The sequence below is a fragment of the Dama dama genome, chromosome 29 (genome assembly GCF_033118175.1).
Source record: "Dama dama isolate Ldn47 chromosome 29, ASM3311817v1, whole genome shotgun sequence".
Taxonomy (NCBI): Eukaryota; Metazoa; Chordata; class Mammalia; order Artiodactyla; family Cervidae; genus Dama; species Dama dama.
In genome coordinates, this window is record NC_083709.1 from 68,307,580 (window position 1) to 68,595,937 (window position 288,358).

The following is a 288,358-nucleotide window of genomic DNA, read 5'->3' on the forward strand; positions in this document are numbered from 1 at the left end:
CGTAGGCCTGCAAAGTCCCCACCTCGCTACCCTTTGTGTCATTGGTTAGATTTCATCAAACGCTTGGAGTTGCCTTTGGTCAGCTACTGATACTGCAGTTCACAGAACACCTTTAGAGTATACAAATGTGTGTGCTCTAAAATACACAGATTATTTAAAAGCCCCGTTTCCTTCCATTTCAGACAACTTGCACGTCTTGGATTCCACTGCACTCAGAGTTAGGAGGCCTAGGTCAAGTCATAGGGATCCTTGAGCCCCAGATCTCTGGAAAGGAACGCCTGCCTTGCATCTTGGCCTTTGTAAGAATCACTGGGAATAACGATCTGACTCTTTTATCAACTGGAAGGCAGACGGATGTGAGGGACCGAAGGAAATGGAAAGGTCAGCCTGGGAGCGAGGTCCTCTGGAGGATCGTCAAATATGTGATGGCGTACCAGGCGGCTCGTTGCTAAAGAATCTGCCTGCCCATGTAGGAGGTGCAAGAGCCCCTGGTGCATCCCTGGGTCGGGAAGATCCCCTGGAGTAGGAAATGAAAACCCACTCCAGTATTCTTGCCTGGAAAAGTCCATGGACAGAGGAGCCTGGCGGGCTGCAGTCCATGGGGTTGCAAAAAAGAGTCAGACACCACTTACAACTAAACAACAACGACACGCTCTTGCCTTGGGGTTTGTCCAACGAGCAGCTCCACTGGGTGAAACAAGGTGGGGGGTGGGGGGGGGGCCTCTCCCTGTGAACTTCCCCTGAGAGCGCTTTGTAGATACTGACTGCTTGAGCTGGTCTGATGAACTGCTTCTTGTGATGTGGGAGGCCATGCTACCTAATTTCAGCCAGTGCTCTGCTGAGGTACCTACTGTGTGTCACTGTGTTCTCTTGGGGGAGCTTAGAGTGCAGAGACGGCTGTAAAAGCCATAACTCTGAAAATTCAGAAGCATGGGGGGGCCTTTCCCCTTAAGAGAGAACCAGGGATGGCTTCATAGAGGAGGAAGTGTTGAATTGGGCCTTGGAGGATGAATGAGTGAAATTTGGACTAGTGAGGGAAATCATAGCAGAAGGAGATAAGATTGTAAAGGTCAGGAGGTGGGGTCTGATATTGCAAACCTTGACAGTTAGATGCAGGCATCTGGCATCTAACTAGTGTGCAGAGAAAGATTTCAGGCTCCACGGATAATGACAAGGCCATTCTGTACCTTGGAATCATTAAAATCGGGCAACAGTTGGGGAAAGGCATTTATGCCAGAATTATGTTTGCCCTGTCGTGTGTGAATTCCTATTTGGATGTATTATTCGAAAAATAAATAAATTAGGCAGGCACCCAGTGTGTTCATAGCATAAATAATTCATTTCTGATTAGAATGGAGAGGTTATTCTCCTGTGGTAAAGCCTGAAGAAGAGGCAAAAATGGAAACTAAACACACAGCTGGGTCACAACAGACTCAAAAGAAGGGGGAATCCCCTCAAAAGAGGGCAGTGTCGACAGGAACACTCAGCTCGGGAGCTAAGCCAGTCTTTCTTTTATGCAGTCGGTCACAGCGCTGGCCTCTCCCCCACCAGCTCTTAGGTCCTTGTCAGAAACCTCCCAGATCCTTAATTGGCTATTCTTGGGAGTATGAATGTTGGAGGTCAAAAACCTGTATTATCTGATTCAGGATTCATCATAAAGTTATCCTTTCATTTCTCTATCCTCATCCACCCATTGTTGTATTCTTTCTTCAGTCTCTTAAAGTATTCTCTATACCTCCAGCTTCCACAGCATCTGTCAGATAACATCCTCTAACCGAGTTGTTTTTTTTTTTTTCAGGTTGCAAATATTAATCATTTAATGGTTTTCTTTTATTTATTTGGATGGTATTTTATGTTATTTTGTCTGATGGAGAAAGTGAAAGTCGCTCAGTCATGTCCAACTCTTTGCAACCCCATGGACTATACAGTCCATGGAAATTTCCAGGCCAGAATACTGGAGTAGGTAGCCTTTCCCTTCTCCAGGGGATCTTCCCAAACCAGGGATCAAACTCAGGTCTCCCGCATTGCAGGTGGATTCTTTACCAGCTGAGCCACAAGGGAAGCCCAAGAATACTGCCCATCTGATGGAGAAGTCATCTCTTTTACATATTTTTTTCACTTAAAAATTTTTTAATTGGAGGATAATTGCTTTACATTGTTGTATTGGTTCCTGCCGTATAACAATGCAAATCAGCAAATATGTATATTTATATACATATTTATAGCCTGCCTCTTGAGCCTCCTTCCCGCATCCTACTCCACCCCTCTAGGTCATCACAGAGCGTCAGGCTAGGCTCCTTGTGTCTAACCCAGTTTTGATTATTATCTCACTCCTCAGCTTAAAAACTTCTAAGGGCCCCATCTGGTTTCCGCAACAAATCCAAACTCCTTACCTTGGCTTGTGGGCTCTCGGAGTCCTGCCGCTTTACTATCTGCCCACCTCATCTCTAGCTTCATCCTCTGCTTCAGTGTTGCGCAGTCTCTCAGTGTTGCAAACCCTTGTTTCTTAAACCTTTCTCCCTCTTTCATCATTGACTCTCAGTAGTCAAACATGTTAACCATTTAAGGCCCTCTGCCTTCTCCCTGGAAAAGCATGTCTTATTAACCTGGGCAGACATGGTTGCCCGTGCCCTGCCCATTGCACACAGTTTGGGACGCTTCTAATGTCTGTTTATGTGACAATCATGTGTGAAGGTGGCTCGCTTTTCTACTAGGGCAGAGCTCTCTGACGTTTCTGACCCTCCGACTCAGTGCTTGGCAAAAAGGGTGTTTCCCCAAATGAAATGCTGGTGGAGAGGGTCTGAGTTCTTGGAAAAAGGGCCATGGGAGTGTTGCAGATGAATCTTCGCTTAAGCACCCTCTACTCCCCCTTCAACCTCCCCCTCCCATTAAAATGCTTTCCAGAAATGTGTCCAGTGCACTTATCGGCCCTTTTGTCCACAAAAACAGCTTTATGCAAGCTGTCGTCAGTGGAGCCTTGGCTACCTTGAGAGGCTCTGCCCGGATAAGGTCACCGGCTCTGTCCCTAGCAAGGGGTCAGTGACTTTTCTTTCCCTTTCTGGCCACTCCCCGACACATCCCCAGGCTCCAGCCACGGGCCAGCCACTTCTGGGTCCCTTCCCTGAAGTCTCACTTCCCTGCATTCTATGACGCGTCCTAGAACCATGTCCAATTTGTCCTCTCCTCTTCGAAGGCTCTGCCTGCTTCATGACAAAGTTGTATTCACCCTTCACTGCTCAGCTTATGCAGAGGCTTCTTGATGCTCTTCCTGACCTCACGGCCTGACACAGAGCTCCCTCACAGGGCTGTCCTCTGTGCCTCGTATGCATGTTACAGATCAAAAAGTTGGATCCTGGCAGATGCGCTGTGAAGCCAGAATTTCCAGGGGAGAGTCATGTTGGCCTCTCTAGCTCAAACACAAGCCTCAGGTGGTTCCTTGTAGACACGTTAGGGGAACAACAGCTCTAAACTGATATCCTGACCCATAACAGTAACCTAAAGTTTGAATTCTTCAATGGCAGGGCTCAGGAATGCAGCCCAGAGAGGAAACTGGGGTTTAGTCTTAACCAGAAATGAGCAGGGCTTGAAACAGACATATAGCAAGCACTGTGAATGCCAATAGAAGAATGAAAATGCCCTAGCTGCAATCAGGGAAGGCTACCTGGAAGAGTTGACCCACAAAACATAACTAGGACTTAAAACAGAGCCCAGTTCAGTTCAGTTCAGTCGCTCAGTCGTGTCCGACTCTTTGCGACCCCGTGAACGGCAGCACACCAGGCCTCCCTGTCCATCACCAACTCCCAGAGTCCACCCAAACCCACGTCCATCGAGTTGATGATGCCATCCAACCATCTCATCCTCTGTCGTCCCCTTCTCCTCCTGCCATCAGTCTTTCCCAGCATCAGGGTCTTTTCAAATGAGTCAGCTCTCAGCATCAGGTGACCAAAGTATTGGAACTTCAGCTTCAGCATGAGTCCTTCCAGTGAACACCCAGGACTGATCTCATTTAGGATGGACTGGTTGGATCTCCTTACAGTCCAAAGGACTCTCAAGACTCTTCTCCAACACCACAGTTCAAAAGTATCAGTTCTTCGGCGCTCAGCTTTCTTTATAGTCCAACTCTCACATCCATACATGACCACTGGAAAAACCATACCCTTGACTAGACAGACCTTTGTTGGCAAAGTAATGTCTCTTCTTTTTAATATGCTGTCTAGGTTGGTCATAACTTTCCTTCCGAGGAGCAAGCGTCTTTTAATTTCATGGCTGCAATCACCATCCGCAGTGATTTTGGAGCCCAGAAAAATAAAGTCAGCCACTGTTTCCACTGTTTCCCCATCTATTTGCCATGAAGTGATGGGACCGGATGCCATGATCTTAGTTTTCTGAATGTTGAGTTTTTAGCCAGCTTTCTCACTCTCCTCTTTCACTGTCATCAAGAGGTTCTTTAGTTCTTCTTCACTTTCTGCCATAAGGGTGGTATCCTCTGCATATCTGAGGTTATTGATATTTCTCCTGGCAATCTTGATTCCAGCTTGTGCTTCATCCAGCCCAGCGTTTCTCATGATGTACTCTGCATGTAAGTTAAATAAGCAGGGTGACAATATACAGCCTTGACATACTCCTTTTCCTATTTGGAACCAGTCTGTTGTTCCATGTTCAGTTCTAACTGTTGCTTCCTGACCTGTATACAGGTTTCTCAAGAGGCAGGTCAGGTGGTCTGGTATTCCCAGCTCTTTCAGAATTTTCCACAGTTTATTGTGATCCACACAGTCAAAGGCTTTGACACAGTCAATAAAGCAGAAATAGATGTTTTTCTGGAACTCTCTTGCTTTTTCAATGATCCAGCAGATGTTGGCAATTTGATCTGTGGTTCCTCTGCCTTTTCTAAAACCAGCTAGGATATCTGGAAGTTCACGGTTCACATATTGCTGAAGCCTGACTTGGAGAATTTTGAGCATTACTTTACTAGCGTGTGAGATGAGTGCAATTGAGCATTCTTTGGCACTGCCTTTCTTTGCAATTGGAATGAAAACTGACCTTTTCCAGTCCTGTGGCCACTGCTGAGTTTTCCAAATTTGCTGACATATTGAGTGCAGCACTTTCACAGCACCATCTTTTAGGATTTGAAATAGCTCAACTGGAATTCCATCACCTCCACTAGCTTTGTTCGTTGTGATGCTTCCTAAGGCCCACCTGACTTCACATTCCAGGATGTTCGGCTCTAGGTGAGTGTGAGTGATCACACCTTTGTGATTATCTGGGTCATGAAGATGTTTTTTGTACACTTTTTCTGTGTATTCTTGCCATCTCTTCTTAATATCTTCTGCTTCTGTTAGGTCCATACCATTTCTGTCCTTTATTGAGCCCATCTTTGCACGAAATGTTCCCTTGGTATCTCTTATTTTCTTGAAGAGATCTCTAGTCTTTCCCATTCTATTGTTTCCCTCTATTTCTTTGCATTGATCATTGAGGAAGTGTTTCTTCTCTCTTCTTGCTATTCTTTGGAACTCTGCATTCAAATGGGAATATCTTTCCTTTTCTCCTTTGCCTTTTGTTTCTCTTCTTTTCACAGCTATTTGTAAGGCCTCCTCAGACAGCCATTTTGCTTTTTTGCATTTCTTTTTCTTGGGGATGGTCTTGATCCCTGTCTCCTGGACAATGTCACGAACCTCCATCCATAGTTCATCAAGCACTCTATCAGATCTAGTCCCTTAAATCTATTTCTCACTTCCACTGTACAGTCATAAGGGATTTGATTTAGGTTATACCTGAATGGTCTAGTGGTTTTCCCCACTTTCTTCAATTTAAGTCTAAATTTGTCAATAAGGAGTCATGATCTGAGCCACAGTCCGTGCTGACTGTATAGAGCTTCTCCATCTTCGGCTGCCAAGAATATAATCAATCTGATTTCGGTGTTGACCATCTGGTGATGTCCATGTGTAGAGTCTTCTCTTATGTTGTTGGAACAGGGTGTTTGCTATGACCAGTGCGTTCTCTTGGCAGAACTCTGTTAGCCTTTGCCCTGCTTCATTCCGTACTCCAAGGCCAAATTTGCCTGTTACTCCAGGTGTTTCTTGACTTCCTACTTTTGCATTCCAGTCCCCTATAATGAAAGGGACATCTTTTTTGGGTTTTAGTTTTAGAAGGTCTTGTAGGTCTTCATAGAACTATTCAACTTCAGCTTCAGCGTTACTGGTCAGGGCATAGACTTGGATTACCATGATATTGAGTGGTTTGCCTTGGAAACGAACAGAGATCATTCTGTCATTTTTGAGATTGCATCCAAGTACTGCATTTTGGACTCTTTTGTTGACTGTCATGGCTACTTCATTTCTTCTAAGGGATTCCTGCCCACAATAGTAGATATAATGGTCATCTGAGTTAAATTCACCCATTCCAGTCCATTTTAGTTCGCTGATTCCTAGAATGCCAATGTTCACTCTTGCCATCTCCTTTTGACCACTTCCAATTTGCTTTGATTCATGGACCTAACATTCCAGGTTCCTATGCAATATTGCTCTTTGCAGCATCGAATCTTGCTTCTAAAACAAGGTGGGCTCCAGAAAAAGCACGGGACAAGAAGGAGTGTGTAGGGAAGGAGACAGCAGGCTTCTCATTCTCCTTGATCTCATCCCTGTCCCCCAGGTTTGCTTTTCTCCCAGTCACATCTCTGAGCAGAGCCTATGCCCCCTGGTAGCCTTCAGGGCTCAGAACATTGTTGACCTTGGGGCGGGATCCTGGGACACCTTACTTTGTATCTAAGTGACACATACTTGTGAAATACAAACACATTTCTATCTGGCAAGGGCCGAGTCAACAGAACAACATCAAACATTTGCACAACAGTCTTTGAATTTTCCAAGCAGTGACGCGATAGCTATCCCCTCTGGTTTTTGTGTAATTTGTGTGCGCAGGGAAGTCCTGTGACCTGCTTAAGTTTAGCAGGCATCCAGAGGTGGGGCTGCCCAGCCCCACCTCCCACCGTCTCTGAGAACAGAAGCACTGTTCAGTAGCTGGTGCCTGGCACTTGGGGAAGACTCTGGGTGGTGAGCTGCAGAGCAGCGAGGAGACTGGCCCTTCACCCAGGACGCGCTAATCATAAGGCACCCGAGTAGCATGTTGCCAACACAGGCTCCTGGTGCCCGTCAAGACCTACTGGCTCAAACTCTCCCAGAAGAAGGGCTTAGGAATTTGTAATTTACAAGAGGCCTGAATGAACCATATGATGAGGCTAAGGTGGGACAGTAGATGTGGCACGTTGCGAGATCAGCAGACCCAGGTCTGAGTCCTAGACCTACCACTTCCCGGTCGCGTATCTGGGGCAAAGCTTGCTCTGTCTCAGAGCCTCGACATCCCCACTTTAGAAGGGGGCTCCTTCCTGAGCCCACCTTCTCCTTCCCTGAAGGAGACTTCCTGAACGGCAGACCCGGCAAGACGGAGGCTCAGTCTCCTTCACGTGAGGTATGGAGCAGGCAGAGGAGGCTCAGGGACTGTGTCACCTGATGCTGCAAATGTCACCCTTCTCTCCTGATCCTGGGAAGAAGGGACAGTACTTCCGTCTGCGTGTGTGCAAAGTTGCTTTAGTCGTGTCTGACTCCTTGCAACACTGTGGATTGTAGCCCGCCAGGCTCCTTTGTCCATAGGGATTCTCCAAGCAAGACCACTGGAGTGGATTGCCATGCCCTCTTCCAGGGGATCTTCCCAACCCAGGGATTGAACCGTATCTCTTAAGTCTCCTGTGTCAGCAGGCTGGTTCTTTACCACTAGCCCCACCTGGGAAGCCCCGTACTTCCCTCTAGACCCTGCTAACCTCTGGGCTATGACTCTGCTCTGGGGTGTGAAGTACAGAGGGACATAGGGCCCTCGCCACTAAATCTGACTTCTGCTTTTCCTTGCAGCCACTTCACCTCCTAAACCTCCTGCTCTCACACACACAGACCGGTGTGTGCACAGCGTGTGGGGCACACACAGCAAGCCCCCCGTATGTGGGAACTTCTATCATCGTTATGTCATTTAACAAATACTTATTAAGCACCTACGATGTGTCAGGAGCTCTCCCAGACCTCTGCTTGTGTGGCATGCACATGCTGGTGGGTGGAGACAGACAAATAATGAACATGATATGTGTTTAATAAACAGTCAAGACACTGCATGGATTTGATGCTTAAACAGTAAAGACAATAAATAGGTTTAATATTGAAATAAACAGCTGTGATAATTATTTAAATGGTAAACACAACAGCTGCTTATTATTTAAGTAATATAGTATGTGAGCATTAATTTAAATGCATAAAGATGAGACAGCGGAAGAGGCAGAGGTAGGGGGATGAAGAGAGCAATTCTGGACTTCAATCTGGACAGAAAAATGATCTTGAGGCCTGATCCTTCATGATGTTCAGTAGTGCTGGGGCACTTCTGATTTGTAAAGTGGACTCCTCTGTCACCTCCTACAGGAAGCCTTCCTAGAAACCCAGCTCCTCTCCTTTGAAATTCTGTGGCTGTAATGAGCCCTGTCTTTGCAGAAAGCACACCTTGTTCTCATCCTAGCTGATGCTGTCTGTAGGTTGAAAAAAGCTAAGACGTGTGAGCGGTGTTTATCTAACACTGCGTGTAATCTTTGCAATAACCCCGTGAGCTCTCTTCTGACGCCACTTTACAGCGGGGAAAATGGAAGCTTTTTACACGTTGCTCAGGCCACTCAGCTGGAAAGCAGGAGCCTGGGCTTCAGTTTCTAACAGGCCCATGGACTTGCAGCTGCCTTCCCTTCCCGCTGAGACCGGCTGCGATGCTGAAGAGAACCACACGAGGGCGCCAAAACCACACTGGTGACGTCCTGCCGCCCAGTCGGCCCCCGGTCCCTTCACATTCGTCCCCCAAAGCCAGAGATGATCCTAGTCACCGCAAGCTGGGACGCTCCCACTCAGGATGGAGCGAGAGGGGAGGAACTGGCTCACAAACTCTCCTAGAAAACCCCCACCCCTACGCCAGCCTTGCCAGAGCGGCGGCCCCACACCCACGGCATGTGGAGACGGACCCGCTGCGTGGCGCTGGGCGGGCCCCTACCCTCTGAACCTCAGCCTCGGGCCCTCGATGCTGGGCCCGGTGCAGAGATGCAGGGGGCGGGCGGCAGGTCGCCCACCACGTCCTGTCGGCGGGAACGTGTTACCTGGCCTCACCTTCCTGCTCCTCGTCACCAGCTCTTCCCAGGCCCTGTTTTAGCCTCAGTGTTTGTTAAACCGAACCAGAATAGAAATTAGAAAACTCCCCCAAACATGAAATAGGCAGGTAGAAGTGACCATCGGAGACATTTGCTCCTCTCTTCAGGAAATATCCCTGGTTTCAGAGCACTGGTGTTTGCCAGTGTTGGGCCCAGGAACATGCCAGGGCTTTGCCCTCCCTTGAACGTGGGCCTCCCACAGCAAGCCGTGTGTGTGCGTGTGTGTAAGCCGTGTGTGTGTGCATGTGTGTGTAAGCCGTGCGTGTGTGTGTAAGCTGTGTGTGAGCCGTGTGTGTGTAAGCCATGTGTGTAAGCCGTGTGTGTGCGTGTGTGTGTAAGCCGTGTGTGTACGCCGTGCATGTGTGTGTGAGCTGTGTGTGTAAGCCGTGTGTATGCGTGTGTGTGTGCGCGCCGTGCGTGTGTGTGTGTAAGCCGTGTGTGTGTGTGTGTGTACGCCGTGCATGTACGTGTGTGTAAGCCGTGTGTAAGCCATGTGTGTAAGCCATGTGTGTGTGTGAGCCGTGCGTGTGTGTAAGCTGTGTGTGTGTAAGCCGTGTGTGTAAGCGATGTGTGTGTAAGCCGTGTGTGTCAGCCGTGCGCGTGTGTGTAAGCTGTGTGTGTAAGCCGTGTGTGTGTGTAAGCTGTGTGTGTGTAAGCCGTGCGTGCGTGTGCGTGTGTGTGTGTGTAAGCCGTGTGTGTGTGTGTGCTGTGTGTGTGTGGGTCGTGTGTGTGTGTGCGTGTGTGTAAGCCGTGTAAGCCGTGCGTGTGTGTGGAAGCTGTGTGTGTGGAAGCCGTGTGTGTGTGTGTGCCGTGTGTGTGTGGGCCGTGTGTGTGTGCGTGCGTGTGTGTAAGCCGTGCGTGTGTGTGGAAGCTGTGTGTGTGTGAGCCGTGCGTGTGTGTGGAAGCTGTGTGTGTGTGAGCCGTGTGTGTGCGTGCGTGCGTGTGTGTGTGAGCCGTGTGTGTGTGTAAGCCATGTGTGTGTGTGAGCCGTCTGTGTGCGTGCGTGTGTGTGTGTGTGGTGGGGAGGGGTGTGCTCTGACGGGCTCAGGAGTTGGCCCTGTGGATGGAATGTGGAATCAAGGCCTGAGACCTGGGGCGGTGGTGCGGGAAGCGGCCTGCTGGGGGCAGAGGGCCGCACCCTCGGGAGGGAGGGAGACGGGCGTCCCCGCGGGCCGGGCGGGCTGGGCTCCACAGCCGCGCAGGCTTCCAGGCGAGCTGGGGTGGGCGGTGTGCGGCGGGGAGGGCCTGCGCCTCCTCAGGTGCTGACGTGTGAGGGGGAAGGAGCTGGGGCCGCAGACCCCCGGGCCTCCCTGTCTCAGGCTGCTAAGGACATCATCGTGATCGTGACTCGGGAACAGACAACGGGAGACTGTACGCCTGTCTGTCCGACCTGCCTCTCCCCAGAAAGCAAAAAGTGAAAGTGTCAGTCGCCCAGCTATGTCTGACTCTGTGACCCCATGGACTGCAGCCCGCCAGGCTCCTCTGTCCATGAAATCCTCTAAGCGAGAATGCTGGAGTGGGCTGCTGTTCCCTTCTCCAGGGGCTCTTCCTGACCCGTGGATCAAACCCAGGTCTCCCGCATTGTGGGCAGATTCTTCACTGGCGAGCCACCCGGGAAGCCCTCAGCGGGCCAGCATCTCTCCGTCTTCAGGAAGACCAAGAATGGCTTCCTGCCACAAGCGATGAACGCCCCCCTCCCTGTCTCCAAGGGATGAAGCCCTCAGAGGCCCAGAGACCTCGCCGCCTCCTACTCTGCAGGCTCTGCTACCCCGTGACCCCCACCTGCTGCCTCTGCTGGGAATACCAGGCCTTCAGGCTCCTGACTCATCCTCCAAGGCCCAACTTTTCCTGCCTGCTGCAAACAGATTCAGTCCCCCCCTCATCTGCCCCCGACCCCTGGCCCGCCTCTACTGCATCACGTATAGTTGCCCGTTTCCCCTCCACACTGGAAACTTCCTGAGGGCAAGGGTTGGGTTCTGTTCTCTGTATCCACCAGGCCTGAGGACTCAACAAATGTTTGCTGAACAAATTAATTTGTTTTCACTTAACAAGCTCATTAGGGCTCTAGCTTCCTCCTAATTATGAAGCAGGAAGTTTCCTTTTTTTCCTTAACGATCCATCTTTGGGGAATGATGGCAGAACTTCAACTTCTGCAAGAAGAAGGCAATCAAACTAGACCCCAGGCACACGTTTGCATTTGAAAGAAAGAAAACATGCAGGCTCAGTGAGGTACAGTTTAAACGAAACACGTGTATATTAAGAGCTTCACGTTAAAAATGCATTATCATACAGCTCATCACACAGAGTTGGATCTTCACAGGACACCTTCAGCAGGAGGCGGTGGCCACAAGGCTCCCGGCAGTGACACAACAGCCGCGGAGAAGGGGAGAGGCCGGGGGCTGCCGCGCCCAGGAGTGCCTGAGGGGGTCTCTGCGGGGTTCTGGAAGGTGCTCCTGCATCTGGGCTCTGGGTTGTGCTGGTTCCACTGGACAACTTGCCCCATTTGTCTCTGCCGGCAATCGCTGGGGGCAGGTAAAAGAACACACGTGGCAGCTTGCTGGATGACCATCTGAGCCCGCCAGGACGCTTCACGGGCAGCGATGGGCCAACTCCAGACGCCAGCCTGCCCTATCTGCCCGTTTCTGCAGGCACTGTCCTTGGGGTCTGTGCGAACACAGGGTAAGCCTGGCTGTCTGTCCCTGCTGGGCCCTTGATCAAGTGACATCAACCGCTTCCCTGAGCGTGTACCGGAGAGCTGGTCGGAGCTCAGTGCTCTGAATCTTTAGAAAGGCAAGCTCCGGGGCCTGTGACCGCAGAAGCATACCACCTACCAGGGGCCCCACCTGTTGGTTCCCCGGCCCCCGCCGGGCGCTACATCAAGATGGCCCTCTGCCTGCCCGCCAGAGCCGCTCTGGGAGGGGAGGCACAGCTCAGCTGGGATTGGCCCGGCCTTCTGAAGAGGGGCCTTTTCACCTCCTTCTTTAGAAGGGCTGCTCTGTGAGCCTGTCTCCTGACGGCAGGTGGGCCCTCTCTCCCCACAAAGCCTCCTTTCTTTCTGGGCCGCCATCTTGTTCTGGAGGGGCTGCCCAAAAGGCCTTGACTCCTCGGTGCTCAAGGACATCACTGCTGAAGTGGTTGCGGCATTATGGTCAATAATGAAGCCAGCAATGGAGGGAAAAAAAAGGGGAAAAAAAAAAAAAAAACAACAGTCCTGTGGCTCTGAGCAACACAGCCTGTTAGGGGTTGGAGGCTGTGCTCTGAGACAAGATGCTGAGGCGGGATATTGTGTGGCAGGGAGCTTTTTTTTTCCCCCTCTAAGAAATCCAGCTCATTTTCCCCCTCATTAATTGGCAGCAGATGAAAAAAAAAAAAAGCCAAAACAAAACCCAAACCAACGCCAATAACCTGAATGTGAGTGTTTCTGAAAGGGAAAAGCTGTTTCAATTGTTAGATGTCCAAGAAAACATGAATACACGCCGCCAGAGGAAACGGTCACAATTAGAGGAAGAAGAGGGAGAGGTTCATAAAATTAAGGAAAAAAATTCCTTTTAGCGGCTCCCATCCTGTAAGCTGGCTCCTCTGCCGACCTCAGTCCCCAAGGGGAGCTGGAGGTTGGGCCTCCCAGGGAGACTTCAGGAAGATGGAGGCAGGGCCCAGGAATCCCTTAAAAGAGTAACGGCAAGAACAGAGGGTGAAGCATTCTTGTTTTCCCTCAGACCACGGGGCAGAGCCTTTTCTGAGGAGAAGTCTGTTCTGAAGTCTGTTCATTGAGGATGGTCCTGGGCTCCTGCACTGCCTGACCTGTGGTTCTTAGGAAGGGCGCTGGAGAAATCTGGATTTGCTGGTGAAGGAGGGGCAACTGTGAGGTTCATCCCAACGCCCTGTTCCGCGGGCTACCTCCCCCGTCTCCAATCTCTAACTGGGTCCTAGGGATCCACTCTCCTTTGGCACCTCTGTTTGGACAAGTGCCAACACTTCACTCATTTTCTCACTCACTAGGGAAAAAAGAAGAGGAAAACGAGGTACTGTAGCCTCAAAGGATGTTTTGGAAACAGCAAAGGAAAGGTCAGGATTGAGGTGTTGGAGACTAGGCCCAGGTCACAGGCCATGAGGCAACCATGAGGTGGGTGGGCCTGCGGGATTCATGGATGGGAGGGGCTGGGGCTGCCTGAACTGAGACAGGACTCGGGAGACTGACCTCATTGGTTGAACTGGGCAGGAAGCAGATGCTGAGGGAACAGCTTTGGCCATAGCCTGCTAAAATCCACCAGACACCTAAAGAGACACGGCTTCTAGTCCTGCTTTGCACTGGCTTAATGGGCGGCCAGGGCAAGTCCTCTCCTCTCATGAGGCCTCCATCTCCCACCTGGACAGTGAGTCGGGAGCATCTCGAAGGCCTGGCAGTGGTGGTGATGGTCAGACTGGACTCAGCCCCCTCCTACTGGGGACGATGGTGACCAGACTTCCATTCCTCTTGGCCCGCTGGCAGGCAGGATGACATGTGCTTGGTGAAGGTGCTGAAACTCGTGATGCATCTGGACCCCTCACACCTCCTTCAGTAGGTGAAAGCCACGCCTTTCATGCTATTCCACGAGATTCTTTTGTTTCTTCCACCGCATTTAACTGTGGTATGGTGGTGGGTGGGTCAGAGGAAAAGGAAAGGCAGCAACCTCGCTGAGTGTCTGCTCTGTATGAGAAGGATCTGCCCCCTGTGAAGGGCAGGGGCAAGACGGGGGTGTGTGTGTGCAGATGTTCCCATCTGTGTGGAGGCAGCGCAGATGACCAAGAGGACCCCATGTCCTCCGAGAGGTCAGGATTTGCCTTCCTCCAGGGGCAGGGTGACAGCCAGAGACAAAGAACTGGCTCAAGAGTCTCCTCTGCTTGTGGACCGGGTGAACTTGGACTAATCACCCTCCTTCTCTGAGCCTCCCTTTCCCCACACGTGAAGTGCCTCCTGGGGTGGCACTGACCCCAGTTAATGGGGAGAGCGCGTTATGGACTGCTGGGTGCCGTGCGCCTATGGGGTTAACACAGACTCGCCATCAACGGGGTGGTGGTATGCAGAAGAGGGAGCGTGGATCCTGGATCAACATTGGAGGCTACCACTGCTGGAGCCTGAATGCCCCTTCCTGTAGGTTGACTCTCAAGGGGGCAAAGAAAAGCCCTCTGCCCTGAGCTGGGGGCTCTGCCTCCTTCCCACGTGCCCAAAGGAGTTGCACCTTGCTCTGGGAACGAAACTCACAGGTAATCACTTGACCCCGTCAGAGACCCACTGCAGTATATTAAAAAAAAAAAAAAAAGGGGATAAGAATATATATTAAACGACTATTTTATTTACACACCCTATTCATAAATAATTGAATCCTTTTTTGACTGCACAACGACCCCTCTGAGATCTCCTAGTGATTACACTGAGTGACTGGAAGTGATTTTAGTGGGCTTACATCTGTGTGTGGTCGTGTTCTCCCACCAATGTGCTCACGTGCGCGCACGCGCGCACACACACACACACACACACACACACACACCAGAAGGGAGGTGGGACTCCGGGGCCTTCTGGGCTCTCAAAACACCAGCACTTGGCTCCCAGCGCCAGGGGGGGCCCCAGTGGGAAACACTGCGCCCGGGACACAGGTGTGAATTCCTGACGGCTGGAGAACAAAGCGCCGCGACCCGGGAGCTGCCGCCCCCGCCCCTCGGAGCTGCTCTCCTTTGTTCATCCTGGAAGGCATCTCTTTGGATTTGCAAATATTTTAATTCACAGAAACTCGAGGAGGGGGTGGGGGTGGGGGCTGGGGCGGCACGCTGGCTGTCCTTCAGTCTCTCTCCAGGCCTTCTCCAGCCCCCCGCGAGGGGCGACAGCATTCTAAGACATGCAGTGGTGTGCTAGTACCATACACACGACACGAACTGGACACGCCGGCGGCGGCGGCGGCGGCGGGGCGCCGGCTCCTCCCCGCCCGGGCCCGGCGGGGCGGCGCGGGGCTCACAGGGTCCGCACCGCCACGGGATACAGCAGGGACAGGTGCTCGGCGCCTTTGATGGGCAGCTTCCTGGTGGTGTAGTAGTGGATGACCTCCGGGACACTGTCGAACGGGGGGCTGTTCTGGCCCAGGACGTATTTCTCTTTGGTTTTGGCCAGTTTCATGTGCATGAAGCCCTGGTTGCTCCTGTGAACAAAGCGCAGAGGTCGGTTAGGATCCGCAGCACGAGGAGGGCAGAGGCCGCCACGCTGCCCGGGAGGAGGGAGGCGGTGCCTCAGGGAAGCAGCTCCCAGGGAGCCTCTGGCTTCTGCTCTGAACCAGCTTGTCACGAACTCACACTCGTTACCCGAGAGAGCTCTCCCTCTGGCCGCCCTCCTGTGGGGGTGCGGAAGACTCCTTGCTGCCTGGGACGGACGAGAAACACCCCTGAGCTGCCCCTCTCCCAGCCAGGAATGGGGCCCAGGCCCAGCTGAAATGGGGCCTCACCCGAGGGCCCCTCAATCCTAGCAGCAGACACGGCTGCAGGAGAGTCGTCAAAACTCAGGGGACTTGAGGGACTTCCTCAGAAAAACAAGCGACCCCCCAAACGTGGCTCCCCTCCCTATTACTGATGCAGAGGAGAACTGAAGCCTGGCCTGGCAGGCACCATGCTTACATCCCCAGCGCCCTGACAAGTGGGCAGGGCAGGGGTTACACCTCCAGTTTACCGATGAGGAAACAGAGTGTGGCAGGATGACGGGTGAACTGTTTCCAAAAAGCTGATGCTCTCCCTTCCGTAACATGGAACTGTCAGCAGGAAGGGGCTGCCCAGCCTGAGACTACATTTCCCAGCCTCGCTTGCACCCACTGTTGTCACGTGACTAGTTGTAGCCAATGGAACCTGGGGAGACCGTGTGCTCCCCAGCTTTGCCCCAACGCTGGCAGCCTTCTCTGCGTGTGCTTCCTCTCTCTGCTCAGTAAACCCTGCCTGCCTCCTCCAAGGCCCAGCCTGAATGTCTCCTCTGCCAGGAAGTCTTCCAGGTTCCCACGGGCAGAGCTCCTTCCTTCCTCCAACGGCACCAGGGGTGTAATGCCTCCATCGGCACTTGCCCTCCTGAACTGTGATTACTTATCCATCTTCTCGATTCCCCTGGGAACTCCAGAGCAGGGTGCAGGCTCTGCGCCCACCATGCGTGGCATCTGCTGAGACGGGCAGTGGGTGGTTCCTCGGAGATCAAAGCAGAGCCCTGAGCCCGTGACATGTGTGCTGGGTGGGGCGCCGCGTCTGCCTGGCCCACGTGGACCTTCCCACGTCCCACCGAGGACTCTGACCACATCCGTCACTGACCCCCAGCCAACCCCCCTTTGCTCAGGCTGCCCGTCCCCTGCTCACTCAGCTCCAAGCCTGGCCCGGCCGCCACACCTGTGGATGCCTGGTTTCCAAAACACCGTCCAGATTTACCGTGTCAGTGAGAAACCTGGGGCTCTGACCTGCGCCTTCTCCAGAGCCCATCTCTTGTGAGCAGCCCTAGGGGCCGGCTTCCAGACAACCCATCCCAGGCGAGGCCGAGAGCGCTGCGTGGACGCGGGCGTGCAGCCTACAGCCCTCCTGAGCTTTGCTTCCTGTTTCAGCTGCTCCCACATCTCTTCCATCCAGGACTGGGTTCTCCTCCCTTACCGGTGCCCGCTCTATTAATGCATCAATTTGGACTCCAGGACCATTTTCAAATGGGCAGAGCAAATGCTTAATGAAGTGCAGGCACTGAGTAATACATCTGCTCATAATAATGTATTTAGAGATGTCAGCCTCAGCTTAAAGGAAATCGTTCAGAGAGCAATTATGTTTCAAGAGAGAATAATTCCTGTAAAGAACTGAAATTTAAATCAAGATTTTTTAAGGCTGACAGTGTTCTAATTACAGAGCCTGTGGCAAGCTCTGCTCCTCAGTGAAGGGTCATTTCACTGGAGAATTGCCTCATCTGAGAAGCAGGAGGCGCACTTGCTTAAGCCAGTGCGTGCATTAAAATACGAGCAACTCCCTCTGAGCCCGACTCAGCTACCTGCTACCCACCTCTGTGGAGAGATGGCAAATCTGTGCTGGCCTAGAAGAGTCTGTAACTGCTTGAATGCAGGGCTGAAATTGTATGGCTAATAAAACCGGGGACAGTTAAGAAGCCTTGCAGCCTTGGAGGCCATGTGCTCAGTTTTACCTGGAGAAGGGGTGGGTGGGTATGGGGGCAACAGAGCTGGAGCAGAGGTGAGTGACCTGGGTGGGTGGGTGTGGCCTCGGACACGTCATGCCCTCTGCCTGGGTGATATTTTGGGCTCTACAGCTGGTGATGCAAAGCACGGGTCTCAACAACTAGCTGTGAGCTGGCCTGAACGCCAAATCTTTCATGGCACTGCAGGTATGAAGTCACTAGGGGAACCGATTTAGTATCTAAGGAGGTTAAAGAAAATAACTCATGTGGGTTAATAGGATATTTTCACACCAGTTGTTCTGAAAACATTCAGTGAGGGAAGTGGGCAGGGGTGCTGACAACAGGACAGAGCCAGAGAAGGAAGCTGAAGCTCCTCTGTGCCCAGATCGAAGGCTCTCGAGGTCACCACATACTCGGAACTCCACACCAATGTCTCCATCTCAACACACGTGGGCAGGCACTGGGACCTCCCTGCAGCCCTTCCTGACTCTCCAGGCCCACTGGATTTTCCTCTGATGCAGGTATTTCAGTACATACTAGTTTATAACCCTGAGCTGGGCTATGCTGAGGGGGCAGGCGGTCATCAAGTTCAGAGCTCAAGGCAGAGAACTCAGGCCTGTGACTGTCCCCGGCAGAGGGAGAAAGGCTCACGAGCTAGTCCTCAGGCTGCAGTCCCTGCAGGACGGCCCTTCCCCTTGGGCTCATGCACTGCACTCTGGTTCTCTGGACTCAGGCTCTCCTTGGGCCCTACTGGGCTCTGTCTCTACCCACACTGGACCCGGGAAGGCTAACTGCATGGCCTCTGAGGGCGCTTCTAGGCCCAAGGTCCTAGATTCCACGTCTATGAGCATAATCCGCTGCCCATGAGGTGAGGGCTTCCTGCAGGAAGGGATCAAGTCAGCCTCATGCCCCCTCCTCTGCTGCCTCCAGTCCCGCTCTCTCAGGGCATTGGCCTGGATGGCTCTCAGGGCTGATGTGTCCTGGGCACCTCCTGTGAGCCAGGCCACGTGCCCAGCACTGAAGCTCAGGATGGGAGGTAGCTGACTGGGGGTCACGCAGCCATCAGCTGCTGCTGCTTCCCCCGCTAGGGGCCTTTCCCAGAACCCATGCTCCTGACCTCAGCACCGTGAGCTCCAGGAGAGGGCCCAACCTAGCCCCCAACACTCCCCGTGAGGCCAGCCGGGGGCAGGGGGGCGGGTGAGAGGCATCAGACCCTGAGCAGGTGACTTCTTGACTGTCAGCTTCAGTTCCCATGGCACCCACCCTGCCGGTAACAGTGGCTCAGAGCAGCACAGGGGCTGGCAGTGAATGGCCGTCCCGGGGACCAGGGATGGTGTGTCCCGACTGGTGGAGTCCTCAGCCACGGAGGGACCGTCATACAGAGTTGGTGGGCCTCGAGAGGTGAGCGGGGCTTTCTTTCTGAGACAATCTGTCAAACCCCGACTTAATGCAAACGTTGGGCAGAGCCTTGTCAACACACACCCAGGAGGTGTGCTGCAGTGATATATCCTGATCGGTCACAAGGTCCCCACGAGTGAGATGCCACCTAACGACAGCTGAAGATTTAAAAACAGCTGCCAGGGATGATTTTAATAACTGCCAACTCAGAGGAGGAAATCCAGCACAAGATTAAAATTCTCAGGGAGAAGGGAGGGGTACATCGGATACCCAGCAAGCACAGGGGTGTGTGGGGCTTTAGGAGCAAGAAGTAGCCTGGGGACCATGCATCCAGGGCCGGGTTCCTGGCCTGGCCACCTCCCCATCATGGCTTCTGAGAAGGCATGGGTCCCTGGGGAGCTCAGACAGGCTGCCACCTCCTGCCAAGCTCCTGCACCAGCCCTGTCTCCTTTGGTAGGACATCCTGAGAGAGCTAAGTCACAGTTAGGGGTGTCTCCAGCGGGTGACCTGTCTAATGAGTCTTGTAAGGCTGGTGGAGGCTGGGGATGCTGGGGCTGTCAGGGCCTTCAGATCGCTCATTACCATCACAAAAAGCACCTCCTTGTATAACCGGGATTATCAAACGTGCCTGGCGCGTCAGGCCTAATAACAGGCCCCACCTCGTCTCATAATCACGGGCTTTAATAAAACATCACTCAGCCCGCAGCTGCCGGCCCGAGCAGGGTGCGAGGCCTCACCTCACGCTTTTAGACCTAATTGCTTGATGCATATTTCATGAAGAATCTTGGGTAATAGTTATGTTAAATCGCTTCTTTTCATGATGAAATGACTTAAAAAATACTTGATATAATATTTATGTGGGAGAAGTCGAGGAAATTGTCCTTTGGGATTCGTGTGTAGGACCTGGTTATAGGAGTCCATGCTCAGAGGTATTGACTCAGATTTACCTCTTTTGAAAGGTGGTTGGGGAGCTGCTCTCTTCACGGAGATGCCCCAGCACATTGTCCCTCAACTCAAGACCACCCAGGGGTGTCCTTGGGACCCTGCAGAATAAAGGCTCAGCCCCACCGTGCACTGAGCTGCTGCCACATGCTATCTCATTTAGGCCTGTGGCAAGGCTGACACGTTGCTTGGTGTAACTACCGTTGTTGACAGATGGGGAAACCGAGGCTGAAGCAGGCTGTGTGCCTCCATGGGCACCTCGGGGCCCACACGACAGGTACGTCCTGCGGCAACGCTGCCTCTGCAAGCAGATGGCTCTGATTCAGCACATCTGCTCTTTGACCTCCAGGGAGATGTCTACAGAGAAGACACTTTTCCTCCTCATCACACCTGTGAGCAAGCCTCTCCAGAAACATTCGTGTCTGCAGAGAAGCATGCTCCAAGGAGAGCCCTGGGGCTGCTGTGGAAGAAACCGCCCAGACCTCCAGTGATGGGGGCCTTCAGGGGAAAGGCACTGGGGTGACGTCTCCTGAGGACGTTCCGCGTGCAGGCTGGCCCTGCACCAGCTATGAACTTCCCGCTTGGGGCCTGGGAACCTGGCAGAACAAATGTGCGCCATGTGATCGCCACTGTCGGTGACTGGACCAACCTGTGGCTTCACAAAGAAGCTGGCAGGGCTGACATTATCTGCAAGAGCACCAAAGGGCAGAGGGAGAAGCAGCCTGCCTGGATCGCAGTGAGAGGACAGCAGGGCTTTCTGAGTCCTTACAGCTGTGTGGTGGGGTTCCCCAACTGTGCCATGCACGGGGTGGGGGGCACGAAGGCCCCTTCCAGCTGAGACGTTCTAGGGGCCGAGGGAGCTGGGGGAAGGGGTTTACGTGGTCACATGCCTTTTGAAATCGCCTTCAAGGGGGACAAGCCAAAGCCACATGCAGCAGGTTTTAGAGCACAAACATCTAGATGTGAACACCGCTGAGCCAAATGACTTGATTTAGAACCAAATAATCAGATTTTCAATAAGTGCATTGGCAGTGACTAGCCTCCCCAAGAAGCCCAGACATTTCTCAAGCTCTAAGTTGGAGGCTCAGGGTGAGCTCTTCAGTAAATCACGGTGAAAAGCCATCTCCGGGGGGAAGGAGGGCGGCCGATGCCTTCTGCAGCAAGGTTGGTTTGTGCCGCACAATGCAGCAGGTGGGTCAGAACGAACCCATCGGGGGCAATTTTCTCAGGAGTAGACTAACAAAGTGTCGGACAGGAGGACTGCAATGATCCAGACAGCTGAGGACGTGAGCGTCCCGTCGCTGGAGGTGTGTGACTGGGAGGGTAATGATGCTTGGAAGACTTTTGTAATTCCTCTGGTCGGCGTCCCTACACAGGCTTCAGCAAGAGCGCATGAGAACTACAAGGCGAGATGTGGATGCAGAACAAAGGGTGACATGTGAAATGTTTCAGAGCTTTAGGGAGAGGAAAGAGGGCTTCTCTGGGAACACGAAGACCCTTTTGTGTTTGAAGCGCATGGGGCTGATGGTGATGGCTGGACCGAAGTCAGATGCCTGGGTTCAAACTCTGGTCCCACTTATGTCAGTGGCTGGGCAGGTCCCCTCTCCCTGGGCCTCAGCATTCTTGTCTGGAAAAGATGGAGGGGGTTCCTCCAGCGCTGAAGTTCTCAAGCCAGTGAGAGGCGTCACAGGGGCGTGGGGGCGGCACCAGCATTGCCAGCAGGACTGGCACACTCACACAGGTACAGAGCATCTCCGGGCTTGGGGACGGCACAGCGGCAAAAGCAGGCTTCTTAACATCTGTGCCAATGGGATGGACAGAAAGCATTCAGGCCTGGGGGGTGGGGTGGGGGTGTCTCCTTCTACAGGACAAGCCCCTCTCTACCCATACTCTCCTTGGGGCACGGGTTTACCTCCTTCCTGGGGGCACTTGGCAACGTCTGGAGACGGGAGCCGCTGGCATTTCTAGGTGGAGGTCAAGGATGCTGCAGAAGACAGATCCACAGCACAGAATAACCTGGCCCAAACTCACAGGTCACCAGTGCCACAAATCCTTCATCTGTGAAGTGTGGCTAACATGAATAGATGTGAGGGAGAAGCGAGAATGTGCACGTGAAGGAAGCAAGGACACCTATAAAGGTTAGTTGTCCGGCTTCTCATTCAAGGGCCGAAGACACGGCACAGAATTTGCCAAAGGGATGCAGAGGTTCCAGGCTGTTTCCAAGGACCAGCCCCCACCGTGACTCCAGCCAGCAGGTGCAGGGGGAACCTGAAGGCAGGTCCAGAACAGGGGTCGGGCAGATGCTGCGCAAAGGCAGCTGCCGAGGCAAGCACCAGCTGCTGCGGAGAGGACCTGGAGGGGCACGGCGGTTTTCACAGGCAAAAGGGGGGCCAGAAACCTGAGGCTGAGCCAGGTGATGCTGAGAGGGAGATGAGGGGAGCACTCCGGGGTGAGGAAGGTCAGACAAGGGCAAAGGGACCACTGCCTGCAGATCCAGAGGGACCCAGATCTGGGCTGAGTCTCCCAGGTCTGAGAGTCTCCCAGACTGCCACTTCTGAGCGGCGCCTCTCTCGGAGCCTCAGTTTCCTCACTGGAGCTTCCACTGCCCACCCGTAAGGACGGCCCCGAGGTCCCAGCTGGGTGGGGCATGAGCACGTTTGGCAGGTGCTGAGGCCTGGGCTTCTTGGCTTCGTTCCCACCCGCACGCTGCAGGCGCCCTCATAGAAGGTGCTGCCCGGGCTGAGCACTGAGGTGCCTCCCCCGCCTGGTCTGCCGTTCGTGGCCATGCTGGCGGCAGGCCCACCTCCTCCAGGCAGCCTGCCTGGCTGAAGTGGGAGGGCCGGGTTCTGGCCCCAGCTCTGTCACCAGATGACAATGGGCATGGTGTGTGCATCCCCAAGATCAATTTTCCTAAACAATGAGTGGTATTTCTCAACACTCTCAAAAGCACACTGTTATACACCGGGGTCCACGTGAAAATACAATGGGGATGATGAGGAAAGAGCCTTCTCTGCTTAAAAAATCCTGGTCTAAGGCGGTCCTGCGGGTACTGCTTTGCAGTCAAGATTTCTGTGGGACACGAGATGCCAAGCAGAGGCTTTTGAGGCCATGTGTTTCCCTGACCTTATTTTACCGATGACGTGAGGCCCAGAAAGGGGTGGAGGTTTGCTCCCCTCCTCCAGCAAACCCGGTATGACCCCCACCTTGTGACATCAGCCACAGGGCACTACCCATAGCCTCCGTATGCTCTGAGAAGGCAGGGATGCCGCACCGGGTGGAGGGTGGAGGTGGGCGTGCAGGGAGGGGCAGGGAGACAGCAACCCACCTGCACCCCAGTTCTCATCTCCGTCCTTAAAGCACGGCGCTTGCCCTCGTTATCCTAGGACCCAACTCCTTTCCTGGTGGGGCTGTCCTCCATACCTGAACAATGGATTCATTAGCACAGCAAAGAAGGGGACTCGCCCACAAAGCATCTGACCCAACTCACAGTTTTACTTAAAAAAAACAAAAACAAGTAAAGAAGGAAAATCCAGAAAGGTCTTTAAAAACTGCAAACTAAAACAGATCTGTTCGCTCAGCAGCCCTGCCTCTAACCTGAAGATCCATTCTTCCTTCCTGGAATTTCAAAGGCACACACTTGACTCTAAGCCAAAGTGGCCCTGGCCAAAGGCCTTTTGCAAATCATGTGAAAGACAGTGACCAGTGGTTTTCAGTGGAAAAGCTCCCAGTAAGCCTTGGGGATCTGGGCCACAGTCTCCTCATCTGTGAAATGGGGAGATCTTTATGATGTTCCCTAAATTCACTGAAAGCAAAAGGGAAAAGAGCCCTGAGCAGGAAGTCGAGACCTGGTCCCACCCCTGGCTCTTGCCCTCTTGGGCCTTGGTTCTCCCATCTACACAACAAAGGCAGAGGACGAGGTGACCACTGAGGCCCCACAAACTTCTAAACCTTTGAAACTCAGCACATAGAAGATGCTCACACCATGCGATGAGGAAAGAATGACTTCAGATATTAAACAGAACGATTGACCTTCACTGCAGATGCCCCAGAGCTCCAGGGCTGGAAGAGAAGTGCAGGTTTCTCAAACACAGAGTTTCTTCAAATGTGCCCTGGAACGCCTACATCAAGGTCCCCGGGGATTTGCTAAGCCTGTGGCTTCCTGGGCTTCTCTGGAACTAGAATCAGCCGTTAACATGTTCTTCAAGAGATTCTGATGCACATTCAAGTTTGAGAACCACCATTCTAGCTCTTATCTGGTGATGCAAAGTCCACACTCACATCTCACATCCAGTGTTTGCTTTTTGCTCACCCACAGCACTGGGCAGCTCACTCCTTACAGGGACCACCTTTTCCAACCTTTGATGGCTCTCCCCATGAGAAAGTCCTTCTATGTTCTGAGCTGAATTGTGACTTAGCACGGTCCTGCAGGCCACAGCTGCTCCGCCTGCCCTGAGAAGGCCTGCCTGAAGAGCGGGGCCCAGAGCAGGTACAGACCCGAGGCTGCTCCTCTCTCCAGCTGTCCTCAGAGGGCAGAAGCTCCTAGCCCTTCCCATCCTGGCCCCCCTGCTGCTCACGATCTCTCATATGCCAGGGGCTGCAATTGGACATTGCTCCCGTGAGTCTATCCCACTTGGCCATTAGTCCAGCTGTCTGGACATGACTGCACCATGTTACACCCCAAGCCTCCACTGAACTCCTCTCTGGTGTCTGCTGACCTCCAGAGTCCACTGTCTTCCTCCTCCTCCTGATCCCAAAGGACAGGATCTCACTGGCTTGAGAGTGTCAGTGGGTCAGGCAACATGCACCTCTTGACCCAAACCCCAAAGGGCACCAGCCCAAGAACATGAAGAAGCAAATGCCCATGGGCTGTGGCCACACTTGGAAGGTTTGCAAATGTAATTTTGAAAGGTCACTGTCAGCCCTTCGTAATCTGGGCTCTGGAGGGTGAATCCTCTCACGTTGGGCATCCATTCTGGCAGCTTCTTGACTACCTCCGTCCACAGGGTAGAGCGTTCTCTCAAAATTAAATCGCTGGCTCTTTGCTCCCGAATGAAATTGATTTCTGCCTTGATACACAGCAAAGCTTTCATTTTATTATTTGGCTAGGGTTTGACCACATTAATTACAGTTTTTTTTCAGCATGGCTGCAAGTAATTGAGTTCCAAAAAGTTACTGACTATTGGAACTGATGGCTTTTTAAAAGCATAACTACCACAGAAGTGAAATGGTCAACTTTCATTTTGTCACAGAAGATTTCTGGGGGGTAAGACTGGAACAATTCAGGACAAGAAGAAGCATTTCTCTAGTTTGAAAATCTGAACTCAAAATGGGATTATGCTCACATTTGGAGACTGTTTTTGAAATGCGGGTGTGCCCGGCACATACGACCTCACGCATTTGCCGCCTCAGTGGTCTGATCATCACTTGTGTCAGAACTCATAAACTGCCCCAAGTTTTTAATTGTTGTTATTGGCACAAGTCTACCTGCCTTAGAGGATACGCTGTGGAAGCCTCTTCAAATCAGTTTCTGACACCAGGTACCAGGGACTGCAAAGCGCCTACCTGGCACCGTGTAAATGCATTTTCCCCTGGGAGGCTGTGTTCAGCCAGGGTGGGCTGTACACCTTAGTGTCAGCTGGAAACGATGCGCACACAACTGCTCTGAGCAAGCTGGGGGGTGGGAAAGGATTGTGGGTGAGAGAAAGGGCCAGAAATGCAGAAAGCTGTGGGGAGAGAGAGAGAGCTGACCAGGACTTCAGAGTTTATGAGGCACATCTTTGTCCACCCGGGCCAAATGTCTAGTCGCCTTGGCCAAGGGGGGCTGACATGGAGGGGACAGCTGGAAACTCAAGTTGGCACCACAGGGAGAGGGGACACTGCAGAGACCTCTCCCCTAATGCCAAACCCAACTGCCCTTCGGCCTTGCTATTACTTCCCAATACATTATTATCCTCCTAGCCCTGCTCACACACCACCTCCTCCAGGAAGCCGTCCAAGATGCCGCCAGTCAGACTCACTTTCTTCTTATTTATTCCCTGCCACACTTCCCTCCACCACAGCCCTCACCTACTCTTGTCCCTCTGTCTCCCTGTCCAGCTGGAGGCCTGGTGCCCGGCGGGAATGCAGCAGGGACACCTAGGCTGCTGACCTGTCACCCTGCCCTCAAAGTCTGCGCTGAGAATGGGACAGGCTGATCCCCAAGCCGCCTGGAGCCGTGAGCAGCGTGTGGATTTTCAAAAGGAAAATAGCAAGCAAAAAAAAAAAAAAAAGTTCTAATTAAAGCATTTCTAATAAGCCAGCTTTGCCAAAGCCAATTGTTTCTTATATTCCTCCTGGGTGAAGCAATTTTTTTTAAAAAGGCATTAAAAATGGCAGAAAGCACCCTCGGCTGGAAGGAGGTTGGCGGCTGCTCACTGTGGGGGGGTGGGGGGGGCCCAGCAAAGGACGGGTTTGAGGCACAAAGTGTGCGCGTGTGTGAGTGTGACACACACTCACACACAACAAAACATCGTTTTTATAGCTTTAGAATTTGAACTGTGGGAGCAAAGACGAGAGCTATAAAATCTGACATCCGATTTTATAAACCTGCCGCAAATACCAAGAACGTTTATGGAGAAAATGAGAGAAGAAAACATAGTGCTACGGGGCTTCAGAAGGGTAATAACCCTGGGTTGGGAGTCGAGACATCTGGGCTCCGCCAGCAACTCGCTGCGGGACCTTGGGAAGGTCTTCTTCCCTTCCTGTGCCTGCTTCTCTCATCCGAAAGCCAGGGTCTTGACCTGGATGATTCAAGACTCTTCTGGTTGCAAGGGCCTGAGGGTGTGGGGAACAGGAAACCTTGAGATTTTACTGAATGAAGCCGGGTGCTTCAAGCCCCACCAAATGCCTCAAGGAGGGGGCTGGTTATATCTCCTCTGGGGAACATCTAGTTATTTACCTAGCTACTAGCAAAATAAGACCCCCAATACTTCCCTGGGGAAGGCACAAGTCTCTGTAAATAACCCCACCTGCATTTATATAGCCACTCGGGGTTTACAAAGAGATCTCCCTTCCGCTGTGTCCCTGGACCTCGGGGGTGAGGCTCAGAGACGTGAACTAATTCACTGGGTGACCCCCACAGCTGGCAGAAGCAGTGGGATTCAGGCCCTGGTCCTCCGGCCCCTGACTGCGTCCTTCACGTTTCTGCCCCTTCCCTGATGGCAGCGATGAGGTCTGTATCTGTCACCATGGCCTGGACCTGCAGTGCCCTCCCAAGTTCCCAAACAAGCCTTTCCCAGATGGCTTTTGCAAAAACATTGTTAAATAAATCCTATTAACAAGATGTTAGAAATGTGACTGGAAAGAAATGTTTTTCACATTTGGAGAGACCAGTGCCTCAGAAAGGAAGCTGTCCCCGGGCACGGGAGGCTTCCTGGCCGTGGATGGGCAGTTGGAACCGCCCCCCAACCCCGCTCCCCGATTGCCACCCGGCAGGTGAGCCTCGCAGGCAGATTTATGTGGGCTGATACAAGACAATTAAAAACCAGCTGTAAATGTAATCGGGGTGGCTCAGACGCTGGCGAGGACTAGGGAGCTCTCGGGGGAGTACAGGGCGGTGCGGTGTGCCTGGCTGGGAGGGGCACGCGCCAGGTCAGGAGGGGAAACCCCAGCCCGTCAGCGGGCACCCGGGGCGCTGCCAGGCCGGCCGGTGCTCTGGACAATGGGCGGGCAGTGAATGCAGGCGCCTCTTGCCTCTGGGTTTGGGGCAGCGATTGGGGCAGGGATGAAAACGCGTCCTGAGTTAGGATGAGTCTCCTAGGTTTTTCAGAACTGACAGTTCCAGGTCCGTGTTGCAGCTGGCGGAGTCACCACTCACCCGGCCGTTCAGAAATCTGAACGAGGCCCCAGGCTCCCTGCTCTTTCTCACCCTCTTCAGTTCGACCAAGACACGACCTCTGTTTACTCCCACTGCCCGAGTCCTTCGCTGAACTGTTGCAGCCTCCTCGGCAGCCAGCCATCCACCCCGACCTGCCTTCCAGATTCAGCCACCGTCAGAAGGGGCTTCTGAAAACCTCTGTCTCTAGAGTTCACTGTTTTCATTTCGTCTCCTGCACAGAACGTTTGAGGAGCCTTTTGTTTTGCCTACAGCAGTAGCTCCTAATTGCACCATTTCCTTTAAACCTTTTAGAGAAGGCGAAAACATGCTGTCCACTAATTGAGCAGAAAGTTCATTTTCCCTCCATCAGCCCTGAAAGGATGTGAAACCCTCCGTGTAGCAAGAGCAAAGACACAGACACCCCCCTCCCCTGCTTGCCCTTTGTCTCAGGCTGACGCAAATGCTGCCAAAACACGGGGCCTGGCTGAGAAGCTAGGAGGCAGACAAGCTTCTTCCTCTCTCTGGCCTTAGTTCTGCCTGCCTGTTGAAGTGGTCATCATCTTCAGGAGCTGATGAGGAACCGGCAGATCAGAGAGGTTAAGTGACTTACTCAAGGTCACACGGTCATCAAGAGGGCAGCCTGGATTTAACATGAGCCCTGTGATTTGTCTCAGTCATAGCATGCAGGATTTTCTCCAGAGGCAGTCTGCATGGACTCTGCGATCCTATCACCATAAAGGGGAGTAGATGTGGGCACGGACACTCAGGTAGTTCTCAAGGTACTGAGCCACACCGAGCTATTTTCTCAATGACCCATGGCGGTAACCAAGTCTGTAACAAAGACAGTGAGCTACCACTAACTTACTGCCTGCTGGGCACAGGCCAAGCACTTCGCAGACATCATCTCTTCATGAATGCCTCTGTAAAACCCATTTTACAGATGAGGAAACCGAGGCTCAGAGATGTTAAGTCCCTTTGTCCAAGACCGTCCTGCTAGTAAGCGGCAGAACTGGGGTTCAAAAGCCCACACCAGACTGATCTAGAGCTCATGTCTTCTGCTGCCCCGAGCTGCCTCTATTCTGGGGAGATGGGGGAGGATGTTAGTGACTGGATCTGCTGAAAACTGGGCTGGAAAGTAGGCAGCTTCTCTCCTCCTGCTCTGCCGTTTCCTCAGCATGGGCAGCTCCTTACCCTGCCCATTCCCAACTGTCTCAACCCTCCTCATTCCCCGAGGCCCAGGTCAAAACGCTTCCTTACCGCACCCTCTCCTGCCATCACTGTCTGCCTGGGGTCAGCCAGCTACCTCTGGGCCAGTCTGCCTGACCCCCGCCTCTCTTTCTTTGGTACCCCCCCCTCCAGCCCTCACACCCACCTGGAAGCGCAGAGAGTCAGGGGGTCATGGGGGCAAACAGCCAGGAAACTAGGGTCCCGGTCATCAGAGCCGGGCAGTGCCCCGGGAGGTACATCCCCACCTTCCTTGAAGCCCTCAGGGGCAGCCTGGGGAGGAGGGCAAGTGGGGACAGAGCCCCACATTCTGGGGCAGGAGGTCATGCTGGGCAGGGAAGCCCACAATGGCTGGAAAGCCTCCACTGTGGTCTGGGAGACCACCCCGGGGGCTCGCCCATGGGAGCAGCCACTGTGGAGCTAAGAGGACGAAGCCTCAGACGTCCACTCAACAAGGGGGAGCTCAGACGGCAGAAGGAAGCGAAGTCCGTGCTCCCTCTGATGATCGAAGGGCGAACAGTCTTTCCATGTTCCCCCACCTCTCCCCACCCCACAAACTGTTATTATTTCTTGCTCCTGGCTGTCAGCAGCAACAAACTAAGATTAATCACTCGCCCGCCTGCCTAGACCCAGACATGCCTACTGTTTGAAAACTCTCTCCTTTACCATATAAATCAATGAGGGGAGAGAAGAAAGAAAAACAACCCTAACAGAAACGCGCCCCCAGCGCCCCTGGAACACAGCCCATCATCTCCTCTGGCCCTGCCACACACACCACCCTCCCAGGAAGCATATGCTGGGTGAAGACTGGCTGCCCAGCGGTCAGCACACCCTCCCAGCTCCAGGCGGGAACCTGAAGGGCCTCGTTTGGCAGTCAGACCAGGAGGCATTTTCTCGATAAATTGTCTCGCCCCCTCCTCCCCACCTGAAGAAGGAGGTGGGGCCTTCCCACTGTCCTTAGGACAGAGCAGATAGAGAAGCTGGTCCTGACCGTGGAGACCATGACCGGGAAGCAGATCTATGAATCAAACGCTGGACCCTCTTTCTACGGCACTGGGGGTGGGGACAGACACTGGCGCAAGTCACCCGGAGGCAGCCAGAGCCCAGACACACGCCCAGCGAGTGTAACCCGGGGCAGCCTTGCCCCACGCTGGCTCCGCGGCAATGTCTACAGGCTCTGGGGAAGCTGGGAGGAGCGGGGACGGGCACACACCGAGGACTTGCTGTGGCCGGACCTGCTGGGCTGCGTTAATTGTTATAAGAACTTCATGGGGGTGGCCTACACAGCTTTCCCAGTGATGGTCAGGGAGGTGAACTCATGTGGCCAGAACCGCACAGCAGCAGAGCGGGCAGCAAGGATTCGAACCCCTGTATCGCTGGCTGCAGAGCCCATGCTTTTCTACATCTTTACTTTTTTTTAAAAACAAATTTTGGCCACACCACGCAGCATGTGGGATCTTAGTTTCCCGACCAGGGATTGAACCTGAGCCCCCTGCACTGGAAGTGCAGAATCTTGACCACTGGACTGCTAGGGAAGTCCCTCCCTCTGTATCTTTAAAAGTGGTCTCCCCCGGGACTCCCGCCCGCTTCCTGGACTGTGCCAGCTTCAGTGGCATGTCTGTGACATGCGAGGGCACGGGCAGGCAGAGTGAGGCTCCACTCGACACCCGGTTCACGAATGGTTCTGGAGCACAGCTCTGGGGTCCTGACTGCAGCCCTGCTCAAAACCCCCAGGAATGCTCCCTGACGTACAGGATAGAGCCCCAACCCCTCGGCTGGATGACCAGCCGCCCGTCTCCTTGGCTCAGGCCAGTGCTACTTGTTATTCTTACACAAGCTCTGCATTTTCCTGTCTCTGTGCCACCTTCTCTGCCTGGCTGTCCTCTCTGCCCTGTCCACGGTTTAAGACCTGCCCAGCCTTCCAACACCCACTCTTCCGGTTCCTTCCCCCTTTCACGGACCTGAGCACTTTCTGCCTTGAAAAGTGAAAAAGTGAAAGTGTTAGTCGCTCAGTCGTGTCTGACTCTTTGCAACCCCATGGACTGCAGTCCGCCAGGCTCCTCTGCCCATGGGATTCTCCAGGCGAGAATACTGGAGTGGGTAGCCACTCCCTTCTCCAGGGGGTCTTCCCAACCCAGGGACTGAACCCAGGTCTCCTATAACGTAGGCAGATTCTTTACCTTCTGAGGCACCAGGGAAGCCCATTTTCTGCCTTAGGTAGCCTTAAACAGGTTCTGTGCGTATTTGAGTCACCGGTGTAAATACCGCTTCTTTCCCACTTGGGCTATGAGCTCCTGGAGACTGGAGCCCAGTAACTGACAAGAAATGAAGGGACAGAGCTTATGGGCCGAGGAAGACTCTTGAGAGATCTGGGCTGAGCTGCAATCTGATGGAAAGTTCAGAAATGTCTTTTGAGGTCGGAATCTGGGCCACATTTGCAAGGTTGTTGCGCAGTTTGCCTGTGGGGATTTGAAAGCTGAAGGCACCTTTCGAGGCCTCCCTGGGGCTGTGTACCCTACTGGGGACGGCAGCTCAGGGCCTAAAGAGAGCTGGGCTGGGCCCAGGTCAAAGCAGCAGGGGCATCTCTGCTGAGGCCAGGAGGGTCACTCTGTCTGTCCCCTTCCCAAGCATATGATGAGGCCCTGGTTCTCCCTGCCTCCCAGCTGTAAACCCTCCAGCCTTTGAAGTCCTGTTTCCCTCATCTTGTCCTGATTCCTTTGCAAAAACTCATGAAACTAGAACTTGCAAAGAGTCATTCATACTCCGAAGTGCCTAAAGAACTCTTTTAATGAGGGTTTTTTTTTAAATCCCTTTCTCCCACTGCTTGCCTTTCCAGACAGGAAACTGTGTAAGAGGGTGATGTTTTCTTGCCAGCTTCTAAAATCTCGACCTTTTGCTTTCCCGAGGCTAGAGTGAGTGTGGCAGGGGTCACTGGTGTGTGCTGGCGGCCGATGGCCCAGTGCCCTGCTGGGTCAGGCTGGAGATGGGAAGACGGAGTGTTCTGCAGGAGGGGTTGAGGACAGTGTTGAAAAGTGACGAGGCAGGACCTCTGTGAGACTGCTTCGTGGTGGGGGCGGCTGCCATGGAGGGACGTGGGAAACCGGGGCAGGCAGGCAGGCACCGCGTGGATTACAGCGGGTGCAGGGAAACGTTTCTGGGGAAGGGGCTGGTGGGTGGCTGCTCAGCCTGGTCCCCACAGTGGGACGCAGACACCATCTCTGTTGTCTGTGAGGTCACTTGCCGCTGGGTGGCTGGGTTGGTCGTGAGTCTCCTCTGGGTCTTGGCCTCCCTGGCCACAAAGCCAAGGGACTGGACCAGCTGGGCATCTGAGGTCACTAGAGGTTCAACACTGATGATGAGGGTAGTGATGCCTGCCCCGACCACCCCGTGGGGCTGTCCCGACACCAAGGTGCAGGCTTTCTAAACTGTGAAGCACTGTGAGTACTCAGGGTGAAGTGGGCTTTAGGCATACTGATGGAAGCCTGAGGATGGCCCCGTCACTAAGAACTGAGTCTCAGCTCCTCTGTGGGGCCTGAGCCCTGCCTAGGCTCTTCTGCATCTCCAGGGCTTTGCCTGGCGTGTCCCCTCCACCTGAGATGCCTACCAACTGTCCCATCCTAGGGAATACCTACCCTCTCCTTAAGGTTCAATGTACCTCTGCCCTGCGGCTTCCCCAGACCCTCTCACCCTTATGCCAGCTCCGGCCCCAAAGCCCTCTGCAAGTAACAAGGCCCAGACTGGGAGCTCTGCTGCCTGGGCGAGACTGTCTTCACCTCTGTTCCCCACTCTGCCAAGGGACGGATGGATGAACTCTGTCCTCTGGGCTGGAGGGGTGGAGAGCTCTGTCCCCTGGGGCCACGCTCCCCCAAACTCTCTCTCTTCCCCAGAACACCCTCGCAGCAGGGCCCAAGGCTCACATGATAACATAGCTAGAATTCCAATGTCACTATGCCCTGCAATCCTGATAATGCCACTCCCCACCCCACCCCTGCCAGGCAGCCTTCAGCATCAGAGAGACCCCAAACCTCCATGGTGGCTGGCAAAGCTGGCACCTGCCCCAAGCAGCTGGGACGTTCAGTAACAAGGCAGTTCCACTTGGGGTTGAAGTGATGAATGCCAGGTGTCTCTCCCTGGCTGGCAGCCTGGCTGGCTACTGGGGCTGCTCTGGAAAACAAGCCCAACTCCCCTTTGTAGGTTGCCCTGGCCAGCCATGGACCGCCCAACCCTCCTCCCCACTTCTGGCCTCCTTTGAGGGAAAGCTGATCAGGTAAGACCACCCCTCTGGCATTTGGGATCTAATGCCTCTAGACAGGCATGCAAAACTAAACCCTCTACTCGGCATCCGTGGGCAGAGACCAGCCACCCAGACTGCACTTCCTGATAATGAGAGCAGACAGGACGGTGCAGGAAGACAAACCCGGGCTTGATGGCACAGTGCTCTGACCCAGGTTCCAGCACAGGCCCCCCTGAGCTGTGCCCGCGGTCTCCCCCACCTTCTCCTCTTGCCCGGGAGGTGCAGGGGATCTGGCCGCAGCAAGCCAGGGGAAATCCGGAGAGCCAGGGACACCGATGGGCCTCTCTGTCTACGCGGAGAACAGCACTGCCTCTCGTGTACAGGTGAGGACACTGAGGCTCAGAGAGGTGATGTGGCTGCCGAGGCCACGAGGTCAGGGAGTAGGAAAACCCGGCCCCTGGGCTGTAAGCCTGTGACAGAGCAGGAGGGTCCAGGGAAGGGAGCAGTCCAGGGACGCAAAGGGAACTATGCCCTTAGAACCGCGACACACACTCTTCTGACCACCTGTGAGCCAGCATTTGCATCTGTCTGCAGGACGGATGGCGCCGGCTCAGGGTGCTGGGGAGCCGGACCCTGCTGGTGTGAGCAGTTCCCACCCCCGGTTCCAGACTCCTCGTGTGCTCCCAGTGAATAAACGGAGGCGCCGGTCCCGGCCACTCACAGCAGTGACTGGGCTGGGGTGGGGCGCCCCACCCCCCCGCCGTGCCTTCAATCAGCCCTCCAGGGAAGACGCTTCCGGCCTGGTCCCAGACGACGGGATTCCAGGAAGAATGAAGTACACTGAGGAGCTCAGAGACGGCCAGTGTGACGAGTGTGAGGAAGACCAGGGAGCGGGCGTCTGTCCGGGTCAGCAAGGGAGGGTGGGTGGCGACACGGGCCCGTCTCTGATGTCACTCACCTCTCACACCTCCTGCAGCCCAGAAAGGCACAGCTCACCCGAGGCAGGAAGGTGACGATCCGGAAGCATCACTCACAGACCTGGGTTGCTAGGTTACCTCGAGCAGTGGGGGCGGGAAGAGGCAGCATGGAGCAGTGGGGTGCACCCCTCCCCGGTTGCCCTCTCCCCGGGGCAGGGACAGCCCTTTGACTGTGGCTGCCACCAGCCCAGGTACAGGTTAGCGCACTGAATTCTCCTCGGCTGCAATAAAACTGGCCTGATTCTAAGCTGCCAGGCCTGATGGTGGAGAATGAAGTACCCATGTGCCGCTTGCCCTGAGTGCCCTCCCAGAGGCTCAGAAATCCCCTTGACGTCCTCCCGGGCAAGGCAGTTGTCCAGCTCCTGGTTGGCACACCCCCAGTGATGAGACACTCACTACCTTCTGAGGCGGCTCTGATTCCTGATAGGCTTGAAGGGTTGGAGAACCGCGCCTCTCACTGACCTGGAATTCACCTGCCCATAACGCCCCATCTACCACTTCTGCCCTGATGTCCTTGAGCGATCTGTGGCAGTCTGTGCTGGCTGAAGGACCTAGGTTTATATCTCAGTTCTGTCACTTAACTCTAAATCCCGCCTCTCTCCCAGCCTCACTTTTCCTATCTGTAAAACGGGTTTTAGTCAACCTGTTGAGTTCCATCCAGCAACAGCACTGAAGGATGAAACCCTCAATCAAAAAACCCTTTTCTTATTTCAGGGCCACCTATCCTGAAAGCAGCATCTGGTGGATCACAAAGACCCAACAGCTGACAAAGCAGCTGCAGGTGATCATGTCAGCAAGATTCTCCCTGGCTCTCCGTGGGGTTCCTCACAACCTTCGTGCGACGCATAAAAAGACTTTCCCAAACAGTAGCCAAGGACATAGGAAAGGGTGGTTCTCACAGGGGCAGCAGGAGCCGGGGGGCGTCAAACACCCGGCCTTGAGTACTGACCCAGCCCCCGCGGGGCAGCCCTGGCCCCCCTCTGAGCCTCAGTTTCCTCATCTGCACAATGGGGACAAGATGTTTCCCCTCAAAGGGCTGTTGTGAGGCTTGAAGGAGGGACGAGACACGCTCAGTGCTTCTACAGTCCCTGGCTCACGGCAGATGTGGAAGCTATTCTTGGATATTTAATATAAATCCTAGGAAAATGCCCCTCCTCTTCAAGGGAGGCAGAACTGGAGAATAAAAAAAAAAAAAAAAAAAAAAAACCAACAACAACTCCTTTGTGTCCCAGGAGAATGAAATCAAATTGGAAAAGCAAGGCTTGGAATCACTGATGCTGGCCAGTTTCCCCGGGGGGACAGGACGCCGGGCCGGGCCGCCCGTCGCGGGGGCGCCGCGGTTACTCACTTCAGGGACAGGGAGTACTCGTGCCTGCTGGTCTGGCTGTTCCGGACGAGGTAGCTGCACTCCTTGCAGAGGCGCAGCAGGTTCTCAGCGTCGCCCCTGCTGATGGCCCCGTGATACCATCTGCGGAGGAGAGGTGCGGTCAGAGCTCAGCGGGGACAGACCCCCCGGGACCCCTCTGCCCCCGGGAGGGCAGCTGCGGGCGTCCTGGCCTCCTTGTCACTAGGCGGCGTCCCCGTCCCTGCCGACGTCCCGTGCGCGCTCGCTCACTAGACATCGGCAGAGTGCCGGCCGCGTGCAGGCCTCGGGACAGGACGGTGAGCACACCCGGCCTCCCCGCCGTGCGTCAGTCTAGTGTGGCTGCCACGGAGGACACGGAGCAGGGTGGCCTGGCTTGGAGCTGGCGGGAGGGACTGCTGTCTCAAGCAGCAGTGAGGGAAGCCTTCTGCAGGGGGTGACATCTCAGTATGGACCCGAAGGAGCTGAGGGAAGATGGCACAGAGGAGGAAGCTGGAGAAGAGCCTATGTGGCAGAAGAAAGGCAGCCAGAGCAGGATGCCCGGCATGTGTTGGAAACAACAAGGAGGCCAGTGACGGCTAGAGTGAGGCGAGGGGGCGGTGTGGGCGCTGGGGCACAAGAGGCCCCGTGGCAGGGCCGGGTTGGGGGCCTGGTGCATGAGGTGATGCGAGGACTCTGGTTTCTCTGAGGGACACGGGAGCCGTCAGAGGGTGCCGACAGGAGGGGTGCGCGCTGGCTCTGCGACATCTGCGGGACCGAGGGCGGTGCTCGTCACTCAGGAGAGCAGGCGGTGGGGTGGGGTGGCCAAACCAGTGCTCCCGCCAAGTGCATCTGGCATCGGCCGGGCACGTGGGCATCCCAGCGGTTCTGCTTCCAGGCAGCACGTGGTGAGCGGCAGAATCGCATGGGAGGGGTGCTGTGGCAGACGCCTGGCTAAGGCCCCGAGTGCAGGACAAAAGGGGGACGTGGGTTTTCAAGATTGGAAGAGTTGAAGGTAAAATTTCAGCGGCAGAGTGAAGATCCGAGGACGCTGGTCAGTAGGTGTACTCAGAACAGGTCTCCGCTTACTTACATGATGGTCTCTGAGGGATTGGATCAGGGGGAAGGCCAGATGTGGTTAGGGAGGGAACCAGAGGTACCAGTGGTCAAGGACAGATCATGCTTTAGCCGTGGAGGCGCAGACCTGGCTCTGCCACTGGCTGGCCGGGAGTCTGGGGCAAGAGGCTAAATCTGGGTGCACCTCAGTTTCCTAAGTTAGGTCACTCTATTGCTGTTTTGGGGTTGGGAATATTGAACAGAATGATGCATTGAAGGGCTGATGGAAAGCCTGCAGTGGGGCGGTTTCAGCAACTGGCAGCTACCAGCATCAGCCAAAAGAGAAGTGAACTTGCAGACAGCCAAAGGTCACTTCCCCAACTACCAGTATTTCAGGCTGCCGCTGTGTAGACTGCATTTTAATTTCACACCTCCCCCAGGGGTACAGAGGAGCCTGCCTCCAGGACCTGGCCCAGGACTGCCCTGGGAACAGTACCCGTCAGAGTTCTGGGACAGACATCCTGCGTGGAAAAAAGCATCACACTGCCTTTCTCTGCACGTTCTGCCATTTATAAGGCAGTATTCTAAACAGTTAGCAGCAGTGAAGATGACATAATTATAACCTAAAAAAAAAAAAAACCCCAACTCAACCAGCTCTAGGAAAGCAAGGACTGCAGAGTGAGAGACGTGAGTATCCCCGTCCAGTGAGCTTGTGACAGAGTCACTGATGGCCCCAGAGATGACAGCTCACAGGTCAGACCTGAGGTTGGACATCTGGAGGGGGATTTGCCGAGGGAAAAGGCAAGGGGAAGTGTACACTGCAGACCCGCCTTCCTGTCTACACTTACACAGAAATTAACAGGATGTGACGCTGGGAATTGCACGGGTTGCCATAATTAAAACATTCCCAGAGATGTGAAGGGCCAGTGTGTGTTTAAGAAAAGATACGTGAGTGTAACTGGGAGACGTGGTTAGACAAGGATGGAGCTGACTTTAGAGATGAGAGTTAACAGTTTTGCCAAGGTTGTTTTCCAGGAAGTTTCACCTGTGTAACACAGCCCCAGTGAGCTGACAAAATGCTGTTTTATTAGCCAAGCAAGTTTCAGCTATTTGCAGCAGAGCCGTCCTCAGGGAAGGCCAAGAAGTGGTCTCCAGGGAGGCGCTGCCTGAGCCCGGCTCCCGGAGCACAGGCCACGTGGCGGTAAGGGAGGCAGTGGCAGACGGGCCTTGGGGGGCTCTGGATCCTCGTTAAGGGTGATCCCTGGTGGGTAAACAGAGTAAGTTGCTGGTTCCTTCCCCAGCTGCTCCAGCCATTCCACACGTAGAGAAAGGCAGGGAACTCGGGGTCGAGGATCAAAAGAGAAACAGGAGGAGTTGGGGAGAGAATACGCAAAGGGCACTCAACTGGGGGATGGGGAGAGGGCAGCCTGTCAGGATGAGGATGGTTACCAGGAGACAGGATGGGCCTGGCTGGTCCTCGGGGCTGGGGGGCAACCCCTGGGCCCAAGGAGGACCTGCCTGAACTGAAAAGAGAATCCAGGCAGGAGGCCATCTTGGGGACGCCTTGGACTTTGTAGAGCTGGCCACTCAGGCCTGAACCATGGGAATTAAGAAGACTCAACAATCGCCACCCAGTCCATCCAACACCCATGAGATCATCCAATTATTTACTCACCACTTACTGTATCCTTGTTCTCAAAGGGCTGATGCAGGCAGACAGAGAGTCAACCAACAGATTCAGGAAACAATTTCAGATAGTGACAACTGCTATGTAGGAATACTGGGTTTGTGATAAGGCAGTGACTGGGGTCCGGGAGGTGCCGACTGTGGAATGAATGGACAGGGGGGCAACCCAGAGGAGGTGACATTTGACCTGAGAATCTGCACTGAGAAGAAGCCAATCATGTGAAGAGCCAAAGAAAACACATTCACTGCAGAGGCAGCAGCAAGTGCAGAGGTCCAGAAGTAGGAATGAGCTTGGGGTGTTTGCAGAGCAAAAAGGCAGCCAGAATGGTCCAGTGCTGGACTGTGGGAAGTGGGACAGGATGAGGGTGAACGGGGATGGGTGTGGGGGGCTAGGGGGGTGTAGGGGCAGGGCCCAGTTCCCGGGGCGGAGTGAGCCGCAGGAAGAAGTCTGATTTCATTGTAAGCATAAGGAAATGCAATGAGAGTTTTAAATAGAGATGTTAAGAGATACTTGCTCTGGATGATTTTAAAAAAGGTTAGCCAGGCTACCCTGAAGAATGGCCAGAGGGGACGTGAAGCAGGAGACAGGCGAGGAGGCTCCTGCAGTGGTCCAGATGGGAGGACCCGAGATGACAGGAACGGATGGATTCGGGGTGTGTCTTGGATGGAAAACGGGCAGAGCTTCGTAACGCACCAGATGCTGGTGTGACGCCAACAAAGGCATCAAGACGAGGTCAGGACTGTGGCTTGAGCAACGTGGTAGATGTGATGCTGCTGGGGTGGGGTGGGGAAGGTGGACAAGCTGGGGAGGAGCGGGTGTCCAGGAGATCAGGAGTCCGGTTTTGAACGTGTTAAATTTAAGACGCCCATGCGTCAGCCAAGTGGAGATGCCAAGGAGGCAGCTGGCCATAGGAGTTAGGAGTTCTGGGAGAGGTGTGGGCTGGGGATGACTCACCACCAGCGTCCTGAGGAGACTACCCAGGGAGAGCACGGAGCCCTGGACAGTCTAACCTCCAGGTCAGCTTGAGGTGAGGAGCCGGCGGGGAGGGCAGAGGAAAGCCAGGAGCAGAGCACGTCTTAGCAGGAGTGAGCTATTTACGGTGCTGGCTGCCACAGGGGCCAGAAGAGGTCAGCTGGTCACCCGGGCAGAAAAGGGAAGCAGATTGGGGTGGGATGAGAGAACGGGAGGTGATGCAAGGCAGAGAGAATGCGCTGACGGCTCTTTGGAGACTTCGTTCACCGAGGGGACAGCTGCTTATTCACTGAGCACCTATTACGTGCCGGGCACCCATCTAGGCTCTGGGCACACAATGGTGACCCAGACAAGTTCCTGCCCTCATGGAGGTTATGTTCCCAACAGGGGCTGGAGCCAGATGGGGGTGTCTAGTCGAGATTTATTTATTTATTTGTTTCAAGAAGTTCATAAAGAAGGTGAGCACCCAAGAATTGATGTTTTAGAACTGTAGTGCTGGAGAAGACTCTTGAATGTCCCTTGGAGAGCAAGGAGATCAAACCAGTCCATCCTAAAGGAAATCAAGACTGAATATTCACGGAAGGACTGATGCTGAAACCGAAGCTCCAAAACTTTGGCCACTTGATGCAAAGAGCTGACTTGTTGGGAAAAAAACCCTGATGCTGGGAAAGATTGAGGGCAGGAGAAGGGGGTGACAGAGGATGAGATGGTTGGATGGCATCACTGATACAATGGACATGAGTTTGAGCAAGCTCCGGGAAATGGTGAAGAGAACAGGGAAGCCTGGTGTGCTGCAGGCCATGGGGTCGCAAAGAGTCGGACATGACTGAGCGACTAAACAATACTAAGAAGTTCATGACTAGGACACATTTATCTGGTGATGGTAATAATAATGCAGAACGGAGTGGGTGGTGGGCTGCCTCCAGGAGGCCGCGGAGGAGTCGCCCCTGAGTACCTGAGCAGCCTTTCCACTGTCCCAGGAGGGCCAGCGAGTAGTTTGGGTGCCTGGGCAGAAGCGTGACTACCCACCCCTGACAACCCTCTAAGACGGGGTGCATGCTCAGCATGCCCACCTTCCCTCTGCCCCGCACTAGGGTGGGGAGAAGTCGGGATTTGGAAGTGCCTACTAAATTCCGAGGTAGCATCAGCCCGGGTGGGATACAGTGAACCTCTTGGCCTGGGTCCTGGGTCCTCAGGCTCTACTGGAAGTGGGATCTTACCTAAGCCCACCACCCTACTTCTTGGGTGATGAGGCAGGCCTCTAGCAGGCTGGAATAATCCCAGGGAGATGAGACGATGGGGAGGAAAAGCCAGCCACAGCTCTGGATTTGGCTGACGGCCTTTTGGGTGGGAACGGGAAAGGAAAGGCAGACCTGCCCTCACGGGGCTCACGAAGTTCCGTCCGGGTGTGGGCAGAGCGGAGGCTGGGCCACTGACCCCAGGCAGACCTGGGTCAGGATGCCTGCGGAATAGCTCCCAGGCGTCTCTGGATTATATTTTGTTTGTTGATTAAAAAGCACACAGTCTGATCAGAAATAAGCAAAACCTGCCACCCAATCTGTGTGGCTGGGAGACATAAGAGATTAACACAACACCTGCTGGGCGCCTCCCCCTCCCCCCTCCACCCACGTGCTCGGTACAGCAGGCGCGGGGCTGCCACAAAGGAGGCTGCAGCACATGCTTAAAAAGGGCACATGAGCTCATGACATCATTCGGAAAACTCCGCATCCTGCTCAGCGAGGGAGCATTTCCTGTGAGGGATGCACTGCCGGCTGCGGGAGCCCAGAATCCCCTGGGTGGAGACTAATATAGTACGTGATGCACTCGACGCGGTCTCACAAGGAACCCGCTGAGTGTCCGCTAATCTCTTGGCCTTCCTGAGTGCCTACTCTGTGCTGGCCATGTGCTCAGGGTGAGGGAAAATTGCATACAGGAGGGAAGTGAGAGGAAGGTGTGGGGTCGAGTCACGGAATTTGAATCCTGCCTCGGCACTCTGAGCCAGGAGATCCTGGCCGAGGCCCCACATCTCTTGGGGTCCCGGTTTTCTCCCTTTGCAGTAAGATGACAACCCCACTTATCCCACTTTCACTTGTGAAGAGGGCGATGCACCTGATGGCAGGAGCATGGGATCCAGGATGCACTCTGTTAAGTTTCTGGAGAAACTTACTTTAGGGCAGGTATGTGGAATGACGAGAAACTGAGAAAGCAGTCTGGGGGGCAATTCACAGAGCGAATTTGGCAGTTTTGGGAGGTGGGATTTTATCCTGGAGGTGATGGGAAGCCATGGAAGGTTTCAGAGCAGAGCAGGGACCCGAGACCCCAGCAGAGAAAGGAGACGACCACCTCGGTCAAGGGGATGGAGACAACACTGACCAGAGTATCACGGAGAAGCAGGGGGCAAGGGGCAGCAGGGGTGGGACTCGGATGCTGATTAAAGCTGGGAACTCTCTGGGGGAAACCCAAATCAAGAGTGCCAAGGTCTTGTCCAACTAAGATCAAGCAGATGTGGGGCAAAAAGATCACTCTTGCTATAAAATAAAGCTAATAGGAAGCAGGATTTAGCATGTGTATGTATGTGTTGGTCGTGTCCGACTCTTTCCAACCCCACGGACTGTAGCCTGCCAGGCTCCTCTGTCCATGGGATTCTCCAGTCCAGAGTACTGGAGTGGGTAGCTATTCTCTTCTCCAGGGGATCTTCCCAATCCAGGGATCGAACCCGGGTCCTATATGGCAGGCAGATTCTTTACCATCTGAGCTTCCAGGGATGTAGGGCAAAAACATCACTCCTGTTATATAATAAAGTTAATATGCAATCAGGCAGGAGGGTTTAATATACATTTAGCTTTTTAAAAGCTCACTTGCTGCATGATGAAACTAGAAAGGAGGATACGAAAGTAAGGAGAACATCATGTGGATGATCTCACTGTCCTTCCTACTAGCCATCCAAAGGCAGGCAGGTGATACAGAGGAGAAAGAGGAAGCACAGGGCCAGGAATCAGGAGAGGTGCGCTTTAACCCTGACCAGACAGACTTGACAGTGGCCTCGGCCTTCTATGAGCATCGACAGCGGCTCTGTGAACTGGCCCCCGAGACTGAGCTTCGCTCCCTGCGGACTTACATTTGCTTCTCCAGTGGCACAGCGGGATCCACTCTCTCTCCCAGGATCCCACAGAACTCAGGGCTCCCATGTTTGATGGGCTTGAAGCCGCCTCCGGGAGCTCGAAGCTGGCGCCGCCGGTCCCGGGAAGGCGAGGGGGATGACTGCCGCTTCTCACTGCCATTAAACTGGGCTGTGGGGGAGAGAGAAAGAGCACGGTTACCCGGTTACCCAGAGCTCAGCCCAACAAGTTACGGGCGGCACACAGTGGGGCCAGGAAATCAGCACGGCTGGTTGATGATTTACAATTTGCAGGCAGAAGAGTTCCAGGCAATGAACAAACACGGCTCAAAGGCTGTGGGCTTCCTAGACCAGGATGTGAGGTGCCGTCCCAGTCAGATGGTGCAATCGAGGGGCTGGCTCAATCGACAGAGGCCACTGAGCTCAGGCTTATCCCCAAAGGAACCCTCCCACAGCCTCTGTCCAAGGGGACACAGTACCCCCAGAGGGGCTCTGCTCCCTAGACAGTTGTCAGGGGCAAAGTTTTTCTTTATTTTGTGCCAAAAACCTGCTTCCAAGTGGCTCCTCTCCTCCTCCATTCTCCCATCCTCCCCCCAACCCAGGGCTGCACTGGCCACATCTGCCCCCTTTCTCCTGGGACAACCAGAGAGTTCCAGTCGAGGGGTGTGTTGCATCACAGCCGTCTGCTCCTCTACACTCACCCCACTGCGTGGGCCCTCCGCACAGCCAGCCCCGTCCTGGACGAGCCCCCAGCTGAGGCTGGAGCAGTGCCCAGCACAGTGGGATGGGCCCTCCATGTGCCTTCCTTCCAGTCCTGGACCTGCAGGAGCATCCTTCACCCCATGGGCTGGGGAGGTACCTTTGGAGGGAAGGACCCTGGAGACACCCCACAAAGAGTGGAAAACACTGAGCTAAAACTGGAGTTCCCAGGACACCCCTGGTTGTCCAGTGGCTAAGAATTCACCTTCCAATGCAAGGGATGCAGGTTTGATCCCTGCTCAGGGAACTAAGTTTCCCACATTCCTAGGGGCAACTAAGCCTGCATTCTGCAACTACTGAGCCCACATGCTCAGGAGCCCCCGTGCCACAGTGAAAGAGCCTGCATACTGCAACTACATAAATAAGTATTTTAAGAACAAACAAACAAAATTGGAGTTGCCAGAAGTGTTGGTAGAGACCAGTAGTCCACTTTGCAAGTCATGACTCTGGACTTCGGTTGCCTCTTCTGAAAACGACGGATGACGACTGTACCCAACGTGTGGGGCAGCTGTGAGGAGTCTGCCAGGGGATGAAGAGCCATCTCAGCAGAGCGCCTGGTGTGTGGTTAGTCTGTGCTCGGTCAATGCTATCACAAAGGTTTGCTTTCATTACTCTTATCATGCCTACTCAATGTGGACACGTACTACGTACTTCACAGAAGCTTCCGAACTGCCCTGAGTCCCCCTCTGAAGTTGGCCATGACCAGCTGTGCGCCTTGGCTAAGCCACTCCACTTCTCCGAAGCCCTATTTCCTACTGTACCGACTGCCGTGGGAATCAGGTGAGGGACTACCTTTGATTGGCGAAGCATATACTAAGCGCCTAGTAAACCGGGCCAGGGCCTGCGGAACCGCGTACCCAAGGCCACGTCCAGCTACAGGCCCACAGACGCACAATGGTGGAAATCTCCCCAGCCCCAGCCAGCAAGCACAGACGTGGCGAGCCGGCCTCCGACCCCAGCCACACAGCGATCAACCTCATGTTCACGGAAGGTGGTGGGAAGCTCCTGCCCTGACAGTGGTGATGTGCGGTCTACGGACCACCGAGGATGGTGAATGAACTTGTGGCGCATCTCTGCCACGGAGCCAGATTACCCATCAGGGCGGCGAAGCATTTCCATCCCTCTGAGACAGGCTTCTCTATTAATCAGTACAGAAAACAGTGGGGAGGGAGGGCGGTTCCCACCAACGGAAGGCTCAGGACAGGCTGGACCCACATGCTTGGTCACTGGCATGACTGCCGTGGGGTCTGGCAGGCTGTCCCTTCCAGACTCATGTTCACGTGGGCCAGGCGTGGTCCGCGGTTGGGGAAACAGCACTGAGCAGAACAGAAAGCCCCACTTCTGGAGTTCAGGGTCTGAGAGACAAGTAAAGTCAATCAGACCCACAGCACAGCACACCAGCTGGAGCTAAGTGCTCTGGAGGAGAGGCCAGCAGGACAAGGCAGGCCTCTCAGAGGACAGCATCTGAATAAACGCCTGCAGGAAGGGGGCCAAGCAGCGTGGACGGCTGGGGGAAGGACACTCTGGAGAGAAGGAAGAACAGATTCCAGGCCCTTGACTTCAGGCATGGGCTGAGAGTGACAGAGAAACAACACAGCCCAGGGGAACCGGAGTGGATTGCACTGGGTGGGATTTGAGGCCCAGGGGAGTGGGAGGGAGCAGGGCTGTGTGGTTGGGGGTTTTGTGGACCCTGGGAAGGACTTCAGTTTTATTTTGAGAGAAATGAAGAGCCATTCTGACTTCTGATTCTGAAGTCAGAAAGCTGAAAGCTTCTGGGAAAGCGTTCGACCTGGTACTCTTTAACAGGACTGCTGGGCTGAAAAGGGACGGAGGGTGTGGGTCTATGGGAACTCTCCATAATTTCATCTCAATTTTGCTGTGAACCTAAGACGACTCTTAAAAAAACAAAAGTGTTAATTAAAAAGAGAGAGAGTGAGATGGACAAGGAGCAAGGCCGAGCAATGAGGAAGCTCCTGGAGCACATGCTGGCATTGGAGAGGTGGGTGGAAGTGACTGAGAATCGGACTTGTGTATGTCTTCAGAATGGAGGGCGAGAGAGACAGAGGGTCAATCACTACCGGCTTTTGGCCTGAGCGTTGGAGGATGAGGCTGGCCAGTCCAGGTGAAGAAGGCCAAGCCCCAACCTCCAGACGCTCACAGCCTATGATGCCAGGGCTGGGGGCAGAGTGGGGGCCCTCGTCTCTGGTTACAGTTCTGTCCTGTGTCCAACCACAGGGACAGGCAGCCAGGTGGCAATGACCTCAAGGCCCTTCTAGGGGACAGGTCCTGGGGTTGGATGTCTGAGAAACAAACATCCTCCTCCATCCGGCTGATAAGCTGAGTTTTCACAGTGGTGATAAAAGGGTGATGTATAGAGCTGGGGCCCCCACACGCATGTCATCATGGGCCTTCCCCCAGCTTCCCAGCAGCCCAGCTCCCCAGTCAGAACTCGCAGGGAACGACATCAGCCCTCGGAGCAGCCGGTAAAATGGGGTGCATGTCCTGGGAGGGGGTGTGAGGGAGAGGTGAAGCAGGTTCTGACCTGAGCCACCTAACTTGCAGAGCCCTGGATGGGTGACCTTGGGTAGGGGCAAGCGCTGGGATCAGGTAGACAGGTGAGGGCCTGGTCTCCTTTCTAAAGAGCTGGGACTTGATCCTATGCGTGGGTTGAATCAAGGAATGCCATCCTTCAGACTGGGCTTTAAAGACCTCTCTGACTGCTGACGGAGAGAGGGTTTAGGGGTGACTCTGGAGGCAGAGAGGTAGGGAAAGTGATGGAGGCTGAATCCCTCAATGATGACAGGGATGAGGGACGTGACTCCAACAGGACTTGACTACTCGCGGGGCAAGTCCGGGAAGACCCCTGTGCAGTACCGCACTGCGATGGAGACGGGGGCACAGCGGGAGGTGGGGTCGGGGAGAACGGGGCCAGTGTGCACTTCCGCATGAAGCCTCCCGTCGGCTACCTTTCTGGTTTTGGGGAATGGAGAGAATGGAGACAGGACAGCACAGCAGGCCTCTGGCCCCAAGCGGTGAACGGTGCCCCAGGGGGCAGCAGGGTGGGGGTGTGGGAAGGGGTAGGTGGGAGATGAGGTTCTGGGCTTAGTTCTGCCCCACGCAGATAAGAGCGAGAGACCAGATGAACTGTAATCGTCTCGGACAATCTGGGTGCTCCACAATCTGGGTGCTCCAAATCGGAATCTGGGAATTTCTGCCAGCATAAAATCCTACTACACACCCCCTGGCGCAGAAGGTAAGGGGAGAGGCATGGAGCATGCAACACGATCATGGAAGGAACGCAGGTTCTCAAGACCAACGACCTGGCAACCTGTCTAGCCTCAGGTCTCACCACGCCGCCTCCCAGGCTCTGTTCTTTGTGTGAATCATCAGGACTCTTGCCTTTCTCCTCGTCCACCTGCCTGACTCCACGTGTTCTTTAGGAGTCACCTCTTCCAGGAAGCCCTCCCTGGCTCCACCCCTTTCCCAGACTCACCCTGATCTCAGCCTCAGTTCAGTTCAGTTCAGTCGCTCAGTCGCGTCTGACTCTGCGATTCCATGAACCGCAGCACGCCAGGCCTCCCTGTCCATCACCAACTCCCGGAGCTTACTCAAACTTATTTATGTCCATCGAGTCGGTGATGCCATCCAGCCATCTCATCCTCTGCCGTCCCCTTCTCTTCCTGCCCTCAATCCCTCCAAGCATCAGGGTCTTTTCAAATGAGTCAGTTCTTCGCATCAGGTGGCCAAAGTATTGGAGTTTCAGCTTTAACATCAGTCCTTCCAATGAACACCCAGGACTGATCTCGTTTAGGATGGACTGCTTGGATCTCCTTGCAGTACAAGAGACTCTCAAGACTCTTCTCCAACACCACAGTTCAAAAGCATCAATTCTTTGGCGCTCAGCTTTCTTTGTAATCCAACTCTCACATCCATACATGACTACTGGAAAAACCATAGCTTTGACTAGATGGACCTTTGTTGGCAAAGTAACGTCTCTGCTTTTTAATATGCTGTCTAGGTTGGTCATAGCTTTTCTTCCAAGTAGCAAGTGTCTTTTAATTTCATGGCTGCAGTCACTATCTGCAGTGATTTTGGAGCCCAAGAAAATAAAGTCTGTCACTGTTTCCATTGTTTCCCCATCTATTTGCCATAAAGTGATGGGACTGAATGCCATGATCTTAGTTTTCTGATCTCAACCTATGGTACCCTAATGGCCAGTTTCTTTGTTTGGCTCACCATGAGCCCCTCAAGAGCAGGGGTTACACCATATTTGCCCCCATCCCCCCATCCTTAATGCATGACCACAACATAATAGGTGCTCAAAGAATGACTGAATGAAGAAACTTAATGAGCTGCTGTTTCATTTTTCTGGGGAAAAATATCGGTTTTCATACCAGATAAATTGGATAAAACCTAATAACGTCCCAGTCAACATTGCAATTCCCCACTGAATTAATTTATACATTCGCTTGCAAGCTTAATAATATAGCCATATATTTTAGAGGGAACAGGTGGTGATGAATGACAGGCTTAATTAGGCAAATCATTTCACCTAAAATAAAAATATACAAACTCCAAGTGCAGTGATTCAGCAGCGCAAGAGGAAAAAAAAAAAGTTAAGAACAAAAGCTCCAAACACAACTGCTTTCATTCCTTCTAATTAAGTTTCTCTTTAATCTGCAATTTTAAAAGGCAATTCTTTTAATTTAGTGATTTTCTGTAAAAGATAAAGGAAGACACAGCCCTCAAAAAGAATATCTGCATTTAGAGAAAAAATATACCACCCCTGTGAGTTGTTAGAATGACAGTATCTAATTAATTCCACCTATAGGCAATTACAAACGGAAGTCAGGGTTCTGCTGGAGGGAGGGGAGACTCAGGCGGGCAGGGCCAGGCCTCTGGAGCTCTTTGGCACGATGACGGGACCAGAGCCCCGGTGGCAGTGATCCAGTTAATGGCTCCACCAGCCTCTGTCTCCAAGGCAGGTGAGGTGGCCCTTCACGATGCCCTAAATGTCCTTCCAAAGCTCTCATCTGATGAGATCTCTAATACCCAGCTCAGGTCTCCTGGGAGGCCTTTCCTCCATCCAGGTTAGCCTTTGCTGTTGGTGGTCCCCTTCCTACTTGTGTTATAGATGTCATATCAATCAGTCTTGACGTTGGGTCAGTGTCAACAAGCACCCATGCTAGCTCTAACCCTCACGACAACCCTGCCACCCTGTGAGTGAAGAGACGGGGTTACCATCTGGGTCTCAGAGCTAAGCGACAGGGCCGGCCAGGCAGGCATTGCATCTCCCTCATTTAGTCTTTGAAATGATCCCCAACTGTATGATGTCTGGAAGCTTCCAAGGTCTGGCACAAAAGCCTGCCTTCCACAAAACCTCCCCATCCCGCCTTCTGAGAGTTCCCCTCCTCCAGTACAGCTCACAGCTCTCCACCCTTCTCTTGTAGCTCAGCGAGCCCCCAGCCACCCCTCCCTTGGCAGCCCATGGGGTTCTCTGGGGGACATTATCTAGGACTTAATTTCCTCTCCAATATCTTGTCGGCCTCTAAACTGCCTGCAGTGCTTGGCATAGAGCTGGTGCTTAGTAAATGTTTGCTTAGATGAAACAAATGTGTTCCTTCTAGATCTGCTCCTTCCTGTTTATCATTCAGGGCTAGCCAAAGAGATCAGGTTCCCAAATTCCCATAAGCCTCTAAAGCACAGCCTCTAAAGCCTCTCTGGGTCCAGAAACCCTTGCTAGCTCCTCGGTCCCCAGGACTGGAAAGGACAGAGAACTCACTCTGGTGCTTGAGGCCCTCAGTGCCTTGGTGATAACCCTTCTGGATTCCACACCCACCCCTCGGCTCCAGTCACAAAGAATAGCTGGTCCCCCATCCCACATCTTCTGCTTCCAGGCCTCTGCTCTGCTCTGTCTGCCCTGGAGAATCCCTTTCTTCACTATCTCTGGGTGCAAAAATCCTAGCCATTTTTCCAAGTTCAGCTTTAATGCTGACTCCTGGGGGCAATTTTTGTCAAGACCATCCAAGGTGGAAGGCTTCCCAGGTGGCGCTAGTGGTAAAGAACCTGCCTGCCAACGAAGGAGACAAAAGTGAAATGGGTTCGATCCCTGGGTGGGTAAGATAGCCTGGAGGAGGGCATGGCAACCCACTCCAGCATTCTTGCCTGGAGAATCCCATGGAGAGAGGAGCCTGGAGGGCTACAGTCCATGGGGTTGCAAAGACTCAGACACGACTGAAGCAACTTACATATCCGCAGGCCCCAGGAGAAAGGGATTCCTTTCTCCTTTCCGGAACCCAGCCTCCGCTGTCTAAGGCACTGTCTGACCCCACCCCGGTCCACGTCACACTGCAGGGCACACAGGTGTCTTCTCAGAACCAGATGGAGATGAGGCCTCACACCTTAGCCTCTTCTGAAGTTCTCTGTGCCTGACACACAGTCCCCGGGATGCAACGAGGCCGGAGAACAGAGGAACTGCAGCTCAGCTTCATGGTGGGGATGTGGACTCTGGAGTTAGGAAGATCCAGGTTTGAATCTTGCCTCTGCCACCACTGTGTGACTTTGGGTAAGTTTCTAAGCCTCTCTGAGCCTTAGCTGCCACTTCTATAAAACAGGGCTGACAATGCCTATACCATAAAGGATTATGGAGGTGATTAGTAACAGAGGACATACCAAAGCCCAGGACCACTGTACACAGTGGTCCCTTCTCCCCATGGTCACATCCATGCTCAGAGCAGCTCCTTTTCATGTACTCAGGAGGATTAAGTGCCTTGTATCAGAATCCACCTTCTTCTTCAGCCTGTGCTGAAATTCCTAAGGTGGAGGCTCCAAGAAGACAAGACATATTCTGTTTTTTTCAAAGCTGAATTCCCAGTGCCTAGGATGGTGCCTGATGTTGATGTTTAGACTCTATTGAGTGAATGAATCTCCACCCAGATTTATAGTCAGCAGGTCCAAAAAACACCTCATTCATCAATCAAGAAAGGAAACTTAGGAGCTGGACTCCCCCCTCAAATCATTTTAAAATAGTTTTGAAAAATGACTTGACCTTTACTGAGTGCTTTCTGTTCACAAGCAGGCATGTAAGGACCCGATGTGACATTCTCTGACCCTCACAACAAACTGAGGAGGTTGGTGGGACTTTATGTTTTTATGAATGGGGCCTGGACCGGGCAAGTAGACTGCCCAGCAGAGAGGAGCAGGCCATCAGGCCAGGCAGGGGCCCCAGCCCCCAGCCCCTGACCCCCTGCTTTGGGGTGAGAGCCTGGGCAGCCTCCCCTCACCTAGGGGTGCTCTAGGAGCGCCTTTCTCTGGGCCAGGCAGGGAGAGAAGACTTCACAGTCTGCCAAACATCCCTGAGTCCTCCGGGCTGATCATGAGTGTGGATGTTGGCCCCTGAGGATGGTTCACAGGGAATTGGAAGGAAGGGAAGGGGACCCAGGGCCTTGGGTCCCCAGGTGGGGCCTGTGGATTGGTGGCTGCATCTTTCTGGCTGGCCTCTGGCCTCCCCAGCCCTCCAGCATAGGACAGAGTCCCTTACGCGGGGGCAACAAGGATTAGAGAACTGAGAACAAAACCATTGTACAGAGCTCTCAGGTGCTGAGAGGCCTTTTAAGGCCCCATGTGGGTGAGGCGGGAGCAAATATGGGGCTGATGGGGGGCCTGCACAGTGTTCCAGGTCTGGTGTTTGTTCACCGATATCCTATTACACTGAAAACACGAGGGCAGAGAGACCAGAACGAAGGTGCCCACAGCGCCCTTTCCACACGGTCCAGGGTGCTGATTCCTGCACACTGCTGGCCTTGGCTCTGGCTGGTTTTTGGTAGAAGGGGCAGGTGTGGAGTGGGGAGGGCAGGGGAGTGGACAGGCATATAAGGGGCTGCAGCCCAGGCAGTCATGAGCCCCCAAGAGAGGGCAAGGAGGGAGACTGTGCATCGATCTGGGGAGGTGGGGGCCCCCATGACCCAGAGTCTATGGGCCTTCATGGCGATGCGCAAACACTCCCACTTGACGAAAACTCTGTTCCCAACAATGGTCCTTTGCTGCTTCACCTTTCTAAACACACGTTCTGCATCATCTCACTTGTTTCTCAGAGACAAGCATTAGAATTTCCATTTTACAGGCGGAGAAACTAAGGCCCGGAGAGGTGAAGCCCCCCTCTCCCCTGCAATTCAAGAGCAGGCCTCACTCTCTCCTCTCCCCAGGGAGTGAAGGCTGTACCCGCAGCCAGGCTGTCAGACAATGTCTGGCTGGCTCCTTTAGGATCACCAAACAGGCCTCTGTGTTCCCCTCACAGGCACACGCAGGCCCCAGGACACTATGCCGCCACATCTCAAGGGCAGTGCCTGAGAAGAGAAGCTCCTCATTATACGAGGGGGTAGGGGTGACTCCCCCAAAGCAGGGCATGGGGAAGTCCGTGAGGCAGGCGCCTGGAAGCCGCCTGGGCTCCAGGAATGCCATCTGGGTTCCAGGAATGCCGTCCATGCATGTACACCCAAGCCTGGACTGGGGAAGGAGGGCCTGGCTCCAGTGAGCATGCCTTTGTCCTCCTAGTCTGCACCCCAAAAGGGAAACATGGATGTGGCTGCCTGGTGCAAAGACCCCACCCTGAGGGCTGCTGCTTGGCTGCAGGAAAAGTAGGGATAAATCCTGATGAAAATGATAAAATGACCTAAATGCAGAGGCCTTTACAGCTGCTGAAGCAAGCCATCTCCACCAGCATAACTCATTTTAGAAATGAAAAATGACCAGCTGTGAAAGGGACTGACTTGTCCCATGTCAACAGCTAGACTTGAACTTGTACTTGAACCCACATCTTCTGAATCCCAGGGGCCTCTAACAAGTTCAGCACAAATCCTGTCTACGGTGCAACAGGTTCTCAAAAACAGTAGTGATGATAAAGATACCAAAAGCCAGCGTCCACTGAACACTCACTGTGCCCCTGACTCCTGGCACCGATTCCAATTACCACCTGGTTTTACAGATGAGGAAACAAGACGTTTGCCCCAGGTCACCCTGCTAGCAAGTGGCAGCCCAGGGGTTTAGCTCTAGACCCGGCAGCTCTGCTCGCTCTGGGCTGGGCTCCCTGTCAGATGGAGAATGCCCGCTCAGAGCTAATGCAGTGTGTCTCCTAACGCTTTCACCTGCAGACACCCACAGACACTTAGAATCAGCCCTAGGGCCTGGGAAAGGGACTTCCCCCACCCACAAGCCTCAGAGGATGTGCAGGAAGCAGGCTGGGCATTTGTAGAAATGAGTCTTCCCTCCCAGGAGCCCCCAAACCTCAACCCAGCTGCTCATGTGTTTCTGCTGCTGCCCATCCATAGATGGAATTACCGGAGAGGGATGGCAGGAGGGGCCAGGTGCCCGGCTCTCAGGGCCCTGCTTGCCACCTACAGGCACACCAGCCTCCCCACCCACAACATGGCAGGTGGATTCACGGGCCAGTCCTCAAACATCCAGGGACACGCTCTCGGCTTCGAGATCAGACCGACGGCAGCAACCAGAGCCGTCACCAGCCGCTCACGAACGCCCCTCTTCCTCATTTGAAGAGAGTCAGGCGTACAGCTTGAAAGAGTGATGTGAAAACATAACCATCTCTGTGTGAGCAGGCTGTGTGATACCCCTCAAGAGAACTTGGGGTTGGTTTTCCTGAGACCTAATTTACTCAATAATTTAATAAATGTGTGTTCGTTACGTGCCAGGCACTGATCTAAATTGGGAACCTAGGTGTCAACAAGGCCGGCCGAGTCTCTGACGTCACAGAATTTAAAAACCTCTATCTACACGAAGACCTCTGTCTTGCCAAGCAGAAGAACAAAGACATTCTACTAAACCTTTGGGTTTTCTTCCACACAGGAGACAAAGGCAGTTGAAGAAGAAACATTTCTATCAACATAATTAGCAGGCAAGCCAAAGCTATGAAACACCAGTGTTTTTCTTTTCTTTTAGGTTACTAAATGAATTCATTCATATGTCAAACAGAAAAACCAACTGGAAAAACCTGTCCCTCAGTAACATATCAGCCAAAGGAAGCGAGTGATCCCAGTTCTCTCGTTTAAACCCTCCCCCTCCTCTCTGCAGAGACCTGCTGTTCACACGTGTTAAACATTAATTACAACTGCTATCATTACATAGCAAAAAGCTCGGTGTACCAACACGATTGTTAATTTCCTCCCCGGCCCAAGGCGTTCTGGGAGGCGGAGCAGGGCCGGGAAACACTGCTGGAGCCCCTCTGGGGCCAGCCGGGAGGCGGCGGCACGCGCAGGGGGTGCCAGGCGATGGTGGCAGAGGCCCCGCGGACTCCTCTGCCGAGGCCGAGGCTGTTTACTCTCAGCTCTCGGGCATGAGTCCCGGCTTGGTGGGAGCAGCGGGCCTGGAGCGCGCCGACGCACTCAGCGGCAGGGCCGCCGCCTTCGGGGCTCTTGCGTTTCCGGTGACGACACATCACCAGCGCGGTGTGGGGTGGGCGCAGCGGCTTCTGCCCCAAGAAGAGCCAGCTCGCCCCCGCGCAGGTGACGGGAAGGGTCAGCCCTCCCGTGACACGCGCAGTGTCCAGGCGGCAGTGCGGACAGCGCCTGACTCCACTGGCTGTGTGGCTGTGGCCAGGCCGCTCACCGTCTCTGGGCCCGAGTGGGCCATCTGTGCGAGGGCCGTGAGACCACACCCTCCCTGGCAGGACCTCACAGGGTTAACCCGCGCCAGCCTCCTTAACCGGGGCTCACTGTCTGTCAACTTCTGCCCCTCCGCCAGCACCCCCTTACCTTCATGGGCTTATCTTAAATTAGCCAACTGAGCCGGCTCAGGGATGACTCACGGATGTTTAGGAAATAGACATACCTGGAACCTTACTTTCCCCTTCCCCTGCCCTTTGAGCCTCACTTGATGAGGCTGGGAAAATGTCAAAACTCAAGAGGGCGCCTGCCAAAGGGGTGTCCAACACAGCAATAGCACCCCGTCAGCTGACAGTGACAAGGGAGTATCTGGCTGTCCCAGAATAAACCAACGCACACCCATAGGGGGTGAGGAGGGAGCACAGTGGGGCCCCAGCCCAAACTGGGACGGGGGTGGGGAAGGGAGTCAAGTCAAGGGGGGCTTCCTGGAGGAGGCGGCACTGACACCCCCCCAGCCGAGCTGCGATACCCCCTCCCTGACCCCAGCACCTAACATACAGTACGCACCGAGTGTGCTGTAGGTTCTCAAAGCCGGGTCCCCAGATCAGCAGCCTCAGCAAGATATACCTGGGATCCTGTCTGAGATGGAGGTTCTCCAGCCTCATCCCTGGAACCTCCTGAATCAGGAGCTCTGGGGGTCGGACTCTGTCATCTGTTTGACACTTCTGGCAGGTGACTCTGCCACATGCTCTGAGCAAACCAACCAACGAACGAACATGTCACAGCTAGAATCGAGAGGGGTTTGGGGGAGACTGGCAGTGGGGACCCTCTCACACCTGGGGACCGGTGGCCTAGTCCTCGGGAGGGGCTGAATGAAGGATGGAAGAACTGGGTGGTTCATGGTGAGAACTGCTGCTGGAATCCAGATGGGAGTATCTCCTACAGAATGCTGTTTTCCACAGTGTCCACACCTCTCATTGCCTGGAGTAACTGGGATGAATTTCATACATGGGCCCTCTGTGGCCCCAAAGTAGCCTTTTATGCAGTACTGTTTTAATATATAAAATTAAATTTTATTGACTACAGCAAGCCTTCCCTGAGCACCAGTAACTATTCTCTCAGGCATGACCCTGTAGAGTTTATGAAGTCTTTTCAGCCAATCTTCTCCCTTGATCACCACAGAGATCCAGGGTGATATGGTTTGTGACAATCCCCGTTTTACAGACAGGAAAACTGAAGCTCAGGAGGCTGAGAGCCTGTCTGAGACCCCATAGCTGGTGAGTGGTGGAGCTGGGATGTGAACTCGGGATTGTCTGACTCCTGCTACGGTCCCAGTGGCTCCTGACACCAAGACACTGTGTTGAGCTTTCAAGGGCAGAGAATTTGGCCAAGGAGCTTAGTAAGGAAGACAGATAGGTACTCAAAATAAGTATATTCAGCATTGAGTCATGTCTGTCTGCTCTTTTCGCTAGAAGGCAGGCCCGTTGCTGGCTGAACCCAGGACATTGCTTTAAAAGTAACTTCAATGGGGACAAATCTGCAGACAGTGAGTCAAAAACAAAATCACTTTGTTTCTCTGAAAGATCTTTTTTTTTTTTAATTTGACTGTGCCAGATCTTAGTTGCAGCACGTGGATCTTTGATTTTCATTGCGGCATGCAGAATCTTTAGTTGTGGCATATGGGATCTAGTTCCCTGACCAGGATCAAACTCGGGCCCCCTGAATTGGGAGCAGGAAGTTTTACCCACTGGACCACCATGGCAGTCCCTCTCTGAGACATCTTAAGGGTGCCCTTCACCCACTCTCTTGCTGCCTGGCACCTTTAGCATGCACTCTGATCACTTGCTTCTTCTCAGAGGCAACTGCAATCATTAAAAACGTAGCTTTTACCTCGACCCACTGAATTAAAAAGAAACGCTGATCCATCCTCTGTGTATGGCCCAGCTGGCTCTGCCATGAGGTCTCCAGCAGTTCCCGTCCCCTCCCTGGGCCTCAGTTTCCTTGGCTGGACAAGAAGGAGTGGGATGCCGTGGTGTGGGGACTCCTCCCCGTGCAGAGCGGGGGCAGAGCATGACCAACCCGTGGGACGTCTCTGCTCATCCCCGTGCAGTCATGAACCTTCCAGAACTTGGGCCACCACAGGCTCCTCAGCTGGAACCATTCCAAGTGGAAACCTACACCCCAGGCACATGTCCTGCTCGCTGTGGACACAAGGAGAAATTGGAGACATTGCCAACAAGGTCTATATAGTCAAGGCTATATAGGTTTTTCCAGTAGTCATAAATGGATGTGAGAGATGGACCATCAAAGAAAGCTGAGCGCTGAAGAATTGATGCCTTTGAACTGTGGTGTTGGAGAAGACTCTTGAGAGTACCTTGAACTGCAAGAAGATCAAACCACTCAATCCTAAAGGAAATCAGTCCTGAATATCCATTGGAAGGACTGATGCTGAAGCTGAAACTCCAAAACTTTGGCGACCTGAAGCCAAGAGCTGACTCATTTGAAAACACCCTGATGCTGGGAAAGATTGAAGGTGGGAGGAGAAGGAGACGACAGAGGATGAGATGGTTGGATGGCATCACCAACTTGATGGACATGAGTTTGAGCAAACTCCAGGAGATGGTGATGGACAGGGAGGCCTGGTGTGCTGCATGCAGTCCATGGGGTTGGAAAGAGTGGGACACGACTGGGCGACTGAACAACAACCCAGGGGCCCTGGGAGGGTGAGGGCTCCAGCACATCACATGCAGTATCGCGGATGGTGTCAGAGACTCGAGACATCTACAGGGTAAGGGTTTGGGTTCTTAGTGGGACTTTATAGGTTCAAATTCTGACTCTGCAGCTGACTAGCTATAGGATCCTGGGCAACTGTTTCTTCTCTTTGGACTTCAATTTCTGTATCTGTAAAAGGACAAAACTAAGATCCCAGGGGGTGGTTGGGAGGATGAAATGAAATAATGCACGCAGAAGTGTTCTGCAAATACCAGCACTACCCAGTACAATGCCCTGGAAGCCTCACCAGGACCCTCTGCAGCAGACACATTTCCCCAAAGAGAGCACAGAGGCCCCAGGAGAGGTTCTATCCTATCCCTGTCCTTCCCCTGGCCCCCAGAGACGTGGAGACTCCACATCCATGCCCCTCCCGTCCCCCGAGCCCAAGTCTGCTTTTCTAGGTTAGCCACCCAGTCCTCGGCCCCCTCCCCGTGTGGCCCCCTTCTGGGTAGGTTCTGTCCATCTTACAAAGCCCAGGGGCCGGTCAGACCCTCTGCACCACCTGAGACAGCATGGAATCACTCAGGGTGCTTCTCCTGCCCCCCACTGGTCAGGGAGCTGCATCGGTGAGGGGGTGGACCTGCTGCCTATAAAGGCTCTGGGGGGTGAGTCAAAACAGCGAGGGGGACTGAGTCCAGCCAGCTCTGAAGGCACGTAAGTCTGCCAGGTGGGCAGGGGGCTGACAGCCTGATTGTAAAACTGATAAGGCATCGGTTTTAGGGGCTGGGACCAACTCAGGCCAGGCATGTGTGCTGAGACTCCGGTGCTGGGTGCGTGGGGGCGGGGATCCTGGCTGAGGCCATCAGCAGCTTCCCACAGGGAGGGTGGGCAGGAAACCTCCTTCACCTGCCACAGAACTCTGAGAGAAGGGAAGAATATCATTCCCAGGAAGTGAGGACCACCTCACACCCCGCAATAGCTGTTTTCACGACAACCGGGAAGTGATGATCGAGCCTTCCTGAGAGGCGGCACTGGCCGAGAAGGCTGCCTCCTGTGGGGAATGCCGAAGCGCCCCTTCCGAGAGCCTCCTTCCACGACTGCCGTGCAGGACAGCACCGGGAAAGCGGAAGGCAGTCTTGCTTCACAGACTGAACCACACAGAGAGTGCAAAGGGCTCCCCTTCCCCCAGCCTCCGGCCATGAAGCATGGAAGGACCCTTGGAAGTGGGGGGTTGCAGGCTAACCTCCCACCACAGGGCAAAGCCCTCCTGATTCCAATCCTGCCTCACGCAAGCTTCTGCTGGCCAAGCTCAGTGACAGGAAGCTCACGATACACTTTCAGATGTACCTGAAATTCTTACCACTAACCGGGGCCGTACATCCCTATAGCTCCTCCTTGGTAGGCCCACCTCTGCCCTTTGGGGGTCCCCACGCTGTACACCTTTGGAAATCTGAAAACACTGCCCAGCTGCCCTGCCCAGGTTCCTTCATGCGAGCTAAACAGGCAGAATCAGAATATAAGGGATGGAAAGAGATGACAGTTTTGCCCAGTGGATATTTAGCCCGGCTGCAGATCCTGTCCCCAGGCTCCCGGGGCCCATCACAGCACCTAAGGGCCCAGAGAACTGGGCGGGGCCCTTCAAACAGGTGTCCTGAAAAGGAGGACGCCGCCCAGCTCAGCACCGCGTTGCTCCCCGACACCACCAATGACGTGCTAAGGCACGCGCTGCGCTCTGCTCACTCAGGCAGGAGGTGGGAACGTTCTCCTTTGTTCCTGAGCAGACACCCTTCCTGGTTTACAAATGGGACTCTGGCAGCACTTCAGCAACCCAATCGAGCTGTTTCCATTCATTCTGGTTACTTGAGAGGTGCTGCATCCACCTCACTCCACCTGCACTTTGGGCTAGGAAACGGGAGGGTGCTCCTCACCTGACCATTTCTGTCCAGATGTGGGGAGGGGATCTGGTCAGACTCAAGACTGGTGCTCACGGCATCCCTCCAGCCAAGGGAAACAACTTGCTTCTATGCCCCAGAAATCAGAACGGAGCCAAAAGCTTCTTGGGGAAAGCACAATCAGTATCCAGGGCTTCCCCGGGGGGCTCGGCAGTAAAGAATCCATCTGCAATGCAGGAGACCCGGGTTCAATCCCTGGGTCGGGAAGATCCCCTGGAGCAGGGCATGGCAACCCACTCCAGTATTCTTGCCTGGAGAATCCTATGGACAGAGGAGGCTGGTGGGCTACGGTCCATAGGATCGCAAAGAGTCGGACATGACTGAGTGCCTTAGCACACACCCACAATGTGTATCCACTCCAGAGCAGGACACACAGTTGATGAGGTAAGTGACTTGATGAGACACAGGTGGGGACAGGATTCTGCGTCTGCCTCCTATCAGCAGCCTAAGAAGTTGACCTACAATGACACATGTGATAGCAACTCAGCAACAGAAAACCAAATCCAGAATGGAGACCCGTGGCTCAGAAACTTATGCGGGGACCAGTTCTATCTGAGACCTTGTGATCCTTTGTGAAATGTATAGTAGTTCTAAAACCAGCTTTGGGCAGAAATGGGCAAGTTCTGGCCTGAGAGCCTTCTGAAGAGAAGATGTCGTGTGGGATAAGTGCTTTTCATTTTAACAAGCCTGAGAACCCCCTGGGGGTCTTTTAAAACTTATTGACTCTGCAGGTCTGGGGGCTTCCCTGATGGCTCAGATGGTAAAGAATGTGCCTCCAATGCAGGAGACCCAGGTTTCATCCCTGGGTTGGGAATTCACCCCTGGAGAAGTGAATGGCTACCCACTGCAGTATTCTTTCCCGGAGAATCCCATGAACAGAGGAGCCTGGCAGGCTACAGCCCAAGAGGCTGCAGGGTCAGACATGACTGAGCGACCAGCACTTTCATTTTCTGCAGGTCTGGTCTGGGGCCCGAGACTCTGCATTTCTCACCAGTTCCCAGGTGATGTGATGCTGCTGGTCCAGGGACCACATTCTGAGCAGTAAAGCACCAGACTAGACCAGAACATCAAAGGTAACGTGACCTGCAAGGTGGTCAGCCCAGGCGAGGGTGAGACGCCACAGCTGCCTGCAGCGTCATCTCTTGCCACGGCCTCTTGGTGTCTAGGACAGTTGTCACATGAAACGTTCGGCCCTTTAATCAAACTGGCGTTTGCAAAGAGCCACCTCTGGAACAGCATCAGTCCCACACCCAGGATTAACCATGCCAGGGGACAGTCCTTGGCTTTCACTGTGCCGAGGGTGGAGCAGACTGTGAAATGCGCTAGAGAGACCTGAGGTGACCAAGGACCTTCCAGTTACCCAATTACTCTTAGCCCCGGCTTTGGGCCGGCACTCACCGCCTGCCAGACGCGCCCAGCACCTACAGCACTGACTCTATGTGGTGAAAGAACTGCCCCACCAGGGTCACGAGCAGGAAGCTCTGAGGCCTAGAGAGGCCGCAGGGAAGCCCGCGGGACGTGCGGATGTGCCAGGAGGGCTCAGAGTGATGGCAGAGGAAGCACAGGACTTCTCCAGATAGGACACAGCTGGGAAGGGCACTGAGCAGAAGGCAGAGACTGCAGAGCGCGGCATCCAGGGAACTGAGCCACACACGCTAGAGTAGTCAGAACCTCAACTGAGGGAATCGAGACAAGCGGAGGGTATAGGCCTCACATCTGAGCCCCAGAAAGGGAGGAAGGGTCTAGTTGTGCTTGAAAATGGGAGATTCTAAACAAAATCAATGTTAAAAATAAAAACTCTTCCTTTATGACCTTCATTGTGATAAGAGTCAGTCACTCCATGTTTCTCTGTTCATATGCCAAAACTCTTAGAAGCATAGAAATTTTTTTGCATCTGACTTTCCCCGCTTAACATTAAACACAAGCATTTCCCGAGGCTGCTATAAACTCTTCGTCAACGTCACTTTGTAGTGGCTGCTCAATATTCCATTTAATCAATACCCGATGCCGGATATCTAGATTGTTCCCCATCTCTCATGATCATTATGCCTTTTTCTGTGCTTTTGATCATAAGTTTGGATCCTAAGGACTGAGATTAGGATCAAAGGGTGTGAACACATCTTAAGACAGGAGACACATATGGCATAGTGCTTTTCAGAAGGCTGTGGGAGCAGAGAGGCACCTGAGTCGTTCAAGGGGCTCCCGGCCAGGGGCGAGGTCAGCCCCTGCCCAAGCTTGTGCTCTGTGAACGGGCTTGTGCTGAATGAAGCTGGGACAGGAAATGCAGTGGCCCTGGATGTAGGCAGGCCGTCGTCGCTGAATGACAGGATGGAGTCAGTGGGATCCACGAGGCCCAGTAGGAGTCACTCTGCAGACTGGTTTTCTCCTAGTTTCTAAAATTTCCTTCCCAACTCTTGGCTTGAGTGAACTAGAGCATTACCAACAGGACCAAGACAGAGTCAGACAATGAGATCCCCTGGGCTGTCTAGGCCTGGCCTCCCTTCCCTCCAGGATCTTCTTCATCTGTGAAGGGCCCAGCCGCCCTAGAAGCCCTGTGGCTTACCTGAGCAGACAGGGACCCTCTGCACAGGTGAGGGCCATGCAGTGAGCAGCCGCCTCTGAGTGGGGCCGCTGGTGCCTTACCTGCCAGAGCTGGGATAGTGACCCGGTTCCACTCCCACGGCTGGTCGTACTCGTCGGCGGGCCTGTCGTCGTCCTGGGGCAGCTTGCTCTCCCGGAGTCGGGGGCTGACCGTGCTCTCCGGGTCCGAGTCCACGCTCTGGCCTTCCGGCTCATAAGGGGTGTCGTACAACTGGACACCTTTGTGCTGCGACCGGACGCTTTCCTGCCTCTGGAACTCTGCAGTCGGAAAGGAAGGAAGCAGAGATGTAAAGCGTGCCCAGCACATGTCTCCTCACCTGGGACCTGCCGGGTGACACCCCAGCCAGGGAGACGCGGACTGCACAGAACAGACCCCTCGCTGCATTTAACTGCTGCCCTCCCCTCGAGGGCGGTGTTTCTGCTCTCATGGCTCAAGGCTTCCTCACAAAGATCTCAGGTTCTGGACCAAACAATAGAACCAGAACACTCCCTGTCACCATCCGCAGGGGCAGAGTCCAGACATGAGCGTGATGTCCTGGGTGTGTTCGAACACCAGCCCAGGACACGCAGAGCTCTCAGCAACCCCCAGCTTCCAGCTTGCAGATGCGGGGGAGGTGGTCTTCCCACTAGGGCAGCTCCCTGGTCTCTGGACTTGTCCGTCCCCATCTATAAGATGAGGAAAATGAAAGTGAAAGTCACTCTGTCACGTCTGACTCTTTGCAACACCATGGACTATACAGTCCCTGGGATTTTCCAGGCCAGAATCCTGGAGTGGGTAGCAGTTTCCTTCTCTAGGGGATCTTCCCAACCTAGGAATCGAACCAGGGTCTCCTGCATTGCAGCCTGATTCTTTACCAGCTGAACTACTGGGGATAAGATGAGGAGACTGGGTCAAACGCCCCTCAAGTTTCCACACAGCTCACGTATTCATTTTATAGACCTAAGAAGCCAGAACCACCTCCAGAGAACCCGGGCCACTGACTTTTCCCCTACAAAGTCCCACGAGTGACCCTTTCCCTGAATTTCTACCTCCCTCAGGGCCTGCCTGTCTCCTAACACGCTGAATACAGCCAAGCCATTGGAGAGCAGAGGTCCAGTTTCACTTCTGAATAAGGAAGGAAAGCTCTTAATCTTCTGGAGAGGATGCCAGGGCCCAGCTCCAGTGTGGGCTGAGCAGCGGCCGCCCATCGAGACGAGGCCCCACACAGGGCATGATCCTTTCAGCGACTGCTCATTCCTGGGAGGACGGCGGCGGCTGAAGGACAAACACCAGGATGCTACAATCAGGCTCTTCCTCATCAAAAAAGGGGGCATTTTTCTGGCTTTGATCATAGACACCCCCTGTGTGCAGGGGGACAGGCGGGGTTGCCTCCAGAAGGGGGACAGTGGGCACCTAAATCAGCAGAATACTCTTTTCAGGAAGGGGCTCCTGCAGGGCCCGGGAGGAGTGAGGCCGGAGGAGAGATGACATTTGAACTGTCAGCTGTGACAAGTGGAGGGACAGGACGAGGGACAGGATTCCCTGTGCTAGGACCAGGGCAAGCCAAGGCGGTCCAGCTGGAGAAAAGGTGCTCACTGCCCACTTTCTTGTTTTACTCGTAAGATATATGTATAGACAAATAAATAAAACACTTGCCATTTAACCATTCCTAAGCGTGCAAGTCAGTGACATGAAGTATGTTCACACAGGCATGCAGCTCTCACCACCATCCATCTCCAGAACCTTCTCATCATCCTAAACTGAAACTGTCCCCCACTACCCCCTCCATTTCCCCTCCGCCAGCCCCTGGCAACCACCATTCCCCTTTCTGTCTCTGTGAATCTGACGACCTAGGTACCTCATCCAGTGGAGCCATATAAGGTACTTGGCTGGGGATACTTGGTCTTCTTTGACAGTCTTATTTCACCTAGCACAGTGACACATTGTAGCATGTATCAGTAGTCCATTTCTTCTTAAGGCTGAATAATCGTCCATTATATGTCTGTCTGGGGCTTCCCAGGTGGCGCTAGTGGTAAAGAACCCGTCTGCCAATGCAGGAGACTATGAGAGATGGCGGTTCAATCCCTGTGTCAGGGAGATCCCCCAGAGCAGGGCATGGCAACTCACTCCAGTACTTCTGCCTGAAGAATCCCATGACAGAGGAGCCTGATGGGCTACAGTCTGTGGGGTCGCAGAGAGTCAGACATGACTAAAGTGACTTAGGCATGCAAATGTCTATTTACTGCCGACTTCTGCTGGAGCACCAGGTCCAAGGGGGTGGGAAGAGGGGAGGTGGGGCTTGACCCAGAAGTGGTGAGGGTCTTGAGAGTGAGCTGTCCAAATGGAGTTATGAGGCATTCTCCAAATCAGAATTCCAGCACCACAGAGATACAATAGGAACCCATGGGAGTCACACGTCTTGAAGAGCAGTTGACAAAACACATAGATGATGTCAGCCCTTCCAAGGAAAAGCATTCTTTAGACTAGGCTTCATGATCCAATACCAGCTCACAGGGCCAACAAAAACTCCACCCTATGCATAGCACCTGATACAACAGAAACTAACTGATGCTGGGCAGTGACCTTTAGCGTTTTAAATTAAACAGCACTATGATGATATCTTTCAGTGACGCATCCTTTGGCCTTTTCATACTCATAAAGAAAGCTGAGCACTGAAAAATTGATGCTTTTGAACTGCGGTGTTGGAGAAGACTCTTGAGAGTCCCTTGGAGAGCAAGGAGATCAAACCACTCAAGCCTAAAGGAAATCAATCCTGAATATCCACTGGAAGGACTGATGTTGAGGCTGAAGCTCCAATACTTTGGCCACCTGATGTGAAGAGCTGACTCATTGGAAAAGACGCTGATGATGGGAAAGATTGAAGGCAGGAGGAGAAGGGGGCGATAGAAGACGAGATGGTTGGATGGCATCACTGACTCAATGGACCTAAGTTTGAGCAAGCTCCGGGAGATGGTGAAGGACAGAGAAGCCTGGCATGCCGCAGTCCATGGGGTGGCAAAGAGTTGGACGTGACTGAGCAACTGAACAATATCAATAATGGTGGTATCTCCCAAACTTCACTGAGTTGCATCCCAACTTCATGATTTTGCCATTTTCTAGTACCACCTGGGTTATTATTTACCATTTTTATTGATGTTGCCTCATTTTTTAGAGTAAATAAATCCACTTGAAAAGGAAACTTTTAATCACCACCCCATAAACCATTACCTTTTACCAAAAAACAGATGATAAACATAAAAAGAACGAACAAGAACAAAACCAGCTAGGTAGGTACTTCTCCCAAAGCCCCAGGCTTGCTTTCTCTCTGCTGAAAAGGTGGACAGCAAGCACTGGAGAGCTGATGGGGGGGTGCAAGCAGCAAACCAGGATACCTTCTTTGGCAAGTAAGAGTAACTTTCTCTGTTTAGAAAGAAAAAATTGAAAAGTGAAAACCTCACTATGTGGCCACCTAAAATCGTGTCTCCTCTGACATGTCCCATACTTTGGCAACATGTGGCTTTATTGGGTCCTCTGAGTAAAGTGGGATGATTTATTAGTGTTGAGGATGATGCTTTCATTTTTATGGGGGAGTAAGGGAGGAAGAGGTTTCCCAGGTGGCGCTAAAGGTAAAGAACTCGCCTGCCAATACTGGAAACATATGAGACCCGGGTTTGTCCCTGGGCCGGGAAGATGTCCTGGAGAAGGGGATGGCAACCTACTCCAGTGCTCTTGCTGGGAGAATCCCATGGACAGAGGAGCCTGGAGGGCTACGGTCTATGGGGTCACAAAGAGTAGGACATGACTAAGTGACTTAGTACACAAGAGGAGAAGAGTTATAAGAGGCAGGACTTGGCCACTTTCAGACAAAAACCAACTGGAAAGTACTGGAGACAACTCTGTAAATTAGGAAATCTATCAAGCTATTTGAGCAGTGTTTTGTGGGGTTGTCATCATCCGCATCACTGCCATCCTGATTCTAAAGACTGAAGTTTCGCCTCCTGTCTTTGGAGAATTCCAAGGGCTTGGGACATTGGGAACGCAGCTGACAGGCACTGACCTAGGAAAACCACCTTTCACTTCATCCTCTTCCACAAGGAGGATCGACAACCAGGAATATGTGCTCTACAGTGTCCAAAGCACTTCGCATGAAAGTTCACCATTTAATCCTGGGCCCCAGAGCAACTCACGGATGCTCTGTGGGCCGCCAGTAACATGGATCATGAACATCCTTGCTCATTTTCTGTCTTAGAGTGCACCTGCAAACAGATACTCATGAACTTGAACATGGGTGGGATAAATGAACAACAACTGACAGGCAGAAACTCCTCTTTACCCCAAATTCCAATTAATTTATGAAAGTCTCTGGCCACAGGCTTAAGGTACCTGGAACAACATGAAAAATGAATATAGTCTAGTGTTACACAATATTCAGAAGAGATGGATATTCTACATAAACCCCAGCCTAAAAGGAAAACATGTGCAGGGAACAGATTAGCTATTAAATCAGAGGGACTCATGCATACACCTCTCAGACAGGATTTATTGTTCTGAAAGCATCTGTGCCTTACCAAAGCTGGTTTAGTAATGGCATGCAGTCAGGGCAGAGGATGTTAGAACGGTAATCATTAAAACGAGCTTCCCCCAGTATTACATGGTGAATTCAAATTTTCATTAAGGCTCCAACAATAGGGAGCAGTTAAGTAAATTATGGCACGCTAACTGGATGGAATATTAAGCAGCCATTAAAATGATAAATCTGAAGATTATGTAGCTACATGGAAAAGCGTGCATGAAATTATGCTAAGTTAAAAAGTGAAATACAAGACTGTTTATGTGTTGAGCAGACCCAATCTCATGGGCTTTCTAAACAAGTCCTGGGCAATGTGAACAAAGCCCCAAATGAATTCTACTCCTTGTTTAGGAATTGCTGGATACTGTCATCACACATTTTGCCCATAATATCTAAACTCTGATGACAGCTATGTTGTAAGAACCGATACACATGAATAAAGGGTGGAAAATCTGATACGGGAAGGTAAACAGTTACTGTGTATAGAGGGAGGAATTATTGCATAATAATTTTTGAAAGTTTTACATAATAAGGATGCTAGTAAAGAAAAAATGTAATTAAGAGAATCTCACATGAAAGTAAATGTGACTTTAAGCAGGTTGGGTTTATAGGAGCTGTGTGTTTCGGAAGCAGCTGCTTTTGCCTAAGAAAACACCCATTTAGGGAGCATCTCTGCTCCTATTTAGGAAACATCTCCTCTCCTCTTTTCAAGAGTCCCAGGAAGTCAAGTGCTGTTGCACCATGCCAGCCCATCACTGTCCCCTGCCTAATGACCAGGTCCATCCTCCTTATTACTCTGATCTGTGATGATCCAGCAACTGATCTAATAGGGCGCGGTAACCATATGTTTTAAGTCGCGAGTTATCTGGACATCACCATCTATAAACTCATGAAAAATGACCTTTAATATTGGGTGGCAGGCTGTGATTTTATGCCTCTTAGGCAGGGAGCAGAAACATTAAATTGACAGGGCAGGGATTTCTGTTGACCTCTGGAGTAGAAAGGTTTTCAAGTGGCGCTACATAAGGAGGAAGTGCAAAAAAAGAGCACTTTCTTTTAGAATCAGAGACTGTTGAGGAAGGCACTCTGAGCACACTCACCAAAGGCATAGAGTCCAGAGGGTAAGGCTGGTGTGCCTCTCAGGACTGTAGCCCTGAGAGGGAAGGAGGGCCGGGGGTTCATCTGAGTGAGGAGCCCAGGACAGAGATCGGTGCAAACCAGGGGCCTCCTAACTGGCTCTGAGAGCTTTGAGTTCCCCAAGTCCACAGGCAACAAGTTACACTTAGCTCCGGTGCTCACCAATTCCATGCCTCCCCCCCACAGTTTTTTGTTTGTGTGTTTTTATTTAATTTCCTTTGTCTGTTGGGAAGCTCAGAGTTAATTCTGATGCTTAACCGCAATGGCTCGATTAGCTTAGATATGGGGTAGATAGATTCGGGTTCACCTGCCCTTCCTTCTAGTATGTGTATCTTGATATCTACTATAGCAGCCTCATTATATGCATTTCTTTGTATTACGCACAGCCTCAAATCTGTATTTTGAAAGCAGGCAGACACACATCTAATGAAAAAGACTAGAAGGAAAAAAAAATTCATCTCTTGACCTTCCTTTCGGGAATAGAAACAAAAGGGCAGGACTTGACTTCCCCTTTCGGAAACAGTCTAAAAAAATCAGCGCACATCGCTGGTGTACCCAGCCTTCCCCAGGAGCACAGGTATCCTCCTGTCCTCACATCCAGGCAGGCATCTACTGAATGCCCAGCTCGTGAGCAGATCGAGATGAAGCAGACACAGTCCTGGTCTTTAGGACCTGGTCCTCAGGGACAGAGGGTCACAGCCCCCAGCACAGACAGAGGCGGCTTAGGGTGCTCAACAGGGGGCAGATGTGACCCTGCAACTTAGTTGGGGGAAATCTGGGACGGCCTTAACAAATTCAGACACGAGGGCATGCATCGTGGTGTGGCAGGGAAAATGGGTGTTTGATGAATGAAGGACAGAAGCAGGGGCACAGCGGCTGGAACCACGAGGTGAGCGTGGGGAAGGCGGGCGGTCCGGGGGCTCAGGCGGAGGGGAAGCTGAGGCAGGTGGAGGTGGTTCTGGGTGGCCTTGAATGCTGCAGGATGGCACCCCCAGGACTGTCTGAGGACAGGTGCCCTAGAACCTCTGGGCAGGGTGGAGATGGGCGGGGAGAGGCCAGCACAGACATGCAGAAGCTGAGCTGGAAATGACAGATGCTGGCCTGCAGGCCCCTCACCTCTAATTTTGCCAGCTGGTTTGTCTGAGAATTCACACCAGATCCCAAATCATAGGGTAGCAGAGCTCAACAGAAATATGTGGCCAAGGAGGCCTCCATTCCCAGGCCCCACCATCATCTCTCAGCCCAAGAAACCTCTACTCAGCCAGTGGTGGGCATGCCGGCGCTCAGGCCTCCATGGCCTAGGGCTGTATAATTAGGACTGCAGCTGCCACTGCCCGGGGCTGCCCCACACCAGCCAGCTGGGAGACAAGTCCAGGCTCCAGGTAATGGACAGCATCATGTGCTGGCTGAAACCACGATCCCCCCAGACTGCTGGGGCTCAAGGTCTGACCCCAGTGGGGGACCCAGAGCAAGCTGCCCAGTTTCCTCATCTCTGAGGGGGGCAATGGTATCCAGGATGTTACAAGGATTAAACGAATCCATGCACCATCAGTGTCTAGGACAGTGCCTGGCCCACAGAAGGCGCTCCGGGAATGTGGATTTCACTTCAGTTACCACCACCAGGGCATCTCTGGAATACCATGCCGAGAGCCCTCCTTCTCTGAGATCACCCTTCATCCCCTAGAGCCACAGAAGTCCTGCATACAAACCCTAACAGGCAACCCTGCGTTGGAAATGGAAGGGTTTCATCGCCCATCTATGAACCTGCCCTTTCTGGATCCACAGCTTCTGATTTCAGCTGCTGCTCTGGCAACCTCCTGTTTCCACGTGGGAGCTTTGCTCTCAGATCCACTCTTGCACAGAAGACAAAATACACAGCCCAGGAGTCTAGTGACTACATTTAAAATCTTTTTATTTTACATTGGAGGACAGCCAACTGACAATGCTCTGACAGTTTCAGGTGGCCAGCTAAGGGACCTGGCCATACACATGCATGTATTCTTTCACACCCAAACTCCTCACTGACTCAGGCTGCCACCTGACATTGGGCAGAGTTCCCTGCGCTGCATAGGAGGTCCTTGTTGGTTATCCATTTTAAATATAGCAGTGTGCAAACGTCCATTCCACACTCCCTAACTATCCCTCCCTCCCATCCTTCCCTTACCGGCAACCACAAGTTCATTCTCCAAGCCTGTGAGTCTGTTTCTGTTTCGTAAATAAGCTCTTTTTGTATCATTTCTTTTTAGATTCCCCATAGAAGGGACGTCATAACGCTATTTCTCCTTCTCCGATGACGACCATTCATAGATGGGGAACCTGAGGCCTGGGGAAGGCATGAAGCTCCAGGTCCTCTAATTCCTAGGCCAGGCTCTGCTTCCTGCCTTTCCCAGATGCTTTCTCACACCTCCTTTATCAGACTGTCTTGGTTGTAATCTTCTGGAGGAAGGGGCAGCTACTTCGGTCAGGTCTGAGGTGTTAAAAGTCACACCCAGCACCACAGCCTGAGTGAGGCGTTCCTCAGGAGGGGTGGGCGGCTGTTCCCAATTAGACACACAGCCCAAACCCAGCCAAAACCCGGGCACCACATCAAAGGGAAGGCAGGGGATGCTCTCCTCATTGAAACTGTTAAAACATCTGCTAGAGAAAGACCCTCCTCCTAACTGGGGGGCTTCAGGGCTGGGCCTGAGTTCAGGGGTCCCCTGGCGGCTGAAGTGACAGCATGGGGCAGCAGGGGTCCTCGGGGTGGACGCCCCCCGGCAGCAAGGGCCGGGCAGCTGGGGGCCGGGTCCTGGACACAAACCCGGCTCAGCCCAGGCGGAGGCCCGCCCCCTCCCCACTGGGTCTGGTTTCCGGAGCTGTCGAAAAGCCAGGCGACTGACTGATCGGTGTTCCCTGACCGCCTCCTTTGCAGGCGTGCACAGAAAATCCCAGAACAAGGGCGAGCTCTGTGGGGCAGAGGTGTGGGAAAAGGACAGTGGTCACGGCGGCGGGAGCAGGTGGGCCTGTCACTGCCCGCTCCTGGACGCTCAGCCCAGGCTCGAGGGGCGAGCCCTGGTCTGAGTCAGGGAGCAGGGTCTGCTCCCTTCCCCCGTCCTCTGTGCACGGATGGGGTCTCCCCCGAAGGGCCCCGTTCTGGGGTCCCCGCAGGGAGACAGGCTCACACCCCTGCTGACACTGACTGTGCTCTGCTCACAATTTAAAAGGCCACGCGGGCCTCTCTGCAGGGCTCTCGGGAGCTGCCCGCAATTACGGCAGTCCCCTCAGCCCTGCCCGTCACTCTGCGCTCTTCCGGTGACTGCCTTCGCGTGCAGAGACCTCTTTGAGCTGTATCGCCATCCCCTGTGGAGACTCACTGAGGTGAACTGGCCACTCCGGGGTCCGGCTGCTCCGGGCTCAATGCAGCACATGAAGGAGGGCCCATATGGAGCAGCAGCCTCCTCCGGAGACAGCTCTCTTGCCTCCATGTCGGCGGAAGATCCACATTCATAGGCAAGCAGGGGGCCTGTCTGCTTTTCTTCCTCAGACCCATCACCGAGTCCTCACTGGGTGCCAAGGTGGACCCCAGGCCAATGCTGAGCACTCACGCGGCATGAGACAAGGCCCCTCGACCCCAAGGTTCAGCAGGAGAAGCGGGACGCCAGCACCCATAAGCACTGGGTGAAAAACCATGAGGAGTTACAGAAGGCCCGCTCGTGCCAGGCACAGTCCTGGGTGCTGGCTGCGTGTCCTCCCTCATCGCCATGAGACAAGAGACATGGGCGGCTGGCAGCCTCGGAGCATCCACAGGGGCCAGCCCAGTTCCAAAGCGATGCACACGCTGGCAGTCCACGGAGGCAGAAAGCAAAGGCGGTCCCAGGGATTTCAAGAATCCTTAGGGAGGAGGTGGCACTTAAGAGGAGCTCAAGTCCTAGTGCAAGAGGCCCCTCAAGGGCCACAGAAGCCAAGAGACCTCCCTGGCATCACAGACAGCGAATGGGGAACCCAGGGTAGAATGCGTGCCTGCGTCCTCAGTCGTGTCTGACTCTTTGTGACCCCATGGACTACAGTCCACCAGGCTCCTCTGTCCACAGGATTCCCTAGGCAAGAATACTGGAGTGCGTTGCCATGCCCTCCTCCTCGGGAATCTTCCCAACCCAGGGATGGAACCCGCCTCTCCTATGGCTCCTGCGTTGCCGGTGGATTCTTTACCGCTGAACCACTGGGGAAGCCCCTCAGGGAAGAATGTGCTCAAGGAAAGGAGGAAGATTCGGACGGGCAAAGACAGGGCCCCAGGATAAAGGGCAAGGGGTGCAGGTTGAACACAGGCCAAGTCATGGATGGAACAGAGATGGAGAGATTGTGAGGCAGAATCAGAGTCTGTGAACTGTCTGAGCCCAGGGCTCCCGAGGAAAGGATGTGAGGCGTGGCTAGAAAAGGAAACTGGGGCTGGGCTATGGAGGGCCCCAAATGCCAGGAGGAGGGGTAGGAAATTGGAAAATGTGGCCAGCAGTCTTCATCAGGTTTGCGCTTTCAGGGGGAAAAAAAAAAGCCTTTATAGAAGCTGGCAGGAAACACCAGGGCGTGGTGATCAGCTGCTGATGACCTGAAGGTCTGACCCTCCGAACAATTAGGGCTCTACCCGTTCAAAAAGTGGAGGATGCCCAGGGCTCCAGAAGGAAAAACACACTCCAGTGAACAGTTCCCAAAAGGGGAAAAGCCAGCATTTCCACTAGGCTAACAGGCAGAGGTCGGGGTGGCACAAACCCCTTCAGGTCAACCTTGAGGGGGCAGGCGTCCGCTGACCCCTGTGCTGTGGACAGAGGCTGGGCCCCCCCCGGGGACTGCCAGGGGCCTCGGACGTTAGCCAGACGTGATCCAGCCGCGTGTCTTCTGAGTACTGATGGACTGTACTTACAGAGAGGGCTTGCCAGCCCCTCTGGTGTGATCTTCCAGTCTGCTGGGCATGGAGTGGTCTCAGCTTCCAGAGAGGCCTCGGGCCACACTCTAATGAGATAAAGCCACGGGGGACAGGCTTTCATGCCAGACCAGCTGGGCTACACCCCTCACCGAGCACCATCATTTACCCTTTCTCAGGGAACCTCCCAGAGTGAGTCTTGGAGGAGCCATGACCACACCCAAGCCCCCCCTACCTCACTGATGTGAAATCTGCAACCCAGATAGGCTGTGTGGTTCAGCCAAGGTCTGGGAGACCCAACTCTCGGTAATACACTTTAAGAGCGCTGAGTGTGTGTGACGTGCCAGGGTCTGGGCTAAGGGCAGCGCCTCCAGGTTCTCATTTAATCCTCACAACAATTCTGTCCAGCGGTGATGTTGGTGTTACCGCTTTAAACTTGGTCACACAGCAAGCCAGTGATGGAGGCAGCCTGGCTCCAAAGCTCATGCTTTTCACCATGCAGCTGTCTATGCCACCTTTCCAACACTAGTTGGTACTCCCTCCCCTCCACCAGGTACAAAATAACACAAACATGTTTGGGTCTGCAGGGGAAGAAAGCAAGCGCTGGAAGAAGCGAGTCCTAGCTCCAGCTAACTCGCTCCTGGCTTCACCGTGCTAAGTGATGCCAGGGAAGTTACTTCCTCCCTCTGGTTATCAGTTTGCTCTTTAGTCAGAGTAACTCAAGTCATCCTGGATTTTATCTGACTGGTCAACGTACAGGTCCCTATAGGAATTGTTAGGAAAGCAAAGGGTGATATCAGAGAGCTGGTCGTTGAGGAGGTATTTAAGCACATTCTAGATCTTTAGAGGGTTGGCCAATGCATGCGACTGGTCCCAGGCTGGCTGGATCTAAGCAAGTGGTTACAAACTGGATGCAGGGTGCCAGCCTCCCAGGGCAGAGCCAGGGCCCCCTACCAGGCATGACCCTTCACTCCATCTGTATCTAACAGCCCCCCTTGCCACGTGTCAGGTTTGCAGCCAAATTGGTCAAACCCCACCCGTACCCATCTGGTGGAGGCGGCAGTCCTGGGGCTGGTCATGGCTCATGCTGGGGGGTGTTGCTGGCGTTGTGCCCCATGCCCAGCACAGCTGTCTGGCCGGAAGCAACTTGCTGAGATCTGGCATGCTCTCTGCCCCAGCCTTCCTTGCTTTTGGAACTGCTTCAAGAGAGGAACTAATGTCCCTGGGGACTTGTAGACAACCTCAGCCTCCTGGATGGTGATGATGAGGCTGCCGGCCTGGGACCAGCCCGGCCCTCCGCTCACTGGCTGTGTGACCCTGGTCTGCTGCCTCATCCACTGAGGTCTAAGATTTCTTGCAGGCGAGGCAGAAGCCAGTAAAGGAGATGCTCTCGGAGACCTTTTTGGCTCCAGGGTCCTCAGTCTGATTCTATGAAGACTGCATGTTCACACAGGCTTCTTGCTACACTGCTGTGGGCTCCAGCACGTGAAGAAGGAGGGGACATACACAAGAGCACCCATTCTACTGTGGGCAGGCTCCCTGGCCTCAGCATCCTGACCACCTTCCAGCAAGCCCCTCCCAAATTCAAGCCCAATATGCAGTTAGAATCCTCTGCAGTGAGAAGCTCTACTCCAACACAGAGCTGTGTTCTCTTGCCTGTGATTAATTTTATGTGTCAACTTGAGTGGGCCACAGGGTACCCAGATACCTGGTCAAACATTATTCTGGGTATTTCGGGGAAGGTCTTTTTGAATGAGATTAACATTTTTTAAATCTCTAAGTAAAGCAGATTGCTCTCCCTAACATGGTGGGCCTTGTCCAATCAGTTAATGATCCAAACAGGGGAAAAAACAAAAAAACAAAAACCCTCTAATGATAATGAGAATTCTTCCTGCCTGACAGCGTTTGTACTGAGACATCAACTGTTTTCCTGCATTCAGACTCATACTGAAATACTGGTTCTGCCTGGGTCTCAGGCCTGTTGGCTTTTGAGACCCAGGAACTACACCATCAGCTCTCCTGCTTCTCAGGCCTTCCAACTTGGACTGGAACTAAACCATTGGTGCTATGGGGTCTTCAGCTTGCTCACTCACTTTGGGACTTGCCAGCCTCGATAATCATATGAACCAGTTCCTTGTAATAAATCTCTCTTGTCGGTCTGCTTCTCTGGAGAACCCTAACTTACACCTCTATGAAGAGTCCTTCCTCAAATGTCTATTTGTGGTCCTAGCACGGGCTGCTTGTCTGCTCCTTTTCTCAAACAGATCCTGCAAAGACTGTGTGTCAAAACAGAGAGCCAGGTCCTCATCACAACGCAGAGGGGCCTGCACTTTTCCTGACCCTGAAGGATGAGGGCTGCAGCCAAGCAGCAGCTTCCTAGAAGGAACATGAAGTGCCACGAGATTCCACCCTCAGGGGACCTCACAGCAGCAAAGCCATCACGAGACTGGGGATCTCGGCAGAGATCCCTACTTGGCCCAGGAGTGACCCGAACTTAACAAAAAAGACCAACAGCAAGATTCCCTCATTCCATATAGAACGTTCTGATCCACAAAGCCCTTTGTGCGATTTGGCTCTTATGACTTTCTGACTATAGACAGATTTTAATGCTCAGAGCCAGCATCCACATTTAACAGGGCAAACAGGAAACCCAGAATCAAAGTGATTTGCCAAAGTCAGAGTGAGAAATCTACATGATTCCTACTCATGTAAAGTCTTTCCGACTTTACAATTTCATCTTGTACTTCATGGCACAAAAAACGCCCCAATGAAGTGTTTTTGTTTTGTTTGAAAGGGGAGTGGGGCAGGGGAAGGTGTGTGTGAGGTGCTACACACCAGAATTAGGAACCCAAAAGCTACCACTGTTGAGAACTGCCTTCAAGCGGCTCTTTCCTGTCGAGAGCTATCACAGATGACGCCATCCATACGACCATCTCAAGAATTTTTGGAAGGAAACATCTGGATAATGAATGCTTTCATACCGGGAAATGCAAGAATAGCCCATCTTGGGGCCCTAAAAAGGTGTCCTGGAGAGACACCATACTGTGTGAAAGTTGCCACCAGCACCTGGAACGCAAGAACAGAGGCCGCGTTATGCGGAGCCGGACAGCCTTCTCACTGCTGACGGCCTTTCCCAACCAGCTGCCCTCTGGAGCCCCCAGGCCCCAAGTCCTACCTTCTGTTTGCGTTGGGACCCCACGTATCGAACCCTCACTGCGTGTCAGAGACCCCTTACTGTCACTAGCTCTTCCCTTCAAGGAGCTAGGAGGGTGCTCAATCACTCCCAAACGCCCGCAATGTTAGTGGGGAGGCTCCCTCAGCCCAGGGACCCTGAGACCCTACCACACTTCTAGTCATCTGCACACTCGGCCCTCACTCCCGTTCCAGCTTCTGAGGGCCGAGTTCAAGTCCAACCCATCCTGACACATCCTCTGTGGGTCCTAACACAGAACGAGGTTCTACAGACCCTCTGTAAATACTGGTGGAAAGAACAACGTGCAGTCTTTTGCAAATTCAGAATTTAGCACAGTGAAAAATATTTTTAAAACATCTGTTTACCTGAGGAAGAGAACTAGACTCATAGACTGTTGGAGGGAGTATAAACTGGAAATGACCTTTCCAGAGGTAAAATTAGTGAATCTAACAAAAATTAAATACCCTTAGGCCTCAAGTTCCACTTCTGAAAATCAATTCTACAGAAATACCCAAACCCACAAGCAGAAATAAATGCACATGGCTGTATGCTGCAGAATGTAAGAACAAAAAGCTTGACAGGAGTTAAAAGGGTATAAATAGGTGAACAACTGAATACGCCGTGTTACAGTCACACTATAGAACCAGTCAAAAGGTTCTAACCAGCCTGAAAGGTTCAGACTAACGACCTTGGACAAGATCTGTGATGCAAAACGATGTCTAGTAGGATAGCATTTGTGTAGGAAAAGAATTGCTGGTGCTATATAGAGATGTGTATTTTTGGAAGCTAGTGGGAAAAGGGCTAAAGGAATACAAAACAAATTATTAATGACAATTCTTGTCTCTGAAGAGACAGTTCATTTTTTATTTTCTATATGTCTATATGTTTTTCCTACCAGAGCACATGGTTTTTTAATGGAATAGTTAAAAAAAATCCTTTTAAAGGAAATTTCACGTCGCACTTGCTGTGGGTCTACTTTAAACCAGGCCTGGTGCCAGCAGCTTTACAGTAACTGCAGGACAGATGGGGAAACTGAGACTGCAGCAGGAAGAACAGGTAAGTGAGGTCGGGGCGGGACTGGGACTCGCCACCTGTGCCTTCATCAGTCCATGCACGCTGTCCTCCTCGCTCCCTGCTGTTTCTGGGAAGCACCACGTCTGTAGAATTCCTTCATCTCCTACTTAACATTCCTGTGGGACAGGCTTCCAATCAACGGCTTCTGCTTCTGTAACTGTTTTTAAACAATTACTATTTCGTGTCATGTTTACACATTTGAAGTTTAGGAAATAAGAGTGTGGAGGAGATCATGTTTTGGTTTCTAACATGAAGATGTACATTTTAATTATAACACGGCTCGCAGCTATGCCCCGGTCATCTGGGGAGGCACTCCATGTTTAAAGACACATTAAAGAACTGTAGTTACAGTCTCGGCAACCACAAACAATGACAGCTTTCCTAAAACACAGCTACAAGGGCAGGCCTGATCACTATTTGGGTCCCGTGGTTTCACTGCAAAGGGCCTCCACCCTCTTAGGTGCTTGTTATCCTTTCTTCCAAGTGATGAGTCAAGGTGATAATTCCCTTCAACCAACACTGCTCGGCAAGCAGTGGACCAAAATCAACTTGGGATGTGTGATAGCAAGCAGGCTGCCCTTTTTTGGGGAAAAGATACGCAGGGAAGCAGGTCTAGACCTTGATGCCCAGCTGCAAAAAGAGGGTGCCTTCTGAAAGATGGCTCCTTGCCAAAGGCATCAGAAGAGATTACAAGCAGCCTGACAAGTTCTTACCCAGAGAAGTGACACAGGATTCCGGCTCCTCCAACACAGGAAAGATGCTTCGGGAAGTGGAGTGAGATCCTGACACCAGAAACCCACACGGCAAGTGGGCGAGGGTGAAGGTCTGGACACAACAACCTGTTTCACTGGTTCATTTTTTCCCTTGCTCGCTTTCCCTTACAGAGCCCCTGTGTCACTGATTTCTGGAGAAATGCTGATCAGTCAAGCCTGGTCCTTGTCCAAAAGAAGCTCACAACCTAAAATACAGTCTTCTCTGGGTAGTTATGTGTCGCCTGCTTAGGTAGCACCAGGCTAAGAGGACCACACTTCAGTGGAGAGGCAATGGGGCGCCATCGAAGCCTTCTGAGGAGGCTGAGAGGTGAGCCGAGCCTCAGGTCTGCCCCGCCTCACCTAATCCTGTGCCAGGAGGCTGGGCTAGTCAGCCCAGGGGGGCCGTCTCCTCAAGCGTGAGATGCATTCTCACTGCTGCCTTGCCACTGCACGCAGGGGCGCATGAACTAATGACGACAGCCTATCATATCAACCATGGGTCCTACTCCAGGTGTTATCTGCGGGGTGCCCGTGGGCCAGAACCAAATGCTACAGGTGCCAGAGATGGAAACAGGGTCTGGGAGCACCATGTGTGTGTACTTACATGTACAAACATCCATGCACACACATACATGTGCACACACACGCACAGTCACGTGCTCACATGCCAGGCCCTCTAGCAGTCTGGCAGTCCCCCAGGCCACTCTGGTCAGGAGCTTTTCCCTGCAGGGGTGGGGTAGGGGTGGAGTGCAGAGGTCAAAAGTATTTCCTGTCAAGGGCACATGGGGTGAGTGATCGGTGAAGAGACTCTCAATAAAATGACAAGCAGCAGCCCATGTGACAAGAGATATTCTAGGCTTGCTGAAGACTCTTCTTCCTTTTTCCTGGAACAAAATAAGGCTTATCACTTGCCTTTGGATTAAGTCTTAGGACCCAGTGAATGAGAACTGGAGTTGGGGGGTGGAGCCAGAAAGAAAGCCTATTTGAGTGTGTAATAAATTCGAAGAAAAAAGAAATTACAGGAAGAAAAATGAACCAAGCTAAAAATAAGGTAGCTCCAACGTTATTGCTAGACAGAAAATATAACTCCTGTTAGGCAGGGAAGCCAAAGTGGTATGAAAGAGAAAATATAAAGTTACCACCTAAAAATAACTGGTGGACTAACAGACTCACCGTTGAGAAATACGGAATTTCTGAAATGAGCCAGAGATTGCAGTCTCACTTGGTAGGGAGGGGTTGCCACAGTCTGGAATTTAAAGTTCTCTTCCAACTATGAAGCTGGCAATAGAGGACAGAGATCAGCTCAAGAGCATTCCTATCTGTTGGCTCAAAGACTCGCAGAAAACTCAGATAAGCTGGTGGGCAAGAGGCGGAACTTGGGCTGAAGGTCAAAAGCCTGGCAGAGCGCATGGCCAGCCTGACCCTGGGCTCCTTGCGGCTTCCACATCCGTAAAGTGACTCAGCGCTGGGTGCTGGTTGACCTCGCTGGTTCATTTATTTACTAAATCACCACTTTCCATACTGTTCCTTCCTTTTCACATTTTATATTTACATGTGGTTGTATGATAGCAACCCCGTAGCACAGAGAGTAGAAAGCGTCTATGGGATCTGGATTGGACTCTTACATTCAGGCCACTTTCAGGCTGTGTGCCCTGGTGAGCCTTCCAACCTCTCTGGGCCTCCAGCTAGCTCCTCAAAAGCCAGATGACGTCACTCAACCCAATGAGTAATGAGGGAGGAGTGCTGGGCATGGAAACAGAACTGTCTTCTGCCTTCACTGGCTTCTAGGGCGCTTCAAACCTTACACTCCTGGGGTAAATGCACATGACCAGCCTCCCACTCCCCCAGTAACGCAGGTGCCTGGCGCATGCATGCTGTCGTGTCTGACTCTTTCTGATCCCACACACTGTAGCTCGCCAGCCTCCTCTGTCTATGGGATTTTCCCAGAAAAAATACTGGAGTGGGTTGCCATTCTCTTCTCCAGGGGATCTTCCTGACCCAGGGATCAAACCTTCATCTCCTACATTTCAGGCAGATTCTTTACCATCTGAGCCACCAAGGAAGCCCAATAATGCAGGTACTAAACTCTAGGAGACCGACCTGTGTATCCATTTTGGAACCAGGCTCAGCAGTCTTAGGTTCAAGACCTGGTTATGCCATTTATCAGCTCACAGCCTTTGGGGCTCGACTTGCCCCAGTAGAGCCTTGGCCTCCTCTGTTGTGGAGCAGGGAAAATATTAATATCAACTCCACAGGGCTGTTACAAAATAAAACCAGACAAAGGATATAAAGACAGCCTTATAAACCATAAAACTGTACGCAGACGTTCCAGACTAGAGCGGCACATACAGATGTGCGCACACACACACAGCCTTGTTTCTGGCTGACATCTGGCACAAATGACTCGCCGTTCCACCAGCTTACATCCCCAAGAAGACGTCCCATTTCATTTTTCTTTTGTCATTCCAGTCATGTGCCAGGCCTCTCACTGGTGCTGAGCAAACAGAATCAACTTCTACCTCACTATTCAATACTTTCCATTTTTTATGCCCCAAAGGAAGACCCTTACCACGTGTGGCAAGATTCTGAAATGACATGATCTGATTCCAGGGTTTAGAAACATGACCCATTTTTCTGGCCTGGTACCTATCACCGAACTGTTCAGAAACGCTCTGGGGGAAGGAGAGCCTTGATGTTGTGGAGAAAGGCCCCAGTAACTGGAACCAACGCTTTCTTCCTGAGTGTTTCATCAAGTACATCATCTGCTCACGTTTGGCGCTTTTCCACTAGCGAGGAACCTACGAAAACTGATGTGGGATGACAGCTGAGTTGCTGCTGCCAAACAAGCTTCCTCACCGGCTCGGAAGTGGGGATGGGGGCGGCGAGAGGGGAAGGCGTTGGGAGGGCAGCTGTCACATCACACGCTTGCACTTCAGATTTCTCTCACTTCCCCCCGACAGACGCACCCGCCACAGGACCGCTAGGGCGCCACACTCATCCATCCCGGTGAGACAAAGAGGCCGTGCCTCGCCGGGGACGTCCATCCTCCCGAGGCACTCCTCAACCCGCCTCCAGCGCAAGCTCTCCTCTGGGCCTGGTCCCGCAGCCATCTGCCCACCGCCGGCTCTGAAAAGGCCCTGCCCTTCAGCTTTCCTGCCAGCTCAGCGGGCGGACCACTGCGTCCTTCGGCCGTTCGAGAAAACGCCCCCCTGAAGGCAGTGGTCACGTGTGTCCCGAGCCCGAGGGAGGGACAGGGTCTTGGGGGCCCTGCTGAGGTGCCTTTGGTTACCTGTTCTGTCACCCAAGTTCATGAAAACCTCGTTCATCCTCACTCAGAGGAAGACTCCCTCCTCCTGGCCTGCCTTCCTCACTGACAAGGTTGGGGACATTAATAGTGGGAGTGACACCGTGGGGGGCAGGGAAGGGGGAACAGAGAGAACGGTGCTCGAAGTTTTCCCATCCGCTCTATAAGGAAGGTCGCTGCCATAGGACCCTCCACGGCACTCCCTTACATCTGCCAGAAGGAACGCTCAAGACCAATTACTCTAAGAGCCAAATCATCGTCCTAGGCAGACGTCTTTCAACATCCAACTGGCTCGCGTCCAACAAGTCTATACAACAGGTCAAATCATTCCGTTTCCTGGGGGTTTAATTTGCCACTAATTCCTCTTGCAGGGTTCACCAGAAAGCTCCCACTGTTTGAAACGAGATGTGCCGGGTACTTTATGGAGATTGTTCTACGTGGTGGGCAACCTGACATCACTGTTTTGAAAAATACTGGAGCTGGAATGACCGCAGCCAGCCACGGTCCACAGGTGGGAGCGGACGCAGGGCGGGCCACCTGTCCACAGGCTTGACTGGCTGTCTCAATTTTCAGGAGGATCTGAAGCCCACCTCTGCCCTCACACCCTAGAAGAGCTTCCCAGCTTCTCGTCTGCATGACAGCCTTTGAGCTCAGCTAGGGATCCCAGGGAAGGTCTGCTCCGGAGGGAGAAGGAGCATGTTGGAAGGACAGCCTTGCAGGCTGACTAACTCTGGATGGAGGGTGCCTAACCCAGGCCCCGTGGGCTGGCGGTGTGATTACATGCATGGGTGCCCAGAAGCCAGAAGCCTGCTTTAAGGACTTCAATAGTGCAGCAGTTCTTTAAAAAATATTTGGTAGGTCAGCTAACACTTAGGTGAGAGTCTGAAACATTCATGTCTACAAACAGCAGCTGGCTCCCCACCCTCTGAACGCTGGGCATGTCCAGAATCACAAAGTTAGCATGTGTCAGGCCAGGGGCCAAGGTCAGCGCCTGCTCCCCACCCCATGTCCCCCACCAGTAATCACCTCTCCTTTCGGCTCCCCGAGGCCTTGCAGACCAGGCTGAGCTCATCTTCAAGTGCTGCCCCGGACACCCCGGGGAGGCATTCTGTCCCTCTGCTGCCCACTCCAGCACTGATGACCCAGCCTATTCACGGGTCAGTTAATCAACGCAAGGCCTCAAGACATTTCCTTCAGTGCTGGTTTTAACTGCCACAGGACTCTGTGTCCCCAACTTCTTATTCTAGACTTAGTTTTCCAACTTGACCTCAGTTTTAGAGCAGAGGCTCAGTGGGATCAATCTGGGTGCCCCAAGGGGCCCACTGACCATCTGGTCCCAGTAGGCGCTCCACTGATACAGGGGAAAGATAAGCTGATGGGTGGGAAGTGGATAAAGGGTGAGTTACAGTTCAATAACTCCCAACAGTCACTGAGGAAAAGCCCAGACTCCTTTCAGGGGCTCAGAAAGCCTTCTGGGACCTGGCCATCAAGCACCCACCAGCTGCGCATCTTCCCACATGCTCTCCACAGGCCTTGAAGCTGCAGCCACACCAGCCACTCGGGGCTGCTCTCTTCACTCCCGGGTGGCACAGGCTGTCTCTGCCCCTCCCTCACACAGCACCCACCTCTGGGCTTCCTCAGGGCCCAGCTAAGCGCCCATGAAACCGCTGGTGGGTCCTCTCCCAGCTGGCTCATCTGTCAAGACGTGGGTCAAACTTTACCTCTTGGGAAGCCTTTCCTGCCTCTTTCCCTCGGAACCCGAGAGACTGTGTCATCTTGGCGAGGACCGCCCCCCAAGGAAGTGAAGTCCAAGACACGACGGTGCCTCCCAGGGTCTCATTATGTCAGGGCGGCAAAGTGACTGGGGCAAGGACGAAGTGCTCCTGAAGTCCTGCCAGCCCGCCCCCACCCCCGCCACAGCCATCTTTCTGTGGCTGACCCTATGACCCTACAGGCCCAGAGGGCAGTGTCTGATGCCACCCTCCTTTGGCCCCTCTAAGGCCCACCAGCCCTCAGGATGGTTTCCGCCTGGTATCCACGAAGCACAACAAAACCAGCGGGGTCAGGAGGCAGAGAAGCCATCTCGCCGCATTTCGCGGGGGCAGAGCTTTTTCCCCTTGTCAAGTGATGCCCCCTCACCTGCCTTCTTGTAAAGAGGAACGTGTAAAGGGGATTTAGTGTTCCTGTTGCTCTGAGATCTCACTGCTGCGGTCTCAAGGCACTAGTGAGCAGCAGCCGGCCGCTCGGAGGGACGGGCAGGCACTAGGGCCAAGGTCAGGCAGGACTGTTACCCCACCAGCCTGGACCTCCAGACCACAAACGGCTCCATAAACTGTAAACTTCCCTGAGCCGCAGACACTCCGGGGACCCGTGATATCTCCCCCAGAGTGAGGCCAGCTGTTTTCTGCATCGCCTGTTTTCATATTCAGGGGAGTGTGTGCTCTGACAGCCTCAGAATCATTATTTATGTGCGAGTGCTCATTTTTCAGGGACAGACAGGAGCTCTAAGAGCCCAACTGATGAGTACGTTTGCAGCCATCAAAACAACTTCAAAGGCAAGCCTCAGACGCGTGCAGAGGAAAGGCCTGTTGTCATCCCGTTTCAAGAAGCTCTTCCCGAGTGCAGGGTCCCATGCTAGACTCTGCGGGAAGACTCAGGCCTGGTCCAGGCTGCTGGAGGAAAGAGGGGCTCAGTCGGGACCCAGAGCAAGAACAGGAAAAAGGGAGTAGAAGCACTGTCTGAGTCCCGTGGGGGCAAGGAGCTGGGAGACGGCTCCTGGGGGAAGGAGGTCATGCTGAGAACTGATGCGGGAGGGCAGAGGTGTGCCTGGAGTCTGGGGTCCCTGGGAGGGGCTGGGTGCAGAGGGAGGCACGGCTTGAGGAAGACCTAGAAAGCCTGGGTCTGTGGGGCTCGGTCAAGGTGTTTGAACAGGGGAGTAACATCATCAGGCCATGTCCAGGGAAATCATCCGGGGACAGCAAGAAGGAGGGATCTGGGAAGGGTGAGCAGGCAGGCTGGGCTGGGGCCCCTCACTTGACCCTCGACAGGTCCCTCCTCCCCCTGAGGGCTCCCCTGACGTGTGCCCTGGGGACACATGCCCCTCCTCTTTACGGGATGATGTACGTGCAAAATGACAACCTTTTAAAATGTATATTTTAAGAGATTTTTAAAAAAAGTAGGCATGGTGAAATCTGCTCCATTTGGAAGCAGGCTTCTCTGGAAAGACAGCCCCCAGGATCTCTGGTGTGGCTTGAGCTCAGGTCTGCAGGGTGAGACAGGCCGTGCGGAGGTCGGGTGGTGACTGGTGACAGAGGTGCCCGGGAGGGCACCTGTGTGGGGGGTCGAGTGCCGGGGCCAGGGGGCTCCATGGGATTCCACTGTGCCTCACTGCTGCTACCGCCGCCACCGGTGGAGATGAGCACTTGGATCTCCTCGTGACCAGGTCCAAGCTCTGACCTTAGAGATGGGGAAACTGAGGCCCCCAGGGGCAGTGCTTTGCCATGCTTAAACCAGGAGGTCGTGGAGCTGGGGTGAGCTCCGGAGTCCTTCAGCTCACGATCCTCCACCAAACCACAAAACACCCTCTACCCTGGCCCTGTCTCATCCAGTCACTCACAGATTTCTAAGATTCTAGCCATAAGGTCACAGCTCTGTGAAACTAACAGGATGAGTCTGCAAGGCTGCCCCCTGCCACTGACAACTCCCAGAGGAGGGGTTTCTGCTCCTCTCTGCAGCCCCCAGTGCTCAGGACTTGCAAGGGGGGAGGGATGTCAATGAGATACCAGAATGGATGTCCATGTCCCTGCAGCAGAGGCAGAAAAGGAGGCAAGAAGTCAAGGAGCACTATGCTGCTGGCAGACCAGACCAGAGGGCCAGGAATTGAAAGAGACCTCAGGTTAAAGCGAAGCCTCTCAAACCAGGGGACCATCTGTCCCGGAGTCATGGAGCCAGCTATTAAAAGGCAAATTCCTGGGCCCCAGCGAGAGCATATATGGGTGCAAGGCCTCAAAATCTGCACTTGCAACGCCTACCTCCCCTGGCTTCCCCATGTTAACTATGACACAAACTGACATTGGAAGGCCCTGAACTCACATCTTCAGGGCGGCCTGCCCCTCATCTTGACCCAGGGTGGCGGGCAGGGTGTTGGACTGACACTCCTCATGTTTCACAGACCAGCAGAGGTGAGGGGCCTCTTGGCCACCAGAGAGCAGAGCTGGGGGCAGAGAGCGTGGGAGGGTGTTCCATGGAGCCTTCATGTCTCCTGCATGCTCTCACCCCGGTGGGCCTGCTCTGAGGCAAGCAGGATGCTGTCTGCAACATGGGGCTAACCTGTCATCTGGGGACTCTAGCATGGCTTGTCCTCCAGAGTCACTGCAGGCCGCCCGCATCACACCCCTCTAATGTGCAAGGTACTCTGGGCCAGAACAGCTTCTCTTGCCCCCTGAGTGCCCCTGAGCTCCAGGGGTGAAGAAGCTCCCGCAATGAATCATGGAAACTGCACTGTGTGTGCAGAAGCCAGGCTCATGGTCAGGTCCTGGGCTCCAGTCCTGGTTTCCTGTGTGTTTTCAGCAAAGTGCCTTAACCTCTCTGAGTCTTCATAGCCCCGCCTACAGAACAGGGATAAACACCACATGTCCCGTCCTGTCTACCTCCCCAGGGTGATGTGAGAATCAAAGGAGCATGGATATGTTCAGGTCGTGAACACAAGGGCTATTGTTATGTGGTTTTTTGCTATTCATTTTTAAAGCATTAGGAAAAAGGTGTATTCTTTTCTTCTAACGCTAGAGATCAAGTCAATGCGAGGTAAGTTGGCAGATTTTTTTTTTCCCCAGCAGCAGGCAAGAAAGCACTTGTGTGGCTTCCACCTCGCTGGCCACTTTCTCCAGGAAAAGAAGCCAGGGGTCCTTGCAGACAACTCTGAATAGGCCTTTCATAATTCTGAAATCCCAAGTGCGTGTGTGCTGTTTATGTCAGTACTTGTAAAGGGAAATGGAACCTCCCTTGTCAGGAGAGGAGATAATCGTCCAGTTTGTCTCCCTGGCAGAGGTACTGTCGTGTAATTAAAGATGATAATTATAGCTCCGCGTCTAGTGTCAAATCCGGGGCTCTTTCCAGACGCAACTGCGCCTCTCCTCGCGCTGTGTGAGCAAAACCACACCGGCTGTGGATGGGAGGGCCCAGGCAGCCCCGTCCTGGAATCGGGCGGCTCCTCTGCGGCCAGCGCTTTGGACGGTGTGACCTGGAAGCTTTGTCCAGGACAGCGGGGTCCTCTGTATTCCCGCCTCACTGCAGGATGAGACCAGGTGTCTGGGGACATGGTCCCCAGACCTAAGAGCAGGAAGGAGGGCCGGCTGGCTCCAGAGGGAACCCGGCTTGGTTCCCTTGGAGGGCACACACTCGCCGGCACAGAGCTCTCCCCTGGTGTCCACCCACAGAGTCCTCCGAACACTGACTTGAGCTCTCAGTCTCCTCCTCTGTCCATGGGAGTCTCCAGGCAAGAACACTGCTGTGGGTGGCCATGCCCTGCTCCAGGGATCGAACCTGGGTCTCCTGCATTGCAGGCAGATTATCTGGGCTTCCCAGGTGTGGTAAGGAACCTGCCCACCAATGCAGGGGACGCAGAGACTCAGGTCTGGTTGGTTTGGTCGCATGAAACCCTTGGGTTTCACAGCCTCCCCAGACATGGTGCCCAAAGCCTGGAGTCCACTGGACGTAGAGCTTCAGCTGAAGCCTGCCATTCGTTTCTAGCTGACTTGGACCTGAACTCTGGGTGGTGTTATTGGAGACCGAGGTGACTCCTTGGTCTCAGCCTCAGAGAGGGGGGTCTGCCCTTCTCCTGGGAATGTTCAGGACTGAGGCAGGGTAAGGGGCTGGGGCCCAGAGGGCAGCCTGGAACTCTCCATTAGCACTGGGAGCTTCGGGATTTACAGCAAATCTTTGTCCAGGTGAAAATCAGTTTCATGTCTAGGTGGCACATAGGCTGTGTGTATTAATAATAAACAAACCCTTCCTCCTAATTTCTGGGTGCAAATCATGAAAATCATAAAAACATTGCCTAGTTTCCTTTGAGGCTCAATTCAACAAGATTCCTTTGCACGAAAGCCTAGGCAAAGCTTTGGTAGAGGTGGGCTGCTGCGCTGGGGTGGAGGTGGGTTGAAGGTGGGGTAGAGGTGGGGGAGCCAAAAGCCAAGGCAACCGCCTTGGGCGGGTGTTTTTCACAGTTCAGAGGCCTCCCCGCTGTCTGTGGCCAGCGCTGCAGCTCCGCCTTCCAGGCCCCCTTGGCGCATGGGCTCAGCCACGACCCCACGGCCTCTGCTCCCACGACGCTTCCCAGCCCAGCCATCAGGTAGGGAATCTGTCCTAACCCATGCCACCCCCAGCCCAAGCAGGCCAGCCCATGCCCTCCTCTGCAGTCGCCAGGGGTGCACTTCTACGCCCACATCTGACATCCTCAGCCACTGACACAGTTCCATGGCACGGGCCACCTCCCACTGGAACGGCCTTCCAGGGGCCAGGCCCAGGTGCGTCCAAACTCCCAGCACTACAGGAGCGCCACAGGTGCTGGGCAAACCCTCTCCTCGGCTCCACCCTGAAGGGGGGAGCTGCCCTTTCTCTGTAGCAGCCACCCACCCTCCCCTCCAACCAACCCTCCCCGTCCCCCCAAGAGCAGCTGGGCCAGCACTGACCCTCTTCCTCGCAGACTGTCCGCAGAAGCAGCTCTGAGCTAGGGAGTGGGAATAAAGCCCTGGAGGAGGCCAGGGAAGGCGGGGGCAGGGCCGGGGGGTGCGGGTTGGTGTAGCCCACCGGCTGTTTCTCAGTTCTGCTGACTTGCGAAGTCGTGTCTGGAGCACTGCAGCCCCCACTTTCAGGTTTCTGCTTCTTGTCACTGAGGAGGGTGGGAACTGACCCCCTCAGATCCATCCAGTTTGACCTGACAAATGCCCATCCCTCTCCACCAGCCTCAGCCCAGGGTCCTCCCCCTGCCTCCCACCCCTGCCTGGCCTCTGGAACACGGTTCCCAGGATGCCAGAAATCTCCCTCATGGCCCCTGGTGGTACTCAAGGTTTTGCTTCTGGGCTTCCTAGCCAGTAAAATGGAAACAGCCCCAGGTACTGCCTCCCTGGGCCCTGGGGAGGGTGAGGAGGGCTCCTGATGGAAGGCTGACCGGTCAGTTCTGAATTAGAAAGAAGCTGGTGGGTGGGATGGGAGGGCTTCGGGGGAGGGCGGCCCTGAGCTGGCAGGCTGGGCTGGGGTCAGAAGTGGGGGCAGAGCCTGAGCAAAGCGCGGAGTTAGAGTTGGAGCCCAGTGAAGAAGGGATGGACGGGGGCAGACGCTCCCTGACCTGGCACAGTGCCAGGCCCGCTGGCCGGCAGGGTCGGGTGGGCAAGGCCAAAGACGTCCCTGCTTCAGCAGGCAGGATGCTGGTGCTGAAGAAAGGTGTGAGGGAGAGCAGGGTTCAGACACTCGGGCGCCCAGCTAGACGGGGAGGCGGAGGGGCAGCTGCTGACACCCTGAGCCGAGGCAGGGTGACGAGGGCAGTGCAGGCTTGAAAGGACTCCCGATCTGGAGGACGCTGCGGCTGGGGCCCGGGGACACGAGTGTCTCTGTGTGGAGACCCGAGGCCGGGGAGTGAGCCCACAGAGGCACAGGCAGTGGGCTGCGCCCAGGATCAGACAGAGGGACAGGAGCGGGCCCCAGTGACCAGGGCCGAGGGGCGAGCTGGCCAGGGCATGCGACCCAGCTCTGGACCTGGAAGCCTATAACCTTGGAGGGAGAGTTTACCGATTGTTTCACAACATTCCACCCAAACCAGCACATTCTGACCCGGGGACATTCTTCAACAGAAAGTTCTGGGCCAATATCTCAAGCACTGGACGCCAATAGTCTGACAACAAGAGTTCCAAGCCCTGTGGTCCCTGTGGTCTCTGCCCTCCAGGGGCCCCCAACCCAGCAGATAAATTACAAAGCAACGTGTTAAGCTCTGTATCAGCAAGACTTCACCAAGAGTGACTGTGGAGCCCACGGAGAGGCTCGGGCCCCAGGAGGTGACCCCTTCTCCAGTGCGTCACTTCTCAGGTGGCCAGGTACAATTAGAAGCGTGCCTTCTGGAAGGGAGGGAAAAGAGACGTTTTATTTATTTGTGCTCACACTGCCAGTTTCAGAAAAGGACCAAAAAGGAGGCAGAGTGCCATGAAAACACACAGACCAAGCTAGGTGAGAATGGAGAGGCAGGATTCCCCAGGAGGAGGAGAAGGGTGAGGAGGTGGAGGAGGAATAGATCTCAGGCACCTGCCAAGCTGTCCCACAGACAGAAAGGTTGCATCAAAAAAATGCAAACCCACTGTTACTCAGCATCCTTCCCTCGAGCGGCCAGGCACCAACCCCGCAGGGAGAGGGGGGTCTAGAACTGGGCACAGTTCCAGAGAGCCTCCATGACTCGGCTTTCCCATCTGCAAGATGGAAATAATGGCACTGCTTCCTCCCGGGTGCCTTAAGGAGATTCTCGGCATCATCTATAAAAGAGCCCTTTAAATACAGCACTCTGTCATCGTTACAAACTTGCAGAAAGCCAAGCTGAGCCCTAGTTAGAGGAGGGTACTAATTAATTAGTCAAATAATAGGGTGTGAGGGCAAATCACTAATCTCCCTCTTCAGGCTTCTGGAGGGGCAGAAACTCTGGTGGGCGGTCTCCTTGGGTAGGCCCTGCCAAGCAGCTCCTCTCCCCGGGGGCCCTCCTCCAAACACATGGAACACAAAGGCGCCACATCTGAACCCACTGAATCCCACCCCCGCCGCCTCGAGAACCTTCCTCCCCTTCTCGGATATGACAGGCCCCACTGGGTAACTGACCCGTTCATCCTCCCACTCCCCAGGATCCCAGCTCCTCCCTCCCTCTCACCCACCGCACCCGATGGGCAAGCTCTTCCATCCCATCCACCCGCTCCCACCCACAGCACCACACAGCCCCGGCCCTGGCTCCGGCCTCAGTCCCCTGGCCCGGATGACTGTTGCAGCCACAGAACCAAAGAACCAGTTGCCCTGCCTCTTGCTTCTCTTTGCTCTAATCCGTCCTAAGCACCCAGGCGGCGCAACTTCCTAAACCAGCTTCCTAACCTGCCCAGGATGGGTGGTGTTTCCCCGCAGCCTCCGTGCCCTGCCCACACCCGAGGTGCGCTGCTGGGTGGATAGGGGATGCAGGAGCTTTGCTGCCAGCTGCCCGGTGTCTACTTCTGGACAGCGTTCCCATCAGTCTCCGTGCCTTCAGATCTCTTAATGTCTCTCTGGAATTCGAAAGGGCAAGAGGCAGGGCTGGGGAGGTGAGCGCCTTAATTTCACATTCCCATTCCTTCATTTCCACCTTTGGGAGGATGCCCGTTTCTCTCACAGCTGCCAGGAGACAGAGAGGAATTAAGCGCTGCGTTCCTGGGGTCTGGAACCTCACACCTATGAGGCTGATGCCAGCACACAGGATGGGGCTTGCTGCTCTGGGAAAATTCACAACAACCCCTAGAGTTCGTGCTACCGCCCTGAGGCCAGGAAGAGAGAGGAACATGGCAGCCAGCCCCTGAGCCAGAGCTGTGCCCCTCTAACCCCAAAGACAGCACTGAGACCACCCTGCCTCCTGAAGGTGTTCAGGGCTCTGGGGACACGTCATCATCCTGCCCTCGACTCTGAGAAAGTCCTTGAGCTACAGTGCCCAGAGGCCGCAGAGTGTCTGAGAAACAGACCTCCCAGGACCAGAGTTCCCAGAAATGAGTTTATGGGAATCACGGTTACATAACACCCCCCTTTGATCCTGCACCCAGAGCGAAGGCTTCACAAGAACAGGGACTCGGCTTGTTCACTGCTCAACCCCGAGAGCACAGAATGGGGCCAACACACAGCGGATGCCTGCAAACGTCCGTCCAATGAACACATGCATCGCACATGGCTCCCTGACTAAGCCCCGGTGACTTCAGACAACTGCGTCTTGGCAAAATAGAAAAAGTTGTTTACAGCAAGGGGCTGTTTACTGTTTGCTTTCTTTTCATTCACTAATTCTCCACCTAGACTTGTATTCCTGGGCTCATTCATTCACCTGGTAAATAGGTACTGGGCCCAGAGGAGATGTGAGGATGGGTAACACCCAGTCCTCGCCTTCAAAGAGCTCTCAGGCAGGGAGGGAGCCGAGGGAGGAGGCACCACCGGAGACAGAACTGACCTCCAGGATAGAACAAGGCACCAAGCGTCTCCTGCCCGACTCCCACCCAAGGTCAAGTCAGCTCCTTCTCTGCCTTCCCACCGACTCAGTAACTGGTTAACCTGGGACTTCCAGATCTGTCGCCCTTCGAGGAGGAGGGGATGTCTCTGGGCTCCTGAGGCGCCCCAGCATGTCTGTCACCCAGCCCCTGGTCCCTGGAATTAATTAACAGCCTTACACATTCAAGGACTATTTACTGAGTCCCGACTTTGTACCACATACAACTTTAGCTACTGAGGTCACAGCGGGAACAAAGCGGACACTTCTGCCCTCGTGAAACCCACGTCTCAGTGGCAGACAGACTATAAATGGATGAAGTGTGTTAAACAGTGAGCAGAGTTCAGGAACGAAGTCAACCAGAGAAGGAGGGGCAAGAAATGTTGCAGACGGGTTGAAGTTTAAGGTAAGTGGCCAGGGAAGGCCTCCACGGGAAGACACTTTTGAGTCAAGATGTCAAATGTGGCTCTGCGTGCTGCCGCCTCCCTGTGCAGCCCACCCTGGTCTGCAGGAGCCCTTCCCACCCCTTCCTCTGTTCTCTTTTCAGGGTCATTCTGCTTGGCCTGTTTTATACCACAGACACCAGTGTTTGAGTCCTGGTCAAGCTCCCCACGCGACAAGGGGCCCCTGGAGGGCAGGGGCTGGGGTCTGGCACTCAGCCACTCAGGAATGCCATCGATGACTGTCAGCTGTCCATGGCCTGTCCCAGTCCTGTCACAACTTTCCTGAAAAGCTGAACGAGCTCCATGTCGAGGGTCAAAAGGGCAAGGGGCACGTGGGGTGAGAGAAGAGGAAGGCACTGCCAGTGCGGGCCGCCGGTCACCATGGGAACCTGGACTTCCTGCGGTCCTCCGTAGCAGCGCCTCTCCCCACCCGCCTCCCCGGTCCCGGAGCTCAGCAGGTAAGCACACTGGGCGTGCGTGTGAGCTGTGCTGTTTCTCAAGAACAGGGAAGTCATCGGGTGACTAATCCAAAATCTATTTACACTTGATTATCTCCTTCCTGTCTGGTAGGTAAGTCATTCTGGTAAATGATAGACCAGCCAGGGAACCCTGCACAGTCCATGACCAAGCCTTCTATCTGTCAGGCGGGAGAGGGCCTGGGCAGGTTTCCAAACATTTCAAAACCAGGGCAGGAGCCCCATGTCAGAAGTCAGGAGACCTGCTCTGTGGCTTGCGGCTGTGTGACTCTGGCCAGCTCGGGCCCCTCTCTGGGCCTCAAGTGGAAAGGGGATGCTCGGCAGAAAGATTGCTCTTTCAGGGCAGCTCCCTCTGACATCCCCCAGCCAGTGGAGACCTGTGACCTGCCCCTTCCCCAGGACAGGCTGGAGCCTGAGGCAACTAGGGAGAGGAGAGCAGGCAGGCCGGAAAGGAGGGTGCGCGGCTCGTACAGGGGGAGGGGGGTGAAGGGCGCGCAGACCGTTCGGGGAGCAGGGCTGAGGAGGAGGCCAGGTGAGGAGAGACAGCGCACAGATATCCCGGGAGCAGGGCCCACGGGTGCTGCAGAGCTGGGAAGGGCCTGGGCGCAGGGGCCCAGACCCAAAGGCCCTTTACTTGCCCGCTACTAAAAGGACAGGACACTAGCGCTGCCTCAGGCTATTTATTACACAGAGAAGAGATCAACAACAAGGACCCCCTGCGTAGCGCACGGACCTGTATTCACTGCCCTGTGATAAACCATAATGGAAAAGAATATTTAAAAGGAACGTAAGGCATGCACAACCGAATCACTCTGCTGCAGAGCAGAAGTGAACACATTGTAAATCAACCATACTTCAATTTAAAAGAAGGAAAAAGGACGGCCTCAAGTGAGAGTGCAGAGATGACAGTGAACATAGGAGAGCAGAAATCTCAGGCAGGAGGCGGCCCCTCTCTCTGATGGCCAGTCAAGACTCAGAGGGCGCCTTCTCTGAGAAGCGCTTGCTAGTGTTTGGGGATTTTATTCTGGGATTCAAGAATAGCAGCTCCAGGAAGGGCACCCGGAGGTGGCCGTCCAGAGGGTGCAGACTTGAAGCTCCTTCCCCACGACCTGGCAAGACCTGGGCTGCTGCTATGAGGAGGGCACCGGCGGCAGGGCAGGGGCGGGGGTGTCAGTTCTGCCCAGGACAGCCAGAGAAGCCTGATGCGACCACAAACGCAGAATCTGGTTTTTCAGATGAGGCAACGGAGGCCCAGAGAGGGGAAGCAAACGGCCTCAGGTCACACAGTGGACCAGAGCAGAGCGGGGGCTAGAATCCACATCCCTGCCTCCTTCCTCCAGAAACAGGCCACCAGTGGAATACAGACTTGAAAGTGGTACACAGGCGTCATTCTCTCCGACAGCACACCGTCACTAGAAGAGGCCACGCCAGAGGATAAGATGATATGAAAGAATGCCCCCGCCTGCATCTCCACCTTTAAAATCAGTGACCTCCCTGGCAGTCCAGGGGCCAGACTCCCACACTTCCATTGCAGGGGGCACGGGTTCCATCCCTGGTCCCGAATGCCATGGCCAAAAATAACAGTAATCAAATCAAACCAGTAACTGGCTTTACCTGGAGAGTGCCCATGAGCACATGGAGTTTTAAAGGGCATAAGACAAGTCGTGAGCACCAGGGCTCTGTGTGAAATGGTTTTCTTTTCATCTCCTCTTATTATGCTATAAAGTTGATTTTGTAATAAAAACATGCTAAGGACTTTTTAATGTATAATTGCTTACATATTAAAAATTACATGAAATGCTTTCAACTAATGCTTATATGCTTCATCCTGTGAGATGACAGTCTGAACAATTTTATATAGGATGGGGGGTAGGTGGGAGGAGTCACCCCTCAAAATGAGGCCCAAGTAACTGTAAAATCCCCAGTTATTTTTGCAGACCCTCTGGGAGTCCAGGACAGAGGTGAGTGCATTTTAGCTAAAGGCAGGGGCTCCAGAGGGTGCTGCTTTTCCTGGTTCTGCTGCTTACTTAAACCTTCTGAGACTCAGTGTTCTCATCTGTAAAATGGGGATGATGGTAGTACTTATACCTCATAGGTTCCTTGGGAGGACTGAATGAGCGCATCAGGGGAAGGGTTTGGAGCAGTGCCTGACACAGAGGAAAGCCCTGTAAAAAAAACAAACTCCCAGCTTCCTTGTCACCAGCATCACCATGGGCACCTCTGAGAATTCCTGGGGTTGAAGGCCTGGGGAGAAAGGATCCCTGGTGAGAAATACTCTGCACCTTTAGGCTAACAAGGGCCTGATGATCTGATCCGTCTTTACATGCTCTTGCCCCGTGCTTTTCCTATCAGGATCCTATCAGAAGCCTCATCTCCTGCCACTCCTCTCAGGCAGAGAGTTCCCACACCTCCAAGCCTTTGTTCAAGCTCTTCCCTCTGCCTGGCTGCCAGGCCCAGCTCTCACCCCCCCACTCTCACCTCCCACCCAACTGGGATGGCCCAACCGGAAGCTGCTGTCTCTGCTCTGAACTCCTGGAGGTTTACTGCTCACCTCCACGCACCAACCAGCCCCCGGGTCCATGCCTGTCTCCATGCTTCACAGATGTTCCCAGAGGCAGTATGTGCCTAAGCTACATGGTCCAGATGCCAACACAGCAGGGCTTGGCAAAGGCTCCGGGTACCAAGGGTACTGCAGTGGACCTGGGAACCAACTGCTCCAGCGGCCTGCTTGTTTGGCCACCCACCTCCAAATGGGTTGGAGTTAGAAATGCAACCTGCTCCAGCATTCTTGCCTGGGAAATCTCATAACAGAGAAGCTTGGCGGGCTGTGGCCCATAGCATCGCAGAATTGGACATGACTGAGCAACTGAATATGCATGCATGCACTCCAAATGGGCAGGGCCCCGACGGGGACTGGTCAGAGAATTCAGCAGCACAGAAAACCACGTGATGGACCAAACAGGCCCCAATATCAACAACCTCAAGCACATGTACGACGTTTGTTCCTCCACCTAAGACTCACATCAGTGTTACATGCCTTGTTTTACAACGCGGCCCCCAACACGCTAAGCACCCTGGCCCACACAATCACCCCAGTGGGCCTGACTCAGCCGAGACCCTTCCCTCTGCATCAGGAGGTGTCTGTGCATCTGGAGCCCTCGAGTCCCAGGATCAGGCCTCAGGGAAGAAGGAGTGAATGGGCTGCAAAACAGGGTTTTGGAGAGGGGTGGCCTGATTGTACCAGCTCAGTGGGAGGTTTGGCCTGGGGACACTAGAGGTAGACACAGGGGCAGGATGGACACCAAGAAGTGGCATGATCCGTCCTCTTCAGGGCACACATGAAAAGGTCAAGACCAGAACCTGACCTCAAGGGATGGGCCGAGGAAGAAGAAAAGGGGAACCAGGACCGAACAGGTGCTGTGAGTCAGGCTGGCACCGAGAAGGGAAGTTGCCAGCCCTAACCAGATCCTCGCCTATTCAGAGCTGGTCTCGGGTGCTCCGTCTGTGGGACGCGTCCTAGGTGTCTAATGACAGGGCAGGGCACAGTGAATCAGGACATCCTGGAGCTCAGGGCTGGCACAGACCTAAGAAAGAGGTAGCTTGAACCAACCACACAACTGAGACTTCACTACTTTCATGTCATCTCCCAGTGCTGGTTGTCTTGCCTCTGCTTGGATGCTTCTACGGATGGGCAACTCAGTACTTCACAAAGTAGCTTCATATTTAACCAGAATGTTTAAAAAAATCTTAAAAGGATCTGACCCTTTTGAGCTTCAATTTCCCTACCTATAAAAATGAAAGCTGGGACTGGGTCACTAGCTTTCCAACTGCGTTCCATAGAGCCCTAGGTGTTAACTCTTTAACACCTAGGTGTTATCTCCGGAGCTGCTGTTGGGTGAGAGAGGTGGTCAGGACAGAAAGTGAGGTCCAGGCATACATGGCTTCTGAGGCTCCATGGAGACCTGAGCCTCCATTTGGGAGCCACAACCCAAATGCTGTGGATGATACCAAGGGGGGCCAACGGGAGGGGGTAAGCTGCAGCAGACGAGAGGGACGTGGGTAAGAGGAACCCCCCCGGAAAACGGACCTGCTTCTCCATGCACGCCGAGCTGGCTGCAGCCAGTGGGCTGGGCTGAGTTCTCTGCTCACCAACTCACACCTCCCACAAGCTCTCTACCGCCTGCTGCACAGTGCCAAGACTGTGGAGGACAAAACCTTGCTAGTTAATCACAGGCCACACGGGCCATGATGAGGAGTCTGACAGCCAAGCTGGACGGACCCCGGAAAGAAGTCCTATGTAGCTGAAAACAGGGTGTTGGCGGACAGCACCCCCAACTGACTAGCTGGCTATGTTGCCGTGGAGCAATTACTTAATAATATCTCTGTGCCTTAGTTTATCAGCACCTACACTTCAAAGAGTAATGGTGAAGATCCAATGAGGATCCACACCAAGTGCTGTAAACAAGTATGACAGCGCTTGGCCGTGGCCTCCGCTGCTGCTGCTGCTGTTACTGACCTATCCTTCCGTAAACCAGGAAAAACAGAGTCACAGAACGTGCTGCCCGGGGTCAAAACAGCTAGTTCACAGCGAAAAGCAGCTACAAGCACGACTGACTGTCCACTCTAAGGCTACTGCTTCTCAGCGGGAACCTGAGGCCCACTTGGTGGCAAGTGGCCACCCCGGATCTGCTTGACCTCAGCCTGGTCTCCTTTCAGACCAGTGCAGAGAGGCCGTGCTCGTCCCAGGAGCGTTATTCTTACATACCAAAGAGGCCTGCCCCATTCATAGAAGCTACGTGCACTCACACACATAAATGTTACAGCATCAAAAAATAGAAAGGCCACCCTGAAAGGGTGAATGTAACTTGTTCTGTGCCACCCCTTGCTCGGCTGCCGTCCCCAGCATCTGCCTCTGTCACCTCCCCTCCCCTGCGAGCTTCACGGCAGCTGAGTGAGCTACTTCCTGGAACACTGACACGGTGTTGGCTAACCCTGCCCCCAGCCCCGCCATCAGGCACTGTGGTGATGGTGATGTCACACGCAAAGAATTCCAAGTCAAAGAGAGCTGCTGCAAGGTCATTACACCCAGAAAATGTCCAGTTCCCCCGCATTTCCTTAAAAACATAAAAATGTGGGTAAATTTGAGCACAGTCCCCAAGGTACGAAGCAAGCACAGAGCAGAAAATAGAAGGATGCTCCTTTGGAGAGAGAGTACCTGAGATCTTAACAGGTTTCTGGTAAACTCAAACTGCCCTGCGTTGGGCCTGGCCCCTGTGGGTGTGCCTCATTAAAAAGCCAAAGTCCCTCAGGACAATTCCACCTGGCAAACCAGCTCCTCACCGCTGCGGTCAGTGGCAGCACCCAGGAGGAGCCCGGCTCCACTCCAGAGACGCTGAGCAATTGTAGACTCTCCCCAAAGTCTGGCTCGCGGCAGGTGCTCCCACCCACCCCTGTCAGCTCCCCGCCCCATGTCCTGAAGATGCAAGTCTGGATCTGTAACACCTTCTCCCTTTTTGCTGGTGGGACCCCAGGGAAGTGACTTGTCCAGAGTCTCCATCGCCTGTGAAATGAGACAACACCTCCTTTGCAAGGACACAGTGAGGCTTAATGAGCGTGAATGTCAGCGTGCCCACAGAGGCTGCTCTGCCAAGAGGGGCCAGGGAGACGGGAGAGGGCACAAGAGGCGGCCCTCGAGAGTCTGAGCAGTTGCTTCCGGCTGCCTCAAGCCCTTCACAAAGCAGCCAGCTGTTCTGGGGCCTACACAGGTAGCCAGAGAATTGCTTTCCGTGAGCAGGAAGAACATGAGGCAGAGTCCTGGAAGCAGGGCCTGGACTCATACCCAGATTCTTCAGCAATTATCCTACAGGGTCTCCGCAGCCAGAGAGCAAACATTCAACACAGGCCCAAGCGTGTGCTAAGAGCTCAGTGACTGGTGCTTCCTTTCCCTTTCTCCTCCTCCTCTCCCTCCTTCTTCTTTTCTTCAATACGTTCTTTTATTTTTTATTTTACCTTTCGGCCACACCACATGCGGGATCTTAGTTCCCCAATCAGCGGAAGCACAGAGTCTTAACCACTGGACTGCCAGGGAAGGCCCTCCCTTCCTCCTTTAAATTCAGAAGGAATCAGGAGACCGTGCTCAAAAACAGGAACACCAAATAAACAGTAAGAGGGTCACAGGAGGAGGCACCTGAGTCCCAAATCCTGAGACATACAGGGCATCAACTCAACAGGACCCAGAATTCAGGGCCACCTGCCCACGGTCCGTGGTACATGGTGCCCCTGCTCACATCACTGTCCTGCTCAGGGCCAGAGCAGGCCAACCCACAAGTGTTCTTCCATGCCTGGACCATCCTCCTGAGCCAGCAGGACCCTCATGGGGGGTTTCTCCCCTGCTTGTGACCTCCCTACCACCCGCCCATGCCTGGGGTCTGTCAAGACGGCTGCTATCTGATATCTGCTCATTCTTTCTTTCTTTATTTATTTATTTATTTTGCTCATTCTTTAAAGATGCTCTGGAACTTCCCCGGTGGTCCAGGGGCTATGATTCTGCGCTCCCCACGGCAGGTGGCTCAGTTCGATCCCTGGTCTGGGAACTAGATCCCACATGCTGCAACTAAGGATCTCGCATGCCGCAACAAAGACTGAAGATCCCGAATGCCACAATTAAGACCCAGGGCAGCCAAATAGACACTTTTTTTTTTTTTAAAGATGTTCCAAGTATTATTCTGGTGAAAACAGACCCCCCAGGATACCACATACCCGGCCACATTCTCCTGGGCCCTACACTGCTGCTCTGACAGGTTTCATCATCAAGGGCCAATAGGAAAACAGTTATAGGAGAAAAGTTTCTGTGTTTCCTATAAACCTGTCACAAAGACCATGGTGCTTTAAGCTGCTTCCTGTCCTAAAACAGATTTTCTTGGTTGGGGGCAGGGATAACTTTGTCTTTAATGACCTAGTCTGCCCCCGTCTACTAAGTAATAAAAGCAAGGTAACCTGGCCTGTTTCTCTTATTGCCCTGGTTGCTAGGAAGCTCCAAGCTTTCCATCTCAAAAGCTGTATCCTTTTTTAACTAGAAATTCCTAAGAGAAACTCCCCCCGCCTCCCCACTTACTTCTTTTTCTCCTGATTAACTGTACTTAGTACCCTGCTATCTCTGGGCAGTCACTGTGCCCTGCCGGATTCTTCCTGAGGTTAGTGAAACCTGAACAGATAACCTGTGGCAAAGATTCAACACAGTGCCAACCGCCCAACCACCACCTCCAAAGCACACACCCTCCCCTGCAGAGGCGGGCGGGTGACCACGTGACCCACCCACCTCCCCGCGGAGTTGCAAGAGTCCGTGCTTACCAGTCATGATCCTCTGGGCCTCATAGGGCTCCATGTAGCCTGCGCTCTCTCCCTTTCCTGCTTTGCTTTTGAGATCATTCTTGGCATCAAAGGGATCCGAGTAGTCATCAGCGATGGTCACCTGCAGGGAAGATGGCAAGGGTGTGAGTCCACCTGTGGCTTCCTACTTCACTTCTGTTCACAGCCAGGCTTTGCTCCAACAAATATAAACCAAGTCTGTGCCAGATGGGCAAGGGAGGGGAGGTGGAGGCAGGAGTCTGAACTGGCGCCCACCAGCAGGGAGTTCTGACTCTTGCAGGGGGGCCAGGAAACCCAGGTTGTCGTGCTCCATCCTGAGGGAGGGCCCTGGGTCTGCACGGGCAGGACGGCTGCTCCAGGCAGTGACTCAGAACAGAAGCACAGAGGCAAGAACCTGGGGGGCGTCTTCGGGGGCTGCGACTTGCTTAGGGTAACGGAATGAATGGAAACGGAGCAAAGTTGGAAAGCAGCTCGCAGAAAGCCCAGAAATGCTGACATGCTCCTGGTGCTGGCTGAGGCATAGAAGAGCTTGTCTCGAGATAATTATGTCCAGTGTTCCACTTTCCCAAATCTGGAACACAACCATGCCTTGGGTAATCAGACAACAATTCGGTGAGATCAACGCTCTGCAAAGATGACTGAGGCCCCAGCCGGGCCTGGTGAAAACACAAGAGCAGCTCGGGGATGGCCAGGCAGACTGCTAAGGGCAGCAAGGGCCTTGGAAGCAACACATCAGAAGACTCTCCTGTGACAGATGGGGAAACTGAGGCCTAGAGCGGGCGGGGGCTGAACCGAGACCCTCTGCTGGCTCCTCTGCCTCCTTCCTAGACCCCTCACTTGTCTGTATCCCAGAAAACAACGAAAGTTCCACAACAAACAGAGCAGTCACCTGGGGCTAGGTGGTGGGGGTAATCAGGGGAGTCCCCTGAGACCATAAAAGAAATCTGAGTTTTGAATACTTTAAAGCTTTCTCTTTTCCCAGGAGAAGGGTAAAAATTCCCAATTGCAGGCTCAGAGCAAACACAGCAACTTTTCCTTTCATTGGAGGTGCCCCTCACCTTCAGGAGGGGAACCCTCACCAGAGGGGAAAGCACAGGTCCCTTTTCAATGCACCCTCACTCCACCAAAACTCACTGTGACTTGGGCTCCTTTGGTCCCACCTCTGGCAAAGGGCAAGTCCTCAGCCTCCCAGCCAGGGCCACCCAGCTGCCTCTCTTGGGAGGAGCGGGGCAGGTTGGCCTGTCTCTCAACCCTTGGGGTTTCATGAATTGTTATTTAAATTGTGAGTTTAATTAGAAACCACAGGAGCCTCCACTCTCACCCAGCTCCTGGAATGTGAGGCATTTGAGGGGCCTGTAAACCCAGGGGAAGGGAAAAATCCCCCTTTGTCTGCCGGGGAAGTGGCAGTTTGCGGCAGCAGCCCCGGCCGGGTGAGCAGAGTGACCTCCAGCTGCCCGGAATGTGATGCCCGCGGAAGGACCGCGGGCAGTTGCCCTGTCACCAGCGTGTGGCCAGGAGGGCGGGCGGGAGGCATCACACACAGGAGTCACCGCTCGCTGGACAAGGGCAGGCTCACCGGTGAAAGGCCCAGGGCTGGAGCACCGTCTGAGCGCGTGCGGGGCCGGCTGCCACTGCTCCGAAGCGGCTGGGGGTCAGGCTCGGGTCCCAGAGGGGGCACGTCCAGATGCTGACACTGCATTCGTGGCCTTTCTGGGGACTCCCGGAGCTCAGATGACACCGGGCAGGGACAGATGGGGGAGAGGAGGTAGGCTTCCTCTGCTGTCGTGTCTTCCGTATGATATTTCTACTCTACCATTTGCAGGACACATGAGGGAGAAAATTAGACACGTGAACCACTGTCCTACAGCACAGCTCAGATGCAGATCTGGGGCGCCTAGGGTTTTGGGTCTCAGAGTTCAAGGGGCCAGAAGTCCAATGGAGAAAATGATGAACCTGCCGTGGATGACAAGTCATCTCATTTCTCTCGTCCTCGCCTTCCTCGCGGTCTCTTTTCTTCGTGAACACCCTCCCGATTATTCTGCAATGAGGAAGGAAGCAAATATTTCCCCAAGAGAACAAAATCACTTTGTGGGGGCGAATTAGCTGCGGAGGGTGCTGGGCTGCATAATCTAGAAATCAACATTCTGGCTCCTCCCGGAAGTGCTCAGTAATTTGCAAACACGGAGGCAAGCAGGATACAAACCAAATCTTTGTTCGCCCTGGGACGGGAGCTCTGGGAGGCCTTCGGTTCAGCAGGCGCTATCTGTATTTTCTAATTAAAATGAGATCTGAGCTCAGGCTGTCACGGAGGCCCTCAGGCTGCCTGCCCTGCTAGCTTCCGTTTCAATAAGAATTTACAAATCCTGAAACCAGGGAAAGCTCCTGGTCTCTGCTGACATATGGTTCTAGTTATACCTGCTGACAGTTGAAAATCCTTCCGTTTACAAAAAAAAAAAGTTTAGAATTCTGTTAGTTTAAGAAGCAAATCGGAAGGTTCCTAAAATGTATAATATTTAATCAATTTCCTTTCAAACTTCAAAGTAAGGTTGGTAGAGGGGAGAGAATTTGAGGTTTAAGCAACGAGAAACTCGGCAAACACTCACTGAGCTGTCTGACCTTTCACAAAATCACGTCCTGGTTTTTTGGAGTAAAAATTTAACCAGGAGTTAGGAGAGTTGAGTGGGGAGCTTAGCCATGCAATGTACCACCGGCCTTAAGGGTGGCCACTATCCCAGCTGCCCAGGGACACTGCTTTGCTTTAAAACACCCCCGTTAGTAGACAAGTATCTTAAACGTAATTAAACAGTTTAGGCAAAAGTGAGCCAACCGGGACCCCTCTGGAGGTCAGGCCACTCAGGTATACAAGAAGCTTTCCTCGATTTTTATCTTGAATTGGCAAACACCCAGCAGGGCGCTGGACCCTTCAGGTGGCCTGCTTGCCTTACACAGGGCAGGTGCAGAGCTGAGAGAGGAACCCAGGCCACGGGGCCTGCCGCTCCCCCAGGGAGGAGAGCAGCAGAAAGACAGCTGTTGAGTGTGGCTGCCTAACACATCTTCTTTCACTGTTTTGGCCTCTGGGATGGGCGTACTGCCTGCCCCTCTCTGAGAAAAGAAGCCAGGTATGGCTAAAACCCAGGCAAGCCTTTTCTTGCTTTCAAACAAAATTGCAGATGCCCAGGTTAGCCAGTGGCCCTGAAGGACTTTCATAGGCTTATAAAGCAGTGACACTGGAGCGGGGTGCCAGGGGTGCTGCTGTCCTCAAGAGCCCTGTCCCAACCTCCCGTTTTTGTACATGGCCTACAGCAGTCCCTGTGGCTCAGACAGTAAAGAATCTGCCTGGAGTGTGGGAGACCCAGGTTCGATCCCTGGGTGGGGAAGATCCCCTGGAGAAGGAAATGGCAACCCATTTCCAGTATTCTTGTCTGGAAAACCCCATGAACGGAGGAGTCTGGCAGGCGACAGTCCGTGGGGTCGCGAAGAGTTGGACACGACTGAGCGACTTCACTTTCCTTTCCTTTCCACCGCAGTCCAGAGGATTCTAGAATCCCAGCACACTCAGTGCCTCTCTGACAAGGCTCTGGAGTGAGCTCCACAGGCCTCCTTTCTGCTTTGCACACACTGCTGGGTGGAACTGGTCCGGCCCTGACAGCAGTCTGAAGCCTGGGTTTTCCTGAGGATTTAGTTCCAGTATAGGAGGTAGTCTTTCAATTCACCCCCAAAGGGAAGCACTAGAGGAAGTGGGTGTCTCCGCTTGGCCACAGGCCCACAGGCTTTGACGGGACAGTGGCACCTGTTTGGGGAACCGGGTCCTCTCTCTCCACAGGCTCTGGGAGGAAAGATAAACGGGAGAGCCGCTGTGAAGGTTAACTTTGGGCAGAATTCACTAAACTCCAAAAGTGACCCAACAGTTCCACTTCTCTGTATTTATTCCCAAATGTGCACACGGAGACTTGGCAAAGATGCTCAGTAAAGCAAGTAATAAAGAGAAATTTCAAGAATCTTCTATGTCCATCAATAGGGGAATTGCTAAATAAACCGTGCCAGTTTCTACTAAGGAATATTATGTTTTAGATTAAAAAAAAAAAAAGCAGTCACTCTAACTCTATGTGCACCAACACTGTGCTCCATGACATAGCTTTGAATAGAAAGAAAGCAGGTTTTAGAACGATAAATACAAGATGATACCTATGTATGAAAATTAAACAGAAACTTGTATCTCTATTTAATGTAGCAAAAATGTCTGCGGAGACAGACTCTTCAAACTGACGCCTCCTCTGGGAGGAGGGAGGGACCGGGATGGGGTGATGAGAGAAAATAAAAGGAGACTTGTCTGTAATATTAATACATTTTTCAAACAAGAAAAACTTATTGCTCAATTATATGGAAAACTAAATTTTCCAAAGCACTCCTCTTCACAGGTTATTTTTGGTAGAGGAGATAAACTACTTAAACTAGTCTGAAGATAGGCATGGCCTGGAATCCTTGTTTTATAAAACCCAGATTCCTAGCCCTAATAACTTGTATATTTAATAAGTAACCCAGGTGATTCTTATGAGTAAAGTTTGGGAAATCTTAAGTGAGAGCCAGCCCCCTCGCCCACCAATCTAAAGCTAAGCCTCTCGATATGACTCTGGAATTCCACTTTCCCCAGATGTTTCTCAGCCTTGTTCATTAAAGTGAAGCAAGAAGTCATGGTAAAATGCAGCTCTCTCCTGCTTTCTTCCCTGGGGGTTAAGTGGAGTAAGAGATGATCCAACACACCTTGGTCCACCTCCAGGATCCAAGACGCGGGAGTGATGGCATCCTCTGTGCAATCCTGAGGGCCGGTCAGACTGAGCAACGTGCCTGAGCCTGGGGGAGGCCAGACCCTGCTCTGCCCCCTGAGGGGAGCCAGGGCGGAAGCTGGGCCTGGCTGTGAAGAGGGGCAATGCTCTCTGTTCAAAGCATAGATCCTTTCAGAAAAAGACTACTGCTCAAACTCTCTAGGAAGGCTACCTGGCTCCAGGGAGGGCTGGTGGGACTGTGGAGAAGAGCTGAAATGCACAGGTGTCCCTGCTAAAAGCACGCAAGCCTGCTGAAGAGAAGAGATATGAGACGGGCAGCTCCACCCTCCAGGAGTGGGAGGCCTGAGCTGTCCCCACTGCCCCGTGGGCACCTCCTCCAAGCCAGACAGGCACCTCCTATGGTCTGCTGCCTGGGAACTGGCAGCATCAGGCTGCCCCAGCTCAGCTACTTGTGGGATGAGGCAAGACCAGTTTCCACCACCCTCCGCTGCCCTCCTCTTCCTGGAAAGGGAGGGGGCGGCAACCCATGGGGCCCTGTGTCCTTTCCAGGCGCGGGGCTTTCGCCTGCTCTGCTCTAAAGCAAACTGCGTGTGAACACACCTGGGAACGTTCTACATGGTCCCAGTTGGACCATTTCCTTATCAATTTATTCTTAAAACTGTGCTAGCTTTCTTCATGGTTTGGGGGTCATGGGATCTCTTTGAGAATCTGATAACTGATAAAGTTGTTGCTCCCTCCACCACATTCATATATGCCTGCAAAGTGTCAGGCACTTCTCAAAAAGGTCAGGAGCCTCAGGTTAAATGACTAAACCTCCCCACCGCATTTGAACCACTTTAAAGAACAACTAAGGGGCTTCCCTGGTAGCTCAGTGGTAAAAAAAAAAAAAAAACCCGCCTGCCAATGCAGAAGACATGGGTTCGATCCCTGATCTGGGAAGATCCACATGCAACTAAGTCTGTGTGCCACAACTACTGAGTCTGTGCTCTGGAAGCCTGGGGACTGCAACTACTGAGCCCATGAGCGGCAACGACTGAAGTCCGAGCGCCCCAGAGCCCGTGCTCCGCCGTAAGAGAAGCCTCCGCAATGAGAAGTCCGCTCGCTGCAACAGAGTAGCCCCAACTCGTGGCAATTAGAGAAAAGCCCGTGCAGCACAGAAGACCCCAAAGTAAATCAATCAATAAATTGCATTTTATTTCTTAATAGAGCCAAAAATAAATAAATAAATAAAAGAGAGAGAGAACACCTAAGACAATAGGAGCTCTCTCTGCCTTAGGGAGGTGATGGGTGCTGACTCTAGCATAATTCAACACACCTGGCTGAAAATACAAGCCAGTGTGCGACTGGCCTGCCTTTTGACTGTGCAGGGGCAGAGGGGCCATAAAGGACAGCCTGGGGTGCTGTGTCTTGGCTTGCCAGCTGGAAACCCAGGAGCCACACGGGTCCACTCTGGGGGTCAGGAGGGCTCCTTGAAGGTGAAGTGAACAGCGTGCAGGGCGGCAGCAGCCAGCGGCTCCCTGCCTCTGCCCCCATCAGGGGACTGGCAGGCTGGAGTCCTGGTCTTCCTCTGGGGCCCACCGTGACACAGGCCCTGGCAGGCCTGACGTCCTCAAGAGGGAGACTCAGTTGCCACGCTGACCAAGAGATGGCATTAACAGAACAGGGATTTGGGGGTCTGGAGAGGGCTTCCAATGACGAGGGGCTGCCTGGAGAAGAGGAGGTGGACAGATGCTCCACACAGACCCAAACTCCACAGGAGTAAGCTCGATGAGTCAGGAAGGACATCTGACAGCCAGTGAAAGCAGCTGCCTGGGACCTGGAGCTTCTGCCATTCAGGTGCCCAAGCAGAGGCCCTAAGGTGGGTGTGTGGTTTGGGGAGAGGTCAGAAGACTGGACACCACCTGTCTGCACTCTGTTAGTGTGCTTCAGCTGCTCCCCAGCAGGACACCGGCTTCAAGGAACACCTAGCTGCGTGGCTGTCTGCAGAACCCCAACCGTGACCAAGGTGGGTGGAATTGCCAAAGCCCCAGCAGCAGGCCAGAACTGAGCAAAAACGGAGAAAAAAGAGCAGCTCCAAAGAAGGACCCCGCTAAGCAGAAAGGTCCTAGACGGAGCGTTCGGGCCTGAGCTGACTCTCCTTCATCCTTGCTGGGGAGCTTTGAGCAACCTTCTTTTTATCTCCCCAAGCTTCAGCAAATCTTCTGTGAAACAGCACAGAACTATTTGCTTTCTCAACTTTACGTGAGCATCGCGAAGAGCAAATAATGTCATGACTTGGGGACGTGTCAGTAGTTTATAAAGAATAGGCTATGGTGGCACCTCCGGGGAGCCCGGGATCAAGCTGGGGTCTCTGCCCACGAGAAGCTGAAAACCTAGGGAAGACCAAACAGAGACCCAAGAAGAAGCCCCAGAAAAGGCCCCAGTGATGATTACAGAGAGAAAATTGGCTGCAATTAGGCGTGACAACAGCTGTCACATTTCTCAACCACAAAAAGAAAAATGTTTGTGAACGACCCTTTTTTCCGCCCTCTATGCTTTGGGGAGGAGGCACCTCGTCCGGGGACTTGGTTAAGAGGTACAGAATCTCCAGGCCACCCTCCATGTGCTGAGACAGCAGCGTGTTCCGGGTCTGCGCCCACGTCCAGGGCTCCGAAGGGTCCAGAACAGGCTGCAACACACACAGGGCTGCGGGGGACACCTCGCCCCCACGCGGAGACACAGGCAAGCAGTCCCTGCTCGCCACCCCTGTCCCTGGCTTGGACCATCACAGACCACCTCTACGTACAGGCACACCAATAAATCATTTCTGACATGGTAAGAAAATTAATCTGGGGAAGATTAATTAGTTACATTCAGGCATTCAGCCGAAACTCCTGGAAATCAGATGGTGGGGAGGGTGCTTTTCCGCACCAACCTAGGACACGTTCCCTTTCTCTCCTCTAAGGTCCGACTCAGCCACGGAGAGTCACCCCGAAGTGCGAGGCCCCTCTTTCACTGACGGAGGTCAAGGGTTCTGCCCCTAAGGCTGCAGAGGCGGGAGCTCACAACCCTACGCTTCAGTCACTCAGGACAGTTGTCAGAATCCAAGCAGCCGCCGTCCGCTCCCTTGTGCAGACCTTGGGTGCCTTGTAAACGCTTCTTTACAGACCAGCCACTTAGCTGGCCCGTGTGTCAGGAGGCGGTGGTCTCCACTGGTCTTTCCTGTCCTGCCCCTCCCAAGGCCACAGCTGCTTACCTAGACACCTGCAGGCTCCAGCTTGTCAGGAAAAATGCATTCCAAATTACAGCCTTCGTCAGCGCCTCTCCAGCCCTGCGTGCCCGCCTCCCCCCTCCTCTCACACGCACACCTCACCCTCCTTCAGTTTCACCCCATGGAGCAGGCTGTGGGTCCTGGGTGGGAGGTTGTTGGAGTGGAGCCTGGCCCGGCCCTCCGTTTATCTACCCCAGAACCTTGCTGCTATGTGGTAGGCACCGGCTTCTCAGCATCTCTCAAGCAGTGGGAGGTTCTATTTTGAACTCAGAAATAGCTCAATCCTAGTATTTTTTCCATTGCTTTTAGCCAGAACCTACGGACAGAGAATTCAGTGCCTCCCTCCTGAGGACAGAAGCATCTGGGGGTCTGCAGAGTCACTACATGTGGGGTCAGAGCTCAGAGGGTCTTGGGAGACAGTCTAGTCCGGTGGATTTCAAACTTTCCTGTGTCTAAATTGTGCAAAGGAGATCTCACATGGAGCCCCAACACGCTCCACTTTCCACAGCCAGAGAAGCACGAATGCACTGCAGAGCAGGAGGTCTTGGGGAACGGGGAGTGAAGGTCAGTGCCAGCAACAGATGACCAAATGTTTCTTCACGCCCAGGTCCACGCAGCTTCCATGCTACCTGGGTGGCCATCTAATTTTTCTCTTAAAGTCTTTCTTAAAATTTTTGGGGCATGTTCACCACCATCATGCCCCAGGAAATGCACACTAGCTCCTCTCACAAGAACCTTCATCCATCCCCGCAGACAGTCCTTGCGGAGGCAGCCCCAGGCCAGGCCCGGTCCACCCGGGGTCACCCACTGTGCATCCCTTTGTCCTCCTCTGAGCTCTGGCCCAGCATGGCGCAGCCCGCCTGCAAACCCCAGCCACCCGCACCCACCTTCCCAGACAGTCCTCTCTCCCCAGCTTCCTGCTCAAGAGGGGACAAGTGCCCCTCCTGGGTTTGGGGCCACTGCCTAGAAAGCGCTCTCAGACCAGACCCGGGACAGGAAGGCTAAGAAGGGGATTTTCTTCTTCCCTAGCAGGGCTCTTCAGACTGGAAGTGTAGGAGGCAGCAACATCAGGAGCAGGGACAGGGGATGGTTCTGAAAGTCAGTCACCTCTCGGGGCCTCAGGCCCCTCGTCTATAAAACGACTGCGGGGTGAGGATAAAATGATCCGATCTGAGTGATGTACTTAGAACGGGGCTGGCACATGGTGAGTCCTGAGAAATGTCAGTTCTGATGATCATCATCTCAACCCATCATCCAGCCTGATGAAGCCCCTCCTCTTATTGAGGAAACTGAGGCCTGGGGAGGGTGGGGAAGGGTCTTGTGAGTCACCTGGATGTCCAGTAACAGAATGCTCATTACCAGGGTGACAGAGCCAGACTCCCGGCAAATCCCAACAGCACGAAAACCTAAGTCATTTGGTGACCTACATACATATTTATAGCTGCCTGCTTCCAAAATGGGTTTTAGATGGCTGAATTGGAGTCATTTTTTGGTCCCATCCGCCGTTCCCTTCCCAAGGAAGGATCAGGCATGCCCATGGGGCTTTCTCACGGTAACAGGAGGCTGTGTCCAATAAGAACAACTTCTCCAGTGGACTCAGAGGAAAAGTATGTAAAGCAAAAGCAGCATGCAAAGGAAAAGTATGTAAAGTAAAGAAGCCAAGGCCTTTCCCGAGGTCTCGGGCACTTCTGAAGACCAGGCCTCCATGCTCCACGCAGGGCCCAGGAGAGAGCAGGAGTGGAGAGCAAGGGGGCCTCTCCCAGCAGCCTGTGCTCTGGCCGGATCACGGTGGGACGGGGCCCAGGCTGGCACAGCGCATTTCAGTAATCAGCAGCAGTGGTGCAGGACCATACTAAGTGAAGGGTCATTCTCTCTGAATGCAGCCCATTAGGATGATTCATGCACTTTTCCAACCTGGGAGCCGCAAGGCAGGCCAGGCCCCAGGGCCTCTAAGATGTGAGCACTAAACAGCCGCCCCCCCCCTCACCCCACCGGCATGGCCATAATTACCACCACCGTATTTGCAAGTTTCCAATTATATTCAGCTTAATAGTGGGTGCTCAATAAATGGTGATTCACTTTTGAAAACAATGCCATGTTCTCAAATCCTTCAGCAACCAAGCCTCAATTAACTCTTTCTCAAGTGCAGTCCTCTAAGTTAAGCAGCTGTCCCTGAAGCCCAAAGCACGTTTTCTTACATGTACTTGGCACCCTCCTAAGGTACGGGAAAGTTACCAGGGACAGAACATTGCAGGGTCATACCTGTCTGTAATGGTGTCAGCGGCTTGTTTAATCAGTTACCCAGTGCTCGTGATGTGCTCTTTGCTGGGAGGCAGACTCGGGGGGGTCCCTCCATAAGGCGATCGGCCCCTGGGCATAGCAGGGCCCACACAAGGTGCGCTGCGCAGGGATGTACCGGGCGGTCCTGGATTCAGGGACCCGGGCTTCAGCACTTCCTGGATTCCCCCCAGGTGTGGCAGCCTGGGCACATCTCTTTCTCTTCTCTGAACCTGAGCTCTCACCCCTTCACTGTGAAAACATCTCCCTCCAGGGGTGGGAAGAAACTGAATCAATGGACTGAGGGTTAGCACCATATTAGCATGGGCGAGAGCACTGGAGAATCGGGGAAGGCTGTTGTTCCCACCTGAGACGCCACAGGCCAGGTATCTTAGTCTGGGTTCTCCCAGATGCAGAACCGGAAGCCAGGACTCAGATGCAAGTGGTGTATCTGGGAGCTGACACTTAGGAGGGATGGGGAAATGGGTCAGGGAGGTGACAGCAGCAGGAATGCTGGGTAATCAAGTCAGCTACCAAGGTGGACCACCCAAACTCTACCCAACTGGGAAACTTCTGAACATTGTCTACATAAACCCACTGCTCAGAATCGCTTTACCAAGGTGAGGAGGACAGGGGAACCAGACACCAACTAACTCTGGGGGGCCCTTTGGAAGCTGTTCTTGAGCCCTGACTTCTGGGCGGCCTCACGAGTGGGGGAAGGATGACCACCCCATTGCAGGCCCTGCACAAAGCCTCGGGGAGAGATGCAGGTACAAGCCAGCTGGAGGAGGCTGGACCGGTGAGCAGGAAGGACACGGTGGAGGCTGACAGCATCCGCTGCCGGGGGCCAAGAAGAGCCTCCCACCTGGTGAGTTTACCCCCAGCTGCAGCAACAGGAGGGCCCATCAGATGGCCCCAGACTCCTGTCCCACTTGGCCCCTAGCCTGCCCACACTGCTGTTCTCCTCAGAATTTCAGTTTCCTCATCCATGAAACGGGAAGAGGGATCTCCAGGTCCCATCTCCCTCCAAGGGTTCTGAGCAGATAACAATGGCTTTGAAAAGGTGGTGGAAACTGTACAGACTCATGGAAGCAGGCCGTCCCTAGAAGCCACCCTCCCTAGCACAAGCAGTATTCCCACACCGAGGCCCTGGGTCATTTTCTCCTGGGCGAGGGCCACTGTTCCAGAGAACAAGTAAGCCGCACCTGTACAGAACCAAGTGGGGACCCTGACGGGCCACTAGTCCCTTCAGAGGCCTGCAACGTCGCCTGGCAGCTTCAGGGAGAGCTGAAGCTCCCGTCCAGTGGGTGGGCTGGTGGAGCACGTGAACGCCTGGAAAGGCCTTGGGGGCCACAGACCCCAGCAGGGTAAGCCTGTGTGCAGAGGGGCCACAGCCCCCCTTGACTGGCTGACGGAGCCCCAGACCACTGTGGGACCCACACTTCACCCTCCCTGTAGCTGAGGATGCTGGCAGCCCGTGCCGGCTCCTGACCCCACAGGCAGGGAAGTGAGTGGCCTGCAGTAACACTGTTCTCAGTAGAGTCTAAAAATGCACCTCCTTCATGTAGACACCTACGGTTCAGACCACAACCAAAAGTGCAGAAGGAGGCAATTCTGAACCGGCAGCTGGAGTTCTGACTTGTTCTAGGATGGGGTGAGCTGCCTGAGGACCCCAACTATGCAGCCAACAGAAGAGGGTAACAGAATCTTTTCAAAATTTATTATTTATTTATTTATTTATTTTGGCTGTGCTGGGAGGTCCCAGTGGCAGCAGGCGGGGTCTTCGATCTTTGTTGCAGCATGCACGATCCAGTTTCCTGACCAAGGAACCAAGGCCCCCTGCACTGGGAGTGTGGAGTCTTAGCCATTGAAGCACCATGGAAGTCTGCAGAATCTTTACTGGTTAAAAAAAAAGCCTTATCCTTTTTTGGCACTTCAGCAATTGACAAAAATCTGATTTCAACACAGAAACTAGGAAAATTCAATTTTTCTAAAATATAACACCAAAAAAAAAAAAAAAAGAGAGAGAGTGAGAGAAAGAAAGAAGCATATTTAAGTACATTAAAAAAAAGGACTGCAGGACTTCCCTGGCTAGTGGTCCGGTGGTTAAGACTCCAAACTTCCAATGTAAGGAGTGAGGGTTCGATCCCTGGTCTGGGAACTAAGATCCTACATTCTGTGTGGATCAGCCCAAAAAAAAGCCGGGGGCGGGGTGGGGAGGGGAGACTGGAAGGAAATACAATAAAATAAGCACAGGTGGGCATGCACACTTGCTGCCTCCATCCCATCACCCATGGCTGTACAAGACTCCTCTCTGATCAGGCCCTCCAGAGCCCAGGAGGTGGACTGTGGACTTAGGATCACTGAACTTTCCAGGCTCATGGACACATTTTCCCCATTCTCTTTGCCCCTGGATCCCCTACCCAGAGGTGCCAGATCTGTAAACATGTGAGTGATTTCAGACCTGCAGCCTTTGCCCTGAGAACCCCAGGGTGAAGCCACAGTGCCCAAAGCTTTCAACACTGGGTGGTCCTATTGGCTCTGCCCATCTACATCCCAGTGCTCAGTCCCAGCCTGGCATAAGGGGGCCAAGTAAATGCCTGATGGTTCAATGAGCTAATGAATCCATGGAGGGTTTGTTGGGCCATTCTTCTCCAGGGGGAAGCATGGGTTCATGCCTATAAGGGGCCCCTTATGCTTAGGGTACTAGAAACAACCACATTTTCACTCAAGCTCCTGCACACTCTCTGGCTGGACCACCAACAGGTTGCATAAGCTTAGGCAAGCTACACAGCTTACACTTTGTCCCGAGTTTCCTCATTTATAAAGTGGGAATAATACAAAGATTTACCTTAGGAGATTGTTACAAGAATTGTGTCTTAAATATCTGTCAAATGCTTAGAATCATGCACATAGCACAAGGTAGACATCATTTAAGTGTTCAGTAAATAAAATAAGTAAATATATACCCACATGCCTAGCATATGCACCTGCACTTAGACGTGAATGTACAAGCATGTCCATAAAGGCACAACATGCCCAGCCTCCCACATGCTCCAGGAGGCCAAGGACCTCAGTTTTGGTTTTTTTTCCCCCAGATAAGCTGTAAGGTCAGATGTGTGGCCCCTTCCACAGCCAATGGTCAAAGAGAGAAGGGCTCTGGTCTGCCCTAAACCAAAAAAAAAATCCAATGAGCAAAGTCTAGTCAGGGCACTGACCAACAGCCGTGGCTGTGAACCTTGACCTTTCACATCGGCTCAGTTATCTGCCTGAGCCAGGGCCCTGTGACAGGTGACCCCAGCCCCCGGGTCCTCAGTGATGTACAATATCTCTCCCTGGAGATACAGCACTACCAGAACAAACTCTAGCAGGTGAGACGGCAGGAAAAGACCTGATAACCAGTCCACCTGTCCAGCCTTCTTCCTCCAGGTTTATGAGGGGCATTTCAGTTTTCTCAACACTTTTAAAAATCAAGCCCTCCTTTGGATTTCAATGGTCTGGTATACATCCACTACTTAGCGGGGTTCGCTTTTCCCACCGCTTACTCCAAGGGCACACCCCAGACCACGGAGAACTGGTCTCTATGAAATGCCGACACGGTGCAGGACAGTAACCTCATGAATCAAGCCGGAAGTGGCCTTAATCACTGGTGCACATTGTAAAATCTCCTTCCAAAGAAGGCCATAAATCATGCCACTGGAAATGCTCTATCCTTAAAGAGGGGCAAAGGTATCTTGAACAGAGTCCCAGACTTATCAATTTCAAAAGAGTAAACTTTGATCCACTGCTGCTGAGTTAATCAAGCGATCGCGGAGGCTGAGTGCCTCTCTGACAAGGCACCATCAGGAGATATCCCCAACATGATATCCCGTCATCAGCCTCCTCGCTTCATACACTTCTCTGCCAGGAAGTGAGACCCTGCTTGACTCCCTGGAGGTGAAGTCCGCTGGTGCCAGGACCTGAGAACCTTAAACCAGACCCTCCAAGAGCCTGAGCGTGCTGGAGGATGAGAGCTGGCAAGAGGCTCAGACGTGATGCTGAGGATGGAGGGAACAGCCACTGTCAGGCAAGACTAAGGTTTTAACACCGTCTTTCTTCATCCTCCCAATTATATTGTTTTCGGATGAGATAAACCAGAGCCCAGAGAGGTTTCCTGGTTTCTCCAAGGCCTCAGAGCACGAGGTGGTGCAGGTTTCGACTCTGGCCCACCTCCCTTCCAGTCTGTGGCTCTTCTGTGACGCCCAAGGCCTGCCGCCTGAGTTTCAAAAACCCTGGGTTCCTTCCCGACAGCAGGACGAAATCTCTGAGGGGAGGTTTGAGAGGAAGGAGAGGGAGCTCTGCCAGTCTGGCTCAGACGCACACCCACTTGGGCGAGGGCCACCCTGACACTCCCTCATCAGCTGGGCGCTGGAAGTCTCCCTTTCTCTTCCTCGGCCTGCCTGTGCCTGGGACACACCTGCACCCTGCCAGGGCCACACCTGGGGAAGCACCCGCTTCCGCCTGGAGCCGTGCGCTCTGCCGGGCCTCGAGCAATTACTTCCCTCCATTGCTTCCTGCCTCCTCCATCCTGCCCAGGATCCCACCTCCTCCTGCTCCCCACAACCTGCCACCAAAAATAGTGCAGGCATGTCCTTACACTAGAGGCAATGAGCGCCAGCGTTGTTCTGAAGGTGTCCACAGCAGCTGTGAGGCAGGAGAAAGGCCCGGGGACCCCATCCACATCCCCCACTTCTGCACACAGAAGCATCAGTCAGCACAGGAGGGGGCTGAGAGCCAGAAGGTGAACCTGAACACAGGCCCCTGCTTCATTAACAAGAATCAATACCTGGTTGTATTAACTTTCCCAACAAAGGTCCGTCGAGTCAAAGCTATGGTTCTTTCAGTAGTCGTGTATGAATGTTAGAACTATAAAGACTATAAAGAAAGTTGAGCACCGAAGAATTGATGCTTTTGAACTATGGTGTTGGAGGAAACTCTTTTAGAGTCCTTTGGACTGCAAGGAGATCCAACCAGTCCATCCTAAAGGAAATCAGTACTGAATATTCATTGGAAGGACTGATGCTGAAGCTGAACTCCAATACTTTGGCCACCCGATGGGAAGAGCTGACTCATTTGAAAAGACCCTGATGCTGGGAAAGATTGAAGGCGGGAGGAGAAGGGGACGACAGAGGATGAGATGGTTGGATGGCATCACTGACTCGATGGACATGAGTTTGAGCAAGTTCTGGGAGCTGGTGATAGACAGGGAAGCCTGGGATGCTGCAGTCCATGGGGTCACAAAGAGCTGGACATGACTGAGCGACTGAACAATCTGGGGAAAAGGATATGAACCCCAGAAGGATGTACTCCCTGGGGACATTTAAACCATCACCCCAGCTGACCAGCCAATATGAAAGGGCTCCACTTGAGTGGTGGACCTGAGTGGTCCACCTCCACCTGCCTTCTCCAGGGTTCTGTCAGGCCCTCCTCTGATCTGTGAGCAACAGGTCTAAACGGATGGCCTTGAGCGCCCTATCATTCTGGACCCCCTAACTGGAGCTGTCCTGGCCCGGCGGCACTGGCTTAAGGACCAGCTTGGGCAAGCTGCTGCCACTTTCCCGGAACCCCTGGCCAGCTGCGTCAGCTTGGTGAGTAAGGCAGGGAGGGCCCTCAAAGGTTGCCCAGAGCCCCTTCCACCCAAGAAACAATTTTCTCTAAAATATTGACACCCTCCCCAGAACTGCCTCCCGGATTTAAGAAGGGGAGAGGCTGCTTGGCTTTAAAAAGGAAATTGGATTTCCATTCATGAACTCCCCACACCAGGACACCTAACAGGTAAAACTGGTTCTGCCATTGATTAATGAGCTGGGGTAATAATGGGGCTCACCCTTTGCCATTAAGAACATTAACCTCATTCCTGGCCCAGGGATGTCATAAACCCAGGGCCCACGAAGCTCTCTCAAGACCACACTACACACCTGCCAGGTGAGGGGGCTGGGTGCGTGTCCCTAACCTCCAGGGCAAGCCAGGAAGGGACAGAGCCCTTTGGGAAGCCCATGGACACTCCACCAGGCCCGATGTGGGCAGGAAGGAGAAATAATGCCATAACTTACCATAGATATGCAAGAACCCAGGGATCTCAGCTGCCTGGGACCTTTATTAAAGTGATGCTGTGTTCGCATGGTCTAATGGCTTCTCAAAAGCCAAGCTGCCTACTGGTGGCATTGGCAGTGGTGTGGCCTTATGACTTCCACCACCAGGGAAGGACTGTCTCCCTCCATTCTGCACAAATACGAGGGATGCTGGAGAATCACGTCCAGCTCTGGGCCCTGCACTTTAATTAAGAGCTGCCACCAGGATGATAAAGAGCCTGGACTCCATGTCTCATGAGCATAATTAAAGAGACTGAGAAATGTGTATGTTCTAGATAAGATTCAGGGGTGTGTGTGTGCAGTGCAGGATGTATAGTTAATTCCTGGAACCAGATGTAGACACGTTCTGTGGGGCCAGAGACGACAGAATGAGGACCAACTGGTGGAGGTTATAGAAAAGATTTCAACTCAAGGTTAGGAAGCCTGTTTGATCAAACACAGGCTGTGCAAAACAGCACAGGATTATTTTAGGAGGCAGTGAGCTGCCTGCCACAGGGAGCTTTGGGCAGAACCCGGGTGAGCCAGCAGAAGAACCTGGACTAAGATCCTCTGCCACTGGAATCTCTATGCTCCTTCTGCGATTTTTATGGTACCCCAAAGCAGGGGACTGGGGGTGGTAGAGGCAGCGGTTGGTCCAACCTTTTAGAAGTATAATCCCTTTTCTCACTTCCTCAAGAAGACCCCAAGCTTGAGGGCCCAAAGGGTGCTGCTCTGCAATACAACTGGCTCGTTTCCTAAAAGTATGTGAGGGTGGGAGGATACACAAGCCTGCCCGCAGAGAGGCAGTGTCACCATCCAGGAAAGAGATGAGACAGATCTCCAGATTGGGACCAGGTCACTCAGTGGGGGAGGGTCTCAGCCTAAGCTAATCGGGACCTCTTCTCCCAACTGATGGGCTGGGACTGACCCAGGCCACTTCTGTTTTGGAATTCAGCAACGCCCGTGGTGATCTAGAAGGGGACAGGAGGAAAAACAGCTCAGTGTCTGCCCTCAAAGAGGGAAAGAGTCTAGCGAGAGATGTCAGCAAATTTCTTCTGTAAAGAGCCAAACAGTGGCTAATATTTTGATTAGCAGAGCATACAGTTTCTGTGGCAACAGCTCCACTCAATTACCACTGTAATGCAAAAGCAGCCACATGCACAACTAAATAAATGTGCACGGCTGGGTGCCAATAAAACTTTATTTCAAAAAATAGGCAGCAGTTGGATTTGGCCCAAGGGCTACAGTGTGCCCACCTCTGGGCTAGTCTTACCGTTCTCAACAGGCTGTGCATTAGAATCCCTTGGGGAGTTTTCACAAAGTACCAATGCCTAGGTTCTGCCCCAAATAACATCGAAATGGTGTAAGGTGGGGCCTGGGGTGTGTGTTCTCTAAAAGCTCCCCCAGATGATGGTACCATGCAGTCAAGACTGAGAATCACCGATCTCTAGCAGAAGTACATGAAATCCCACTATAATCTCACAATAATCCATAGGATTTCACAAACCCAGCCCAGGTGAAGTGACTGGCTCAGGCTCATAAGTGAGTCAAGAGGCAAGGAATCCCGGCCCACGAGCTTTCCCCAGAACATAGCAGGCATCATGGGCTCACACCCCCAACCCAGCGCTCGGGATGCAGGTGCTTTTTAGCACACGACCCACTGTTTCAGGAAGACAGGACCCTGTAGACAGAAATCCATACCAAACACGTTCACAACACACACTCTAATGCATGGGACCAGGCCCCCTCCCCAGACCAACCTCGATGACCCTGGACTAACAGGGGGACAGAAATCCCCAAACAACTTGTTTGTCTGTTTTTCAGAAGCAGCATTTAAAGCAAATTTTAAGCAATTTATTAGCATCTGGGAAGAACAAAAGGGGGCTATAAAAACTGTGTTTCCTCAGCCCTAACAAGCGGAGCCACAGGAAACTCTTTACCAATGACACCACTGAGGACCTGCCAAAACGTGCCGCCTGCCTGGAGCTCTACCCACGCAGGACTGGGGCACAAGGAACCCCCAGAGCCCTGGGGAATGTTGCAAGAGCTTGGCTGAGGCTGGGCAGCCACTGGCAGCGATGATCTCAGCATCGACAGAGCAAACGCGCTGGGTAGGTGGGGCAAACCCAGGCATCCCTGGCCTTGCAGCAGCTCTGTGGGTGGCCAGAGAGCCTCTGAGCCCCAGACCTTCCCCTTCCACTGAGTCACGGGGTCAGTCAGGGGGCTGGAGATAGCAAGGATGGGACAAGCATGCTCATAAGACAAAAAATACTGAGAGCAGAGACCGGGGGCTGTGTGCAGTTCTTCTCATGTTCCCAACAACTCCTACGGAGTAGATTCACACGTTGTCCCCATTTTGCAGATGGAAAAACTGCGGAACCGAGTAGCTGAGTAATGTGCCCACAGTCACCATGGCAGCAAGTTAGAGTCAGAATTCAAACCCAGCTCCTCTGTCCCAGACTCTGGCTCTCAATGTTCTGCTCCAAGGACTTAAAGAGACGTCACTAAGGCAACACCTTCCCTGCAGAGGTGATGGAACACAACCAGAGTGAGGAGGGGGCTGGCATGGGGCCACACATGGGGGGCTGGGGCAAAACCGGTTCCATGTACCACCCTCTCTCTCTGTAGAGAAGGGTTCCTGCCAGTTTCTCCGAGGATGGGCTCACTAGGATGCTGAGGGCCTGCAGAACTGGAGAAAAAGTCAGCTTGAGGGCTCCTGTCTGCCAGCCTGTGTGAAAGAAAGCCTGTGAGAGACCCCACATCACTCAGAATCTTCTGTCCCACCTGCGTGGAGAGGCCTGCTTGCCAGCCCCTCACTGTCCACCACGGTCCACACGCGACTGCAGGAGTCACCAGCCAGCTTCCCCGTCACGGCTCTCTGCCCGCCCAGCGCCCTCCAAGGACGTTCCGTTCTCCAGTTACTGCGCGTCCAGATGCTACCTAGGCTCCAAGGCACAGTCCTCGAGAGCGTGGGCTCTGGGGTGGCCGCTGAGCTCGCGTCCGAGCTGTGTCGCTTTGGGAAGCTTGCTCAACCTCTCTGGGCCGCCGTGTCTTCATCTAGGACGTGAGGATAATAATGGCGCCCACCTCAGGCTCAGCAGTAAGGGTTCTACTGTATTATCATCACCATGGTTCAACCTGCACGTACCTTCTTCCTCTGAGAAACTCCCCCTCCATGGTTAGACGTGAGCTCTCCCTCCTCTGAGCCCCCTAGTTCTGTCTGTACCCCCACGGCTGACTCTGGGGCAGGGCCCGTGTGCTGGGCTCTGGGACAAGCGGAGTGAGACACGACTCCAGTCCTGCAGGAGCTCCCAGACCAGCCTGGGGGACAGACAAGGCTCGCAAATAGCTGTGAGCGCTGAGAAGTGACACTTCACGTCCTGTGACACTCTAGCAAGAACTGTTTTCTTTTTTTTTTTAAAATCTGGCTCACTTCCCACTGACTAAAGGCAGTTTCACTAACTCCTGATGAGCTGTATAAGAGTTTTAAAAAAATCAGGTCAAATCACAATTGGAGAATTCCAAATGGCTCCCAGAATTTCCCCCTTCCCTTACTTCACAGTCTGGATTTAGCCATTCAGGTCCCTCCTTCTCCACCTCTGCACCCCCCATACCTGGGCACCCAGGCCCAAGCGCTCTACACGCGCTGGGGCTTGGATGCCAGAGAACAGGGTGGGTGCAGAGGCACCAGGCTTGAAGGGCTCTCCAGACTCAGGACTGGCGCTGCTCGGTTACAGAGCGACGGGCCCAGGAGCCCCGGCGACCAGCGCTATTTCCACCTGCACTGCCCTTTACAGCACACGGCGGAACGTCCTTGCTCTTCCCATGAAGTCATCTTGCCGTGATTATTAAGACCTCCTAAACTGGGGTTCTAGGGCCAGGTTTATGCCTACTTATCTTTCTGGTATCTGTGCTTAACACAGCACCCAGCACATACTAAGGTGCTCAGTAAGTAAAAAAAAAATATATATATATATATATATATATATATTTTTACAAGTGGGGAAACTGGTTCAGAGAGACTAAGAAACTTGCTCAAGGTCACGCAGCAAAGGAAAACAGCCGGCCTGCCCAAGGGCAAAGGGAAGCTGAGTGTAGCAGAGCAGGGCAGTGGGCAAGGGGCCGTCCGCCAGGGGCGGGTGAGTGAAAGGTGGAGTGGAAACAGGCGGACGGAGCTCCGGGAAGGGAGTGTCTGATCAAGACAGAACAAAGGCCCCAGAGCAGGATGAGAGGGGCCAGGGGAAGTGAGGGGACGGGAGTTTCTGCGACAGACTGTCAGCCGCGAAGAACAAGTTTCTGAACTCCTGAAGTTTATCAGGCAGGCTGGGCTGGCAGGAGGGTGTGACAGCCCCGGACGATATAGCACAGGAAACGGTTCTTTATAGTTGGCTTTATTCCTTTGAAAAATGTGGATGATTTGTTGTTAGAATGGTGAAAAGCTGTCTTAAGATAAAATGCTCTGTCAAATGTCAGGTCATTTAGACCTCCAATACAGTCCCCAAGCCAGGCAACAGGAGTCTTTAAAAATTTCAAAACTATTCCTGGTTTGTCACTGCATCTAAATAAGAAAATGAACAAGCTAGGCTCTTTCACCAAAAAAAAAAAAAAAAAAAAAGGGTGCACTTTAAATGATAAGCCCAAGAGAAAGCCAAGTGCAAGACTTTAATATAGCCCTGGAACTACTCTGTCATCAGCCTATTTGTGCTACTGCAGATATCAAGGCTTCGAGATCCAAAGAAAGGGGGTCATGGCCCCTGGGCCAAAGACTCCATCCTATTTTTGCGGCCCAGAGGTGTGTGAATGAATGGATTCCATGATTCTTGGCGCAAACCTCCTGATTTTACGATCCCCTGTCCCTCCCCCGTCTACAGAGCAGGGGTCACAAAGCCAGGAGGTTCCCTTGTAATGCTACTTCCTGTAGATGCCCAGTCTGGCTTTCTGAACAGCCTCTTTAATTTGACCACACAACCCACAGTTGTCCAGAAATGACTCTGATACAAGAAACATCTCAGGGAAGCTCAGGCACCTTGTGAGTCCAAGACGTCTCTGGCTCGGGGCCTGCCGTCAACCACTCACCCTGGCAGGGGCCATGCCCATCAGCTTGGTTCCAACAGGCCAAGGGCCCCAGCCCTCCCCTGCCCAGCCCCAGGGCAGCGCAGGGCTGCCTGCAGCGGGAGCGAGGGAGGAGGAGGAGGAACTCCACCAGTGGCTCCTGGCAGAGCATCTGGCCGCCCTGCCCTGCTCTCCACCATCCCTGGGCCACGTTCTTATTCTGAGCCAGAAAGGCTGACTGGGCTTCTGAGGTCGCGTTCTAACGCTGCACCACAGACGGGGTGTTGACAGCAGCCTGAGCCGCGCAGAGTGATTGTTCTCAGAGGACAAGACTTATCATCTGTCCTCAGAAATTCCACCCTCTCCTCTCCTCCGAGTTCTCTCCTGGGAGGCTCAGCTCCCTTAGAGAAATGCAAAGAGTGACTGAACTTCCAGGTTCCGAAAGGCAGAGAGAGCCAGGAGAGACTGTGGTTCCCACCTGGGCCGCAGGCTGGCAATGTGTCTGACCTGGGTGAGGCTCAGCTACTTCTCAGGGAAAACAGAAACCATGGTCACCCGAGGGCTGTCTCAGGTGGGAATGAGACCACGTGTGAAGCCACACGATGGTTGGCACGGCTGTTATCACCGAAGCCGACTGCAGAAGGGTGGCCTCAGACGTGCATGAGCACCTACGGAGCGGGAGGAGGGTGGAGATGAGGATGCAGAGTGGGGACCGGCCCACAGGCTTCAGCCACTCTGCTTACGGAGATGAGATACGGTCCCCAGAGGGAGCGGGCCGGCAGGCGGTACTGGTGGGGGTCGGGTGGCCTCCTGGAGGAGGCACATCGCCCGTGGGCTCAGGCCGGAATGACTGCACTTGAGCAGGTGGATCAGCGGGAAGGCATCTGGAGGGGGCGTGGAAGTGAGGGAAGGAAGAGTAAAGTCCCAGGCTACACTGCCGAGGAGGTTGTCCGGTGGGCGTATAACAAAGACACGTAGAAACGGAGTTTGGGGGGGTCGGTGTGGATTGAGGGCTCTGCTTTGGGGCTTTACTGTAAACAGAGACTATGGTAACATTCTGAAGCAGAGGGGTAACCAGCAAGGTGAGGGGTGATGGAGTGTGCCGGCTGGGAGGGGAAAGGAGCTGTCCCAGGGAAAGGAGACAGGCTGATGTAGAAGATTCCTGCTTAGGGGGCAGTTAACTTCCAGAGGACCTGGCACTTGGGAGGCTGGAACAGAAGAGAGCCTGTGACATTTATCCTCACTCAAAACCTCTCTTAGAACCTCCAGCCAGGGATGAAAGGCCGAAGTACAGTCATCACCAGGCTCACGGTTTTCTACACAATCAGAAATAAGCCCTTTGTGCCTGATACCCAGAAAGCCCTTCTCACTAATCAGGAACCTTCATTTGCCTTTGCCCATAAGTCTCTATTTGTACTGTCTTTCCCCATCACCCAGCCAGGAGCTCTGTAGAGGGGAGGGGCAGTCACAGCACCACACAATTACCTGTGAGGCAAGTCAGGTCATCACAAGCAAGGCCCAGAAGTATGACCCATGTTGGGGGGGTAGGGGCGGGGAGCAGAATAAAAAGACTGCATCCATGTTCTGCCAAGAGGCAAGATCTGAGCTGAACCTGTCTTTGCCAGACAGGATGCAGTGGTGAGGGAAGATGGGCATGCTAGCCTTGGAGTAGCCAGGGGCAAAGCTCAGAGGGGTAAAAATTCAGTGAGTTTAGGTAAGGATGCTCCTGGCATATCAGGAAAAGGATTGGGGGACCACCTTGTAGGAGGTCTTGAATGCCAGGCTAAAGCAACTCCACATTACACCAAAAGGCAATGGGAAGCCACTGGAGGTTCTGAGAAGCCAATGACCAGATAGGAATCGTGCTTTTATTGCAGCGACATGATGTCAGCTGACCCCATAACGGGGTGGTGGGGGGGCTGGTACGGGATGCACCGCAGAGGAGACAGAGTTACAGCGGGAGCCAGCTAACTGCCAAAACGTAGCTGGTTGAAGTCGGCTTGAAAACATACTTGTTAAAAATAGTGCTTTGGGCCTTAGTGGAAACAACCTCATTCTATACCCATTTCCTTTCTTGTTCTTGAATATTCTCCAGAGCGTCTGAATACGCATCTCACGAGGAAGTCATTAGCAGAAGCTCGGCCTGTTCTAATTATAAAGCAGGCAAGGAGTCTGCTGAGGCCAATGAGGGGCTCATGCCCACGTCTGGCCTCACAGAGACACTAGGCCATGGGGTTAGAGCAGGCCCGGGGGTAGCACCATTAGGGCTCAAATGCCACGTCCGTCCTGTGCCAGTGTGTTAACCAAGTCACTCAGGTTCCTGTGCCTCAGTTTCTACTCGCTGGGGATAAAAAAAAAAAGTATCTACTGGGAACTTCCCTGGTGGCCCACGGTTAAGAATCCACCTGCCAACACAGTGGACACAGGTTCGATCCCTAGTCAGGGAACTAGATCCCACATGACACCAAACAACTTGGCCAGCGCGCTGCAACTACTGAGCCCGCACACCCTAGGGCCCGTGCTCTGCAACAAGAGAAGACACCGCAATAAGAAGCTTGTGTAACGAAGAGTAGCCCTAGCTCGCGGCAACTAGAGAAAGCCCGCTTGCAGCAACTTGAAGAACCAGCACAGCCAAAGAAGAAAAGTACCCACTGACAAGGTTTGTCGCAATAATGAAGCAAAAAAAAAAAAAAAAAAAAAGCTTAACATAGCACCTGGCACACAGTAGGAACTTAACATGTTTTAGTGAAGCCAAAAGTCACCCACCATCTTCAGCTGTCTAACTGCAAACCTCATCTCCTAACTGTGCCAATGCCCTTAAGTTACTGAGGACTGTGCTGAGTGGTGAGTAATACCCTGGGCTGGGAGTGGGGAGGCCCAGCCCTGTTCGGGGTCGGAGGGGGGGACCTCCCTGACCTTGGGGGGTGGTGCTTCAAGCAGTTCACTTCCCCATCCCTAAAATGGGAACTGGAAATCCCCATCCCCACCTCCCGTGCTCTCTGCCTCCTGGAGCAGCTGAGACAATACCAGTGCGAGGACCCGGGGCAAACCAAGGCCCCGTGTGAGAGTCAGCACTCCCCTGCATGGCTCTTCCATCTTGCCCATCTGCTGGCTCGCCTCAGAAGCCACTGTGACAGGCTTTCTCAAGGCCAGCCCAAGCAAGCAGATGCCACAGCCAGAACAGCAGGGGCTCATTTCCAGCCTGGCCAAGCATGAGCTTTCCTGGGGTGACCAGGCCCAGCCTAGACATCCAATTCCTGCTAATTCTCACCAGGGGCCAGGCCCTGGGCTTTCCCCCATGTCCCTGCGTGACAGAAACGCAGCCAGGGGTCCCTCAGACCCAGGACTACAATACAGAATCGCCTGGCTAACTGCCTGGCCGGGCTCTCAGAGCCACTCAGAGGCCCCCATCGGCCAGATAACCCACAGCCCCACCTGTTCCAGCTGTGTGCTCCAGCCCCATGACCTTCCCACCAGACACCAGTTCTACTTGCTGACTTCTGTGACTTTGGTCGAACTGTACCCTCTGCCTACAGCTCTTCTCAGTCTTCCTGCAGCCACTTTTCAGGGCCAGACTGGAGCCTTGCTCGCACGTCCCCGGTATCAACGCCCCCGAGACGCTGACAGTTCTGCTGTGTGGTGGACGCTCCGTGCCCGTGGCCCTGCCCACTAGCCTCTCGACCTACTCCACAAGGCCCTGTCTCGCATACTTCACCATGCCCACACCAGGGGGCTCACCAGTGCACATGTGGGGACCCGGACCACTAAAACAGCCCCCTGTGAACAAGGTAACGGTTCTGCAGACTTAGATTCCAGGGATTCTTGTCTTTTTTTATTTTTTTAATTGGAGGATAATTGCTTTACAATATTGTGTTGGCCTCTGCCACACATCGACACGAATCAGCCGCAGGTATACATCTGTCCCCTCCCTCCTGAACACCGCCCCCCTCATCTGCCTCCCCACCCTACCCCTCTCGGTTGTCACAGAGTGCTGGGCTGAGCTCCCAGTGTGTGTCACGCAGCAAATTCCCACTTGCTGTCTATTTTACACACGGTGATGTATATATGTCTCCACGCTCTTCTGGCAAGTCGTCCCACCCTCTCTTTCCCCTACTGTGTCTACAGGTCTGTTCTCTGTGTCTGCGGGACTGATGTCTTATAACTGCATTTCCCAAGCTAAAAACAATGAGTTGCATCTTTCCTGGAAAAGTAGTCTCTGGGGGATGAGGGGGTGAGAGCACTTAGCTGTGGGCCAGCTGCCTTCAGAAGAGAGAACCCCAAGGTGACCCAGGCTGGGAATGCAGAGCTGGACGGGCGGAAAGAAATCAGAGGCAATGGGACTCCCTGCTCCCCTGCCACAGGAACCGTCAACTGAGTCAGCAAGTCCTGGGAAGAGCCGGTCGGCTGCCTTTAATCCTCCCAGAACACGCTAGCAGCAGGGAAAGCTCAGAGGGGCAGACCTTGCGTCAGGGCCGCAGCCCCTGGGCTGCAGCCAGCAAGCCAAGGTGGCGACATGGAGAGGCAGGCAAGTCCTGGCTCCGCCCGGCAGCCCACTCCAACCTGCTGCTACCCATGAATTACAGGGAGGAGGCTGTGGCCAGCTGGCTTCAAGGCCGGCCCTGCCTCTCTCAGGCACAAGGAAGCGCTTTGTGCAGCCCAACACCTCATTATCTGGCATCGCGGCCACACCGGAAAGGGCAAATAATGGGGTAAGCGTGACACATGTTGCACAGATGCCCCTCCCTGCACAAACCTGTCCTGGAGTCCCCACTGCCTACGGAGCAAGGGCTCAATTAACTCCTTAAGAAGGCATTTGTGGCCCTTCCATCTGGCCACAACAAACCCTTCCAGAAAAACCTCCTTCTAGTCTAATTCACTTATTCATTCCAAAAACATTTGTTGAGCACCTAGGTGCCAGGCACGATGCTGAAAGAGCTGAAGGATCCCTAAGTCCTTCCTTCTGCCCTGGGCCTGAGCAGATCACACACAGGTCCCCGGCTGAGAGCTGTGCCTATGGATGGTGCTCAAGGTTGGGCACCCGTTATGATCATCACGCCCACCTGTCCCTGAGGAGGGAGGAAGCTGCTCTTCCCACATGCCCACCTACCTGCCCTCCAGTGTCACCACCACACCAGAGGCGGGCAGAAAAGTTACTCTGACCATTGGAGGCCCACCAGGTGCCGTAATCTGGAGTGTGCGGCTGCTCTGGGGGGCACTGGGCTTTGGGGCTTTCCCTGTGCTGGAGTCACAGAAGGCTTGGAGACTCTGGGGGTGGGGGGGGTTGGAGTACACTGGGTCCTCAATCAGCCTCACTGAGGCCACTCATCTGACATGCATGTCTGGGCCCCTCCCAGTTGGGCCCTGCGTAAGGTGCTCCCACTGGGAAGGCTGAAGAAGGTAAAGGCTGAAGGTACACAACAGGGGCACGGAGGTAAAGTCCTGGGGAAGGCAAGTAGCTTCCAACTGCGGCCAGGAATCATGGAAGAGGGAACCTTTCACAGAGGTAAGGGTCAGCTTGAACATCAAGCTATGAGTAAAGACATGGAAGCTATGGAGACTGTTTAAGCCATGACATGTCTGGAGCCACTTTTGAAAGACAGAAGATGAAGGACTTGTCTGGGGCTTCCCAGGCAGCTCTAGTGGTAAAGAACCCTCCTGCCAGTGCAGAAGACATAAAGAGATGCAGGTTTGATCCCTGGGTCGGGAAGATCCCTTGGAGAAGGAAATGGCAATCCACTCCAGTATTTTTGGCCTGGAAAATCCCATGGACAGAAGAGCTTGGTGGGCTACAGTTCATAGGGCCGCAAAGAGTCAGATACAACTGAAGCGACTTAAAGCAAAGGCGTGGCCAGAAAAGTCAAGACTCAAGCACTGTGGAATGCCAGGGATGGAATTTTTCTTCTGACAGCATTTGAAAAACCCATAAAAGTAAGCAAGTGGACACTCTATCAGTTTCTTACATCTTTACAAAGAGCCAGACAATACAACAAGAGATGTCACACAGGACTACACAGTTGGAGGGGAAAGTAATACACTTTCAAAGACACTTTTTGACATGAGAACATGGGCTACTTCTGTGCAACTAAATATTGATGAAAGCTCTTATAGCGTCTTTAGGTCAGAGACAGCTTGCAAGAAATCCATGAGTATGGGGAGGAGCGGTGGGTGGGGAACTTCCATTCAAGCAGGAGGTCAAATCAAGTATGTACAAACCACAGAAGGAATAAGCCAACATGGGCTGTGATTCTGAAGAGATGTGCCTAACATGTGAGGCCAGAGGTACGCAAAGCTTTCTCTTTATTTGTTTGACTATGCTGGGTCTTGGTTGTAGCACACAGAATTTTTGATCTTCATTGCAGCCAGTGGAATCTTTTTTTTTCAGTTGTGGCATGGGAGATCTTTTCGTTGAGGCATATGGGATGGGATCTAGTTCCCTGACCAGGGATGGAACCCAGGCCCCCTGCATTATGTGTGTGGGGGGGGGGGGGTGCCACTGGACCACCAGGGAAGTCCCTGTAAAGTTTTGTTTTTATAAATAAAGTTTTATTGAAACACAGCCATGCCCATTCATTTGTATGTTATCTATGGGCACTTTCTAACAAGGAAAAAACTGAAAAGCTGCATGTTGTTCCTCAAGCCTCAAATACTCACCACCTGGCCCTTCACAGAAAGTTTGTGCTGCGTGGGAATGGACACATGCAAGCAAGAACAAGAGCCACGCACCTCCACCCTGGAGGAACAACCTTGTCCCCAAAGCCCCTCTGGGCTCCTCTCTGAGTAGAGCCCCCGGGGAAGGCCACACACTTCTGTGAACATCTCAGGGTGGTAAATCTTCCATCCTTTAGAGTGGATTTGATTTCTGGAAACCGCCCAAGGCTTTTCAAGCCAATTCAGGTGAAAAGGTGGGTGATCACGCCAAGGAATGAAACACGAGAGCTTGCCAAGGGCAGGACGCGTGCCTTAAACACTGGGTGAATTGAAATGGTAGTGAGAAACGTGGTTTCATTATAAAGTTGCATAACTTTATTTCTTGTGTCTCGTTAATTGGGGACAACAGTCATCTGATGTTCGGGCCTCAGCCCAATAGTAAAAGACCTCTTACAAGACCAACCGCATTCCACAAGCATCTGCAGTCTGGGATGGCTGTCCTGAGAAGTCTTTTACTTCTCCTGAAAAGACCGAGCCTGGGAACAGAGAACACCTGGCCGTTACAAATGGAGACACTGCTGCGCAGAGGGGAGATGGGACTGCCCAAGCCACCGAGCCATGGAGCCTCAAGGTTTAATTCATCCAGAATGGTCAGAGTGCTCCAAGTTCTGAGCCACGAGTTAAAAGTTTAAATCAAAAACGTGTACATGCTGAATCCCTGGTCTCCAACGAGACAGGAATGTCAATAAAAACATGGACATCTGACAGGCCTTGGTGAAGTCCCCTGACCTGAGTCTGTTTTCTTGTACAAAAAATGGACAATAATCTCCTTGTAGAGTTCCTGGAAGGATTACAGCTAAAACATTCAGCAGAGAACAACACACAATGGGCTCTCAACACAAAGTAGCTGGGAATCTCTGATGCAAGGGCAAGTGCAACGGCAGCAACATTCCACCATCTTTACCCACAGTGGGTGTGCACACACCCTCCCCTGCAGCACACTCCAAGACTGCACCGCTTGAGTGGGCACCTGTCCGTGCATAGCCGAGTTTGGCCTGCCTCCAGCTCGGAAGTTTACAGGGGGAAACTGCCATCTGCCTCTGGAGGAGCCATGCTCCCAGCTCGAGGGAACCGTCCCCTCTTTCGGGGACTAACTCCATCAGCAGGACCACAGCTGTAAACACAGCACAGACACACAGGAACGAAGAAACCACAGCAGATGAAGAGCAGGTTAGCTCTGGCTTTTGGACGAGGCCAGGATCGATGTCTTCTGAAGGGGCAAGGGAAAATCCCCACACCTCCCCTGATGAAATAAAGCCAGTAAATCCCTCCACGCTGGCCTCTCTCCTCACATGTAACAGCCAAACGTGCCCACGGGAGTGAGGCATGAGAGGATGTGCATTGCGGCTTCCGGCGCCTGGCCGCGCAGTTCCGATAACAGGGCTCTGCCCAGACGAGGGCTGTGACCACAGACACAGACAGACGTCCTGATCCCGCACCAAGGGCCAGCGCTGGCACCGTCCAGCAAGACTGGTGAGCTTATATAACAAAGGGCTTGTCATCACTTCCTGTGAGCCTCATCGCCCACATTCCAACACAATGAGACGCTCTCTCTGCCCTGGCTTTGAAGTTCAACAGCTCATTCACAAGGCCGGGCAGAGCTCTGCTGGGAGGCAGACAGCCTGCTCTGGCTCACCTTCCCATCCCCCTTGCCCTTGCCAAGTCATTAGTTTATTTGGGGAAAAAAATGTCCCTTTGTGATTAGTGTTCGCTTTTAAAAACTGAAAAATATCCAGCAGTGACAACTACTATTCACACTTGGGTCTGTCTACTTCTGGCCCTTTTTCTACTTTTGTAAGTGGGCATGGAGTAGAAGGAGAATACAAGTATTTGGTTTTTTAATATCCTATTTTGAAAAAGTCTTCTGTGGTGAGCCTTTCCCCTGTTGACCCTTTGCAGTTGAGTTACTCAACCCCGCTTTGGATGGCCGCATTCCTTTCCACCGTATGCACGTGCCATTTCCCACAGCTGGGTATGTAGGTGATTTCCACTCTTTTGTTTTTTCCAAATGCTGTAGGATACTGGTAGCTAAATCACTGCGACTCTCTTCACTCTCTCCTTAGGATAAACTCCTAGTGAGGCCACAGAGTAGCAACTTCTCAGCTTCTCTGCGTTATTCCCTCAGTTCCCCATCACTCCTTCTGACCGGGAACCAAGTCTATAACATTTTTGAGGCAACTATGATTTATAAGGTCCTTGTGTGTGTGTGTGCGCGCACAGGCGAAGTTGCTTCAGTCATGTCTGACTCTTTTGTGAGCCCGCCAGACTCTTCTATCCATGGGATCCTCCAGGCAAGAATACTGGAGTGAGTTGCCATTTCCTCCTCCAGGGGATCTCCCAACCCAGGGATCACACCTGCATCTCTTACGCCTCCGGTATTGGCAGGGGGCTTCTTTACCACTAGTGCCATCCAGGAAGCCCCATAAGGTCTTTTTACATTGGGCTTATTGATTGACCTCATGATAGGGATGAACACCCTCATTTAAAGATGGGAAAATGGGCTCGGGGAGGTGAAATGACTTGCCCAAGGTCACAGGCCCTCAACTTGAACCCGGACTAAGCCTGAGCAGTCCGGGCTCCTGCCCTGCTCCACACGGCTCCTCTCAGGCCCCCAGGCCAGTGTGACAGCAGGCATGACAGGCGTAGTTTAAAGCTGAGTGCGCAAAGATCTACAATACACACAGCTTGCTACAAATCCCAGGGTCCACCTGTCTATGCTTGTCAGTCTTGACCATCCAACCACAGACCAAAGAAGGGAAACATCCATAGTTCTTCAACCACAGGGTTCAAGCAGTCTTTTGTTCAGCAATGGGGAAGGTTCTTTTTTACCACTAAAGAACTAATGAGTCGAAAATGGCTACTAGTGGCTGCAGGGATAAATTGATAATGGCAATCTAACTCACTCCTTTCTGACTTTTAGTTGTAAATGCAAGATGACCTTAGATTTAACATTCAAACAAATCTTTGAAATTCATAACACAGATCTTCTAAAGAAGCATGGCTTCTTCTTAGGAGGGACGCCCTGATTTCCCTTCTCAAATTTTTTAAAGAAAAGTCTGGGGAGCACAGGATGGCATGAATTTATTTCATTTCAGTACCCTTTGCAGATGTAAAATCTCTTTCCTACCTATCAGCAATGTCCCAGACAAAACGACCCTCTGATTGAATGAAGGCATACAACTGATATTTACTTGCAGAATAAGAAACGTTTGAGCACAGACAGAACTACAGCTGCTGAACTTGAAAAAAATCCAGTGCTCCAAAGTTCTTGCTATGTTGTAGAAAAATAGATAAAACCAGAAGAAGCCATCAAAAGCCAAAGGGGTTATGATATTTTCTGGAATAACCATTCCCCAAGGGATCTGACTAGTATTTAAAAAAAAAGGCATTTCTAGGAGAGGAATTAAATAGTTGTAATGTTGTTGTTTAGTCACTACTCTTACTCTTGTTGTTTATGTCCTACTCTTTTGTGACACCACGGACTACAGTCCACCAGGCTCCTCTGTCTATAGGATTTCCCAGACAAGAATACTGGAGTGGGTTGTCATTTCCTTCTTCAGGGGATGTTCCCAGTCAAGGGATCAAACCCTTGTCTCCTGCATTGGCAGGTGGAGTCTTTACCACTGAGCCACCGGGGAAGCCCAGTACTCCCCAACGGAAACAAAAATCAAGAATGTGCCCTGAAAAAAAAAAAATCAAGAGTGTGCCCTCACCCCCATCCACTGATTTCTTACTTCCAAACTCCTTATCCAGGGCTCCCCTGTAAGCTGTCACTATGAGCAATTTCTGCTTTCTCTGGAGGTTTCATGATCATTTAAAGGACTCTCAATACAAAGGGTTTGCCTGGTTGGAGAAGAGTTGCTCAGCTTTTTAAAAACCAGGCCCACTTCTGCCTCAGTCTGTGGGTGATAAAGAACCAGAATCAAGGGTGCAGACAAAACCCAGAGTAGGGCAGGATGAGAGAGAGAAGGCAAGACCCCAGACACACGCCTGGGGTGGGGCTCTGCACTTGGACCACGCCAGGCCCAAGGCCTGCACGTCTGATCTGGGCCTTGACAACGCCGTCAGCTGTCCTGCGGGTGATTCGGAAGTGATGACACCGATTCCCACCATCTTGTCACTTCACAGTCATGCCACAGGTGGCTTTCAGATGGGCCCTGAGCCCTGCAGAAGCTCAGTGAGCAGGAGCAAAGTGACAGCTGAATTCCCCGAGCGTGTGCCCCAAGCACGTGGCAACAGCCCCCCGAGCTGGCCCGATGGCACATTATTCCTAGATCTTTATTTACAAAGCATCTCTTCGGGAATTGGGAAGCATGCTCTGGGCCAGAGGGGCCCTCAGATTCAGCAGTGAATGAGGGAGGAATTGGCCAGGGATCCTCAGGGGGCCCTTCAACTGAGACCAGCAACATCTTCATCTTCAACGAGGCTAATGTTTCTTCCCCCCAGGAACTCAAAGGCTCCTGAGCACTTACTGCTTCTCAGATCTCCTCCCATGGGGGACGTCCTCTGAAGGTCAGCATCCCAGCGGCAGCCAGAGCGCTGGCGCTCCCGTGTCCCGTTTGCATTCCTTTCTTCTGAAGGCTCCAACTGAACCGGCAGCAGCTTTACTGTGGCTCCTCTGACCTGCTATAGTGGTTGCCTGGACACCCTGGGATGCCTCCAGCTCCGCCCCCCACTCTCCCAGGCGCTGCCATCAGATGGGAGAGCTGAGTCTTGGCCTCAAGGTCAGGTGACTAGCTCTGCGGTGCCCCAGAACAAACACTGAGCTCTCCCCGACCTCCTTCACCACGCACAGCTTCCCTCAACAAGTAGCGGAGGTGCTGCCTGGTTCATACAAGACCTCTACCCACCCAACTCTCTGGAAAGGCACGCATGGAGATGCACCTCTGTCCCTGACCCAGGCCTCCGGAAGCGCGATCCATCTGACTCTGACAGAATGTGGACACACACTCTGCTGGCCTGGGTAACTTACAAACTCCTCAGCTACAGATGACAGTGATTCAGAGAATCTATTCCCTAGACTCAGCTGATTTCCTTCCATTGACCATTGTCATCTGAGAGCCCCTTGAAGCGTCAGTCACAGTATTTCATTGCTGAAGGATGCAGACTGGGGCCAGGCCCTTGCTGCCTCTGCCTAAAGCATTTGATGTCCTCTTAACAGGGCTCCCCACCCTTAGACCCCATCCGCACCTTCTCGGATCTGTCCTCTCTAATTCATCTTTGTAAGATGAGGATGTCACCTCCCGGGTTCAGATGGTAAAGAACCTGCCTGCAATGCAGGAGACCCGGGTTGGATCCCTGGGTCTGGGTTGGGAAGATCCCCCAGAGAAGGGAATGGCTACCCACTCCAGTATTCTTGCCTGGAGGATTCCATGGACAGTGGAGCCTGGTGGGCTACAGTCCATGGGGTCACAAAGAGTCGGACACGACTGAGTAGCTGACACTTTTCAAGAAGCAGACAGATAGGTCTCCCTAAAGCAGAGATCTGATCTTATGCTCCACCATCTTTCACTACCCACAGAGGACAGACCCAACTCTGCTGCCCGGCCCTCCAGGCTTTCTGACACCTGGCTTCATCCCTCTCTTGTATCTTTTCTGTCTTCTCACAGCCTCTCCTTTATTCACTATGGACCACTCACAAGGCCCCTCCCAGGAAGGCCTCACACCCACCAGTCTCTAAATATCCAGATCCTCTGTTTCCAAGAAGGCCCACCGCATGCACCCCCCCCTCCATGAAGCCTTTCTGATGCTCCTTTGGCAGCATTATCCTGAGAAGACACAGGGAGAGTCCCTGGCCCAAACCAGACGCTTTATCATCAGTAGAGAGTTTTTAAGTGGCTCTGGTGTCATGGTTTTGGGACCACCAAATAATACAAGAACTGACCTCTGTCACTGTTCTCTGTAACTGTGTAGCACAGAGGTTACGGGCAGACAGAAGCCAAACTAACTTCCTGGGCTGGACACCTCCATCTGCAGCTCTGCCCATTCCTAGCTATGCCACCTGTGAGAAGGTACTTAATAATAATAATAAAATAAAAAACCACACATCTGTTTGCCCCAGCTTCTCCATCTATAAAATGGGACTCTTAATAGAACTTACATTCTGGGGTGTGTCACGAAATTCAGTAAGTTAATATTCGTAAGCACTTAGAACAGAGGGGTAATCCAGGTAGATCCAGGTAGTTATTACCTCTACTGTCCCACCTCAGGGAATCATGGGTCAACCACAAAATGACTGTCAAGGACAGGGTCACTTTTTGAGGACAACCTCATCAGGCCAGAAAGGGAAGTCCCACTAGCTTGACTGTGGGTGTAGGAAGCCCAGAGTTTGAGGCTGGGCTCAGGTCCAGAACAGCCTGTGACCCAAAGAATTCATAAAGTTCTTTCCACACACCAAGCATTGTGCTTAGCCGCTCAAACAAATAACTTTATTACGACCTTATGTATTGCCCCTGAACCTCATCTCCAGAATGTTACCTCATCCGTAAAAAAGGGGATTCTAACAGGACCCCCTCAAAGACCGGCCCTGAGGATCCCACGCAGAAAGCGTTCCACAGATGCGAGGCACAGAGTGAGCAGTCAGGAAACACCGTCTATTATTATTACACCCACGGTGGGACAGATGGGGCATTCCAGGTCTGAAGAAACTAGTCACTGGTCCCAAAGTACTAAGCTTCTGAGACCAGGAGCCAGGACTGGAGCCCAGACTTCTGACCCCAAAGCCAGTGCCCATTTCACATCACCACAGTGGGCATCGCTAGGGTCCCGCCGTGTTTGACTCAACAGCTCTGGGCACTTGTGGTGGGTAGTGTCACTGGTTACCTCCACAGAAGGCGAAGAACCCAGACCGAGAATGCTGGGCCCCCAGCACCAGCCCACTCTCAGCTGGGCAGCGGCTGCTCTGCTTGCTGTTTGCTCAGCGCTGAGGTCCTGATGGCAAGATCCCCCAGCCCCTGCTCCTCGGGAACATGCTCCTGGCTGCTGCTCTAATGCTCTCTTGGCCTTGGGAACCGAGCCCCCCGCCCCCCGCCCCACCGCCCTGCTCCTAATCCACCTGGGAGTTGAATCCAACCATGCCCCACATTCAGTCACACTACGGCGTGATGAACTCCTCAGTGGCAGCCTCAGCCCACCCACTCAGAACCCGCTCTGCGGCCTGCCGCTTCCTGCCAGGAAGCTCCCGGACCGGGGTCCACCAACGCCCCCCACAATTGTGATGCTGAAGGGTGCTGGCCCTCAGCAGTTGGTGTCCTGGCTGGGAATCCAGCTCTGTGGGGAAACAGTACAGCATGCAGCTGCCGTCTGCCTTTGAAGATACGATCGCACATCTGAGGGTCGTCATGTGGAAGACGTAGGTTAGACTGGTTCTGCTTGACCTCAAAGAGCCCAACGAAAACAATAACAGAATCCGCAGAGAGAAAGAAGTCAGCCAGCAGAGTGCCCATAAACACCAGGTACTCAACAAACCTGTACTAAATTGGAGGGGATAGCAGAAAAAACTTGAAAGCCCAGCTGTGCAAAGGAGTGTCTGGTTATGTGACAAATCCTCTCATCACTGCACGTTTTCAGGCATGGGTGTAGGAGGGTTGGACTGGGTGATCTCCAGGCTCCCTGGGAACCCCAAACCAAGGTCTAGGATAGTAACTTGCAACTTTGGCTCCATGGCAGAATCATCGGGGGACCTTTCAGAACTACTGATGTCCAGGCTCTGTCCCCAGAAACTGTGGTGTCATTAGTCTGGGCTGGAGCCCAAGCGACCGAAACTTCTGAGAAATGCTCTCCCGGCGATTCTAACAGGCTCAGGGCTGGTGTAGGCAGGGCCTGCTGACGTCATGACACACAGCATAGGGGATCAGGCAGACACTCTCAGCCCCTGAGAACCACAGAGATGTCGTTCAGTGTTCAAAAATCTGCATTTTTTCCTCCCTGATTTATTCACCATGAACACTCCTGGGTTTAATCTGTTCTGTCAACACCGATACATTAATGTCACAAACCCCACGGCAGACACGGCAGAATGGATTATCCTGACACTGGCTTGAGCCAGGAAAAGAAGAACATGCCACAGAGATTGGGAAAGGCTCTCTCACTAACTGAAGACATGAGGACCTCTGGGTTGAGGGGACAGAAAAGGCTGGGAATGGGGAAAGAACTCTGTAAATTCATGTCACTTGCACTGGAGTTGGGTGGGTGTGAAAAAAAAATTTTAATGACTAAAATAATATAGTCCCCACACGCCACATCTTTAAGTTCTCCCCATCCTTCCAGACTGAGCTCGGCTACTCAAGGTCTATGCTAAAAAATGCCTGCTGCACGGATGACGGAATGGTGCACGCTTTCCCCACAAACGTCACCACTGTGTAAAAGCTGAGACGGACACACTCAGGTAAGGCTGCACTGGCAGCGCAGAGAGTAATTGGCTGCCCCGAAATACGTCTAGACAGCCAGCCCCCTGGTCCTGGAGGTGGAGGCTGACTCCGTCAGAGGTGAGGAGAAGCTTTCCTGGCCTCATCCCAGAAAAGCTCTGGCATCAGATCTGGCATCCAAAGTGAAGTGCTATTACCCAGTTACCTTCCTAAGGTGTCAGGAGTTGAATGTGTAATAAGTGCATGGGTATCTGCAGATGAAAGGTGTCATTTTATAAAGACAGGTGAAATCATCATTATCATAATAGTTGATGAGAACATAACACAGTCAGGGTGAGACGGAGTCAAAATATTGAAATCTAAAAAGGCACTTGAAGAAATACAGATAGCTGATGGAGCAAGCACAGAGGAGAGGATGTCCGGACACAGACTGGTCATTCAGAAAAATAAAATTAAAACCCTACCTTGTACTCTGAAATCAAACTCCAGAGTAAAATGTCAATGTTCAAAAAAGAAAGAACCCATCAAAGTGCTAGAAGAAAATACACTGGAGTACAGAAAACTTCTCTAAGTAGCACGCTGGTTACACTGGGTAAAACATTAAGAATGATCCAGGAGTAGAAAACAAACAGTTCAGCGTAAACAACCAAAGCAATCACTGGATACAGGGCTGAACGGCAAATTACAAGCTTGTAAAAAATGCCCTGCAATCTAAACGGCAGGCAAGGGACTGCCATCCTTAATCCACAAAGAGCTCGTATAAATCAATAAAATGATAAACCCCATGGCAGAAACGATGGACAGATAGAAATACACAGCTTTGGAAAACAGGCATATGCACTAGTAACCCAAGAAGCTGCAAATTAAACTAAACTGCATTACAGTAAAGCAGGCAAAACTTATAAGGCCTTTTTCTAGAATACAATTTGAAAGCCTGTATCAAAATTTTTACCTTCCTACTCAACAATTCTCCTCTGGGAACCAATCCCAGGGAAATAATCACAGACTTATTTATGCAAAGAATTAAGTTACAAAGATGCTCATTACAGCACTGTTAAACTAGTGAAAACTAGGAGAGCCTAAATAGGCAAATAGAATACTATACAGACATTAAATTACTGTTGTTGAATGTTTAAAACAATGTAGATATCTTTCCATGTCATTAAGTGAAAAGTATATAAATAGATACATAAAATATTGATTTCTGTGAAGGAAAATACACACACACATACATGCACTGAAAAAGGCTAAGTGGAAAAACAGTGAAACGTTAAAGCTGTTTCTTTGAATTGTAGAACTGAAGTTGGTTTCTATTTTGGTTTTGCTTATCTGCATTTTCTATACCAAACTTTGTCTTAGTTTTGTTGAAGGGGGAAGAAAAGAGTTAACACAGATTTAAAAGAGTTAACATTGGTGGTGGTTTAGTCACTAAGTCATGTCCGACTCTTGCGACCCCAGACTCCTCTATCCACGGGATTTCCCAGGCAAGAATACTGCCATTTCCTTCTCCAGGGGATCATCCCAACCTGGTGATTGAACCCACGTTCTCCTGCAATGAGGCGGATTCTTTACTGCTGAGCCACTGAAATTTATAAAAAAAAAAAATCCAAGCTTACCCAGAACACAGGCAACTGGCATCTGCTCCCCACAGGAAGGCAGGTAGGGGCTGCATCATTCTGAGAATGCCACGCAGGCCCCAAAGCACATGCATGGCTTTGGAATGCACCGGGGGGATTACAAGGCTGTCTGGCTTTCTGAGAGTGCACGTCAGAGCAAAAAGCAGAGAGGCTTCACTCTGAAGAACTTTTGGGACATTTTCATTTTTAGAATTTAGCCATGGCCTGGAGAAGCCAGGAAAGTTCCATTCCTCCTACTTCTGTTTGCCTCTCCCCCATAGCCCACGTCTGGTGAGCCCCAGACAAGAAAGAACTTTCCCAACAATCACAAATGCCCCGCATCGAAATGTTCTGCTGAGCAAAACAGGCAAGCTCCAGCCTCATATTCATCCTGCCCTAGTGCCAAGCTCAGGCAGACAACACAGCAGGTGGCCTCCCAGTTTAGAGAATTGGGGCAATTTTCGACCAGTGGCAGGTGGCCCTTCACACCCAAGCCCCTGCCTCCTTCCTTTATCACGAGCAATTCCACTAGGCAATCTGGAGGCTCTGGCCACACTTGCTTGAATCCCGCAGGGCTCCCTTCCCCATCTCAGTCACTGCAGACAGGACCCCTTCTGTCTGGGATGCCCCACGTGCACCGTCCGCTGCACCCAGCTCGCAGATGATTTCCTCTTCCTCGTGGTTCTTCCCAGCCCCTGACAGAGGCTACCATGCTTCAGAGCATGTATGGCTCTTAATCCCGGACTCACTTGCTGGATCAGCTCTACTGCCTGGACTGTGACTGCACTGCCGGGGTCCTATTCGTCTTGGCTAATGGCAATTCATCCTTCTGAATGCTCAAGTTAAAACCTGGAGTCATCGCGACTCTCCTCCCCCATCACGACTCATACTTCCTCTGTCAGGACACCCGTCAGGACGCGTCCTGAATCCGGGCTCCTCTCATCACCCATCACCAGCGCCCCAGTTCCTGCGGCTGAAGGGCATCTTAGTTGGCCCCCCAGCTGGTGCCCTCCCGTCTGTTCTCCACTCGGCAGCCAGAGTGATCCTTTTGAACTCCAAAAGCCAGATCATGTCATTGCTGTTTAGAGCCTCCACTGACTTCCCATCTCACTCAGAGTTAAAGCGAGAAACCCTTTCAGCACCTCCCAAAGCTCTCAGCCTCCCCATCCCAACTCATCCCAGACCTCTCGTCTCCCCACTTCCTCCCCACCTGCTCCGCTCAGTCACGCCGATCTCCCTGAAGCAGCCAGGCATGCTCCTGCCTTGGACTTGTGCCCTGACTGTTCACTCTGCCTGGAATGTACTTCTCTCTGTGGGCCGTGTGAATCACACCATCACACCCTTTAGCAAAGCCCTCTGGGCGGCCATCTGAAGCAGTTCTCCACCTCAAACTCAGGCCCACCCCAGTTTTACTCTTCTCTACACTCCACCCAACATACTATATTTGCTTGAATCCTCTCCTGAGAGGGCAAACTCAGGGGAGCATGAACGTTTATGTTTTGTCCACACTGTAGCCCCAGCATCCAAACAGAACAATACCCAGCACGTAGCCTACTCTCAACAATGCCTGTTGAATGAATGAAGAGAAAGGACTTGGTATGGGCTCTCATGGCCCATCTGAGGACTTGGAGTCCAGCCTGTAAGTGAAGGCCCAGCAGTGCACCAGAAGTACCCATCTCCCCGCCAACCCACCCACCTATCAAATCATTTTTCCACTCACTGGCCTCGGGAAACCCCTTTCTGACCATTACTCTAAAGTTTTGCTTGGAAAACTTGGCCTGAGTCATTCCCTAGGGCTCTGACTAATTCTCTCTCCATCCCTTGAACCCACCTCCAAGATCCTTCCTCTACAGCATAATGGGAAATCCAGAGAGAGTTCCACTTGGAGAAAATGGAAAGGAACTGAATGATTTAGAGGAAAATTCAATTCTTCCTAGCTCATCAGTTGAGAAAGCGCAAACTCTCAGGAAGCCAGTGCCTCCGAAAGTGAAACATTAATAGAAATATTACTGGAAAATACCAAACAGGAAGAGAAGGAAAATTCCATTGTGGAAGCAAGGTCCTCTGTCGCTGTTCCTTAATGGTCTCAGTAACTTGTTTCAGAATCAAAACACAGAAAGAACCGGAAATCAATCAGGCTGTCACCCTTCCTGTGGATTAGAGCTTTGGCCAAACCATCTCCACATCACCCCGGCACAAAGGGCATTAGACTCAGAACACAAGGTCAGCAGCCTGGCCGCTGTGTTGGCTAGCACCTGCTGTGCGGCAGGGCATGCTCCATTCCTTCTGGGACCCTCAATATTTCCATCTGTAAAATGGGGGTTACAGCACTTTCCTCAGAGTGACTCTGACAGTTAAGTTAATTATGGGTGTGAAAGTTTCTTTTAAGCTTCGGAATACTTACGCAAATGTAGGAATCTGTAGGTCCTACAATGCTAACAGAGGAGATTTTTATAAGAGTTTAAGTCTAGCCACAAATAAGGCAGAGAAAATCAAGGCATGAGATTGTGCAGCCTGAGGCGGTATGGTACAGTGGTTCAAAGACCCTAAATCCAGTTTCAGGTCTCACCTCTGCCTTTAATGGCAAGGTGACCTTAGATAAGGTACTTAACCTCTCTGCCTCAGCTCTCTCATATGTAAAAGGGGAATGACAATAGCATCTACTCGACTTTGGGGAGCAGTATGACTAATTCTGCTCCTGCGGAAAGCTCCTTCAACCTGAATGGGTCAACTGCCTCCTCCTCCGAGACGCCGTCCGTGCTTCTCTCAGTTGAAATGAACCTCCTCCTGACCCTGCTTCTCCTTGAGTTCCAAGGAGTCAAGGCTCTGCTCAGCACGGCTTCTGGGCCAGGATGGCTCCCAGCTCACCCACACCACTCTGTTTACAGACAAAGTCCGCCACACAGAACTGTGTGGTCCCTGTGTCCTCACCAGAAGATAAGCTCCTTATGGGCAGGCATGACCCCTCCCCTGGCTCTTCCCTTTTATCCACACAGCTTCTGACAGTGGCCTGCATGTGGCAATCTCCCAGTCACCACAAGCCAAGCAAGGTATAAGGCAGGCAGGGTGGCAGACAGCACCAGCAGCCTGCCTCCATCCCGCAGGAAGAGCCCCACCCCCGCCCCGAAAGTGGGCGGAGATGCCACCATCAGCAGGCCAGCAACCCAGCTTTCTGCTTCAAAGCCACAGATCCCAATTTATTTTCTAGGGCGCCGCCTGACCTCTCCCTTCGCCACAGGCCACTGCCACTTGGCTCTCCCATCACAAGAGGAGAAAGTCAACCCCAAGTGAAACTGCTCAAGGGAGCGTCTGACCACAGGCATGTTCAGCTTTGCTTAAATGACCAGAGGAACGCACCACCTTTTCAAGTTTGCCTTTTAACCCCTACTTTATGGGTCAGAAACGCTTTGGGGCTGGGGAGAGGACGAGGTCAAGGCTTGGGGGTCAAGTCTGGGGAAATCAGTTATGTTCCAAGGTGGTCAGATTAGAAGACAGTCATCTGATCTCCCTCAAGAACACTCAGGTTCCTTGTTGACAAGGGCCAGGGTACTGGGGTTTTGAGTTTTTTTTTCCCTTAAAGGAGCGCACATGCAGGCTCGCCAATCCTTCAATGAGAAGACATGACAGTTACAAGACACGTTTTGTGCAGCTGTCCCTTGGGAAGTGCCAACTCTGTGCATGGAATTTCTCTATGAAATAACTCGGGTGCTGCATTAACATCTCATTTAGGGAACTCAGAGTGAGATGAGGGAAGGGGAGAGAAAAGCTGGCTCGGGGGCCTCTTTGGGGACCACCAAAGCCCAGACTGAAAGAGATGGGAATTGGGACGGGGTGGTATAAGAAGAGGAACATTAACGGGAGGAGGAGATGTACAATGCACATTTCAGCAAATATCAGAACTTTACTATCTCTATCTAAATCACTGAAAGGAGTTAAACAAGTTGATAAAAAGCATACAGGCTTGTAACTCAGACTGAAGGTGTAATCCTGACCTGTCACTTGGTAGTTTTGTGACATTAAGCAAATCAATACCTCTAAGCCTCAGTTTCTTTATCTGTGAAATGGGGCGATAGTGCCCAGGGTAGAGGAATAGCACTAAACTCCCTGATTAATGGCCTCCCTGTATCCCCACCCTCTGCCACAGGACTTCACAGCTTCCCCTCTCTCTCTCTCTGAATACTGGCTGGCCTTATAACTTGCTTTGGTCAACAGAATGCAGCAGAAGGAACAGCAGGCCAGTTTCTAACTTCAAGAAACTGTATGGGCTTCTGTAATTTCTTGGAACCCTGCCACCATCATGTGAACAAGGCTAACTTGCTGGAAGATGAGAGACCATGTGGAACAGAGCCAAACTGAGGCAGCCAAGGCCATCCTAAACCAAACACGTAAGGCAGCCCGGCTAGGTAGGGCTGGCAGGGCTGCAGACCCGCTCCACACTGACCATAGATGCCTGGGTGAGCCAACAGAGGCCAGAAAAACCACTCAGTTGACTTGTGGGTTCATGGATAATAATAAAGACTTACCATTTAAATCAGTGGTTGGAAACTGCAGACCACAGGCCAGCTGCCTATTTTTGTAAATAAAGTTTTATTGGAACACAGCTATACTCTTTAATTTATATACTGTCTGTATGCTTTCAAGCTACAATGGCAGAGTTGAATAGTTGTGATGGGAGCTGTCTGGCCTACAAGCTAAAATTACTCACTAACTGATTGATTCTTTTGCTAACCTCTGGTTTACAACCATCGACTTTGGAGTAACTTGTGATGCAGCGATAGCTAACAGATACAGTACCTAAACCCCTTCTAGAGTGACTGTGAAGATTAAATCATCAATTAAGTGGTCCATCTGAAGCCTGGAGAATATATTTCTTTTCTGAGGAATCAATGGGAAAAACTGGATCTGATAGGCAGCATTTCTCTCACACTACTTTCAAGGGACAGGACTTCAAAGTGTTCCAAGCCAAACCACAGCTACCAAGCTTGGTCCTTACTTTTTCAATCAATTACTTTCTAAGAACTGGAGAATGTGGCTATTAACCAAATGGAAAATGACTCTCAGCTCATGCTTCACCCTGGCTTCAATCAAGCTACACATCACCAATTTGATGTGAAAAGGACATGAAGACTCCAATTCCCAACTCCTCCAAAAGATACACGAGACATTCTCTTCCTTTTGTGGCTCCAGCCTCTCTCTACAATTCCCCCACCACACCCACCTTTCAGAGCCTCCATCCATTCTCTTGGCACCAGCTTCTACCTGGAGAAGCTCAAATGCCACCACCTCGTGAAAGCCCTCCTTGAATTCAGAGACACGAGTTGTGAATTCCTCTCAGCCCTCTGCACACACTTCTGTTCTGGCATGCCTCGTGTTGTGACACTGCCTCATTACCCGACTGTCTCCCAGACTAGATCTTAAAAAGCTCATTTCAACTGCAGATTGAGAAGCTTCCCTCTCGGAAACGCTCTCCACCACTTATTCTCTCCGAGGTCTCCCCTGCCTCGCATGCTGCTCAGAAACTGTTTGCTGAGTTTTTTTTTTTTAAGTTGAACATGATATTATTTATTTCTTTGGAAGCATGTTATTTAACTCAACTCTGTGGATGCTGACAAAATACAAAGTATTGGTACACATCAGCCTGTATTTAAACTTGGGAAACTGATGTCATGGTGCATCTCGACTTTCTCAGCTGCAGTGGAAACATTTACTTAATTATGACAAAAGAAACAAGACTTCAGCAGAAAACGTAAGTGGATAAGACTTGTCTGGCTGCACATAAGGAGACCTACCAAGTTACTGGCCTCTTTGTCATCATTATTTTTTTTTAATAAAGACAACCTGGGGGAATATTTCCACCTACTAAAGTTTCATATTTTCTTCCCAGGAGCTCAGGCCCTCACTGTCTCTCACTGGGACTATATTGTAATTGCCTCCCAACTCCAAACCCATCGACCCCAGACTGCAGCAGCTTATAGCCTGGGATGCTCCTCAACCATGGCTCTGAGTCTATCCTTTTCCTGATTCAACAGTCTTCCAGGCTTTCCCTGTGGGGTCCAAACTCAGGCCCCCACCTTTCTCACACTGTCATCTCTCATTGCCCAAGTGAGGCCCACTGCAAGAAAGCTTTGGTTTCCAAAAACACTCTCCACATTAAGGTTTTATATACACACATGCACACACAGGCCAACACACAGACATACATGCATGCACACAGCACATATACCTAAGGGCTCCCACAGGCTCCAGTCAGCCTTTCCCGGCACTGAAATTACACTTCCATCCCTAGATCCAACTCACAGCTGCCTCCTAGGTGAAGATCTCACTAAATTACCCAAGACAAAAACACTGGGAAACAAACGATGAAAAGGTGACGGGTGTCAGCAGCCTTCGGAGGCTTAGGCCAAAAATTACTGCCAAGTCCTTTTGCAGCCTTTATTCTCTTCCTCCTAGCTTGTCCTTGTACTGAGAGATCTCTGAGCGCAAAATATGTGCTGGGTAAAAGTTGGTTAAATTGAAAACGTGATTCTAAAAGGGAAACTACCCCAAACTGGAGACTGGTTGGTAGCAGGGTATATGTAGCCAGGGGTGTGTGTGCCCTGGGATTCACCCAGGAGAACAGGAGGATGCCTAAGTATGTGTCAGAAGGGGGCTCAGTACTGAGGGGGCAGAAGGGCCCCCAAGATAAAGGTGGCTGGGGGTGGCAATGGAGGCCCTGAAAGGAGGATTTGTGGACCCACAGCTCCTAGCCCCATGCCACAGTAACTCTCAACACAGGCCGACATTAAAACACAGGTCCCGACACAGCTGGGGCATCCAACAGCCCTACGGGTACTTGTTCTATTCCCTAACAGCTGATAAGAGGAAGCTGGGCCAGAGATTAAGTGGGCTAGAAGTAGGTTTTCCTGGATCTGTGGGTGAGGGGCAGAAGGCAGACTCTAGTGTGTTCAGGGCTAGACCTGCAGTGTCCCTGGCTTCCAAAAGCTGTCTGGCTGCAAATAATGTGAAAACCAGGCTACCGCCTGGCTGCTTGACCAGGAATGCAGGGTGGGTATGGGCGCCAGACTAGATGGCAGCCCCACAGAGGGCAGAGATGAAGAGGGCACCCGGAGTGTCTGCATCCCAAAGCAGCTCCGACCAGAAGGCCCAGAGGGAGGGTTAAGAAGCCACTGTTGCACTGGTGTGGTCCCAGGATCAGCTGTGAAAGATACCTGAGAATTTGTTAGAAATACACCTTCTCAGGCCCCACGTGTTTTGACCAGTCCTCCAGGTGCTGGTTTGAGAACCACTGCATAGGATGACCCTCCCCGGTTCCTCCTCCTACTAGCCAGAAAGAACATCTGGCAGCTGCAATCCCTCTGACTCTGAAGATGGCAACAACCTCTTAAAAGATCAAAGGGCTCAAAGTCACAGTCTAGTAGGTAAAGTGCACTCCAGAGCGATCTTTTTTAAAGAAAGCATATCTGCTCATACCATTCAAGAGCTGAATCCCCTCACTGCTTAAGTTACAAGGTTCTCCCCGACCCGGGACCTCCTGCCCCTCTGGGGTCCTGGCCAACTCTAACCTCTCAATTCCTGCCACAAGGCCTTTACCTACAATCCCCTAGAGCACCAGGTTCTCTTCTGCAACCAACCGTAAGAGTGGTCCTCCCTGGCCACCTCCCATTAAGCCCTGCCATTGCAGCACTCATCATGTACACCGCAGCTTGGACCACAGGAGTCACTGGCCCCTGCTCCAGGGCCCAGCAGAGGGGAGCAAGGAAGAACCGTAAGCGACATCTGGTAGAACAAAGCCAAGTTTTCAACACACTTAACACTCCAGCCATTAAACTTCGTATTCCTTGGTATTTGAAGTAGTCTTATTTATAGTTAGGAAAAACCATTTACTAAAGTTTTGAAAACCATAAAGGAAGATCCTAGTGAGTAGGCAGAACCACAAGCAGCGGGAGAGAAAGGAGATTTGCCCACCGGGGAGGTGGTTATGGAATAACAGGGGAATGGCGGGATCTCTCTGGAGAGCTAGGCTAGGCCATCCTTCCATTTCCAGACACTCCAGGTTCTCCCAGATGAGCACCTAGCCAAGCCTGGGCCACACATAAGGCGGCAGGGAGCCTCTCTGTTGTTTCCCTTACAGATGGACCACAAACCCAGAATCTGGGGGCTCCCAGAGAAATCTCCTCTGCCCCCAAGGCAGCGCCAAGGTGGCCACCCGGATCCTAGCCCTTGTCATTTAGGTGTGGCACCCCAAGTGCTGAGGAAGCCCAGAGTCCATGCAGACGCGTCCCCAAACCGGCTCCAGAGGGAAGTGGAATCCATAGGTTACCAAAGCTGCCTTCAACAGACCCAGCGGGAGGCAGAGGTATGCTAGGGGGACCTGGGACCCTGGGGAGAGGAAGTCAGGCAGAAAAAGTCAGGAGGGGCACCGGCTTACTTCTCCTGCCTGGAAAACGAAAAGTTCCCTTCCCAAGCACCAGCTGGCAGGTAGGGGCCTGTCTCCCTCCTGTCTGGACATCCAGTCCTAAAAGAAATTCAGACTCTATCCGTTTCCCCCAGCCCACATCTGGGTGAAAAGTTTACCTTTGGGAGAAAGCAGGGCGGTGGGAGAACAAGAGGGACAGCAGTCTCATAGCCATCGCAGGGCACTGGGCCTCAGATGGAACGAAAGCACTGCCTTCCACCAGAGGCAGACAGAACAAGTATTATTTTATGGGGGAAAGGAGAGTGTCACAGGAGTGTGAAGGGGGAAGAGAGGGCCCAGTCTGGCTGTAATTAACCAGACTGCTCCAAAGGTCCGGGGGATCAAGATAGTCTGATCTGTTAGGGAGGAGAATGTACAAAATCGTCCCCCTCATCCTTGGGGCTGTAAAGGGTAAGGTCAGGAAGGAAGATGAGGATGGGAGGGGTGGTCTCCTTCCAGCTGGCCCGGTAGGCGGACCCCTCTTCCCCCAGCCGGGCTGGAGGAACTGACAGGTCGAAGTGGAGCGCTCTTGTAGACCAGCGCACTTCAACCGGAAAAGCACGCGTGGGGGTTGGGGGGTGGGGGTCGTATTTCTCGCTACAGCTCCAGTACAAAAGGCTGCCCCATTTGGAAACCTGGAGCCGGCGGGGGGGGGGGGGGGGGGAGGAGCAGGGCAGGGCATTTAGAGGGATTTACATATATCCGTTCAGAGACAGCCGGTCTGGATCTGCCATCGAAAATGTGTAATATCCGGCGGGTCCCTTCCCAGCTCTAGACCTCAGTTCCCATCTATAAAGTCAGGGGCGGGAGGAACGGGGGCAGACAAGAATAAACACTCTTCTAAATACGTGGAGAAGGAAACGGCAACCCACTCCAGTATTCTTGCCTGGAAAATCCCATGGGCGGAGGAGCCTGGCGGGCTACAGTGCATGGGGTCGCAAAGAGTCAGACATGACTGACCCACGAACACTTTAATAGTAAGGGCTCTGACTCTCTGACTTTCCTCCTCGAGGGGCTGGTTGGCTGTCTCTTGGACCAGGCTGGGCAGAGAGCTCTCTGGTCAGGATACTTCCAAAGAGGGCACCTGGCTGTGGGTTCAGATTGAGGACCTTTGGGAAGCAGCAGCGTTAAGAGACTGTGTCAGGCCAATGATCGGGGGCAAAGTGCGTGCAAGGAAGCAGAATTTGGTAGCATCGTGGAAGGCCTGACCTCGAGTCCTAGCCCGAAGAGGATGTAGGAACTCGAAACTAGAGCGGTGCCTCAGTGTCCCCGTGCGCACAGTGGCTCTGGAACCTCGAGTGAGGCCAAGGGCGTCTTACCTTGTCCTTCTTGCCGGCACCGCTCTCCTCCGCGGCCGAGGCGCCACACTTGTTGAGTAGTTTCTTGCCGCCGCAGGCCGTCGGGCTCCAGGTCCGGCCGCCGGAGCAGGCGGCCCCTGGGGGGTCGCCGGCACAGCCCGCGGCACTCTCCACCTTAATGAGGCGATGCTTCGGGGAGATGTAGCGCACTTCGGCCGGGGTGGCAGGCCGCCGCTCGCTGCTGCTGCGGTAGAGGTGCGGGGAGCCAGAGGACGAGGACGAGGACGCGGCGGCGCCCGCGCCGGAGGAGGCGCAGCAGCAGCCCGCGGCGCCCGACGCGGACGAGGCGGAAAAGGCGCGCTGGCTCCCACCCGGCTCCCCGCCGCCGCAGTAGTCCAGGCGGCACATGGCGCGCAGTTTGCGCAGCGACGAGCCGGGCCCGTTGTAGGGGTCCTCAAAGTCGCGCTCCTTCTGTGCGCGGTAGGCGCGGATGAGGTCGCTCGTGCTGCCGCTGTCGTCGGGCAGCGATCCCGACGAGGCCGAGAAGCAGGAGGCGGCAGCGGTACCGCAGGACGCGGAGGCAGCCGCGGGGGCCTGCGGCACGGCCTGGGGGGGCTGCGAGGGCCGCTCGCCTCGGCGCCGCTGCTCGCGGTAGTCGGGCCGCGGCGGTTGCGGGGGACTCTTGGTCTTGCTGTTGCCCAAGCTGAAGTACTTGTTCAGCCACTTGGCCATGGCGAGAGGCCGCCTAGGGCCGCGGCGCGGGAGCCGGGTCCGCCGCCGCGGCCATTCGGGGGGCAGCGATGCCGCCCAGGTCCCTCGGCGCCCCGGCCCCGGCCCCGGCCCCGGCCCCGGCGAGGGGCGTCCGGGGCGCCCGCTCCCGACGCCAAGTTCAAGTTCTCTCCGCTGCCTCCTGCCGGCCGCTCCCGGCCTCCGGCAGCTGCAGCACCGCCCTCCGCCTCCGCCGCGCGCCGCCCGGGCTTTGGATCTCCTGCCCCTGGCGGGCGCGTCTCATGGGATCCCCGCCGCGGCCCCACGGATAGCGAAAGGCCCGGGCGCCCCCCGCTCCTCAGACGCTCTGGCCGTGCGCTCTGCCGCGGAGCGCGCTCCTGTCCCGTCGGAACCGCAGCCTCCGCCTCGGCCGGGATCCGCGGCTGCTGCTGGAACTTGTCGGCGTCCTCGGCCCCCCGCCGCCCCGACTTCTTCCTTCCTGAGAGCGCTGGAGCGAGCTCGGCCCCCGGCCGGCGAGCAGTCGGGCCGGAGAGCGAGCGAGCGATGCAGGGAGGGAGGCAGCCGGCGCCCGCCCGAGCCCGCGCGCCCGTGTCCGTCCCGGCGGCGCCTGCCGCTGCCGCTGTCGCCGCCTCCCGGACCGCCGCGCGTGTGACACTCGGGCCGCCAGGGCCCGCCCCGCCCCGCGGCCCCGCCCTCCCCGGGCCCGCGCGCGCCCCGCCCCCGGCCCGCCCACCCCCACGCGCCCTGCAGCCAGACCTCGGCCCTGGCCCCGCCCTCCCCGGGCCCGCGCGCGCCCCGCCCCCGGCCCGCCCTCTCAGGCCCCGCCCCGCCCACCCCCACGCGCCCTGCAGCCAGACCTCGGCCCTGGCCCCGCCCTCTAGCGCCCCGGTTCTGGACAGCAGCAGCTCTGCCCTTCAGCACTCGCCACCTCCTGCGGCCGCCTCGGCGCCAGCCCCCGGATCGCGCCTGAGGGCGCCGGGGTCCCGCGGCGCAGCCGGCCCCGCCCCGCGTGCAGCCCGCCGCCGCCTTGGGCGAGAGATTGCCAGCCTAAACCTGCGGCGCGTAGAGGCCAAACCTTCCCCACCCCGGCACCCGCGTGGTGTGTTCTCCAGGGATCCCCACTTTAGGGGACAAGGGGCATTTTTAGTCCACGGCGTGACCCTCTTAGAGGAAATGCCGTGCCGAGACCCTTAGGAACAGGGTGTCTAATTCTCTGCTTAAACGGACGAAGACTTCGGTTCAACCCTCGGTGCCAGACCATCCGAGGATTCTTTATGCAAATGAGCGCTTTAGCCATCCGGACGACCTGGATTGTCTGCAGGGGCCTGGCCCCCTCACCAATTGGAAAGCCAAGCTAAGGGGAGATCAGATTGTTTGCTTACCTTTTCACCTCTGAGGAAGTCTTGGCTTTTACCCTGATCAGTGCCAACCTGGCAGAGCTAGCTGTGGGAATGTTTAATGCCTAAAATTGTAGGAGCTAGCAACACTCCATTTAATCCAGGGCCCTCATTTTACTGATGGAGAAACTGAGGCTCGGAAGAAGGTCACCCAGGTGGGTCTGGATGTCAGTTCCTGGTCTGGAGGTGCCAAAATTGTGTCATTTCCACTTGTCTCTACTTTGCAGTTTAAGATCGTCCTCTGATTATTAAAATGAGGAAACTGAGGCCGAGGGAGGAGCACAGTTTGCTCAGGAAGGCTTTTCCTGAGAGGAGCAAATATTCTGCGGAGACCAAAGAGTTAACTGCCTCTAGAGCCGGTGCTCCTTTGAATTTGGCTGATCAAGCCCCAGACTATGACATACCCTTAAGGTGTAAGACTGAGAAATTCTCAAAAAATGCTGATTTATTAAGATGATAGTCCAAATCATTATCACCACTTGCAACCTGCATATTACAGATGGGCTTTGGGGAAATCTGTTTCCGGTATCCTGCAGGAACAGCAGGACCTTTTAGTGCTGGGAGCAAGGTCTGTGACTTCTCTGGCCTGGACTGGAGGTGGAGGTCAAACAGTTTGAGGCTCTTGGGTAGGTAGGGCCTCTTCCCCTGCCTAAGGCCACAGTGGGGAAATGGCAAAACCAGGAGTCCAACTGGGATCTTACTCTGAAGCCTGAGCTGTGTCAACTCAGCCACCCACAGTAATCCAGTGGAATTGACTGCAAACTCCCTTCAGGATCAGGCTGTTCACTCTTTCCCTCTGGTGAGACAGGACTGTAGTCATCTATGAGCCAGTTAAAGTTTACAAACCCAATATATGACACACAGCCATATATTACCAACTACACAGCCCCTTCATTGCCTGAGATCTACTTATTTGGAATTTCATGGGAAATAATCTAGGATGTGGGGGGTGTGTTGTGTCTGGGGATGGTGGGAGGACCCAGAAGTTGACCTGGACCAAAATGTTCATCTTGAATGTCCCTAGACTTAACTGTCTCAAATTACCCCTTAAATCATTCCTCCACTTTATAAGCACTTAATTATCCCGCAAGTAAGGGAAGCTCCAATAGAAAACCTGAAAGGTGAGGATATCCTCACTGTGAATCCCACCTTTCAACCAACCACAAATCCTCCCCTACTCCCTCCCTTCCTATCTCTGCTTCCAGGTTTAGGAAGGAGGAATGGTCAGATGCTGGCAACAGGCCAGGCCACCCTGGGCAAGACAGGCTTCTCCAGGCTCTAGAAACTTGTTCCCTGCATGTGGGTTGCACATGGAAGAATTATCTCTGCCTTTTCCAAAAGTTTAGGAAGAGAAGTTATAGTTCACAACTTATTTTTTCCATTTCACTTTCAGCGGGCCATGGGGTCAGACCCACTTTTCCATGTGATGTCTTTGCTGGGGTATAATTTGCAAGCCAAAATTATTGTAATGCTATAGTATCATGCCAAAAACTTCCAGAGCACTTGTGTATCTGCTTAGCCCCTACACATTCTGTATATAATTAACCCTCCTCAGCATCCCTACAATCTGGTGTTATTCCCAGTTTACAGATGGGGTAACTGGCCTAAGGTAGTGTTTATTTCAAGCAGGCAAAAAAACCACATGGGTGTTTTTCTTTGGGAACTAATAGCGACATCTTACAAAACTCAAGAGTCAGAAGTAATCACTGTGAAAAGAAACAGAAAATGTCCTGAAAGATGATGTTGGAGAAGCACTGTGTCAAATGGCTAGAGAAGAGGGGAACTTGTAAGAAAGGGGTCAGAGCCCTACAGATGGTTAAGCTAGATAGACTCTTCTTAGAAAGCCAGGGACCCCATTTCACAGGGAGAAACCTGGGACCAATGAAGAGAAGAGACTGAATCGGGAGACATGACTGGGATTGACACCCAGTCTCTTTGGTATCACAAATCCAACCCGATGCCTGTCATTCTTGGCATGTTTTACCTTTAAATCCCCCGGCCTGCCTCTTGCCCCCAGTTTTCTTATTGGAGGGGTTGGGTATGCTCCTGTTTCTGTCTCTGCCCTGTTTCAACTTCTCACTTTTCTCTGCACCCTCAATATCTAGAGGTATGCTCTGCCATTGGTAAAGGCCTGGAAAAATGATGCCACCAACCCAACAGATTCATCTACTTTCTCAGTTCATTTTGTCAAATGTTAATGTCACTTCCTTGCTGTGTGCCAGCCCAGGAGTCTGAGCTAAAAGCATGGATTCCAGAGTCATTAATCCTCAGTGAACATCTGAAACAAATCCCTCAGTCATTCTTGACACCCTTTTTTTTTTTTTTTTCCACTCCTGCTCCATCCAACCGTCAGCAAAGAATATGCAGAATCCTACCACGTTTCACCACCTCTACTGCTTCCATCCTGGTCCAACTCCTTAATCTCTTGACCGAATCATTGCAAGTGTCTCTCATCCATTTCCCTGTTTCTCTCTCAAAACAGCAGCCAGTAATCCCATTAAAAATGAACCTGGGGAGTTCCCTGGTGGTCCAGTGGCTAAGCCTCCATACTCCCAATGCAGGGAGCCTGGGTTTGATCCCTGGTCGGGGATCCCACAGGCAGCAACTAAAAGATCCTGCATGCTGCAGCTAAGACTTGGCACAGTCAAATAAGTAAATAAAAATAAATATTTTTTTAAATGTATAAAAAAATGAATCTGATTGTATCTCTCCCCTCTTCAATGAGTAATGAGTTTATGTGCTCAGTCATGTCCAACTCTTTGCAACTCCATGACTGTAGCCCACCAGGCTCCTCTGTCTGTGGGATTTCGCAGGCAAGAATAGTGGGGTGGGTTGCCATTTCCTTCTCCAGGGGATCTTCCCGACCCAAAGATCAAACCCATATCTCCTGGATGCAGGCATTCTTGACCTGCTGAGCCACTGGGGAAGCCCTCCGCTCAAATCTCCCATTAAATCCCCATTTTCCTAAGAATAAATGTGAAAATCCTTATAGTGGCCCATAAGACCTCAGATGACCTAGTTCTCTTAAATTCCTGACTTCATCTTCTACTGTCCTCTCTCTTGCCCCAAACAGGCAGCCTCTTTGCTGTTTCTTGAACTTCTCTCAGGTTGGGTCTTTGCACTACATCTCTGCCTGGAATGCTTCCTCCAGCTGACCCCTGGTTCAACATTCGCTCCCTTCTGGTCTTTATTTAAATGATAGTTGCTGTGAGACCTCCCCTAGGCACCATATCCAGAGTTGTCCCCACTCAACACTTTCTGTCCTCATCTCTGCTTCATTTTTCTGAGTATCACTCATTCCCTTTTCACATCCAGCATGTTTGATGTACCTTCCTTGTTTATTCTTTATCTTGCCCCACAGTGGGGAAGGGATCTTTGCTTTTTGTTCTCTGTATAAATTCCGTGTCCAGAACAGGGTCTGACATATAGTAGACTTGTGATAAATATTTGCGTAATGAATGAATGAACATGAGTGATTGATCGTGGTGGGTAGAAAGGCAGAGGGCTAAAAGTACATCATCTCTCTGCCTCAGTCCTGGTGCTCGTGGCTTGGGCTTTGGTCTGGAGGTGGGAGCATGTCTGACTTGCTGCATTTTTAAAGCAAATGTGCTAGAGTGTTCTGTTCCCAGACGATGTCTCCTCCTTGGAGGAAGCAGAAGGAGATTCGTCCCTGTTTTCCCAGCATCTGCAGGGGTTTCCAGGAAGGTTGTGGAGTCCAGGCAGCCCCTTCCACACAAGTCCCAGTCATCCAGACACACAAGCCTGTCCGCGGTGTCACTGAGCCAGCTCTGTTGTTCCCTCCACCTCAGGTACAACTAATCTTAGGAATCTCATTCCTGGCTGAAAGATAATCCTCTGTATCTAGATTAAAGGCTGTGTTTTGACCATTACTGTGCATTGAACATTGAGCCGACAGTTTAATTGAGCTGTTTATGCCGCTGCCTTGATCTCTTCCCAGAGAATTTACAACTAATTCCAAGTGTCTCTGTGAATTAAGTGGGCCTCTCCCAACATTTTCTGCCTGTCGTTTGCCTGTGCCAAATCCCACTTGTCCTTGTGTTACCCAATTATGCGCTCTCGCTCATAGCTGTATCTGGCCGGGACCACTTCCAGCCCGCTTCCTCCCTGAGATGGCCATTAGTGACATGCCCTGAGAATGACTATACCCCAGGACAGCCTCGGTGGTACCTGCAGCAGTAGAAAGCGGGGTGTAGGTGAGGACTGGGACAGTAGCAGAGAGGACACAAATCAGACTCAACCCTTTGAAGTCACCTCCAGGCGACTGATAATAACCCCCTAACAAGAAAAGGGTGCAAGTGTCTTTAGCACTGTTCGGTGTGATGGAAGGAAAAGAATTCCAGATGGAGGTCAAGACTCCTGATTTCTTATCCTGGCACTCTTCTGACTTCCTATATGACCCCTGGGAACTTGGTGTTACTATTTATACAATGGAAGCTGGCAGATCCTTGTTTCTCCTTCTATGTCATGGAGCATCTATGGGCAGAGTTGCCAGAATTAGAAAAAAACAAAATAACAATCACAAAAATGGACATCTATGCAATATTTGGAATATTCCTATAGTAAAATATTATTTGTTGTTTATTCAGAATTAAAATTTAACTGTGAAACGAAAGTCACTCAGTTGTGTCTGAAGACTCTTTGTGTCCCCATGGACTGTAACCCACCAGGCTTCTCTGTCCCATGGAATTCTCCAGGCAAGAATATTGAAGCGGGTTGCCATTCCCTTCTCCAGGGGAGCTTCCTGACCCAGGGATTGAACCTGGGTCTCCGGCATTGCAGGCAGATTCTTTTCCATCTGAGCCACAGGGGAAGCCCCAAATTTTATTGAGTGTTCTATATTTTATCTGGTGATCTCAGGTAAGTGGGCCCACAGAAGGTGAAGGGGGCTCCCCATGCCTAGTGCAGCCTCCACTGATGAAATGGACCAGAGCAGACTTCTCGAGTCCCGCTGAGTGTTAGAATCACCTGCAAAGCTTGCACAGTGCCTGTCTCCAGTCTGCTGTGGTTGTTTAGTCCCTATGCCGTGTCTGAGTCTTTTGTGACCCCATAGACTGTAGCCTGCCAGGCTCCTCTGTCTGTGGGATTTTCCAAGCAAAGAATACTGCCATTTCCTTCTCCAGGGAATCTACCCAATTCCTGAATCTTCTCCTGCTTTACAGGCAAATTCTTTACCACTGAGACACCAGGGAAGCTCCAGTGACCCGTCTGTATTTCAGACCAGTTAAATCAGAATTCTGAGCGTGGACTCAGGCGTTAGTCTACCCTTTTTTTAACTCCCCAGATGAGTCCAATGGACAACCGAGTTTGAAAACCACTGAACTGGAGCAAGGATTCTTAAAGTGAGGCCCCTGGAGCTTTCCTGATGATCCAGTGGTTAAGAGTCCACCTTCCAATGCAGCAGACGTGTTTTAGATCCCTGCTTAGGGAACTGAGATCCCACATGCCACAGGGCAACTAACCCCACGCACTGCGACCAGAGAAAGCCCATGTGCTGCAATAAAGACCCAGTGCAGCCAGGAAAAAAAAAAAAAAGCTGAGGTCCTTGGACCAGCATCAGCCTCACCTGAGAACCTATTAGAAATACACATTCTGATTTGCAGAACTTCAGAATCAGAAACTGGGTGTTCTGGCGCAGCAAGCCCTCCAGGACCTGTGCTGTAAGTGAAGTTTTAGAGCCAGTTCAAAAGTTCCTTTGATGACAGTAGGGCGCCTGATCAGCAAAGGGGTGCTAGGAAACGGAATTAGTTGAATTGCTTTGCCGTGATGCATCTTAATGGAGAAACTGCCTGAGCTCTGGCGATTGCAGCCTAAATTATGGAGTTTGCACCCTACCAAGTCCGGTGACTGTCTCAGTCTCAAACTTCGGTCTGACGGCAGTCTTGGAGGCCCCCACACCTGGCAGGCTCCAAGCCTGTCAGGATGGGCCAGAAAATGCCATCAGTGGGCTGGAGACGTCTGAGGGCATAAAATTCTGGGTCAGGGAGACGGGGCTTGGAGCCTGTGGACGAGGAAGCAAAAAGTGTGACAGAAAAGAACCAGACAGGGTCAGAGGGGCCGGAGGTCAGTCCAGGTCCCAAGGAGGCCTTGAGACACAAGGATAGCTCCAGGGCTGGTTAGACTCAGGCGCTGCTTCTGCAAGGAGCCAGGGCCAGGGCAGGCCAGAGCTGAGCTCACCCGGAGGAGGTGGGGAAGGGTGGCTGTTTTTGCTTTGTGTGAAGAAGCAAGTGATGATTCAGAACAGGGCAGCATTTTTCTCCTGCCGGGGAAGACTAAAGTATAAGCCCATGAGCCCCGGCAGGCCTTTGTCTCTGTAGGCCCCTCAGTCCCTGGCTGATCTGCTTTGGGGGCGCCTTTGTCTCTGTAGGCCCCGCAGTCCCTGGCTGATCTGCTTTGGGGGTGCCATTGTCTCTGTAGGCCCCGCAGTCCCTGGCTGATCTGCTTTGGGGGTGCCATTGTCTCTGTAGGCCCCACAGTCCCTGGCTGATCTGCTTTGGGGGCGCCCGGTGTCCAGGACATGTGACTTTCATGTCCTGGAGAGAATCCTGGAGGGCAAGGAACAGGGGCTGTGCGCAATGTGTTGCTGCCCACTCCCAGAGTTCGCTCAGCACCGGGCAAACGTTAGGCCCTGAGTGACTGTGTGTGGAATTGAATCCAATAGAGATTCAACAAAGCGGGGGGGGGGGGGGGGGGGGGGGGGGTCTTAAATACGAATTATCACCTCAGGCCTTAATAAACCACACCGATGAGGAGCCATAGACGTCCCACATGCAAGAGGGCACTTGTCACCCCTGGAGTATCACTGCAGACTCTCCTCCAGGCTGGCTGCCTGACTTTCGCCCTTCTCTCTGCTCAGCACCCTTCCTATCCGAGGCCCGGCTCCACCGCACTGCAGGGAACATTTGAAAAACAGGCACACAGGCAGCAAACACTGAAACCTCCCAGGTGACACTCACCTGGGTTCTAATGCCAACGACTTTGTGTGCAAAGCTCAAAGCCTGAGGTCTTTAATCTGATTCTCCTTACCTCCGAAATACACTTTGGAGTTCCTGAAAATGCACGTGTGTATGTGCGTGCGAAGTCGTTTCAATCGTGTCCAGCTCTTTACAACCCCGTGGGCTGTAAACGGGATGATATTACTTTAAGTCCTACAGTTGGGAAAGGGATTTATTTCTTCAGTGTTAAAGTGCACACACACACGTTCTTCTGATGCAATTTCCATCCTTTCCTTTTGATTGTAATATTTAAAGACAATTTTTAAAAGTCACTTTCTTTCCATGCATGATTTTCTCCTGCTACATTTTATTTTTTTGCCAAGCTGTCATGTGAGACTTTCCTGGGAGGGTGCATTGTTCTTAGCCAGAGCCAGGAAAGAGTTAAAGCTGTATTGGACAGTCTGTCTTCCGTCTCAGCTTGAGGGTGGGGTGGGGGTGGAGACTACCCAATTGTCTGTCCTTCTTTTCCCCTCCCTGGGGCTGAGTGCAGGATGTTGAATCTCCCAAAATAACTCGGACCCTGTGTGTAAATGCCTGCCCAGAGCCTGCTTGGAATAGAAGATTCTCAGGGTCAGAGAGGAGCTTAAATAATCTGATCTCCTGGCTGGAAGAGAGAAGGGCCCAGCACCTTCTAAATCAGATGTCTGCTACCATGTCGTCAGTGGACCGCAGGAAAACCAGGTGACCGTTGTCAACTTCTTTCCCTCAGGTGGCATCCCATAGTGGACTGTCCCCAAGGAGAGGCCTGCAAGGCCAGTGGGAGAGGTCCCATCAGATCCTGGGCAGAAGCTAAGTGAGCCTCTCCATCACTGGAATTCCTGGAGATTTGGGGGTTTACATGAAGCTGTAGGATCACCGCTTACTGCACATGCCCAGAGGTTGGAACTGTTGGTTTTTGAGGCTTCCCAGAGTCACAGTGAGTGGACGGGCTCCTTCTGCCCGGGCCTTGAGCCCCCTCTGATCCCTCTTGTCCCAGAGTTCAGACAGTGATGGACTTAGGAACAGCATTTCATTCATGTACTTTGAGTCTGGAGCCGGCAAAGCCCAGAGAGAAACATTGCTTTCCCTGGTGTCCTGCTTTTATCTTTACGCACAACTCCATTCATATTTCCGTTTGTTCCCATTTGTGGACATTTTTGTGGAAGACATAAACTTTTTATGTTATTATTAGGCTCTAACCACAGGAATCCACTTCTCCAGTGGACCTATTTAGCTATAAAGTAGCACATTCACCGTGGCCACGACGTGGGTCAGAAGAGTTTAAACTTGTAATTGTGCCTCAGGGTCACCTAGGAACTGTCTTAGAATTAGAATGTGCAGTGGCAACACACTGGCGAGAAGCTGACTCAGAACCTCAGGGGCCCCAAAATGTACATTTTTACATGAACCACAGCCGATTCTGTTCAGATGGGCCAACTATCCCACTTTGAGAAGCTCATGGCTCCCACTTTGAGAAGTTCATGGCCAGTCTCTGAGCTCTGATCCATAGTGTAAACCAGCAAGTCGCGGGTAGAGGCATTTTTTACTTTTGTCCCCAAGATGCGATGTTCAGAGGGCTGGACTGCCTGTCTCTCATGCAATAAGTGTCCCTGCAGGGCTCCATGTCACCTCAACTGTGCATTCTACAGGACACACAGCTGTTCTTATTTATACTGAGCAAGTCTCCCTCCATGGCCGGTATAACGGATTCTAAGAAGTGGGGCTTAGGCAGGAGGTAGGAAGGAGAACAAATGTGAACACAGAACACAAGAGGATGCTGAGCCCAGCTCAGGACCTGAGGACTCAGGGGTCACAGGGCCAGTAAGTGCTGGACTCAGGCATGTTTGACTTAAAGCCCTCCTTTTTTCTGTCCTTGGTTTTTTTGTTTTGTTTTGTTTTTTTACTGAAATGGGTGCATTTTAAAACTTATTCAACTTTTTTTGGGAAAAATTTCAAACTAGAGAGAAATAGCAAGAATAGTACAATCAACTCCACAGACCCTTTAATTGTTAAACCTTTTGTTGTATCTGCACTCTATCTACTGTTGCCAGAAACACAAAAACCAAAACCCCTTGCCATGAGACTGTAAGTTCAGTTTCATTTGGGGACTCACTGAGGACTACAGCCCTGGAGATAGCCTCTCAGATAGCTCTGAGGAACTGCTCTGAAGAGGTTGGGGTCGGGTGGGGGGGAGATGATAGGATTTTGATGAAGGGGATGCGTGCAATTGAGGACACATCTCTGCAGAAAGTTGCCGCTGGTCACAAGAAGCAAATGTCTCCATCAAGGATTATAGTGCTTTTCTAGCTATGAGACGATGTAGGAAATCAGGTTCATAAAATTTCCCCCTGAAAACATCTCTCTCTGAAGGCCTGTTCTGCCAGTTTTCCAAGATCAGAGTGTCTCCTGATCTCCATGCTGAGCTCCTTTCAGGGTGTGTTAAAGGTCAGTGACTGCAGTGGATAGTGACTTCATTCTGGTAGAGCCAGATGGTGAGCAACATTTTTCAGTTGTATCTATCCATCCATCTATACATCCGTCTATCAGTTACGCTAATCCATTTGAGAATGACTTGGAAGTATTTGATTTACTCTCAAATATTTCAGCTCATCTCCAAAGAGCAATGGCATTCTTCCACAAAACTACAATAAAATGATCCCACTTGGGAAGTTTAACATTAACACATTACTATTTGATATCTGGTTTACTTTAATAATTGTTTATAAAATGTACTTTATAGTATTTCTTTCTTTTTTTTTTTAATATAAACCTCCAATTCAGGATCATTCATTGTATTGACCTGTTGCATTTCTTTAGTATGCTCTCATCTTGAGCTTGGCTTTCCAGTCATTATTTTTTGTCTTTTATAACACCGACATGTTTTAAGAGACCAGGCCAGTTGTTTTGCAGAAATCCCTCAATTTGGATTTGTCACATTGCTTCCTCATGATTATAATCTTCTTTAGGCTTCATGTCAGAGGGACAAAGGCTTTGCCCTTTTGATTATTCTCCACTGCCTCTCACCAGGTGTGGGTCAAAGTTGGCCTTTTGTGCTGTTGTAAGGACCAATGTTGGAAGAAAAGCAGCATCAGTTCAGTTCAGTCGCTCAGTCGTGTCCGACTCTTTGCGACCCGATGAATCGCAGCACACCAGGCCTCCCTGTCCATCACCAACTCCTGGAGTTTACTCAAACTCGTGTCCATCGAGTCGGTGATGCCATCCAGCCATCTCATCCTCTGGCGTCCCCTTCTCCTCCTGCCCCCAATCCCTCCAAGCATCAGGGTCTTTTCCAATGAGTCAACTCTTCTCATGAGGTGGCCAAAGTATTGGAGTTTCAGCTTCAGCATCAGTCCCTCCAATGAACACCCAGAACTGATCTCCTTTAGGATGGACTGGTTGGATCTCCTTGCAGTCCAGGGGACTCTCAAGAATCTTCTCCAACACCACAGTTCAAAAGCATCAATTTTTCAGTGCTCAGCTTTCTTCACAGTCCAACTCTCACATCCATACGTGACCACTGGAAAAACCATAGCCTTGACTAGACAGACCTTTGTTGGCAAAGTAATGTCTCTGCTTTTTAATATGCTATCTAGGTTGGTCATAACTTTCCTTTCAAGCAGTAAGTGTCTTTTAATTTCTTGGCTGCAATCACCATCTGCAGTGATTTTGGAGCCCAAAAAATAAAATCTGACACTGCTTCCACTGTTTCCCCATCTATTTCCCATAAGTGATGGGACCAGATGCTGTGATCTTAGTTTTCTGAATGTTGAACTTTAAGCCAACTTTTTCACTCTCCTCTTTCACTTTCATCAAGAGGCTCTTTAGTTCTTCTTCACTTTCTGCCATAAGGGTGGTGTCATCTGCATATCTGAGGTTATTGATATTTCTCCCGGCAATCTTGATTCCAGCTTGTGCTTCTTCCAGCCCAGCGTTTCTCATGATGTACTTTGCATACAAGTTAAATAAGCAGGGTGATAATATACAGCCTTGACGTACTCCTTTTCCTATTTGGAACCAGTCTGTTTTTCCATGTCCAGTTCTAACTGTTGCTTCCTGACCTGCATACAGGTTTCTCAAGAGGTGGGTCAGGTGGTCTGGTATTCCCATCTCTCTGTCTCTTTTTTTTTGTTTTTTTTTTTTACTCTTTTGCATTTTATTGCTTAAATCTTTCATGCATTTTGAAAAACAGACAATTCCTAAAGCTCCCGATAATTCTGCTCATGGTCTTGGAATAAGGAAAATCAGAGGACAAGTTTTCAGAAAGGAACTGAGGGGACATCATTCATGGCTACAATAGATGCAAAGGGTATATGACAGCCCCAAGTACTAACAACTTAGAATTCTCCCATTTCTTTCAGAATTTTCCACAGTTTGTGGTGATCCACACAGTCAAAGGCATAGCATGGTGGAGATGAGTGCAGGCCTCGATGAGCAGCAGGACTGAGCTCAATTCCTGGCTCTGGCCTCTAGCTGACTTCCCTTGACGTATCGGTCAATATTCCTGGCCCTTGGTCTTCTCAATTATAAATGTAAATGGTTCCTGACTTGCAGGGTTTTATCTAACATAAATGAAAAATTTAGCAGACCATCTGATGTATAACTAGCTATAATTTTATAAATGGCAGCTATTATTAAGTCCTTAAATGTGACATACCAAAATGCCTTATTTCTTTTTTCAACACATCTCTCAGCTGCATTTTTCTTGTGCTCTCACCTCTCTCCCATCTTAGGGCGTCTGTCGTCCCTGTGTCCCTCCGGCGCCCACACCTTAACTTGTCCCATAGGTGCCCCCACTGCTTGCCCGTAGTGTGGGCCTTGCCGTCACATCCAGCCGACTTCCTGTTTCCTCATTGCCTTAAGTCTGCAGGCCTGACGCTCAGTGCCTCCATCATCTCACCTCATTCCACCCACCTGAACTTGCCTCCCACTGTTTTTCACAGGGAAATGTGGCTGCTCTTGACTGACTGCTAGCAAATTCTTCCTCTCCTTCTGTCATCAGAGTTATAAATCCTACCCTATGCTCCACCCTTGGGGTGTATGCTTGTATCAGTTAGGATATGGTCATAAACAGGAACTGCTCAAGGTATTTTAAGAAGGAAAGGACTTAATAAAGGACATTAGGTCCTTAAAAAATCATTGGAAAGTCTGGACAAAGGTCAAGAAAGGCCACCAGCTTTTACAGACAGGAATTTGAAGGAACTCAGGAAACCAGTAGGAATGATCATAGCTGCTTCCCATCCTAAGGCCCGAGATTTTCAGGAAAAAACTTAGAGACCACTGCAAAATGTCATCTCTGCTGAAGCCCAAAGTTTGACAGTGCCAGAGGAGGGAAAAATCTGGCTTCTGCCTTATTTTGCCTTTCACATCTTGGTAAGTGCTTCTGCCCGAAGAACTGCTATCTCTGAAGGCAGGGATTCTAGGACATACCCCTCCCAGGCTTCTGGCCCCTTGATAAAGAGAAGAGCATTGAATGGTCAGGCTCCCCTGTGGCTCAGCTGGTAAAGAATCCACCTGCAATGTGGGAGACCTGGGTTCGATCCCTGGGTTGGGAAGAGCCCCTGGAGAAGGGAATGGCCACCCACTCCAGTCTTCTTGCCTGGAGACCCCCATGGACTGTATATCCATGGGGTCGCAAAGAGTCGGATGGGACTGAGTGGCTTTCACTTCACTTTATAGAAGGGTTATCAGCTCTATCACTGGGCCAATGGAAGCCTTCCCCGGGGACTTTTCTGATGGAACTAGTGGGGTCACAACTAGAAGTACATGAAACTGGTTACCTTGGTGGCCATCATTCCTGACTTTTAGAGGAAACCAAGCTATGATAGAAGAGAATGAGGCCCTCAAAGAGTGGAAACGAAGTGAACAGTGAAAAACAGGTGCAGATGGAGGGAGAGGGAGAACAGGAGGAGAGAAGAGGAGAGAGAGCGATGCCCGCGAAACTGATGACGGGCGCCGGGTGTCAGCACTGGGCTCGGTCATACCCTCTGCCACTGCCGTCCGTGTTCGTCTCAGTTATTTCAATTCACAAACTTCTTTTTTGTCTAATCTAATTTGTGTTGCTGTTACTTGCAACCAATAGGGTCCTAATGAATAGCAGAAAAGAGATTAGTAAACATCAGAGTCTGAGGGCAATGTATGCTCTGCAAACTGGTAGGAAAGTGCTAACAGCGCCCAAAAAAGATAATAGGAGACTTTCTCTCTCTTTAGTCTTTTATCTTGGAAATATTGTTTTAATCATAATTTTTTTCTTAGCTGTTACTTTTCAAGGCTGTTACTTCCTTCCAGAATACTCTTCTTTTTTTCCTTCTTGTGATGCTATGATTTATAATGAGAAATATATATATATATATATATATATATATATATATATTTGGTCTTTGTCCTGTTCCTGCCACAGAGCTCCTAAAACCCTAGGAATATCTTAAGTGTTAAGAGCACAAAAGTGAAATGGGTATCTTTTGTTATTCTGAACAAGCTCCTTTCAACCACATCTGAGTTTATGTTAAGGAGGTGACTTTTGGAAAGCTCCTTGGGCTGGGGACAGGTTGCCAGAGGGACTAATCAGGCGATTGGAGTGTTGAAATTTTCAGTGCCCCCTTCCAGAAAGGTGAAAAGGGCTGGAGGTTGAATTAATTATCAATGACAAGAAAATGGCAACCCTCTTCAGTATTCTTGCCTGGGTAATCCCATGGGCAGGGGCGCCTGGCGGGCTATAGTACATGGGGTTGCAAAAGAGTGGGACACAATTTATTGGCTAAACAACAACATTTAATCTGTCGTGCCTATGTAGTGAAACCTCCTTAAAAACTTGAAACAATAGGGTTTGGAGAGCTTCTGGGTTAGTGAACACATTTGCAAAGGCCAGTGTCCTGGAGAAGGCACGGAAGCTCTGCGCCCCTTCCCACATACCTTGCTCTCTGTCTCTTCCATCTGGCTGTTCCTGAGTTATATTCTTTTATAACAAATGAGTAATCTAGTAATTCCTGAGCTTCTGGGTTAGTGAACACATTTGCAAAGGCCAGTGTCCTGGAGAAGGCACGGAAGCTCTGTGCCCCTTCCCACATACCTTGCTCTCTGTCTCTTCCATCTGGCTGTTCCTGAGTTATATTCTTTTATAACAAATGAGTAATCTAGTAATTCCTGAGTTCTATTTGCTGTTTCTAGCAAATTAATCAAACCTGAGGAGGGGTAGTGGGAACCTCCAAGTTATAACTGGTCTGTCAGAAGCACAAGTGACTGGACTTGCAATTGGCCATCTGAAGGGTTGTTCAGTCACTCAGTCGTGTCCGACTCTTTGCCACCCCATGTGGCCAGGCTTCCCTGTCCATCTGAAGGGGGAGGGGTACAATTTTGTGGGACTAAGCACTTAATTTATGGGCTCTGATGGTGTCTCCTGGTAGAGCCAGAATTGAGTTAAATTGCTGGATACCCAATTGTTGTCACAGAATTGCTTGATGTTTGGAAAACCCACACATCTGGTGCCAGAGGTAGTGTAGTGGTAAAATGAGATTAAAGGAGACACATAAGAGTATTTTCCTTTATTTTATTTTTGGCTGCACGCTGCAGCTTGCAGGATCTCAGTTCCCTGACCAGGACCTGGGCCATGTCAGTGAAAGCCCAGAATCTAAACCATTAGGCCACTGGGGAACTCCCAAGAGCGTTTTTTCTTTACACTTTTGTTTCTGAAATACTTCCTGTCTTCCAAACATTAGTTCAAATCTGCTGTCTCCAGGGAGTTCTCAACTATTTGACCTCATTTCTGAATTCTTGGAGTTCTTGGCACAGAATAGTTGAACATTAAATTATTAAAAATTTTCTGTGTATTTTGACTCTATTTATTGATTCTGAACTCCTCAAGGTCATGGGCTACATCTCACATCCCTTCTGCAATCCTCCATCTCCAGGCTTATCACCACTGACCTGTGCTCAATTAATACCAGGGAGTTGATGGAGTGATTGGACTGATTGCTCAATGAGGATGCTGAAGTTCCCATGGGCAATAGACTGGAAGAGTAGGCGTGGAGGAGATGAATCCTGTCCAGGTACCAGCCATTCAGGAATAAAGAAGCATTTCCAGAAAAAGTAATCAAGCTGACTCAAAAGTACTTGGCACACAGGTATGGACCTTGAGTCCCAAGCAGCGCACCTCTTGTGGTGGCCACAAGGGGGCGGCAGAGGGCACAGTCCAGGTATCAAGCCGTAGATAATGGCGCCTGGTCAGCTAACAGCCCTGCTGGGCAAGAGATCTTGGTCTAGGTGATTTGCACAGGATAAAGTGGGCTTCTTATTAGAAGACCTGAAAGCAAGGTGCCCGGACCAAGGTTGGGAAAGCCAGGGGATGAACAAGTGGTTGGCAGACATCAGTAACTAAGAAAATGAGCTGAATTCTCCAAAATCAAAGCAGTGAGTGATCTTTAAAGATATCTAGATATCCTGCTAAGGACACGGGGACTGCCTCAGGGTTTTGGCAAAGGAAAAAGGACATCCAGGCATCTTATCATGGACAAGGAAAAGTCCAGGGGCGGGGGGACTCATCTCAAAGCCCCTAAGTCCTCAGTACCTGATGACCTATGGGATGATCTGCCCCTCTCTGAGCCTCCAGTAGCTCATCCTATACAAAGAAGATTGATGTCCAGAGACTCAGAGACTGGCCCTGTTTTTTGCACTGGTCTCCACCATGGCCAGGGATCCTTCTAGCTTAGATAGTCTCTGGATTTACAAGAACAAAGAAGTTCAGTTGGCTACAAAAACCTTTATTACCGTGGCCACCTGTTCTTTTTAAACATTTTGATGGGCCCCATGGGACCAAGGCTGTTTCAGTCCCTTTCTGGGAGTCAAGCAGTCTAACCGTCAGAGGCACCATCCCATGTCATAGTACAAACCAAAATTCCCCCAATATTCCACCACAAATGCAATTATTTTGCTTTAAAATAGTCTTGAGGGCATTTTTAATAATTCTGTTTTCAAGATTATTTTGCCAATTTAATTTTCAGTGACTGTGATTTCTCAGAAATCATCGGGCAGTTTTAGGGATTCCTTGAAGTGAAAGAATCCACTAATCATTTTCAAATACTGTATAATAACACTTCTACAGATACCAAGTTGAACAATTTAGGGAGTTGGACATAATACTGTATTTCATGGACATGTAGTTAAATTTCAATTTTGGAATTTTTATTTTGTATCTTGGAGTTGATGTGAACGTTTGTGATGTGCAAGGATTTTTCTAGGGCCTTAAAAAGCTTGCATGTCCTCAATCCTGTGTCTGTGGCACCTGATGAATAAAACCCTCCTGGGCAGCAGCTGAGACAGGGTTGGGGGCAGGGGTGGCTTCCTTCAGTGATTGCGTTTTGTCTTGTGTCTTTTAGCCTGGGAGCCTGAGCAGACTTTGCGTGCCTCGATGAGAAAAGGACACCTCCTCCCACTTCCCTTTAATCTCAGAAATTTCACTGTCACCGTATCTTTCAGCCGAGTCAGATAGGCAGGCTCCAAGGTGGCAGAGTCTCCCTGCTCGGGGATTTTTGTAGAGCGGCACCTCCCAGCCCTCCCAGACAGACCACATTCAAGCCAAACACCATCTCCATTGTCAATGCTTCCACAGAAGTAGTTATCTCACAAAGGGCAATATCTCGCCAGAGAATTTGTTTTCTCTTGCTGATAATTTCTCTCCATAAACATTTTTGAGAGAGATGAATAGGTGTACCTTTCTGGAACAGCGGGCAGATGCTGGGGCGTGAAATGACTTTGCGAGGCATGTTTTATGGATGAGGGAGGGGTGAGTCCTGAGGACCATCTTTTGTTTCCCCAGCTTCCAACTTGGTTGCGGATGGCCAGGTTCCTCTTCTGCAGGTGGTGATTCTCTTCACTGCTGCACTCCTGAAGATTTAGAGGCTCAGCTTGGGTGGAAGCTACAGAGAGAGACCCCCAAAGTATTGGCACAAAAGGCCAGTAACACTCTGGGTCCACCATGGAGCCCTCGGTTCTCTTGGGACATTCCAAGCCAGGCCTACAGTCTTTAGACACTCTGTTATGCTGGTATTTAAAATTTTTTTCCTGTCTCTTTATTTCTCTCTGTCTCTGACAGCAATGAAGGGAATGAATTCTTTTCCAACATAGAGTTAATGAATCTCAAAGGAAAAAAAAAAGACATGATCTCAGAAAAATAAGGAAACTATCATAAAAACAGCAAACCCTGTGACCTTCAAGAAAATGAACAAATGTGGGATTTTTCCATCATCTCTGTCTGGGAGATGCGGAGGGTGATTGTTATTAACAAAGTGGCACCAAGTGATTCACCAGCAGTTCACCAGAGTCCCTCTGGAGCCCGGAGAGAACAATGCCAAGTGATTCAGGAGCGTGGCAGACCACACAGGGGTGAGGTGGGGACATAGCGTACGTAGGCCCAGGGCACAGGCTTCCAAAGGGCTTATTTTCTCCCCAGGGTCAGGATGCCAGATTCAGCCAAAATAATATATGGCGCCCAGTTATATTTGAATTTCAGGTAACAAATAGTTTTTTAGTATATTTGTGACAACCTTGCGCTAAAAATTTTTATGTTTATCTGAAATTCAAATTTAACTGAGAGTCCTTGGTTTCCCCTGGCAACCCTCCCTTAGGGACACAATACTTCTTTTCATTTCCCAAGTACTTACCTATTTCTAGGCTCAAGCTCCGCTAGGAAGCGTCTCTCTCCAGTCTCAGCGTCTTGAATCGTGTGCTGTCTAACAGTGCTCAGTTCAAAGGCCACACTTCTGTGAAGTGTGGGCCAGTCTCTGAATCTCTAGACACCGATCTTCTTTGTATAGGATGAGCCACTAGAGGCTCAGAGAGGGGCAGATCATCCCATAGGTCACACAGCAATAGCATTCATGAATAGCATTCTATGAAGACTTTCCCCCTAAAATCAGCTCCTCCTTTCTCTCTGTCCCCTTGCCCCAGAGCATTTTATTTCCTATTTTGGTTTATTTTCAGTTGCCTATAAGTCTGCTTCCCCCACTTGATGGGAAACAACTCAGGGCACTTGGTCTAGATTCTTTTCTCTCATGGCCCCAGTATAACTTTATATAGTAAGTAGTCTGAATATTTGATGAGTGAATGACCATACCTAATAACATACTGTGAGTGCTGACCATACGTGCCAGGCTTGGGTCTCAGCATTTTATTTTATTTTATTTTGGGGTCTCAGCTTTTACATGGACGTAAGTCCTTTTCTCTTTGAGTAGCCCTTTGAGGTAGGCATTATTTTTAGTTTCACTTTAGAGATGCAGAAATGGAGGCACAGAGAGGTTAAGTAACTTGCCCATGATCACACAGCTAGAAAGGGGCAAAGCTGGGATCTGAACCCAGATAGTATGACTCCAGAGTCTGTGCTTGTAACCTCTAGGATGTAATGAGTGATTAGATGAACAGAAGAATGTGTGGAAGAGCAAGTGAAGGAAGGCACAAGCAGAGGCAGCAAACTGGTATTAAAATCTGGCAGACAGAACAGGTGGGGGTCAGAGTGGGTGGTGAAGAGCAGTGGCTGTAGGGGCCAGAGAGAGATCGAGAAACTGCGAAGGACCTCGATGGATCAGTGACCTGCACTCAGAAGGCAGTGTGCGATCAGCAGCGGACAGGGCTGATTCCTTCTGGTTTCTGCTTTGGAAATCAGTTCTTGCCTCCCGTACCTTCCACATCTCTGCAGGGGCCTGACTGTCAGTCTTTTTCTGCTCACAGCCCTCTTCTGTCTTCGGAGACTCAGCCCCGACGAGTTCTGAGGCCGATCCTTTCTGCTCTTCCGACCCCACCCCTCCGGGGCTCTCAGCTGGAAGTCACCAGCCCTGGTGCCGGCACCCTCTTCATTCCAGGACTCCAGGCCGTAGGTGTCTGGGGCACCTCTGCCTGGCTCTTGCCGTAAGTGTGGGCTGTGTGTTACACAGAGGAACCGATATGATCCAGAGGGTGATGGTGAACTTGAATGAGCGCACTGCCCAGGTTATTATGGTGATGTAATAACCTTTCCCGTCAAGTCTGTGGAAACAGTAGATAGTAACTTGCTAATGCCTTCAACCTAGTTTTTTATTTATTTGTTTTCACAGTGGCTTTTTAAAAATAAAGGTTTTACAGAAAAAGAGACACAGATGTACAGAACAGACTTTTAGACTCTGTGGGAGAAGGCGAGGGTGGGATGTTCTGAGAGAATAGCATTGAATCAAGTATACTATCAAGGGTGAAACAGATCACCAGCCCAGGTTGGATGCATGAGACAAGTGCTCGGGGCTGGTGCACTGGGAAGACCCAGAGGGATGGGATGGGGAGGGAGGCGGGAGGGGGGATTGGGATGGGGAATACATGTAAATCCATGGCTGATTCATGTCAATGTATGGCAAAAACCACTACAATATTGTAAAGTAATTAGCCTCCAACTAATAAAAATAAATGGGAAAAAAATAAAAAAAAAATAATAAAGTAAAGGTTTTATTATTTTATTTATTTATTTTTATATATTTTCTTGGCCATGCCACACAGCACCTGGGATCTTTGTTTCCTGAATGGAGATCCACCCCCATGCTCCCAGTTTTGGGACACAGAGTCTTAATCATTGGATTTCCAGGGAAATCCCTAGTCTTTTTGTTTTTAACTGTGGTTAAAAAAAAAAAGACAAAAAAACCCACATAACATAAAATTTACCATCTTAACCATTTTTAAGTGTACAGTTCAGTAGGGTTAAATATATTCACACTGATATGAAACTGATCTTCAGAACTTTTTCATCTTGTGAAATTGAAACCCTATACACATTAAATAACTCTGTTTCTCCCTCTCTCCCCAGACCCTGTTAACTACCATTTTATTTCTATGTCTATGAAATTTGCTTCTCTACATAGTCGTTTTTTTTTTTTTTTAAGATGGCCATTTTTTAAAAAAGATGTATTTGTTTGTTTTTTGGCTGCGGTGGTTCTTCACTGCTGGGAATGCTTTCTCTAGCTGCGGTGATCGGGGCTACTTTTCACGCAGAGCACGGGCGTCTCTTGCGGCGGCCTCTCTTGCAGGGGAGCTCGGGCTCCAGGACACGCCGGCTTCAGCGGTTCCAGCCCACGGGCTAAGGAGTTGCGGGGCCCAGGGTTCGTTTCTCCGAGGCCTCTGGGACCTTCCTGGGCCGGGGATGGAGTTAATATCTCTTGCCTTGCAAGGCGGATTCTTAACCACTGGACCATCAGGGAAGCCCTAGATACCTCTTATAAATGGAATCGTGCAGAATTTGTCTTTTTGTGACTGGCTTACTTCACCTAAGTTTCATCCATGTTGTAGAATTCCCTTTCTTTTTTCTCAAGGCTGAAGAATATTCCATTGTATGCATAAACCACATTTTGTTTATCCATGTATCTGTTGAAAGGCATTTAGGTTGCTTCTCTATCTTGGCTTTTGTGTATAATAATGAATAATAGGTGTACAAATATTTATTCCAGTCCCTGTCCCTGCTTTCAATTCTTTTAGATATATGTATCCAGAATTTGGATTGCTAGAGCATATCATAGTTCCATTTTTAATTTTTTGAGGAAACTCTATACTGTTTTCCATAGCTGTTGTGCCCATCCCATCAACGGGGCTTTAGTTTCTCTAATCTCTGTCAGCACTTGTTATTTTCTGTTTTGCTTTTTGATAGTAGCCATCTTCATGGGTACGAGATTGGCTGGAACCTAGACTTTATTAGGAGGCTGTGTCTCTGAGGTGCCTTAGGACGTTCTTCACTGGCACCGAGCAATGGGGCAAACAGCACAGAACTCTGGGCAGACAACCTGATAACCTGCAGATAGAGCATATCCTAATTTCGCCAAAGACTTTGTGACTCTGGGAAAGTTATGCAAGCTCTTCGTTTCTATCTGCCCACTGGGGACAAGGCTTTCTTGATGACTTGGCCTCCTCCCTCCTTTCCCCAACGTTTCCTCCAGGAGAAGACAGGAATCGAGAGATGGGAAATGACTCGTAAGATAAGCAGCTTCATCTCCGCTGCCGGCACCCTGAGTGCATTTTTTCCTTTCTTTTTATTATAAAAACAAGTCATAATTATTTTTTAAAAAATTAGAAAGCTCAGAAAAGCCTTAGGATCGAGGAAGTGTTTATCCATCCCTCCATCACTTGGAGGCAACCCCTGATAATATTTCAATCTGCTTCTTGTAGTTTTTTTTTTCCTAAATGAGGCAAACTTCTTTAATCTTTGAAAGTCCCTCTTTTCCTAGAGATGAGCACCTCATTTTCACAGCAATCAAAAGCGAAGCTAACTGAGCTCTCAATTTCTTAAATATATCTTTCTTTGTGGTATTTCATGTCTTAAATGTGTCACTTTGAGTGAAAGGCAATTAATTACAGTGGAAACGCTGCTTGGAGACATTTTATGAAATTGTGTTTAATATGTGTAGAGAGAGGGAAAGGGAGGGGAGAGGGAGCTGATGGGCAAAACAACTAGTCTAGTTAAATGGACAATTTTCTTCCCTTTCAAGTTTCAGAGTGGAGGGTCTCTTTATTTATGAAAGGATCGGAAAGTTATTATGGTTGTCCCAATTTGTCAAAATCATAAAACTCCATCGGAAAAGCAAAGTTGATCAACTAGTAAAAAGGTAACAAACAACAAAAAATATTTTAAAATGAACACTGTCAGTTCAGGAAAAAATCTGAAGATATAAAAAAGATGTAGTGTGGGACTTCCCTGGTGAGCCAGTGGTTGAGACTCTGCATGTTCAATGTAGGGGATGAGATTTCAGTCCCTGGCCAGGGAACTAAGTTCCCACATGCCACGTGGTGCGGCCAAAAAAAAGAAAAAAAAAAACAAAGAAGGAAGGAAAAAGGTGGAATGTGGGAGAGCCTAGAAGGTAAGGCACTTTCTTAGGAATTTTTGACCTTAGGAAATGATGCTTGAGGATCTTCTGGGCTGGTGTTGTCTAAAGTAATTGGACTGTGGGACTGTAGGAGACCTAGAAGTGTTTATCTTGATTGCTTGGCCTGACTGGGACCATTGAGGATGGCAGACCTGACTCCTAGGCTGGTAGAATAATGCATGAGAGGCGTTGAGCACCAGGCACAGAGGAAGTGCTCCAGAACCGCCCTGTATGATCGCTGTTATCTGGGGTGGAGGAGGAAGTGGACTTTTGGATCTGCTTGGCAATGTGCCAGGGGTCAGAGAGTGTCATACTTGCAAGGCAGGCAGTGGTGGGGAGTGGCCTGGTCCTTTATCTTCTTCCTGCATGCATGTGTGCTAAGTTGCTTCAGTTGTGTCCGACTCTTTGCGACCCTATGAAATGTAGCCCGCCAGGAGTCCATGGGGATTCTCCAGGCAAGAATACTGGAGTGGGTTGCCATGCCCTCTTCCAGGGGATCTTCCCCACCCAGGAATTGAACCTGCCTCTCTTATGTCTCCTGCATTGACAGGCAGGTTCTTTACCACTAGTGCCACCTGGGAAGCTCAACTTCTAATTCCTCTTTAATCTAGGCTTCTGGGTCCTGGTTGGGAAAGGCACGTGTGCATATATGTGTGTGTGTTGGGCATGTAGGATGAGGAAGGCTCCAGGAAGTGGAAGAGTCAACTAGTATAATTAAACTATACACCAGACACCATTCTAAGTGTTAAAAAGCCAAAAGACAACCAATCTTGCAAGAGAGGTTCGGTAACTTGACTGCACATTTGGACCAGGCTTGTCTGTCAGAACCTAAAGCCTGAGCAGAGACATTCTCTCCATTTTCTGTGTACCATTAGAGAGATTTTCTCCATTAAGTTTCAAGAGTTCAAGTCTAACCTTGCCTTGGGTAAGGTTGCGAGAGGCAGAGTTTCCCCATCTGGGGAAAAGATCAGAGGCTCTCCAGTTTGGGATGTTGAAGTTTTCTGCCAGTGACAAGTAACCACACCATCACTGGCTCCCGTTAGCACTGAGGGCGTCTCCTCAAAGGGGCTGAGTGGGGTGTCCTGATATAGGCGTGCCAGAAACCTCCTCCTGGCCATGTGGGAAACCAGGCAGCCCATGGCCCCTGCCTGGTCTGATGCAAGCCCTGGGTAGAAGGGAAGCAAGCTGCAGCCTGCAGGCCAACCCTGGCACACAGTGGGGCAGCGGGCAACCAGCCATCCTTGGAGTCAAATCTCTCGCCAAATGGGCTTCAGTTCCAACACGTTGGTGAGCACAGGAGCCTGTGAGTGTAACTTTGCCATCGACCCTGATGCTGAGCCAGAGAAGACCCCAGAGAGTTAGCACAGTAGGTGGAAGGCATGGCCCGGACAGCGGGCTCTCGGGGACCCAGCCCTTCCTTAGGGAGTGTGATACCATCCACCCCCAGGGACCTGCTATGACAGCGGGATGTCACACGCCCTCCCAGGACGGAGGTGGGCTTTCATCACCCATTCTACCTGTGAAATCTTAGAACTTAGACTAGGAAGAGTTTTGTAATGATCTCCCATTCTTGTTCAGCCTGAATCAGGAAAGGAGGTGAACTGTACTTAATAGATCTTCTAAGAATGCAAGACATTTTACAGTGTGCTTTAGAAAGATTTACATTCAAAATGATTGTAGTTCTTAACTTATATCCAAACTAATGATAATTTTTAATATTTCGGCCAATGGAAAGCTTCAGTTATCAGCAAATTTCATTTAAGTGGAATGGAGAGTATCAGATTTTGCTGGGTAATGATGAGAGTCACACTTAATGAATGTTTACCATATCTCGGGCCCTATTTTAAGCACTTTACTTGCATTAACTCCTTTGACCCACGTAACAGCCCTATGCAGTGGTATACATAGTCTTACTTTACGAAGGAGGAAACTGAAACACAGAGGAGTTTAGTAACTTATTCAAGGTCACACAGTTCATAAGTGGCATACTTGGATTTGAACCCAAGGAGTCTGGCTTCTGAGCCTATGCTCTTAAAGTACTGTTCTAAAGTGTCCCAAATAATGAAGACTTTTCTTTGGATGTTTTACTAAGTGATCATTTACATAAAGTTTTCATGGGAATTTTCACAGCAACAGTTCAGGGGTCAGAACAAATTGGGAAAACCAAAAACTTGACATCTTAATCCCTTCTTGCCTCCCATGCAATAGTACAAATGAGAAAATGAAAGCCCAGAGAGGTGTTAGTGACCTATCTAAGATTACACCATGAAATCGAACTGGAAGTTAGAACTTAACATCCACGCTGGATGTTTCCCAACATGTCATTCTTTGTGATTATTTTTTTTTTTGGACCCCCCGACCAGGCACTGAACTCGTGCCCCTTACAGTAGAAGCATGGAGTCCTAATCACTGAGAGAAGGGAACCGACCAGGGAATTCCTTATCATTCTTTGCTCCGAATGACTTCTATGTCAGTTTCTCAGAGTTCTGAGTTCTGCCCCTGACCCCCTCTCTTTCTCTCCTCTCTTTCACAGCCCAAATTCTTGTCAGCCAGAAAGTGTCTATACTTTCCTCTCCTGTACACATAATCCCTGGTTCTGATTCCATCGCAAACACTCCCCGGCTCCCCCGTGTCTGTCCTGCCTGTTTTGCAGAGGCTGTGTCTGAAGGAAGAATACAGGGTCTGTTTTCCTCTTAAAGTCAGGATCGAAACAGAGTGGCCAGGAAAGGAACTTTAAGCGGTAAGGTCCAGACCACATGATTGGGTGATGGAAACCAGGGCCTGTCGACAACCAGAGTTATGCGGGGCCTCGCCCATCACCCCATCGGCTCTTCCCTCGGCTATTTATCAAATCACTAACTATGCTGAGATGCCACTGACTCAAACGTACTATAAGAAACAAAGATTTGCGTGTCATGGCTAGATGCTGGAAATACTAGAAGAGTTCTAGACTAGTAACCAGGAAGCCTGGCTTCCAGGCTTGGCTCTTCCACTAACCAGCTGTGTGGCTTTGGGCAAGTTGACATGCCTCTCTGGGCTTCTTGTTTCTCATATGTTCCATGGGTTAATGAGCTGCTTGTCCAACCTCACAGGATTTCTGTGGAGCTAGACTAAGAGAACAATAGTGCTTTGGAGATGACAATACAGTGTGAAGATGCAAGGAATTATTGTTGTTACACTGAACTAGATCCAAACAGCCCGAGGCTCCGGATTCCCTGCCCTGATGAAAAATAGTGGCATGAAAGACTTTATTCACTCTCATCTACCATATTGGGACTCGTTCCCTGGAAGGGATTTGGGAAGTAGAAAACCAGAGCCCAGTCTGGGGCTGCGTCCAACCCACGGATTCGTTCTTTGGAGCGCTGTGCCAGCAGTCAGGAGCCGGGGCTCTGGACACCACCTGTGTGCCCCGTGAGGCTCTTAGCCTCTCTGTGTCTTGGCTGATTCTGAAACTCTGATGCTGCATTGTCAGCTTGAATGCAGGGAGTTGGATCAACTCTAGGATCTGGGGAAGGTGGAAAATGGAAACGTACGCCTTGCAAGTGCCAGGTCCTTCCCATGTTATCTGTCCCCTTTCGTTCACTCAGCCCCTGATAGTGCCAGACTCTGTGCTAGAAGGCTGGGATCAGCTGTCAGTCATCAAGACAGACCCAGCTTTCTAGGGATTCTGGTGAAGCAAGAGAGACAAGCATAAAACCAAAGCTCACACAGATACAGAAAGAAAATTGCGAGAAGGAATTGTGAGAAGGAAAATAACTACTGGGGAGATCAAACCAGCCCATTGTGGAGCTGAGCTTGACAGATAACAAGAAGTTAGCCAGCTAGAAGGGGACAAAAGACTATGCCAAGGTAACAGGCGTGAAGGTCCCTAGGTTGAAAGGGGCATGGCATGGCCCAGAGACGGAGGGACACGGCAAGTGTGACCAAGGGGCGGTGAGCACGGGGGCGACTGTTGTTGGCTTGGACGCCCAGCAGCTGACTCAGCCCTTTCTTGTAGGCCATGGTCAGAAGTGGAGGTCTTGATCCAATTTTTGAATGCACCTGGGAGAGTTTCCAGGAAAAAGTATAATTTCTACTGAGCCTTGGACAATGGTAGGACTTAATATTTTTTTCCAATTTAAAAGTAATATATGCTTCTTAAAGAAAATTTGAGAAATGCATAGACGAATGAAGAAGATAATTATAACCACATTTAATCTGGAGAAACCATTGTAAACGTTTTAGTGAGTAGCCTTCAAGGTTTCCTACCTGAGTTTTAACAATGCTGAAAACATCACGTAGCTATAACTTGGCAGCACTCCCCTTTTTTCATTTCATGTGTTGAGTCTTTTCCTATATCATTAAATATTCTTCAAAAACATGATATGGAATGGCTGTTCGGAATGGCTGTTCACTATTCGATTTTTTTTGGATTTGTGTAACCAATTCATTATCACCGGATATTTTGGTAGTTTCCAAATTTGTTGCTACTATGAATAATGCTGGAGTGAGCGTCCTGAAACCGATGACAGCACCTGGGTATTCCCTTAGGGCCCATCCTGAGGAGTAGAATTCCCGAGGGAAAAGGGTGTGAACATTTCTCTGGCTTTGGATTCACACTCCCACCAGTAACATAAGAGCTCTCCTATCTCACTGCACATTTGCCAACACTAGTTTCTGATTTAAGTCCTTGCCGTTTTGATGGGGGAGGGAGAAGAGCTGTGTTCTCCTGCTGTTGGAGGTGATCCTGACCTTAGCCAGCAGAGGAGGGGTCTCAGGAGGTGGGGAAGAGCACAGAGCCGTCTGAGGGAAGTCCTGGTCAGGCCCCTCCCCAAGCAGCTCTTCAGAGGAGTCTGGAGTGTTGAGGGACTCACACAAAGGTTGCCTTGCTGTAACTCCTCCTCTGCTGTCTGTGGCCCATGACTCAGGATATTTCACCAGAGGACAGGTGACTGCCTGAGACACTGTTTGTCCCAGAATGCACCCAGAAGGCTGCTCCCCTATAGAACAGACCCCCCCACCCCAAAATTTCCCCAGCGAGGGGAGACTCTACTTTCAATCTTCGTAAAAAGTGAAATATGGTGAGGTGGGATGTGGGAGTAAAATTCTTTTGGCAAATGCCTTCAAATTTAGGACTTTATTATAGACTCCTAGAGGAGTATAAATTAGTTCAACCCTTTTGGAGAGCAACTTGGTAATCAAATTGTTAAGTACTAGTACTCTCGAACTCAATAATTTTACTTTAAGAATGTGTCTGAGGGAATAAGGGGTTTCCCTGGTGGCTCAATGGTAAAGAGTCAGCCAGAGAATGCAGGAGACATGGGTTTGATCCCTGAGTCGGGAAGATTCCCTGGAGAAGGAAAAGGCTACCCACTCCAGTATTCTTGCCTGGAGAATCCCTGACAGGCTATAGTCCATGGTGTTGCAAAAGAGTCGTATCAGTTCACTTCAGTTCTGTCGCTCAGTTCTGTCCTACTCTTTGCGATTCCATGAACTGCAGCACGCCAGGCCTCCCTGTCCAACACCAACTCCTGGAGTTTACTCAAACTCATGTCCATTGAGTCAGTGATGCCATCCAACCATCTCATCCTCTGTCGTCCCCTTCTCCTCCCACCTTCAATCTTTCCCAGCATCAGGTTCTTTTTCAATGAGTCAGTTCTTTGCATCAGGTGGCCAAAGTATTGGAGTTTCAGCTTCAACATCAGTCCTTCCAATGAACGCCCAGGACTGATCTCCTTTAGGATGGACTGGTTGGATCTCCTTACAGTCCAAAGGACTCTCAGGACTCTTCTCCAACACCACAGTTCAAAAGCATCAATTCTTTGGTGCTCAGCTTTCTCTATAGTCCAACTCTCACATCCATACATGACTACTGGAAAAGCCATAGCTTTGACTAAATGGATCTTTGTTGGCAAAATAATGTCTCTGCTTTTTAATATGTCATCTAGCTTGGTCATAACTTTTCTCCCAAGGAACAACTGTATTTTAATTTCGTGGCTGCAGTCACCATCTGCAGTGATTTTGGAGCCCCCCAAAATAAAATCTGTCACTGTTTCCACTGTTTCCCCATCTATTTGCCATGAAGTGATGCGATTGGATGCCATGTTCTTAGTTTTCTGAATATTGAGTTTTAAGCCAACTTTTTCACGCCTCTCTTTCACTTTCATCAAGAGGCTCTTTAGTTCTTTTTTGCTTTCTGCCATAAGGGTGGTGTCATCCTCATATCTGAGGTTATTGATATTTCTCCCGGCAATCTTGATTCCAGCTTGTGCTTCATCCAGCCCAGCATTACGCATGATGTACTCTGCATATAAGTTAAATAAGCAGGGTGACAAATATACAGCCTTGACGTACTCCTTTCCCTATTTGGAACCAGTCTGTTGTTCCATGTCCAGTTCTAACTGCTGCTTCTTGAGCTGCATACAGGTTTCTCAAGAGGCAGGTCAGGTGGTCCACTATTCCCATCTCTTTAAGGATTTTCCACAGTTTGTTGTGATTCATGCAGTCAAAGGCTTTGGCATAGTCAATAAAGCAGAAGTAGATGTTTTTCTGGAACTCTTTTGCTTTTTTGATGATCCAGTGGATGTTGGCAGTTTGATCTCTGATTCCTCTGCCTTTACTCTATCTGGCTTGAACATCTGGAAGTTCATGGTTCACATACTGTTGAAGCTTGGCTTGGAGAATTTTGAGCATTACTTTACTAGCGTGTGAGATGAGTGCAATTGTGTGGTAGTTTGAGCATTCTTTGGCATTGCCTTTCTTAGGGATTGGAATGAACACTGACCTTTTCCAGTCCTGTGGCCACTGCTGAGCTTTCCAAATTTGCTGGCATATTGAGTGCAGCACTTTCACAGCATCATCTTTCAGGATTTGAAATAGCTCAACTGGAATTCCATCACCTCCACTAGCTTTGTTTGTAGTGATGCTTCCTAAGGCCCACTTGACTTCACATTTCAGGATGTCTGGCTGTGTGATCACACCATTTTGATCATCCAGGTTGTGAAGATCTTTTTTGTATAGTTTTTCTGTGTATTCTTGCCACCTCCTCTTAATATCTTCTGCTTTTGTTAGGTCCATACCATTTCTGTCCTTTATTGTGCCCATCTTTGCATGAAATGTTCCCTTGGTATCTCTAATTTTCTTGAAGAGATCTTTAGTCTTTCTGATTCTGTTGTTTTCCTCTATTTCTTTGCACTGATCACTGAGGAAGGCTTTCTTATCTCTCCTTGCTATTCTTTGAAACTCTGCATTCAGATGGGTATATCTTTCCTTTTCTCCTTTGCCTTTCACTTCTCTTCTTTTCACAGCTATTTGTAAGCCCTCCTCAGACAGCCATTTTGCCTTTTTGCATTTCTTTTTCTTAGGGATGGGCTTGATCATTGCCTCCTGTACAGTGTCACGAACCTCTGTCTGTAGTTCTTCAGGCACTCTGTCAGATCTGTTCCCTTGAATCTATTTGTCACTTCCACTGTATAATTGTAAGGGATTTGTTTAGGTTATACCTGAAGGGAATGGCAAACCACTTCAGTATTCTTGCCTTGAGAACCCCATGAACAGTTTGAAAAGAGCTATCTATACACAGCTTAGCAACTAAACAACAACAGCAACAACTGAGAAAACAAATAGATAAGAATGCAAAAACGAGTGCATAGGGTTGGGCATAGAAGGAGGTACTGCCGGTATTCATGAAAACAACCTGAGTGGGTATCTTCTCCATGCCTAAGAAATAGAGACATTTGTGTGAGAAATTTCATGGGAGTCTGAGTTGAGGAAGGGGCTGATGCCAGCTAAGAAAAAAACTATCTGGAGACTATCTACAGGATCCCCTGCCCAACACCCCAGAGGTGCCCCTCCTCCCAGCATGGCACCTAATATGGCAGTCACATGATTCAGGAAGGGCACCAGGCTGGCTCTCTTCAACCTGCGTCTATAAACAGGGAGAATAAGTCATTCTGCCAGGAAGGTGAGGGTCTTGTCGGGCTCCAGTCCCCCCTGGTGCCTCTCAAGCTGCTAACATGGCCAATAGGAGAACAGTTCGTTCATCCTGGACTGAGACATTCCAGTAGAGAATGGAATACCCCCTTATCAGATGTCTTTCATGTGGTTAAAAACAATCCTAATCGGGGGACCAATTAGACTAAATGTCTTTTCTGGAAAGAGATACATCACAAAGAGTAAAAGAAAAAAAATATTTAACTTCAAATGACGGCAAGCTTTGAGAGGACATCATTTATTCATTACAAAAAGCAGGCAGGGACCCCCACCCTGTGCTACAGTGAACAAGGCGGGCACAGTCCCTGTCTTCATGGAGTTTGCTTCTAGGGGGGCACCAGGGAACAAAGGAGGAAGCAAGACATACGTGGTGGCTACGTGGAGAGCATGAACGGAGGCCTGACAGACCTGACCGAGAGTGAGCAGCCCCGCAGGGAAGGGTGCTCCAGGCAGAGGGCGTGAGTCTTGGGACAAAACAGGGGCCAGTGTGGATTCTGAGCAGGGCAGGGAGAGTAGTGTGGGCTGGGGGTGGAGTAGGGTGGGTCATGGAAGGTCTGATTCAATCTGAAAGCAACTGGCAATTACTTGTTCAGCCGTTCAGTCACATCCAGCTCTTTTCGACCCCATGGACTGCGGCACGCCAGGCTTCCTTGTCCTTCACTATCTCTCTGAGTTTGCTCAAACTCATGTCCAATGAATCGGTGATGTGATCCAACCATCTCATCCTCTGTCACCCCCTTCTCCTGCCCTCAATCTTTTCTAGCATCAGGGTCTTTTCCAATCAGTCAGCTCTTTGAATCAGGTGGCCACAGTACTGGAGCTTCAGCTTCAGCATCAGTCCTTCCAATGAATATTCAGGACTGATCTCCTTTCAGATTAACTGGTTGGATCTCCTTGCTCTCCAAGGGACTCTCGAGTCTCCTCCAGCACCACAGTTTGAAAGTATCAATTCTTCAGCGCTCAGCCTTCTTTATGGTCCAACTTTCATATCTGTACATGACAACTGGAAAAACCATAGCTTTGGCTAAACAGACTTTTGCTGGCAAAGGAATGTCTCTGCTTTTTAAGACGCTGTGTAGTTTTAAACATGAGAAGGAACAGATGACTTTTTTTTTTTTTTAATTCTTTATTAAATTTGTTACAATATTATTTCTGTTTATGTTTTGTTTTTTTGGCCATGAGGCATGCAGGATCTTAGCTTCCCAACCAGGGATCGAACCCATATCCCCTGCATTGGAAGGCAAAGTCTTAACCACTGGACTGCCAGGAAGATCTGGAACAGATGACTTTTTTTGCTGACCCTTTCCAGCTGGGCAACAACAAGGGTCCTGGTCTCTGGTGTCATTCAAGCCCATAGAATGAGAGGAAGTTCAGTTCAGATGCAAAATGTTATTCTTTTGTTTTTCAAATTTATCCTTTAATTGAAGGAAAGTTGCTTTACAATGTTAGGGCAGTTTCTGCCATACAACAACGCAATTCAGCCGCAACTATACAAATACCACCTCCCTCCCCTCCGCACCCCCTCTAGGCTTCACACAGCTCCAGGCTGAACTCCGTGTTACAGAGCAACTTCTCACCTGCTTTTTGTGACGGACAGCCGCGCGCCTATACTCTGGAGTACACGCTTCCCCAACCGGCTGAAAGATGTCAGTCAGTGGGGAGGGGTGGAGTTCTCGCGAGACAAGAGCAGCTCTACCGCTCCCGCGCCGGGTCTGAGTGCTGGCGGCAGCGTCTCTGCACGTGGCTCGCGGCCTCCATTTTGAATTGAGTGTCGTGTGCAGCTTCTGCAGGTGGTCCTCCGAGCTGAGGTGTCGGCAGAGCCATTTTGCATTGGGAACTTTGTTCTGAGACATCAGGTGCAAGGTCTGTGCTGTCGTCCCGTGAGCAAGTGAAGCTAGACAAAGAACAAAGGAAAAAGAGGTTAGACTTTTTATCCAAATTCTATTTTTTTTTTTTTTTGGAGTGTGTTGCTCTGCATATGGGATCTTTGTTCCCCTGCTGCTGCTGCTGCTAAGTCGCCTCAGTCGTGTCCGACTCTTTGCGACCCCATAGACGGCAACCCACCAGGCTTCCCCATCCCTGGGATTCTCCAGGCAAGAACACTGGAGTGGGTTGCCATTTCCTTCTCCAATGCATGAAAGCGAGAAGTGAAAGTGAAGTCGCTTAGTCATGTCTGACTCTTAGCGACCCCATGGACTGCAGCCCACCAGACTCCTCCGTCCATGGGATTTTCCAGGCAAGAGTACTGGTGTGGGTTGCCATTGCCCTCTCCTACCAGGTATTAATTAAACCTGGGCCCAGTGCAGTGGAAATGTAGCATCCTAATCCCTGGACCACCGAGGAATTTCCTGCAAATTTTATTATTTAATGGGCTTTGCCAGAGATAGTTTATGCTTATTGCTACTGTTGCTTTTTGAGTTTTGTTGTTTGTATTTTTAGTTTACTCAGTATTTTTTTTAAAAATTAAGATATAATTGATATACTATAAAATTTACCCTTTAGAGTGTAAGTTGGTGCAGCCACTGTGGAAAATAGTATGGAGGTTCCTTGGAAGACTAAAAATAGAATTACCATATGATTTATCAATTCCACCTCTGGGCCATATACCCAGACGAAACTATAATTCAAAAAGGTAAATGCACCTCTATGTTCCATTCACCCCTTTGTTCATAGCAGTACTATTCACAATATTCAAGACATGGAAACAAATGTGTATTGACAGAGGAATGAATAAAGAAGATGAGGTTCATATATACAGTAGAATAATATTCAGCCATAAGAAAAGAATGAAATAATGCCACCTGCAGCAACATGGATGCAGCTAGAGATGATCATACAAAGTGAAGTAAGTCAGAAAGAGAAAGACAAATACTGTGTGATATCACTTACATGTGGAATCTAAACCATGGCGCAAATGAACCTATCTACAAAATAGGAACAGACTCACAGACACAGAGAACAGACTAGTGCTTTCCAAGAGGGAAGTGAGGAGAGAGAGGGATGGAGGGGGAGTTAGCAGTTAGTAGATACAAACTATTATATACATTTAGAATGGATAAGCAACAAGGTCTTCCTGTATAGCACAGGGAATGGTATCCTTTCTCCTGGGATAAACCATAATAATAAAGAAAAAAAATTTTTTTAAAGAATGTATATATATATATATATACATGTATAATAACTGAGTCACTTTGCTCTACACCAAAAATTAGCACAACGTTGTAAATCAACTATACATCAATAAAAATTTTTAAAAATTCACACTTTAAAAGTGTGAAAGTCAGATGTTTCTATTGTATCACATATTTGTGCAGCCATCCCCATTGTCTATTTCTAGCACATTTTCATCACCCTAAAAAGAAACCTCATATCCATTCACGTAACTCTCAATTTCCCACTCCTGTCAGCCCTTAGCAAACACTAATCTACACTTTGTCCCTGTGAATTTACCTATTCTGAATATTTCGCAGAAACAGGATGATAGACTGTGTGGCTTTTCTGACTGGCTTCCTCCATCGAACATGACTCCAAGTTCATCCATGCTGTAGCTCCTATCGGCACTTCATTCCTTTTTATGGCCAAATAATGCTGCAGTGTATCGATAGACCACATTTCTCCTTTTCTCAACTGATGAATATTTGGGTTGCTTCCACATTTGGGCAATTATGAAGAATGCTGCTATGAGCATCATGTACGAGTCTTTGAATGAAGAACATACGAACATATGGTTTTCCTGAATAAGTGTTCTTTGGATTGCTGCAAGCCTTTGATTAATTTTCAGAGTTCAGAAAAAGTTGATTTTGACAATTTTCGCCAATTTTGACAATTTTCACTGCGTGTATGGAGAGGATTTTTGGAGATCCTTACTCTGTCATTTTGCCAATGTCACTCTGAATCGCTTCATTTTAAACCCTATATTAGTATTTGATGAATCAAAATAAACTGAATTTTAAAGGTAAGTGACCCCAAAGATTGTCTTCTAAGACCTGCCTCTGTTTTTAAATTTATTGTTTCTGATGGGCCAAATGTTGAGTGAAATAAGGGGCCAACTAAGCGAGTTAGACCTTCAGTCAGCCTCTGGGTAGGGCTTCAGGGCTGGGAACAGTGCAATTGTATTTCTTGAAGAGATGGCCGGGTTCCTGCAGAGCAAGCTGTTGCCATGGGGGATGAGCGTGCTTGGCCAGTGGGAGGAGGCTGGCTTGTGGCTCTAACTGGCTGTAGGACCTTGTTCCAGGCTTCAAGCCCCCAGCTTTATGATTTACCGTGATCAGGGGTCCCCAGAAGCCACGAGGATGCTCCACTCTGGGAAGGCCCAGTATTTCCAAGTTTTTATGGCAAGTCTTGGGGACTCTTGGTTGTTACGGGGCCTCTTGGTTGCACATGAGGACACTTTTGCACATCGTAACTTCTGTAGAATTTCCTGTTCAGATAGATTGGGTGTTGCCTGGCAGCAGCAGGATGTGTAAGTTGACCTCTGTAAGTTGATCTCTGTTGTTCCTTGGGGATGGGGTTTGGTCACTTCTCTTGGGTTGGCAGGAAAGCAGATTATTTATGCCCATATGGAAGATGGAGGAGCTGAGGCCAGAGAAGGGCCAGACTATTTCAGCTGCCCCTCACTTGCCTCTAAGTCCTCAAAAGGGCTTGGCTGGAGCTCTTCGTGTTCCAGTTTCCAACTGGTTTGTCCTGTAGATGGCCCCATGGCAGGGTGGAGTTTATCCAGGTCAATATCAAATCTTACTCTTGGAGATAAAAATCCAATTGCAGAATTCTGGCTCAGTAGAGATAAATGAGAGAAGGGCTAGGTGATGGAGTTGATGGAGATGAGTGGGAAATATGAGGGGCTACCCTTGGGGGCCAAGAAGATCTCAGGATGTGCTAATGAAATAATGTCTAGAAGGAGGGATGTTAAATTTCTACACACTCTGGGTTGCATCAGACTTTCCTGGGGTTTGTGTCCCGGAGTATGTCTAAGGTAGGGAGGGCAGCCTGGGAACTGTATTGTGTTAGAACAAGTGAAGGATTAGGAGCTGTCTAGCTGGAGAAGGTCGGATTCAAGAGACGTGGTCTACAGATCTCTAATGGGCTATCCTGGGGCAGAGAAAGCCAGTCAGAGAGACCCCTTTGAGGGCCAAGTTGGAGTCAATGGAGGAAGCTGCAGGGAGGTAGCCTTAAGCTCAGCATTGAAAAGACCTCTGTGACAGGTTGAGTGTCCACATAGGTAAGCGTGCGTTCAAGTCTGTAGGCAGTAATCCCCCAGTCAGCCCTCAGGGGCCAGAACAAGAGAGTTCTAGAAAGTGTTCTGTACCACATCTGAAATAATGTTCTCTTAAAAACATGTTGACGCTGGGCAAGGTTATTGTACCTTCAGATCTAGCCTTCCTACATTCCAGATCTACAAAGGGATGTCCCTAACCCCTCCCTGCCACCCCCACCGCCCCCCCCTCCGCCAGTTTAGCATCAACCAGAAACCAGGCATTCTCCTAGACTCCTCCCCTTCTCCCACTCACGTCAATACATCAGTCAATCACCAGACTCTGACGGAGACAACCTCAGGATAGCTTGCATCTGGCCACCTTTCTCCGTCCCACTGCTGCTGTCTTAACTCTTAACTCAGATTTTTATCATTTCTTGTCCTGTCCTTTATTACAGATTCATGTCTGTTCAGGGACAATCTTAACTGATGATCCTTAAATGCAGTCTGATCATTTTAGCACTTTGAAATATTTACCATCTCTCCATACTCTCAGGATAAAGCATAAACAGTTTAACATGATATTCAACCCACCTTCCTGGGATCACTCTTCTCCAGGTGCTTCACGCTCCAGCCACATGTCATGACCACCCAGCCTTTGTTTATGCTGGCTTTTTGTATAAAGGTCTCTTTCCTGGCTTTTTTTTTTTTTTGCTTGTTTGTTTTTTAGGTTTTCAGAAAGATTGATCAGAAAGTGCAGAGTTCTCACACACACAACCCCCTCTAGTTTCCCCTGTTATTTACATCTTGTGTTAGTGTAATATATTTTCCCACAACTAATGAACCAATGTTGATACATTATTATTAAGCCCATAGTTTACATTAGGGTTCACCCTTTGTGCTGTACATTCTGACAAATGCAAGATGATGTGTTTCCACTATTACTATATCATACAGAAAAATTTCACTGCTCTAAAAAGCCCCTGTACTCTTCCCTCTAATCCCTCAAAACCTTGTCAAAATCTATCCATCTTTTAGGATCTTATGTAGATACTACCTCCTCCAGGAAACTTCACTAATTCTGTTGATTGAAAATATTTACTCTCTTCTCTTAATAATCAATAGCATATATGGCACATCTTTTCAGTCCTGGGTGCTATATCAATCCTCTCTCTCTCCCATATACCAACTCTGCTGGATAGATTCTAACTTCCAGATGAAGAAACAGAGGCTCTTTTATTGAAATGACTTGCTTAAGGCCTTACAACTAGCAAGTGTGAAGACTTGAGATGTGAACCCAGGTCTGTTTGCCTCCAAGCCTGCCAAGAGGCCTTTTCAGTCCTTGACCTCATTCACTGTTTGGTTTCCACCCCGGACTGAGAACTTGAGTTCAGGTTCCATTTACAATTCATCTCTGGGTCCTTAGAATTCAGCACAGAGCCTAAAACAGATCAAGATTTTCAGGTAAATGTGAACAGATTGAGAAGTATTTTGTCCATGGGAATTCTGATAAACTACTAGCTGGAAGTGCTGAAGGAAAAAATTCGGAGTCTTTGGTCTGTCTGTAGGAAAAATTTGCCCCATTCACTCCAGCAAACGCTCTGGGCTGAGCCTCTTGAGTGAACCTGTTAATTCCAGTGACAATGACCTGAAGTTGTGTGTGAGTCTGTTAGTGTGGGAGGTCCCTCTCCCCCACTCCTAGGACACTCTTAGGAGGGAAATGGACTCCTTTCATCTCAGCCTGGAGAGGGCTGGAGAGGCCCAGCCTTCCCGCTGGGCTCTGCTGGAGATGGGCCAGGCCCCGAGTGTGCTCACGTGTGTGCACTTGAACTCCAGCGTCTTCTCTTCTTCGAGATCACACCACCAGATGTGTAGTTCTCTCTGCTAATGCAATTTATATGTCTGAACATGAACGGAGGATTTGTGAGCCTTCAAAGCTGGGGCTTTGGAAATTACCTCCGCAGGCCAGGGCTGCTGGGTAGAGACCTAGGGTTTTAGGAGACTTTGGGGGAATTATTTTCAAAGGTGCTGAGGCTCCTCCTGGCGGGAGGAAGGGCCATCCTCATTCCACATCCTCCCCCAGACCCTTCCCAGGGTCCATGTCGAAACAAACCCGGTAAGACTTTCTGGTTTAACAGTGATCACGAGGGAGCTACACAACGTGGCAGAACAAAGGCTCATTTGACAGGTCAGCTGGGCAGGGAGTGAGGGGAAACGGGAGTGGGTTGAGCTTGGGCTCCCGTCCAGCATTGGGCACTCACCAGCTGGAAGCGTCAGTAAAGTTTTAAATCTCTGCCTCAGCTCCTACCCGAGGAAGTTGAGAGGGATAAATCACGTACACCAGGAGGCTGTCTCATTTTGAAAAAGACGCCGGCTTTTGTATCCGAAAGATTTGTGTGGTCTCAGGCAAGCTATTTCACCTCTCTGAGTCTCCTTTCTGTTATTTGTAAATTTGGAAATAGCAACGGTTACCCTGCAGGATGGTTTTTTATTACTACTGTATTTAATTTTTCGGCTGCAGCACGTGGGATCCTAGTTCCCTGACCAGGAATCACGCCTGCACCCTCCCTTGGAAGTGCAGTTTTAATAACCACTGGACACCAAGGAGGTCCAGTGCAGCGTTGCTCCGAGGGACTAAATGAGGTGGTATGTCGGAGGTGCCCAGAGTAGCGCTGGTACCCAACAAGGGCTCAGCATCAGCTGCTTTCTCTCTTTGGCGCATCAGTCACGTTCTCCCACCCACTGCAGGGCCTCAGCCACCACCTCTGTCTGAAGTGCTCCTCACTCACTTCACACAGTGCTCCAACCCCCATCATCTCTCTTGACGGACAATCCCGAGTCTGTCGATTTTCTCCCCACTTGCGGGGACCTTATTGCCTTCTGTTCTGCCTACAAAAGGCTCTTTCTGAACTGTTTTGACCATGTCTATTTCCTGCTTATAAAACCCCTTACGACGTCCATTTGCCTACACGATAAAACCTAACCTCCTTTCCACCTTTCACCTTCCCAGTCTTACTTTATCTTCCTTTAAGTAGATGTCATACTGCTGTATCAGGTCCAGGGACTGTGGCTCCCTGTTTTAAGCATCTGTTATCCCTGTTTCTTGGGTGTCATTGATCTTTCTCCCTCCCAAGATGAGAATGGTTTCTGTACTGAATTTTGAAGATGATGATTGCTTGATCTAGTTTAAGAAAGTATTCTATGGAAAAACAAAATAGCAATTTTTTTCTTTATACCTCAGAAGCCACCTGAGTTTTGCCATGGATTTATTCACTGTTTTCCTATGAGCCAGCTGTAGAAAGATCAGAACATCCCATTTCTGTGTAATTTCCCTGTGCTGAGTTGCAGGCCTGGAAAATGATAGATGCCTAAAATTGATCAGGGTAATCGATGCTACGTGAAGTATTTACACATGATGGATGTATCATCTGCCAGATGTGAGTCTTGGCAACGGCTTGCTTGTTTATAAAACCCCTGAGATCTCATTTGTATTAGTGACTAATGTTTGCACATGGAGCTGTTTGCAGTGTTTTAGAAATGACTATTTATTCGACATGCCAACCTTTCTCCTTTACTTTCCCATTTATCACAAGCCTTGCTGCTCTTTCCTATATAACGAAATTAGGGTTTTCTTCAACCTTCTTTCTCCTTGACCTTGCTGATACATGGGGGTGTTTTTAACTTTGCATTCCCAACTGGGCTTCCATTTCCCCTCTCCCTCTAATTAAAAACTTAAGTGTTGTTGGTATTATCTCCTGAGGCTCTGACTACTCATTACCCATTACTGTACCTACAAATAAACTCCAACACCCCTCATATGGCATTTAGAATCCTCCCCAACCTGACCTCTGCTGATATTTCCAGCTGTATGTCTTACTGAGGATCCCAGCATTGGACAGGGTATTCTTGTAAGTGACAGAAATGCAGCTTGCCTGACCAGCTTATACCCATGGAAGTATTTATTGAAAGATCCCAGTCTATGAAGAAAGATCTGCCCGAATGAGCACAGTTCTGGGAATCTCAAAGTCAGGAACCAGGGTCTCCAAGACTGTCAGTAACTACCATGACACCGTTTCTGCTTCCTCTCATTTTTGCTTGTCTGGTGCGTCATTCTCTCCTGCAGATAGGTTTTCCTGTGCCTGGCAGGCAATAAGGCCACTTTCAGCCAAACTCCTCAATCGGGAAAGTGTACCTTTTCCCAGTTGCCTGGGGGAGGAACTCTGAATGGCCTGGCTTGGGCCCCCTGTATTCCTGGGCGGGTCTCACTATCGGGGCAGGAGGAGTGAGAACTGGCCTCGCCCGCGTTGCTGGCCTGACTCTGTGGCCAGGAGGACAGGGTTGGCTCCCAGACAGAGGGGGTGGGACACAGAACTGCCCGGCTACCATTCCTATTTCCCGGACTGGCTACAGCGTGGGTTCCATTCAGTGACGACCACCAGCGCTCTGTGCCGGGTTCCGAGCGCTTCAGTCACCTGAGCTCACAGTCTGGTGGAGGCAACACAGACTCAACAGGTCACGACAATGCAGACCGCAGTGCGCGGCAGCAGAGGCAGACTCCGAGCGCAGTCAGAGCGCAGGCGGAGGCCTTGAACCCAACCTGTCTCCGTCAAGGAGGATTCTTCTGGAAGAGTGACAGCAACCAGAGAACACCAGCTTCTCATAGGACAGCAGGAGGGAATGAGGCAACGAGGGAGGAGGGCAGGGCATTCCAGGTGAACACCTGCGTGAAGGCCTGAAATGGCAGCCTGGTGCCCGGAAGTATAAGGGATTCGGGAAGGCCAGGGCCTCGAGGAGGACCCGTGGTGATGGTGATGGGGGTGGGGGTGGGAAAAGTGGGTAAGGCTCTTAAGTGCTCACTCCTGGCTTTGGCTCCCCTTCTCCCCCGGAACTGAACTCCAACTTTCGCCTTCAAGACGAAACTCTAAAGCTGTCCTGTCTTTGAATCTGGAGGTAGTGAATTACAGCTTATCACAGCTTCCTCAGGGACTCTGCAGAGTCTCAGGTGCCTCTCTGCTAGACTTCTGTTCTGCCTCCTTTCAGATATTTATTTACATATCTGAGGTCTTTACCACATCAAAAGACCCTTGAATGCAGTAACCATGCCCTAAACGTCCTTGTCTCTTACACAGCATGGCTTAGCACAGGTCCTTGTTCATTATCCAAAAAATAATTCTTGAATTATGATCACTTGGCTAATTGGGCATTTCCCCCCCTTGGGATCAACTAGCAAAATGCTATTGGCTTCATGTGAGTAGAAAGAATCTTTAAAATTATCTATCAACATTTTCTCAGCATAGCCAGTTTTTGTTCTTCTGCCAAAATAAAAAGAGCTTTATAGATTTTAGTGATTATAAAGTTGATACATATGCATATATATCATATAAGTAATACATAAAAGCATTAGAATAAATTTAAAACTACACAAGCTACCATCTCCCAAAGGCAACCACTGTTGATATTTCAGATAACAACTTTCCAGACATTTCTCTATAAATACAGCTGTAATTAATATATTACTTTGTAAGAAGGTGGTGAAAAATACAACATAAGCTAAGTTTCAGAGTTATAAGTTTAGAATAATTTAATAGTTGAATAAAATGTTTTTTTTTTAGATCTAAATGAATTCTTGATGTTCTCTGAGGGATTAAGCAACCACTCAATATTTGCTTTGGAAAGTTCTACCTGCTCTTTTTCATTGAAGTATAATTTACATACCATAACATTCACCCTTTTAAAGTGTATAATTCAGTGGATTTTAGCAGGCTCACAGACTGTACAACTCTCACCAGAACATTTCATCATCCCCTATACCCTTTAGGCAATCACTCTCCATTCATCTCTCCCTTTAGCCCCCGGCAAACCACTAGTCTCTCTGTCTCTATGGATTTGCCTATTTTGGACATGTCATAGAAATGGAATCCTATAATGTGCTGCATTTGGTATCTAGTTTCTTTCATGTAGCATAAGTGTTCAAGGTTCATTGCATTCTAACAAGAGTCAGTAATTCAGACCTTTTTAAGGCCGAACAATATCATATTGTATGGATATACCATATTTTGCTTATCCATTCATCAGTTGATGGACATTTGAGTTTTTCTATGTTTTGGCTATTATGAACAACATTGTAGTGAACATTCATGTAAAAGTTTTTATCTGAACATATGTTTTCACTTCTGTTGGTACTATACCTAGGAGTAGAGTATATGGTCATATGGTAACTCTCTGCATAATGTTTTAAGAAACTGCCAAACTATTTTCTAAGGCAGTTGTATCCTTTTACATTCCCACTATCTATGCATACGTTTATGATTTCTCTACACCCTCAACAACAGTTGTTATTGCCTGTCTTTTCTGCTATGACCACTAGAATGGTCGTAACAGAAAAGACAGTGGGTATGAGGGGGCTTCTCCAGTGGCTCAGCTGGTAAAGAACCTGCCTGCCAATGCAGGAGACACAAGAGATGTGGGTTTGATTCCTGTGTCGGGAACATCTCTTGGAGGAGGAAATAGCAACCCACTTCAGTATTCCTGCCTGGAGAATTTCCTGGACAGAGGAGCCTGGTGGGCTACAGTCCATGGGGTCACAAAGAGTCGGGCACGACTGAGTAGCTAACACACTCAGTATTCTTGCCTGGAAAATTCCATGGACCAGAGGAGCGTGGCAGGCTACATTCCACGAGGCCACAGAGAGTAGGACACAACTGAGTGCACATGTGCATGCGCGCGCGCGCACACACACACACACATGCGTGCGTGCACACACACACACAGACACACACACAGCGTGAGTATGAAGTAGTATTTCACTGCAGTTTTGATTTGCATTTCCCTAATAATAATATTCATGTGTTTATTGGCAAGTTATATATCTTCTTTAGAGAAAAGTTTATTTCTTCAAGTCCTTTATCCACTTTTTGTCTGGAATATTTAATCTTTTTATTGCTGAGTTTTAAAAGTTCTTTAAATATTCTGGATACTAGACCTTTATCAGATACAGGATTTGCGAATATTTTCTCCCATTCTGTGGCTTATCTTTTTAGTTTCTTGATACTATCCTTTGAGAAGCAAACATTTTTAAGTTTGATGAATTCTAATTTGTTATCTTTCTTTTGTGGCTTGTGTTTTAGGTGCCATTCTAAGAAATCACTATCTAATACAAGGTCATGAAGATTTATACCCATATTTTATTATAATTGTTTTATAGTTTTAGCTTTTACATGTAGATATTTAGTCCATTATGAGTTAATTTTTGTATGTGGTATGAGAGAGGGGTCCAACTTCATTCTTTTACATATGGAGATCTTGTTCGAGAACCATTTGTTGAGAAAACTATTTTTTCCCCATTGAACTGTCTTGAGGAAAATCAATTGATTATAAATATATGGGTTTATATCTGAACTCTCAATTCTATTCTGTTGATCTATAGGTATACCCTTATACTAGATCCAAGTAATCTTGATTAGTATAGCTTTGTAATAAATTTTAAAATTAGGAAGTATAAGTCCTCTAACATTTTTCTTCCTTTGCAAGATTGTTTTGTCTGTTCTGGATCTCTTATATTTCTCTATGAATTTAAGGATTAGATAGTTTCTTAAATACAAACAAACAGTCCAGCTAGATTTTGGTAGGGATTGAGTTGAATCTATGGATTAATTTGATTGAGTTGAATCTATAGATTAATTTGAAGAATATTGCTATTTTAAGTTCATGAACATGAGATTCTTTGTATTTATTTAGCTCTTAATTTCTTTCAATGATGTTTTAGAATTTCAGTGTATGGATCTTAAATTTCTGTCTTGAATTTATTCCTAAATGGTTTATTCTTTCAATACTACTGCACATAGAGTTGTTTTCTGAATTTCATTTTTGGATTCTTCATTGCTAGTATACAGTATATTTTGTATTTTGTATATTGTATATTTGTATTTTGTATATTGATCTTGTATCCCACAATCTTGCTGAATTTATTAGTCTAAAAGTGTGTGTCTGTGAATTTCTTAAGATTTTCTTTATATAAGACAAGCCATCTGATAGTTTTACTTCTTTCTTTCCAGTCTGGATGTCTTTTATTTCTTTTTCTTGCCTAATTGCCCTGGCTAAAAACTCCATTACAATGCTGTGAAGTATTAAGAGAAAATCCTGATCTTGGGAGAAGGCTTTCAGGCTCTCACCATGAAGACTTTTTCTCATTTTAATGTTTGGCAATTTCTTCAGATAAAAATCCTATTCCCTAAAAGTTTTCAGATTATCTGCATTTAAAATGTCTGGAGAGGCTACTAGCGCGAGGCTGTGGAGCGCTGAGCCGCGCGTAGTGCCCTTCGCTGCCCAGACTAGCAAACAATACAGTCAGGATGGCCAAAGGTGATCCCAAGAAACCAAAGGGCAAGATGTCTGCTTATGCCTTCTTTGTGCAGACATGCAGAGAGGAAAGAAAAACCCAGAGGTTCCTGTCAATTTTGCTGAATTTTCCAAGAAATGCTCTGAGAGGTGGAAGACTGTGTCCGGAAAAGAGAAGTCAAAATTCGATGAAATGGCAAAGGCGGATAAAGTGCGCTATGATCAGGAAATGAAGGATTACGGACCAGCTAAGGGAGGCAAGAAGAAGAAGGACCCTAATGCCCCCAAGAGACCACCGTCTGGATTTTTCCTATTCTGCTCTGAATTCCGCCCCAAGATCAAGTCTACAAACCCTGGCATCTCTATTGGAGATGTGGCAAAGAAGCTGGGCGAGACGCAGAATAACTTAAGTGACAGTGAGAAGCAGCCATACATCGAGAAGGCAGTGAAGCTGACGGGGAAGTTTGAGAAGGATGTCACAGACTATAAGTCTAAAGGGAAGTTTGATGGCGCCAAGGGTCCCGCTAAACTTGCCTGGAAAAAGGTCGAAGAGGAGGATGAAGAGGAGGAGGAGGAGGAGGGAGGAGGGAGATTGTGAATAAAAAAAACAAACGGTTGGTCTGTCTCCTTGGGAATACCTTGGAGTGGGAGCGCCTTGACTGACGTGTCGGTTGCCCTCATTATGTTTAATTACCCAGTTGGATCATGATCATATCATAGTCTCTCCACGTGCTCCAGCAATTGTCAGCGGTTTACATTAAGTGGCCTCGGGTGTCCGGAGCACCTAGAAACTGTATCAAAGTTGTACATATTTCCAAACATTTTTAAAATGAAAAGGCTCTCCTGTTCTCCTCACTCTGTGCACTTTGCTGTTGGTGTGACAAGGCATTTAAAGATGTTTCTGGCATTTTTTTTTTTTCCAACTTGTAAGATGGCTTGTTAATTCTATGGTCATTGGCTAGAAATCCCGAGTTCTCAACTGTACATATCTATAGTTTGTAAAAAGAGCAAAGCCACAGAGACACACTCTGGATGCTCCTTGCTTGGTGTGGAGGCTGTGGGGGGAATGCCTTCCGGAGGGGCCACAGCTCAGGGCGTCACGGGCTGGACCCGGGGACACTGCAGCGGGCATCCATTTAGCTTCAGGTTGTCTGGTTTTGTATACAGCATCCCGCTGCCATTCTTAGCTGTGGAAAGGGGCGGGGGCGGTCAGCAGGCATGAGAAGTGTTTTGGATCCTTCTTAGTTGAAGTGCGGTAGTTTAAAAAAATTTTTTTTTAAAAACAAACAGTAGAACTGTTCATTGTCAGCAAAACCAAGAGCCACTGCACCAGTGAAAGTTCAAGAACCTTCTGTACTAAACACGATCTGCAGTGTTCTGTTATTTTTTTTTTTGTATGTTTAGAATGTTGAAGTGTTTTTGAAGTTAAATAAACAGTATTGCATTAAAAAATAAATAAATGAAATGTCTGGAATCTGGAGGCTATAGCCTTGGTACTGCTATAACTCAATCTGCTGCAGCTCGCTACTGAATCAATTCAAAAACCTTTCAGTTAATTCACAAGCATCTCTTTGAATATCCCACACTTTTGAGGTTCAAGATGATTTTGAAACCCCTGCAGTTTTTCACCGATAAGGTTGAGATGCAACACCTTTTCATTCTTCAGTTTTCCCTTTTTTTCTTGTTTGTGGGCCTCTTAATTTGAGCTGCTTTTTTACTGTATGTATGGATGACTTTTTTCTTGTCCTACACTTTTTCCCTTTGGTGCTTTAGGCTAAAAGAAATGTTAGTTAAAACTTCTGGACTTATTTGGTGGTTCAGTGATTGGAATCCGCCTACCAATGCAGGGACACCGTGAAAATACCTGCTCCAGGAAGATTCCACAGGCCCCGGGGCAACTATTTAAGCCCCTGGACCTGGAGCCTGTGCTCGTGATAAAGCCCTCGTGGCGAGGGACCTCGAGATCTCCGACTCACATGCCTGCACTCACCTTCGGTGGCAGCGGCAGTTCACCAGGTGACTCGCTCTTTTTTAATTCACTTTTTAAGAATTTCTCTTCTTCAGTTGAATCATCTCAGTTGAGCTAACTGCACGTTTGCTGATTCTTACTTCTGCCTGCTCAATTCTGCTGTTGAGTTCCTTTAGTAAATGTTTTTATTTTGGTTATAGTGTTAATACTTGTCAACCTCAAATTTCTATTTGGTTTGTCTTTATAATTTCTGTCTCTTTATTGTTATTCTCTATTTGCTGAGATATTATTCTCATTTGTTTATTTAATTCTTTAGATATGGTTTCTTTGCCTTCTTTGATCGTAATTGTGTGTGTGTCTTAGTTGCTTAGTCGTGTCAGACTCTTTGCAACCCCATAGACTGTAGCCCACCAGGCCCCTCCGTCCATGGGTTTCTCCAGGCAAGAACACTGCAGTGGGTTGCCATTTCCTTCTCTAAAAGGAACTATAGAAAGAAAGAAAGTGAAGTCACTCAGTCGTGTATGACTCTTTGCGACCCCATGGACTGTAGCCTACCGGGCTCCTTCATCCATGGAATTTTCCAGGCAAGAGTACTAGAGTGGGTTGCCATTTCCTTCTCCATGAACATAGTTAAAAGAGCTAATTTAAGATAACTGGGTTTCCTCAGGTAGAGTTTCTATTGATTGCTTTTCAACTGAAGCACATTGTGTCATGTGCTTCACTATATGACACAGTCTCTCTTTTTCTTTGCTTATCTTCTATTTTTTGTTGTTATTGAAAACTGGACATACCTAATAATACAAAAAGCAACTCTGGAAATCAGATTTTCTGCCCGTCCTCAGAATTTGTTTCTGCTATTCCCTGGAGTGTGGCAGGGCACGTTTCCTGATAGGCCTTTGTAGACCTGATTGTTTCAGCCTTGCCCTAACTAGAGCTCTCACCTGCATTCTGACTCCCCCTTCTGAGTCTTGCAGGCAACCCAGACACCTTCAAACATTGGGATTTCTTGTCACCCACGGATCCTCTGTGTTCACAGTGATCAGCACATTTTCACCCAAGACACTTTGGACTGACTTCAAGATTTGTCTTGACATTTGGCTGAAAACTTCCTCCAGCTGTGGCTTCTGTGACAAAGACTGTATTTATGCTCCCTCGCCCTCTCTCCGCTCCTCCTTGACTCTTGGGCTCATCGCCTTGGTTGGGGTTGCCATACTCTCATTTTTTTCTCTCTCCTCTCTCCTTCCAAGTGTATCTAGTCTTCTTCAATTACCTCCTCTCCATAGCTCTTCCATGATGGAGTTCGGATGCGGTAATAATGACAGTAAGCTTTGGAGTCAGCCAGATCTGGGTTTGATATCTGGCTTGGACATTTACAAGCTGGGGAATCTTGGACGAATTTATTGACAGCTCCATTTCTCAGTTTCTCATCTATCCAATAAGGATAATAATTATACTGCCTCAAGGAGTTTCATGAGGCTTAAAACTATCATGTGCTCATGATAGAGTAAGTGCTCAAAAAATTAGCTTTGGGGTTCTACCGTCACTTAGACTCGGTCTATTCAAACCAAGCTCATAATTTCACTCCAAATAAACCCTTCTGTCTTCCCTGCTCTCCAGCCTTCTAGTCTCCTCACTTTGTGGGTCACCTGTAATCTGGACTTTGTTCACTAAGGATGATGACTTCCCATGTGGACCTAATATCATCAGAGCTTTTGAGTGCCCAGTTTTTTGTTTTCTTTATTCTTGGAGCATCATTCACTTAATCCTGCTAACTTTTCCTTCAAAATATCCCTCTCCCCACCTTTTCTTTCTGCCTTCACTGACTTTGCCCTAGCTCCACCCTCATTGAACTCTGAGTTTCCAGAGTTCTCTGGGACTCTGACACTCCCTGATACCACAGCTTCCTATCTGCCTCACAGGAGCTAGGTTCCGGGCAGCTTCCTGTGGTCCCTGTGGCTCTTGTCCTTTTTTTTCTGGCAAGGTGGAGCCACACACTAGCCAGAGAAACTATGGGAGGGGGTTAACTGTGAGATTTGAAGGCAGGAGTTCTTGATTCTAGACGAAGCTCCGCCATGGATTTACTAGAGAACCCAGGCAAGCCCTTCATGTTCTTTGGATCTTGGTTTCCCCATCCATGCAGTGGGGATGCAGAATTGAACTGTTTCGAGGGCTCCTGCCAGCTCTGATGTATGCTGATTTATCGCATGTGATTTCTTTCACATGCCAGGCTCGTTCATGGGGATTCTGAGAGGTGGTTCTTCCTTCATTCTCTCTCTACTTTGATAGACTTGTCTTCTAAGGCAAATTCTCCTTTGCCAAGTTTTATTCAGACCTCATTTCCTGCCCCTGACTCACTCTTGGCTTCTTCCCCTACCCTGTAGGCTAGGGTGTTTGCTGATACATAAATTTACTCTGATTGTTGGCACAGCTTCTACTTCTGTGTTCTCTTGGTCTTTCCAGAGAATCTCTGCATTATGCCTCTCCTATTCCATCCAGCTGCTATACTGATACATACAGGACTTCCCTGGTGGCTCAGATGGTAAAGTGTCTGCCTACAATGCGGGCGACCTGGGTTCGATTCCTGGGTCGGGAAGATCCCCTGAAGTAGGAAATGGCTACCCACTCCAGTATTCTTGCCTGGAAAATCCCATGGACAGAGGAACCTGGTAGGCTACAGTCCAAGGTGTCGCAAAGAGTCAGACACAACTGAATGGTTTCGTTTTCACTTTCGCTGCACTGATGGCCTGTGGGGTCTTTCTAAAGCATAAACTGGAACTTGTCAGCATCTTGCTGAAAACCTTCAGTGGCTCCCACATCCCCAGGACAAAGTTCATCTCCTTAGCCTCCTTTCGTAGGTTCCCACACCCCTCTACAGTCTGAACTCAGCTGTTTCTCTGTTCAGTTGTTTCTGAAGGAATGGTCCTTCTAACCTTTTGCTCTCCGTTCCCTCTGCCTGGATTGCACCTTTCCCCAATCCAAAGAAGGACTGCATACTTCTTTGTCTATTGAAATCCTGCTTACCCACCAGGTGTCAGATCAGCTATCACTTTCTTGTGAAGCCTTTCTTGATGTCTTTATTCAAAACAAAGCCCTATTGCTTTCGGATCCCCGCAGAATGTTACTCATCCAGTAGAGAAGAATCACTTTATTTCTTCTTCATATTATAATAAAGGCAAAGACAGTGTCTGTTTTAGGACAGGTGCTTGGCAGATATGGCCTTCCCTGGTGACTCAGACAGTGAAGAATTTGCCTGCAATGCAGGAGACCGGGTTCGATCCCTAGTTTGGGAGGATCCCCTAGAGAAGGGAATGGCAACCCACCCCAGTATTCTTGCCTGGAGAATCCCATGGACAGTGAAGCCTGGAGGGCTACAGTCCATGAGGTCACAAAGAGTCAGACACGACTGAATAAGCGCACGCACTTGGCAGATAGGTGGTGCTCGGTACACATTTGTCGAAAAAGTGAATAATTTTTCTCAGATTATCTGGCTTTAGACTCACTCCGCAACCAGGCTACTTGAGAGGCCACCTCCAATTCATCTATCATAGAAAGATCTTCCCAAAGGGCAACTTGGTTTACCTGCTGCCAAACCCAACTCCTGTTCATCCACATTTAAACAAAGGAACAGGAAGAAGCAAGGATTAGTGCAAGATCCTAATCCCTGAGTGCAGAGACACCTGCTAGCATGGGGCACTCTGGTGGAATTCCCTGCCACTGTGCACAGAAGCAAGTGGTTGATGATGTCACAGCCAGGGTTTGCATTGGTTGACCTGGGGAATCTGAACATTTGGATCCTTCCAAATACTAGGCTGTCCGAGCTGGAGCTGGCCTTTGAGATCACCATGTCCAAATAGATGCAGAAGCTAAAGCCCCAAGAAGGCTTCCCTCGGTCACACAGCAGGTTGGAGCAGGGCTGAGAAAGAAACCCAGGGCTCTCACTCCTAGGTCTGAGCTCCTCCCTCTCCACCAGGCTGTGAAGTTTTGTAAGAATTGTTGTAATTCCTGAATGTCTTATTTCATGAACAGGGATCTTCCTAGATCTGGATTAATATGACCTTGAAATTGGCACCAATGCTTTAAATTCAAGAGCAGAAACAAAGAGAGAGGGAGGGGGGAGGGAGAGAGAGAGAGAGGGAGGAAGGGCGGGAGAGAAGAGAGAAGAGGCAGAGAGAAATACAGAGGGAATGAGATGTGGACAAAGAGACAGAGACAGAAAGATAGAGAGATGAAAATGATCAATGATCGACAAGGCAAAGAGGCCAAAAGAGAGTCAGAAAGAGACAGTGTGTGTGAGACAGAGGAAGCAGAGATGGAGGAAGGCTATGCTAGCAGAGTCCTCCCTCTATTCTTCCTATCTCCCCTTCTACCCAGCCCTGGGAAATGCTTCAAAGATTTTTTTCACTTTGGGTTCTCTGAGGCTCATACGATGACACGACCCCAGATGTCCTAAGACTTCTTTATTGGGAGCTGCAGCTTCAGCTGTTTGGGTGGCATGTGCCTATGAGGTGAGGATTCAAGAAATGTGTTGGGGTTTATCCAGTAGCTTCTTCCAGGTTTCCTGGGGCTGAGAAAGAGCTCAGTGGGGCAGGGACATCAACAACTCAGGCTCTGGTTTGAGTTTGGCACTGCCTGGCTGGGTGTCTTGAGGTGTTCAACCCAGGCTTTGGACCAGCTGATCCCTGAGGCCTTCTAGTTATAAAATTCATGACTGAGCCTTTGGATTTAAAGATAAATGGTTCTAGCTCGTCTTGGATGCTCAGCCATTACTTTCGAATTATGTTTGCCATCAAAGATGTGAAAAGAGAGGGATTATACATCCAAGGAGACAGACTCCACATGTTGATACCTCCAACAACAACAGCAAAATCTTCTTGGTAGAAATGTTAAGTTACATACCATCAGAGCTGGAGGAGCCCGAGACACATCTTTGCTAATTTACTCATTGCTCAGATGGGAGAGAGACACAGAAAGCCATTGTCAAAGTAGAAGCTAGAACTTAGATCTGCTGGCTCCCAGCCATGTCCCAGGTGTCAGACTAAATGTGGAGTGGCAGGGGCTGGGGGAGTGGGGAGGACACAACTGGGGTTTCATTGGTAATGAGAATAGCCAAGGTGCCAGAAACACCCCCAGATTTTGGGTTGGGCAGCACTTCTTCACCCTTCCCACCCCACACTTTAAATTAGGTTGTTATTCAGAGCTCGTTGCGGAGTCCCACATCATTGCTCTAGGAGCTGAGAGGCAGCTGGCTGCACACTGACCCTTCATTCACAAAGAACTCCGACTTGAGCTCCCCTGTCTCAAAGCCTTGCCAACTGTTTCAGCATGATCTTGGAGGAGGTGGCTTCAAGCTTTGGAGAGGGCTTGACAGTGGCCGAAGAAGGTAGCAGATGGGATAGTTGGGAAAGTGAGAGGGATGTTAAAAAGATGAAGGTCGGTAAAAACTTATTTACATTGCACACCACAAATCATCAAGTGATGGAACTGACTTCCAAAGGCATGCTGGGGCTATCCTTCTCTTCATTCCCTTACTTATTCATATACTTACTCATTCATTCGTGTAACAAACCAACCAGTCATTCATGATGTACACGCCCAGGAGTGTTGACGGTGGTGGAGGTGGGTGGCATTGGTGGTGGTTGGTAGGGGTAGGGGGTGCTTTTACCGGTGGGTGGTATTGTTGAATGTCAGTAATTGTAGAGGTACTGATGCTGTGGTGGTAGTGGGTGGTAGTGATAGGTTGGAAGTGTAGGTGATGATGGGTACTGGTGATGAGAGATGGGGGTTATTTGTGGGGGTACATTGATGGGCAGTGGTGACTGCAGTGTTGTTGATGGGGTAACAGTGGTGGTTCTGAGTGGGTTGTGGTGGTGTGAGGGGGTACCAGTGACAGATGTTGTTTTAGGGTAAAGGTATTTTTAATGGGGGTAATGGTAATAGTGATTTGTTGTTTGGGATGCTCATGGTTTTGGAGATGGTGATTGTGATGGTGGTTTTTAAAAATAACTTAACAACTTTATTTATTTTGGCCGTGCTGGGTCTTCATGGCTGCGCAGACTCTTCTCTGGTTGTGGTGAGCAGGGGCTTCTCTCTAGTTGCTGTGTTCGGGCTCCTCATCGAGGTGGCCCCTCTTGTTGCTGAGCATGGGCTCTAGGGCGTGCGGGCTTCAGCTGCTGTGATTCCCAGGCTCTAGAGCACAGGCTCAGTAGTTGGGGCGCATGGACTTAATTGCTTCTCAGCATGTGGGGTCTTCCTGCACCAAGGATTGCACCTGGGTCTCCTGAATTGGCAGGTGGATTCTTTACCGCTGAGCTACCAGAGGAGCCTTGTGATGGGGTTTTTAATGACGATAATGGGGTGCTGTTTGAGGGGCAGTGATGGTGGGTGAGTGGTTGTGACTGTGGCAGGATTGTTGATGGAGGTTGTGTTCTCTCCTGCTCTCACAAGTGACCACAAATTTAGGGGCTTAAAGCAGCACAGAATTATTGCCATATAGTTCTGCAGGTCAGAAGTCCAATGCAGGGCTCCATAGGTTGAAATGAGGGTATCAGCCAAATGCGTTCCTCTCTGGGGGCTATAAGGGAGAATCTGTTTCTGGCCTTTTTCAGCTCTTAGAGAACACCTGCATTCCTTGGCTCATGGCCCCCTTCTTCCCTCTTCAAGGCCAGCAATATCACAGCTCTCTGACCCTCCTTTTCTTGTCAATCTCTCTAACCACAGCCAGGAAAGAGTCTCTGTTTTTATGTACAAATGTTTAGATTGAACCCACACAGATAACCCAGGATAATTTCCCCATTTCAAGGTCCTTATCCTTAATCACATCTTCAAAGTTCTTTTGCTATGTAGGGTAATATATTTACAGGTCCCAGGGATTAGGCTGCGGACTCTTTGGAGAGTAACTGTTCTGACCGTCATAGGGGTTATAGTTGTGGGGGTGGAGATGGTGGTAGTGACGATGATGTTGGTGGTGGTAACTCTGGTGGGTTTTGTTGACTGAGGTGTCAGTGATAGTGAGCGTAGTGATGGTGGTGGGTGACCGTGGTTGTAGTGATGGGGAAGAGGTGATGGTGGTGATGTTCATGGGCAGTGGGTGTGATAGTGTGGGCGGGTGGTTTTTGAAAAGGGGAATTGTGGTGGTAACAATGGAGGTATTGGAGGTGGCAAGCTGGGCAGTAGAGACAAATCACCCAGTTTAGCTCAGTGCACTTGTAGTCTGGTTGGGAAGAAGGTATGACCTGGCTGCAACACCATAACTGCAGATGTACAATGCTTAGGGATGTGGAGAGGGAAATGAAGACCTTTGGGGGCTTGGAAGAGGTAGAAGTTTTTGCTGATTAGGGCTTAGGAAGTTATTCCTGGCTCCTGAAGTGTACGTAGCCATAATTAAAGAGGAAATCTACATAAAAATAATAGTTTTATTGCTTTTATATTTGCAATACCTGCTAATTCAACAGAACAATGAAGTATAGAAAAGTACAAATAAGAAAATTTTTTAATTAACCAAAGTCTCACTTCCTAGACATAATGATGGGGGAGACAGGTCATTTTTACATATGGAAATGGAAGTTTAGAGGTTCTGGACTCAGGACATTCCCTTCCAGATGGAAGAAGCAGTATGAGTGATGGCCTGAAAGTGCCGGATGGCAGGGGTTATTCCAGAGCAGCGATGCCCATCAGCAGGCGTGAGGACCCTGCCTTCCTTTGGGGAAGAGAGATGGCATATGGGGCGATAAAAGTGGACATACTGCTGACAGAGGTGGGCAGGGGTGGTTGGGGTAAGGGTGCAGCAGAATGGGCTCTCCCTCTGCCTGCCCTTTGTCCTGTGACCCGCCTAGGTGAGCAGATAAGCTTCGCGGACCATTGCGTTCTGCGTGTCACTCCCCAGGAGTGTATTGAAGTGTATCGAAGCAGGTTGCTGCAGCATCTCAATGAGCAAGGGAGATCTGGAAAGGAATAAGATCATAGGCCTTTTCTCTGCTCCCTTTGCACCAACCCCTCCCCTTTTGTGCCCATAAACAGAGCCTCCCAGAATCCCTGACATTTCTGTTTATTTATGGATCTGTATGATGTCAAAGGAGCATGCTTAGCAATGACCTTGAGGAAAAAGATCTCTTCGGGTCCTACTGAGACTAAGGGTTATTTGGAAGTTTTCAGTGCAGTTTGAGAGCAAAAATGTGTCAGAATTTTAAGAGCCTTTAAAAAAATTATACATTTCTTTTAAATTTTTTATGAGAGGACAGCATCATGTGGCATGTAGGACCTTAGTTCTCTGGTCAGGGATCAAACCCACATCCCCTGCACAGAGTCTTAACCACTGGACCCCAGGAAAGTCCCTTAAGAACCTTTTAAGGGTGATCAAGACCAGATCTTTCCAGCCCTTCCATCCTTGTTATTTTATAAGTTGTGACAACCTTTTGTCAAGCAATGTCTTCAGTGAAAATCCAACATGAAGTAGCCTCCAACAAAAAGGAGGCTTCTCTGGTTGAAGCAAAGGAAGAATTTCTTGCCTAGCTGAGTCCTTGATCAACTCAACCCCAGCCAAGCACTGACGTGTGAGATGGGGATGATCACATTTGTCTTTCAGGGCTGTAGGAGGATAGCATGTGATAGTGCATGTAAAGTTCCCAGGATGATGTATGTAGAGCTCCTTGGCATTGTTCTAAAGCCTCCACATGATATCTCATTTGGTGCTCCAAAAACAAACGCTTCCAAGGCAATATTATTATCCTACCATTTTATACATGAGGAAAATATACCACAGAGAGGGTATGATTTGCCCAAGGTCACACAGGTCCCAAGTAGCAGAGCTGGCATTTGATGCAGGCACCATTGTGCCAAGACCCACAACCAACAGGGCCTTCTCCATTCCTGAAATCTCAGTTGCCGCATCTCACTCCTGGCCTGCAGCTCCCCTCTGCCCTTGCTCTTCCACCTTAGAGACACTTCTAGGTGCTCTTGTATCCTTTCCCATTACACCCCCTTCTATTAGCCTTTCTTATCTTCACTTTATCATCCCAAATCCTTAGATTTATACTGGCAACCTCATCGGCTCTCTGAGCCCCAGACCTACTACCACAACTGGTGAAAATTCAACTTCGCCTATCTGGAATGGGACAAAAGTCTCTTGTTTGAGAGCTGGCTGCTTTGGAACCTTCTAGAAGGGCTGTCAAAGTCTCCTTCCAGATAAAATTGCTCCTTTGCTCAGAGAAGCTCTTTTAAGAGCCTTTAGGTGAGACCCAGGGGGTGGGTGGAGCAGGGGCTGTTAGGGGAGGTTACTCTCAGGTCATGCCTTGGATGCCTCTGGGGGCGCACTCACAGTGCTTCTACGTGAACGGGGCTCAGCACGTTGTGGAGAGTGCCCTGCTCCCTCCCGCCTCCTGCCTTAGCGGGAGAGAGCGCGAAGGACGCTTTTCAACACTACCTCTGGAATATGAGAGGAAGTTATACTCTTATCTTAAAATCCTTAACCGTCTGTAAAATGGATTCCAGTGTCCTTCCTTTGGACTCGAGGCCCTATAGAATCAGGCCCCTGCCTATCCTGTAGGATCACACAGCTCCACCCACACCAACTTCCCATCTCCCCTCAAACACCAAGCATAAGACAGCCTCAGCCTCTGCCTTCACACTTGTGTCCCCTCTGCTGGGCCACAGACCCTAGATACCCAAACAGCCTGCTCCTTGACTTCATTGTCTTTGCTCAAATGTCACCTCCTCAGGAAGGCCTCCCTTGACCTGCCTAGCTAAAATTGCACACGGTCACTGACTCCTCACTCTGCTTATATGTCCCTCAAGCCCTGATCATTATCTGATGTCAAAGTATAATTTCCAAAGAGTCAAAAACATGACTTTCACACAAGCATCCAGTGGGATGTGCCAGTGATTTATTTAACTCACAGTGAGGGTATCGACAGGATGACAAAATTGGTTCAAAGAAAGTATGAGAAACTGATACATGTGATCAATGGGGAAAGGGACCTGGAGTAAGATTGCAAAGTTAAGATACTAAGTTGGTTAATGTCCCGTTGCACAATGAAACTGCAACGTTTGGGGTCATCCTTTCCTCTAGACAGAAACCATTTGCATCTCTGCTGGACAAAAATCACTTGCTGCTTATCAATCTTCTTTAAGTTAGCATTTTATTTCTTAGAGTGTGGGTCCTAATCAATAGTAAATAGTAAGTCAAACAAAAGTTACTTTCCTAGAGCAGTGCTGTCCAAAAGGACTTTCTGTTATGAAGGAAACATTCTGTTCAATTTAGCTAGGCCATCCAATATGATAGCCCCTCATGGGACTAGTCAGCTCTGGAAATGTGGTTGGTGTGACTGAGAAATAAAATTTTAATATTTAATTAAGTTAAATGAAATCTCAATAAATTTAACTGATACATTAAATATACCTTATGTCTCTGTCTATACCAGTGTAATATATAATATGTAATATATAATAATGCAATATAAATATAACTAATTTAATATGATATAAATATAAATTACATGTATATATAATTTATTATATTAAATATATTTCATTATTAATATAAAATTGATAAGTTTAAATTTAGATGTCCACCATAAATTTTAGTGGCTACCCTATTGCCCAATTTGACAGCACGTCCCTGGAAAGTCAGATGACAGCCTGTTAGACAATGCTGTAGCTGAAGGGGAATTATTTTCGTATTTTGAATAATTTTTCTTAACTTTGACATCATATATTTGCTTTTGTCTTCTGTCCCTACTAGAAAGTAAGCTTCAAAATAGTGGGCACTTAATCCTGTTTTCTACACGTCCCCAGTACATAGGAGGGGTGCCCGGAGCGTGAAAGTCAAGTGAATAAGTAAAGGTAAGGAGGCTGGAGTCTTACCAGAAGCTGAAGCAGTAAGGGACACCCCACGGTATGTTTGGCTGATAAACTTTAGCAAAAGTGATGCCTGATGTTTAATTTTAAATGGTTTTCTTATTCCATAGAGTAATTTCCTTCCATGATCCTCAGACCTTCAGTGAACTTACACGGCTCTAATGGCTAATGGTTTTGGGTGGAGGTGGGGATAAGGTCTGTGGGGAGAGGGCCAGGCCTGGAGGCAGGTGATGACATGCTGGGGATAAGGAGGTGGTTGATTTGGGTGCAGACAGGTAGCACTAGAGTGGACAGAGGACGCCCCAGAGAAATGGGAGTGCCTCCTGGGGATCCTAAAAACACCAAGGAGAGCCTCAGGCACCATGAAGTTAAAGAAAGATGAATCTAGTTACTTACTTTGCATGATGTACTAATATTAGAGTAAGTGACCTGTGGTAACAAACGTCTTACCATCACAGTGGTTGAACATCAGCAAGGTCTCAGGACGGGGTCCAGATCTTAGAGGGCAAGGTCTCAGGATGGGGTCCAAATCTTAGAGGACAAGGTCTCAGGACGGGGTCCAAATCTTAGAGGAGAAGGTCTCAGGACGGGGTCCAGATCTTAGAGGAGAAGGTCTCAGGACGGGGTCCAGATCTTAGAGGACAAGGTCTCAGGACGGGGTCCAGATCTTAGAGGACAAGGTCTCAGGACGGGGTCCAGATCTTAGAGGACAGGGTCTAGGGGAGCAGAACTAGACCCTGTGGTAGAACATCTGTTTACGTAGAGTGAAGGTGTGCTTGATGAAATTCACAGATCACTTCTTCCATCTTTGGGCTGCCTTGCGGCCTATGTCTAAATGGGGGCGTGTTTACTCAGGGAGTTTACATGGGGTCTGCCAGGAAGCTCTGATGCTCCGGGTGCAGAGAAGCTGGGAGACCACAGCTCCACTTTCTTATGCCTCCCCTTTCTCGATGCCCCGCCTTCCTCGATCCCCAGCCTTCCTCCACTTTTGGCCGAGCTGAGACCACACAGCCGACTCTCAGATCAGCTGAGCTGCCTGCTCTGCTGGCTTCCCTTCTCTGCCCAAACGCCTCTCGCCCCACTTTTCTGAGCCATCTAAAAGATGAGGCCTGTCTCCTGAGGATGGGAGTGGTGGCAGGGTTGGCATAGGGAGGTGGCCCAGGTCTTATCTGTAAGGCATCCTGGCTGCCCACAGATGGTTGAAGATTATAAATGGAGTGAAAAGGACTGTTTCTCTGTCCTGTTCAGGATGGTCATCAAATGCACTGGAAAATGTGATTATGAAGTTATCAAGCTGCATCATCCCTTCAAGAATGAGGCCTGGAATCATTCCTGGAGCTCCTCCCAGAAAAATAGAATGTCAGATATGGAGGGTTCTCACCTCTCATTGTACAGACCTGGGCTTGGAGAGGGGAAGGGACTGCGTGGGGCCCCACAGCAAACAGTGGCGGAACTGGGCCATGAACCAGGGTCTCCTGTCTCCCAGCCAAGCACTTGTACCCTCTCCCCTAATCTCAAAGCCTCCCTCAAAGGTGCCTGTTTTATGGACTTGTCCACTGGTCCTCCCTGCCCTCCTCCCTACCATCAGGAGGGCCGAGATGAAGTGGGATAGGAGACACAATGGAATGCAGAGAGATGCCTTTTTAGGCTGCAGGGGCTTCCATTCTGGGACTGGAGCTGAGAACTTGTTTATGAGGGCCTTATCTCTGGGTATGGCCCCCCATGTCACTCTTCTGGCTGGACTGAGGGACTTGGGTGGGGCGGCAAGTACTGGTTGCAGGCTGTGTCTGGGACTGGGACCTCAGTGGCCATGTGGCTCCATACGCCTGATATCTGTGCTCTGTACTCTCCTCCCTGCCTGGGATTCCTTGTTACCTCTCCCTTCCCATGTGACAGGGAAATCCACCATCATCAGGGTTAGGAAGGCCCTTAGAAATCTTCCAGCCCCCCTCATTTTGCAGCTGGAGAAAGAGAGGGGAAGGGGCTTCTGCTTGGCTACATGGCCAGTCAGGGCAAAGCTGGGACTAGAGCCTGAGGTTTCTGAACCAGCCAAGAGTTTTCTGGTGCTTTATGTTGCCTCCTGCTGATTTTCTTGTCTTGTCTCATCTCGTCTCATCTCATTAAGGGTGAGGGGCTAGAGAGGCAGCACCGGGACGGGATCCTTAAAGTGACTTTTGAGAGCTCTTGGCTTGTATCGCGAGTGTATCATCTGAGACAAACCCTTCCCCGTTCCCATGCCCCTTCCCCGAACTCCCTCCTGGTGGCTGTTCTGTGGGCCAGGCTGTCTGTGTGGGGTTTCAGGACCAAGTCTGGGCTGGGGGGGAATGAGGGATAGTGAGTATGCTACTCCTCTGGGCTTGTGCTCTTGGAACAAAGGAGGATGGGCAGGCAGCCCCCGGTTAGGATAGGTCCTTTGGGAGTTCATGGCATTCTGTAGACGGGAAGGTAGAGGGAAATTAGAGCAGGTGAAGAAGGAGCAGGGCCATGGCTTAGGCCTCCTGTCGCTGCAGCCAGTTGAGGGGTTTAATGGCGCCTCTTCCTGTAGGAATTTCTCCAAGCTTGACTTCTGGATTCCTTAGGAGAGAGGCAATACTCAGAATGTGCTTGGCTCACTCAGTCAGGATGCTTTTGGTTATCACAGAAGCCCGGTTCACGTAGGTGTAGGACAAGGGGGAGAGGAGGTTATGGGGAAGAAGCTGGACTTTCCCACGCCACTGAATCATGAAAGTCCTTCCTCACGTCTACAGGCTCACTCCAGGGGCACGGGAACCTGGATGCAGCCAAGCCCCTCCTCCCGTCTTTCACCCCCACTTATCTGTACATCAGCCCTGCTCTCTAACGGCTTCTTGCATTTTAGGGGACACAGCACTGACTATTCCCCAGGGTCCCATGACTCAGAGCTTTGCTTTAGGGATGGACGACTCCTCTTTCCGCAGGTCCCGTTGGGGGAATCCCCAGGAGGACTTACACCATCCTGGGGTTGGGTGAGAATCCATCCATGGCCTGAACCATATGGTGCTGGGATCTGTCTTCAGAGAACAGAACCCATGGTGAGCTAAGGGAACCTCTTTCCAGGAGCTTATACCAGCTGATTTCTTCTGAGTGCTTATGGATGTCGCCTATAAGCCATACTCAGGTGGGGCTGAGCTGTGAGCAGCCCCAGATTCAGGGCCATTGCAGTTGAACCCAGGAACAACGCAGAAGGCAGGAAGTGCTCCAGGGCTACAAGAGGCAGAGGTGGTGCTCTGGGTTGAGAGCAGTTTTAGAATCAGAGAGAGCAGAATACATAAAAACTTGGAGGAACCAGGAACCTCTAGTGTTTGGGGCAGGTAGCATGAAATGAGGCTACAGTTTCAGATTTGACCTGGAGGCCCGTGGAGACTCAGCGGACAGGAAAGTGACAGGGTCAGGCTTGTGTGACCGTCTGACGTGGGTCAGTGATTTGTCTGGCACAGGGTTGCTGAGTGGCCTGTTTTGGGAACTTGCTCTCAGTGATGTGTAGAAAGAAGGGACTGAGGTTGAAATCAGAAGAGGGGGTGGGTTGCAGCCATGGGCTTCTCCTAGGATGGCCTCAGCCCTCCTGCACAATTATGGAAAAACTGTGTTAGGCTAATTGAGTACCTTTGTTCTGTGTGACTGTTTCTCCAGGGAAAGGGAAAAGGAATTGCTCTGTGAAACTTAATTAATCAACCAAAGAAACTGCTTTTGGTCAGATTCCAACATCTCACTTAACTTTGCTCCCCTGGCCTCGGCTCTGCCATCAGCTAGTTGAGGCAGGCAGAGTTGGGTTCTGTCCTTTAGGGGCTGGAGTAATCTGCAGTTTCGGCCAGTCACTGTGGTGAGGGGGGAAATCTTGGCAGCTTGGTTGGGTGACAGGAGAGCACCTGAGGCTCTGGGGATGGGGAAGGCAGGGAAGGGTCAGACACACGGCCTCCCCTCATAGGGATTCAGGTGTCTGGGATTCCCTCCTGGGTCAGAATACACAGAGCATCTTCTTAGAGCATCAGTTGTCATCAGAGATTTTAGAAGAGAAAAATCATGTATCATTTTTATATTAAAGTCAAATGGATATATTATGGAGTAAAATGACATTTTAAATACTTTAAAAATTTTTGGTAAAATACATGTAACATAAAATTGACTACCTTAACTGTTTTTAGAGGTACAGTTCAGTAGTGTTAAGCATATTCACATTGTTGTGCAACCAATCTCTAGAACTCTTTTCATCTTGCAAAAATGAAACTCTGTACCCATTAAATTAAAACTTCTCATCCTTACCTCCCTGCAGCTCCTGGAAATCACTTCTACTTGCTGCCTCTATGAGTCTGACTATTCTAGATACTCCATATAAGTGAAATCATACAATAATTGCCTTTTTGTAAATGGCTTACTTCATTTAGCATAATGTCCTCAAGTTTCCTCCGTGTTACAGCATGTGACAAGATTTCCTTCCTTTTAAGGCTGAATAACACACCACTGTGGGTTTCCCTGGTGGCTCAGTGGTAAAGAATCTGCCTGCCAGTGCAGGAGATTTGATTCCAGGGTGGGGAAGATCCCCTGGAGAAGGAAATGGCAAACCACTCCAGTATTCTTCCCTGGGAAATCCCATGGACAGAGGAGTCTGGTGGGCTGCAGTCCATGGGGTATCAAAAGAGTCCAACATGACTTAGTGGCTAAACAACAAGAACAACAACAACCTCCCGTGGTATGTATAGGCCTCATTTTGTTTATCCATTCTTCATCTATGGAACACTTGGGTTGCTTCTACCTTTTGTGAATATGCTACTATGAACATGGCTGTGCGAATATTTGAGGTCTTTCTTTCAATTCTTTTGAGTATATACCCCAAAGTGGAATTGCTAAATCATATAGTAGTTCTATTTTTAATTTTTTGAGGAACTACCATACTGGTTTGCACATTGTCCGTATCATTTTACATTCTCATCACAGTGCATGAGGTTAGTTTCTCCACATTCCAGTCAACCCTCGTTATTTCTGTTTTCTTTTACATAGTAGCCATCCTAATGGGTGTGAGGTGGTCCCTCATTATGGTTTTGTGCAGACATCTTTAAAAGGAAAAGACACCTCTCGCTTCTGATGGCTACTTTGAGCCTCACCCTCAGGGCCTGGGACTAGTGCATTCCTGCTCCTCGGCCCTCAGGAGCTTTCAGATCAGAGGCAGAGAGAGCAGCCAGGCCTGGACTCAGCATGCCGTGTGGGTCTGCAGGAGTCGCGGCCCTTCCTCCTTCCCGCCTGCTGTCCATCTTGCTCTCGTAGCTTAGAGGGCAGGATAGACCACACGTAACTGTGATGCGCAGCAGGATGAATCCCTTTTGGCAAGAGTCAAAGCATTAGGTTCAGAGGATAGGACAATCCCTCCCCTCTGGGCACATCCAGGGAACAGCTTTATGGAGAGGTGATATCAAGCTGGGCAGTGAAGATAGAGAGCATTTTGCAGGTGGAAGGAAGTGGCATTAGAGAGTTTCTCCTTTTATGAGTTACAGGAGCAGGTTTGAAGGATTTCAGTGTCTCCACACTGTCTTGCCCTCCCCATCCCTGCTGGCCAAACTGCCCTTCCTCTAGGTCAGGGGGGCCAGTGTCTTCAGGCTCCTTCTCCAGCCCTCTCCTCCACTGTGGCATTTAGCCCTGCAGATCACTCTCTTTTTCTTGAAACTCTCTCCTTGGTTCCTCAACACCTGGCTCTTTCAATTTTTCTCCTCTTCTCAGACTGCTCCTCCCTGTCTTCTCTGATATTTCTTGTAGCTCCTGAAGTGTTTCTAAGGGCAAAGTCTTGGCAGCTTTCAGTTTGATGGGCTTGTGCAAACCTGCCATCAGGATCCCAGAGCAGGGGCTGTCAGTGGTTGAAGGGGTGACCAGCCCATGCATTTAGCCTTGATTGCTGGTGTCCCTGGAGGAGCCCCACTGTGTCCTGTTGCCTCTCCTGCCCTAGATAAAGTAGCAGCAGCAGCAGCTCCGTTCTGGTTGAGTTCAATTGATTTAAGCTCCCACAGGCACCTGGGCATCTGGTTAGGAGGACATCAGGCAAAAGCTTCAGGGGTCATTCTTGCATCTAGTCTTGTCTTGAAGACATAGATGAATCTTCCTGGCCCTGCCCTCCAAGAGGAGAGCCGGATTTGGTAAAAGGCAATGCCGGTCACTGTGATAGGCAGTGTGAGAGAGAGGTGCCCCATTTTAGTGGGAGCTGGAGGAGGAAGACATCCATCCAGCCTCAGGCAAGGCTTCAAGTAGAGTTGACAGCCTCCCTGGAGAGATAAGCTGCGTGAACACGCAGTAAAAAGGCAGTATGTTCTCAGAGGCATTAGAGAAACAAATGAATACTTTGGGTTTTGGAATAAGAAGACATTTTTCCCTATTTGGGCGTGAAATTGTCACAAAGACATCCTGGATGAGACAGACTGAGCCACACCCTGGAGAAAGGAAGCAGAGAAGCGGTGGAAGTAGAAGGATGAGGTACAAGAGTCAGAAAGGCCCCAGGGGCAGGAACCTGTGCGTTATGTTCAGGAAATGGCATGAATCTTGCATGATGGGAGCATTTTGGTGACAGAGACACACAGAAGATTCTAGAGGAGAGGTGGGATGGAGTGGGAAGTGTGCAGTGATTAGCAAGTCACTTCTAATGACAGAGTTGAGACTGCCATTAGCTAAAAGTATCAGGTTTGAGAAAAGTGAAATCCAATTTGTGTGGACTCATTAGCAATGATTTCTGGGCCAGTGAAGTGGAAGCAGGTCTAACCTTTTTGGAAAGCAGTTGCTTGAGGCATCAATGCACAGCTCCTGTTCAGCGGACCCTCAGTCTTTCTAAGGATGCCATTTTAACCTAGTTTTCCTGGAGCTTGTACAACTGAATATTTGATGTTTTAACAATTGAATCAGAAAACTTCAAACAGGGTAGAAAGAGCTGTCATTTTAAGCTTCCTGTTGGCTCAGTTTTTGCCTGGGTGTCTAGCGGCTGGAGAGGCTGAGAAAAGAGACACAGATGGAGGAGCAGGTCTGCTAGGGGAGCGGAAGGCATGTTTAGTTCTGGCCTGAGGTGCACGGTGACTCCCAAGTGGGGATTTCCAGCAGACTGTTGTGTTTATGAATGTGACGTCTCGGGTATAGATTTGGAAGCGTATTAAACAGGGTATTTCTACTTGTGAGAGACATAATCCTAACTTTAACTACATGAAGCCAAAAAGGCATTTTTTTTTTTTTTTTTTGCTCATGTAAACGGAAAGTACAAAGGATGGTTGGCCCTGTTAGATGCGGCTGCATTTAGGGATTCAACGATGTTGTTAGAACTTTGTCCACATTCCCAGTTCTGCCAGCTCAGCCCCATTCTGCAGGGAGCGTCTCTCTCTCAGACAGGTTTTAGTATCACCAGTGGAAAGAGGCTAATTTCTTCTAGCAGCAAAGTCCTGGGAGAACTTTGATTGGGCAGGACGAGATATGAATAAGGGTACTGAGCACTGGGACAGAGGGAGGAGTGATATTATGATTGGTATTTCCACTCTGATCACGTGGGATGAGAGAGAGGGATTCTCCAAAGCAGGCGTGGGGTGTTGTTGCTGGGGATGCATGTGGGCCAACGAATGCTACGGCATCCATGGGCTATGTCTGGGCAGCTTCATTGCACAGGTGGTGATTCTGAAGCTAGAGGAGTGGATGAGATCATCTTGGAACACTGTGAAGAGATGAGAGAGGAGAACTAAGGCTCAACCTGACCAAGCTCAGGGCAACATTAGGCACAGAAGACTGGCCCTTAAGAGTCTTCATGAGCCAGGACAGGCAGTAAGGGTCTAGATCAAGGCAAACCCCAAGAGGAGACATTTCAAGGAGGAAACAATGATGGGATTCACTGCAGATAGCTCCAGCAAATCAGCAGTGGAAAAGTGTCCATGATTTAGCAATTAAGCCTCTAATCAGCTTGGAAAAAAGCTAGGGAGGGGTAGGGGTAGAGCTTGGGGCTATGAAAGGAACAAGAGGGTGAGGGAACCAGAGAGGTTGGTGCATTTTTGCTTTTGTTTTTGTCTTAATGAGGAGATACTTGATCTTGTGTTAGTGCTTAAGGGAGGGGTTAAAGTTTGGGGACAGGGAGGAGATGCTGGAGGAGATGTGCAGGGCTGGAACTAAGGACAGAGGCAGCAGGATTACCTTTGTCTCCAAAAGACCCCCTGCACACAGCCATGCTACATTCAGAGTGCACTATTCATCTTACTTTTTAAAATTGTTTTGGTGACAATATTATATCATATGAATTTCCCATTTGCCTTACAGTATTTATACTTATCTTTTAAAATTAGTTTTTTAATTACAAAAATAACATTCGTGTATGATAAAACAGAATTTCAATAATGAAGAAAGGAATAAAGACGTAGAATAAAAGTCTTCATCATTTTCCTTCAGGCTGTCTTCCTCAAGGTAACTGCTTTTTAAAGTTTTCTCAGGAATTCTTCCAAAAACTTTTCATGCATATGTAAGTGTATATGTGCATATATTTTAAAATAGACACGTGGGATCCTACAGTGCATTCTGTTCTGCACCTTGCTTTTTTTACCCAATGATGTGTCTTTGGGTAAATGAGATCACTCATTTTGTTCCAGAAGCAGGATGGTGTTCTATTGCGGAGTGGAGCAGCGTCTGTTCAATCAGTTTTCCACCACATGAATTTACTGTTGTGTTCAATCTATCACCATTAGAAATAACACTTCAGTGTACATTTTTACTACAGGTATCTGTACACTGAAAGAACTATATTTGTCCATTAAATTCCTAGGAAATGAATTACTGGAGTATATGCATTAGTGGTAAGGACCCCGCCTGCCTCAGGAGACGCAGGTTCAACCCCTGGGTGGGGATGATCCCTTGGAGGAGGGCATGGCAACCCACTCCAGTATTCTTGCCTGGAGAATCCCATGGACAGAGGAGCCTGGTGAGCTGCAGTCCATGGGGTCACAAAGAGTTGGACATGACTGAAGCGATTTAGCAGGCACGTAGCACGCATGCATAAAAACATATACATTTAAAGAGACTATGTATTATTAAATGGAATTTTTGGAGTACACACGAGAATATACTTTTAAAAGAGTGACAAGGCTTCCCTGGTGGCTCAGAGGTAAAGAGTCCGCCGCCAATACAGGAGACACGGTTCAACCCCTAGTCCGGGAGGATCCCACATGCCTCGAACAACTGGGCCCCTGCATCACAACTGCTGAGCCCTGTATGCCCTGGAGCCCACGCTCCGCAGTAAGACAGGTCACCACAGTGAGAAGCCTGAGCACCGCAACTTGGGAGTGGCCCCTGCTCGCTGGAGCTTGAGAAAAGCCCATGCAGCCATGAGGACCCAGCACAGCCAAAAATAAATGAGCACATTTAAAAAATTAAAAAGAATGATAAGGACAAGTTGCACTTCAAAGAAATTCTATAGATTTTTAAAAAAATTAATTGATTTATTTTTGGCTCTGCTGGGTCTCTGTTGCTCCGGGGGCTCCTCCCCAGTTGGGGTGCCTGGGCTCTTCATTGTGGTGGCTTCTCTTGTCGCTGAGCACGGGCCCTCGGGCTTGTGGGCTTCCGTAGCTGTGTTATATACGCTCAGGAGTTGTGGCTTCCTGGCTCGAAGGCACAGGCTCAGTATTGTGACGCAGGGGCTTAGTTGCTCCGCAGCATGTGGGATCTTCCCGGATTAGGGATTGAACCCTTCTCTCCTGCATTGGCAGGTGGACGCTCCACCACTGAGCCACACAGGGAAGCCCTATAGATGTTAATATTTCAAAAGCTGAGTCAAAGATATACAGATGTTTATTATATTCCTGTCTGTACTTTTCTGTGTGTTTGGATAGTGTACACACACACACACACACACACACACACACACCCATTTATACTCCCATGAACAGTAAATGAGCATGCTTCCATTTTCTCAAGAGGACATTAACAAAATTTTTAATCTTTACCAGTCTGAAAAATGAAAAATGGTATATGTCTGTTGCTTTAATTGCATTTATTTAATGACAAGGGTGGCTGATCATTTTTCAATGAATTGCTTTTTCCATTTCTAATGAGTCACACTCCTTTAAGGCTTACAGAATATTCCATTGTATGTGTCCTAATTTACTTAACTATATTCTTATGAGTTATTTATGTTGTTTCCAAATGACTATGAACATCTTTGTATATAAAGCTTTTTTCTCTTTTATTTTCTAGACTTTTTTCTTTAGTGTACCATTTCAGAAGATGAATTGCTGGGTCAATAATGTGGACATTTTTATGCTTCAATACATATTGTCAAATTGTTTTCTCAAGGGACAAAGCAATACATAGTACCCCCAATTTCATTATACTCTTATCGGATTGGGTTTGTTAATAAAAATTAATTTTTGCTAATTTTATAGGTAAAAATAGGGTCTTAATTTCATTTGTATTTTATATTACCAATGAAGTTTAATGTTTTCTTTATGTTTGTTAATTGAATGAATTTCACTTCTTCGAACAGTCTGTCCTTCTCTCTTTATTTGACGGATAGCACATCCTTGTACAAAGAAAATAAAATTATGTGTTACCAGGGAAACCCTTATTTCCTCAGATTATCAAGTTAACCTCTTGCATGAGAACATGGGGGAGGCAGGGGTTGAAAAGACTTGGACTAGTGTGGGCTGAGAACTGAATGGATGGCTAGGACTCTAGGTAGTCAGAGTGGGTTGCAGAGAGAGAGGTGAGAAGGAATTTGTCAGTTAGGACAAAAATTCATGGTCAGCGTAGAGAACATGCTGGACCCTGTTCATCACCTCTGAGCTCCCCGGTGGAACTATGGGGACCGGGTAGCCATGCCTGTGTTTCAGAATTCCAGCCAGGCCATCGTTGCTGCTTGTTGAGGCTGTCTCCCAAGGCCAGGGCTGCAGAGCGGAGAGAAGACTGGAGTTTTACTGTTATCAGTTATTGCATGCCCTCCCCAGCCTTATCCAGATACTTACTCACTAATCTATACATATATATTTTTTAAAAATTTATTTTATGTTGAACTATAGTTGATTTATAATGTTGTGTTAGTTTCAGGTCAGACAGCTATTTATTGATAGTTTCACCCGTATTGAACAATCTTTGTCAATTAATTTAATATCTAGAGTTATTTTAATTCTTATTTCTTTTATCACTACTTTTTATATAGAGAGATATTTTTATCAACTTTCAAATTTAGGTATATATATATATAAATTATATTTATATATCCATACCATTTTATAACTTCTTTTCATATCTGTGTGTGTGTATGTGTATGGTATGTGTGTGTGTGTAGTCTCTCCAAAAGAGAGACTGTTCATATTCACTTTATTTTCCTTTTAGGATGTTAATTTTTATTCATTTCCAAATAATATTTATATATTTATATATTAAAGTTATGAGATTGTCATCTTTAACTAACATTACTTCTAATTTTTTATCTTCCATTTTTTTTTCACTTTTTACTACTGAGATGCACAGAGTATGTTATGTTTGATGAGTTTTGACAAACGCATATACCCGTGTAACCCACATTTCTATCAAAGTACAGAATATTTCTATTACTCCAGAGGTTTCCCCGTGACCCTTCCTAGTCAATGCTCAGCCCCCGCCTGCTCTGCCAAGGGCAACCACTGCTCTGATTTCTATCACCGTATATCAGTCTTGCGTGTGCTAGCATTTCATGCAAAGGGAATAAGAAGTGTGTACTTTTCTGTCTGGCTTTTTTCACTCAACTTGAAATGTAGCCATGTTGCTACTGTTGATAACACTTTGCTCTCTTTTATTGCTTAGTGGTATTCCTTTGTAGGAGCAGAGCAGAGTTTATTCATTCTCCTGTCCACTGACATTTGGGTTGTTTCTAATATTTAGCTATTATGAACAATGCTCCAATGAACGTTCTTGTACTAGTCTGTTTGCAGACATATGTTTTTATTTTTCCTGGATAAATATCTAAGAATGGAGTTGCTGGATTATATAATGTGTATATTTAACTTTTTTAGAAACTTCCAAACTATTTTTCCAAAATGATTATACCATTTTACATTCCCACCAGCAATACTTGAGGTTCTAATTTCTCCACATCCTTGCCAATATTTGCTGTTGTAAGTCTTTAGTGGGTTAGTGGGGTCTTATGGTAATAATAAGTTTCACTTCCCTGATGACTTAGGTTATTGAACACTTTTTCATGAGCTTATTAGCCATTCATATAATAATAAATTTGACTTAGAGACTTAAAATTTAATGTAGTCAGGTTCATTCATGATTTTATGAATTTTAAAGCTTTTACATTTAGAAATTCTTTTAAAAAACTAGCAAATATTTTTACTTATATATCTTTCTACTACTTTATTGATGAAATACCTAAATGTTAAACTCTTTTTAGTATACCTATAGCTTTTTTAAGTTGAAAGTATTTGTCCTCATATAATTAACCAAATGAACTATATATTAAATAATCACTTCCTTCTTTATCCCCTTATTTGATTTACTATATTTCTCTTAAACCAATCTTTAAATATACTCGGATTCATTTCTGTGCTACTGTGTTACAGGTGCTTTTTCTACTCATAGTATACTTTTGATAATTGGAGTTTTAGAGTTTAATTATAAAGTGAGCAAGTTTATTTTCATTCCCCTTTATTTCATCAGAAGTTTCTTACCAATTCCAATTCACTTATTTGTCTAATCTAACTGTGTTATTGTTGTTTAGTCCCTAAGTCATGTCCTGCTCTTTTTTTTTTTTAATGTCCTGCTCTTTTTTGACCTCATGGACTATAGCCCACCAGGCTCCTCTGTCCATGGGATTTCCCAGGCAAGAATACTGGAGTGGGTTGCTGTTTTCCTTCTCCGGGGGATCTTCCCAACCCAGGGATCCAATATGTAGTTCCTGCATTGTAGGTGGCTTCTTTACCACTGAGCCACCACTGAATCTAACTATAGCAGACTGAATAATAGCCTCTCAAAGATGTCTGTGTCCTAATCTTTGCAACCTGTGAATGTTACCCTACATAGCAAAAGGGATTTTGCAGATGTGATGAATTTAATGATATTGCTATGGGAAGATTATCTTGGATTATCCAAATGGACTCAGTGTAATCACAAGGCTTCTTATAAGAGGGAGACAGGAGTAGTGGAGAGAGAAGATGATGGGGACATAAGCCGAGAAATGTAAGCAGCCTCTCGAAACTGGAAGAGCTAAGGAGCAGATTATCTCTTGGAGCCCTCAGAAGAAACAAGCCCTGCCAACATCTTGATTTTATTCCTTAAGCTTCACCTCAGTCTTCTGAACCTCCAGAACTGTAGGAGAATAAATTTGTATTATTTTAAGTCCCTACATTTGTGGCAATTTGTTATAGCTGCAACAGGAAACTGATGCACTAACTTAACATGCCTTTCAAAAACTAAGTTCTAACTGTTCTTCTTAGATTTGACTGGATTGTGTTTTTGTTTGGATTATATTAAGCAGAGACTTTAGTTTGGGTAGGACTGGCATTTTTATGCTATTCAGTCCTGCTATTCAGACTGCTTCAGAAAGGTGCCCCCACCATTTCTACCCACTGACTGCTATCTTTATTTGGGTTCCCCAGAGGTAGACATGAATGCAGGCAGTAGGGAGAAGGGAAGGCAGCCAATAGAGATTCACCATCAAGCATGCAGCTCTGGGTTCCCTGAATCTTTTTTATTTAACTAAATTAATTAATTTATTTTTTGACTGCGCTGAGTCTTCATTTCTGTGTGAAGGCTTTTTCTAGTTGTGGCAAGCAGAGGCTGTTCTCAAGGTGTGGTGTGCGGGCTTCTCACTGTGGTGGTTCCTCTTGTGGCCAAGCACGGGCTCCACGATGCTCAGGCTTTGTTGACCTGCAGCATGTGGAATCTTCCAGGAGCAGGGACTGAACCCATGCCCCCTGCACACGTGGTGCTTAACCATTGAGGCACCAGGGAAGTCACCCCAAATCTCCTTGAGACGGCAGATGTATGATGTCAGCCTTGGGAATGGAGGGATATCAGGACGAAGAAAGGCCATCAGACCTGGTGATGATGGCAGATGGATACTGTCTTCTTTGCTGTTCTTCTGTCATGCAGTCGCGTCCAGCTCCTTGCGACCCCATGAACCGCAGCTCGCCAGGCTTCCCTGTCCTTCACTATCTCCCGGAGTCTGCTCAAACTCATGTCCACAGTGACTGGCTATTAAGGCACTCACTTTTTTCCCTGGGGCCCAGCGTCCACACATTCCCTGCTCCCTCACATGGAGGCAAGGTTACAAAAGGGATCAAGCTGGCCTAACTCTGCGCGGGACATGGTAGCCAGACAGCTTCCCAGGGGAGGTGAGCTGCTTGCCAAGTGCCTAAGTAGCTCTAGCACATGATCCCTTCACCCTTCCCATTGTGATGAATATCCGGTTTCCAGTGTCAGCGTCTGCATCTCTTTTCCCAGGGGCTTATCCTGCTGGCCAGAGCCCATGGGAGGTCAGAAGTGCCAGAGAACTAGATTTCCTCGCCAGCAGCTTCCAACCAATGACAAGGGGGGTAGAGAACTCTGATCCCCAGAGTGCCCCTCCGAGTTGACTCTGGACTATGCGCACTTATTGGCTGCCTTTCCTTCCCTGCCTTCAAAAGGTGCTTCCTGGGTTCATCTCCCAAATATGTATTTACGCCCAAATTCTTTTTTTTTTTTTTTCCAAATTCTTGTCTCATGGTCAACATCTGGGAAAACTCAAGTAGCACAATAGGCAATGGACCTAAGTGGCCAGAGGGGTGAGATGGAGGCATTCCAGGTGTGGGAGTCAAAGGCAAGCCCCTTGGAGCTGAGACATAGAGATTCTGAGCCTAGGGTGTCAGCTGAGAGGATTTTGACCTTCTTTACACTTGATGTTTTTATGGCTTCCCTTACATGATATTTTTATGGCTCCATCATTATGATGCTTGGCTGGCTAGTCACTATGGCTGCTCTTTGGGGGTCTGGCCTGAGACTAGGGTCCTAACAGTGGTTCTGGCTACTGGGCTAGCCCCTTTGAGGGCCAAGAGTGTATGGAAAGTCATTCAGTTTCATTGAGGCAGCAGGATCCACAGGCCACCTAGACTTCATTTTGGCAGGAGAGCTGAGAACAAAGGCTTCTGGTAGAAAGAACTCTCCATTCTGGAGGATTTAATGCATTCCCGGGAGGGGAAAAACATCAGTGGAGAGTGAGCTAGTGCTCCAAGGAAGACGTTCCGCTAGGCCCTCCCTGGTAACCATGGGGATGGAGGAGAGTGGGAGCCAGGCAGGATCCATACCCCATAAAAACGTTGGCGGCTGGATTGCAAGATGAAGGGCCTGCAGATACCCTCTGACACCATATAATTTATGGGGTAATCAGAAGTCCTCCTGAAGGGCTCTGAGGGAGGAGGCGCTGTGATTCAGAGCCTTCGGGCCCGGGACGTTTAATGAGGCCCTGGGAGCCCATAAAGATTAAGATCAGAATGATTTGCCCATTCAGGGTGCTGATTTTATCTTCGCATTGCCCCTGAAGGACGCCACTTCTTCTCTGAAAGGTCTGGAAGACCGAATGTGAAAATCCACAGCCCAGAATTTGCGGGGTATCTTGTAAGGATATGGTCGGGGGATGCTGAACTCCTGGAATTTCTGGATGCTGAAACTTCATTTTGACACTGGAAGCTGCCTACTGCCAAGAAATTGAGAGAACCTAAGAATCTCAAGCTGGAAAAGCCCTTACAGAAAAGGATGCTGAGGTCCAGAGAGGTCAGGTGACCGGTTTAAAATCACACAGTACACCAGGGACTGTTGGTACCAGTTATAAGATCAGGTGGGAGAAAAAAGGACCTTCAGTCTGTGTAGGGGAAGGAGCTGGCATGATTCCTTTTTAGAAGGCAAAGCGCAGTCTGCACTGTGCAAAGGGCACACATAGTATCATTTGGGCTTTAAAGCCTGAACATTTAAATTGGTTTCCTAAGCGCAAAATATGTATTACAACATTTTCAGAATCTCTAACGGTTGGTTGAGCAATTAAGAGACAGCTTATTAATATACGGTGACTGACTCATGAAATTGATTTAAAATGAAATCTGTGTGCCTTTAAGCTGAGACGTTTTCAACATCTGGAGACATAAGGGCCTGAAACAAAATGCTGCAGGAATATTCACGAAATCAAAGGATGAATGAGACTTGGCCCTCTGAAGGGGACTTGGCCTGGGCAGGGAATCTTAATTTTTTTCCCTTTCTAATTCTAAAGTTTATTGTAGAAAATTTGAAAAATACAGAGAAATATGTAGAAGAAAAACAAAAAAAATCACCTATTAACCAGCCCCTTCAAATATTCCCAGAAATAACCATTCTTAACATTATGATATATTTCCAACAAGCATTTTTTTTGTATACATGTATTTTTAAAAATTGTATTTAAAAATCTCAGCTTTAAGAGATTTGCATTTTGCGTTGATTCTAACTTACCATTTAACAGTCTCCAAAGAGATTAATTTAGGTATCTGCATTATATTCCATTGAAAGGTTGCGGTATAATTTATTAACCTGTTTCTAGGTCATTTCCAATTTTTCAATATTATAAATAACACAATGATAAACATCCTGGCGCATAAATCTCGGATGCCACCTCTGACGTACTCAGAGTCCATTTCCAGTGGTGGGAACCATCAGACAATCCTCACCCTCCCTGCATGTCTGGCCCCAGGGGCTTCAGCCCCAGTAGGAGAGGCAGGGTCCCATGGGGGGACACAGCTGACTGTGCTATACCAAGCTTAACACCATGAAGCACCTGCTTTTTATTATATTCATTATTTACGTGCTTGACAAGGTAGCTTCTGCATTAGTTGCATTGCCCCAGGCTCTGCTCCCTTCTAGGAACAGCCCTGCCTGGTTGCACCCTGTCTAGTGACCCCTGAGATCTGGGGTAGCTCCTCAGAGCCCCAAGGTCCTGCAGACCCAGTCTGAAACCGGTGGCTTCTGTCCATTCCAGGGACACCATGACTGACGCCACTCACACTGCTGTTATTTCTGCCAGCCGCGCTTGTCCCCCGAGTTCTCCCTGCTCACCAGGTACCATGGTCAGTGCTTTATGTGCATTAACTCACTCAGTCCTCACGGCCTTCTGGAGGTGGTGCCTGTCAGCATCCCCATCTTACAGATGGGAAAACTGAGGTTCAAGGGTGTTAAGCCCCTTACCCGAGGTTACAGTCCATTTGCCTCCAGAGCCCATGCGCCTGTCAACCACACATAGTGCCTCTGAGAGCTCCTTTTGATGCCTCAACACACGGCAAGATCCTCCCACTATTGGCTCGTGCCCAGCCCTCTGCAACCCATCATCACATCCATTTGCACTACAAAGAAGACCGAGAATGGGGCCTGTTAGGTGGTGATGCTTGTTCCATCTGGGACATCGTGGGTCTGCATGACTGGGTCTGAACAACAGCGTGAGTCAACAGCTGAGAGACGCAGATCGCGTGTGTCTACCTGGAAGCCCTGACCCACGCTGAGCCCTGCCTGATGCTCACACTGCCTCCCCTCTGTGGCAGAAAGCTATTGGCAGCTTTCTCCTTTCCTGCCATCTCAACCCAGGGTCACAAGGAACCCCAAATTAATTCCTGGCAAAGACTAACCAGGAATTGAATCTAGGGTTCTCAGAAAACTCTGGCCAGGGAGATCTGGGTTCAGCTCAACCACCTACTGCTTCTTGAGCCCCAGCTTCCTTGTCTACGAAACGTGAGGCTGACTACCCTTCTCCTCTTTATTGGGACTTTGGGGCTCAGAGACATGCCCGATGAGAACACGCTTTGTGAACCTGGAGTCTTGCACTTGTAGAAGGAAGCCCAGCTGTGGCTAATGGAATGAAGCTTCAGGAAATGGTGTTCACAAATAGAGTCCCGCAGATCTTTAGGGTAATGCCAAGTCGCCCCCTTCTGGCTTGCAGAGCTTGGTGATTGGCCAGCGGTGACCCCTGTAGCCCCTCTTTGAGTTTAAGTCTCCTTATCTGAAAAATGGAGTCATCCTACCCACCCCAGAGGAAGGTCGTGAGGATGAATGGAGACAACAGGCAGGAAGGTCTTAGCACTAGCCCAGAACCTAGTAGGTACGCAGCAAGTGGGAGTCCCAATCTCTTCCTCCCCTTCCCCAAGATTCGTTCCCGGATGGAAATGCCCAAGCAGGTGACAAGCCCCTGGGGCTGTGGGAACAGGCGTGAAGGTCAGTGGCCAGGTCCCCAGGCAGGCCCTGGTTTAGGCTGGGTGTAAGAGCAGCGGCTACACCAGGGCTGTGGCTACTGTCCAGTGGGCCTGGGGGTGGGGTCAGGAATGGGAGCCTGGAGCTCTTTTGTCTGTTGCTCCCCAAATCTCAGGAACCTGAGGGATCAGGTATTAAATCTTCAAGATTTCTGCCTTCGAAACTGGGGAGAGGGGTGGGATGTGAAGAGGGAGAGAGCCCTTGGTTTCCTGTCCTGGTTCTGCCACTGACTCTGTGTGACCAGGGGCAAGCCCCTCCCTCCTCTGGCACACAATTTCTGTACCTGTGAGATTGAGGTTTGGTTCAATGTGTGTTTAGCAGTTGTGACTCACAAGTCTGTCTCCCCTAGCTGACGCCTGGAGACGCTTTGCCAGTGTCTGAGTCTTGGGTGTTAGTGGGGAAGGGATGGGCCTGCAGCTCACGGGTGCCCACTGGCCGGTGAGATCCCCAAGGCTAGAGACTGTGTCTGATCCATCTCGTCCATGCCCTCCAGGGCCCTGGGGCTGCTCAGTCGTGTCTGGCTGATGAGGGAAGGAAGGTCCCCTGTGGCGGAGTTGAGGCGGGCTGGCCACCCAGTGTTGCCGTCTGCCTGCCCTCCCCCGTGACCCGTCAGGCTCCCAGTCTGGGGGTGGGGGTGGAGCTATCGAGGGAACAGGCAGGTTTTACATGATTTCACTTTATTTCCCCGTGGAGGGGGGTTTGTCTGGGCGACACTGGACAAGCGCCCAGGGTTTCTGTTATCAGCCTCCAGATCTGTCTGCTTGGCCAGGCTGGGCTTCCAGAGGTCAGGGGCCTGTTGGATTCCTCTCTGCGTCCACAGTGTCTGTACAGGGTCTGGTACAGAGGCGGTGCCCAGTGAGTAGTCAGAGAACCTACTTCTGTCTGACTCCATTTAAACCTTCATTTGATAGCCCCTTACTGTCAACAAGAGCCAAGTCCATGGTCAGGCTGTCCTGTAGGGGGACTGAGATAAACCTGACTCCTGACCCTCGAGGCACTTCCCGTGTACCTACGAAGACCTAAGTGAATGATGTGTGTGTGTGTGGGGGGGTGATGGGGGACAACCCAGGACTCCGAGCACGTGGCCTGGCGCATGAAGCAAGCCTCTGAAACCATAAGCCCCGGAGCCAGCCTGTGTGTGTTCACATCCCGCTTCTGTCCTCTCTCAGCTCTCAGCCTCAAATGAGGCATTTCACCTCTCTGATCTCAGTGTCCTCCTCTGCCAAAGAGGTGCCAGAAGTAGTGCCTTAGAACCGTGCTTGGCAGATAGCGAGTAGTCAGTAAATACCAGCCAAAGGAAGACCACGAGCGGCCAGCACTTCTTAGGGCAGGAAAGGGACTCTGCCTTCTCCCTCCAGTTACCAGGACTGTGTGCTCCGGGCGTCTCTTCACGATTCTGCCGCCCGGCTTTAACACTGCTGATGCAGGGGGAGACAGGCCCCGAGAGGGGCAAGGACTGGCCCTGGTGGCTCAGCAGTAAAGAATCTGCGGGCAGTGCAGGAGACGCAGGTTTGATCCCTGGGTTGGGAAGCTCCCCTGGAGGAGGGCATGGCAGCCCACTCCAGGGCTCTTGCCTGGAGAAGCCCACGGACGGAGGAGCCTGGCGGGCTGCAGTCCAGGGGTCGCGCAGGGGTGAACACAGCTGGGTGGTTAAGAGCGACAGCAGCAATAGCAGCGAATAGCCAGTGGCAGAGCCGTGACTGGACTCATGAGCTCCTACCTCCCAGCCTGAAAGATCGTCTCTTTTGCAGGTCACTTCCCTTGTAAAAACCCCATGTCTACACGCTTGGATTGATCCCTTAAGGCCCATGTGAAATGCAGCTGGATACTCTTCAAAATTTGGCTCCAAAGGGAGTGTGCAAGCTGGCTTTCACTGATCATTGGACCAGCCAGAATCTTGCTGGTCTTCTAGGAATTTAAAAGAGTTTCTCTTTTTAATTTAAATATTTTGGTTGGCTTTTGCTATTTAAAAACATATCCAGGGAGGAGTGATCAAATGGCTTCTTTTTCCTATATATGTCATCTGAATAAGGCGGAACCTGGACTGTCCTTTTTGAAAATTACCTGCTCTCCTCCTGTGTCCCTTCTCTTCCTGTTCTCTGCCAGATTTAAGGCCTTTGTGAGCATCTCTCCACCTGACTGCTCTTCCAGGATCCGTTCATCCTCATCTCTTCGGGAGTTGCTGTATAACCACCTCTTCCCTGTATCCTGGTATATGGTTTTGTACTTCCCATTTCCTTCTCTACTGAACTGAGGTGTATTTTAAAAAATCTACTTATATCATTTCCCTATTCTAAACCTATGGCTTCTCAGAATCTTCAGGGAAAGGACCATAGTCCTTAGATTGTCATTTAAGGTCTTTGGTGATCTGGCCTCAGTTTACCTATTCAATTTCACTTCCCTTCTTCTTAGACACAAATTCTTTATCCCCTTTAGATAAGTCATGCATGCATGCTAAGTTGTTCCCATTGTATCCAACTCTATACAACCCTATAGACTGGACTGTAGCCTGCTAGGCTCCTCTTTGCATGGAATTTTCCAGGCAAGAATACTGGAGTGGGTTGCCATGCCCCTCCTCAGGGGATCTTCCCAACCCAGGGATTGAACTTGAGTCTCTTACATTGGCAGGTGGGTTCTTTACCACTCGTGCCACTTGGGAGGCCCCATGGAGAAGTCAGGGCAAAACTAATTACCCAAACCTCTGAGGCTAAGAAGATCGCTGTCACTAAGGTCAGGTTTCTGGCAATCAGGGCTTGTCTTAGTCTCCTGCGGCTGTCCTGACAAATTGCCTCAAATTTAGTAGCTTAAGAAACAGAAATTTATGCTCTTAGAGCTCTAGAGTTAGGAATCTAACTTGCATCTTATCAGACTAACTCCCATCCTCTTGGGATGCTCCAGGGGATGCTCCGTGTCCCTGCCTCTTCCAGCTGCTGGTTGCTGTGAGCATTCCTTGGCTTGTGGCTGCATCACTCCAAACTCTGCCTCCAAGGTCACATTGCCTTTTCCTGGTCAAACATCAAATCTTCCTCTGCTTCCCTCTCAGGAGCTTCCTTATGATCACATTTAGGGCCCACCTGGATAATCTTCTCAACTCAACATCCTTAACTTAATCACATCTGTGAAGCCCCTGTACCATATCAGGTGACATTCCCAGATTCTAGGATGAGGGTCTGGATATCTCTGGGCTCATTCCTCAGCCAACCGCAGAGCTCAGAGGGTACCAGGCTGCATCTCAACAATTTTCTCATGGATGAGACAGACTTCTTTTCTGCCACTCTGAAGATTGTTACTTACCTGCTGTGTGCAGCTTTCTCTCCTTTTAGTTTGGATTTTATGAGATAGGGGAGATAAGAATTATTTCTTTAAAGTGGGCTGGATTGGATTTTGGCTACCACTGGATATGCAATGAGGGAATTATTGAGAAATTAATTGGTATCTTGTTTTGTTGACTCCTGTGGGATTTGCAGAAGGAATGAAAGTATTTTTCTCCCCAGGCTCTACCTGGGAGGAAATGGTCTGTTTTTCCAAAGGTCTGGGTCTTTTCTTTCTTTAGCCATTTGTGGGGGAAGGAAGCAGGTTTCCTGGTGTTCTCTGGCCAAAGTGGAGAATTGGCCTCCTGGAGGTTAACTGCTGCTGCTGCTGCCAAGTCACCTCAGTCGTGTCCGACTCTGTGTGACCCCATAGACGGCAGCCCACCAGGCTCCCCCATCCCTGGGATTCTCCAGGCAAGAACACTGGAGTGGGTTGCCATTTCCTTCTCCAATGCATGAAACTGAAAAGTGAAAGTGAAGTCGCTCAGTCATGTCCGTCTCTTAGCGACCCCATGGACTGCAGCCTACCAGGCTCCTCTGTCCGTGGGATTTTCCAGGCAAGAGTACTGGAGTGGGGTGCCATTGCCTTCTCTGGAGGTTAACTGAGGATCTCCTTGAATGGGGATGGTTACCCTGGGGCATCTGAGCACAAGGTGTGAGGTTTTGTGGGCTGGAAGTTAGGTTACACTGTCTGCCTGTTTCCCTTCCTCCATTCTCTACCCTAGGAAGGGTGGTGGCGTGGTGGGCTCCTAATAGCATGAAGAAGCCCGAATCTCACCATAACACGGCTCCTAGGGGTATGGCCTGGGGTGGAGACGTCCGCACGGAAGCCAGGAACCCCAGGAGCCTTGGCACAGACTGTCTCTCCGCCCTGCTGGGTTTTCTTGGGGCAGAGGGTAGTAGGATCACCAGCGGAGTGACCTGGCTTTGGATGGCCCCTCAGGCCTGAGCAAACACCCAGGCAGCCATGACCACGAGGGGCAGCAGCCCCAAGACCAGGACCAGTGAACCTGGGCCTCCTGTACCATCCAAGGGAGGTGGAGGGACTTCTTGTTGACCACGGACATGTGTAGGCAAATGGGCTTCATTATAGAAAGCAGGACACAGTCCCTGACCCCATGAGCCATGGAGCAGACCTCAGGCCTGTTATCCATGTGGGAGGTGAATGGGGCTAGCACCCTCCCTTTGGAGCGGAGTGGAGATCCGTGCAGGTGCAGCAAACTAGAGTCAGACGCTGTCAGGCGCAGCTGTGCCCTCCAGGGCCTCTCCGTTGGCTGGGGCAGATGCAAACAGCTGTGAAGCCATGGGGCACAGTTTGTGATCCTGCGACTAGGACCAAGAGCTGGAGTGGGGGTGAGGGGTGGAGAGGCATGGGGCAAGGGCATGGTTATATCCCTAGCTGCTAAAATCAGAGAAGGCTTCCTGGAGGAGGGCCCATTTCTGCTGAACCTCAGTGGAAGAGAATTTTGGCTCAGAAGAGACAGAATTGGGAAAATGATGTCCCAGATAGGGGACAGGAGTAGTGGGGTGGGAACCAGAGAGAGTATCCAGAGCATGAGCCACATTACAGGGTGACATGAGGGAGAAGTCAGGGCAGGAGGTTGGGAGTTGGCTTTGAAGGGAATTGGATGCCAAGCCAAGGAGGTAACAGAGAAGGCAAGAGTGTTGTGACCAGTTCCAGCGATGACTAATGGGGGCTAAAGCTGGAAATAGCCTGGCCAGGTGTCACTGTCTGGAGTGTGGCCCTTGGGAAGTCACCCTCTAAGGCGTAGCTGTGGTTACCTGGCTGTGTGGGCTTCCTCACGCTGGCTGTCATCTATGAGGGACTCTTTCTAGATTCTGTGCTGTATACAAGTATCATTTCCTTCAATCCTCCCAAAAATCCTATGAGACAGATACTAGTTCCATCTTCATTTAACATTTGTGGAAACTAAGCAGAGAGAAGTCAAGTAACTTGCCCAAAGTCCCCCAGATCTTTCTGGCAGGACTCTCAGTGGAGCTTGGCATCAAGGTGCCAGGACAGTCACCAGCATGAATAACAAAGGCTCTGAGCAAGTACCTGCTCTCACCACGTTTGGACAAATGGAGAATCTGAGGCTGGGGTGGGGGGCTGACCAAAGTCACCCAGTAATTAGAGGCAGAGCTGGAAACCCGGGGCCCTGGCTTCTGGGCCAGAGGTCTCCCTCAGGAGTGGCCATGCCTGAGGATGCAGCAAACAGATAGGATGCCTGGACGTGGTGCTGGCCAGGGTCCAGCCCACCACCTTCTATCCACTCCTGGCCCTCAGCCGCAGATATGTTTGTGAGCAGAGCCCACAGAGACTGCCTGAGGACACTGTTGGTCATAAGCTAGTTTGTGATTAAATTTTTCAAGATGTTTGCCATGTAATTATATATATATGTGTGTGTGTATATATATATATATATATATATATGTCCATACACACAGAAAGAAACCAATATTTGTGATGTATATGTTCATGGCAAAGCTTGATAGTAAGATTAGCACCTGTGACCCACTACCTGCATTTGAAATCAGAATCTGCTTGGCATTCTTGCATGTGTCTGGATGCATCTTCCCTATCTTACCTCCTTGTTACCCCCAGGGGGGACCATGACCCAGATTTTGGTGTTCGTCATTTCCTTCCTATTTTGTGGTAGTTTTAGCACACATGTATAGATTCCAAAGCCATGTTATTTACTTTTGCTGGCATTTGAACTTCATAAAAGTAGTAGTATAATCTATATTGTTGTTTAGCTGCTAAGTCATGTCTGACTCTTTTGCGACCCCGTGGACTATAGCCTGCCAGGTTCCTCTGTCCATGGACTTTCCCAGGCAAGAATACTGGAGTGGGTTGCCACTTCCTTCTCCAGGAGACCTTCTCGACCCAGGGATTGAACCTAGCTCTCCTGCATTGGCAAGTAGACCCTTTACTACTAAGCCACCAGGGAACCTCTATAATCTATATTACCTTCTATGAATTCTTTTCTAAACTCAATGTTTTTTCTAAAAGCCATCTATATTGATGCATGTAGCTATAGTTAACTCATTTTCCCCACTGTATAATATTCTGTTTTATGGAATGCTGCATAGTATCGCTCTGTCCTTTTGCTGTTGGGTATTTAGTTTGGGCCTAGTAGTTTGCTATCATAAATAATGCTGTTATGACCATTCTTGGACATGTCTCCCAGGGCACCTGGAAGAGTTTCTCAAAGACATACCCTGGAGTGGGACTTCCGGATATATATAGCACGTGAACAGATAACCCTATTAGCTAAAGCGAAATCAGCAAGTGCTCCTACCTGCCCCGTGTGCTTCCCGTTCTCTTTTACCTTGTGGTCTCCCTCTAGCGCCCCCTACTGGCAGAAGCTAAGAAGGTTCCAACTGGCCAAGCCCGGCAAAAACAGAGTCCCAGGTCCGACATTACAATGCAGGATTTAGAGGAGTAGGGTTAGAGATGAAAGGCCTAGCAACTAACTTAGAGATGTGTGGTCACTTGTTCACCGGATAAAAAACAAGGCCAATGTGGCCCAAAGGTCGTCAGTTTAAAACTTCTGCAATGTAACCTGATTTCCTACTGATCTTTGCTCAGTCTTTCCTCCCTTGCCAAAAGGAATGGCTCATCTTTCCCCATACATGATGCCCTTCCACCTCCAAGCTTTTATTTCTATTTCTTTTCATCTCAGTTTCCCTCTTTGCCTGGATACCTTGCTCCTTGTTCTTCTTGGTGCTGAAAGCCCATTTCAAATGCTGTGTCCTTCATGGCTTTTTCTCTGATCGCTCCAGTGGAGGTAATAAAAATATCCTTCCCTTGGGTTCCATGGCATGGTATCAGCCCTCTGGGCAACAAGCCCTGTTTCACTCATTGTCACAGTTGTTTGGTTTGTGAGTCATCTCCTCACTCAGAATTGTTCTAACATTAAGAAAAGCAAGGCAGCATTACGATAATAGAGAAAATAATCACTTAATATTCTACCGCTGGCTCAGTTTTTACTTCTGTGTATTCCTTTCTTCTTTTCCTGTCTGTGTGTTTTGAATAGGTAGCACACTTGTAACATCGTAGCTGATTTCTTTTTTATCCTTATTAGGTCAAAAAGCTTTTCTCCCCTTTGTTTCTATAGTCTTCATCACAGTTTCTAATAGTTGTGCATCATTCCATTGTGTGTTAATAACCTTTTGGCTCTAAGTGACAGAAACTCAGTCTAAACGAGCTTCAGCAGAAAGGGGATCTTCATGCAGAGGATACTGGGATCTCACTATAGCCAAGGGTAGGCTTCTGGCTGGACCTTGGGGACCCCCAGAAGAGGGTTGCAAATACCATGAGGTATTGTCCTACGTCTGTGTCAACTTCATTCTTTCTTCCTTCCCCAGCTGATCTGCTCTCTCTGATTTTCCTCCACATGGCAGAAAACATCCACACACCAGGCCCAAGCTTTACCTGTGATAATCCAGCCAGCTCTTTGAGACCGGTCCTTCTTTCTCCGCGGCAGACTCCGCTTGTATAGCTAGGGACACATTTTACCAAGGTCGGTCATACTTGAACAACCAGGTGGCTGGTGTAGAAAAGGGATCCTGGTAAGAGAATCCCATGGTGAGATTTTTATATTTTCTCCAGATAACTGCTACAGTAGTCATTGCATGTATTACCATATACACTTTTCCTTATTTTGAATTATTTTCTTTGGTCCAATTCTTAGAAGTGAGATGACCGGATCATAAAGTTCATACATTTTTATATATGATATTATTACCAATGGGATTTCAAAGAGTTATTCAATTTCACTCTCATTGTGTGAGAGAGCCATTTCTTTGAACCACTGAGAACATTGGGCATTATGACTAGAAATAGATTTTTTACTATTTTAATAATCATAAAAAGATATCTCTGTAATTTTTATTAGCATTTTTCTGGCTGCTAGTGAGGCTGAAGATTTTCCCATATATTTGTTTCATTAGAGTATATTCCCTTTTGTAAATTATCTTTTCCTAGTTTTGCCCATTTATCTAGTAGCATGTTAATCCTGTTCAGATTTAATTGCTCCTTTTCTTTTGTGTGTGCATTTCACTTCTTCTACCTTTTTCTACCTTTAAGCATGGTCCAGCTTGCATTATAGTTACTTGTCTGATCTTTCTTATTGGACTATGAGCTCCTGGTGGACAGAGCCAGCCCTGAGCACTAGCCTAGCATGGAATCCTAGTAAAGCCCTCAATGATGGCTAATTGGATAAAATAAGCCTACAGTTATGGTCTCCATTATGCAGAAGTAATTGTTCAGCCTGAGTGGTGTGCACATAGGTTACAAGGATGCAAGAGACACACACTTCATTCATTTAGACTGAAGATCTGCTACATGCTAGGGTCTAGGATGCCTTGGAGCCACAAGGCAGTGGAGGAGAGAGAATTAAGCATCAATTACACAGCTGTGAGAAATCCTGCGTATCCTACAGAATTCCAGAGAGTTCTATGAGCTCTAATGGGGGAGGAACATAGATCCAACATTAAAGCAGAAATCAGCAAACTTTCTGTAAAGAGCTAGGTAGTTTTTAAATTAATTTTATTTATTTAATTTTATTTATTTGGCTGTGCCTGGTCTTAGTTGGGACGTGTGGGATCTTTTAATAATAGTTGTGGCATGCAAACCTTTAGTGGCAGCACCTGGGATCTATTTCCCTTACCAGGGAATGAACCCAGGCCCCCTGCATTGGAAGCGCAGAGTTTTAGCCAGCGGACCACCAGAGAAGTCCCTAGATAGTTTATTTAAGGTCTTTCAGGCCATATACAGACTTCCCAGGTGATAAAGAATCTGCTTGCCAATGCAGGAGCCACAGGAGATGCGGGTTGGATCCCTGGGTCCGGAAGATCCCCTGGAGGAGGAAATGACAACCCACTCCAGTACTCTTGCCTGGGAAATCCCATGGACAGAGGAGTCTGGCGGGCTACAGCCCATGGGGTCACAGAGAGTTGGACACGACTGAGTACACATGCACGTTCACCACCACATACAGTTTCTGTCACGTAGCCTTCCTGTGATTTTCTTTCTTTCTTCATAGCTCTTTAAAAATGTCAAAACAATTCTTAATTCAAGGCCACGCAGACACAGCTATCGGTTTGATTTGGTCTGCAGGCAATTGCCAACCAGGTCCAGACTCCAGAATTAAAGAGCACAATAACTGGGAGAGCCAGCGCCCTCATTATTATACAGATGGGGAAACTGAGTCACACAGGGCCCAGCGCCCGCCTGTGGTAAGATGGGCAGCTAAGGGCTTTGCTTGGACTTTGGCAAGGTCTTTTCTGCCTGTCTTCTGGGTAACCTGCTCCCTTCCCTGCTTTTGTGCTGGGGCTGGTGCTGTCCCTGGAGGTTAGAGGGCAGTCTGTTAACAGAGTACCCCTCACTGTCCCTCCTGCCATGGGATTCTTCGACCCTATGTTTTCCCATTGAATTGGGGTTGAGGGTGACAGAAAAGATGAAATGGCAGCATGATTAATTAATTCATGTGTATCCTGAGGCTGAGAATTTTGTTGAGTATAGAAGTATGTCCCTTATTACAATTGATTTTTTCAGGGAAGGTGACATTCTTTTCTCAACTGAATCATGTATGGGGCAGAAAATGCTAAATATAATTGCTTCTTATCTCCCGAGGTAACTCTCCTGATCAAGTACGCATAGCGACAGATGGGACCTGAAGATGCAGGCTCAGTCAGTCTCCAGAGGTTTCGGCAGGCTGAGGGCCTCACTGGCCTCAGAGTTGGAGGGGCCCTCCCCACCCTCCCCTCACTATGCAAAGGGGGACAGACCAGAGGGGCATCCTCCTGGAATTGCCCCGGGTGTTGTGTTCCTCTAGGGCCACAGGCCTGGGCATTTGAGACGTGCGCTGCCTGAAAGGGCAGGCCTCGTGGGAACCAGCGCCTGTTCGGCCACACATCTCTGCCGGGCTCCCATCTCTGCTATCGATGGGCTGTTTGCTGCAAGCAACAGCTCCCACCCTCCCCGAACCTGGGCTCTTACCATTCTACACAGGAACATCTTGATACCCCAGTTTGGGATGGGTAGAACTTGCAAGCAGCGAGGAATGATTTGATTTGATAATCAGATCATGAGTTAGGCGGCTAAGGTTCTGGTGTTCACACTGCTTCTGCCAGCAACATGACCTTGGGTGAATCTCAGCCTCTCTCTGGGTCTCAGTTTCCCCTTTGGTGCTAAGAGAGGACTGGCTTTGTTTTCTTTTTTACACTATTCCTGGCAGCTTTGTGATGAGGCTGACTTAGGATCAAGTTCAGCCCTGAGCACCACCAGAGTGCTCTTGGGACCGAGGCTGCCCTTCCCCCATGTTGCCCTTCTCCTGCCTCCATGGTGTCTTTGGGCTTTTCTTCTAACTCCTCTCCTCCTACATTTCTGCCCCACTCACGATCCAGCAGGACACTCTCCCCTCCTGGCTTTTGCCCTCTTCCTAAAGTGCCCTTCCTCCCCACTTCATAGGATAGCTCCTGCCAGCCTTGCTGGGGTATGCCCTCCTCTGGAAAGGAGTCCTCCACCGAGTTCTTGCTGCTCCTCCCATGCTGGGTCACAGTGGTGGGTATTGAGGGGAGGTTACCACCTCCCCAGGTTACCAGGCCCCAGCTCTGACTCCTCTTGGTACCCTTGTCATGGATCTGGACACCAGGCAGGGAGAACAGGCAGACCTGATGGGGGCAGAGCAGGCACCCGGAGCAAAAATAGACAGTTTCTGGAGGGACTGAACTGTATTTTAGTTTCTAGAGAAAGGAGGTGCTGGAGCCCTGTCTGCCTCCCTGCTTGCCTCTCTGCCTGCGCCTTCTCCTGGGTCCATCACCCTGAGCTCCAGGGATTTAGGACTAGTGGCTCATTTGAGGAACCTGGATGTGGATGTGAAGGCAATGGGAGGAGGCACCTCACAGGCTGGACAGCAGTACCTCTGGCCCCTCTTGACTGTGGTCAGCAGGTCACTGGGCACTCCCGACCACTCATAGCTGTTATCTTGTGCTGTTTCCCCCAACTTTTCCAGGAGGGCCCAGCAGTAGGATCAGGACTCCAGTGGGAGAGAAGGGATTCTCTTGGGGGCCATGAGATTGAATGAGCCCTGGCCCTAGAGTTAGGGTTCAAGTTCAGCTCTGCCTTTGCTGGGTGACTTTGAGCAAATCCTACCCTTCTCTGGGCCTCAGTCTCCTCTCTACACATTGAGAAGGTCAGAAGGGATGATCTCTAAGACACCTTTCAACTAAAAAAGAATGCAACTCACATCCTGCGAGGGAGGGTAGAGGTGGAAGGTACTCAGTGGCAAGATGACAAGCTCTCTGGTGATTCACTTGTCCTGAGGCTGTTCTGGGAATGAGCTGCCACAGATGGGCAGGAAGGCGCAGCATAATTCCAGCAATATGAATGAAAAGATGTGGAGATAGACACATACTGGCCATGAGAGCAACACGTGGCATCATGTCTGGAAATGAACCTCTGACTGCTGCTGACATGGCACATCCATTACCGTCACTCGGGAGGTGGGGCAGATGTGGTATTCAGGGCCTGGGTGTACGTGTGAGTGCTTGTGAATATGTGTGTGTTGGTGAGTGAGTTGGTGTGCCTGTGATGGTGGCCCTCTGTGTGGACATAGGCCACTGCTTTTGCATGAGAACCTGTGTGCATGAATGAATGAGTGTGAACTGAGTGTGTATGTGTGTATTGAGGACAAAGCGTTTCAATTAGCCTGGCTCTATCCAGACACATCAAGATCTAGTGTTTCTTCATTTATTTTCATATACCTGTGTGCGTGCACATATACACATACCACACCACACCACACCACACCACACACACACACACACACACACACACACACACACACACAAACACCCACAGAGCTTCAAGGAATCAGCTTCAAGCTGGTACAGACAAATCCCAAATGCCTGTCTCAGAGTGGTAAGTCACTTTTGACATGAACCCATTTACAGTCTAGGTTTTGAAATGCACTGGGAATAGATTCTCCTGAGATGGCCAATTTAATCCAGTGATTGATGTGGAACAAACCTCATGTTAACAGATTATTTGCCAGCTTGACCACTTATTCAAGACAGTAGCCAATAAATAGAGCTGATGTTAGAATTCTCCAGCTCATCTTTATCTTCTTTTCCTGCATTTTTTGGTTCTATTCTCTTCTTCCCTCCTTAAATATCTATCAAACTCCATATCATAAAGGGAATTGAAAGGGATGATTAAAAGTTTATACTTAATTCTGTGATTCACAAGAAACCCCTGGAGTTTTCTAAATGAGTGAGTAAAGGGGTCAGGGCTTTGGGCACTTGCTCTTTAGTGGTTTGGATCTTGGCCTTGAGGAGATGGTGATTGGCCTCCGTGAGACCTCTTTTAAGGTGATGGCCATGGTGATGGTGAGAATCGCTGACACATGGCTCCTGTGAGTTGGGCGTCATTTCAGTTGTTTCGAGTCCATGAACTCCTTTACCCTCCACAGCCCTCAGCGATAACTGCTGTTATTATCCCCTCTTCCTGGATGTGAAAACTGAGGTCCAGAGCAGTTAGAAGACTTGCCCTTGGCCACACAGCTACTAAATCAAGCCAAGATTTGCATCAGGCAGTTGAGCTTCATAATGCACACCCTTTGCCATCTACTCTCCTGTCTCTTAGGGTGCAGGGGGAACAGAGGGAAGAATTTGGGGGGGGGGGCGTAAATAGGTCTTATGACTGCTGGGGTACGTGGGTAAGGGAGAGGGCAATTCTGACACACTCCCAGCTTTCTGGTTTGGGCCACAGAGGACGATGGAATGATTTGATTCAGTCTCTAAGGTTTCAGGGCTTGCTTTGGCCTTGGCCTAGAGCAGTCGACCTCAACTCCATTCAAGGTAGAGTGTCCGGACATCATTGTACCCTTTGCAGTTCCCTGGAAAAACTCAACACATTTAAGTTTATCATGCAAATGAGAACCATAAACAGCTTACCTGAGGAAACATGGCTGTGTTCTATGTGTGCAAAAGCTGTAATAAAAACCATACGCTCGTGGAAAAGTTGTTGAATTTGCAATTTTATTCTGTTTCCCATTAATATTCATTACTCTGTTTGCCATTTGTTCACTTGTTTTTGTTGAAAAGAATCTTTGCTCATAAGTAGACAAGCAGTTGCAAGTGCTAGTTTTAGGAAAAATGTGTCAAATGAAAACTTTTAATTCAGAAAATTCTCCCCATGAGCTTAATGTTATTATCGTTATTTAGAAACCATTGAGGAGATGACCCTTTCCAACGTCCAAAGCATTGAAGTTAGAAAACTGTGTCTAACTGTCTCATTTTCTGTAGAGAGTGAACCCCTGGAAACAATCTCCTTAATTCCCTGGTCCTAACTCACTGTCCAAATAGGAAAAGGAGTATGTCAAGGCTGTATATTGTCACCTGCTTATTTAAGTTATATGCAGAGTACATCATGAGAAATGCTGGGCTGGATGAAGCACAAGCTGGAATCAAGATTGCCAGGAGAAATATCAATAACCTCAGATATGCAGATGACACCACCCTTATGGCAGAAAGTGAAGAAGAACTAAAGAGCCTCTTGATGAAAGTGAAAGAGGAGAGTGAAAAAGTTGGCTTGAAGCTCAACATTCAGAAAACTAAGATCATGGCATCCAGTCCCATCACTTCATGGCAGATACATGGGGAAACAGTGGAAACAGTGTCAGACTTTATTTTTGGGCTCCAAAATCACTGCAGATGGTGATTGCAGCCATGAAATTAAAAGACGCTTGCTCCTTGGAAGGAAAGTTATGACCAACCTAGACAGCATATTAAAAAGTAGAGACATTACTTTGCCAACAAAGGTCTGTCTAGTCAAGGCTATGGTTTTTCCAGTAGTCATGTATGGATGTGAGAGTTGGACGATAAAGAAAGCTGAGTGCTGAAGAATTGATGCTTTTGAACTGTGGTGTTGGAGAAGAGTCTTGAGAGTCCCTTGGACTATAAGGAGATCCAACTAGTCCATCCTAAAGGAGATCAGTCCTGGGTGTTCATTGGAGGGACTGACGCTGAAGCTGAAGCTCCAATACTTTGGCCACCTGATGCGAAGAGCTGATTCATTTGGAAAGACCCTGATGCTGGGAAAGATTGAGGGCAGGAGGAGAAGGGGACGACAGAGGATGAGATGGTTGGATGGCATCACTGACACAATGGACATGGGTTCGGGTGGACTCCGGGAGTTGGTGATGGACAGGGAGGCCTGGAGTACTGCGGTTCATGTCGCAAAGAGTCGGACACAACTGAGCGACTGAACTGAACTCACTGTAGGTGTGAAGAAAGTTACATTAACAGTAACAATTTAAATTCTCCTGGATTGTCAATATACCTCTTAAAATCTCTCCAGGTTGTTCCCTGAGTGTGTCTCACATGTGTTCCCACAATGGGATATAAAGATGTTGTATAAACCTTAAAGAAGTGCCTTTAAAGTAGGAAGATTGCTCTCCTTTATTACTTCTCAATTGCTGGAATGTAGGTGTCACGGCTGAAGGTCCAGCAGTCACATAGGATCATGAGTCAACTTTGGAAATACACTGTAGAGTTAGAAGATGGAAGGGACATGGGTTCTTGATCCTGTGGCATGCCATACTAGCTCAGTATTTCTTATTGCTGGACTTCTCAAAAGCAAGAGAAGAATAAACATTTATCTTGTTTAAGACCCTAATTTTAGGGTTTTTGTTTTCTGCAAAGTTGGACTTTAACTCAACCAATACTGATGCCAAATGGAGCTTGTTATTCTCAGTCCTCCTGACCAGAGAGCCTCTCTGAGTCCATGTTGGAGGGAGGCAGTGTGTCTCTCCCCAGATCTGCTGCTCACTGTCTTACCTGGGCTCCACGGCAAAAGGTCTTCAGCTCCCCAGAGTAGCCCTTCTCCTTACCTTCTTTTTCTCCCCTTGCAATGTGTTATTCCAGGCTTCTCATGCTTCAGTGTACATGGATCACCTGGGGACCTGTTAAAATGCAGATTCTGATTCAGTAAGTCTCGAGGTGGGGCCAGACAGTCTGCATTTCTAACTCATTTTCAGTCAGCATTGCTGCTATTGGTCCAGACCAGGCTTTGAGAACTGGAGCTGTTGGAAGGCTTGGCTGTGAGCTGCTTGCAGGCATGGACGCCATGTGGAATCTCACCTGTTTCCACATGCTTGGTGCAAAGTAGATGCTCAGTGTGTGTAGAATGACTGACAATAATAGGCCATTAGTATGCAAGATGCCAAGAAATCCTGTGGAAAGGAAACTGACTCTCTGTTTACTATGCATATCTCAAATTTATTTTCACTGCAACCCTATTTTCAAAAATACCTATTGACATCCCATGGAAATAGTGCTCTGAGAAACCCACTTTGACTGATCCTGTAGCTGGAGTGAGGCAATTTCCATATGGGACCCTTGTATCCAGGATTCTATTTGGGTGTCTGCTTCAGCAATTAGGAGAAGCTGTTTCTGTTCAGACTCCCTGTATCCCTGAGGGCCTGCAAACTCCTAGCGGGGACATATTTGAATACATTAAAGCATAGGTGCCTGGTGCTATTGCCAAGGTGTTCATTTTTTCTCTTCCCCTGGCAGTACCCAAAAGACCTATAATCCCCTCAGGGCAATGGAGAGCTTGAGTTGTTTGCCAATTAGCATGTTCCTGTGGATTTGTACAAATGTCTTTGTTCCCAGGCTGAGGCAGGGAGGAAGTGCTGGGGAGAAAACTGAAGGAGTTTGAAGGTGGGAAACGGCTGAGTCTCCCTCCAGGGATGATGTTGACTAGGTGAAGCCCTAGAGCTTTTTCCTGTAAAAGAACCGTCCTGGGCTCTGGCAGGTCTGTGTTGCCAGCTTCAAGGGAGAGAAAGAAGCTAGGAGGTGGGGCTTCGTCATCCCTCTCTGGGCGCTTTCTCAGAGCTGTGGGAGCTATTCCCCCAGGAATAGCCCTGCAGCCCCCAAGGAGAGATTCACATGAGCAAGTTGTGGCGTGTCTACAGAGCTGCACCCTCTGAACTCGGGCACCCAGGCTTTCACCCTCATTTTGAATCTTAACATCAACTCTGGATCAATAAGGAAAAACCTATTCTACGCTCTGTTACCTATGTCAAAAGATACGTCCCCTATGAGATAAAGGTGGAAAGTCATAGGAATAGAGAGACAGACATGTTTAAAAACTGCAGAATGAGAATTTTTTTTTTAAATTAAATGAAAAAGGAATTAATGAGAAAAGGAAACTCTGTGATAGAAACTAAAAATGTAATCACAGAATTAAAACTCACCATTAATCCCTTGGTGAGATTAAAGAACAGAGCTGGTGCCGTGAAATATTAAATCAGTGCTGTAGAGGTCAAGGTTGAAAACTCTCATCAAAAATTCAGGGGTAAAGATAAAGAAATTAAAATGACTAGAAGAAAGTTTATAGGTATGGAGACCAGAGAATAAAGCAGTGCCAAGCAGACATTCTCTGCTTGTGTGGGTGAGATTGGAGAGAAGCAATCATCCAACGGACGAGAGAATGCCACACGAATCCTGAGTGTGCAGCTCAGAAGAGATCAGCGTGTGCCAGGCAAGCATCGCTAGAGATGGAACAATACCTAGACATCTCACAAAATGTTTGAAGGAGCAGGATTTTAAAAATCCTACAAGTATATGCACAGAATAAAGAAGGACCTATGAAGGAAGAAAAATCAGACAGGCTTCAGACTATTGTTGCCGTCAATTTCAATGGAGTACCTCTATACAGTTTTTAGGATAATAAAGAAAAAGATTGCAAGACAATTATTTGATACCGCACCATGGTTAGGTAATGTTTGAAGTCTCAACAAAGATACTCTCAAATAGAGAACTTGAAAAAGTATTAAAAATTGTCAAGAGATGAAGCAAATTTAAGAACTGAGAGTGGTGAAGCGACTCCCTTGTCCAAGCTACTCTCTTGTACGCCCTGTACAGAAGGACAGGGAACAGGTGCCTGTTTAACAAAGAAAAAGCACAAGTTCTGAAAGAGGCACAAAGCAATGAAAGTTAAAAGTATTCTCAAAAAGAGGCAAAGGGGACTCGGGAGGTACAGATTTACTCTTGTCTGATATTTAGGAAAAATGTGGATTAAAGGATAGTTTTTAAAAAATTAAAAAGTTGAATTGTAGACAGACTGTATATCTCATATATATTCATATACATAATAGAAAATATATTAAAATGTATAATAATGAGGTGTAATATGTACGTATGTTTACATACATGCACACACACACATATACATACTCCCCCCCCTCTCTCTGGAAGACAAAAAACAAAGAATACATGATCCCACATCAAAGAGCAAGGAAGTAGTACAATAATATTTAGATCTTTCAGGATCTACTCTCTCAGTAACTTTCAAACATGCAATCCCGTGTTATTAGTTATAGTAACTGTTCTGCCCATTGCACGCAGGGACTTACTTATTTTATACCTGGAAGGTTGTGACTTTTGACAAGGAGAGTAGATCTTGAAAGTTCTTATCAGAAAAAAGAGCTTTTAATCATCTTTAGGTGATGAATATAATGTACCAAATAAATGTTACAACAATTAATGTAAAGGTATTACATTTCTTTAGGACAAAACTTCTTAGATGCTATGCTATCTATAAGAGAAACTTTCAAAACAAAGTGAAACAGGAATTAAAAAGCAAGTGGAATCTAGCAAATACTTGGTGTGTACCGAAAAGCTGAAAGCATGAACTAAGACTTGTGTGAACAAGTGAACAGTGAACAGTGTTCACAACGGTGAACACTGGGTGGGAACAACCCAAGTGTCCATCAACAGATGAATGAATAGACAACAGGTGGTGTACAAATATAAAAGAATATTATCCCTACTATAAAAAGGAGTGAAGTTCTGATATATGCTACAACATCGATGAGGCTTGAATTCATTATGTTAATTGGAAGAAGCCAGACATAGAAGAACAAATATTGTATGAGTCCATTTACATGCGTTACCTAGGATAAGCAAATTCATAGAGACAGAAGGTAGATTAGAGGCTGGCCAGTAGATTTGGGGTTGGGTAGTGCCTTTAAGCTGGTTCCTGTGCCTCTATCATCCTTTGAATACTTCCTTACTTTCAAGCATGACAAGATGTTCCGGGCTCATTTGTACGCTCCCTTTCTAAACCCCGGACACTTCTCCAAGGCGTCCGTGTTCCTTTCAGAGGAGGCTAGTATTGCGAAGCCAGGATGTGAGTTCTAGGTGTGCCTGTTGCTATTGGAATGCTGCAGCTCCCACTTCCTTCACTGGACTTAGGGAATTAGCCTGGCTGATTCTCCACAGTGGGGTCCCAATGGCTCTCGCTTGGTTGAATGTGCTAGAAAAGGGGGGACATACACCAAAGGAGCTTTTTTCTCAACTTCTCTCTATAAATGGAATAATTCTGACAAAAGCTTCCATTTGAGCCACCCCCCACCCAGGAGAAGAGTAAAACCTCCTAGGTCACTGTCGGCTGTTGACACCACCACTCACCTATCCTACACCCTCAAGCTCCATCGCGGGCCTTACACTTGCCTTCCTCAACTCTTTTCTCTTCTAGTTGGTGTTCACAGAGCTGAGGCCAGCAGGACCCAGGCCTCTTCCCAGAGGGAGTGGGAGGTGGGGCAAGGGAGAGGGTCGTCAGGGAGCTATGTCCCTCGGCCAGTCTTCATTCCAACCAGAGGCAAAGAAAGGAGAGACAGTCCAAGTCTGGGGTTTCCACTGCCTGCTTCCAGTGCAGGAAGGCTGCTGGCATTTGGGTGCCCGCAGCACACCCAGGGCTGGGAAGAGGCTCAGATGGTGCAGATCCAGACGGAAGCATGACTCCAGAGTTCTCTTCTAAGAAGCAGCCCTTCTGCTACCACAGAGAGCTACCTGCAGACAAAAATTATTCTCTCTCATAGAAATAGTCCTTTTCAGTCTCCCTTTCTTATCCCCAGAAAGAACCGAGTGATTCCCAGAGAGGGGAGGGCAGGAAGAGGAGTCCTGTGACCTGGAGGACAGGGGATGCCCTTAAGCCTGAGTACCCGAGTAGTCATGATGCCGTTCCTCCCATGCTTCTGAGGTCTTGGGTGTGCTCCATGCCATATCATCATTGGTTTGAACATTCCCAGCTGTGCCATTGGATGGGTCAGATGGTCAATGAGGATTTAGACCTCTCACGCCTAGACAGGGACCTACTGTGCCTTAACACACTGCTTTTCCTATGTGCTGTAGCTGGGACAGCCCCGCCCCCTCAGTAACTTTATTAAAAGATAATTTGCATACCATCCAATTCACCTCTTAAAAGTGATTTGAGAGAATAGCACTGAAACATGTACATTCCCATATGTGAAATAGATCACCAGTCCAAGTTCGATGCATGAAATGGGGCACTCAAAGCCAGTGCTCTGGGACCACCCTGAGGGATGGGATGGGGAGGGAGGTGGGAGGGGGGTTCGGGATGGGGAACACATGGACACCCATGGCTGCTTCATGTCAATGTATGGCAAAAACCACCACAATATTGTAAAGTAATTAGCTTCCAATTAAATAAATAAATTAATTTTTTTAATGTGTGCAATTCAGTGGTTTTTTAGTAAGTTCATAGATATTGAACTATTGCCATAGTCAATATTAGAATGTTTTCATCATATTAAAATAGAGAAATCCTGTACCCACTAGCTATCACCCCTCTATCCTCCCACCCCCTGCCCCAGCCCTAAGAAACCACTAATCTACTCTGTTGCTGCAGATTTCCCTAGCATGGACTTTTAGATAAATGGAATCTTGTAGTACACACAGTCTTTTGTGACTGGTTTCTTTCGCTTAGTATTAGGTTTTCAAGGATTGTCCATGTGGAAGCCTGCATCAGCATTTCATTTCTTCCACATTCCTCTTGAGAGTAATGAGCAGGCCAAGTGTGGATCCATGGAGTGGGGGGACTATCTCCAGAGACCCCCACATTCAGACTTACAGTGAATGTGGCTCATTTCAGAGCATTTCATTTGCTTCCTTCTTAGGCAGTCGGTGGATCAAAGACCCTTAACTTCTCCCAGAAACATCCTGCCGGTCTGGTGCAGGTTGTCTTTGTACTCTGCATACAGGTTTCTGCTCACGGCTACCATGGTTACCACCTTGATCCTGCCAAAGGACATCAGCTAGTTCCAGGTGTTTTGAATGTCCTCAGCCTGCTGTAACTCACACTGGCAATGAAGAGAATCACCTATTTGTAGGTGCCTGCACACTTCTGAAGCTCTTCTGTGGGGATCCAAGTCTTAAACTTTTCTTGGCAATCTTAGGTAAGGAAACATTCTTGACAGGCTTGGACTTGAACGTAGGCTGCCCACACTGTAACAGAGGTTTTAAACTTGTAATAGGTTGGCCTGGACTTTTTAAAACTAGAAGTAACCAGAAAGCCATATGATCTGTTCAAATGTCAATATGGGGCAGGAAGAAGAGATTAGGCAGAATTTGTTTGAAAGTTATCGAACGGACAGAAATGCTTATGCCCTGCTGACTTCAAGTTGTTTGATAAACTGGTTCCAAACTTAAGATCCTAGAGGCAGAAATCCCAAATGAAATAGTGGTCAACCCAGTGGTATGTTAGAAGAATAGTATCTTATAGTTAATCAGTTTTAAGAATGTAAAGATGACTCAGATTGGGAAGTGCATTGATTGAACTGATCACCACAACAGGTCAAAAGTCTTGGCAGGATTTTGGAAACCTGTTCACACAAGGCATTTTTATTCCTCTAGCACAAGTGCAAACAGAAGCCAATGGACAAAGGTGATGTCGGTTTGCCGCTTTGATAGCCTCAAAGATGCCATTTGATTTTGGGGGTGATGACAAAGGTGCTTCATGTGACTAAAAAGCCACTTTGCTTCATTCTGTAGCAGCAGAGGAAGTTCAGCTACGGGTGAATGATTTCTTGAGTGTGGAAGAAAGTCCCGAAGTTAAGGTGACAAGAAATGCACTTGAAAAATTCTTCAGGCTCCATCTATAATTCTCAATGGAGTTTTACAAGGTGCTTCCAAGACCAGGAAAGGGAAATTGCTGAATACTGTAAACAGCAATGTATATATATGTATGTGTGTATATATATATATATATATAGGTATAGATAGATAGATAGATATTCACACACACATATATATTTACTGCATATATATATATATATATATATATATATAATCCAGTGAATGAGGCCAGAGGTTATCACGGCAAACACGGACATGGCTTCTAGACATCTCAAGGACGCAAGTGATTTTGCTGCTTGATTTATAGACAGTTCTATTGTGATATAATTTATATACAATGTCACCAGTTTTAAGTGTAGAATTCAATGGGTTTTTGACAAATATTTTCAGTTGTGTAATCATGACCATGATCAAGGTATAAAACTTTTCTGTCACCCCCTAAAATTTCCTGGCATTTCTTTACAGTCAGTTGCCTTTGCACAACTTCAGTCACGAGCAGCCACTGGTGTACTTTCTAGTTCTGTCAGCTGTGGGTCTCCGGATCTCCCTCGGAACATCTCTGCCCTCTTCAGCATTCTATACGGCAGATTCTAGGTGCCTTCACCTCCTTGAACTCTGATCTGTTCTTCAACTCAATAGGTTTGCTGCTCTCAGTTTGGATCCCCCTCCCTGGGCTGTGGCTTGGAAAGTCCCTCTGGGCAGACAGCTAGGACAGCTGTAGCCTCATAGGTGGTTTTTCCTGGGGCCAGAATTGCAGTCCTGCAGCCTGTGTGATGTGTGTATGAGATGTTTTTGCCTGGTTTTTAATTGTTTAGGCTAGGATGGCAGTTTCTGAAACTATTAATTCTTCATGAGCAGAAGCGGAGCTGCTCTGACTCAGAGTTTACTGTTTGCGCAATGATCTCATGTTACCTGGAGTCACCAGAAGGTACATTCAGGCTGATGGCCACTCCCTTGTGGCAGGTGTATGGTTTCAGCTAAAATGGAAAAACTGTGTTTCCAGTTTGGAGTCCATTGTCTCCTCAAGGCATGAAGAAGTATACAGATACATTTTAACTTTGCCCTAAAGGATAACAACAATAGAATAACAGCTATTTATTATGTGAGCATTTATTATGTGCCACGCACCATGCTAAGAACATTTCGTATCTTAATTTAATCCTCAAAGACTGTGAATTTTATTCCCTTTTATTCACTTTTATTCCCTTTCACAGATGAGGAAACTGAGTGTGTGGGCAATGACTTGGGGCACACTAGTTGCCAGCTGGGGCTTTGCGGGTGGCTCAGTGGTGAAGAAGCTGCCTGGCAATGCAGGAGACTCAGCAGGCGTGAGTTCAATCCCTGGATCAGGCAGAGCCCCTGGAGAAGGGAATGGCAAGCCCCTCCAGTATTCTTGCCTGGAGAATCCCACGGACAGAGGAGCCTGGCGGGCTACAGTCCACGGGGTCGCAAAGAGTCAGACACGACTGAAGCGACTTAGCGCATGTGCAAATGCCACCTATTCGGCCTTCTTGACTAAAAGAAATTTTCCAGTTATTGACCCCCAAAACTGTTAAAAGACATTATATAAAGAAGAATTAAGAGAACGAAACAGAAGTGGTTGGAATTTTCCCCTTGTATCTCAAATAAATCTGTTTTTGGCAACTAATGACCCAGAGGTCCCATTTGATGCTTTAGTAGATAATACTCCTTCAAATCTGCAGCCAGTTAAAAATTGGGTCAAAGACACTTATTCAAAGCCACCAAAGTTGTCAAAAATAAACCCCACTAAACCTTATTACTTGTACTAATGTTAGGTCAGGTCATAAAAGGAAAATGAAAGGTAAAGACCAAAAATGTCACCCTAGCCAATGCCTTCTGGAAATTTGCCAATGCAGGGACCAACCCCAAAGAGACCTAGGCTACTATCTCTATGTACAAAGAAAAACCCTATCACAGGCATTATTAAAATATGAGAATTGATGGAAGAATTTTGATGTTGGTAAAAAATTATGACACTAAAAATATTTTCAAATATCCTTGTGAAAGGGACCATAATTTTCTCATGTATTAATTATAAATTAAGCACTGTCTATCAGTCTCTGTCTCAGTTCTTAATGAGTATTTTTATCTGAGTTCATTTTCATTGGATCTCCCATGGGAGAAGAATGCTGGATTTACAGATATTTTACTAGGGCCCATTTATCATGGGCCATTTGCTGTGGCCATAAATTTTGTGGTTGAATGACAATGAGTGAAGAAGGAGTACAACAAGAAGTGGATTGAGGTTGAGAAATAGGATGGGATTAAAAGTGGGTTTACACAGAAAACAGTTTTTATATTTTGATACAACTCAAAATGACCTGGTAAAAGTGCCACATCGAAATGTCCTTTGAATGAAAATAGCAACATTAAAATGGACTGCTTCACTTATATGCCCATCAAAACCCTCACCTCAGCTCAGAAGATTCACAAGCATAACACACATTATTTTGGCTTTTTCTGAAAACCCTAAAACCTGTGATTGGAATCCTGGGTTGTGAGACCAATGCGCTGAACCAAGATCCTGAGCTAGTGAGTGAACCTGCCTGACTCCTGGGCATTTAATTCCCACTGAGGTTTTGATGTCCTCAATTTATCACTTAGGGAATGACTCTACCTAAGTGATACACACTTTGTTGTGTTTTGGGTTTGTTATATGTGCATGTGTGCCCATGTATGTAATAAATGGAGATAAACAAAACTTTAATGAAATCTGCAAAAGGCAACTAATTAGTAATGGTGATAGGAACAAATGAGAACAGTAAATACTAGTGTCATGTTGGAAATGTGATTCCAGGAATCATGAGCCTACATATCTGAGTTCATTATTTTGGTGATTCAGACTATTTTGGAAACTGTGGCATAATGACTGATTTTTCTTTCTTGTATATGATAGATTGTTGTTTAGTTGCTAAGTGTTTCTGACTCTTTTGCAACCCCATGCACTGTAGCCCGCCAGGCTCCTCTGTCCCTGGGATTTCCCGGGCAAGAATGCTAAAGTGGGTTGCCATTTCCTCCTTCAGGGGATCTTCCCGACCCAGGGATCAAACCTGTGTCTCCTGAATTGGCAGGTGGGTTCTTTACCACTGAGCCGCCTGGGAAGCCCATACAGTAGATAGCTGCGTTTTTGCTATGGCTTCCCAGAAGAAAGACTACATTTCCCAGACTTCTCCACAGATAGTTAATAGAGTTAAGCAGGCTTTCTAATAAAGTTCTCCCCATGGCATGTAAGTCATATGTGCAACTTGGAGGTCATGCCCTTGAAGGGAAGAGGCATGTTCTCCCCTGGCCCTTCTCGCTGGCTGGAATATGGACACATGGGGAGTCATTTCGAAGCGGGTGAATGAGGAAACCCCAGGACGACAGAGCAACAGGAGAGAGGAAGCCTGGCTCCTGACAACTTCACAGCCAGGGCCGCCGTCCTGCCCAGACTTACGGTTTCTGACCTATTTCTTAACTAACACCGTAGTAAGTCCAGGATCGATTGTAATGGTTTCCATGCTTGTCTCCGTTACCAGGCCGTGAACTCCTTATGAAGATCTCTCCCCATATTCCCAGTTCCGCACTGTAGCCCCAGAGCTCCTCTGGGTCCTGGCACAGAAGAGGCCCTTGTGAATGTTTATGGAATGAATGCATGAATGAATGAAGGTTCTGTGACACATACCAGCTTGTGATGGAAGTCGTGACAGATGCATCAGAAGAACTGTGGAGTCTACGGCCATTCCACCCTGAATGTGCCCGATCTCGTCTGATCTCGGAAGCTAAGCAGGCTCGGGCCTGGTTAGTACTTGGATGGGTGAACTGTGGAGGAAGAGGCACCTCCCATTTGAAATGTATGTCTAGGAATTTATGTTCAGCTGCTTGTAACAGAAAATGCAAATAACAGTGACCTACAGCATAGTCATTCATTTTCTTCACATGGTGAGGGTTTGGGAGTGGGTGATTTCTAAACTGGGCCTGGTGCTATCAGGCCTAAGTTTCTGCCAGTCACTTTGCCTCTTCCTCATGGTGCCAATACAGTAGCCAAACTCCAACCATCATGCCTCTGTTTCAGAAAAGCAGGAATATCAAAATGGTGAAAGGGAAAGCCAGCCAAGCCTTTCCCCTCCTAAAGGGCTCATGCTGCTCCAGATATTTACAGGGACCAGGACAAGATATGAAGGGAGACCCAGCTACTATATGTTTGTCTAATTAAAAGTTGTTAATTCAAGTCAGCAGACTATTAAATAACATATTGTCATCTTATTGCTTTGACAAAAATACCTTCAAAATGACAAGTCTAGAATATATGTCAAGCTATACTTTTTATATGACTGAAAATCAACAAACCACCAAAGATGAATTTAATTATGACTGAATATATCTGTGTATTCTTTTGATGAGCTGGCAAAGTCTGATGAATAACAAAATTAAGGTACACATAATTCATAAGTTATTATATATTTATTCCATAATTTTTAATTTCAACAAAATTAAATAATTATCATCAAGGTTTTCACAAATTTGTATTCTACTAACAGTAATGACCTGATGATCTAAAGCAGAGGTTGGCAAAATATGATCTGCAGGTCTGTTATGATCTGCAGGTCTGTTGCCTGTTTTTGTAAATAAACTTTTATTGGCATTCAGCCAGACTCATTGTTTTACATGTTGTCCATGGCTGTTTTCTTTTTTTTTTTTTTTTGAACATTAATTTTTTTTTTAATTTTTATTATTATTATTATTTTTTCCAGTGGGTTTTGTCATACATTGATATGAATCAGCCATGGATTTACATGTATTCCCAATCCCGATCCCCCCTCCCACCTCCCTCTCCCCCCGATTCCTCGTCCATGGCTGTTTTCATGTTACAATGTCAGAGTTGAATAGTTGTGACAGAGACCCTATAGCCTACAAGCCTGAAGTAGTTACTCTCCTGTCCTTTAAGAAAAAGTTTGCCAACCCTTGATCTAAATGATTAAAACATAAAATGTACTTGCAGTGAAAATATACAGAATTTGCACATATTTTTATTAAAAAGTGTCAAAAATAAGTGAACATAGGGAATTCCCTGGCAGTCCGGTAGTTAGGATTCTGTGCTTTCACTGCCAAGGACCCAGATTCAATCCCTGGTAGAGGAACTAAGATCCTGCAAGTTGCAGGGTGTGGCAAAAGAAAAAAGAAAAAGACAACAGCAATTAAAAACAAGTGAACATAAAAGCCAAAGAATTAAGATCATTTTTCATATACATATTCTAGAGAAGTTTTTTCTAAAGAAGTCATGATTATTGAAAACTAAAAGGTAAAATATAAACTATAATTCATGTATAAGAGCAGTATTATTTAAATGCATTTATTTTATTTTTAAAAGTTTAGCTAAATAAATCTTATTAAACATTTCTATATTTCTATAAAAATAGAACTCGGCACTCTGTCATTCAATATCCACAGATTGCTGAGGTTAACACCTCATATCATGTTTTGTGTCTAAACCTACACAGAGTAATATGAATTGTGGAGTTTGGCAAAATGTTCTTAAGTTGCCATATACAGCTGCTGTGAATAGTGAGCAGTAATAGTAAGAGTGAACTGCTAATAGGACCCCCAGGAAGGGGACTGAAACTGGGAAAGGAACGAGAACATGGATGCTTGGCACAACAGGGAAATATGATGGTCTGTTAGGATGTGATATTCATGCTATGTACTGGGAAGGAATTAACGATTTTTCCTGTTACCTAAGCTCTTCTAACAGTTGACCCTTCCTGATTTCAGAAGCAGCGTTCATCTCCAGCATCATCAGACACAGGCACGACATTTACAGGCTCAGTATCACTTCAGGGAAACGGCAAGGGGTATGGAAGTGTGTTTCCCTGGGGCCTGAATGGTGTTTGTAATAGGAACAGATGTCTAGGGCATGGATTGCTTGTGTCAGTGTTAAGCATGTGATCTCAAATAATAGAGAATATCTTTGTGTTCATTAAGAAAAGTGTGCGCTTATACATGCCTGTGCATGTGTGCATAACATGCAAGGCCCACTAAGCCATGGGGCCCAGAGTGGGGTCTGAGGACAGACAATACTAAACAAGCTTTTTTATAAATTCACCCAAATGACTTCTGCCTACATTTTATTGGCCATAACTATATGCTTTGTCCATTGATGGCTGCAGTGGAACTTGGGCACATTGTAAGTTGGAAAACCAGGGAGAAGGGGAAAAACCATAATGTTGCCCGTGAGCAGTCTCCGCTACACTGCCCTCTCTACTCCTTCTATCTGGCCTTGACCTTCTCCACCAACATCTTTTCCCTGCCCCCACACACAGGTCCTCCCTGGAGTACCTCTGTCTCTTTATCACTCAGCTCAAGCTCCCTGCTTGAGGGAGCGTCACTCCCCGCCAGGACTGAAATGCTCTTGACAAAGAAACTGAGGGTGGGGAACCCCAGGGGGCCCCTCAGTTCTCCCCCAGGCGGGGCCTCCAGAAGCCTGTCACTGTCCATGAGTCGTCACAGAGCTAACTGGCGGAGCAGTGCAGGGGCCAGGTGCCACCTGCCTCCCTCCCTGCTTCCTCTTCACCCAGGTGTGGAAGGACCTTATCACCAACTGGTTATGGGCTATTGTCCTCCGAAGAGCTGCCAGAGGGTTTTGCTGCATTCCTGTAGTTCAGCGAGCTATGTCTCTGCAGGAAGATGAGGACCCCACCCAGGCCAACCACAGGGATCCAGCTCCAGCTGGGGGGTGGGAGTGGGGGCCTCAGGCAGTTCTCCTCCCCTCTGGGACCCTGCCCCTTTCAATGTTAATGTAATAAAGAGAAGGAGATTTGGGGGAGCATGACTCAAGTCTGGGAAGGAAAGAGATATCTTTTTACATAATTTGTTCCTGGAAGTATGCCAACAAGAATCACCTTTTGTGGGTGCAGAAGTATGCCAGACTTTAGGTATTTTACCTGAGGCTAGTTCACAGTGATCTCACCTTGCTCCCCTTTACCCATGAGACTTGGAGCATCCGCTACTGAACTCAAGCAAAGTAAGTGGTGACTGACAGCTGAATCTGGAGGCTTGGATTTAGAATGAGGTAGGAACTCTGGTGGAAGAAGTGGAGCTCAGAGGAACCAGGAACTGTCGGGGAGAGAGTGGGCATGTGTGGGAGGTTGGCTGCGGACAGCCCGTATGTATTGGCCTGCCGAGGCAGTGGCCAGGCCACTTCTTCCCTTGTAACTTCCTGTTTCTTGGGGGACCTGCAATCCTTGAGATGCACATGTGGGCAGGGCAGTGAATTTCCTGGGTGTCTTGATAGGCAGCCTTTTCAGAAATATTAATAGACCTGTGTGTGTGTGTAAATGTGTGTAAACCCGTGTTGATGGGCATGTCCAACAGTGAGTGTGCAAGTACCTGTGGGTGCCTGGGTGCAGTCAGACCCTCTAGCCTTCCTCGTGACTAGCCTCTATCAATTTCATCTTTCGCTCTGAATGCACAGGTAGAAGAGCTGAGGTCCGTAAACTGCTGCCGCTCAAAAAAAATGAATGTACAGAGCAGCAACTCAAGCCAAAGCCTCAGGGAAGCCGCATTGCAAGCTGAACACCCTGCAGAAAAATAAGCCAAAGAGCTCGTGCCAGTCAGTGGCCGGTTCTCACTTTGCACCGGGGAGACCTGCCAGGTGTCACTGATAAATATTAGTGAAGCATGGAGTGGCCGCAGACCTTGAGGGGCTGCGGTGGAGGTAAAATGAGCTGGTTGGACAAGTAAAACGGGGAGACTTTTCTCGTGACTTCCTGGCTACATCTTGTGCAGAGGCGCCAACAAAGGTCTTGGTATTTCTGTAGGAAAATTGTGCTGCGTGTATAGGTTTAAGTACGTGTGGTATCAGTGTAAGTATGCATGTGTGCGCACACACAGAGCATGTGTGCAAGTATAGGCACATGCATGCATGTGCACACGTGAGTGCATGAGTATGTTTATGTGCATGAGTATATGTGGACAATTGTCGTAAAGGGTGGGGGACCCATATTATGCTTTTAGCTCGAGAGTTCATACCAGCGTCCATGCTTGTGAATCCCCTGGGGTTACATGCAAAAATGTTTTTTTGTGTGTGTTTTTCTTCAAACAAAGCCCTGGTTTCCCTTAGGTTCTCCAGCTTCCCAGATGATGTAGGACTCTGATAGGCAGAATAATGACCTCCAACATCCTAATCCCCAGAACCTGTGAATATGCTATTGTGAGGTGAGCAGGAGTAACGCAGCTTAGATTAGGCGTAGGCCTTCCTACTTGGTGAGATTATCAGGCCACCTGGATACAACCAATTAGCCAATTAGGACCAATTAGCTTTCACTTAATACTGACCGCTGTTTGCCAATTAGGAAATTAGGAACGGGGCGGAAACCCCCAGGAAAGTCCCGCGCGCGAAAGTATTGACCAATGAAATTGCTTTGCAAACGTGTAACCAGTCCGCTTCTCACCCTATAAATTTGTGTAACAGCTTGGGCTCGGGGCTCTCTGACCCGCACCACTGCGTTGTTTGCAGCAGAGAGTCCTGGCTCGAGTCAGTAATAAACTTCCCTTTCTGCGAGTTGCATTGTCTTGGAGGCCTTCTCTATTCCCGCTCGGGGATTCGGACATCGGGCATAACACTATGTTATGTGGCAAAGGAGAATTAAGGTTGCAGATGGAATTAAAGGTGCTAATCAGTTGACTTTGAGATGGAGAGAGCATCTGCACATCCAGGTGGGCCAAATGTAGTCACAAGAGTCCTTCTAAATGAAAGACGGAAGCAGGAGAGGCATGCGAGAGTAGCAACATATGAAAAAGACCCAACCAACCACCATTGGCTTTGAAGAAGGAAGGGGACCATGATCTGAGGAATGTAAATAGCCCCTAGAAACTAAAAAGGCCAGAAATCAGATTCTCCCCTAGAGCCTCCAGAAAGGAAGGCAGCCTGCCCACACCTTGATTTTAGTCCAGTGAGACTCATTTCAGGGTTCTGACCTCCAGAGCTACAAGAAATTAGTGTTGTTTTAAGCCACTCAGTTCCGTTCAGTCCAGTCGCTCAGCTGTGTCCGACTCTTTGTGACCCCATGGAATGCAGCACACCAGGCTTCCCTGTCCTTCACCAACTCTCAGAGCTTGCTCAAACTCATATCCATTGAGTTGGTGATTCCATCCAACCATCTCATCTTCTGTAGTCACCTTCTTCTCCTGCCTTCAATCTTTCCCAGCATCAAGGTCTTTTCAAATGAGTCAGTTCTTTGCATCAGGTGGCCAAAGTACTGGAGTTTCAGTTTCAGCATCAATCCTTCCAATGATTTTTCAGAACTGATTTCTTTTAGGATAGACTGGTTTGATCTCCTTGCCGTCCAAGGGACTCTTAAGAGTCTTCTCCAACACCACAATTCAAAAGCATCAATTTTTTGGCACTCAGCTTTCTTTATAGTCCATCTCTCACATCCATACATGACTACTGGAAAAACCATACCTTTGACTAGATGGACCTTTGTTGGCAAAGAAATGTCTCTGCTTTTTAATTTACTGTCTAGGTTGGTCATAGCTTTTCTTCCAAGGAGCAAGCGTCTTTTAAATTTCATGGCTTCAGTTACCATCTGCAATGATTTTGGAGCCCCCAAAATAAAGTCTGTCACTGTTTCCATTGTTTCCCCATCAATTTGCCATGAAGTATGGGACCAGATGCCATGATCTTAGTTTTCTGAATGTTGAGTTTTAAGCCAACTTTTTCACTCTTCTCTTTCACTTTCATCAAGAGGTTCTTTAGTTCTTTGCTTTCTGCCATAAGGTTGGTGTCACCTGCGTTTCTGAGGTTATTGATATTTCTCCCGGCAATCTTGATTCTAGCTTATGGTTCCTCCAGCCCAGCATTTCGCATGATGTGCTCTGCATAGAAGTTAAACAAGCCGGGTGACAATACACAGCCTTGATGTACTCCTTTCCCGATTTGGAACCAGTCTGTTGTTCCATGTCCAGTTCTAACTATTGCTTCTTGAACTGCATACAGATTCCTCAGGAGGCCACTCAGTGTGTGGTAATTTGTCACAGCAGCCGCAAGGAGCTAATACAAAGACTGTTTCTTTACTTAATCATGTTACTTCACGCTTCCAGGCCCTGTGCTGGCCTCCCCAGTGCTCCCCACGACTCTGGGGGTAGGCCTTTGCTCCTCCCCTTGGAGCAGTAAGGAAACTGGCTCAGTTGGGTGCAACTCATTCAGATGTTAAGTGGGGAAGGTCCCATATATGCCCATGGTTGGTGAGGGGTGGATTTAGCCAAGAGGCAGTGTGGAGCGGTGGGCAGAGCAGCCCTGGTCACGGGGAGACCTGTGTCTTAGCCTAGGCTCCATCCTAACTTGTTGTAGGACTTAAGGCAAGCCACCCACCCCTCCCTGCGCCTCAGTTTCCCCATCTTTAAAGGGAGAGAATTGTAACAGAGAACTCTCAGGCCTGAGGCTCAATGACCCCAGGCAAGAAGATAGATGTGTATGTATATACATATATGTAGGTATACATATACTGAAGTGGCTTCTCAAGACTCTGGGAACAACTAGAAGGAAGGAGGTGCTGCCCTTCCCCACCTCTCACGTCTTCTTGCCTGGGAGCAAAGCAGCTGGCAGGGGGCCCAGCAGTGGTGGGAGTGATACTGCAGAGGAGAGAAGAGTGGAGTGGCTGTGTGTGTTCGTGGCTCAGCCAAGTCCAGCTCTTTTTCGATCCCACGGACTGTAGCCCGCCAGGCTCCTCTGTCCATGGGATTTTCCAGGCAAGAGTACTGGAGTGGGCTGCCATTGCCTTCCAGGGGATCTTCCGATCCCAGGGATCAAACCTGTGTCTCCTGCTTGGCAGGCTAATTCCTTACCACTGAGCCACCAGGGGAACCTGGAGTAATTAGTCAGGGTATGAAATTAGAGCGTGAGAGAGAGCAGGTAAAGGGGAGAACCCCAGGGGGAGCACAGTGTCTCCCCACCTCCAAAGTTCCTGAGATGCCACCTGGGATTATTCTAGTTCTGCAGTTTTGATGGTGAGGTTGCTTTCACGAGCAGTCATACGTACTTAGGAAATAACTTGATTTCCCAGAGATTCCCTGTGGCTCAGACAGTAAAGAATCTCCTACAATGTGGAAGATCCAGATTCAGTCCTTGGGTTGGGGAGGTCCCCTGGAAAAGGGAATGGCAACCACTCCAGTGTTCTTGCCTGGAGAATGCCATGGACAGAGAAGCCTGGAGGGCTGCAGGCCATGGGGTCATAAAGAGCTGGACATGACTGACACTTTCGCTTTCACCTGCTCCCAGGGTTTGGTGGTCTCCTCCCAGGATCAGACAGACAAAGAGCCTGGACTTAGACTCAGAAGGCCTGAATCTACCAACCTGCCTGGTCATCGCCTCTGTGGGCTGTAGGGAGGACCTGTGAGCTACGGAGGTGAGAATGATTTGGCCTTAATGGGAACCTGTTATTCCTGAGCTCTTTCCCTCATTCTGGAGAACCATAACTCCCCATATATTTTACTCATCAAGTGGCAAAGAAGGCAGCATACAGCTTATAGAGTGTCCATCCGCCCTCGGACCTGGGCCTAGCACTCCAGCCCCTTGCTACTCCCAGGGTGGTTTGTGGCCAGCAGCATCTGCATCCCCTGGGAGTGTTTTTGTTTTGTTTCGTCTTTTTAATAAATGCAGGGTCCCCTGATCCACGTGCACACAAGTGTGAGAAGCCCTACTGCAGAGACTATAGCTCTGCCGTCCTCCCCTGGGCCTCCCCACAGGTGACGAGGACCACCCAGAACCCAGGCCCTTTCTGGGCCTCATTCTGGCACTCTCCACCCTGGGCTGTCCTGCCCGAGGGGACCAAGCCTGCATGCAGGACTTGTGCTGCGCTCTCCTGCAAGGCTGTTGTAGCTCCAGCCCCAAGGGGTGGTCAAAGGGTGACTGTGGGAGTAGAGAAGGGGTTATGGGGGTGTGGGGTGGATCTCTGGCAGGAGGGCTTAAACAAGAACCGACATGTGCACAAGATCCTAACTGTTCCGGGTGGAGTAGGGCAGGAGGGTAGAAAGAGGGGAGCAGGTACTGTGGCTGCAAGATTCCTCTTTTACTGGCCCTGGGTTCTTAAACTGTCGAGAGCGGGCCCATGCAACTTTATAAAATAATTGTCCTAGCAACGGATTGGGTACATATCTGTCTATGACAGTCTATGAGTTGGCTTTTAAGGTGGGGGTGATTAAAAGATTTCTTCGAAGAAGGGGCATTGGAGCTGGGCTTTGACAGATGAGTAGGAGTTCAGCTGGTTGAGACTGAGGGAGATAGAACTATGTGAGCAGAGATGTGGAGGTAGGGAAGGATGAGGCATTTGTGGGAAAAGATGAACTTTATGCTGGAGTATTTTTGCTTTGGGACCAAATCATGTAGGAGAGGAGCCTGGTGACTCCTTGAGGATTATGAGCTGGGAAACTGCAAGGTGAGCTCAGCATTTTAGGGGACGTTTTGGGTGGAAGCATGGGGAGTTTGGGGGAGGGATACTAGCAGCAAGGGGCTTTCCTGGTAGCTCAGCTGGTAAAGAATCTGCCTGCAATGCTGGAGACCTGGTTCGATTCCTGTTTGGAAAGGTCCGCTGAAGAAGTGAATAGCTACCCACTCCACTATTCTTGCCTGGAGAATTCCATGGACAGAGGAGCCTGCAGGGTACAGTCCACAGGGTCACAAAGAGTCAGACATGACTGAGCGACTTTCCCTGCACCAGCAGCAAAATGCTGAAATGTTCTCCTGTGGCTCCTCCTTCTAAATTTCTTGCTGCTAAGTGGACAGCATAACCTGGATCACAGATCAGAGTGTGAAGATCTGCAGACCCCACACCTACTTTCTGATTCTTTATCCAGATCCAGGAAATAGGCTGAGAGAATCAGGGGAATGGCTGGGTCATCAGCAGACCCTCAACGCATCTTTGAGGACTGTTGCAGATTGCTCTGTCTGTATTGGAATATTAATGCAAGGGGAAAGGTCACATTTGTAATTAATCAACCAGCAGCAAGAGCAAGTGCAGGGAGCTTGCATTGATTCCGAACGCATCAAACAAAATGGCGCCCAGCAGCCAGCAATAGCAGCCTTGGAGAGGCTGGTCAAATTGGATTAGCAGACCAAATGTCTGTTCTAATGCCTGAGAGATGGACGAGGCACTTATTAAACGGTCCACAGGCGGGCATGTTTCGAGTACTTAATCAACCCTTCATTTCCCTCCTCCAGGGATGGGGGAAGCCTCAGTGCCACCCACGGTGAAAAATTACCCATCCCTGCAGGATCTCTCCCTGCCATTTCCACTGTACAATGTACATGAATTATAGAGAGTTCAGGGAAGACACTGTGAGGCCAGCTGGCAGTGGAAAATGCACAGGTCTGGGGTTGGGAGACCTGGGTGCGGTCCCGTCTCTCCTACCTGCTCACTGTGTGGCTGTGTGTCCGTCATTCCCCTTTCCAGGCCTCAGTGCTCCCTTCGAGGCCTCCTTGCTTTTATGAGCTTGAAACCGTTCTCTGAGGATGCTTACAGGAGGCAGCAGGCAAAGTGGCTTGTGTAGCCACGTGGGTTTTCTGGGGTGAAGATTTGCTCTGTCGGGGGAGAGAGGCAGGGTGCCCTTGGGTTTTCTCTTTGTGACTTGAATTCAGCCTCAGCCTACAGGATAGAAAGCCGCCTCCATCCTCTCATCACCTCCCCTTCCTCTTTTCTCAATTAAGAGACTTAAATTTTATTTATTTTTATTTTTTAATTAAGAGACTTAAATTTTAGAGTCAGAGAGCACCAAAGAAGCCTTCAGGGCCCCTCTGTCAGAGTCCTGGGGTCATCCCTTTCTAGTCTCTGTTCAGATCTCCCCCAGGGTGGCTTTTGGGGGGGGATCCCCCTTCCTTCGCCCCACTGCTCTTGCCTAATGATGAAACCCTTGATTAAGCTCATTTTCCTTCTCAAAGGAAACACAAAAGGTGGGGGGAGATGGTCCCACATTAGACTTTGCACCAAGGCTCATTACTGCCAGCCACATGGTGACCTTGATGTCAGTTGCCCCAGGCCCATCCTTTTATGGTTTGGGACATGGAAATGGCTTTACCCAAGATCCCAGGATGAGTTTGAGTTTGCTGTGGAGCCAGGGCTGGTCCTCTCCAGTGCATTCCTTCCTTCCCCTCCCCATAAAACTGCCCACCTAAGCCAGGGGTGGGGCCACCGCTGGGCCTGGTTGGCAGAGGACATAGTCACCGTGGAGCCCACCATGCTTACCTAGAATGTCTTTCTCTCAGTCCTGAGGCCTGAGATCCTTTCTTGGTCACATGGATGTTCTCTTTGCAGGCTTCGTGTGCACCAGGAGAGTGCAGTTTATTCCTCTCCTCCCAGAAGCATTTCCTACAATTAGAGTAAGCACTGCCACCCCCACCCCACCCCACAGGGACCCACCAGGCTCTAGGTGGGTCTACTTTACTTCAAGGAAGCTTAGTAAGCCTTCTTATAACTATCCTTATTAAGAGCCAAATATAAGCATTAAAGAAAGCAAAATAAAATCTTAGGGAAAAGTCCAACAAATAAATCCCAGAAACTTCTAGTGAAAATTTGGGCTCCATCACTCTAATTCTACTACCCAGCAGTGGGCTTCCCTGGTAGCTCAGATGCTAAAGAATCCACCTGCAATGCAGGAGACCCTGGTTGAAGCTTCAATACTTTGGCCGCTTGATGTGAAGAGCCAGCTCATTAGAAAAGACCCTGATGCTGGGAAAGATTGAAGGCAGGAGGAGAAGGGGACGACAGAAGACGAGATGGTTGGATGGTATCACCGACTCAAAGGACATGAGTCTGAGTAAGTCTGGGAGATGGCGAAGGACAGGGGAGCCTGGTATGCTGCCTGCAGTCCATGGGGTCGCAAAGAGTCAGACACAACTGAGCGATTGAACAAGAACAGCAATTCCATCACTGCTGAACCTCACCCCCTGTCATCACCGCAGTTCAGTAGAACGCTTCTTTCAAGCTGGCCAGAACATTTTTTTTCAGGCAGAGTCAGACATTTTTACCTTGATGATCCTGGTAGCAGTAAGGATGGGCCCCATCCTTAATCTCTACTGATGGGGTACCAGGCATGACCTCCACCATCAAGCCTCTCTGACTCCACAAGAATGATGGACAAAACAGTCAGAGAGGGGAGTGAGACAGCATCCCCCTTGGTCTCTAGCCACCCCTCCTTCTGCCTTTAAAGGATCAAAGCGAGGGATGAGTTATTGCCTCAGCAGGTTGGGGTGGTCCTGCTCCCTGTCCTTTCAGATAGGAGCCGATTTCTTAACTGATTTATTTACCTCCCTGGCCCTTTCTTCATCTGTCTGATTAATAGTTTAGTTGGGGGTTCTGGGAAATTTACATTCAATTGTTACCATAGCAACCAGCTCTCTTGCACAGGATCCCATAGAAAATGCATTTTGGGCCTTCTGAAGGAGCTGGGTTTCTAAGGATCTCAGCATATACCAAAGCAGAGTGGGCACAATGATGTTCTACAGATATGAGCAAAAATTATGAGCAAGGATATGGAATGGTCTTGCCACACCAGAAACTGGGTACCTTCCCTCTCCCCTTTTCGTGTCTCTCTTTCACTGACAACCCTCCTCCTCAATGTTCTCTTCTAGGTCCCCAGAAGGTTAGTTCCCCATAGGACAAGGCAGGGCCAGGAGGTCATGGGGAGGCCCATCTTTAATGGAAGAATTTGTAGCAGGCCGAACCATCTGAAGGTACATTCGGCCGCCTTGGGAGGGAGTGGTCTCCCCATCACTGGAGGTGTGTGAACAAGGACCTGGACAGGGGCTCTAGGGAGGTTTGCACGGGGTGGGGGGGGCGTGTGTGGAATCTCTGTGTCCCTTCTGCCCTGGGATGGCAGAGTTGACGAGCCTGCTTGTGAGTCCAGCTCTCACCTTCCCCCAAGCTAAGCAGAATGTCAGGCTTGAGCATTTTAGCTCCTTGGGCACCTGGGGTGTCTTCTGGGTCCTCATATACTCAATGCCTAGCACCCTGCCTGGCCCATGAGTGAATGAGTGAATTCCTTAGGGTGTTATTAAGTGTATGGGCAGAATCTGCTGACTGTTTATGTGTTCTTTAATTATGATAATAAAAATCTATACTTTAAAGCATGGCCAAATAACAGCTTGAACTGGAAACAAAAGAAAAATGACATTGCTTGTAAAACTCTGTCTCTTGTGCTGGAGTCATTCTCTGAATTACAGGTGAGGCATGAAAGTCTGCAACCACGTGGAGGTGAGGGAGCTGTGTGGTGTGGGGGAAAGCTCTGCCCAAAGGGACAGGAAAACCCTCTTTGGACAAGTCCCTTACCCTCCCCGGGCCTCCATTTTCTCCTCTTTGAATTGGGAGGAATGGAGACCATCAGGACTGACCAGCCGCTTTTCACTTACAGCTGACTCTGGCTACTGGGTAGAGGCTGCCCGCGGTGCTGTGTACGGGGGGAGTCAGTTGTTTCTCAGCTTAGCCAAAGAGTGTGTGGTAATAGATTAGCAATGTCTGCCCTGGGCACCGGATGGGAGGGGGCAGACTGTGTGTAATATATTTTCCACCCCTGAACTAGGTGATCCCAGAAAGCCCTGAAGGCTTCAGATGCCAAGACTTAGTGGTTCTAAGTCACTCCCATCATTTCTCTGCCTTCAAGCCAAACTTCGTGGCCCTTCTCTACTCTTGAGTTTGTAAAATTATGAGAAAGTTGAGCATCTACTGCTGCAAAACTTTGTTACATTTTTTGCTCTAAACAGACTAGTCTGTGTGGAAGACCTCAGAATTAGTTTGTAAATGATGCAGATTTGTGGAGAAACGCAGGATTCAGATTCCCAAGGAACACGGTTTACAGCAGCTTGCAGGAGAGCCATCTGCAGCGGGGGGACAGTTGAAATCTTTGGGAAAGAGGACAGTGGATGGGCTACTGCAAGGAGTGGATGGAATCAGGTCTGTAGGCATTTATTCTGGGTGCACAGCTGTGTTCCCAGACTGAGATTTCTCCTTGGTAACAAGTGGCCATAACCTGCAAGAGATTGAGACCTGCCTGCCTTCTTGGGTGAAATACCCTCCACTGTTTTCCCCCAATATCCTCTCTGGCGTCATCTACCCCCTCTCTCTCCAACCCCCCAACCCTGGGCTCTAGCTACACTGTCCTCTGCACCATTCCCACTTTTGATGTCTTTTCTTAACTCCACACTTCCGCCAGTGCTGTTTCTGGCACCTGGCACGTTTTCCTCCACCCAGCAGACTCCTATTCATGCTTTGAGATTCAGCCTCAACATTCTCTCTGAGATGCCTCTCAGCCTTCTGGGCCATGTAGAGCCCTTGTATCCCCATCCCCATTGCTGTGTTTAGACTGGCAATGTTGTCTGGTTTCTTGGTAAATCCCTACTTTGTTTGGTTCTGGGTAAGCCTGGACATAATGGCATGAAACATCTAATGAAATCATTTTGTGATAGAAAATAAAAATGGCTTAATTCTCTGATGACAGCAGGAAATTCAGTTTCTGTAAGAGCTTTCCCTGGAATTTCACCCCTCAGCCAAGGGCTGCTTGAGGGTGTAGGATGGATTCCTTTGGCCCTTGCACAGACCTCTCCTGAGGGCTAGGCTATGCTGGGGGATGGCAGGGGGACCCTATGGCTGGGCTGACCTCATGAAAGCTTTCATATTTCGTCTTTTGATGCTATCTCCAAGGCATGTTATGTGGGTTATATATCCCATCACAGAGGTAACCTGACCTGATCAAAGCAGAAAATGCTCAGCCAACAAAGTAATATTTGCATCTCATTATCAAACCACACCACTTGTGGTTTACTATAAATTAATGAGCTTTTCAAATAAATGTGTGATTATCTTGTGATCAGCAATTATACGGCATTGCCTTTTTCTTTGATGTTAAAAGTGATAACTTAATAAATGTAAAAATTTAAAATATGTCACCATTTGTGTAATTGTTTCTTGATATATTCATTTACTAGTATTTGCTGCTGCTGCTGCTAAGTCACTTCAGTCATGTCTGACTCTGTGCGACCCCATAGACGGCAGCCCACCAGGCTCCCCTGTCCCTGGGATTCTCCAGGCAAGAACACTGGAGTGGGTTGCCATTTCCTTCTCCAATGTGTGAAAGTGAAAGTTAAGTCGCTCAGTCGTGTCCGACTCTTAGCGACATATTACTAGTATATAAATCACCTCAAAAACGGAAAGTGACCCAGGACTCTTTTAGCCTCTGAGAAACCCCACTTGCCTTAGGTTAAGAAAACAAAAGCTGCGGAGAGACCTTCATCCTGGGACACGGGGCGCAGCTGAAAAGCTGGCTGCCCCTCACAGGTCACACACCGCACTTTCATGCGGAACCTCGTGCTAAACCGTTCGTAGACGACCTGCTTCTGGGTCGGGGTTTACTGTGACCTACTGAAAGTCAGTCCTTGACACAAGGGTTTGAAAACAAACAAAAACTAAAAATGTAAAAAACAAAAAAAAGAAATTAATAATAATAAAAAAGATGAGAAAACAATAGCTGTGTGACTTTGGGCAAGTTGCATAAACTGTCTTCATAGCCTCAGAATCCTCATCTGCTTCATTTGCAAAATGATGAAAATAACTCTGCCTTGCAGAGTTTCAATGGTAAGATAACACTGCGTGGAATCCATCAAGTAGCCAGCAAAGTTTCAGATACACACAGTTCCCAATAGACAATAGGTACCCAGTGATTGGTAGTGGTCATTATCATGTTTTTATGGAAGCTTATTTCCAGCTGCTCTGATGCAGAATACTCCTATATCTGTTATCTATTACTGTGTAACAAATCACTTTACAAATCTGTGGTTTAAATGAACAGCTATTTGTTAACCTCAGGATTCTGTAGGTTGGCGGTTTAGGTTGGGCTCAGCCAGCAGGTTTCCTGGACTCAGCTGGCATTTCTCCTGCTTCTGGGGTCAGCTGTGCTGGCTTTGCTGGCTTTGACTGAGCTCTTCACATGTTTGGGGACCTCTGCTGGGACGACTGAGCTGACTCATTAATCTATAGAAGCCTCGCATGGACTTGTTCACAGGGCAGGGACAAGAGTCTCAAGAGAGTGGCAAGGATAAAGGCCTCTTGAGGTTAAGGCTTCAAATTAGTACAATGTCATCTCTGCCACAGTCCATTGGTCAGAGCTAGTCAGTCTCGTTTGGTGGGGAAACAGGCTCCATGATTTCTTGATGGGAAGAGCCACAAAGTCACATCTGTGAAGCAGCACAAATACAAAAAGGAAAACAATATGGGGGTCACTTTTGCAAACAATCTACCATAACTCCTCCCTTTTTAAACAAAAACCAGAGCCTTGCGTTTATTCCCCATGTGCTCAAGTGAGCAAGTGGGGATGATTTCTGTTCTTTTCCACCTGTCTGATTCAAGCCTATTTTTAGACCTAGCCTAATAAAATGAATTTCACACCTGGGTTACTCACCCACCAACAAACACTTTGTTGTTATCAATGCCTGGGACAAACACCTAGGCAGCCGGGATTTGTAGTTCCATTAGCTCCAAGCACAATAATTGTTAATTACTTGCTTTATTTGGTTCTGTCGCGTTTGCCAATAGTCAATTACTTATGTTAGGGTTTCTTGTGATCAGTGGGGCTTATCCAATATTGCAGCTCAGTTCTGTTTTTGTCTCAAAGATGTCTTTTCCAAGAGGGTTAAAGAAAACTCTTGTTCACTAGTTTATTGAATATTAGCCTTTATCTGCTTATTTCAAAGGCTCCTTATTCACTGCTGAAAGTACCAAAGTGCTCAGGCTGAGCTCTTAGAATTGAACAAAAGACTAAAGATAAGCCTCCCCTTTGCCTGATCTGGCTAAATCCTGGTACATGGAATAGAGGAAAGAGCGAATTGTGGGATCCTGGGGCATTCGTTCAGCTCAAGCCTGAGTCTGAAACTGCTGTATCCCCAAAGCGAAAAGGGAGATATGAGGGCAGGAGAAGTAAGTGGACCCCGATGTTGGAAGGTTTCACCTGGGCTCTATGCTTCAAGCTACAGGAGGTGCGCACCTGCAACACTGCATGAGGCAAGTCATGAGCATAGGGAGCGCTGAGGAGCAGCGGCCATCAGTGCGCTCTCACACAAGCGATGCGGTCAGATCTCCTGGCCACAGCGTGAAGGGTGCTGCGGGTGCAAAGCTTTGAATCCAAACTAGGCTGTGTGACGTCCTCTGGGCAACAGAGTGAGGTGGAAGTGACAAGTGCCAGTTCTGAGCCCAGGCCTCAAGATGCCTTGCATATCTCCTTTTGCATTCTTCTGCCCCTGCCATTGCCATGGGCAAGACATGCCAACGCTGGCCTGATGGTCCCAGGAGGAGGATAAGAGGCTCACGAAGAACTGAACCAGTTCATCAAGGCCCAGCCAGAACCAGCCACCCCCAGTTGACTCCAGATGGGTAAGTCATGAATACTAATTGTTAAGTCACTGCAATTTGGGGTGGTTTATTATGTGGCGGAAGCTGATTCATTATTCTCGTAGTTAAACCCCAACACTGGTCTCCTGTAGCTTGAAGCATAAAGTCCAGGGGAAACCTTGCAACACTGGGGTCCAGTTACTTCTGCCTGCATATCTCCCTCTTCACTTTACACTTTAGCAGTGACCCCCAAATGGCTTGCAGTTCTTCAGATGCATCATGCTGGCTTCCATGTCTTTGCCCCTCACTTGCCCATGCCTGGAATGCTCTTCTCCTCTCCTTCGTCTGCTGGGAAAACTCCTATTCAGCTGTCAAAACCCAGCTCAGGAATTGTCTTTTCCAACAGATCTCACTGCACTCTCCTCTGTGGCAAATCACCTTCACTTCTGTGAGAGGTTTGGACGCAAATTTGCTGCCATGTGACATAGTGTTATGATATGGTCTTTTTATTTTGTCTTTGCCCATTTTTGCCATCTATTAGACTGATTCACTTGAGGACTAGGGTGACCCTCATTCATCATTGTATCTCAGTGCTTAAAGCAGTGTCTGGTTCCAACAATGCTTGATGACTAAAGGAGGTGTTAGGATCCCTCCTAGCTGGGGGAATTGCCCACCATGGGAAGGTGGTTATTTCTTGCTTCCTTCCCACCTACCCCCAGTCTCACATGGTGGAATTTACCTATGTTGCGTCTCTGCATTGAGGTTCTGACTCCACTGTAGGGGGCGCTCAAGTGCTGGGTGAACAAATACGTCCTTGGTCCTCTGTGATCCCTCCCCACTAAGCTATGAGCTCCTCCAAGGATGAATCTGGGTTTGTCTACCTCCGCGTCCATAATTATGTAGGCACTGAGCCTATACACGAGAAATTTCAGAAAATCCATTTATTCAAAATATTTATATTCCTGGAATATCCATCAAGTGCCAGACACTGTTCTGTGTGCTGCTGTCAGCTGATGACCAAGATAGGCACAGGTTTCCCACCTTCCTGAATTCCAACTGGGGAGACAGGAAAGAGAGTAAATGATTTCGTTAAATATGTTCCCGTGGCTGTAGGAATTTTCTTTGCATTTGGAGGTTGTTGGTGAGTAGTGTCCAACTTAAAAAATTAGCCATTTGTGAACAGTGCTTGGGATGCTGAAGGGCATCTCAAAGAGAGAGCAGTTAGTTGTTCTCCAGAAGAGTGAGCTCTGAGATACAGCTAGAGGTCAGCGACGGCTGGTGGTACTTCCATGGCCAGGGTGCGCTATGAACAGAGAAGGGGTGATGCTGTGAGGGGGAAGCCGCGTGGTTTGGAAAACGAGCCCCTGTTCTGAATGGCTCTAGGGCACATTCCAAATCCCAAGTGCTGATCTGCAATCGAGCTGTTTTTCACTTGGACAAGTTTATATATTGTGCTCCAGGGTGAGCTGTAACGGCGATGTATTTACTTAATGATGTGGGGGAGGCCAACCAGTAAATAAAATAATTACGAAGTGTGACAAGCACTTTATAAAAGAGCCTGAGATGAAGTTTCAGGGGAGGCAAGGGCCAGATTATGTGCAGCCTTGAGACTGTGGTGAGGGCTTTGGATTTTAATACAAGTGTATCGGAGACAAAGGGAGAGATAGGATCTGACGCATGTTTAAAGAATATCACTTCTGCTGCCATGTGGAGTAAATTTTTATTTAATTTAATCAATTGTTTCTGGAGAGCATCCCAACAAATTGGCTTCTAGTTCTTGAAGCCATCACCTCCCTTTGCTGAATTTCACTACCTCATAGAACTTGGGACCCTAATTTTTGAAGGAGACAAACATTCAATTTCTGCTTTGGATTTGCATTAGAAAGAGACCTTAATTACTCTGATCTCTAACACCTCTGAGAAGCTGATTTGAGCTTTTCAGATGCAAAGAGTGTTAATTGGCTGAGGGGCCCAGCTGAGCGGAAACCCTCTGCCACCAAGTGGGTAGGGAGGATGAGGCTGGGAGATGGGGAGGGGGGTTAGAGAGACAGAAGGGGATGCCTCACATTTGTCAAGTTGCCTGGAAGTCTGCAGAGGGGAATAGGGGAATCAACACACAGCAGTTTTCTCCTTGTCCTTCAAGATCTGACTCACTCCCACTTACTCCAACAAGTTCCCCCGCTCCGTCACTGTTTCCCCAACCCCAGGATTCCCCACCTTGCCCCCAACTGCTTCCTGGGTGGCCAGTGCCTCCCTGGGATCCTGGTTTCTAATCACAGCACTCCCCCTTGTATTGGGTGGTGGGTTAATAGGGCAGCTCTTCCACTTAGAGGACAAAGACCCATCTCACGCAGCTCTGTATCTGTGCATAGCTCATAGTGGGTGCTCAGGAAATGTTAAATGAATGAATAGAACAAATAATAATAATGTTAATAATAACATAATAATAATCGAAACCATCATTTATACAGGGCTTCCAGTTTCTATGGTGCTTCCCTGATGGCTCAGGCAGTAAAGAATCCACCTGCAATACAGGAAACCTGGATTCAATCCCTCGGTCAGGAAGAGCCCCTGGACAGGGGAATGGCTACCCACTCCAGTCTTCTTGCCTGGTGAATCCCACGGACAGAGGAGCCTGGCGGGCTACAGTCCATGGGGTCACCAAGAGTTGGACATGACTGAGCAACTATCACTTCCACATTTTCCAGTTTTTATGCCATTCGTTTCAGAGTTAGAAGACATTTAATCCTGTTCTCCAGTTTTTGCCAGAGTACATGTCCTGTGTGAATCACTATTGATAATTGTAGATTTGTGGGATCATTTAATATTTGCCACCTCATGAGAACAAGATGCCAGTCTTCTTTATTCACCACTTGATCCGCAGTACCTAGCCCAGCATCTGCCATATAAAAGCTCAATAAATACTGTTGAATACCCCAAGTGTCAGGGAGCTCACTATCTCTTGATAGTCTTGTCCATCTTTGGCACCTTTTCCTCTTAGTTTTTCCTTTTACTGAGGCTCCATTTGTTCCCTGGAGCATCTATCTATCTAGTCCTGGCTCCTGGACTCTCCCAAAGCCAGCTTCCCCTTCCTCCCTGAGGCTGGAAGGCTATGACCTATAAATGTCTCCTCTTGACCCCCTCTGTTCTTCCCCGGGTATAGCACAGCCTGTTCCTCCCGCGTATTACTCAGCATCCAGTCACAGCCTTGTCCTGGTCATCCACTCGGACATAGTCCAGATTGTCCTGCTCCCTCTCGCAGTAATGAGATGGATGTAAAGATGGGAGTCTCATTTCCCAAATTCTGAGATTTACATTTTTATTAGTGCAACCCTTTCAATGTGTTTACCTCTACCCTATTTAAATCAAGAGACAAGGCATCTGATATGGAAGGTGGGTTGACCAAATGAAGTCTTTTTATTCCTTTCTATAGGAACAGAAACCGTTGATGGTATTCCCTAAAAAACATATGGTGTTCCCTAAAAAACTTTTTTGACTTTTTGGTATGTTTGACATTTTTCATAATAAAATGTTGGAAAGAGGAAAAAATTTAACAAAGTAATTAAAATAGAATACTAAAGATATTTTAACTCCAAAGAAGATAAAAGAAAAAAACACAGAAAAAGAAAATAGTACAAATAGAAAGTAAACAATAAAGTGGCTATTCTAAAGGCAGCCATTATAAAAAATAATACTATATGTAGAAATAAATATTCCACTTAAAGGCACAGGTTTTCAAACTGGTTAAAAGAAAAAGAGTTAATTAACTAATGTTTACAAGCATCTGCTTTCTGTGGACACTGCTGTCTACAAGTGAGAGAAAGATGGAAAGTAAAAGGATAAAAAAAGATGTACTATACAAAAGCACTAATTACAAGAAGGCTGGAGTAGCTATATTAAAATCAGACAATACAGATGTCGAAGCAAGAGGTTTTATCAGAAATAAAGAAGTAAACTTCCTAAAGAAAAGTTGGTCAGTTCATCAGGAAGACAAAAAATTTTCAATTATGAATATGGGCAAAAACAGGCCTTCAAAATACATGAAGCAAAAATTGATGGAGAAAAAGATAAATCTGTGAATAGTTTTTACTCTCCTGGTAATTGGTATAATTACTAGAACAATAATAGGATAGAAAAGATCTCAACAACATCATCAAGCACTTTGACATTCAACAATGTAGAATATTTATTTTTGTCAGTGCCCATGGAACATTCACCACAATAGACCATATGCTGGGTCAGAAAATATCAACAAGTGTTGATAAATTAAAAAAAATAAAAAACACAAAGAGTATGTTCTTAGATTACAAATAGTGATGAATATAAAGGTGTAGATTAAGCAGCTCAATGAGCTCCAAGAATAAGAAAAATGAAGAAAATGACATCAAAGCATAGCATGATATAATTGCTCAAAAGCATTGATAAGGAGAAACTTTAAAGAGCAACAAGAGAAAAAAGACATATACAGAGAACTAAGATGAGGACAATAGCAGATTTCTTATCAGAAACAGTATAAGCAACAGTGCCTTTGCATTCTGTATGATTTAAAAAAAATCTGTCAACCCAGAATTTCATGTTCAGCAAAAATATTATTTAAAGCCATTGGCAAAATAAAGACTTTTTAAGACATATGAATGTGAGGGAATTCATCGTTAGTACACCTAACCTAAAAAAAATTCCTAAAAGAAGTTGATTAGATGGAAGAAAAATGACACCAGATGGAATTTTGAATCCAGAGTAATAAATAGGGTTCAAAATGGTAACTATATGGTAAGTATATGCAATATATACTTGTATTATTTAAAATTCTCTTAATGATATTTTACCATTAATATGAAAATAACTACAATGTAATGTGAGACTTATAATATATGTAAATGTAAAATGTATAAAACAGTAGCTCAAATGTTGGCAGTAGAGAAATGGGTATGTACTATTGTAAAAATCTTATAAATTAAATTATATATTACATGAAGGGAACTGTGATAAATTAAAAATGTATTCTATAAACCCTAAAGCAACTACTAAAACAATAAAAGACAAAAAAAGTTATAGCTAATAAATCAACAAAGGTGACAAATGGAATCATAAAATATTTAATTAATGAAGAAGAGACAGGAAAGGAAGAAAAAGGGGATAAGAATAGCTGAGTAAAATAGAAAAATATCTAGATGATAGATTTAAACCTGACCACATCAATAAGCACATTAATATAATAGGTCTAAATGCCTAAACTAAAGGGAAGAGATTACTAAATTGCATAAAAAAGCAAGCCCCAACTATATGTTGCCTTTGAGGAAAACATTTTAGGGAATTCCATGGCAACACACTCCAATATTCTTGCCTGGAGAATCCCGTGGACAGAGGAGCCTGGTGGGCTATAGTCCAAGAGGTAGCAAAGAGTTGGACATGACTGAGCGACTAATGATATGCAGATGACACCACCCTTATGGCAGAAAGTAAAGAAGAACTAAAGAGCCTCTTGATGAAAGTGAAAGAGAGAATGAAAAAGTTGGCTTAAAGCTCAACATTCAGAAAACTAAGATCATGGTATCCGGTCCCATCACTTCATAGCAAATAGATGGGGAAACAGTGGAAACAGTGGCTGACTTTATTTTTTTGGGCTCCCAAATCAATGTAGATGGTGATTGCAGCCATGAAATTAAAAGACACTTGCTCCTTGGAAAGAAAGCTATGACCAACCTAGACAGAATATTAAAAAACAGAGACATTACTTTGCCAACAAAGGTCCATCTAGTTAAGGCTATGGTTTTTCTAGTAATCATGTATGGATGTGAGAGTTGGACTATAAAGAAAGCTGAGCACCAAAGAATTGATACTTTTAAACTGGGCTGTTGGAGAAAACTCTTGGGAGTCCCTTGGACTGCAAGGAGATCCAACCGGTCCATCCCTAAGGAGATCAGTCCTGGGTGTTCATTGGAAGGACTGATGCTGAAGCTGAACCTCCAATACTTTGGCCACCTGATGTGAAAGTGAAAGAGAAGAGTGAAAAAGTTGGAGTGAAAGGAGATCCAAACATCAACAGTGCTGAGGTTGAGACACCATAATTTAAACATGATCATGACAATTTAGAAGCCTATTTAGGGACTTTCCTGGTGGTCCAGTGGCTAAGACTCCATGTTCCCAATGCAGCGATCCCAAGTTCAATCCCTGGTCAGGCAACTAGATCTCACATGATTCAATGCAGGAGACCCAGGTTTGATCCCTCGGTTGGGAAGATCCCCTGGAGAAGGAAATAGCAACCCACTCCAGTTTTCTTGCCTGGAGAATCCCATGGACGGAGGAGACTGGTGGGCTACAGCCCCTGGGATTGCCAAGAGCTGGACACGACTGAGCAACTAACACCAGTGGCTACGACCCTGCACTCTCATGTGAGGGCCCAGGTCTGATCCCTGGTCAGGGAACTAGAGGCTCCCACAAGCCACACGGTGTGGTCAAAAAAATATATTTTTTAAAATATAAAGACACAAATAGGTTAAAAGTAGATTGATGGGGGGAAAGTCTATGCTGATGGTAGTCAAAAGAGAGCTAGAGAGACTATGTAATATCAAAGTATATTTCAGAGCAAAAAATATTGCCAGAGATAAAGAAGGTCATTTTATGATTATAAAAGAGAATCAACTAATCAAGATAATATAATCCTGAATGTTAGGTACGTAGTAATAAAGCCTGAAAATACATAAAGCAAAAGTAATAGAACTAAAAGGAGAAATAGAAAAATAAAAAATTATTGGAGATTTAAATAATCAATCTCAAAAACTGATAGAACGGGTAGACTGAAAATCAGTGGGAATATAGACAAACTTGAGCAAGAGTATTAAGCAACTTAATCCAAACGGCATTTATTGAATACTCCTCCTAATAATAGCAATAGAAAGGAGAGAGCAAATGAAACCCAAATAAACTAAAGAAAGTGAAAAGTCAAAGTGAAAGTCGCTCAGTCGTGTCCGACTCTGTAACCCCATGGACTACACAGTCCATGGAATTCTCCAGGCCAGAAAACAGATTGTAGAAAAGCAGTACAGAGAATCAACGAAACTAAAAGCTGTTTCTTTGAGAAGATCAGTAAGAGTGATAACCTCTAGTTAGACTGGCCAGGGAAAATAAAGCAAAGACACATATTTCTAACATCACAAATAATAGGTGGTATCACTATAGATTCTCCAGATAATAAAAGGATAAGAGAACATTTTGAACAACTTTATGCTGATACATCCAACAGCTTAGATGAACTGGACAAATTCCCTGTAGGACACAAACTGCCAAAGCTTACTCAAGGAGAAACAGCTAACCTCTAAAACCATTTGTCTATCGAAGAAACGGAACTTACGAGTTATAAAATCTTTCTCACGCTGGTGATTTCTACAAAACATTCATAAAAGACAAAATAACAATTTAACACAAATTCTTCCAAAAATTTTAAGAGTAGAGGAAAAGGGGGACGAAAATTTTTCCAATTCATTCCATGAAACCAGCTTTACTCTGATGCCAAAACTGACAAAGGCATTATAAAAAAAGAGAACAACAGTTCAATAATTCCCTATGAACACAGATTGAATCCAACAATAGATAAAAAGGATAATCTGTTAGAACCAAGTACGGTTTCCCCCAGAAATGCATGGTTGGTTTAATTTTTAAAAGTTAATCAATGCGATTCACCATATGAACAAACTGAAAAGGAAAAACATGATTATCTCATAAATACTGAAAATGCGTTTGACTCAGTCTAACACCCATTCTTGATTAAAAAAAAAAAAAAAAAAACACCTGTCAGCAAACAAGTAATGAAAGGGACTTGCTTACCCTGATTAAGGACATTTATAAAATCTCAATAGATTTTTAACATTGTACTTAATCGTGAAAGACGATGCTTTCTCACTAAGATCAGGAATAAGACAAAGGTATCCTTTCTTGCCGCTTCTGTTAAACATCGTACTGGAGTTTTAGCCAGTGCAATCAGGCAAAGAAAAGAAATGAAACATTCAGACTGGGAATGTAAAACTGTTCACACACAATATAATCATCTATACAGAGAATCTACTGGAATCTACATAAAAGTTACTAGTAGTAATAAATAAGTTTAGCAAAGTTGCAGGATATTGGATCAATATTTTATAAAATTAAAAGATGCTTGCTCCTTGGAAGAAAAACTATGTCAAACTTAGCGTATTAAAAGCAGAAACATCACTTTACCGACAAAGGTCTATATAGTCAAAGTTATATAGTAGCTTTTTCCAGTAGTCATGTTCAGATGTGAGAGTTGGACCATAAAGAAGGCTGAGCACCAAAAAATGTAGGCTCTCAAACTGTGGTGCTAGAGAAGTCTCTCGAGAGTCCCTTGGACAGCAAGGAAATCAAACCAGTCAATCCTAAAGAAAATCAATCCTGAATGTTCACTGGAAGGATGGATGCTGAAGCTGAAGTTCCAATACTTTGGCCACCTGAAGAGTTGACTTTTTGGAAAAGATCCTGATGCTGGGAAAATTTCAGGGTAGGAGGAGAAGGAGGCGACAGAGGATGAGATGGTTGGATGGTATCACTGACGCGATGGACATGAGTCTGAGCAAACTGAGGGAGATAGTGAAGAGCAAGGAAGCTTGGATTGCTGCAGGCCACGGGGTTGCAGAGAGTTGGACACAGCTTAGCGACTGAACAACAGCAATGTATTTTATAATACACATAACAGACAGTTGGAAAAAGAAATTTTAAAGCTTACCACTTAACCATAGTATCAAAAGATATAAAATACTTAGGAATAAGTCTGAAGAAAGTTGTGAAAGACTTGCACCCTGAAACTATAAAATATTGCTGAGAGAAATTAAAGAAAACCTAAAAAAGAAAAGAAGTTGGAAGAACCAATTTTGTTCAGAAATCAGTTCTCTCCAAATTGTGGTCTATAAATGCAACATTCAGTTCAGTTCAGTTCAGTCGCTCAGTCGTGTCCGACTCTTTGCAACCCCATGAATCGCAGCACGCCAGGCCTCCCTGTCCATCACCAACTCCCAGAGTTCACTCAAACTCATGTGCATCGAGTTGGTGATGCCATCCAGCCATCTCATCCTCTGTCGTCCCCTTCTCCTCCTGCCTGCAATCCCTCCTAGCATCAGGGTCTTTTCCAATGAGAATGCAACATACTCCCAATCAAATTCCCAACATGACTTTTTGGCAGAAATTCACATGTTGATTCTAATATTCATCCTAAAATGAACAGAGTCCATAATAGCTAACATAATTTTTGAGGAAGGACAAAACTGGAGGGCTCACTCTACCTGAAAGCAAGACTTATAAACATATAGTAATAAAAATCATGATTTTGACATCAAAGTAATAGATAAATGAGACAGAATAAAGAATCAGAATAGATTCCAGAAATATAAGTATACTGACAGCTGATTTTTGACAAAAGTACAAAGGAAATCCTGTGGAGAAATGGTAAATTTAACAAAGGCTAGAAAAATTGGATATCCATTTTTTTTTTTAAACAAGGCCAAAACCCCAAAGATGGATTTATATTTTATACTATATGCAAAAATTAATTTGGTGGATCTTAGAACTAAGTGTAAAATCTAAAACTATAATTTTTTTAGAAGGAGGCATAAGACAAAATCTTTATGACCTTGGGTTAGGCAAATATTTCTTAAATATGTCACCAAAAGCACAATTCACAGAAGCAACTTTGATAAATAGGACTTGACCAAGTTATTGTTATGAGAACAAAAAGGTAAACAATAGACTAGAAAAAATATTTGTAATTCATATCTGACAAAGGACCTATGACCAGAATGTAGAACCCTCAAAAGTCAGTAATATGAAAATTAGGAATCCAACTTAAAAATGGACAAAAGAGTTGAACAAACGCTCAGTCAAAGACGATATAGGGGTGGCAAATAAGAACGTAAAAAGACGGTCATCACCAGTGCTTGTCAAGGAGATACGAATTAAAAACTACAATGAGATGTTACTCATCGGTGTTGAATGTAATACCCTCTGGCTTGAATACAAAATGGTACTACTATTTTGGAAAATAATTTGGCATTTCTTCTCGTTTTGCAAAAACTATTTATTTAGTTTTGGCTATGCTGGGTCTTCACTGCTGCTCGGGCTTTTGTCTCGTTGTGGCGAGGGGGTGCTACCCCCTGACTGCAGGGCGCCGGCTCCTCACTGCAGTGACTTCTCTCGCTGTGGTCTCGGCCTCCAGGGCACGTGGGCTTCAGGAGCTGTGGCTCCCCGGCTCGAGAGCACAGGCTCCATAGCTGTGTTTATTGACTGAGCTGCTCTGAGGCTCGTGGGGTCTTCCCAGGTCAGGAATCCAACCCGTCTCCACACTGGCAGGTAGACTCTTTACCCCTCAGTCATCGGGGAAGCCCAGTTTGGCATTTCTTAAGAAGTTAAACTTACACCTACCATGTGATCCAGCCATCCTGCTCCTAGGTAGTTACCCAATACAAAGGAAAGCATACGCCTAATAAGACTTGAGCACAAATATTCACAGCAATGTTATTTATCCATCAACTGGTAAATGGTTAAATAACATATGGTACCTTCCCACAATGGAACACTATTCTGAAACAAAAAGGAATGAATTACTTCTACAAACACAGGTATCTATCTCAAAATGAATCTTAGAATAATTACCCTGAGTGAAAGAAGCCAAACAAAAAAGTATATTTATTATATGCCATTTATAAAACCTTAAAAAAATGCAAGCTAGTCTATAATGACAGAGAGCAAATCAGTGAGGTTGGGGTCGGAAGGGAGGGGTTTTGAAGAATATGAGGAAGCCTTTGTGAACAATGAATGTACTCTCTCTCTTGACTGTGGCAGTTTTATGTGTGTTGTGTATCTTAGACCTTATCAAATTTATACTTAAAATATGTACAGTTGATTGTATGCCAATTATATTTAATAAAACTGTTTAAGTACATTTGAGCCTTAGTAAGATATGCACACACTCGCACACACAAAATTCCTGAGTCCCGCCCTAGGTCTACTGATCATGTCGGCAGGAGGCCTACGATCACAGTTTTGCAGTTCTGTGTATACTACTGAGGCCCCATCAGGCTGAAAGTAATTCCTGTGACCTGCGAGGATCCCCGCTTCTTCTCACTGCTTCCTGTGAAAGCCTCACCTCTCCTACTCCCCGTCTCATTCTCTGACCTCCAGCCAACCCAGCTATCTGAGGTTCCCTAATGGGTGCATGCAGTTATGACCTTGAGCTCTTGCAGACACTTCCCCACCTGGAATACCCTGTGGTCTTCTTCAGTAGACTAAGTCCTACGTGTGTTTCAAAACCCTACTCCGGAGGCACCTCCTCTGGGAAGCCTTTCTAGCCACTGCACTGTCTGTCTGAGGGTCCCCCACAAAGGCTTTTTCCCCTGGGGACCTCTCTGAACTCTCTTTTCATGATCTGTCAAATGAGCTTACGAATAACACTTATCTTGAACAGTTGTTTTGAACTCAATGAGCTAACAGAAAAACTTTAGTATACCTCTTGGTGTATATTAGACTTCGACAAATAGTGGGCGCTGTCGCCGTGACCGTTGCTGTCATTTCTCATCACTGGTGTCCGCGTCCTTGGAGCTTGTGCTGCTTACTTTCCAACACCTTGGTGACTGCGGTTTGATCTTCCACCTCTGGATGCTGACTTCCCTGACTGTGTCACAGATGTTCACTTAGTTCAGCCCGCAAGGATTTGTTGAGCAGCCTCCGGGTGTCAGATCCTATCCCAGGTGCTGGGGACAAAGATGAGGAGGAAGAGAATGGACGGAAGAAGTGAAGGCCACAGGCAAGTGCCAGAGGAGAGTGTGAGGGGCACAGACTTCTAAATCATCTGCTCTGTCACACGTGGCTGTGTGATCTCGGACAAGTTTGTCAGCCTCTCTGTCCTTATGTCTTCAGCTGTAAAATGGGGATGAAAGACTACCTATCTTACTAGGCTGATGTATCATTTTACTTTAACAACACATACATAGTTTTGCTCAAATGAGTTGATATCTATAAAACATTCAAAACAAAGGCACTGGAATTGGCCATTAGCAGGGCATTGGAGGGGTGGAGAGAGTTATTTTAGAGAAGGCAGAAGCCCAAGTGCAGAAGTGGAAGAGTGAGTGGCCTGAAAGGGTGAGGCAGCGAAGTGGAGAGAGCTCCCGAGAGCTACCTGATTGCAACGGGAGGAGGAGAGGGGGTGGTGGAGGGTGTGCAACGGGACCTGGAGAAGGAGTGTTTCCAAGTCGAGGAGAAGCTTCCGGCAGGAGGGAAGTGACTGCAGACACAGGAGAGAGGAGGAGGACAGAGGACAGAGCGAGGGGGAGGGACAGCACGCACGTGCCGGGAGGTAAGGAGTGGCCCTGTGCGCGCCTGCCCTGCGTGGTCTCATCTCGGTGAGAAAACTGTGGAGGGTACACGGGTGGTGTGTGGAGGGCGCTGGGGAGGGCGGGCGAAGTGTGAACAGCGCTCCAGGGTGTGGGGGAGGGCTCCACAAGACGGACAGGCAGCGCCAAGCAGAGACCGGAATTTGGATGACTGCCAGTCTAAGGGACGGGAAAGGAGACATCCACCTGCAGCTGCAGCCGCTGGGTGGAGGACGGAGAAGGTGGAGGGAAGCATTGCTTGAGGATTGGGCTCGAACACTGGTCAGAGGGCCAGCTGGTCTCTGCTTGCTTGGCACTGTCCTGGTTTTAAAACTGAAAGCCCTACCTTCCAGAAACTCCCCCAGGGTGGTTGTTCACCCAGCCGGGCAGAGTGGTGACCGCACAGGGATCCAAGGGCTATGAAGCTGCTGGTCTCCGGGATTGGTGCCTGGATGGAGGGCTGTGCAAGGGACCGAAGCATAACCTGGACACTCAGCACACGGCAGTGGGGGCTGGGAGGGAGGTTAAGGGCCTAAAGGGGTCACTCACCTGTCTTCCCAGTGCCTGAATAGTGCCTGGTTCACTGCTGAGACTCTAAGTACTTCTCCAGAGACCACAAAAGCAGACATTCACATGCTACTTTTAATTTCTGCCATAGCCACACAACTTCTGCATTAACTTAAAGTCTTCAAAATCAGCTCCCTAGTAAATATGTCTGAAAAGGAAACAACATCTACCCTACATGGATTAAAAACAAGGAAACCACACACACTGCCACCAAACAAGTGTTGGATTCTAACCAGCTCTGAGGCCTGACAGAGGATCTGGGTCTGAGAGTGCTCCTTCTCAGATAACCTGGGAGGGTTACCAGCACTAGGGAGGCATTTAAGATAAGTTGTGCCAGACAGATAGTTCTGCTCAGGGGGATGGAAGACTCCAGAGGGACTCAGTACTCCTGGGACGCTCAAGTCTGTGTCCCTTTTCTACCTAGAATCATCTCGCCCACCTCATTTTGAAGAATGCTGCGGTGGAGCAGTGAGGCTGTTGGTCCTCTTGATAGTCTCGAGAGTCAACAACAGCTGCGCATTTAAATACCGAGATGCCACTTTGGTGACATTTCCCATGTATAGATTCAGAGAACGTCGCAGCTGAAAAGGTCCCAGAGGACTGAGCTGATCTGACGCCCCTGTCTCATCCCCACCTGCATTTTTTCCCCCCAGAGGTAGAAACTGAAGCCTCAAGAGAACAAAGACTTAACCAGGGTCATGCAATTGGAACGGGGACTCACCCCTGCCCTCCCAACTCAGCCATCCCCGCAAGTTGGCTGCTTTTCCCAATCCTTCCCCATTTTGCCTTCAGAGACAATTTTGTTTCTTAATTTCTGACTTCTTGTCAGCTGTGATTAATGAGGACGCCTCCCACATACACGATTTTCAGCTGTCCCCAGCTTACGACAAAGATTAGATCATTTAAGTCAGAATAATGCTATTTAGCAAAACTGGATTTACAGCTGGCAGAAATTAAGAAGATTAATTTAAAGGTAAAAGAAAGGGGGGGGGTGGCAATCATAGATCAACACCTGAAAAATCTCACTGCCTGTACACATCCCTAATTGAGAAGTATGTGGAAGATTCCATCCGTGAAATTCAATTATCATGCAAACCAGAGGAAGCAGCTTCCCTGGGGAAGAAACGGGGCAGCCCAAATCAAAACGACTCCACCTGTCTGTTTTCATGTCAAAAAAAGTGAGAAAACCTGCCTTGGTGAAGGTGAAATATGGACGATATGCATCAACATTAATGAAAATTTCCAGGGTCCCTTTCTATAATGGGATTACCTCCCCAGCTCCTCCTGCAGAGGTCAGCCCAGAAAAACCTCCGAGGCTCCACAAAGTCTCTGGATACCATGCCAAGGACAGAAAGGGTGCTACAGGCACCCCTTTCCCGACATCATCCCCCTTTCCCCCTAGCTTCCAGGCAAGACTGGATGGGGGCCGCAGACTAAAGGCGCTCTCAAGCCCCCACACCTCTTCCACTGATTACGGGCTTCTTAACCCAAGCAATCAGCAGAGAAAACTTGAGACAACTATAATGATTACAAATAAGCCGATGGTAATTGACCCGCCTTTTAACTGCAGGGAGAGGGGGTGGGGTGGCAGATTCGACAGCACTTGCTTTGTCTCTCCAGTGGCTAAGATACAGCCGGGAGCCCACTGCAACCCTGATCTGCAAAAGGGCTGGACGGAATTCCTTTTCTGTTAACTGTTTTGAGTGGTCGGGCTACTGTGCTTAGAGTTTTGCGGTGTGAAAAGTGCTTTCCCATTCATCAACTCAGGAAACCCCGAGGTACTGTCTCCCATTATACAGATGAGACCAGGGTGAAGCGACTGACTTCAGCTGCTTGAAAGATAGTGGTTGGATTCCAATCTCACATATGTTTGGTGTATTAACGCTGGTTAATTCAGAGGAAGGCACAGTCTCTTTAGAAGCTCATGATTTGGAGGGAAGGACTAGACACAGACTGGGGAGACCGTCATTGAAGGTCAAATGTGATATGATCATCAGAGCCAGAGGGGTCAAGGATGGCAGAGACTGCATAATGAAGAAAACATCCCCAGGGACAGGGGTCACGTCTGTCTCTATTACCGCTGTAGCTCCAGTGTCTGGTCGTAAATATACTCACAAAGTAGGTTTCAAAATTATGTTTTGAATAAATGAATGGATGATGGTGATGCCTCTTGAGAGGGATGTTAAGAATTTGAGGGATTTGGAGGTGAGCAAATGTGATGTGAAGTTACTGACCAGGGAAATGGAACATGCAAATTGTAGGGTATAAAAATGACAATAATATTGGGTTTGATGAATCTGTGCTGAGTACAGACAAACTGGCTGATAGCAACGTGGTTTTGCTAATCTACTGAAATCAACAAATCTTTGCAGCATTATCTCATGGAGGGTGACAGGCAGGTCTCTGGTTTGTGTGTATCCTCTTCTTTCAAAGTCACTGAGAGCATTGCTTCAAGAATCACCTGTGCCTCTTCCAGTGACTTAGAGCTCCCAAGTTAGTTCTTCTCTCTAGGGATGATTTTGAATTCCAGTGGCTGGTCCCAGACTAGAGCAGGACTAAGGGGAGAGGAGAAAATTCAACGGGAAGGGAAAAGGTCTGTGTTTAATTGGAGACTTGTGTTATTTTCAGTGTAATGAAAATCCATGAAGACACAGCTCTTTCTGCTGACTCTCTTTCAAGTCCTCAGAACACTTATGAAGGGAATGTCTAGCATCAGGGCAGACCCTGTTGCTACCCAGGATAAGCTCGTTGAGCTGGAGGGGATGGAGGACATAGTCTCCAACCTGAACAATTATCTTCACATTTGTCTGAGATAAGGGGGCCCACTGGGCTCCAGGTCAATGTGAGTCAACAACTTTCTAGAAGCATGAGGCAGTGAAGAAAGTGTGCCTGCTCCTGACTTTAAGATTCTCATTTCCGCCTCTAAGCTACAAATAAGAATGGGTTTGTTGAGCTCTGATCAGGAGGGTTTTGTGGGAGAAATCTGATATTTCTTCTCCATTGCAATTCCCCTTCATTTCCAGTCTCTGACCTCCATGGAAAGTACTGTCTCCTTTGCCCTCAGCATCTGGTTAGATTCAGTCTAGGGAGGCAGCACAGGAGATGGGAGGGTGGAAGACAAGAGAGGCTAGGTATTTCTTGCCCACTCCTGTCCGCTCTGACATCATCTCCATAGCAGGGTCTGGCTCCCTCCATGCCTGCTTCGAGCAGGTAGCTTCAGCTCTCACGAGGCTCTGAGAACACCCTTTCTCCCCTCTACCCCTCCAGGCCTTGCGGTGGAATGACTCCTACTGTCCTGAGTCTCTGGGTCCGTCACCATCCTGCTCACATCCATGCACACGATCTCTTTGCCAAAGTCTCTTCAGTGAAGGGATTTAGGGATCTTGCTGCCAAGATCCTGGCTGAGAGGAGATTTCAAGGCTGCAGATCAGCGTTCCTGCCTTGTTCACCTCTGGACTCCTCTGGTCTGATTGCAGAGGCTGGTTTTAGCACCCTCAGGAAATAGATACAGAAGTCTTTATTCTTTAGGAACCTATATGGTTTGAGAGAATCCCTGTCCCCCACCTTCTCCCTCATCTCTCAGACTGTGAGGATGGCCCTTCTTCTGGGCTTCTTTGTAACTGGGAGCCTGGGCACGTGAGGATGGGAAATGCTCACACCTCCAGGGCCCTGGCTTAAGGTCCTGGCTGCCGGTCCGAGTGTGCAGCGCCTCTGTGTTTCACCCCCTGAAGCCCTGCAGTAGGGTCTCCAGGAAAGACAAGTACATCACGTGGCTCATGTGGGGCAGGTGAGAAAAACTACAGGGTCAGTGAGGACAAATCCCTCATCCTACCTTTAAAGATCATGTCCAGGGGGAACCTGGTTTCCAGGAGAAGAATCGGCTGACTTCTAGGGTTGGATAGACCTGAGTTTGAATCCTGGATCCTCCTCTTACATACTGGGTGGCTGTGGGCAAGTCACTTCATTGCTGAGTCCCTTTCCTCCTGTGTTAAACGAGAGTGAGGATAGCCGCCAGGCTCCAGGGTTCCCATGAGGCTTGCACCTGGTAGAGATGGGAAGGGCTGGGGGGCGGGCTGGTCCTGTGACCCACACGTGCTCATCCTCAGATCCTCCCCACTCAACTCCAGCGCTCCTGGAGAAAGCAGTTTCCCCATCTCCACCTTTCTCTCTCCCCTACAAAGTGAACTTTGTAAGTCTGTGCCTCCAATACAGCCTTTTACATTACGATCAATTCAAACCCCCAGCCCCTAATTCTGAGGAGGAGCCAATGGTCCCCGAGATTTCTCTAAGTTCTGAGGGGACTCCTTTAACCGTGGTCACCTTTGGCTCTGAGTTAATCTGATTTCTGGGTCGTCCTTTTCTCTCCCCTGATGTTTCAGTCCTGTACTGTTAATGAGATGCAGCCCTTTCTGCAAGTGTTGCAGAATCAGACTTCCCCAGAAGAGGAAAAAAAAGCTTGTACTTTGCCAGTGCAGACTCTGGGCTTCAACTCCTCAGTCCGTTTCCTCTCCTCTCCCCTTCCTCCCGATTGTCCTGGGAGCTCCAAATCCTCACTGTTGTGCTGAGCCCCACAATCTGGGGCAGCCCCTGCTCCCCAGTTCTGCCTCAGCCACCTGTCCTGCCTGAATCTCTCCGGTTTACCCAGGAGGACAGAAGGGTATTTTAGCATACGCTCCCCTCCCCTTTGAACAGCCGCCCATGCACACAGTACTGTTTTCTATCCGTGACATAACCAGGGTGGGGTGCTGCAAGATCTGGAACCTCTGCCCCCAGAAAGACCCCCTGTTGTCTCTTCTACCTGTGCCCCTCCTCGGGGTGCAGGGACAGACAGAGACAGAAGGGGCGCGGCCCTCCCCAAACCCCCAGTCCTGGACTGCAGCCTTAGCCTGTCATTCATGTGCTGGGGACCTTGGGATGTTCCAGGCATGAAACACTCTTTTGAAAGCCTGCTTGGAGAATCGTTAGCAAGCCAGGGCTGAAGGCAGACTTCTGTGAGAATGTAGGGTGAGATTGGGGCGGGGTGGGGGGAAACCCAGGGAGCCAGTCCACAGGCATCCCCCATCGTGTGTACGCGATGGGCGAGTGTACACATTCACTGCGTGGTCAGGTGCCCTTTGAGCACACGACCCGCTGGCCGTCTCTGGGCCTCAGTGTCCTCACTGTCGGGGGACAGTGTGGGGCTAGGCCCGCTGGAGCCCCAGCCCGGCTCCCCGAGCCGGGCGGCTGGCCGGAGCACCGCCGTCTGGCACAGGAGCCCGTGCACACACGCTTGCACACAGAGCCCGTGTTTTCTCTTGATCGTGCTTCCTCTCACCTTGTCGTGGAGTCACTGGATAGGACCCATCTGTCACGCTGAGCCATCTGCTTCCTCTCCTGCTGGCCCTCCTACCCAGCTCTCAGTAAATTAAAAAACAAAGAGGCAGGAAGCCGCTGACAGCCGCATTTATCCTCATTTCTGCGCCTGGCAATGGGAGCTGAAGGGCCAGCTTTATGGGTCGGAATCAAAGACAAGTTCAGGCTGATGAGAAGGGAACAGTCCCATGGCTGGGACATCCTGACCTGGGACGACCCCACAGGTTGTGTGAATGTGGGTTGGGGCAGAGGAGGAAGGGATTGGGGTCAGATGAGCGCAGTGGCAGGACACGAACTTTGCTGCTCAACACTGGGGTTTGGAGAGCTCCCATTCCAGCTCTGCCTTTTAAGTTACTGACCTCACAGAGAGACTAAGCGAGCATCACATGGGTTGATAGCAGGCGTGCACCAGTGTTCCACAGAGAGCAGGTATTTCTGGAGACTCAGGGTGGGCAAGAGTGAGGATGGGGTAGGCAAAGAGCCCCTTGTCTAGGAAAAGGCATTAGGGAGGAGTTGGTGATCTGAGGCTCCTTTGTGGGCCTCAGTCTCCACATCTATAAAATGGGACTAGGACTGCTGGGCCAAACCCTAGGGAAAGTTTATAAGGAGCGAGAGAAATGGGACAAACAGGAGACCCAGCCTGGGGACTGCTGCTGTGGCTTCTGATGGAATGACTCTGTGGCAAATTGTGTAACTGTTTTCCTTGTTTACTGCCCTTCTTGTGAGATCATGATGGCCCCACCTCACTGACATCTGATTTGGCCACGTGACTTGCTTTGGCCCCTGAAACTGAGGGGAAATGCCATATGCCCGTTCTAAGTAGCAGCTTTAAGAGCTGTCAGATACTCCTGTTATTGCTCTTCCCCTTCTTCCACGGGACTAAAGTAAGGTGTTCTCATCTAGTCTGGGTCTTAAAATGAAGATGGAATAGAAAAGAGCCAGAGCTGACCCACAGTGGATACGTATGTGAGCCGGAAATAAATATTTGTTGTGAGTCAATGACATTTCAGAGCTGTTGGCCAAAGTTGACTGATTTAGTCCCTTTCAAACACAAGCTGGCCCCAAACCCCATCTTGGAAAAGGGATGCCGCCTGCTCCTGCCTGGGTTCCTGCAGTTGCTGGTTTTCGCTGTCTATGACTCTCTCTGGGTCTCAGTAATTTTGCCTCAAAATGATTGGTTGTGGACAGTTGGGAGTCAACCAGAGGGGGGGAGAATGGCGGGCAACAGAACTGTGTCATCCCAGCCAGAGACTGTTTCTTCTGCTTGCCGGTAGGAACCCTGTTACTTCTATCACCTCCGGAGAAGGCAGAGTGGCATATAGTCCCAGACCCAGCAAGTCGTCAGGGGAATGCTTTCCAGGCATGCACGGTTCTATCTTGAGGAAGAGTCTGGAGAATAAGTTTACTTATATTTCCGGGAATATTTTAGTGCCCCTTATAAATTACCACCCAGAGAGCTGGTTTATTCCTTATTCTGGTTCAGAGCGTGGCTGGCCCTATTCTCAGGAGGAAGGCGTGTTGGGGTGGAACATAGATGTGGTTTGAAGTGGATCCAGTCACATAGAAAAACCAGTTCTCATCCTGGGCATTGGATGGGGGGGCATCTGTCACAGTTTTACAGGGGTCAGTCCCAGAGGCCCCTTTGAGATGATATCCTCGCTTTTGAAGATTAGTCAGGTAATCTTCAGTATGGTGCTGGTAAACCAACTGAATCAGGATCACTTGAGAAGCTTGCTGAAAATGCATGTTCTAGCGTCCCATCTACTGAACCAGTGAGGCCTGAGGATCTTCATTCTGATGTTCTAGTCCAACACCTCAGTGCCATCACAGATGGGGTAAGAAGAAGCCAAGTCTTGTGACCCTCAGGTCCTCACGAGCCCCTCTGCAGCCCTTGAAGGAGACCCCCCCCCCTCCAACTCCTAGGCAGGAAACCATGATCCAGGTGGACTGTCAGCAAGTCCAACCTTATGGGAAGGGGATGCTGCTTCTGAAATAACACCGTGATGAGTATGGAATTTATAATCTGGCTATTTCAGCAAATATTTGTGTACTTTGCTGAAAGTTGCACTTTCAGATCAATTCTGCATGCATCTCTTTCAAATTATTATTGTAAGCTTGCAAAACTGAGTTTACTACTGATGTAAAAATAATAAGCTCAGGAATCATTCGTTACTTTACTTTCCACTCCCAGGAGTCAGCTCAGTTTTTGAAAAGTCCAGAAGGTCCAGGATAACCCCAGGTTTCCTAAGTAAGGGACCTGGGGATGAAGTAGGAACTCAGTAGAGGGACAGATATGGGGGACATGGGACATATTGATTTTGTGGTGCATGTGGAATCACCATAGGCATATTGGTAGGCAGAAGTCAAGCAGGTCTAGAGCTTAGGAGAGAGGACTGGTTTGAAAGCAAAAAGTTAAAAATTTTAGCACAGGTGAGTTGGTTCAGAGACATTGTTTTCTATGATAAATGAGATCAGGCATCCTCAGCTCCTTTGTCTGTTAACAGAAAATAGGGGTGGGGTAAGGAAGGAACGGGCTTCCCAGGTGGCTCAGAGGTAAGGAATCCACCTGCCAATGCAGGAGACTCAGTATGTATCCCTAGGTCGGAAGGATCCCCTGGAGAAGGAAACGGCAACCCTCTCCAGTATTCTTGGCTGGGAAATCCCGTGGACAGAGGAGCCTGGCGGGCTGTATACAGTCTATGGGGTCGCAAAGAGTCAGACATAACTTAGCAACTAAACAACAGGAATAGGGAAGGAAGGGTGAGTGGTGATAGGCTGGGACAGATGGTTTATAAATTTCATCAGCACCAACATTCTGCTGCTCTGTGCTGTAAACATTTGTGAGTCTAATTCAACAGACCCAGTCACACAACTCGATCCACCACTGTTTACTGAACACCTACTATGCTCTAAGCCCTGGGGCTCATCAGTGAACCTGGGAAGCGCCTCATCCTGAGTGGGCTTCCACGTGGCATATCTGGCAGTGGGTCACGGTGTGATGTTTAATTAAACATGTCAGGACTAAAGTCCAGAGAGAGGAGACCACATTTCCAAGGTCACAGAGCAAAGGGGTTACAGAGGCCCAACCCAGAATTGCTGACCCCAGCCCAGGATGGGGGATTTCTCTGAAGTGTGGCGCAGCCCAGGAAAAAGAGGTATGATATGAATGGTCAATGATTAGTATTGGATTATTTGCCCAGAGGATTAACAGCTAGGTTGGCTCTTGGAGTACCACTGAGGACAGCAAACTGGGTTTTGGAGCTCACTGTGATAATGAGGGTCTCAAGCTGAATGAGTTGATGAGAGAATCTCAGGACTCAGAGGTCATCCCATTCAGTCTTCTACTATTTAAAACAGTCCTGGGACTTCCCTGGTAGTCCAGTGGCTAAGACTCCATGTTCCCAGTGGAGGGGGCCCAGGTTCCATCCCTGGTATGAGAACTAGATCCTGCATGCTGCAAGTAAAGATCCCACATGCTGCAACTAAGACATGGTGCAGCCAAATAAATAAGTAAATAAATATTAAAAACAAACAAAACAACAACAACAAAAAACAGTCCTGTATATCCCCAGTGACGAGGAGCTGACCGCTACCCAAGGTATCTCATCTCTTATTTGGAGAGCTCTGACTATTGGAATTTGTTTTTTTACAGTGAAATGGGGTCTCTCCTGCTGGGTTCCAATCCATTGGTTTAGCTTAGCTCCTGAGTCCCACAGATCACGTCTGCTCCCTTTGTCCTGTGACAGCCTCTCGGAGACTTGGAGGTGACCGTGCTCCATTGAGCCTCTCTTCTCCAGGTTAGAAATATCCTGTGGTGAATGTGTTCTTTTAATGCTTATTGCAGGACCAGGAGCTGCCTGTGTATCAGCCTGAGTCAAATGACCTTGTGACCCAGTGTGCATCTACCAAAGTCCCCTCGATTCTACTTAAGGACATAGACGCCTCCTGATTGCTTTGTGTATGTGGAGTTAGGGCCCAGTGAAAGTGGTTTCAACCCTGTGCAAGAGAAAAACCTGAGAATACACAAATCGTCTATAAATTCACAGCACTGTGTATGGCCTCGGCCAGCAAATAGGTTTCAGTCACTTGTTACTCAAAGTGTGGTCCATGGACCAGCAATGTCAGCATCACCTGGGAGCTTTCTGGGAAATGCAGAATAGTAGGCCCCACTCTAGACCTACTGAATCAGAAGATCCCTAGGCATCCCAAGGGCCCTTTGCTTGCCTTTTATGAATCCTCAGTGTCATGTTGCTTGGCTTAGCCTCCAGGGCATGTGAATCACACCAGGATGATGACCTTTCTAAAACTCCAACCTGGCCATGTCACTCTGCTTGCCTACATTCTTTCAAACGATGTCCATTGCTTTCAGGATAAAGTTTAATCTCTCAGGAACCATGACCTGAGTTATACCAGTCTCTAAAGGGTATTTCTCTACCCTTATCTGGCTGCCCAGTCACACCAAATGACCCCCAGGTTCCAGAAAAACTAGACCATTTCACATGGCTATGCCTTTGGACATGCTGTTCACTCTTCCTGGAGTTTCACCCTAGGCTTTCTCCCCTGAGAAATTTCTCCCTAACCTTCATTTTAGCTTTAATGTCACTTCCTCCAGGTGCTGCCTGATTTGTGCCTGCGTCAAATCTAGCCCTTCCATCTAATAAACACTTAACAGGGACACACTGTGCTGTCATCACTGACCCACAAGTGTCTTCCTCGATAGGTTGTGAATTCCTTGGAGCAGAGTCTGTGTCTGGTTTATCTGAGGACCTAGGATACAATACGTGCTCAACACGTATTGCTAAATTGCTGAAGCAGCTAGCAAAGGCCCCAGTGTCCACAGGAGAGCTCAACTGGAGGGGTTATTATTTCAGAAAGGTTATTCCTCATAGTCCCTGCCTCCCTGCTCCCAGGTGAGGCCCCTCTCTCCCATGGAGAGTCCTCAGAGAATCAGCGCATCGTCACTTCAACACTACTGAGTACACAACAGCCAGTGCTGCCACCGAGAAATGCCTCTGTCCTCAGGGAGTTTGCTGGATCCTAGGCCTTTTTCAATTTATCTCATTTTCTCAAGCCTGCTGTGTGTTGGGCTTGACTCCTAGGAAGCTGCGATGGAGCAGATCTATTTCTTGCCCTGGAGAGTTCACATTCTGGTCAGGAGTTAGGCTCAAATGACTTGTAAACAGTGCTCTGGAAGTTTGATGGAGGGAGGTCCCCACAGGGGAGGATGTCATTAGGCAGGGTCAGGGCAAGGAAGGCATCCAAAGCAGGGGGAGCAGCGTGAGCGAAGTCCTGGTATAGGGAATGGTTATTTGGCTGGAGGGGAACCATGTGAAGCAAGAGGCTGCAAAGGTAGACTGGGGCCAGGTTATAGGAGGAAGTGCCATCAATGCTAAGAAAATATATTGCCCACTGGGCTCCCACATGTGGTTATTCAGATGTGTACTGTACAAAGCGGTCATGTCTTAGGGTGCCACTTGTCTTGCAAGCAGCTTCATTGTTCTGAAATTAGAAAATATTAATATTATTTTTTTCACTCTAAATATGAGTAGCATAAACATTTTCATGACAATTTTCTGGCAGATGGAAGTAAAATATCTTGTTCTAACCAGGTTGATACCTATTGTTCCAACTCTACTTTTGAAGAAGAAATGTGTTTTATAATCAAAAAACCTAGTTTGTAACAATTGGACCGCGGAATGCAAACTCAGACGTACTCTAAAAATACCCACTTTTAATTTTCTTAGTACCA

General features: G+C 49.4%; 1 protein-coding gene, 1 long non-coding RNA gene and 1 pseudogene across 4 annotated transcripts; 2 read left to right on the top strand and 1 right to left on the bottom strand.

The window, feature by feature from the left end:
- Window positions 1–14,529: 14,529 nt before the first annotated feature.
- On the bottom strand, window positions 14,530–147,504 carry SHB (SH2 domain containing adaptor protein B). The gene is given in 7 exon segments (XM_061132184.1): window positions 14,530–15,390; window positions 35,363–35,482; window positions 42,190–42,361; window positions 60,869–61,084; window positions 98,237–98,357; window positions 146,192–147,104; window positions 147,106–147,504. Coding segments are annotated over 7 exon segments (1,803 nt in total). The 5' UTR covers window positions 147,183–147,504; the 3' UTR covers window positions 14,530–15,206.
- Window positions 112,269–122,396, top strand: LOC133048686 (uncharacterized). Of its 3 annotated transcripts, XR_009691098.1 has the most exons (6): window positions 112,269–114,192; window positions 114,283–114,379; window positions 116,500–116,786; window positions 117,038–117,204; window positions 117,304–117,775; window positions 121,823–122,396. It is a non-coding gene; the product is annotated as an uncharacterized LOC133048686 (long non-coding RNA). The 3 variants fall into 3 exon arrangements; XR_009691097.1 differs by lacking the exon at window positions 121,823–122,396 and having other exon boundaries at window positions 117,304–118,063; XR_009691099.1 differs by lacking the exon at window positions 121,823–122,396 and having other exon boundaries at window positions 116,583–116,786; window positions 117,304–118,063.
- A 44,152-nt stretch (window positions 147,505–191,656) lies between the features above and the next one.
- LOC133048781 (high mobility group protein B3-like) lies at window positions 191,657–192,240 on the top strand (annotated as a pseudogene).
- The last annotated feature ends 96,118 nt before the right edge of the window (window positions 192,241–288,358 follow it).